This window comes from Hyla sarda, chromosome 11 (assembly GCF_029499605.1).
Source record: "Hyla sarda isolate aHylSar1 chromosome 11, aHylSar1.hap1, whole genome shotgun sequence".
Lineage (NCBI taxonomy): Eukaryota > Metazoa > Chordata > Amphibia > Anura > Hylidae > Hyla > Hyla sarda.
The window spans coordinates 81,972,753-82,261,110 of record NC_079199.1 but is presented as its reverse complement, the minus strand read 5'-3'; the positions used below and the strand labels follow the sequence as shown (position 1 = coordinate 82,261,110).

The 288,358-nt window shown below is 45.7% G+C and overlaps 1 protein-coding gene, 1 long non-coding RNA gene, 3 other non-coding genes and 2 pseudogenes across 9 annotated transcripts; 3 read left to right on the top strand and 4 right to left on the bottom strand.

The window, feature by feature from the left end:
- The first annotated feature begins 4,012 nt into the window (after nt 1–4,012).
- Nucleotides 4,013–4,199, top strand: LOC130295987 (U2 spliceosomal RNA). Its single transcript, XR_008849082.1, has one exon. It is a non-coding gene; the product is annotated as a U2 spliceosomal RNA (small nuclear RNA).
- An 89,901-nt stretch (nt 4,200–94,100) lies between these two features.
- On the top strand, nt 94,101–255,934 carry LOC130295782 (uncharacterized). 5 transcript variants are annotated; one of them, XM_056546898.1, is made up of 5 exons: nt 94,101–94,200; nt 94,404–94,436; nt 251,566–251,629; nt 252,430–252,493; nt 253,276–253,711. In XM_056546898.1, exons 1-5 carry the CDS (start codon nt 94,140–94,142, stop codon nt 253,660–253,662), a joined length of 609 nt encoding a protein of 202 aa, XP_056402873.1. In that variant the 5' UTR covers nt 94,101–94,139; the 3' UTR covers nt 253,663–253,711. The 5 variants fall into 5 exon arrangements, with proteins under 5 accessions (XP_056402873.1, XP_056402870.1, XP_056402869.1 ...); XM_056546895.1 differs by lacking the exon at nt 94,101–94,200 and having other exon boundaries at nt 94,265–94,436; nt 253,276–255,934; XM_056546894.1 differs by lacking the exon at nt 94,101–94,200 and having other exon boundaries at nt 94,265–94,436; nt 252,430–255,934.
- LOC130296061 (U2 spliceosomal RNA) lies at nt 229,611–229,783 on the bottom strand (annotated as a pseudogene).
- Nucleotides 234,091–234,237, bottom strand: LOC130296088 (U2 spliceosomal RNA; annotated as a pseudogene).
- LOC130296150 (U2 spliceosomal RNA) lies at nt 241,796–241,983 on the bottom strand. The gene has a single exon (XR_008849141.1). It is a non-coding gene; the product is annotated as a U2 spliceosomal RNA (small nuclear RNA).
- Nucleotides 255,935–256,491: 557 nt separating the features above from the next.
- LOC130295784 (uncharacterized) lies at nt 256,492–258,482 on the bottom strand. Its single transcript, XR_008848985.1, has 2 exons — nt 258,133–258,482; nt 256,492–257,358 (listed from the first exon to the last, which is right to left on the bottom strand). It is a non-coding gene; the product is annotated as an uncharacterized LOC130295784 (long non-coding RNA).
- A 15,570-nt stretch (nt 258,483–274,052) lies between these two features.
- LOC130296007 (U2 spliceosomal RNA) lies at nt 274,053–274,239 on the top strand. Its single transcript, XR_008849101.1, has one exon. It is a non-coding gene; the product is annotated as a U2 spliceosomal RNA (small nuclear RNA).
- The last annotated feature ends 14,119 nt before the right edge of the window (nt 274,240–288,358 follow it).

Below are 288,358 nucleotides of genomic sequence, written 5' to 3'. Positions count from 1 at the left end.
TTCATGTATTGTTGCAGCTGTTTCCTCCTCACTGTCACTTTACGTCTCCTGTTGAATACTATAATCTTCCTATTTAAAAAAAAAAAAAAAAGTGAATTAATATAATAATAAGTATTAAAAAAATTATATATATATATATATAAATAATAAAGAATATTAATTACCTCATCAGAAGATTCTTCAGGAGTATATTCTTCATTCCTTTCCTCCTCTGCAGCATATGAATATCCAGTTGCCTTTAGTAAATAGATTAATAGAGTATGTAATAGCCTAAAGCAAAATTCTCCATTACTTGGTTTTGGTCTTGTTGAGATAACATGTTAGTGGCTATCATCCTTTTTCAGTACAATAATCAATTATACAAGGTTTAATAATACTCTGCACATTGTATTTATAGCGACAGCAAGCTAGGGCTGCTCAATATCATATTTTGAGCCTGCATGCTATGCACGCTCAGCTAAGCAAACTCATTATCATGTATTGAGTGTGCATGTTATGCACACTCAGCTATGCAGGCTCATTATCATGTACTGACTTTGCAGGCTATGCACGCTCAACATCAGGTATTGATCAGATAAGCACGCTAATTATTATGTATTGAGTGTGCATGCTATGCACTCTCATTATGATGTATTGAGCCTGTATGCTATGCACGCTCATTATAATGTATTGAGTGTGTAGGATATACATGTTCAATATCATGTATTGAGCATGCATGCTATGCACACTCATATATTAACGTTCATTATTATGTATTGAGTATGCATCCTATGGATGCTCAATGTAATATATTGAACATGCATGCTACACACTTTCATTATGATGTATTGAGCCTGCATGCTATGCATGCTCATTATCATGTATTGAGTGTTTATGCCATGCACGCTCAATATCATGTATTGATTGTGCATGCTATGCACGCTCAATATCATGTATTGACTGTGGATGCTATGCATGCTCAATAACATGTATTGAGCATGCATGCTATGCACGCTCATATATTCACATTCATTATCATGTATTGAGTGTGTATGCTATGCATGCTAAATATCATGTATTGACTGTGCATGCTATGCACGCTCATATATTCATGTTCATTATTATATATTGAGCATCCATGCTATGCACTCTCATTATGATGTATTGAGCCTGTATGCTATGCATGCTCAATATCATTTTTGAGTGTGTATGCTATGCATGCTCAATATCATTTATTGAAAATGTATGCTATGAATGCTCATTATCATGTATTGATTGTGTATGCTTTGCATGCTCAATATCATGTATTGAACATGCAGGCTATGCACGCTCAAAATATTCATGTTAATTATGTATTGAGTGTGCATGCTATGCATGCTCAATATAATGTATTGAGCATGCAGGCTATGCACACTCATATATTAACGTTCATTATTATGTATTGAGTATGCATCCTATGGATGCTCAATGTATGCTACACATACATGCTACACACTTTCATTACAATGTATTGAGCCTGCATGCTATGCACGCTCATTATCATGTATTGAGTGTGTATGCTATGCATGCTCAATATCATATACTTACTGTGCATGCTATGCATGCTCAATATCATGTATTGAACATGCAGGCTATGCACGCTCAAAATATTCATGTTTATTATTATGTATTGAGTGTGCATGCTATGGATGCTCAATATCAGGTATTGAGCATGCATGCTATGCACTCTCATTATCATGTTTTGAGCCTGCATGCTATGCACGCTCATTATCATATATTGAGTGTGGATGGTATGCACGGTAAATTTCTGATTTTGGACTCATTTGGGACTTTGGATCACTATCTATATTGTAGTGCTGCGGTTTTATTGAGTAACACCGGATCACTCCAGTATAGATGGTGAGCAAAAAAAGCACATTTATTCCATTGGGGGGAGGTTATGGTGTTATGTGCAATACAGTCTAGATGGTGATATAAATTGTGAATTAATTCCATCAATAAATATGCACAATTTTTGAATGGAATAAAATCTTTTTTTTTAATCACCACCTATCCTGAATTGCTGCGGTGTTCCTAATGCAATAAAATATGCAATCAGTGAGCACATGTACACGATAAAACCGCAGCAATGCAGTATAGGTCAGTGGTCCCCAAACTGTGGCCCTCCAGATGTTGCAAAACTACAATTCCCAGCATGCCTGGACAGCCGTTGGCTGTCCAGGCATGCTGGGAGTTGCAGTTTTGCAACATCTGGAGGGCCACAGTTTGGGGACCACTGGTATAAATGGTGAAAAAAAAGAGATTTTATTCCATTACAAAAATGATGCATCATTTTTGAATGGGATAAAATCACTATTATTGACACCATTTATAATGCACTGCTGGCTGCAGCCATTCATTTGGGAGTGCAGCTTTATATGAAAAAATAAATAAATAAATTCACAAAGCTGCAATCCCCAATGAATGGCTGCAGCCAGCAGTGCATTATAAATGGTGTCAATAATGGAGATTTTATCCCATTCAAAAATTATGCATCATTTTTGATTGGGATAAAATCACTATTATTCACACCATTTATAATGCACTGCGGTCTGCAGTCATTCATTGGGGATTGCAGCTTTGTGAAATTTTATTTTTATTGTTTTGGGCATGTAATCAATTGTACTACCCACCATTTTGATATTATAAATTCCCTCAGGGCACAGTACAGCAGCTCCGTTCTCAGACTCTCCTCCTCTCTGAATGGTACGTGCAAAACCAAACAGAAAGGAGGAGACTCAGAGGCTGCCGTCCCTCCCAGCCTGTATGCGCGCCTGTATGCGCGCTCCCGACATTGAGCGCAGAATACAGCAAGATGGGCGGAAGTGGTGGCCGGCGAGGCTTCAGATGACGTCACGCCGGCCCGCCCGCCCGCCGACTTCCTGCAATCGTGAGAAGGAGTGGAAAAAGGTATTGTTCTAATGTTTTAAGAGGATAAAAAAAACAGGGATAGATGTAGAAAGTGTGAGGGAAAGATGGGGAGGGTGAATATGGACATTTTAGTTGAGGATAGCTACTCTTTAAGAGCACATACCTCAGCTCTTCAATAAAATAATTTTTTTTATATATCTATATATATATATATATATATATATACCGTATTTATCGGCGTATAACACGCACTTTTTAGGCTAAAATTTTTAGCCTAAAGTCTATGTGCGTGTTATACGCCGATACACCCCCAGGAAAGGCAGGGGGAGAGAGGCCGTCGCTGCCCGCTTCTCTCCCCCTGCCTTTCCTGGGGTCTAGAGCCCTGCTGCCGGCCCTTCTCACCCCCTGGCTATCGGCGCCGCTGCCCGTTCTGTCCCCCTGACTATCGGTGCCGGCAGGGGGTGAGAAGGGGCAGCAGCACCCATTGCCGGCGCCGCTGCCCCGTTGCCTCCCCCCATCCCCGGTGGCATAATTACCTGTTGCCGGGGTCGGGTCCGCGCTGCTGCAGGCCTCCGGCGTGCGTCCCCGGCGTCGTTGCTATGCGCTGCACGGCGCGGCGCACTGACGTCATGCGCCGCGCCATGCATAGCAACGACGCAGGTGACGCGCGCCGGAGGCCTGCAGCAGCGCGGACCCAACCCAGGTAATTATGGGGATGGGGGGAGGCAACGGGGCAGCGGCGCCGGCAATGGGTGCCGCTGCCCCTTCTTTCCCCCTGGCTGTCGGCGCCGCCGCCGATAGCCAGGGGGTGAGAAGGGCCGGCAGCAGCGCTCTAGACCCCAGGAAAGGCAGGGGGAGAGAAGCGGGCAGCGACGGCCTCTCTCCCCCTGCCTTTCCTGGGGGTTTATCGGGGTATACACGCGCACACACGCACCCTCATTTTACCATGGATATTTGGGTAAAAAACTTTTTTTACCCAAATATCCTTGGTAAAATGAGGGTGCGTGTTATAGGCCGGTGCGTGGTATACCCTGATAAATACGGTATATATATATAGATAGACAGATAGATTTTAAAAAAAGTCAGTTCTGTTATGGTGAATATATTTATTGTGTGATTGACAATTGATTGGTAATAAAGGTTTTTTCAATCAAAAATCTGTTCTTATCAGTTTAATATCTGATACGTCCCCTATTTGGGGACCATAAATTAAATGGATTTTTGAGAATGGGAGCCGATTTGGAAACTTGCTTCCGTCGCCCAATGCATTGACCCGATATGGCAGTATCTTCGGGTACAGTGCACCACCCCATTCCAGTGTTAAAAAAGACAGATTCTTATTTAATCCTCTGTGGGTGCTGCTGCAGCTGTTGCCTGCCTTGTCATGTCAGTCAGTCTGGCTGCAGAAGGTGCCGCTGCTGTCCAGACCTAGTACTGCTGAAAGGCTTCCTTAATTGGATAAGCTCATCGTATCCTCACAACAAAAAAAAAAGAGTTCCACAATTAGAGACCACAATAATGAGTTGCACTGACTGGTTTATGAACGTCTATCCATTTGGCGTTTTACTGACCATGTTTGCACACTGATTGATGTCATAAAAAATAAAAAAATAATAATAATACTAATCTAGCACACCTGTGCAGGTTTGACATGACAAGAAACGTAGCTGTCTTGCAGGTGGTGATGAAGCCTGTTAAATGATGTGAGGGTCTCATGGTTATTCACAAGGGTGCCTCATTGCTGTTGCTTGACCATGCATTGGTTCTGTGGTCAGTGAATGATAAAAACAAAATTTGCCATCCATTGATTGATGAGAAATCAGCCATGAGGCATTTGTTTTTAGAAACTGCTGCTCACAACCAATGTTGCAATGGAGTGTCTCCATCTGCTGGTGGTATTGGATAAGCATTAGTGCTATGATGGGGTCTGAAGAAGAAGAAGAAGATGGAAAAAAATTAATAAAAAAAAGAAAGAAAGAGAGAGAGACTGACTGAGTGAGTGGGTAAGAGAGAGAGTGAGTGAGTGAGAGTGAATGAGTGATTGAGTGAGTAATTGAGTGAGTGAGAGAGAGAACAAATGAATTAAAGTGAGTGAGTGAGTGAGAATGAATGAAAGTCTGAATGACAGAAAGAAAAAAGTATGAAGAAAGAAGTATGAAGAAAATAAAATGTATATGGAGTTGCAAACATGAGTGCAATCTACAAAGCTGTTGAGGCTGGTCCTCATGGGAGGATTGTTGCACCCATGACCTTTAGTTCTATTAAATTTCATTCAATGCCACTGCCAGGTGTAAACAGCAGAAGAACCAGAAGCACCAACAGCACGACCATGGGTTGTCAGATTACCCTGATTCAGCAAAGAGTCCAAAAGGATGCAGGTGAATACTGTTTATTTTCAATTTCTCGTTACAGTTGGTTTGATTCCGTGTCCGGACAGCCAGGGAGGTGGCTACAGGCAACAAAGGTAGGCGTGTTGTTTTCATATGCAGATCTTAACCCCTTAAGGATGGAGGGCGTGCCCATATGCCCCCGTTTCAAAGTCCTTAAGGACTGGGGGTGTATGGATACGCCCGTGGGAATTTCGGTCCCCGCCGCTAGCCGTCGGGGACCGGACCGAGATGCCTGCTGAAATCTTTCAGCAGGCATCCTGTGAAAATGCCTAGGAGGGTCCTGAGAACCCCCCATGTCGGCCATGGCGGCAAATCGACGTTTGTGGCAATTCCGGGCTGATCGGGTCTCTGATGACCCGATTGCCCGGAAAATAGGGATGAAAGGATTTGTCAGTGACAGCCCCAATCCTCCAAAGGGATAGGAGCGAGGTGGCAGTGGTGCCATCCCCCCCTATCCCCTGCCATTAGTAATGACTACTGACCAATGGCAGTTAAAGGCGGAGGGGTTACCATGGAAATTCCCCACTCTGCCCGCCCCTGGATGTCAGGCAGAGAGGGGGGGGGGGGGGGAGAAGATGGTGGCGGTACCTGGGGGTTTGCCCCCCCCCTCCATGCGAATGTACAGGGTACATTCACAAGGGGCGGGGGTTTACAGTTAGTCTCTCGCTGCAAGCTAGAGATGCAGGAAATTTTCTGCTGCAGCTCAAACTCCCAGCAGGAAACTCGCTGTAATCCCCCGGCAGTCTGAATGTACCCTAAAAACACTACCTATAAACATACCCATACACAGTCCCCCCCCCCAATAAAAATGAGAAACCTCTGGTATGGCACGGTTTCTAAAACGTAGTCTCCAGCTGTTGCAAAACAACAACTCCCAGTATTGCCAGACAGCCATTGACTGTCCAGGCATGCTGGGAGTTTTGCAACAGCTGGAGGCACTCTGTTTGCGAAACACTGCCGTAAGGTAATTTTGGTATCCGAGGCAAGTCTAACTCTTGCATCCGTAATTTAGGCCTTAAATGCGCATGGCGCTCTCTCACTTTACCGTACACGGTAAAAATTGCCCAACAAATTTTGGGGGTCTTTTTCTCCTTTTACAGCGGTTCTGACATAAACGCACAAAAATAAATACCCACATGTGACCCCATTTTGGAAACTACACCCCTCACGGAATGTAAGAAGGGGTATAGTGAGCTTTAACACCCCACAGGTGTTTGACAAATTTTCATTAAAGTTGGACGTGAAAATGAAAAATTTTATTTTCTTCACTAAAATGCTGGTGTTTTCCCAAATTTTTCATTTTCACAAGGAGTAATAGGAAAAAAAGCCATTGATGGCTGGGAAATATTGGAACATGGAGGTAGGCATCTTTGATGTCCACTGAAGAAAGAAATTCCCCTTGTTCCATGGATGCCACTACCGAACGGAGGGATTCCAATCGGAAGTGGCGGATGAGAAGATGAAGGTTGAGACGCTTGAGGTCCAGGATTGGCCGCACAGAACCGCCCTTCTTGGGGACCACAAAAAGATTGGAATAGAAACTCCAAAAACGTTCCCTTGGAGGAACGGGGACAATAACTCCCTGGAGAAGCAGGGACCGGAGAGCCTCCCGAAACTATTTCGCCAGAGAAGGAGACCGGGGGTCCCGGGACTGAAAAAAACGATCCCTCGGGAGGGAGGCAAATTCCATTCGGTATCCGTTGGACACCACGTCCCTGACCAAAGAGTCCTGAATGTGTGTGGTCCAGATGTCTCGAAAAAGTAAGAGACGACCTCCCACCCGAGAAAAATCTGCGGGTGGGGGCATCACTTCATGCGGAAGTGGGTTTGCGTTTGCCCGATTTGGCCGCAAAACGGCCGGAACGGTTGGTGTCCAACTTCCAAGACGGGCAAGCCCGGAATGAGGGAGCCTTCTTGTCCCGCGAAGGCGCCTGCCTATACCCCTTATTAGGGCCAAAAGTCCGAAAGGACTGAAAGGAAGAGGACTTCCTCTGGGAAGTAGAGCGAGCCTTATTTTGAGGCAACAAGGAACTCTTGCCCCCCGTCGCCTCAGAGATAAGCTCGTCAAGGCGCTTGCCAAAAAGACGGGCACTAGTAAAAGGAAGCTCGGTGAGAGACCTTTTGGAAGCAGCATCCGCATCCCAAGCCTTAAGCCACATGGAACGGAGGAGGGCCGCCAGGTGACCCACAGAAAAGGCAGCACAACGGGCTGACTGCATGAAAGCTGTGCACAGAAAGTCCCCAGCTTTAGAGCATTGGAGAACCAAAGCAGACAGATCCTCTGGGGGGATCCCGCCTGGATACCCTGACGGAGTTTTGAGCACCACACCGATAGGGCCTTGGACACCCAAGCCGAGGCGAAGGTGGGAAGCAGAGAAGAGCCTGCTGCTTCAGAGGCAAACTTCGCTAAGGACTCCACCTTCTTGTCCGTTGAATCCTTGAAAGCAGCCATATCTGCTAGCGACAGTGTAGTAGCCTTAGAGAGGTGGGAAATTGGTGGATCCACCAAGGGAGGGGAAACCACCTTAGAGGCAAGGTCCTTGTCGAATGGGTAACGCACACCTGAACCTTCTTCATTCCCGGGAGCCTCTTGTCCGGATGTTTCCATGCAGATTCCAGAAGGGTGTCAAATTCAGCGTGAGAGCTGAACCTTTGAGGTGCCAGTTTAGCATGATGAAAAGATACTTCAGGAGTCACATCCGAAGATCCTGGGTCCTCTAAGTGAAAGGTGTCTCTTATGGCCGCAACCAATGAGTTCACCATTTCAACTGTATCCGAGCGGTCCTCCGAGTCAGATGCCGATTCGAAAGCCTCATCCACCAGTTCACCAGGAGAATGTGAACAAGTGGAGGCAGCCCTGGAGGGGGGCGACCATGACCGGGTACGCGACTCTTGCGAGGCAGAGTGGCGATTCCGGGAACGTCCTCTGGAGGAGCGACGTTTGTGACCAGATGGCACGGGGGGGCGGGACCCACGAGGGGAGCACCCACGTCTACCTGAAGACTCAATGGAAGAGTCAGAAGATACACCCCTAGTACGCCTGTGAGAGGGTGAAGTATGTGGAGAAGAGGAGCGGGGCCCTTTAGAGGGTTGGCACAGGGCAGACCTCTTCAAGGCAGACACCACGTCACGAGAAGCCTCAGCCACCGAACGGGAGACTTGAGTCAAGTCAGCCCATATACTGGGATAGGGAAGAAACCCAGGCTGGAGGGGCGGCCGAATCCACCAGAACTGAAAGAGCATCCGAGGGTACCAGGGGGTCTGGGGCAGCAGAGGAGCAGGCAGAGCAAGTGGGTTCAGCAGAACCAGGCATTTTGGAATTACAGTTCTTACAGACCAAATAGGAAACTAACGCTCCAGTTGTCTGTTTAGAGGGAGGAACAGTTCTGGGTACGAACATAATGAAAAAAGAACTATCTCACCCGAGTCTGTGTCCCCTGTGGCAGCTGCTGTGAGGAGAACTCCGCTCTGTGTAGATAGAGAGGGAGAAACAGGCCAGCCAATAGCCAGAGAGGGGCGTGCCTGGAGCAGGGGCCCTGTCTGATTGGCCTCTGCCACCGAAAATCGCACGCACGGCGTTGATTGGAGGACAATCCGCGCCTCCAGTGAGCTCCGGCGGCCCTGTGGGCGGAGCTATAGCGCCCCGGCCGCCGAGAAGAACAATAGTAATGGCGCCCGCTCCTTGCCCCAGGCGCACATGTCAGCCGCATATGCGCCCACGGGGAAGTGAGCGGGCGATACACATATTCGCCGACAGTCGTCTGTTGCCGAAAGCGAAAGTAAGTCGGCGCTTCATGCGCCCGAACAGTAAAAGCGCCGCGGCTGTCAGCCACATAGTAAGCGCCGCGGCTGTCAGCCGCATAGTATAACACACACACACATGTGCATAATAATAAAGTAAACCATTCATTCCCAATATGCCATTGCTCGCCCCTTTTTTAGAATAAAAGATAGAGCCCCTAACACAGGCCAGCCCCATGGACCCTGAAAGGTGGGCCAAAAAATGAGGGTCTCCAGAGGTTGCAAGTCAGCACCTAAAGGGAGAAGAATATATACTCACCTCAATCAGTAGTACTTACCTAATGGAGTCTTCTGTGAGGTCTTCAGTCAGCTTTCTGTTACCTGCATCACGCTGAGCTACCATGTGCGAGCAAAGCGAGCAGGGAATAGGGGGACCCGGACCTATGAGGTACAACCCCAGACGCTGACCGTTGGCTAGAGGGGGTGAACAGCGCATATACACAATGTCTGTGCCCCCTCAATCACAATGAGGAAACAGTGAGCCGCAGTTCCTGAGTCCCCACCTGAAAACATGAAAGAAAACGGAATAAAAAACTGACACATACCCTAACTAGGAAAAATAAGAAACAGAAGACCTGGTCTGGAGAATTCCAGACCATGTCCACCTCCTTCAGACACTAAGCTAAAACTGATTAGCTCAGGGCCTAGAGGCGGGTATATCCTGCTGGGAGGAGCCGACTTTTTTTGTTGCCATAGTGTCATACCTCCTAGAGACAGCAGCATACACCCATGGTCTGTGTCCCCCAATGGAGCCGATAGAGAAAATCTAATTTTCCATTTTTACACCCAACTTCAACGGAAAGTCGCCAAACACCTGTGGGGTGTTGAGGCTCACTATACCCCTTGTTACATTCCATGAGGGGTGTAGTTTCCAAAATAGTATGCCATATGTTTTTTTTTGTTCTGGCACCATGGGGGCTTCCTAAATGCAACATGGCCCCAAAAACCATGACAGCAAAATTTGTTTAAAAAAATCCTACAGTTGCTCTTTCCCTCTTGAGCCATCTTGTGAGCCCACAAAGCACTTTATGTCAACATATGATGTATTTACGTACTCGAGAGAAATTGAGGTACAAATTTTTGGGGGCTTTTTCTCCTTTTACCACTTTTAAAATGAAAAAAATGGGGCTACAAGAATATGTTAGTGTAAAAAATGCAGATTTTGATTTTTCTCCTCCACTTTGCGGCAATTCTTGTGAAAGACCTAAAGGGTTAACACACTTTTTAAATGTCATTTTGAAAACTGTGAGGGGTGTAGTTTCTACAATGGGGTCATTTATGGGGTATTTCTCACAGAATGGCCCCTCAAATCCAGTTCAAACTTAACTGGTCTTTGAAAAATTCAGATTTTAACATTTTCATGAAAATTTAGAAAATTGCTGCTATACTTTGAAGCCCTCTGTTACGCCTAGCGCTCTGGGTCCCCGCTCCTCCCCGGAGCGCTCACGGCGTTTCTCTCCCTGCAGCGCCCCGGTCAGTCCCGCTGACCGGGAGCGCTGCACTGACATGGCCGTCGGGGATGCGATTCGCACAGCGGGACGCGCCCGCTCGCGAGTCGCATCCCAGGTCACTTACCCGTCCCGGTCCCCTGCTGTCATGTGCTGGCGCGCGCGGCTCCGCTCTCTAGGGCGCGCGCGCGCCAGCTCTCTGAGACTTAAAGGGCCAGTGCACCAATGATTGGTGCCTGGCCCAATTAGCTTAATTGGCTTCCACCTGCTCCCAGACTATATCTGCTCACTGCCCCTGCACTCCCTTGCCGGATCTTGTTGCCTTGTGCCAGTGAAAGCGTTTAGTGTTGTCCTAGCCTGTGTTACCTGAACCCTTGCTATCCATCTTGACTACGAACCTTGCCGCCTGTCCCGACCTTCTGCTACGTCTGACCTTGCCTCTGCCTAGTCCTTCTGTCCCACGCCTTCTCAGCAGTCAGCGAGGTTGAGCCGTTGCTAGTGGATACGACCTGGTTGCTACTGCCGCAGCAAGACCATCCCGCTTTGCGGCGGGCTCTGGTGAACACCAGTAGCCTCTTAGAACCGGTCCACCAGCACGGTCCACGCCAATCCCTCGCTGACACAGAGGATCCACTACCTGTGAGCCGAATCGTGACAGTAGATCCGGCCATGGATCCCGCTGAGGTGCCGCTGCCAAGTCTGGCTGACCTTCCCTCGGTGGTCGCTCAGCAATCGCAGCAGATTGCCCAACAAGGACAGCAGCTGTCGCAGTTGACCGCCATGTTACAGCAACTTCTGCCTCTGCTACAGCAGCAACCATCTCCTCCGCCAGCTCCTGCACCTCCTCCGCAGCGAGTGGCCGCTCCTAGCCTCCGCTTGTCCCTGCCACACAAATTTGATGGGGACTCTAGACTCTGCCGTGGATTTCTGTCTCAGTGTTCCCTGCATATGGAGATGTTGTAGGACTTGTTTCCTACAGAACGGTCTAAGGTGGCGTTCGTAGTGAGCCTTCTTTCAGGAAAGGCCTTGTCTTGGGCCACACCGCTCTGGGACCGCAATGATCCTGCCACAGTCCAGTCCTTCTTCGCTGAGGTCCGTAGTGTCTTCGAGGAGCCAGCCGAAGCTTCTTCTGCCGAGACTGCCCTGCTGAACCTGGTCCAGGGTAATTCTTCAGTGGGCGAGTACGCCATCCAATTTCGTACTCTTGCTTCCGAATTATCATGGAATAGCGAGGCTCTCTGCGCGACCTTTAAAAAAGGCCTATCCAGTCGCATCAAGGATGTGCTGGCCGCACGAGAGATTCCTGCCAACCTGCAAGAACTTATCCATTTGGCCACCCGCATTGACATGCGTTTTTCTGAGAGACATCAAGAGCTCCGCCAGGAAAAAGACTTAGATCTCTGGGCACCTCTCCCACAGTCTCCGTTGCAATCTACGCCTGGGCCTCCCGCCGAGGAGGCCATGCAAGTGGATCGGTCTCGCCTGACCCAGGAAGAGAGGAATCGCCGTAGGGAAGAAAATCTTTGTCTGTACTGTGCCAGTACCGAGCATTTCCTGGTCGATTGCCCTATTCGTCCTCCACGTCTGGGAAACGCACGCACGCACCCAGCTCACGTGGGTGTGGCGTCTCTTGCTTCTAAGTCTGCTTCTCCACGTCTCACGGTGCCCGTGCGGATTTCTCCTTCAGCCAACTCCTCCCTCTCAGCCGTGGCCTGCTTGGACTCTGGTGCCTCTGGGAATTTTATTCTGGATTCTCTGGTAAATAAATTCCGCATCCCGGTGACCCGTCTCGTCAAGCCGCTCTACATTTCCGCGGTCAACGGAGTCAGATTGGATTGCACCGTGCGTTACCGCACAGAACCCCTCCTGATGTGTATTGGACCCCGTCGCGAAGTGATTGAGCTCTTTGTCCTCCCCAACTGTACCTCTGAGGTCCTCCTCGGTCTGCCATGGCTCCGGCTTCATTCTCCCACCCTTGACTGGACCACCGGGGAGATCAAGAACTGGGACTCTGCTTGCCACAAGAGATGCCTCTCCCCCCCTCCCAGTCCCGTCAGGCAAGCCTCAGTGCCTCCTCATGGCCCCCGTCCTGGTGTCACCCTGCCCCGTGCCAAGCTTCACCCTCTGCCCTCCCTCCCCATTCCCACTCCTGCTGTACTGCCTGCCCTTGAGGAAACCCTCCATTCACTCCCGGTGTCCTCGTCCCAGGTAAAGCAGTTGTCGGACAAAAAAAGGGGGAGACCTAAGGGGGGGGGGTACTGTTACGCCTAGCGCTCCGGGTCCCCGCTCCTCCCCGGAGCGCTCACGGCGTTTCTCTCCCTGCAGCGCCCCGGTCAGTCCCGCTGACCGGGAGCGCTGCACTGACATGGCCGTCGGGGATGCGATTCGCACAGCGGGACGCGCCCGCTCGCGAGTCGCATCCCAGGTCACTTACCCGTCCCGGTCCCCTGCTGTCATGTGCTGGCGTGCGCGGCTCCGCTCTCTAGGGCGCGCGCGCACCAGCTCTCTGAGACTTAAAGGGCCAGTGCACCAATGATTGGTGCCTGGCCCAATTAGCTTAATTGGCTTCCACCTGCTCCCAGACTATATCTGCTCACTGCCCCTGCACTCCCTTGCCGGATCTTGTTGCCTTGTGCCAGTGAAAGCGTTTAGTGTTGTCCTAGCCTGTGTTACCTGAACCCTTGCTATCCATCTTGACTACGAACCTTGCCGCCTGTCCCGACCTTCTGCTACGTCTGACCTTGCCTCTGCCTAGTCCTTCTGTCCCACGCCTTCTCAGCAGTCAGCGAGGTTGAGCCTTTGCTAGTGGATACGACCTGGTTGCTACTGCCGCAGCAAGACCATCCCGCTTTGCGGCGGGCTCTGGTGAACACCAGTAGCCTCTTAGAACCGGTCCACCAGCACGGTCCACGCCAATCCCTCGCTGACACAGAGGATCCACTACCTGTGAGCCGAATCGTGACACCCTCTAATGTCTTCAAAAAGTAAAAAATTGGTCAATTTTATGATGCCAACATAAATTAGACATATTGGGGGACATTTACTAATCTAGTCTATTCTGGGTATGCTAATAGACCAGCGTATGTGGTAGTTTCCTGTCTATTGTGCTCCTAATTTATCAAAGGTCTCACAGCCCTTGATAAATTCTGTGCTCAGACTTCAGGGTCTACAGCTTAAACTGCATTTAGACCTGCTCCAACATGGTCTGACATTTCAGCGTATTTTGGGCAGATGCGACTTGTCGCACAAAAGACGCAATTGATAAATTTAGCACCAATGCATTTTCCAATGCATTTCTGTCTAAAATAGACTTGCATGCATCATGTTCTAAAATTCCTCTAGAGCAAAAGTCGCAGAAAAGTCGCACATATTTAGACTGCGACTTTCTGTGCGACAAATTTAGACAGGAAAAATCAGTCTAAATCCTTTGATAAATCTCCCCCATTGTGTTTGTGAATCAATATAAAATGTATTTGGAATATCCATTTTCCAGCAGAGAGTTTCAAAGTTAGAAAAATGCTAAATTTTCATGTCATTTTGTGATGCAAGTAACGACAAAAATTTACCGATATGTTAAAGTAGAATATGTCACGAAAACCTACACTAGCTAAATCCCCTAGGAATCTCTGGGCCGACTTATTAATGAACAACCTACTTGGGGAAATAAATCCCCTCAGGATTAACCCTGACTAAAGATCCCCTAAAAATTTACTTTTATTAATGCTTCTTTAAAATATTTCTTGACTTGTGTAATTCACATTTCTTGCCACAAGATGGCAGTGGTGTTTTAAAATATTGAACGCTGTGCACAGCTAACTCCGAGATAGTTTCGGAAATAGTTTTTCATGATATAAAACGTAATCCTCCCTTCCTTTAAAGTAAGGGAGGATTATGTTTTAATAATAACGCTGTGCCAGTGTCCCAGTTTAGTTAGTAACTCCCGTGCCCGAGCTGCAGCAGGGCACCGGAACTAACTAGATAGAAGAGTCTAAATACCAGTCTGTCTGACAGACACTGAGCAATTTCAATAGTACGGAGTTAGCTGTGCACAGCGTTCAAGATTTTAAAACACCACTGCCATCTTGTGGCAAGAAATGTGAATTACACAATTACAGGGGTTCCTGTAAAAGCCAGGGTATGGATTGCATTGCTTATTGCTCCATCAGAGTGGAATGGACTCCTGTCCTTCTTTTAAGCAATGATGTGGATTTAGCCTGTGCTGTATGTACGGGTGGCTGACTGCCACCCACCCAGAGAGTGTATGGGAGACTGCCTGCCTCCCTCCTTTCCTATGCATGGGAGGCCGCCTGCCAGCCTTCCTTTCTTCCCTATAAGTAGTGTGAGTGCTCATGAAGGGGGCATGGTTGGTTCCACCCCTTTACCGGTTATCACCTCTGGGCCTTTTGGCTAAGATCAAGTGTAAAAAAAGGGCTTGCGATAGACCGCATCCTTGTGCACGGTATTTTGTGTGAATACTTGCACTTGGGTGACTTGAGAGCACATACCTCAGCTCTTCAATAAAATAAAAGAATATATATATATATATAAACAAAGTCCCGAAATCACAGCACCAGTCAGGTCATGGATCTTGAAATACTGGATTATTTTATTCTTCCCCACAGCAAATGCTTGGGGACCTTCACTACAGCCAAGATCGCAGCCATTGCAGCCATCCTCTTATATATTATTTTTTTTTCTAATATATGCCCTCATTCATGTCATCTAGAAAAAAAATATCAGTTGCATGATAATTTGATGTCAGCATTTACTGTTGTACTATTCAAACATGATTTGCTAGGTTACAAGTGTTTGGTTACAATGCGCATGCACAGCCGGCCGGCTGGATCGCGATATGTCCAGTGTGATAACACGATCGTCGGACCCGTTTGCGCAGCCGCAGAACACAAATGGTGACTAGTGTGGGTAAGGGCATTACGCGCACCTGATCAGCACACATTACTGTGAGCGATCGAGAGCGGAAGTGATGCGCTGATACGTAGGAACTTTTCCGACGCATGCGCAGTCGCTTTGTATACAAACAAGAATGAGAACGGAGATGGCAGCGATCGGCATGTTCTGGGTGCGATCGAGTTATATATTTGGCTGATACTGAAGGTACCTATATAACACTATATAGCACTGTATGTCATATGGCACAGGGCACTTTATATGTGTATTGATTGTATTGTATATAGACGGATGCTATGTCAACTTGACATCACTGTGATTAACAGAGCATTGCTCCAATTAAATTTAAATAGAGGTGCGTTTTTAGATAAATATACATTTGTATCACATGAGTTGTAGCCAATGAAATGTATCTGTGATATATATATATATATATATATATATATATATATATGCACATTTTGTATTTGTATTATGCTTGATAAAGGCTACTACTGCCGAAACGTTGCATTTGCTGTGGGGAAGAATAAAATAATCCAGTATTTCAAGATCCATGACCTGACCGGTGCTGTGATTTCGGGACTTTTGTATATATATATATATATATATATATATATATATATATATATTGTTAACAGTGTTTCCCAACCAGGGTGCCTCCAGCTGTTTAGGCTATTTGGGCATGCTGGGATTGGTAGTTTTGTAATAGCTGGGGGCATCCTGGTTGGGAAACACTGATTTATGCATGTGTGTGTATATATCAATGTTTCGCAACCAGGGTGCCTCCAGCTGTTGGAATACTACAAATCCCAGCATGCTGAGAGTTGTAGTTTTGCAACAGCTGGATACGCTCTGGTTGGGAAATATATATATATATATATATATATATATATATATATATATACATATATATATATATATTTTTTTTTCTTTCTTTCCTATGATATATACATATATATACACACACACATGCACAGTAGTGTTTTTCAGGGGGTGTAATCCAAACCTCCCTCTCCGGTGTGTCCAACAATCCAGCGTCAAAATTAAGACGCTGGATGATTTTGAACTGTCCCATTCAAATAAATGGGATCAGTTCTAGCATTAGTTTCCCTCCAGTGCACGCCTGACATATGTGAACCCGGCCTCATTCGATCTGCAGGGTGCCAGTGTATAGTTGGTATCTACCACTACAGTATATGTTATTGCATGTCAGAATATTGGTCTTTTTATCGTGGTTTTTAATTTGGAATAATATAGCGGTATTGTGTGTCTAGCAAATTTTGTGTGTCTACAAGCTTTGTGGCTTGTGCTCCTGATCATTTAACCCTTTCATGACTCAGCGTTTTTCCGTTTTTGCACTTTTGTTTTTTCCTCCCCACCTTCTAAAAACCATAACGCTTTCAGTTTTCCACCTACAGACCCCTACAAGGGCTTGTTTTATGCACTACCAATTTTACTTTGTAAAGACATCAGTCATTCACAATAAAATCTAACTTGTTTGGCTTTTGCGGCCCCACTTTTAATTTGCCCAGCGCCACATTAAATCTAAAACTGGTCCTGAGTGTATGTGTATGGCTGTGTGTGTTTATATAGGGGCAGTGTATGTGTATGAGGCTATGTATATGGTATGGGGCTGTGTATGTGTGTATATAGGGGCAGTATATGTGTATGGTGCAGTGTATGTGTATGAGGCAGTATATATGTGGGCTGTGTATGTGTGTGTACATAGGGGCAGTGTATGGGGGGCAGTGCATGTGAGTATATGGGGGCAGTACATGTGTATGGGGCAGTGTATATGGGGGCTGTGTATGTGTGTGTAGATGGGGGCAGTGTATGTGTATGGGGCAGTGTATTTTGTATGGGGCTGTGTATGTGTGTATATGGGGGCTCTGTATGTGTGTGTATATGGGGGCAGTGTATGTGTATGGGAGCAGTGCATGTGTATGGGGCAGTGTAGGTGAGTATATGGGGGCTGTGTATGCGAGTATATTTGTATGGGTGTATGTGTAAGTGTATGGATGGGGCAGTGTATGTGTATGGGGGCAGTGTATGTGTATGGGGCAGTGTATATGGTACAGGGCTGTATGTCTGTGTGGGGGGGACTGTGTTTGTGTGTATGGTGGACTGTGTGTGGGAGCTGTGTCTAAGTGTGTGTATATAGGGGCAGTGTATATGGTATGGGGCTGTTTTTGTGTATGGGGGCTGTGTATGCGTGTATATGGTGGCTGTGTATGTGTATGGGGGCAGTGTATGTGTATGGGACTGTGTGTGTATGGGGTTGTGTACGTGTGTGTGTTTATAGGGGCAGTGTATGTGTGTATGGGGTGTGTACGTGTGTGTATATAGGGGCAGTGTATGTGTATGGGGCAGTGCATATATATGGGGCTGTGTGTAAGGTATGGGGGCAGTGTATGTGTATGGGACAGTGTATGTCGTCAGTTTATGTGTATTCGGCAGTGTATGTGTATGGGGGCAGTGTATGTGTATGGGGCAGTGTATGTGTATGGGGCAGTGTATGTGTATGGAGCAGTGTGTATGGTATGGGGCAGTGTATGAGTATGGGGGCAGTGTATGAGTATGGGGGAAGTGTCTGTGTATGGGGGCAGTGTATGTGTATGGGGGCAGTGTATGTGTATGAGGAGGCATTGTATGCTTATGGGGGGCATTGTATGTGTATGGGGGCAGTGTATGGTATGGGGCAGTGTATGTGTATGGGTGCAGTGTATGTGTATGGGGCAGTGTATGGTATGGGGCAGTGTGTATGGTATGGGGCAGTGTATGTGTATGGGGCAGTGTATGTGTATGGTGCAGTGTGTATGGCATGGGGCAGTGTATGTGTATGGGGCAGTGTATGTGTATGGGGGCTGGGTATGGGGGCAGTGTGTATGGTATGGGGCAGTGTATGTGTATGGGGCAGTGTATGTGTATGGGGGCTGTGTATGGGGGCAGTGTGTATGGTATGGGGCAGTGTATGTGTATGGGGCAGTGTATGTGTATGGGGGCTGTGTATGGGGGCAGTGTGTATGGTATGGGGCAGTGTATGTGTATGGGGCAGTGTATGTGTATGGGGGCTGTGTATGGGGGCAGTGTGTATGGTATGGGGCAGTGTATGTGTATGGGGGCAGTGTATGTGGGCAGTGTATGTGTATGGGGCAGTGTATGTGTATGGGTGCAGTGTATGTGTATGGGGCAGTGTATGGTATGGGGCAGTGTGTATGGTATGGGGCAGTGTATGTGTATGGGGCAGTGTATGTGTATGGTGCAGTGTGTATGGTATGGGGCAGTGTGTGTGTATGGGGGCAGTGTGTATGGTATGGGGCAGTGTATGTGTATGGGGGCAGTGCAGGGCTCGAGTCCTGCAGGAACAGCGTTCCTTCGCATTTTCCACAGGAGGAATGCTGTTCCTTACATTAGTCCTGCAGGACCGACCTCTCTGTTCTTACCCTCCCTCTGTCTCCTCCCTGGCCCAGACTGCTAGATGCTGGAGATGTAGGACCTGTGATGATGTCACCATCACATGTTGGGGCGGAGCTTAGCTGTGGTGGAGAGGGAAGATTGTGGTTGAAGGACCTGTGTGATGCTGTGGAGGAGGCGAGGCGGAGCTGGAGGAGACATGTCAACCCAGTAAGGTAATTACATGGAAGATTTGTTACAGTGTGTCACCCCAGTAGTAAAGTGATTACAGGAGGAGGAGGTTTGTTACAGTGTGTCACCCCAGTAGTAAGGATATTACATGATGATGAGGTTTGTTACAGTGTGTCACCCCAGTAGTAAGGTAATTTCATGAGGAGGAGGTTTGTTACAGTGTGTCACCCCAGTAGTAAAGTGATTACAGGAGGAGGAGGTTTGTTACAGTGTGTCACCCCAGTAGTAAGGGTATTACATGATGATGAGGTTTGTTACAGTGTGTCACCCCAGTAGTAAGGTAATTTCATGAGGAGGAGATTTGTTACAGTGTGTCACCCCAGTAGTAAGGAGATTACATGAGGAGGAGGTTTGTTACAGTGTGCCACCCCAGTAATAAGGTGATTACATGAGGAGGTTTGTTACAGTGTGTCACCCCAGTAGTAAGGTGATTACATGAGGAGGAGGTTTGTTACAGTGTGTCACCCCAGTAATAAGGTGATTACATGAGGAGGAGGTTTGTTACAGTGTGTCACCCCAGTAGTAAGGTGATTACATGAGGAGGAGGTTTGTTACAGTGTGTCACCCCAGTAGTAAGGTGATTACATGAGGAGGAGGCTTGTTACAGTGTGTCACCCCAATTCTAAGAAGATTACATGAGGAGGTTTCTTACAGTGTGTTATCATGATGATAGGGACATAAGGAGGTTTTTGTTACAGTGTATTATCAGAATGATAACCCCTTAAGAACATTGGGGGAGATATATAAAGACCTGTGCAGAGGAAAAGTGGAGCACTTGCCCATAGCAACCAATCAGATCGCTGCTTTCATTTTCAGAGGCCTTTTAAAAAAATAAACAAGCGATCTGATTGGTTGCTATGGGCAACTGGTCAACTTATCCTCTGCACAGGTTTTAAAAAATCTCCCCCATTGGATGTAAATATACATCTTGGTGCCCTGGTACTTAAAGAAGTACTCTGGTGCAGAGTTTTCCTGCTCCGTCCTGCCCGGGCTGCAAAAAAAATGAAAATAAACCATCTCTCACCTTCCTAGGTTCCAGCGGAGCGCCACTACAGCTGATGGGTCCTCCGGTCCATCTTATTCATACTTCCGTGTGAACGAATCGTCACATGGCGCTCAGCCTATTATGGGCCGAGGCAGAACATCGCGGCGGCCGGCGATAGGCTGAGCGCCATGTGACGCTTCGTTACACCCGGAAGTATGAAGAGGATGGACCGGAGGACCGATCAGCTGTAGTGGCGCTCCGCGGGAACCCAGGAAGGTGAGAGATGGTTTATTTTCATTTTTTTTTTGCAGCCCGGGCAGGACGGAGCAGGAATACTGCCCCAGAGTACTCCTTTAAAAGGGTACTCCTCCTCTAGACATCTTATCCTCTATCCAAAGGATATGGGATAAGATGTCTGATCGCAGGGGTCCCGCCATTGGGGACCCCTGCGATCTCGGCGGTGGCCGCTGTCATCACTGCACAGAGCAAACTTGCTCTGTGCTTAATGACTGGCGATACAGGGGCCGGAGTATCATGACTTCACAGCTTTGGTTCTTGTGATGTCATGGCCCGTCCCCTAAATGCAAGTCTATGGTAGGGGGCTTGACGGCGGAACGTGACCTTGCGAGGGGCCGGGGGTGTATTAGAAATCTTGGGTGAGTTTCTACACTTTTTTTTCCAGGACTTGACCCTGGGGCAGTGTATGTGTATGGGGCATTCCTGGGGGCCCAAAGCAGCTAGCCCTTTAGCCCCACCGGTCCACTGCGCTGCAGCCAGGGACGGTTTTTCCTATAAGGCACTTTTCATGGGGGCAGCAATCCCGACCGCTGAACACCCCCCCTCCCCCTCCTGTGACAGGCACCGCGGTGGCAGGCGGCTTCAGGACTGTGCGCATCATTATGAGTCCCCACAGTCACAGATGACTCATACAGCCGGGCCCCCAACTGTGAGCCGCTCCTGCCATCAGTGGAGATCTAGGGGAGGGGAAATATACCTGCTCTGTTGTGTCCTATGTGTATGTGTATGGCTGTGTGTGTATATAGGGGCAGTGTATGTGTATGAGGCTATGTATATGGTATGGGGCTGTATATGTGTGTGTACATAGGGGCAGTGTATGGGGGGCAGTGCATGTGAGTATATGGGGGCAGTACATGTGTATGGGGCAGTGTATATGGGGGCTGTGTATGTGTGTGTAGATGGGGGCAGTGTATGTGTATGGGGCAGTGTATTTTGTATGGGGCTGTGTATGTGTGTATATGGGGGCTCTGTATGTGTGTGTATATGGGGGCAGTGTATGTGTATGGGAGCAGTGCATGTGTATGGGGCAGTGTAGGTGAGTATATGGGGGCTGTGTATGCGAGTATATTTGTATGGGTGTATGTGTAAGTGTATGGGGCAGTGTGTATGGTATGGGGCAGTGTATGTGTATGGGGCAGTGTATATGGTACAGGGCTGTATGTCTGTGTGGGGGGGACTGTGTTTGTGTGTATGGTGGACTGTGTGTGGGAGCTGTGTCTAAGTGTGTGTGTATATAGGGGCAGTGTATATGGTATGGGGCTGTTTTTGTGTGTGGGGGCTGTGTATGTGTGTATATGGTGGCTGTGTATGTGTATGGGGGCAGTGTATGTGTATGGGGGCAGTGTATGTGTATGGGACTGTGTGTGTATGGGGTTGTGTACGTGTGTGTGTTTATAGGGGCAGTGTATGTGTGTATGGGGTTGTGCACGTGTGTGTATATAGGGGCAGTGTATGTGTATGGGGCAGTGCATATGTATGGGGCTGTGTGTAAGGTATGGGGGCAGTGTATGTGTATGGGACAGTGTATGTCGTCAGTTTATGTGTATGGGGCAGTGTATGTGTATGGGGGCAGTGTATGTGTATGGGGCAGTGTATGTGTATGGGGCAGTGTATGTGTATGGGACAGTGTGTATGGTATGGGGCAGTGTATGAGTATGGGGGCAGTGTATGAGTATGGGGGAAGTGTCTGTGTATGGGGGCAGTGTATGTGTATGGGGGCAGTGTATGTGTATGAGGGGGCATTGTATGCTTATGGGGGGCATTGTATGTGTATGGGGGCAGTGTGTGGTATGGGGCAGTGTATGTGTATGGGTGCAGTGTATGTGTATGGGGCAGTGTATGGTATGGGGCAGTGTGTATGGTATGGGGCAGTGTATGTGTATGGTGCAGTGTGTATGGCATGGGGCAGTGTATGTGTATGGGGCAGTGTATGTGTATGGGGGCTGTGTATGGGGGCAGTGTGTATGGTATGGGGTAGTGTATGTGTATGGGGCAGTGTATGTGTATGGGGGCTGTGTATGGGGGCAGTGTGTATGGTATGGGGTAGTGTATGTGTATGGGGCAGTGCATGTGTATGGGGGCTGTGTATGGGGGCAGTGTGTATGGTATGGGGCAGTGTATGTGTATGGGGTAGTGTATGTGTATGGGGGCTGTGTATGGGGGCTGTGTATGGGGGCAGTGTGTATGGTATGGGGCAGTGTATGGGGGCAGTGTATGTGTATGGGGGCAGTGTATGTGTATGGGGCAGTGTATGTGTATGGGTGCAGTGTATGTGTATGGGGCAGTTTATGGTATGGGGCAGTGTGTATGGTATGGGGCAGTGTATGTGTATGGTGCAGTGTGTATGGTATGGGGCAGTGTGTGTGTTTGGGGGCAGTGTGTATGGTATGGGGCAGTGTATGTGTATGGGGGCAGTGCAGGGCTCGAGTCCTGCAGGAACAGCGTTCCTTTGCATTTTCCACAGGAGGAATGCTGTTCCTTACATTAGTCCTGCAGGACCGACCTCTCTGTTCTTACCCTCCCTCCGTCTCCTCCCCTAGCCCAGACTGCTAGATGCTGGAGATGTAGGACCTGTGATGATGTCACCATCACATGTTGGGGCGGAGCTTAGCTGTGGTGGAGAGGGAAGATTGTGGTTGAAGGACCTGTGTGATGCTGTGGAGGAGGCGGGGCGGAGCTGGAGGAGACATGTCACCCCAGTAAGGTAATTACATGGAAGATTTGTTACAGTGTGTCACCCCAGTAGTAAAGTGATTACAGGAGGAGGAGGTTTGTTACAGTGTGTCACCCCAGTAGTAAGGATATTACATGATGATGAGGTTTGTTACAGTGTGTCACCCCAGTAGTAAGGTAATTTCATGAGGAGGAGGTTTGTTACAGTGTGTCACCCCAGTAGTAAGGAGATTACATGAGGAGGAGATTTGTCACAGTGTGTCACCCCAGTAGTAAGGAGATTACATGAGGAGGGGGTTTGTTACAGTGTGTCACCCCAGTAGTAAGGTAATTACATGATGAGGAGGTTTGCTACAGTGTGTCACCCCAGTAGTAAGGAGATTACATGAGGAGGAGGTTTGTTACAGTGTGTCACCCCAGTAGTAAGGTGATTACATGAGGAGGAGGTTTGTTACAGTGTGTCACCCCAGTAGTAAGGTGATTACATGAGGAGGAGGCTTGTTACAGTGTGTCACCCCAATTCTAAGAAGATTACATGAGGAGGTTTCTTACAGTGTGTTATCATGATGATAGGGACATAAGGAGGTTTTTGTTACAGTGTATTATCAGAATGATAACCCCTTAAGAACATTGGGGGAGATATATAAAGACCTGTGCAGAGGAAAAGTGGAGCACTTGCCCATAGCAACCAATCAGATCGCTGCTTTAATTTTCAGAGGCCTTTTAAAAAAATAAACAAGCGATCTGATTGGTTGCTATGGGCAACTGGTCAACTTATCCTCTGCACAGGTTTTAAAAAATCTCCCCCATTGGATGTAAATATACATCTTGGTGCCCTGGTACTTAAAGAAGTACTCTGGTGCAGAGTTTTCCTGCTCCGTCCTGCCCGGGCTGCAAAAAAAATGAAAATAAACCATCTCTCACCTTCCTAGGTTCCAGCGGAGCGCCACTACAGCTGATGGGTCCTCCGGTCCATCTTATTCATACTTCCGTGTGAACGAATCGTCACATGGCGCTCAGCCTATTATGGGCCGAGGCAGAACATCGCGGCGGCCGGCGATAGGCTGAGCGCCATGTGACGCTTCGTTACACCCGGAAGTATGAAGAGGATGGACCGGAGGACCGATCAGCTGTAGTGGCGCTCCGCGGGAACCCAGGAAGGTGAGAGATGGTTTATTTTCATTTTTTTTTTGCAGCCCGGGCAGGACGGAGCAGGAATACTGCCCCAGAGTACTCCTTTAAAAGGGTACTCCTCCTCTAGACATCTTATCCTCTATCCAAAGGATATGGGATAAGATGTCTGATCGCAGGGGTCCCGCCATTGGGGACCCCTGCGATCTCGGCGGCGGCCGCTGTCATCACTGCACAGAGCAAACTTGCTCTGTGCTTAATGACTGGCGATACAGGGGCCGGAGTATCATGACTTCACAGCTTTGGTTCTTGTGATGTCATGGCCCGTCCCCTAAATGCAAGTCTATGGTAGGGGGCTTGACGGCGGAACGTGACCTTGCGAGGGGCCGGGGGTGTATTAGAAATCTTGGGTGAGTTTCTACACTTTTTTTTCCAGGACTTGACCCCTGGGGCAGTGTTTGTGTATGGGGCATTCCTGGGGGCCCAAAGCAGCTAGCCCTTTAGCCCCACCGGTCCACTGCGCTGCAGCCAGGGACGGTTTTTCCTATAAGGCACTTTTCATGGGGGCAGCAATCCCGACCGCTGAACACCCCCCCTCCCCCCTCCTGTGACAGGCACCGCGGTGGCAGGCGGCTTCAGGACTGTGCGCATCATTATGAGTCCCCACAGTCACAGATGACTCATACAGCCGGGCCCCCAACTGTGAGCCGCTCCTGCCATCAGTGGAGATCCAGGGGAGGGGAAATATACCTGCTCTGTTGTGTCCTATGTGTATGTGTATGGCTGTGTGTGTGTATATAGGGGCAGTGTATGTGTATGAGGCTATGTATATGGTATGGGGCTGTGTATGTGTGTATATAGGGGCAGTATATGTGTATGGTGCAGTGTATGTGTATGAGGCAGTATATATGTGGGCTGTGTATGTGTGTGTACATAGGGGCAGTGTATGGGGGGCAGTGCATGTGAGTATATGGGGGCAGTACATGTGTATGGGGCAGTGTATATGGGGGCTGTGTATGTGTGTGTAGACGGGGGCAGTGTATGTGTATGGGGCAGTGTATTTTGTATGGGGCTGTGTATGTGTGTATATGGGGGCTCTGTATGTGTGTGTATATGGGGGCAGTGTATGTGTATGGGAGCAGTGCATGTGTATGGGGCAGTGTAGGTGAGTATATGGGGGCGGTGTATGCGAGCATATTTGTATGGGTGTATGTGTAAGTGTATGGGGCAGTGTGTATGGTATGGGGCAGTGTATGTGTATGGGGGCAGTGTATGTGTATGGGGCAGTGTATATGGTACAGGGCTGTATGTCTGTGTGGGGGGGACTGTGTTTGTGTGTATGGTGGACTGTGTGTGGGAGCTGTGTCTAAGTGTGTGTGTATATAGGGGCAGTGTATATGGTATGGGGCTGTTTTTGTGTGTGGGGGCTGTGTATGTGTGTATATGGTGGCTGTGTATGGGGGCAGTGTATGTGTATGGGACTGTGTGTGTATGGGGTTGTGTACGTGTGTGTGTTTATAGGGGCAGTGTATGTGTGTATGGGGTTGTGTACGTGTGTGTGTATGGGGCAGTGCATATGTATGGGGCTGTGTGTAAGGTATGGGGGCAGTGTATGTGTATGGGACAGTGTATGTCGTCAGTTTATGTGTATGGGGCAGTGTATGTGTATGGGGGCAGTGTATGTGTATGGGGCAGTGTATGTGTATGGGGCAGTGTATGTGTATGGGGCAGTGTGTATGGTATGGGGCAGTGTATGAGTATGGGGCAGTGTATGAGTATGGGGGAAGTGTCTGTGTATGGGGGCAGTGTATGTGTATGGGGGCAGTGTATGTGTATGAGGGGGCATTGTATTCTTATGGGGGGCATTGTATGTGTATGGGGGCAGTGTATGGTATGGGGCAGTGTATGTGTATGGGTGCAGTGTATGTGTATGGGGCAGTGTATGGTATGGGGCAGTGTGTATGGTATGGGGCAGTGTATGTGTATGGGGCAGTGTATGTGTATGGTGCAGTGTGTATGGCATGGGGCAGTGTATGTGTATGGGGCAGTGTATGTGTATGGGGGCTGTGTATGGGGGCAGTGTGTATGGTATGGGGTAGTGTATGTGTATGGGGCAGTGTATGTGTATGGGGGCTGTGTATGGGGGCAGTGTGTATGGTATGGGGCAGTGTATGTGTATGGGGCAGTGTATGTGTATGGGGGCTGTGTATGGGGGCAGTGTGTATGGTATGGGGCAGTGTATGTGTATGGGGCAGTGTATGTGTATGGGGGCTGTGTATGGGGGCTGTGTATGGGGGCAGTGTGTATGGTATGGGGCAGTGTATGTGTATGGGGGCAGTGTATGTGTATGGGGGCAGTGTATGTGTATGGGGCAGTGTATGTGTATGGGTGCAGTGTATGTGTATGGGGCAGTTTATGGTATGGGGCAGTGTGTATGGTATGGGGCAGTGTATGTGTATGGGGCAGTGTATGTGTATGGTGCAGTGTGTATGGTATGGGGCAGTGTGTGTGTATGGGGGCAGTGTGTATGGTATGGGGCAGTGTATGTGTATGGGGGCAGTGCAGGGCTCGAGTCCTGCAGGAACAGCGTTACTTTGCATTTTCCACAGGAGGAATGCTGTTCCTTACATTGGTCCTGCAGGACCGACCTCTCTGTTCTTACCCTCCCTCCGTCTCCTCCCCTGGCCCAGACTGCTAGATGCTGGAGATGTAGGACCTGTGATGATGTCACCATCACATGTTGGGGCGGAGCTTAGCTGTGGTGGAGAGGGAAGATTGTGGTTGAAGGACCTGTGTGATGCTGTGGAGGAGGCGGGGCGGAGCTGGAGGAGACATGTCACCCCAGTAAGGTAATTACATGGAAGATTTGTTACAGTGTGTCACCCCAGTAGTAAAGTGATTACAGGAGGAGGAGGTTTGTTACAGTGTGTCACCCCAGTAGTAAGGATATTACATGATGATGAGGTTTGTTACAGTGTGTCACCCCAGTAGTAAGGTAATTTCATGAGGAGGAGGTTTGTTACAGTGTGTCACCCCAGTAATAAGGTGATTACATGAGGAGGAGGTTTGTTACAGTGTGTCACCCCAGTAGTAAGGTGATTACATGAGGAGGAGGTTTGTTACAGTGTGTCACCCCAGTAGTAAGGTGATTACATGAGGAGGAGGTTTGTTACAGTGTCTCACCCCAGTAGTAAGGTGATTACATGAGGAGGAGGTTTGTTACAGTGTGTCACCCCAGTAGCAAGGTGATTACATGAGGAGGAGGCTTGTTACAGTGTGTCACCCCAATTCTAAGAAGATTACATGAGGAGGTTTCTTACAGTGTGTTATCATGATGATAGGGACATAAGGAGGTTTTTGTTACAGTGTATTATCAGAATGATAACCCCTTAAGAACATTGGGGGAGATATATAAAGACCTGTGCAGAGGAAAAGTGGAGCACTTGCCCATAGCAACCAATCAGATCGCTGCTTTCATTTTCAGAGGCCTTTTAAAAAAATAAACAAGCAATCTGATTGGTTGCTATGGGCAACTGGTCAACTTATCCTCTGCACAGGCTTTAATAAATCTCCCCCATTGGATGTAAATATACATCTTGGTGCCCTGGTACTTAAAGAAGTACTCTGGTGCAGAGTTTTCCTGCTCCGTCCTGCAAAAAAAATGAAAATAAACCATCTCTCACCTTCCTGGGTTCCCGCGGAGCGCCACTACAGCTGATGGGTCCTCCGGTCCATCTTATTCATACTTCCGTGTGAACGAATCGTCACATGGCGCTCAGCCTATTATGGGCCGAGGCAGAACATCGCGGCGGCCGGCGATAGGCTGAGCGCCATGTGACGCTTCGTTACGCCCGAAAGTATGAAGAGGATGGACCGGAGGACCGATCAGCTGTAGTGGCACTCCGCGGGAACCCAGGAAGGTAAGAGATGGTTTATTTTCATTTTTTTTTGCAGCCCGGGCAGGACGGAGCAGGAATACTGCCCCAGAGTACTCCTTTAAAAGGGTACTCCTCCTCTAGACATCTTATCCTCTATCCAAAGGATATGGGATAAGATGTCTGATCGCAGGGGTCCCGCCATTGGGGACCCCTGCGATCTCGGCTGTGGCCCCCCCCCCCCCCATCTTGGGTGAGTTCCTACACTTTTTTTTCCAGGACTTGACCCTTGGGGCAGTGTATGTGTATGGGGCATTCCTGGGGGCCCAAAGCAGCTAGCCCTTTAGCCCCACCGGTCCACTGCGCTGCAGCCAGGGACGGTTTTTCCTATAAGGCACTTTTCATGGGGGCAGCAATCCCGACCGCTGAACACCCCTCCCCCCCCCTCCTGTGACAGGCACCGCGGTGGCCGGCGGCTTCAGGACTGTGCGCATCATTATGAGTCCCCACAGTCACAGATGACTCATACAGCCGGGCCCCCAACTGTGAGCCGCTCCTGCCATCAGTGGAGATCCAGGGGAGGGGAAATATACCTGCTCTGTTGTGTCCTATGTGTACACATATGGACCCCTTCACTGCCTTCCTATAGCAGTGTTTCCCAAGCAGTGCGCATCCAGCTGTTGAAAACCACAGCTCCCAGCATGCCCAGATAGCCAAAAGCTGTCTGGATATGCTGGGAGTTGTAGTTTTGCTATATCTGTATGCACCTGCTTGGGAAACACTGCCATACACACAGCGATCTCAACCTCCAGCTCAGCTCCTCCCCTGCTGGTCATGTGATCATAGACTCATACGGAGGCCTGCTGGGGTCAGAGGAAGGACCAGAGTGCAGGTGAACAGTGGGTGATGGCATGACAGGCAGGTTACATAGGTAACACTATAAATACTGTGCCCTGACCCCTGCCAATCCTCACCCCATTGTGAGTTCTAACCCTGTACTGTGTATATCCCTCTACTATGACATCACTGTGTGTATTATCTCTGTATGGTGACATCACTGTGGGTATTATCCCTGTACTGTGACATCACTGTGTGCAGTTTCCCTGTACTGTGACATCACTGTGTGTATTATCCCTGTACTGTGACATCACTGTGTGCAGTTTCCCTGTACTGTGACATCACTGTGTGTATTATCCCTGTACTGTGACATCACTGTGTGCAGTTTCCCTGTACTATGACATCACTGTGTGTATTATCCCTGTACTGTGACATCACTGTGTGCAGTTTCCCTGTACTGTGACATCACTGTGAGTATTATCCCTCTACTGTGACATCATCATGTGTATTATCCCTGTACTGTGACCTCAATGGGGGAGATTTATCAAAACCTGTGCAGAGGAAAAGTTGCCCAGTTGCCCATAGCAACCAATCAGATCGCTTCTTTCATTTTTAACAAGGCCTCTGCAAAATGAAAGAAGCGATCTGATTGGTTGCTATGGGCAACTGGTCAACTTTTCCTTTGCACAGGTTTTGATAAATCTCCCCCAATGTGTGTATTATCTCTGTACGGTGACATCACTGTGTGTATTATCCCTGTACTGTGACATCACTGTTTGTATTATCCCTGTACTGTGACATCACTGTGTGCATTATCACTGTACTGTGACATCACTGTGTGCATTATACTGTACTGTGACATCACTGTGTGTATTATCCCTCTACTGTGACATCATCGTGTGTATTATCCCTGTACTGTGACCTCAATGTGTGTATTATCTCTGTACGGTGACATCACTGTGTGTATTATCCCTGTACTCTGACATCACTGTGTGTATTATCCCTGTACTGTGACATTACTGTGTGTATAATCCCTGTACTGTGACCTCAATGTGTGTATTATCCCTGTATTGTGACATTATTGGGTGTTTCATCGCTGTACTGTGACATCACTGTGCGTATTACCCCTGCACAGGTCAGGAGGCATTATCACTATATGTGAGGGTGAGGTATGCTGTATCATATAAGGTTTAATGTATGACAAGGTTATATTCAGAGGCGCAGTATGTAATAGTATCATATTCAGAGACTGCAGTATGTGGTAGTGTAATATATATAGGGGATACAATCTGTGGCAGTATTATACTCAGAGGGTATAGTGTGTGGTATTATTATATTCCAAAGGTACATTGTGCAGTAGTATCATTCAGAGGGTACAATGTGCAGTAGTATCATATTCAGAGAGCACAGTGTGTGGTAGTGTTATATATAGAGGATACAATCTGTGGCAGTATTATACTCAGAGGGTATAGTGTGTGGTATTATTATATTCCAAAGGTACATTGTGCAGTAGTATCATTCAGAGGGTACAATGTGCAGTAGTATTATATTCAGAGAGCACAGTGTGTGGTAGTGTTATATATAGAGGATACAATCTGTGACAGTATTATACTCAGAGGGTATAGTGTGTGGTATTATTATATTCCAAAGGTACATTGTGCAGTAGTATCATTCAGAGGGTACAATGTGCAGTAGTATCATATTCAGAGAGCGCAGTGTGCAGTAGTATATTCAGAGAGTGCAGTGTGCAGTAGTATCATATTCAGAGAGCAGAGTGTGCAGTAGTATCATATTCAGAGAGTGCAGTATGCAGTAGTATCATATTCAGAGAGCAGAGTGTGCAATAGTATTATATTCAGAGAGTACAGTGTGTGCCAGGTTTATATTCAGAGAGCAGAGTGTGCAGTAGTATTATATTCAGAGAGTACAGTGTGTGCCAGGTTTATATTCAGAGAGCAGAGTGTGCAGTAGTATTATATTCAGAGAGTACAGTGAGTGCCAGGTTTCTTTTCAGAGAGCGCAGTGTGCAGTAGTATTATATTCAGAGAGTACAGTGTGTGCCAGGTTTATTTTCAGAGAGCGTAGTGTGCAGTAGTATTATATTCAGAGAGTGCAGTGTGCAGTAGTATCATATTCAGAGAGTGCAGTGTGCAGTAGTATCATATTCAGAGAGCACAGTGTGCAGTAGTATTATATTCAGAGAGTACAGTGTGTGCCCGGTTTATTTTCAGAGAGCGCAGTGTGCAGTAGTATTATATTCAGAGAGTGCAGTGTGCAGTAGTATCATATTCAGAGAGTGCAGTGGGCAGTAGTATCATATTCAGAGAGCAGAGTGTGCAGTAGTTTAATATTCAGAGAGTACAGTGTGTGCCAGGTTTATATTCAGAGAGCACAGTGTGCAGTAGTATTATATTCAGAGAGCGCAGTGTGCCGTAGTATTATATTCAGAGAGTGCAGTGTGCAGTAGTATCATATTCAGAGAGTGCAGTATGCAGTAGTATCATATTCAGAGAGCAGAGTGTGCAGTAGTTTAATATTCAGAGAGTACAGTGTGTGCCAGGTTTATATTCAGAGAGCAGAGTGTGCAGTAGTATTATATTCAGAGAGTACAGTGTGTGCCAGGTTTATATTCAGAGAGCACAGTGTGCAGTAGTATTATATTCAGAGAGTACAGTGTGTGCCAGGTTTATATTCAGAGAGCACAGTGTGCAGTAGTATTATATTCAGAGAGTACAGTGTGTGCCAGGTTTATTTTCAGAGAGCGCAGTGTTCAGTAGTATTATATTTAGAGAGCACAGTGTGTAGTAGTATTATATATCTTGAGGGTACAGTGTGCGATTGTATTCTATTCAGAGGATAAAGTGTGTGGTAGTATTATTTTCAGAGAAGTCCGAGTTTGGCAGCATTATATTAATTATCATTTTCATGTAGAGGATCAGACTCCGCTGACAAAGTAATTGTCACAATTCGGCTGGCTGGAAGTGGATCCTCTGTGTCAGCAAGGGATTGGCGTGGACCGTGTCGGTGGACCGGTTCTAAGATGCTACTGGTATTCACCAGAGCCCGCCGCAAAGCGGGATGGTCTTGCTGCGGCGGTAGCAACCAGGTCGTATCCACCGGCAACGGCTCAACCTCGCTGACTGCTGAGAAGGCGTGGGACAGAAGGACTAGGCAGAGGCAAGGTCAGACGTAGCAGAAGGTCGGGGCAGGCGGCAAGGTTCGTAGTCAATGTGGATAGCAGAAGATCTGGAACACAGGCTTTGGACAACACTAAACGCTTTCACTGGCACAAGGCAACAAGATCTGGCAAGGAAGTGCAGGGGAAGTGAGGTAATATAGCCAGGGAGCAGGTGGATGCTAAATAGGCTAATTGGGCCAGGCACCAATCATTGGTGCGCTGGCCCTTTAAATCTTAGAGAGCTGGCGCGCACGCGCCCTAAGGAGCGGAGCCGCGCGTGCCAGGACATGACAGCCGGGGGCCGGGACAGGTGAGTGACTTGGGATGCGATTCGCGAGCGGGCGCGTCCCGCTATGCAAATCGCATCCCCGCCGGCAATGTCAGTGCAGCGCTCCCGGTCAGCGGGTCTGACCGGGGCACTGCAGAGAGAGGAACGCCCCAAGCGCTCCGGGGAGGAGCAGGGACCCGGAGCGCTCGGCGTAACAGTAATGAACCAATGCCATCTGGGCGTCAAGTTCTCCAAAGAGAAGATTTAGCTGGACCCAGTGGTATGTACCATCTGAATTAGATAAGGGAAGACTAAAGAGAAGACGTCACCTGTAGTCACTGATGTCATTGTGTATTCTCCTCACTATAGAGAAGATGTCACCTGTAGTCACTAGTGTTGCTCGCGAATATTCGCAATTCGAATATTATTCGCGAATATCGCATATTCGCGAATTCTCGAATTTCGCGAATATAGCGCTATATATTCGTAATTACGAATATTCGTTTTTTTTTTTTTTTTTTTTTTTCCTTCACAGTACACATCACAGTGATCATCCCTCTCTGCTTCCAGCTTGTGTGGTGTAAAGAAGGCTGTAATACTACTGTGTGAGACTGACGTGCGAAAATTCGCATATACAAAAATGCGCATATGCGAAAATTAGCATATGCTAATTTTCGCATATGCGAATTTACGCGCGTGTTAATTTTGTATATGCCAATATTCACATATGGTAATTTTCGCATGCGCGAAATATTCGCATACGCGAAAATAAACGAGAATATGCGAATATTCGCTAATATATGACGAATATTCGTCCATATATTCGCGAATATTCGCGAATTCGAATATGGCCTATGCCGCTCAACACTAGTAGTCACTGATGTCATTGTGTATTCTCCTCACTATGAGAAAGGTGCAGGAAAAAAGTTGTGATCTTCTGTGGCGCTGCCTGTTTGAGATCGAGATGCAAGTTCAGTCACATATGGTAGAATCTTAATTATTGGGCCTGGAGTGCTGCAGATTTTCTGTGTATGTATGTATGTATGTATGTATGTATGTGTATATATATATATATATATATATACACACACACACACACACACATAAAACGTCGTCCTCTAGGAAACAGCACCCAACACGAAGTCCAGGTATTATGCAGACTACAAGCATTGCTTGAAAAAGGCTTGCTAGCCGAAACATCGCACTTTATGCTCTGATGCAAATAAAAACCTTGTAGCCTGCATAATACCTGGACTTCGTGTTGGGTGCTGTTTCCTAGAGGAGGAAGTTTTATGGGGATCCAGTGTGGCATACTGGGGGACACTTTGCACCGCACTAGAAGCCGTCCTGTGCTCGAATTTTCACGGTGATTCATATATATATATATATATATATATATATATATATATATATATATACACATATACACACCATTGTTTCTCAGGGTGCCCCAAGCAGTTGCAAAACTGCAATTGGGCATGGTGGGAGTTGTAGTTTTGCAACAGCTGGAGGCACACTGGTTGGGAAACGCTGATGTGTGTATATATATATATATATATATATATATATATATATATATATATAAAACGTGCATGTGTGAGAAATATCTACTACATCTTCAGTCACGGTATGTGTTATTGCAGTGTTAGTCAAGGTATGGCAGTATTGTTGTGTTTTGGTATGGCATTGTTATTTAGTCACGGTATGGCGATATTGTTCTGTTTTGGTATGGTAGTGTTATTCAGTCACGGTATGGTGGTATGTTTCTGTTCTGGTATGTCGTTTTTATTCAGTCGCGGTATGGGGTTTTGTTCTGTTCTGGTATGGCAGTGTATGTGTATGGGGCAGTGTATATGTGTATGGGGCTGTGTATGTGTGTGTGGGGGCTATGTATGTGTGTATATGGGGGCTTTGTATGTGTATATGGGGGCTTTGTATGTGTGTATGGAGGCTTTGTATGTGTGTATGGGGGCTGTGTGTGTGTGTATGGGGCTGTGTATGTGGGGGCTGTGTATGTGTATATGGGGGTTGTGTATGAGTATATGGGGGTTGTGTATGAGTATATGGGGCTGTGTATGTGTATATGGGGGCTGTGTATGTGTGTGGGGGCTGTGTATGTGTATATGGGGGCTGTGTATGTGTATATGGGGCTGTGTATGTGTGTGTGGGGGCTGTGTATGTGAATATGGGGGCTGTGTATGTGTGTGGGGGCTGTGTATGTGTGTGTGTGGGGGCTGTGTATGTGTGTATATGGGGGCTGTGTATGTGTATATGGGGGTTGTGTATGTGTATATGGGGCTGTGCATGTGTGTGTGGGGGCTGTGTATGTGTATATGGGGGATGTGTATATGGGGGGTTGTGTATGTGTATATGGGGGTTGTGTATGTGGATATGGCGGTTGTGTATGTGTATATGGGGCTGTGTATGAGTATAGGGGGCTGTGTATGTGTATATGGCGGCTGTGTATGAGTATAGGGGGCTGTGTATGTGTATATGGGGGCTATGTATGTGTGTGTGTGGGGGCTGTGTATGTATGTGTGGGGGCTGTGTATGTGTTTTCAAAAGGGGTAATAGGGGAAAATGTCCCCTAAAATTTTAAACCCCATTTCTCTTGAGTTAGGAAATACCTCAAATGTGGATGTAAATTGATCTGGGGGTGCACTAGAGGGCTCAGAAGGGAAGTAGCGACATTGGGCTTTTGGAAAGCGAATTTTGCTGAAATGGTTTTTGCAGGGCATGTCACATTTAGGAAGCCCCCATGGTGCCAGAACAGCGAAAAATACCCCACATGGCACACTATTTGGGAAACTACACCCCTCAAGAAATGTGACAAGGGGTATAGTGAGCATTTACACCCCACTGGAGTTTGACAGATCTATGTAACAGTGGGCTGTGCAAATGAAAAATTAAATTTTTAATTTTCACGGACCACTGTTTCAAAAATCTGTCAGTCACCTGTGGGGTGTTCAGGCTCACTATACCCCTTGTTACGTTCCGTGAGGGGTGTAGTTTCCAAAATGGGGTCACATGCTGGTATTTCTTTTTTTTTTTGTATTTATATCAGAACCACTGTGACCAGCAGCCACCCCTGTGCAAATCACCAGTTTAGGCCTCAAATGTTCATGGTGCTCTCACTCCTGAGCCTTGTTGTGCGCCCGCAGAGAATTTTACGCCCACATATGGGGTATTTCCGTACTTGGGAGAAATTGTGTTACAAATTTTGGGGGTCTTTATTTCCTTTTACCTCTTATGAAAATGAAAAGTATGGGGCAACACCAGCATGTTAGTGTAAAAAAGAAAAAAAAATTGGTGTAGACCCCAACTTTACCATTTCATAGGGAAAATTTGTAGCGCAATTTCTTCCGAGTACGGAGATACTCCATATGTGGCCGTAAACTGTTTCCTTGAAATACGACGGATCTGTAGTGAGAGAGCGCCATGCGCATTTGAGGCCTGGATTAGGGATTTTCATAAGGGTGTACCCGGATGCAAGCGTTTCACTTGTCTCCTCCACCAAAAATGCTGTACGTCAGTTTTCCCCAAACAGGGTGCCCCAGCTGTTGCAAAACTCCCAATATGCCTGGACAGTCAATGGCTGTCCGGGAATACTGGAAGCTGGAGGCTCCGTTTTTGAAAAATTGCCGTACAAGGCGTTTTTTATTTTTATTGGGGGGGGGGGGCGGGGGGGGGGGGGTCGGAGACAGTGTAAGGGTGTAGTGTATATGTAGTGTTTTACTCTTCATTTAGGGTTAGTGTAGTGTAGTGTTTTTAGGGTACGTTCACCCAGGCGGGGGTTTACAGTGAGTTTCCCGCTACAGCGGAAAATTTGCCGCATCTCAAACTTGAAGCAAGAAACTTGCTGTATACCCCCGCCCATTTGAATGTACACTGTACATTCACGTGGGGGTGGGGGCAAAACTACGACTCCCAGCATGCACTGACAGACCGTGCATGCTGGAAGTTGTAGTTATGCAACAGCTGGAAGCACACTGGTTGGGATTGGGAAACACTGAGTTAGATAACAGACTAACGAAGTGTTTCCGCACCACTGTCTGTTTCCTAACTCAGTGTTTCCTAACCCATGTGCCTTCAGTTGTTGCAAAACTACAACTCCCAGCATGCATGGTCTGTCAGTGCATGCTGGCAGTTATAGTTTTGCAACAGCAGGAGGCACACGGGTTGGGAAACACTGAGTTAGGATACAGACAATGTTTCCCAACCAGTGTGCCTCCAGTTGTTGCAATACTACAACTCCCAGCATGCACAGACAGCTGAAGGGCATGTTGGGAGTCGTAGTTATGCAAGAACTGGAGGAGAAACAATTTGGAGACCACTATGTAGTGGTCTCCAAACTATATCCCTCCAGATGTTGCAAGACTTCAACTCCAAGCATGCCCAGACTGCCCAGGCATGCTGGGAGTTGTAGTTTGGCAACATCTGAAGGGCCAGATGTTGCCGAACTACAACTCCTAGCATGCATGGACAGTCTTGGCATGCTTTGAATTGACATCTGGAGCGCTACAGTTTGGACACCACTGTATAGTGGTCTCCAAACAGTGCCCTTCCAGATGTTGCAAAACTACAACTCCCAGCATGCTGAGACTGCCCAGGCATGATGGGAGTTGTAGTTCTTAAACATCTGAAGGGCCAGATGTTACAGAACTACAACTCCCAATATGCCTGGACAGTCTGGGCATGCTGAGAGTTGTAGTTTTGCAACCTCTGGAAGGACAGTGGTCGCAAAACTACAACTCCCAGCATGCCCAGACAGCCAAAGGCTGGAAGTTGTAGTTTTGAAACTCCTAGAAGCAACAGTAAAGATTACTTTACGGCAATCTTCACTGCTGCATCTGGGACATTGCCGCCACTTGCCTGCCTCCACTTGCCTGCCGTCTCCTGTCAACCACCGGTTCATCGTCCCTGGCCCCCGCGTGAACCCAGGTAACCGGCGCCGGCATTCCTCGCTGCATCCACTGCCCCTGCACTTTGCCGCCATCTTTCCCCGCTCTGCCCCGACATCCAGGGGCGGGCAGAGCGGGGGGAATTAACTTTCACCCCCGCCCCTGCGATTCACCGGTCAGTCCTGACCGGCCAATCGCAGGGGATAGGAGGAGGTGGCACCCCTGCCACCTCGCTCCTATCCTTTAGGATGATCGGGGCTGTCTCTGACAGCTCCGATCATCCCTATTTTCCGGACTTTCGGGTCATCAAAGACCCGATCAGCCCGGAATCGCCGCAAATCGACGATCTGAATTGATTGGCGATTTGCGGCGATAGCCGACATGGGGGGTCTAAGGACCCCCCCAGGCATTTGCACAGGATGCCTGCTGAATGATTTCAGTAGGCATCCCGTTCCGATCCCCGTCTGGCTAGAGGCGGGGATCGAAATTCTCACAGGCGTACAGGTACGCCCTTGGTCCTTAACCCCCCCCCTGACCACTGTCACTTTAAGCATTAATAACTCTGGGATGCTTTTACTTATAAATTTGTTTTTACGTGACATATTCTACTTCATGGTAGTGGTAAATTTTCGTCGATACTTGCATCATTTCTTGGTGAAAAATTTGAAAATTTGATGAAAAATTTGAAAATTTTTCATTTTTCTAACTTTGAAGCTCTCTGCTTGTAAGGAAAATAGACATTCCAAATACATTATATATTGTTTCGCATATACAGTATGTCTACTTTAGATTTTCATCATAAAGTTGACATGTTTTTACTTTTGGAAGACATCAGAGGGCTTCAAAGTTCAGCAGCAATTTTCCAATTTTTCGCAAAATTTTCAAAATCGGAATTTTTCAGGGACCAGTTCAGTTTTGAAGTGGATTTGAAGGGCCTTCATATTAGAAATACCCCATAAATGACCCAATTATAAAAACTGCACCCCTCAATGTTTCCAAAATGACATTCAGTAAGTGTGTTAACCCTTTAGGTGTTTCACAGGAATAGCAGCAAAGTGTAGGAGAAAATTCAAAATCTTAATTTTTTACAGTCGCATGTTCTTGTAGACTCAGTTTTTGAATTTTTACAAGTGGTAATAGGAGAAAAAGCCCCACAAAATTTGTAACCCAATTTCTCTCGAGTAAGGAAATACCTCATATGTGTATGTCAAGTGTTCGGCAGGCGCAGTAGAGGGCTCAGAAGGGAAGGAGCGACAATGGGATTTTGGAAAGTGAATTTTGCTGAAATGGTTTTTGGGGGCATGTTATATTTAGAAAGCCCCTATGGTGCCAGAACAGCAGAAAACCCCACATGGCATACCATTTTGGAAACTTTACCCCTCAAGGCACGTAACAAGGGGTCCAGTTAGCCTTAACATCCCACAGGTGTTTGACGACTTTTCGTTAAAATCGGATGTGTAAATGAAAAAAAAATATTTTTTTCACTAAAGTGCAGTTTTTTCCCCAAATTTACCATTTTTACAAAGGGTAATGGGAGAAAATGCCCCCCAAAATTTGTAACCCCATCTCTTCTGAGTATGGAAATACCCCATGTTAGGACGTAAAATGCTCTGCGGGCGAACTACAATGCTCAGAAGAGAAGGAGCGCCATTGAGCTTTTGGAAAGAGAATTCATTTGGAATGGTAGTCAGGGGCGTTTACAAAGCCCCCCGTGGTGCCAGAACGGTGGACCCCCCCACATGTGACCCCATTTTGGAAACTACACCCCTCACAGAATTTAATAAGGGGTGCAGTGAGTATTTACACCCCACTGGCGTTTGACAGATCTTTGGAACAGTGGGCTGTGCAAATGAAAAATTAAATTTTTCATTTTCACAGACCACTGTTCCAAAAATCTGTCAGACACCTGTGGGGCGTAAATGCTCACTGCACCCCTTAATACATTACGTGAGGGGTTTAGTTTCCAAAATGGGGTCACATGTGGGGGGGGGGTCCATTGTCCTGGCACTATGGGGGCTTTGTAAACACGTTGCCTTCAATTCCAGACAAATTTTCTCTTCAAAATCCCAATGGTGCTCCTTCTCTTCTGAGCATTGTAGTTTGCCCGCAGAGCACTTTACATCCACCTATGGGGTATTTTCTTACTCAGAAGAAATGGGGTTGCAAATTTTGGGGGGCTTTTTTCCTATTTTCCCTTGTGAACATGAAAAATTTAAGGTAACACCAGCATTTTAGTGAAAATTTTTTTTTTTTCCTTTTTCCCATCCAATTTTCAGGAAAATTTGTCAAACACCTGTGGGGTGTTAAGGCTCACTATACCCCTTATCACGTTCCGTGAGGAGTGTAGTTTCCAAAATGGGGTCACATGTTGGTATTTATTTTTTTGCGTTTATGTCAGAACAGCTGTAAAATCAGCCACCCCTGTGCAAATCACCAATTTAGGCCTCAAATGTACATAGTGCGCTCTCAATCCTGAGCCTTGTCGTGCACCCGCAGAGCACTTTACGCCCCACATATGAGGTATTTCCGTACTCAGGAGAAATTGCGTTACAAATTTTTGGGGGTCTTTTTTTCCTTTTACTGCTTGTGAAAATAAAAAGTATGGGGCAACACCAGCATGTTAGTGTAAAAAAAAAAAAGAAAATTTACACTAACAGGCTGGTGTAACCCCCAACTTTTCCTTTTCATAAGGGGTAAAAGGAGAAAAAGCCCCCCAAAATTAGTAGTGCAATTTCTCCCGAGTACGGAAATACCCCATATGTGGCACTAAACTGTTTCCTTGAAATACGACAGGGCTCCAAAATGAGAGAGCGCCATGCGCATTTGAGTACTAAATTAGGGATTGCATAGGGGTGGACATAGGGGTATTCTACGCCAGTGATTCCCAAACAGGGTGCCTCTAGCTGTTGCTAAACTCCCAGCATGCCTGGACAGTCAGTGACTGTCCAGAAATGCTGGGAGTTGTTGTTTTGCAACAGCTGGAGGCTCCGTTTTGGAAACACTGCCGTACAATACGTTTTACATTTTTATTGGGGGGGGGGGGGCAGTGTAAGGGGGTGTATATGTAGTGTTTTACCCTTTATTATGTGTTAGTATAGTGTAGTGTTTTTAGGGTACATTCGCACTGGCGTGTTACTGTGAGTTCCCGCTAGGAGTTTACGCTGCGGCGAAAAATTTGCCGCAGCCCAAACTTGAAGCAGGAAACTTACTGTAAACCTGCCCATGTACCCTGTACGTTCACATGGGGGGGGGGGGGGCAAACCTCCAGCTGTTTCAAAACTACAACTCCCAGCATGTACTGACAGACCATGGAGTTGTACTTTTGCAACAGCTGGAGGCACTGGTTGGAAAACCTTCAGTTAGGTTCTGTTACCTAACTCAGTATTTTCCAACCATTGTGCTTCCAACTGTTGCTAAACTACAACTCCCAGCATGTACTGACAGACCGTGCATGCTGGGAGTTGTATTTTTTTAACAGCTGGAGGCACACCGATTGGAAAACCTTCTGATCGCCGAAGAGCATGCTGGGATATGTAGTTATGCAACAGCTGGAGGTACTTAACTACAACTTCTGGCATGCTGAGACAGCTGTTTGCTGTTTGTGCATGCTGGGATTTGCAGTTTTGCAACATCTGGAGTGCTACAGTTTATAGAACACTGCACAGTGAGCTCCAAACTGTGACCCTCCAGATGTTGCAAAACTACAAATCCCAGCATGCCCAGACAGCAAACAGCTGTTTGGGAATGCTAGGAGTTGTAGTTTTGCAAGATCTGGAGGGATACAGTTTAGAGACCACTGTATAATGGTCTCAAACTTCAGTCCTCCAGCTGTTGCAAAACTAGATATTCCAGCATGCCCAAACAGCTGTCTGGGCATGCTGGGAGTTGTAGTTTTGCAACATCTGGAGGGCTACAGGTTAGAGACCACTGTATAATGGTCTCAGACTGTAGCCCTCCAGATGTTGCTAGGCAAATTACCGGCTTCCGTAGGATCCAGGGAGCCGTCCTCTTCTGCCGCACGACATCGCCGATCACCGTCGCCCGCAGCCTCCGGATCGGTAAGTGGATCTTCGGCGCTGGTCCCCGCCGGTTTCCCCGTTCTGCGCCGCCTATTGTGGATGGGCAGGACGGGGAAAACTAAAATTAACCCCCCCGCCCCCGATCTGCTATTGGTGGTCGCCACCAATATTGGTGACCACCAATAGCAGGGATAGGAGGGGTGGCACCCCTGCCACCTCACTCCTATCACTTCAGGGGGATCGCAGGTGTCTTAGTCACCATAGACCTGCATGACCTGGAATCGGCGCAAATCGCAAGTGTGAATTCACTTGCGATTTGCGCCGATTGCCGACATGGGGGGGGGTGTCTAATGACCCCCCTGGGCATTTGCACGGGGTGCCTGCTGATTGATATCAGCAGTCACCCCGGTCCGGTCCCCACCCGGCGCACGGCAGGGACCAAAATTCCACCAGGTGTATAGATACGCCCTTTGTCCTTAAGTACCAGGACGCAAGGGCGTATGCATACGCTCTTTGTCCTTAAGTAACAGGACGCAAGGGCGTATGCATACGCCCTTCGTCCCCAACAGGTTAAGTACCAGGACTCAAGGGCGTACCCATACGCCCGTGGTCCCCAACAGGTTAAAAAAGCCACCTGATTGGTTGCTATGAACAACTTCTCCACTTTTCCTCTCACAGGTTTTCATAAATCTCCCCCAGTATGTGGGAATATTCACAAATTTTTAGGGCAGTTTTACAGTATCCAGAATAGGGTATATTTGATTATAGCAGAGTGTGGCGCAGTTACATACTTTGCAGCACAGTGTTTTACTGCACTACCCTCTGCTGTAATCTAATTAAAAATGCATAATTAGAAAAATCAATTGGGGGGGGGTCCCTGGGGGCAGACTCAGGGACAGGCCACTAGGTTGAAGCGAATCCCGGCCTTTACCTGTGTAAGGGGGCCAGAAATCTCTGATGGCAGCCCTGTCTCCTACCCTATATATAGAGGATAACTTTTAAAGATTGCACTTACACCACTACCATCAGGTGTTGCACCAACTGGCCTCGACATATGCATGGAGCTGTAGGTGGGCATTTGCCAGGACCTTAGGCGCTCCTCAGTATGACATGATGAGATTGTGGCATAAAGATGCAGAATTCTTTCCCCTTATTCATCAGCTTTAGCCATCTAGCTTCGAAGAAATATTCTATACATTGACCAATATTATGGCCTGCAAGTTTAGCTCAGACTTTGTGCTCCTAGATCAGTGTTTCCCAACCAGGGTGCCTCCAGCTGTTGCAAAACTACAACTCCCAGCATGCATGGACAGCCTTTGGCTGTCTGGGCATGCTGGGAGTTGTAGTTTTGCACAGCTGGAGGCACCCTGGTTGGGAAACACATTCCTCTGGAAGCCATTCATGGTACCAGACAGTTTCCCCCACATGGTAGTCAGTAGCAGTGCCCTTCCCCTCCCCCTCCTGGATGCTTACCTTCTGCGGCTCTTCTACCCTCTTCCCAGCGGCTCCGGCGGCGGGGGCTTCCTTAGCATGGGCTCTTCCTTTCTCTTCCTCTGTGCTCCGGCATCTGATGAAGTCACTCGTTCGCAGAAGCAGGAAGAGCTCAGCCTGGCCTCTTGTGTTCTCTGGCTAACTTGAGCCAGCGAGCACAAGAGTGATTGACTGGGTGAGGAGCCAATGGCTCTGTCAAACCTTTCACCGAGCACCGCATTTAACTGCAGACGCCTCATTAAGAGGCATTTACAGTTAAATGCGGGACATGTGGGGGCCAATAGCGTGAATGTCCCGCCGGATCTGGGATGGTTGGGAGGTATGGTTATAGGGCTCAGAATATGGAGATTTAATATAGAAAATAAAAGGAGAAGCACAAGAAATGAAAATGCACAGCATTCTAAAAGAATTAAAGGGGTTATCCACCATAAGGTGATTTTAGTGCGTACCTGCCAGACAGTAATGGACATGCTTAGGAAGGATCTGCGCTCGTCTTGGGGCTAAATGGCTATGTTGTGAGATTACCATAACACTGTGGCTAGCTTTTTGTGAACTGGTATTTCCTGTTTGAGTTTTCTTCTTTGCCTACAAATCCTATAATTCCATTTTCCTCCCTCCCACACATCAGCCACCCGACCCATTAAAACATAAATGAGCTGCATCCATTCAAAAGACCTGTGTTTTCAATCAGGGTGCATACAGCTGTTGCATTAGTTGCAGATTGAGCTCACTCCCACCAAGCGATTGCTCAAGCCATTGAAGCAGACAGGCTCCCTGTCATCAGCTGACTAGTGATTGCAACCTGGGAAAAATCTGAGACAACAGTCATTTTGTATGCTGTTTAAAAATAAATCAAATAAGAAAACCTATATATTATGAACTACACTAACTTTACAGCCCCTGTAGCATAGTCAAATAAAAAAAAAATCCCGGAATACCCCTTTAAGGGGTTATCCAGATGCTAAAAAAACTTTATATATTGTTAGGGGTGACATGAAAGTAAAACAAAACATATATTTATGTAAACGAAGAAAGTAGAAACTGATCCAGCACTTGGATAAAAAGTTGCAGCTTTATTTTGGTCCGAATCCGACAAACAAACTTTCCACGGTAAAACCGACACCCTCCCTTGTCATACGCGTTTCAAGAGCATGCGCTCTCTTCCTCATATATTTATGTACCTGACTCCCTGTCATCTGGTCTCCCTCAGCTCTGTCTACCTAATTCTGAAACAAGCTCTTCTTGAATCTGATTGTCTGAGCCTCGACACTAGGGGGAAGAGTGTTTCCCTTAAGTAGGAAGTAGGTAAAGTAGTGGGGGACTAGATAGCATCACAGCAGGGTGATTGCAGGATGGGGTAAGGGGGGATTTGTGATCCGTTGTGCTCCTCCATGTTGTTTCAGCTCCCCAAGAAGGAGCGAGTGCAGCACCAGATCCCGGCTCCCAGTCCTGTGCACTAAAAGACTTGTATTGTAGGCTGCAGGTCCTGGCAGGTGTACAGAACAGGAGCAATAGCTCTGCACTGGAATGTACAAACCGTGGACTCCACAGTGCCAGGACCCTTACACTACAAATCATTCTTTGGTCTTGGCAGTTTAGAGCCCATGTTGTGTACATTCAAGTAGTCATCCCTTACACTTGCAGGGTGCTGTAAGAGATCTGACAACATCCTACTCTGAAATCACACAATCAGCTCCAGCTCACCCCCTATGTAAATCACAGCCCCTCACTGCAGCATCAGAACACAGTATTGTAATGAAGGGTATGCTCATCTGACAGATTCACTGTCAGTCAGAGAGGATCCAAAAACCTTCATATCTCGAGAATGGGGGAGGAAGAATTTTTTTTAACTAAGAACACCGGTAGATTTAGGGCGCCCTAAGATTTTAAGGGATATTAAAAAGTCACAATGTCTGGGGAGGCCACAGGTCCTAGAGAACAGAGGACGTTACTGTACACTCTGGCTGCATGGTACTTGACGCACCAGGACGTACATGTATGTCCTGAGTCTCTACTGGATTATGAATCGAGCGCAGTAGCTGTTTACTTTATAGAGCTGCGGCTAATGGCAGACATCAGCCATCATGCTGATACCCTATATTAACCCTTCAGATGCCATGATCAATACTGATCACGGCTTCTGAAGCATAACAGAGAATATGAGGCCACCATATCACCATCAGACCACCCACTGCACAATCTCTGGGGTATAATGAGTCAAGATGGCAGCCAAATCTCCTCTCACCTGCTCCTGGCCCACTTTGGCAATCTTTTTCTGGCAGACCATAGAAGCAGATCTCCGATATTACTTATCACTGCTATGCCTATGCATAATCTAATGACTGCTATAAATATTCTCCAATGGAGTTAAGAGGAAAAAAAAAATGTTTATATAAGTAAAAAAGCTTCCACCCCAATGAAATAATAAATAACCCTCTTTTCCATTTTACAAGTGAAAAAAATTAGATTAACAAAAATATTTGGTATTGCCGCGTGTGGAAATGTCCAAACTATTAAAATAAAATGTAACCCCACTTAAGGACATTGGGATTTTTGATTTTTTTCCTCTTTGCTTTGTAATAGCCTTTTACATTTTACACCTACAAACTCATAAAAGGCTCCTTTTTTGGCTTCACTAACTGTACTTTGTAATAACATCACAAATGTTATCACAAAATCTACTGTGAAACAAAAAAATAAATATTTGTGGGGCAAATAAATTCTATTTTGTAAATTTTGGGGGCTTCTGTTTCTAATAATGACACATTCAATGACACTGACCTTACGGTTTTCTTAATGTCATATTTTAATAGTTCAGACATTTACGCACACAGTGATACCACATAATTTGAAACCTTAACCCCTTAAGGACCGAGCCCTTTTTCACCTTAAGGACCAGAGCATTTTTTGCAATTCTGACCAATGTCACTATAAACATTAATAACTCTGGAATGCTTTTAGTTATCATTCTGATTCCGAGATTTTTTTTTCGTGACATATTCTACTTTAACTTAGTGGTAAAATTTTATGGTAACTTGCATCCTTTCTTGGTGAAAAATCCCCAAATTTGATGAAAAAAATGAAAATTTTGCATTTTTCTAACTTTGAAGCTCTCTGCTTGTAAGGAAAATGGATATTCAAAATAAAAAAATTTTTGGGTTCACATATACAATATGTCCACTTTATGTTTGCATCATAACATTTATGAGTTTTTACTTTTGGAAGACACCAGAGGGCTTCAAAGTTCAGCAGCAATTTTGAAATTTTTCACAAAATTTTCAAACTCGCTATTTTTCAGGGACCAGTTCAGGTTTGAAGTATTCAAAATGACATTCAGTAAGTGTATTAACCCTTTAGGTGTTTCACAGGAATAGCAGCAAAGTGAAGGAGAAAATTCAAAATCTTCATTTTTTACATTCGCATGTTCTTGTAGACCCAATTTTTGAATTTTTGCAAGGGGTAAAAAGGAGAAAATTTTTACTTGTATTTGAAACCCAATTTCTCTCGAGTGAGCACATACCTCATATGTCTATGTTAATTGTTCAGTGGGCGCAGTAGAGGGCTCAGAAGGGAAGGAGCGACAAATGGTTTTGGGGGGGCATGTCACCTTTAGGAAGCCCCTATGGTGCCAGGACAGCAAAAAAAAAAAACTTGGCATACCATTTTGGAAACTAGACCCCTCAGGGAACGTAACAAGGGGTAAAGTGAACCTTAATACCCTACAGGTGATTCACGACTTTTGCATATGTAAAAAAAATTTAAACATTTTTACCTAAAATGCTGGGTTTCCCAAAAATTTTACGTTTTTAAAAAGGGTAATAGCAGAAAATACCCCCCAAAATTTGAAGCCCAATTTCTCCCGATTCAGAAAACACCCCATATGGGGGTGAAAATTGCTCTGCTGGCGCACTACAGGTCTCAGAAGAGAAGGAGTCACATTTGGCTTTTTGAAAGCAAATTTAGCTCTGGGGGCATGCCGCATTTAGGAAGCCCCTATGGTGCCAGAACAGCAAAAAAAAACACATGGCATACCATTCTGGAAACTAGACCCCTTGGGGAACGTAACAAGGGGTAATGTGAACCTTAATACCCTACAGGTGTTTCACGACTTTTGCATATGTGAAATTTTTTTTTTTTTTACCTAAAATGCTTGGTTTCCCAAAATGTTTACATTTTTAAAAAGGGTAATAGCAGAAAACACCCCCCAAAATTTGAAGCCCAATTTCTCCCGATTCAGAAAACACCCCATATGGGGGTGAAAAGTGCTCTGCTGGTCTCAGAAGAGAAGGAGTCACATTTGGCTTTTTGAAAGCAAATTTTGCTCTGGGGGCATGCCGCATTTAGGAAGCCCCTATGGTGCCAGGACAGCAAAAAAAAAAAACACATGGCATACCATTTTGGAAACTAAACCCCTCGGGGAACGTAATAAGGGGTTAAGTGAACCTTTATACCCCACAGGTGTTTCATGACTTTTGTATATGTAAAAAAAAAAAAAAAATTTTAACCTAAAATGCTTGTTTTCCCAAAAATTTTACATTTTTAAAAAGGGTAATAGCAGAAAATACCCCCCAAAATTTGAAGCCCAATTTCTCCCGAGTACGGCGATACCCCATATGTGGCCCTAAACTGTTGCTTTGAAATACGACAGGGCTCCAAAGTGGGAGCGCCATGCGCATTTGAGGCCTAAATTAGGGACTTGCATAGGGGTGGACATAGGGGTATTCTACGCCAGTGATTCCCAAACAGGGGGCCTCCAGCTGTTGTAAAACTCCCAGCATGCCTAGACAGTCAGTGGCTATCTGGCAATACTGGGAGTAGTTGTTTTGCAACAGCTGGAGGCTCCGTTTTGGAAACAGTGACGTACCAGACGTTTTTCATCTTTGTTGGGGAGGGGGGCTGTGTAGGGGTATGTGTATATGTAGTGTTTTTTACTTTTTATTTTATTTTGTGGTAGTGTAGTGTTTTTAGGGTACAGTCACACGGGCGGGGGGTTCACAGTAGTTTCTCGCTGGCAGTTTGAGCAGCGGCAGAAAATTTGCCGCAGCCCAAACTTGCAGCCGGATACTTACTGTAATCCTCCGCCCATGTGAGTGTACCCTGTACATTCACATTGGGGGGGGGGGAAACATCCAGCTGTTGCAAAACTACAACTCCCAGCATGTACGGTCTATCAGTGCATGCTGGGAGTTGTAGTTTTGCAACAGCTGGAGACACACAGGTTGTGAAACACCGAGTTTGGTAACAAACTCAGTGTTTTGCAACCAGTGTGCCTTCAGCTGTTGCAAAAGCTACAACCCCCAGCATGTACGGACAGCGGAAGGGCATGCTGGGTCTTGTAGTTATGCAACAGCCGGAGGCATACTACATTGGCTGGGGATGCTGGGGATTGTAGTTATGCAACAGCTGGAGACACACTGGTTTGCTACTTAACTCAGTGTGCCTTCAGCTGTTGCAAAACTACAACTCTCAGCAGTCACGACAGCCAACGGGCATGCTGGGAGTTGTAGTTATGCAACCACCAGATGCACCACTACAACTCCCAGCATGCACTTTAGCTGATTGTGCAAGCTGGGAGTTGTAGTTATACAACAGCTGAAGGTACACTTTTCCATAGAAAGAATGTGCCTACAGCTGTTGCAAAACTACAAGTCCCAGCATGCCCATAAGGGCATGCTGGGAGTTGTGGTGGTCTGCCTCCTGCTGTTGCATAACTACAGCTCCCAGCATGCCCTTTTTGCATGCTGGGATCTGTTGCTAAGCAACAGCAGGAGGCTGTCACTCACCTCCTGCTGCTGCTCAGGGAACAGGTCAGTCCCGCCGCCGCTGTCGCTCCTGGGGCCCCGATCCCAACAGGGACGCCGGGGATCGGGGTCCCCAGCACCCGGGGTCTTCTGCCCGCACCCGCTCATGTCCTCCGGAAGAGGGGCGGAGCGGGTGCGGGAGTGACACCCGCAGCAGGCGCCCTGATTGGTCGGCCGGGAATCCGGCCGACGAATCAGGGCGATCGTGAGGTGGCACCAGTGCCACCTCACCCCTGCTGGCTCTGGCTGATCAGCCAGTAATTCCGGGTCATCGGGTCACTGGAGACCCCATTGACCCGGAATCCGCCGCAGATCGCTGGACTGAATTTTCCAGCGATCTGCGGCAATCGCCGACATGGGGGGACATAATGACCCCCCTGGGCGATATGCCGGGATGCCTTCTGAACGATTTCAGCAGGCATCCGAAATGCTCAGGGCGTATCCATCCCTCGGTCCTTAAGCACTTGGAAACGGGGGCGTATGGATACGCCCTATGTCCTTAAGGGGTTAAGAACTCTTAAGGGCAATTTTCGTTCTTTCCTCCTCCCCTTCTAAAAATCATAACGCGTTCAATTTTGCACCTACAGACCCATATGAGGGCTTTTTATTTGCGCCAATAAGTTTACTTTATAATGACATCACTTATTTTGTAACATAATCTGCGGCAAAACAAAAAAAAACTTATTTGTGGGGTGAAATAAAAAATAAAAAAAAAGACCATTTAGCAACTTTTTAAGGCTTTCGTTTCTACGCACGCAGTTTTTTTCGGTAAAAAAGACACCCTTAAAAAAAAATTATAATTACATGCACCAAAATTAGTATGTTTAACCCCTTTTAAGGACCAAGTCCAGTTTGACCTTAAGAACAATGCTAATTTTGTTTTTGCATTTTCATTTTTTTCCTCCTCGCCTTCTAAAATCCATAACTCTTTTATATTTCCATCCACAGTCCCATATGAGGGCTTGTTTTTCTGCGTGACCAATTGTACTTATAAAAGCTCCTCTCATTTTACCATAAAATGTACGATGAACCCAAAAATACAGTTTTTTAGTGAGGAAATTTTAATAAAAAACACAATTTTGCTCATTTTGGAGGGTTTCGTTTTCACATTGTACACTTTACAGTAAAAATAAAGTTTCTTCATTCTTTGGGTCAATACAATTAAAATGATGCCCATCTTTACATACCTTTCTATTATTGTGTTCGTAGGAGATACAGACTGTCGTGTCCGGCACTGCAAGGGTGTAGTGCGTAGATTGCACTGGTAGCACACACAGTTTGATTGGCGTGAGGTTAAAGAGGCTGCTAAAACTGGTAGTGCAGGTAGAAGAGCACAAAGCGCTACTGTAATATGCAGAGAGAGGAACCGCACTCACCTGTGTATCCGTGCAGAAAGTCTTTATTCCATCAGTTTTTATTCCATAAATATTTTTAGTTACACAGTTTTTTTTTTTATGGGTAAAGGGGGATGATTTTATTAGGGAAAGGGTTAAATCATCTTTATCCACTTTTTTTTTTTTTGCAATGTTATAGCCCCCATAGGGGCTACATACACACAGGGCTACATGAGGGCTCATATTAGGGGAGGGGCTTATTCACATATATTAACTTTTTTTTAAGCCCCATAGGGGGCTATACCATGCAATCTTTTGATTGCATACACTGTTCAATGCAATGCAATAGCATAGCATCTATCAGTGTTATCAGTGCTCTACTGCTTCAGCCTGCATGGACGGCTGGGAGCAACAGAGGACCGATCGTCCAGCGAGGAGCCTCCACTGTCCATTTAGCTGATTGAGACATCGCGATTTCATCGCAATAGTCCCGATCAGCTCCGCTGAGCTGCCAGGATGCTTTCAATTTCATTTTAGATGCCGCAATCAACTTTGATTGCGGTGTCTAGAGGGTTAATGCCGGACTTTTGGCCCCAATAAGGGGTCTGGGCAGGCGCCTTCGCGGAACAAGACGGCTCCCTCGTTCCGGGCACGCCCGTCTTGGAAATCAGACACCAACCGTTCCGGACGTTTTGTGGCCAAATAGGGCAACCGCAAACCCACTTCCGCATGAAGTGATGCCCCCACCCGCAGATTTTTTTCTCCGGTGTAAGGTCGTCTCTTACTTCTTCGAGACATCTGGACCACACACATTCAGGACTCTTGGGTCAGGGACGTGGTGTCCAACGGATACCGAATCGAATTTGCCTCCCTTCCGAGGGATCGATTTTTTTCAGTCCCGGGCCCCCCGGTCTCCTTCTCTGGCGAAGCAGTTTCGGGAGGCCCTCCAGTCCCTACTTCTCCAAGTAGTTATTGTCCCCGTCCCTCCAGGGGAACGTTTTTGGGGTTTCTATTCCAAGCTTTTTGTGGTCCCCAAGAAGGGCGGTTCTGTGTGGCCAATCTTGGACCTCAAGCGTCTCAACCGTCATCTTCTCATCCGCCACTTCCGAATGGAATATCTCCATTCAGTAGTGGCATCCATCGAACAAGGGGAGTTTCTTTCTTCGGTGGACATCAAGGATGCCTACCTCCATGTTCCAATATTTCCCGGCCATCAGCGGTACCTCCGCTTTGCGGTTCTGGAGGGGTATTTTCAATTCGTAGACCTCCCCTTTGGTCTGGCCACTGCTCCTCGGGTCTTTACCAAGATCCTTGCGCCAGTGATAGCCCTGTTGCGGTCGAGAGGAGTCTCAGTGATCCCTTACCTGGACGACCTTCTCATCAAGGCTCCCACCAGAGTCCAGACTCTGGAGTATGTGGATCTCACTCTCCAGACCTTGGATCGCTTCGGGTGGATGGTCAACCGGGACAAGTCTGACCTCTATCCCACCCAGTCTCTGATCTTCTTGGGACTTCAATTCAACACGGCTATCTGCCCGGATTTGCCTTCTGCCGGACAAACGTCTGACTCTCCTGTCAGTAGTCCTCTCCCTTCGGGCCCAGGTCCCAGTTTCCATCCACATTTGCATGGAAGTCTTGGGTCGGATGGTAGCGGCCATGGAGGCCGTACCCTTTGCCCAGTTTCATTACCGCCCCCTTCAACTGGCGATTCTCTCTCGATGGGACAGATCTCCTCTGTCTCTCGATCGCAAGATTGCTCTCCCTTGTCGGATCCGTCAGTCTCTGCTCTGGTGGCTCCGCTCCCCCCCTTCTTCTTCAGGGGCGATCATTTCTTCCCCTCCACTGGCAGGTAGTTACAACAGTTGCCAGTCTATCGGGCTGGGGCGGTGTGTTCAGGGACTAAACGGTTCAAGGCCTCTGGTCTCCCCGGGGTGCCCTTCTTCCGATAAACATCTTGGAACTGAGGGCGATTCTTCTTTGTCTTCTTCATTGGGAGTCCCTGCTTCAGACCCGCCCTGTCCGCGTCCAGTCGGACAACGCCACGGCCGTAGCGTACATAAATTGGCAAGGCGGCACTCGCTGCTCGGCAGCCATGGCCGAGGTGACAAAGATTCTCATCTGGGTGGAAAACAAGGTTCCGGCCATTTAGGCGATTTACATTCCGGGTGTGCTCAACTGGGAAGCGGATTTCCTCAGCCGGTCCTCAGCCGACCCCGGCGAGTGGACCTTCATCCAGAGGTCTTCGCGCAGATCTGCGACCTCTGGGGCATTACAGACGTGGACCTCTTCGCGTCTCGGCACAATCGGAAGATTCTTCCATTTGTTTCAAAGTCCCGGGACCCCCTGGCTCTAGCCGTGGACGCCATAGTGATTCCTTGGGCAGGGTTTGCCCTGCCCTATCTGTTCCCTCCCCTTCTGCTCCTTCCCAGGGTTCTGAGGAAGCTCAAAGCGGAGGACATTCCCGCCATACTGGTAGCTTCAGATTGGCCCCGAAGGACGTGGTACTCCGACGTGGTCAGGCTCCTGGACGACTCTTCGCTGCGCCTTCCACTTCGTCCGGACCTGCTGTCTCAGGGTCCTCTTTGCCACCCCAATTTACATTTGACAGCGTGGCGGATGAGACCGCGGTTTTGAGAGCCCACGGTTTCTCTTCCCAAGTCATTCGCACCATGCTCAGGGCTCGTAAGCCCTCCTCGGCGAAAATTTACAGTCTTATTTTCGTTAGTGTGAAGCTCAGGTCTTGTCTCCTGTTACTTTTTCTGTTCCCCGTCTTATCTCCTTCTTGCAGTCAGGATTGGGTTGTCTCTCAGTTCCCTTAAGGGTCAGGTTTCGGCCCTTTCTATTCTTTTCCAGCGTCCTCTGGCTTCTAATTCTCATGTCCAGACCTTCATTCAAGGAGTGGCGCATGCTGCCCCTCCTTATCGGTCACCTTCTCCCCCTTGGGACTTGAATCTGTTCTGGGTGTCCTCCAAGGTGAACCCTTTGAACCCCTTAGGGAGGTGTCCCTGCGCCTCCTTTCTTGGAAAGTGGCGTTTCTTGTTGCGATCACCTCCATTCGGAGAGTATCTGAATTGACAGCTCTCTCCTGCTGTTCTCCGTTTCTGGTGATTCACTGTTAGGTCCTATCTCTCTATCACTTCTTCATTTCGTCAGTGCGATTCCTTTTTCGTCCTTACGGAAGGTCGTAAGGGACAACCGGCTTCCAAGGCCACCATTTCTCGGTGGATCCGGTCTGCCATTTTGGAAGCCTATCGCTGTATGGGGAAGATTCCTCCCATCAGGGTTGTGGCTCATTCTACCCGTTCTGTTGGTGCATCCTGGGCTCTCCAGAACAAAGCCTCGGCCTCGCAGATTTGCAAGGCGGCTACTTGGTCGTCTTTGCACACTTTCTCGAGGTTCTACCAGGTTCATACCTTTGCATCGGCTGATGCTAGTCTGGGCCGTAAAGTGCTGCAGGCGGCAGTGGAACAGTCGCCTGCCTGACTGATTATCTGCCCACCCAAGGGACGGCTTTGGTACATCCCATGGTCTGTGTCCCCCAATGGAGTCGATAGAGAAAAGGAGATTTTTTAATGCTTACCGTAAAATCTCTTTCTCGAAGGATCCATTGGGAGACACAGCTCCCACCCTTTTGGGTTTCTCCTTGGTTCTCTGTCCAAGGGTGTGTTTAGTTATGCTTTTTCTTCTGGTTCTTGAACAGTTCGTGTTTTTTCCTTGACCTGTCGGTCCTCTCCTATTGCTCTGGTACTAAAACTGATTAGCTCAGGGCCTGGAGGCGGGTATATCCTGCTGGGAGGAGCCGACTTTTTTTGTTGCCATAGTGTCATACCTCCTAGAGACATCATCATACACCCATGGTCTGTGTCCCCCAATGGATCCTTCGAGAAAGAGATTTTACGGTAAGCATTAAAAAATCTCCTTATTTTTTAACCAATGTATATTACAAATATGCATATAATGGTATTATCTACATTGTCTAAAAAGTTTTTGTTGACAACAGGTACACTTTAACCCCTTAACGACCAAGGACGTAAATGTACGTCCTGGTGCGGCGGTACTTCATGCACCAGGATGTACATTTAAGTCCTGTACATGACCGCGAACATTGGAGCGATGCTCGGGTCATGCGCGGCAGGTCCTGGCTGCTGATAGCAGCCAAGGAGCCTCTGGTAATGGCCGACATCTGTGATCGCACGGATGTCTGCCATTAACCCCTCAGATGCCGTGATTAAACGTACTAATTTGGTTTTAAAAGTTTGCTATTTGTTTTTAAGCACAAAAATAAAAGAAAAGTATGTAATCATGGTTATCTTTTTAATCGTATCGACCCACAGAATAAAGAACACATGTCATTTTTACCATAAATTGTACGGCGTAAAAACGAAACCTTCCAAAATTTCCAAAATTGCGTTTTTCTTTTTCATTTCACCACATAAATAGTAGTTTTTTGGTTGCGCCATATATTTTATGGTAAAATGAGTGATGTCATTACAAAGGACAACTGGTCGTGCAAAAAACAAGCCCTCATAATATAGTCTGCGGATGAAAATATAAAAGAGTTACGATTTTTAGAAGGAGAGGAGGAAAAAACGAAAATGCAAAACTAAAATTGGCCTGGTCCTTAAGGTCAAACGGGCATGGTCCTTAAGGGGTTAATAACTAAATATGGAGAAAACAAAAAAACATGAATATGTAAAAATGAAAATTGGCCTAAAGGGGTTAACAAATGTTTACATAAACATTTGGTATCTCTGTAATCGTATGGACCTACAGAATAAGTTGCTAAATTATGGTTTTGGTTTCAGTTTCATCTCTCATAGATGCCTGGCACCTGCAGAATCCTTCCGTCAAAGACTACTTGCACTTTTCAGCAGCTCATAACTCTTACCAGGGACTGGACTACTTGTTTGTCCATTCTTCTCTCTTACCACACCTCACAGCCACAGGTATTGATGTTATTTCTCTGACCATGCTCCTGTTCACCTCTGTCTTCTCCTTTCTAAAACCACCTCTAAACCTGGAGATGGTGCCTAAATGAACACATTCTAGAGAACCCACAGGCCGTCTCAGATATTCAGTCTCATCTTGATTCCTATTTCAAGCTGAATTGTGACTCTGGCCCGCCTGTACCAGTCATATGGGAGGCCCACAAAGCCTGCATTATGGGAATTTTCATATCCTGGGGCTCTAAACTAACGAAAGCTAGCCAGCATGAGAATGACTCCCTTTTGCAATAAATAGCTGCATTGGAGAGGATCCACAAAGCCTCACATACAGCAGACACCCAGAAAGAACTATGCTTCCTCTGAGAAAAACTTCTCAACCATAAATCATCCAAAGCATACTTACATTTCAGGCACCGCATCTACGCTCATGACAATAAGCAACACATTCATGAGGTGAGAACCACTGGTGGCGCTCTTAGCACCTCCACACCAGACATTGAATTTGCTTTCCAGCGGATCTACTCCAAATTATACAACCTTAACGATAAAAGTCCCCCATCCAAAGTGAGTGAGCGGAATTTGCTGATTGAGCAGTTCCTTAAAGTTCTATCTCTTCCTCAACTGCATGAGAACATGTCTGCAGAGCTTCTCACCCCTTTTACACCAGAAGAGGTAAAAGTAGTGCTCTCCTCCCCCCCCCCCCCCCCCCCCCGGAAAAAGCCCTAGTCCAGACAGACTACTACTACTTTATTACAAGGAGTTTCAAGATATCTTACTACCCCCATCTCACAAATCCTGTGCTCCTCACTGTTCCAGGGTACCCCTCTCCCTAAGCAGTCTCTAGAAGTAGGGATCGATCGATTATCGGTTTGGCCGATTTTATCGTCCGATATTCACGATTTTGGGCGTTACTGGTATCGGCAATTACCTTGCCGACAATCCTATAATGGCCCCCGCCCACACCGCGCCGCACCCCCCACCGCCCCGGCCCCATGGCCTTCCCCATCCCCGGTTTTATAATTACCTGTTCCCGGGGTCCACGCTACTTCTGGCTCCTGCTGCGTCCTGTGTTACGCTGTGCAATGATGAGTGACGTCCTCAACGCGACCTCTCTGTCAGCGCGCACAGTGACAGCTCAGGAGGACGCCACCGGAGCCAGATGTAGTGTGGACCCCGGGAACAGGTAATTATAAAACCGGGGATGGGGGAGGCAATGGGTCCGGGGCGGTGCGGTGGGAGGTGCGGCGGTTGCGGTGATAGGACTCAGGAGGACCCCAGGACAGGCAGGGGGAGAGAAGTGGGTGGCGGCGGCAGTCTCTGACACTGCAAAAGCTGCTGCAGTTCATTGATTTAAAGCGCCCGCTTTAAATCAATGATCTGCAGCGGTGTCGCGTGCGGAGGGGGGGGGGGCTGGGGGTTTCGGTGGGTTGGGGGGGTGTCTGGTGTCTAATAAAAGTTGGAGCTTCTGAATGTCTCCTTCCCATCTTCTAAAACCTCCATGCTCAAATCTCAGTCTCAGTTTGCCTGGGCTCCCACTTCCCTCAAATATCTAGGTGTCCACATCACAGCAGAGATGGGCACTCTCTATGATGCCAACTACAAACCACTTTTACATGACATACCATCCTTACTGGAGGAGTACGATATCACCCTCATATCATGGCTTCAATGTAATGTTCTCCTGAAACTCACATATAGGATGCACGTGGTCCCAATAGCCCTGCCGGAAGCATTTTTTGCCTCTATACTGCCTCTGTTCTCTAAATTCCTCTGGAAGCAGAAGAAACTGGTAGGGATAAAAGACTGATTCAGTCTTTTATCCCTACCGTGGCTCCCTGAAACGCGTCTGGTACAGACTGCTTACTTGCACAGAGACCGGGACACATCAGAGCATTCTATTACCACAGCAGAGTCCCGAACAGTCACCGCTAATCAGCCGCAGACAGCACCGGCTCCCAGCGCTACAGCCAGCAACGTCATCTCACACCGGACCTCCATCCCTCTCCTGCTCCTGTTTCCCCATGCTGCCGGGTCACAGATGGCAGGCACCGGAGGACCTCCAGCGCTGACACGCGCATTCAAATTCAGAGGAGCCGGTAAGAGGCACATAGTGCCCGTTCTTCATTGACCTCTTCTTGTATTTTGTCCCCGTGCCGCCGGGGTATAGGAGAGCGCATCTTGCACAACTGTATATAACCTGATACGCCTGCAGCGCTATTACGCGCATCTATTTTAAGTAAACCCTGCGCAGACAGGGAAAGTGGTCTAATTTCTGAAAGCCTACAGCGCCGCCGAGCGCCAAAACTACTGTGGATTAACCCTATCAGTGCTATGTATGCTATGTGACTATTACAAGACTATTACTTTCATTACCTATCATCCACAGAAATAGGTCACCGTCATCCCCCAGACTATTGCTTGACACCTTCTCTCCCATATATCCCTCTAGTGCAATATTAGCCCCAATTGTATTTTACTCATTTTTTAATATATGGTTAATATTATTTGTGTGTCGTCCGAAGCAAGGGCACTGCCGAGGACCTCACTATGAAACTATTGTAATTAATGTAATCAAATAAATAGGGATCAACCGATATCGTTTTTTTAGGGCCGATAATCGGTGGAGGTTAGTGCCGATAGCCGATAACTTATACCGATATTCCGGTATAAGTTATCGGCTATTTATCCCCCCGCGACACCGCTGCAGATCATTGATTTAAAGTGGGCGATTTAAATCAATGAACTGTAGTGGCTTTTGCGGTGCCATAGGCCGCCGCCGCCACCCGCTTCTCTCCCCCTGCCTGTCCGGGGGTCCTGAGTCCTGTCACCGCCATCGCTCCCCCCACTGCCGCACCGCGACCGCCCCCCCCCCCGACCCGCCGCACCGCGACCGCCCCCCCGACCCGCCGCACCGCGACCGCCCCCCCGACCCACCGCAACGCGACCGCCCCCCCGAACCGCCGCACCGCGACCCCCCATCGCTCCGCCCCGGCCCCATTGCCTCATCCATCCCCGGTTTTATAATTACCTGTTCCCGGGGCCCGGGGTCCACTCTACGTCTGGCTCCGGTGGCGTCCTCCTGAGCTGTCACTGTGCGCACTGACGGTGACGTCGCACACGTCACGTCACTCGTCATTGCGCACAGTGTAACGCAGGACGCAGCAGGAGCCAGAAGTAGCATGGTCCCCGGGAACAGGTAATTATAAAACCGGGATGGGGGAGGCAATGGGGCCGGGTCGGGGGGGGGGGGGCGTCGCAGTGCGTTGCGGCCGGTAGGGGGGCGGTGCGGGGGCGGGGCATTATCGGCTTATCGGCAAGGTAATTACCGATAATGCCCAAAATCGTGATTATCGGCTGATAATATCGGCCAAACAGATAATCGGTCGATCCCTACTTATAAATGTTTAATATTTGACACAACTCTTCATCTACTCTCTCTTTAATATTCTATTCTTCATCTTTCATCTTATACCCCTAGCATGGCAGGACTGTTCCATTTATTTATGTATATACAGTTGGGATATACCCACAAATCTTAGGTACTGGGGTCTGCAGTCACTGTTCTATGATTGCTGTATTGTGAATTAAAACCAATAATATTGACCCCCTCTACTAGTTTTCGGTGCAGCAGCACCGTCCTCAGGAGAATAATAAGGCAACACCCTTCCTCGTGGTCCTCCCGGTCAAACATGCCCTAGGTAGATTAACTCATCATTAGGTGCCAGACAATCAACCAATCTCTCCTGCCTGTTTAGTAGTACAATGCACAGGTATGTCTTAACATTACCTGTGCTCCTATGATCCAAAGGGTTCATCCGCCATCCTTCAGGTGTGTAGCGTCATCTGCAGCTATCATATCTTTTTTTTTTTTATCTTTATGTAACTTTTTAGTCTCCAAAAGGGTGGTACACTAGGCCAGAAGGGCCTCCCCTATAACATCAATAAAGGAATAATCCAAGACAAAACATTCCATTTAAGAGAAATAAAACAATACAGCAATCTCCTCAACAACAACTTGATGAAATATAATCGCCACTCTCTTCCCTATTTCACCCCTCTGAAGACATATAAATAACCAACCCCAATCCCTAACCCCCCCCCATGCCCAGTTAGGCCCCGAAAAAAAAACCACCCCAAACCCCTCTTCTCCCTCAGCACTAGGTCCAGCTTATCATATATCGCAAAGAAAAAGGAGGACGCTAGGACCTAATCTCATACTTGCTTAACTCATAAAGAGCATCCTTATATAAAAGCTTGTCAGGGAAAACCCTCTATATTCTTATATTCTGACGTCTCACAGAATTCCCTCCAGGCACACCATGTTTGCTGAAACTGTTCACCGGCATCATGGATAAAAGAAGTCAAATTTTAAAGAGTCATTAAATCATTTAACTTGGAAACCCAGAGAGACAAAGATGGAGCATTAGATTTTTTTTTACAAAGAATTGGAACACAGGCTCTAGCGGACATAACTAGAAACCTCAAAAGAGGCTTCTTATATATCTTAATGGGTACCTCACAGTGATGGAGAAGAAAAAGAGCTGGAGACAGATCTGTTTTCATGCCTGTTGCAGCCTTTATGATTCGTGTTACCCCCTCCCAAAATTGGGTCAACAGAGGACATGACCAAAAAAGCCCTCTGCGTCCCCACAACGCCAGAAAGCAGACTCTACATGTGACCACATGGCATGAGGTTGAGTTGGCACTCTGTAACACCTAGATAAGATTTTATATCTAGCTTCCTAGGAGTGGGAACTAATCGTGGACTGGTGTAAAACTGAGACCTCTGCACGGGGGTCAGAGAGATCTGTAGGTCCACCTTCCACTTAGAAATAAAACTCAGGGGTCCCCGGTCCGGGGGAAACATCAACACCTCATAAATTCTGGACACCGAGTGTCTCACGGAGCCATCCCCTGAGCAAAGCACCTCCATCACTGTTAATAGGGAAACAAATGCAGAAGGCAAGGGAAAAGTCAACAAACAATGGCGCAATTAGGCAGTCCTCCATTATCCCAGCGGGCATGGGTCCACCACCTCCATCGAAGCGGAGCTGGTCAACCAATCCTGTTCGTGCAAAAGATGTCCAACCCGAAATTTACCCGCTGTTATCCAGGCTTGAAAGACCGGGTCATTCAAGCTCGGGGAGAATGAAGGACTGCCCAACACTGGCGTGATAAGGGAATTTGTAGTAAACAAACAAACCCTGCTTTTTCTATCTGCGCATGCCCCCAATGTGGGACCCAAAATGGGGGTCAAACGCAATGGCCGTACTTTGTTGGTAGGACACAAGGCAAACAGCAAAGCAGGATTTTAGTAAATGATTGTTCTAGCTCCACCCATGGCTTGCTGTGAGCATGGCAACACCAGTCAACCCCTCGTGTTAACAATACAGCTTAAAAATAGGACCGCATGTCCAGAAAGCCAATCCCTCCAGCCGCCTTTGGGCTACAGAGAGCAGCCCTTTTCAATCTCACCACTTTCCCTCCCCATACAAACTTATTTTGAAGAGATTCAAGAGCAGAATTGGGAGTCATTGGAAAGCGTGAAGAAATTTTGGTAAGATCATCATCTTCTAAGGGATACATTTAATGGCTCTAATTTAGAATAGTTTATCTTAAAATTCGGGAGCTTTGAAAAACATTCCAGTTCTTTCATAAGGACAGGATGGGAAATCCGTGGTTTGGTGATTAAAAACAAAAGGTCATCAGCATAGCCCCTTAAGGACGCAGGACGCAAATGTACGTCCTGGTGAGGTGGTACTTAACGCACCAGGACGTACATTTACGTCCTGTGCATAACCGCGGGCATCGGAGCGATGCCCGTGTCATGCGCGGCTGATCCCGGCTGCTGATCGCAGCCAGGGACCCGCCGGCAATGGCTGACGCCCGCGATCTCGCGGGCGTCCGCCATTAACCCCTCAGGTGCCGGGATCAATACAGATACCGGCATCTGCGGCAGTTCGCGATTTAAATGAACGATCGGATCGCCCGCAGCGCTGCTGCGGGGATCCGATCATTCAGAACGCCGGACGGAGGTCCCCTCTCCTTCCTCCGTCCGGCTCCCGGCGTCTCCTGCTCTGGTCTGTGATCGAGCAGACCAGAGCAGGAGATGACCGATAATACTGATCTGTTCTATGTCCTATACATAGAACAGATCAGTATTAGCAATCATGGTATTGCTATGAATAGTCCCCTATGGGGACTATTCAAGTGTAAAAAAAAATTTAAAAAAATGTAAAAGTAAAAAAAAAGTGAAAAATCCCCTCCCCCAATAAAAAAGTAAAACGTCCATTTTTTCCTATTTTACCCCCAAAAAGCGTAAAAAACATTTTTTATAGACATATTTGGTATCGCCGCATGCGTAAATGTCCGAACTATTAAAATAAAATGTTAATGATCCCGTACGGTGAACGACGTGAACGAAAAAAAAAAGTCCAAAATTCCTACTTTTTTAATACATTTTATTTAAAAAAAAATGATAAAAAATGTATTCAAAGTTTTTTATATGCAAATGTGGTATCAAAAAAAGTACAGATCATGGCGCAAAAAATGAGCCCCCATACAGCCACTTATACGGAAAAATAAAAAAGTTAGAGGTCATCAAAATAAAGGGATTATAAACGTACTAATTTGGTTAAAAAGTTTGTGATTTATTTTAAGCGCAACAATAATATAAAAGTATATAATAATGGGTATCATTTTAATCGTATTGACCCTCAGAATAAAGAACACATGTCATTTTTACCATAAATTGTACGGCGTGAAAACAAAACCTTCCAAAATTAGCAAAATTGCGTTTTTCGTTTTAATTTCCCCACAAAAATAGTGTTTTTTGGTTGCGCCATACATTTTATGATATAATGAGTGATGTCATTACAAAGGACAACTGGTCGCGCAAAAAACAAGCCCTCATACTAGTCTGTGGATGAAAATATAAAAGAGTTATGATTTTTAGAAGGCGAGGAGGAAAAAATGAAAACGTAAAAATTAAATTGTCTGAGTCCTTAAGGCCAAAATGGGCTGAGTCCTTAAGGGGATAGGATGCCTTATCTGTATCCTTGCAATATCAGGCGACCACCTGATTTTACACTAGTGGTCCCATGGTGAGAATAAAAATCAGTGGGGACAGGGGACACCCCTGTCCAGTGCCGTTATGTATTGAGAAGTCCCCTGAGAGTATGTGGTTCATCCTTACACATGCTGTTGGTGAGGAGTATAGAGCCATTATCCAATTTAAAAACACGACTGTATAAATCTGAGTGTCTCTTCCCAAAAAAAATTTTTAAAAAATGAACACGATCAAATGCCTTTTCGGCGTCTGTTGAAAGTAACATGGAAGGTATAGCTGCCGATTTTGCAATGTGGATCCGGATTAATTGCTTTCATGGTATTATCCCATGCTTCCCTCTCATCATAAACCCTGCTTGGTCTGAGTGAACTACTCCCATAAGCGTCGCCAGTACCTTTAGCAAAAAGATTTAGGTCCACATTAAGCAGGAATATAGGGCAAAACCCAGCACATGTGGACGTATCCTTTCCCTCTTTTGGTAACACCACTACGTGAGCACGCGTAGAATCAGCTGGTAAGTTGGTTCCCTTAGCCAGTGCATTAAAAGCCCGTAGAAAGTGTGGTGAGAGAATATCAAGAAAAGTCTGATAGTATCCCAGGGGAATATTTAACTGAGAAAATTCAACTGCCCTTTGTAATTCTTCTGCAGATATCGGATTCTCCAAGTTGATTACATCCTCTTCACAAAGAGGAAGCATACCCGAAGAAGCAATATAGTCTTGTACTATATCCCGAAAATTAGGGATTTCCATAGAGAGATGCACCACAGAGTGTGAGCGAGTGCCTATAGAAGGTATATAAGATCTTGCTTGTTGTTTTTGTAGTGCCCCCGGCAGGGTCCTCCCACATTTATTTCCGTACTCATAAAATCTGCATTTTGTAAGCGTAGCTTTGGCCTTATCCAGCATCAGAGAGCGGACCTCCTGCCTCTTCTGAGCTAATTCCCCTCTGATTCTTACCAATGCATGATCCGAGAAACTTATGGTATTAATAGTAACGCATTGTAATATCTGGAGGTCGTGATGCTTCAGAAAAAAAATATCTAACCTAGAGTACATATCATGTATCGTAGAATATAAAGAATAATTACGCTCTCCAGGATGTCAAATGCGCCACGCGTCCATAAATCGATGTTCATGGAGAAGTGTACCAATACGCCTCAACGTTGAAAGTCTGACTCGTGAGGCTCAAGAGCTACATTAAAATCTCCCCCCAGTATCAGTGTACCCTCCCCAAATTCACTCAGACTCCAGTGCAGAGGCCTATGCACATGATATGATACATATGTACTCTAGGTTAGATTATTTTTTTCTGAAGCATCATGACCTCAAGATAATGCAATGCGCTACTATTGATACGATAAGTTTCTCAGATCATGCATTGGTAACCATCACTATTCTGATTCCCTCTTCATATGCGCTGCAGTGGCAATGGAGAATGAATCCATCCCTTCTGAATGATGTAGTGGTGGTGGAAGATATTAAATCCACCCTGGACAATTCTTTTAAGAAAAATGTAACAGAAAATGTCCCTACTCAAGGGAAGCTCATAAATGCATGGTTAGGCATATATAAGTGAAGCATGGTGTCCGTATTAAAAGAGCTAGGGCAGCCCAGCTTTCCGGCTGTTGGCACAGTTGAGAGAGCTTTATGTGCGGCATAAAATGTCCCCGACAGATAGGCCACATGTGGGTGTTTTGTTTTTTGCATTTATGTCAGAAGCGCTGTAATGATCAGCCACCCCTGTGCAAATCATCAATTTAGGCCTCAAATGTATATGGTGCGCTCTCACTCCTGAGCCTTGTTGTGTGCCCGCAGATCGCTTTACGTCCACATATTGGGTATTTCCGTACTTAGGAGAAATTGTGTTTCAAATTTTGGGGTCTTTTTTTCCCTTTTACTTCTTGTGTAAATAAAAAGTATGGGGCAACACCAGCATGTTAGTGTAAAAACTTTTCCTTTTCATAAGGGGTAATAGAAGAAAAAGCTACCAACATTTTTAAGGCAATTTCTCCCGAGTCTGGAAATACCTCATATGTGGCCCTAAACTGTTGCCTTGAAATATGACAAGGCTTAGATTTGAGAGAGTGCCATGTGCATTTGAGACCTAATTTCGGGATTTTTAGATATGCAATAGGCTGGAGGCACGCATCTACAACTTTCAGCATGCTCAGACAGCCGTTTGCTGTTTGTGCATGCTTGGAGTTGTAGTTATGCAAGATCTGGAGGGCTACAGTTTATAGACCACCGTACGGTGATCTGCAAACTGTAGCCCTCCAGATCTTGCAAAACTATAAATCTCAGCATGCGAAGACAACAAACGGCTGTCTGGGCATGCTTGGATTTGTAGTTTTGCAAGATCTGGACAGCCACAGTTTAGAGACCACTGCACAGTGATCTCCAAACTCTGGCCCTTCAGATCTTGCAAAACTACAAATCCCAGCATATCCAGAGAGTAAATGGCTGTCTGGACATGCTGGGAGTTGTAGTTTTGAAAAATCGGGAGGGCCACAGTTTAGAGACTACGCACAGTTGTCTCCAAACTGTGGCTCCCAGATCTTTGAGGACCTCTTCCGCATCAACGACGCCTCCTGTCAGTATAGCAGTGCCGCTGATCTTTGCCTGCCAGGGTTGAGCTGCCTGCCGCTGATCTTCACCCTCCCCTGCTCTTCCTGGACTACCAGTGGAGGGACTAAATTTTGCCCCCGCTCCCTCCTGACTAACCAATGCCAAGGATAGGAGGGGTGGCACCCCTGCCACCTCACTCCAATCCCTTCAGGGTAATAGGTGCTGTCTCAGACAGCACCGGTCACCCTTATTTTCCGATCCATTGGGTCACCAGCTTGGCCCTGAAAAACAGCGATTGCTGTTATGGGTGGGTCTCAGGCCACCCCTAGGCGATGTGCCGGGAAAAAAAGCAGCCTATAGTGAAATAATGTCATACATGCCATTCCTGGTATTAACTAGCTGAGTACCCGGTGCTGCCCAGTTTTTCCTACCTTATCCTTGTGGGGGAGGAAAAGTAACATAGGAGGAAGCTTTTGTCCTCATATCCCATCCTTAAATCCTGACCCCATATCCCCTCCTCATATGCCGACCCCAAATCCCTTCCTCCTATTCCAACCTCATATCCTGTCACCATATCTTGTCCCCATATCCTGACCTCCATATTCTGTCCTTATATCCCATCCCTATATCCTGTCCCCATATCTCGTCCCCATATCCCAACCTCATATCCTGTCCTCATATCCTGACCTCATATCCCGTCCTCAGATCCCGTCCCGATATCTCGTCTCCATTTTCCGACCTCGTATCCCGCCCTCATATCTCGACCTCATATCCTGTCCCCATATCCCGACCTCATATCCCATCCCCATATCCCGACCTCATATGCCGACCCATATCCTGTCCTTATATCTAATCCTCATTTCTAATCCTCATATCTTGTCCTCAGCTGGGGCTGCGTTGTGGTTAAGATATTGTAAGCTGAAAATAAAAGGGGTGTGGCTTAAATGGTGGGCGTGTCTAGTGCAAGATGGGGCATGGAATGTGGCCTGCCAGCCGGACTGACGCATTTTTCAGGAGATGCAGAGCGGAGATTGTGGAGTAAGGTACCAGAAGTCCTATATACATGCATGGGAATTGAAACAAAATCCCCATCCTTCACATATCGGGGTAGGGGTTAATTTAACTATTATATATTTTTATTTGACATATAAGTAACATGTGACCAAGTATTATTTTTACTGGACTTTAACCGGTTGCTGTCTAAGGACGAGCCGGCTTGTCATGAGACCGCAAGCGGTGTATGACTCAGGCTGCATCATAACGGCCGGCCACCAGCTGATTCCTGTAGCTGGGGGCTGCCGTTATTAACCGACATAGCCGCAGGCGGCTATTAACCCTTTAGATCGCCTCTGTCAAAGTTGACAGCAGCGTCTGAAGGGACATTTAAACCATCCCTGGTGGTCTAGTGGAGTGGATTGCCCCCCCCCCCCCCCGGAGTGCAATACACTGTGGGCGTACCCGTAGGGCTTGCCTCCCCTTCTGAGGCTGTCCCGGCTCTGTGATTGATATGGCAGAGTTTTCACACCAGCCAGGTGTGAGGGGCTGAGGGATAGATGACAGCGCTGTCCACAAGCTGGATGGGTAACTTTTATTCACATGTAACGCGTTTCAAGGACGCTCCGTCCTTTTCCTCAGACATGCTAAATATACATAAACACAACACATATATACTCATTTGGTTATTGGAACCGTAAATGACATCACAAATTAATTTGCATAAAATGACGTTTTTCCATGTGATCCAAGATAATATAAAAAAAAATTTCTTTAAAAATTCTTTATATACATGGATAAATAAATAAATAAGACTCCGAACCTATCATTGAAATGTTTTATCTATTGTCTCATTTAATCCCCTTGGCCACAAGGAGTTAAGGGAATAAATCCAAAAGGATTCCCTATTCACTAATTTTTGAAAGCGGTCATCATATTCTAAAGGGATACTTTCCAAGATAGTTAGTTTCAAACAATTGTGGTTACTGTTGTGTAAAGCTGTGGTGTGTCTTGATACACTATGTAGTATAACATTGTTTTTGATATTATATCTATGTTTATTTATGCGGGCACGTACAGTTTGTACCGTGCGGCCCACATGCTGAAGCCCACACTCACATGTAAGGAGATAAATAACAAAGGAATCGGAGCAGTTTAATTTTTCTTTCAAAGAAAAAACTTCGCCTGTAGAGAAAGATGTTACTGAATCACAGGGAGGAAATGCAATCCATTCGCAGCACAGACAGCGTTTTTTATCGCAGCGGAATGTACCAATCATGGTAGGTTTACAAAAATTTGGTTTGATAATTTTATTTTTTAGTTTGCTTGGGGCTAAATGATTTCTTAATGTTTTTGATCGTCTGAATGTTAGGGTAGGACGTTTTGGGATTAATAATTTTAAAATAGGATCCGTCATAATAATTGGCCAGTATTTATTTAATATGTTTCTTATTTTGTTTGTGGCATTGTTAAAAGTAGTAATAAAATTTAATTTGGGTGTATTTTTTTGTTTTTGTTTTACCTCATATTTAATTAAATCAGTCTGTTTTAGTCCCTCTACTCTTTTATATGCGTTTGTTAATATTTTTTGGGGTAATTTTTTTCTTTAACCCCTTAACGATGCAGGACGTAAATGTACGTCCTGGTGATGTGGTACTTAACGCACCAGGATGTACATTTACGCCCTGAGCATAGCCGCTGGCATCGGAGCGATGCCGGCATCATGTGCGGCAGGTCCCGGCTGTGGATCGCAGCCAGGGACCCGCCGGAAATGGCGGACACCCGCAATCCCGCGGATGTTCGCCATTAACCCCTCAGATGCGTGATCAATGCAGATCACGGCATCTGCAGCATCGCGGTCACTTAACAGGACGATCGGATCGCCCGCAGCGCTGCCACGGCGATCCGATCATCCTGCACGGCAGATGGAGGTCCCCTCACCTGCCTCTGCTGCCTTCCGGGAGTCTTCTGCTCTGATCTGCCTTCCTGCAGACCAGAGCAGAAGATGACCGATAATGCTGATCAGTGCTATGTCCTATACATAGCACTGAACAGGATTAGCAATCGAATGGTTTCTATAAATAGTCCCCTATGAGTGTAAAAATAGAAGTAAAAAAAGTAAAAAAATTAAGTTAAAAAAAATGTGAAAAACCCCCTCCCCCAATAAAAACGTAAATTGCCCCATTTTCCCTATTTTACCCCCAAAAAGTGTAAAAAATATTATTTTATATACATATTTGGTATCGCCGCATGAGTAAATATCCGATCTATTAAAATAAAATTTAAATGATCCCGTACGGTGAACGGCGTGAACGTAAAAAAAAAAAAGTCCAAAATAGCTGCTTTTTATAACATTTTATTCCCAAAAATAATTATAAAAAAATGTAAAAAAAAGTTTTTTATAAGCAAATATGGTATTAATAAAAAGTACAGATCACGGCGCAAAAAATGAGCCCTCATATCACCGCTTATACAGAAAAATGAAAAATGTATAGGTCTTCAAAATAGGGGGATTTTAAACGTACTAATTTGGTTAAAAAGTTTGCGATTTTTTTTAAGCGCAACAGTAATAGAAATGTGTATAATCATGGGTATCATTTTAATTGTATTGACCCAGAGAATAAAAAAGACATGTCATTTTTACCATAAATTGTACGGCGTGAAAACAAAACCTTCCAAAATTTGCAAAATTGCGGTTTTCTTCTTAATTTCCTCACACAAATAGTATTTTTTTGGTTGCGCCATACATTTTATGGTAAAGTGAGTGATGGCATTACAACGGACAACTGGTCACGCAAAAAACAAGCCCTCATACTAGTCTGTGGATGAAAATATAAAAGAGTTATGATTTTTTGAAGGGGAGGAGGAAAAAACGAAAGCGTAAAAATAAAATTGTCCTTAAAGGGGTATTCCGCCCCTAGACATTTTATCCCCTATCCAAAGGATAGGGGATAAGATGTCAGATCGCCGCGGTCCCGCTGCTGGGGACCCCCGGGATCCCCGCTGCGGCACTGCGCTATCATTACAGCACAGAGCGAGTTCGCTCAGTGCGTAATGACGGGCGATACAGGGGACGGAGCCGCGTGACGTCATGGCGCCGCCCCTAGTGACATCACGGCCCGTCCCCTTAATGCAAGTCTATGGGAGGGAGCGTGACAACCGCCACGCCCCCTCCCATAGACTTGTATTGAAAGGGGCGGGCCGTGACATCACGAGGGGCGGGGCCGTGACTTAACGATGCTCCGGCCCCTGTACCGCCCATCATTACGTGCAGAGCGAACTCTCTCTGTGCTGTAATGATAGCGCGGTGCTGCAGCGGGGATCCCAGGGCTCCCCAGCAGCGGCACCGCGGCGATCTGACATCTTATCCCCTATCCTTTGGATAGGGGATAAAATGTCTAGGGGCGGAATACCCCTTTAAGGTCCAAATGGGCTGAGTCCTTAAGGGGTTAAAACGCTTATATAACATTTTTGATTGTTCTTTAAAATCCTCGGAGGAAGTACAATTTTTTTCTTATCCTCCGCTACTGTCCGTAGGGGATATTTGTAAGCCACTTAGAATAATGACAACTATCAAAGCCAAGGAAACTATTTACATCTACCTTTTTAAAGTGTTTTTTTGTACATATTTTAGAATCCACATTTGTGAAAATTTCCAGATCGAGAAAAACTGTAGAATTAAAAGAAAATTTCATAGTGAAATTAACCCCTTAAGGACCAGGCCATTTTACACCTTAAGGACCGGAGCGTTTTTTGCAATTCTGACCACTATCACTTTAAACATTAATAACTCTGGAATGCTTTTAGTTATCATTCTGATTCCGAGATTGTTTTTTCGTGACATATTCTACTTTAACATAGTGGTAAAATTTTATGGTAACTTGCATCCTTTCTTGGTGAAAAATCCCCAAATTTGATGAAAAAAATGAAAATTTAGCATTTTTCTAACTTTGAAGCTCTCTGCTTGTAAGGAAAATGGATATTCAAAATATATTTTTTTTGGGTTCACATATACAATATGTCTACTTTATGTTTGCATCATAAAATGTATGAGTTTTTACTTTTGGAAGACACCAGAGGGCTTCAAAGTTCAGCAGCAATTTTCCGATTTTTCACAAAATTTTCAAACTCGCTATTTTTCAGGGACCAGTTCAGGTTTGAAGTGGATTTGAAGGGCCTTCATATTAGAAATACCCCATAAAAGACCCCATTATAAAAACTACACACCCCAAAGTATTCAAAATGACATTCAATAAGTGTTTTAACCCTTTAGGTGTTTCACAGGAATAGCCTCAAAGTGAAGGAGAAAATTCAAAATCTTAATTTTTTACACTCGCATGTTCTTGTAGACCCAATTTTTGAATTTTTGCAAGGGATAAAAAGGAGAAAATTTTTACTTGTATTTGAAACCCAATTTCTCTCGAGTAAGGACATACCTCATATGTCTATGTTAATTGTTCGGCGGGCGCAGTAGAGGGCTCAGAAGGGAAGGAGCGACAACTGGTTTTTGGGGGGCATGCCGCATTTAGGAAGCCCCTATGGTGCCAGGACAGCAAAAAAAAAAACACATGGCATACCATTTTGGAAACAAGACCCCTCAGGGAATGTAACAAGGGGTAAAGTGAACCTTAATACCCTACAGGTGATTCACGACTTTTGCATATGTAAAAAAACTATATATATTTTTTACCTAAAATGCTTGGTTTCCCAAAAATTTTACATTTTTAAAAAGGGTAATAGCAGAAAATACCCCCCAAAATTTGAAGCCCAATTTCTCCCGATACAGAAAACACCTCGCATGGGGGTGAAAAGTGCTCTGCTGGCGCACTACAGGTCTCAGAAGAGAAGGAGTCACATTTGGCTTTTTTGAAGGAAATTTTGCTCTGGGGGCATGCCGCATTTAGGAAGCCCCTATGGTGCCAGAACAGCAAAAAAAAAAAACACATGGCATACCATTTTGGAAACTAGACCCCTCGGAGAACGTAACAAGGGGTAATGTGAACCTTAATGCCCTACAGGTGTTTCACGACTTTTGCATATGTAAAAAAAAAAAAAAAAATTTTACCTAAAATGTTTGTTTTCCCAAAATGTTTACATTTTTAAAAAGGGTAATAGCAGAAAATACCCCCCAAAATTTGAAGCACAATTTCTCCTGATTCAGAAAACACCCCATATGGGGGTGAAAAGTGCTCTGCTGGCGCACTACAGGTCTCAGAAGAGAAGGAGTCACATTTGGCTTTTTGAAAGCGAATTTTGCTCTGGGGGCATGCCGCATTTAGGAAGCCCCTATGGTGCCAGGACAGCAAAAAAAAAAAACACATGGCATACCATTTTGGAAACTAGACCCCTCGGGGAACGTAACAAGGGGTAGTTTGAACCTTAATACCCTACAGGTGTTTCACGACTTTTGCATATGTAAAAAAATATATATATTTTTTTACCTAAAATGCTTGTTTTCCCAAAAATGTTACATTTTTAAAAAGGGTAATAGCAGAAAATACCCCCCAAAATTTGTTAGGCAATTTCTCCCGAGTACGGCGATACCCCATATGTGACCCTAAACTGTTGCCTTGAAATACGACAGGGCTCCAAAGTGAGAGCGCCATGCGCATTTGAGGCCTAATTTAGGGACTTGCATAGGGGTGGACATAGGGGTATTCTACGCCAGTGATTCCCAAACAGGGTGCCTCCAGCTGTTGTAAAACTCCCAGCATGCCTAGACAGTCAACGGCTATCTGGCAATACTGGGAGTAGTTGTTTTGCAACAGCTGGAGGCTCCGTTTTGGAAACAGTGGCGTACCAGACGTTTTTCATTTTTATTGGGGAGGGGAGGGGGGCTGTATAGGGGTATGTGTATATGTAGTGTTTTTTACTTTTTATTTTATTTTGTGTTAGTGTAGTGTTTTTAGGGTACAGTCGCACGGGCGGGGGGTTCACAGTAGTTTCTCGCTGGCAGTTTGAGCTGCGGCAGAAATTTTGCCGCACTTCAAACTTGCAGCCCGATACTTACTGTAATCCTCCGCCCATGTGAGTGTACCCTGTACATTCACATTGGGGGGGGGAACATCCAGCTGTTGCAAAACTACAACTCCCAGCATGTACGGTCTATCAGTGCATGCTGGGAGTTGTAGTTTTGCAACAGCCGGAGGCACACTGGTTTGGTAACAAACTCAGTATTTTGCAACCAGTGTGCCTTCAGCTGTTGCAAAAGCTACAACCCCCAGCATGTACGGACAGCGGAAGGGCATGCTGGGTCTTGTAGTTATGCAACAGCTGGAGGCATACTACTTTGGCTGGGGATGCTGGGGATTGTAGTTATGCAACAGCTGGAGACACACTGGTTTGCTACTTAACTCAGTGTGCCTTCAGCTGTTGCAAAACTACAACTCTCAGCAGTCACCGACAGCCAACGGGCATGCTGGGAGTTGTAGTTATGCAACCACCAGATGCACCACTACAACTCCCAGCATGCACTTTAGCTGATTGTGCAAGCTGGGAGTTGTAGTTACACAACAGCTGAAGGTACACTTTTCCATAGAAAGAATGTGCCTCCAGCTGTTGCAAAACTACAAGTCCCAGCATGCCCATAAGGGAATGCTGGGAATTGTGGTGGTCTGCCTCCTGCTGTTGCATAACTACAGCTCCCAGCATGCCCTTTTTGCATGCTGGGAGCTGTTGCTAAGCAACAGCAGGAGGCTGTCACTCACCTCCAACGATCCTCGCTGCACAGGTCAGTCCCTCGTCGTCGCCGCCGCTGCTCCTGGGGCCCCGATCCCAACAGGGGCGCCGGGGGTCGGGGTCCCCAGCACCCGGGGTGCACGTCCCGCACCCGCTCACGTCCTCCGGAAGAGGGGCGGAGCGGGTTGCGGGAGTGACACCCGCAGCAGGCGCCCTGATTGGTCGGCCGGTAATCCGGCCGACGAATCAGGGCGATCGTGAGGTGGCACCAGTGCCACCTCACCCCTGCTGGCTCTGGCTGTTCGGGGCCGTCTCTGCCAATAATTCCGGGTCACCGGGTCACTGGAGACCCGATTGACCCGGAATATGCCGCAGATCGCTGGACTGAATTGTCCAGCAATCTGCGGCCATCGCCGACATGGGGGGTCATCATGACCCCCCTGGGCGATATGCCCCGATGCCTGCTGAACGATTTCAGCAGGCATCGGGGACCATCTCCGCTTCAGATGGTTGCGGGGGGCCGGTAAAACACATGACGTTCTCATGTGTCCTTAGGGACTTGGAAATGGAGACATATGAGAATGTCATGTGTCCTTAAGGGGTTAAGACCCCAATCATTTTTGTTTAAAAATTCAACAAATTCAAAAGCTTCTTCCCGTGACCCCTTCCACAAAATAAACAGATCATCTATAATTCTCTTAAAATACATAATATTACTATTAAAATACCAGGGAGACTGTGCGATGGACACACTCTCAAATAGACCCATATATAAATTTGCATAGCTTGGTGCGAAACGTGTGCCCATCGCACAACCTCTCGTCTGGCGATAGACCACATTTGGCTTACAAATATCCCCTACGGACAGTACCAGAGGATAAGAAAAAATTGTACTTCCTCCGAGGATTTTAAAGAACAATCAAAAATTACATATAAGTGTTTTAAAGAAAAAAAAATACCCTAAAAGAATATTAACAAACACATATAAAAGAGTAGAGGGACTAAAACAGACTGATTTATTTAAATATGAGCTAAAACTAAAACAAAACAATACACCCAAATTTAATTTTATTACTTCTTTTAACAATGCCACAAACAAAATAAGAAACATATTAAATAAATACTGGCCAATTATTATGACGGATCCTATTTTAAAATTATTAATCCCAAAACGTCCTACCCTAACATTCAGACGATCAAAAACATCAAGAAATCATTTATCCCCAAGCAAACTAAAAAATAAAATTATCAAACCAAATTTTTGTAAACCTACCATGATTGGTACATTCCGCTGCGATAAAAAACGCTGTCTGTGCTGCGAATGGATTGCATTTCCTCCCTGTGATTCAGTAACATCTTTCTCTACAGGCGAAGTTTTTTCTTTGAAAGAAAAATTAAACTGCTCCGATTCCTTTGTTATTTATCTCCTTACATGTGAGTGTGGGCTTCAGCATGTGGGCCGCACGGTACAAACTGTACGTGCCCGCATAAATAAACATAGATATAATATCAAAAACAATGTTATACTACATAGTGTATCAAGACACACCACAGCTTTACACAACAGTAACCACAATTGTTTGAAACTAACTCTCTTGGAAAGTATCCCTTTAGAATATGATGACCGCTTTCAAAAATTAGTGAATAGGGAATCCTTTTGGATTTATTCCCTTAACTCCTTGTGGCCAAGGGGATTAAATGAGACAATAGATAAAACATTTCAATGATAGGTTCGGAGTCTTATTTATTTATTTATCCATGTATATAAAGAATTTTTAAAGAATTTTTTTTTTATATTATCTTGGATCACATGGAAAAACGTCATTTTATGCTAATTAATTTGTGATGTCATTTCCGGTTCCAATAACCAAATGAGTATATATGTGTTGTTTTTATGCATATTTAGCATGTCTGAGGAAAAGGACGGAGCGTCCTTGAAACGTGTTACATGTGAATAAAAGTTACCCATACTTAGCTTGTGGACAGCGCTATCATCTATCCCTCATCCCCTCACACCTGGCTGGTGTGAAAACTCTGCCGTTCTTATTCCCACGCTGTTGCCTGGGCGGGATATAGCTGCAGTCCACATCGGATTGTTGTGCCTCTATCCTAGCACAACTATATCTGGTGAGTCCTTTCATTAAAGGGTCCCCCCCTTTTTTTACAGTCAAATCGTTCTACACATTGGAGCATTCTGTTTTCTTCTTCTTCTTCTGTGATTGATATAGCCTGGCTAAACCACATTGATCTGTATGAGGAATCTACCGATTCCTCCTAAAAGTCCCCTAAGGGGACTAAAAGTGTAAAAAAAAAAAAAAAAAAAAAAGTTTTAAAAAACACCCATTAACCACTTCCATATTAAAAGTTTGAATCACCCCCTTTTCCAAAATTCCATATAAGAAATACGTAAACATAATAAAAATAAACATATGTGGTATTACCGCGTGTGTAAATGTCCGAACTATAAAACATAATGTTAATTAAACTTCACAATCAATAGCATACACCGTGGGTGTCAAACATGCGGCCAACAATGAATATCTTTCTGGCCCGGCAAAGATATTCATTGCTCTGGTTACCTGGAAACGGGCAGAGATAAAATAAAAAAGTCAGAGGCTGTCCAGGAGCGGTTGAAGGATGGTGGAGGCAGTCCAAGAGAAGTTGGAGGCAGTCCAGTAGCTGACAAGCGGTCCAGAAGAGGATGGAGGCTGTCAGAGGCAGTCAAGGAGCTGTTGGAGGCAGTCCAGCAGAGGATGGAGGTGCGCAGAGGTCAACGTCATGTCCTGATGTGACGTCATCAGGCTGCTCCTTAAAGGAGTTCTGACACATGCTGCGGACGGCACCATTGCGGCTATAGACACAGGACACCAGATTGACAAGGTGAGAAAAGTAAATATTAATGCTAATATTGTTGTTTGATTTATTTATTTTTTAAACAGGGAATGGGGTCTTGTGCAGGGGGGTCATGGGGGCAAAAGGGGCATGGGGTGTTGTCCAAAAGGGGCCTGGGGTCTTGTGACGGAGGGGCATGGGGTCTTGTGCAAAGGGGCATGGAGTCTTGTGAAGGGGGGTCATGGGGTCTTGTGAAGGGGGTCCTGGGGTGTTTTGCAGGGGGGCATGGGGTCTTGTGTAGGGTGAGCATGGGGTCTTGTGCAAAGGAGGGCATGGGTTTTTGTGCAGGGAGGCATGGGGTCTTGTGCAAAGGGGCATGGAGTGTTGTACAAAAGGGGCATGGGGTCATGTGAAGGGGTCATGAGGTGTTGTGCATGGAGGCATGGGGTCTTGTGTAGGGTGGGCATGGGATCTTGTGCAAAGGGGGCATGGGATCTTGTGTAGGGGGGCATGAGGTCTTGTGCAGGGGGGCATGGCTTGTTGTGCACAGGGGACATGGGGTGTTGTGCAGGGAGGGCATGGGGTCTTGTGCAGGGGGGGTTGGGTTATTGTACAGGGGGGTTGGGGTCTTGATACATATAGTAAAGTTAAATTATTTTTTTTTGATGCGGCCCACATAAACTTAAACCTTGTTTTTTTTGGCCCATGTTAACATTTGGGTTTGATATGCTTGGCGTACACGTAAAAAAAATTCAAAAGTCCAAAATTGCACTTTGCGTACCCGTATCAGATTTCTTGTTTCATTTTTAACAAGCCCTCTGCAAAATGAAAGACGGGATCTGATTGGTTGCTATGGGCAACTCAGCAACTTTTCCTCTGCACAGGTTTTGATAAATCTCCCCCATGGTGTCATTTTTAACAAAAAGTGCACTACATAGAATCGGAAGCCCACAAAATTATCAAAAATTGCATTTTTGTTTTTCAATTTTGCCCCACAAATATTTTTTTTTTTGTGGTTTCGTCAAAAATGTTGTGGTGAAGTGATTGATGTCATTATAAATTGCATTTGGTGGTGCAAAAAAAAAGCCCTCATATGGGTCTGTATGTGCAAAATTGGTTTTTAGAAGGTGATGAGGAAAAAACGAAAGTGCATAAATGGAAAAACCCTGTGTCCTTAAGGGGTTAAACAAAAACCCTGACCCTCGCAATAAGGGTAGGTTAGGGTTAAATTAACTATCCTATATTTTTTGTGAACAAAGTAACATGTGACCAAGTATCATTAAAATATCTCCAGCTGGAAGTTATGCAGTAACATATACCGTAATTCTCATAGACTTGTATGGGACTTTAAACAAAAACCTAAATTACCTATCCTATGTTTGTTGTTGACATACAAGTAACATGTATACCAAGTTTCATTTTAATATTTTTAGCCATTTGGTGATGCTGGAACATACATACATACACACACACACACACAGACACATTGAGTTTCATATATATATATATATATATATATATATATATATATATATATATATATATATATATATTATATATATTTACCATGAATATACTCTGTTTTTGTTAATTATGGCATATGCACGCACGCTCCATATGAGCGTGCATATTATCATCTTTTACCATATAATACCATATTACATACTTTTTAATTACTCTGTAAGATAATACCTCCCTAATTTCATTATACCATAAGGCTACGTTCACACAGGCAATGTCCACATGGAAAAATTCTGTGCAGACATTTCCCCGACAGCGGAACGCTGGCAGAACAAGCCAGCGCTAGGACTGCTCGGAAATGCTGCATCTCCTAGATGGCAATGCATTTCTGTGCAGACTCTGCAGAAAGAATAGACACGCCCATTTTTTGCAGACTGCAAAATCAGGATTTGTGCAGCAGAAGCATCTGCAGTGGAAATTCCGCTGTGTAAACCATGCAGCAGAATCCCATTAATATCAATGCTCCGTGTGGAATTCCATTGTGTGAACATTTGTTTTTGATATCTGATTGTAGAATATATTATTTTGCTTTTTACACAACAGTACTCTACACTACACTAAATTGGGAAAAAAGAGGGCATCAAATGAGGGAAATAAAGTATGCAGCAAATAGTACTACACTAAATTGCCATACATTTACCATTGGTATATGATCGTTTTTTTAATACCATATAAGAGGTTCAAGCTAGGTACTAGGGATCGACCGATATTGTTTTTTTAGGGCCGATACCGATAATCGGTGCAGGTTAGGGCCCATAGCCGATAACTTATACCGATATTCCGGTATAAGTTATCGGCTATTTACCCCCTGCGACACCGCTGCAGATCATTGATTTAAAGCGGGCGCTTTAAATCAATGATCTGCAGTGGCTTTTGCGGGGCCATAGGCCGCCGCCGCCACCCGCTTCTCTCCCCCTACCTGTCAGGGTGGTCCGGGCCATCCATTCTTCCTTCCTGTAGTGTCCGGGGGCGTTCCGGGTGGAGGGTGAACCGGTCCGGGCTGTCCTTCTCCGGCGGTCATCTTCTCCACTCCTGGCAGGCTCTGGCCTAGTACGCTGCATAGACGCCGCTGCGCAGTGACGCCCGTGCACAGCGACGCACCTGACGTCACGGCGTAGCGGCGTCTATGCAGTGTACTAGGCCGGAGCCTGCCCGGAGAGGAGAAGATAACCGCAGGAGAAGAAGGACAGCCCGGACCGGTTCACTCTTCACCCGGAATGCCCCCGGACACTACAGGAAGGATGGATGGCCCGGACCACCCCCATTAAGTTAAATTTTTTTATTGACTCGGAGGGTGGGGGAGGGGCCCGACCGGTATAGCGGTATGGGCAAAAATCCATACCGGTATACCGCCCAGCATCACGGTGGGGGGTGCGGTGCGACGGGTCGGGGGGTGGCGCGGCGGGTACTTTATTTTATTTCATTGTGGACCAAAATCCATTATTATTTGTTGGCATTTTTGATGCACTCTTCAGTTTTGGTATCTTTTATGTTCCTTCCCCACCCCCTTCTCCTTCAAGTCCTTTATGTAGGTCTTGTCTTCACATGTATGAAATTGTTTAGCAATTCAGTTCCCCCCCCCCCCCCAATATAAATAAATTAGCCAGATACCAACCAAGCAGCAACAGCCTGACATTACAAGGGTGGGCGAGGACCATTATTATTGGTCCTGCCCAGCCTAAGATATGTCAGCCTGTTATTGCCTAGGCCCATGAGCGCCATGTTTGACGATCTGGCCCTTTTGGTACCGTCGCTTCTCGGCACCCCTGGGGCGATGGGTACCAGGGTAATATTTGGAGGTCAGCGCTAGCTGTTTTTGGGGCTAACACTAAGGCTGCTTTCACACTATAAAAATTCATCTGTTATAAACGTCCGTTAGAAAAGCTTTAAAAAAGGATGTTAAACGTCCATTACAAAATCCCATTAAAGTCTACGGGATTTTTTGATTATCCGTTATGACCCATTATAGTCCGTCATGACTAGCGGACGTTAATTGTGATGGAAGAATTAACGGCACATGCACTAATTTTTCTTCTGTCACAAGAAACGGATAAATTAACGGCCGTTATTTTTAACATTGAAGTCTATGGCAAACGGATGAGCCTTTATGTCATCCGTTTGCACCTGGTTTATAATATCCGTTATTTCTGAGGTGACATCAGCAGACTCCTGCAGTGCTGAGGGACTACTACTACTCCCATTATGGAACAGACTTATTTCCATGATCGGAGTAGTAATTCCCCGGCTGCTGGAGTCTGCAGACAGCTGGGGAGGCTACATTAGTGTTTGTACTACTACCCCATCATGGAACAGAGTCTGTTCCATGATGGGGTTGTAGTACAGGGGCTGAGGGATTGATAGCACTCTGCAACCCTCAACAAAAAACGTGGTCTCAAATGGCTGGAGGTGCTCAACCCCAAATGCAGTTGTGCATATATACTGGGGGAGCAGATCCTGCCCTTGTAGTCCGTTGCTAGGGGCGATCCCCAGCATAAAAATGCATACAATGGAGGATGCCTGCAGCGGACTACAAGTGCCACAATAGAATCCTACACCAGATAAACGGTGTGGATGTGTAACAATTAGAATAATACAATACAGAAATTTAGGTGCACTACTGTGGTAGATGTATACAGTGACATTGGCTAATCCCTCAACACTGATGTTAAAATTGAGACATTCGCCAGTGTATCCTTATATAAAGGACACACCAGAGCCCGCACACCAACGCCAAGGTTTCTCAGATGGCACGGGACCTAACGCTAACCTACCTGTGCGAAATAAGCAAAAACCAGGGGCCAGTGGGCAATTACAGCAGCACTAGGTCGACATGCAGCCTGCTCCCAGTTCCCTCCAGCGTGACTGAGCACACATACAATGGAAGGGGGGAGAGAGGCTACAAGCCCCACCCAAGTTGGCTGATATAGGTGCATATAGGTGCATACTCTGCAACCCTGCGGCCGATACCGAGGGGCCATTCAGGGCTCGCAGCGAGAGATTTAAAAATGACCATTGTGAGTAGCAGGGGGCCATATCTATATTAAAAGCGCTGTGGGGGCAAGATATATATAGTGCTGCAGGGGGGGGGGGGCAGACATATAGCCTATATATCTAGCCCCCCAGTGCATTTTGTAATATGCCCCCTGCAGCACATTAATAAAGATATGACCCCCGCCGGCACATTTATACATAAATTCCCTTGCCGGCACATTTATACATATGTACCCCCCGCCGGCGCATTAATAAATATATACCCCCCGCCGGCGCATTTGATAAATATATACCCCCCGCCGGCGCATTACTAAATATATACCCCCCGCCGGCGCATTAATAAATATATACCCCCTGCCGGTATATATAAGTAGTGAGACTGTCCAGGCATGCTGGAAGCTGTAGTTCTGCAACATCTAAAGGGCCAGATGTTACAGAACTATAACTCCCAGCATGTCTGGGCATGCTTGGAGTGGTAGTTTTGCAACATCTGTAGGACTACAGCTTGGGCACCACTGTATGGTGGTCTCCATACTGTGGCCCTCCAGATGTTGCAAAACTACAACTTCCAGCATGCCCAGACATCCTTTGGCTTTCTGGGCATGCTGGAAGTTGTAGTTTGGCAACTCCTAGAAGGCAGCAGTGAAGATCACTTACCACTGATCTTCACGGCTGCCTCCACCGCTGCTCCTTTGCCGCCTCCTTACTTCCGCTGATGCCTGCCGGTTAGTCCCAATGTGAAATCAGTCAAATGCATTCTACACCTCCCCCCTTTTCATACTCTTTTCCTACCATATCTTTCACTCCCCTGCTATTTGGGGAAATTGGAGAAGGGAGTGCCTACATGCATTGTCTTGGCTCAACAGGTGTCGTGTCAACTGTGTCCCTCCATATACACCAGGTGAGTTCTACTACATAAATGGCATTAGTGACTGTTTGGATGAGCGCTGCCCGTTTTGTAATTCTTTTCTTACATAATGAACAGAGTCATGCCCTTCTGGGTCTATTTACTGGGGGGTATTCATCAAGAGTGGTGTAGGTGAACGTTTTTTTACCTTATTAAATCATGTGTAGAGATGAGCGAACTTACAGTGATTTCATTCGTCACAAACTCCTCAGCTCAGCAGTTGCTGACTTTAGCCTGCATAAATTAGTTCAGCTTTCAGGTGCTGACTTTAGCCTGCATAAATTAGCATAGCTTTCAGGTGCTCAGGTGGGCTGGAAAAGGTGGATACAGTCCTAGGAGAGAGTCTTTTTATGTAGGGTTTTTCTTTTTTTTAATAGTGTTAACTGTGCGGGATAAATAACTTTATTTAATTATTATTTTATAATACAGGGCTTTATTAGAAAAGGGACATTTATATAGTTTTTTAAACTTTTTATTGAAAAACATTTTATTTTCACACTTTTTACCTGTTAAACTATACTGCAGTACAACTTAACTGCAGTATAGTATAACTGCTATGACAGTTCACCTGTACAATTCAGGCTAGGACTGGACCTTACAGGCTTCCATACTGAGAAGATAGGAAGCTATCCACTGGCTTTCTGTTGCCATGGTAATCAGCCAGGTCGCGTTGACAATCTTGCGGGAATATAGACACAATTTTTCCTGTAATGAATGGAACGCATTCACCGCTTTACTCATTGTGGGGTTAGTGGACATTTCCAGGAATGGGAGCGTACCTGTACACCCTACGTCTTCAACTGGTGAAACCAGTGCCGACAAATAAATGAAAGGATGGCAGCATATGGCAACTTTACTGACCTGCATTATGAACCTGAAAACCCTCATGGGTTTTTCGGTTTGAAAATGTGTAATTTTCCCTTATGCTGCTACCCTCTTATAATCCATCATTTTTGGGCCAGGTAGTCCGATAACTTGGAGACAAGATAACAGTATGAGTGTGTGATGGTTTGGGAAAATAGGTGTAAAAGGACAAATGGATGAAAGGATAGCAGCATATGGCAACTTTACTGTTTGCTTTTTTTCAAAGCTAAAGAGGAGCATATAATTGTTAAAAGGCTATTTTTGGAGATGGACAGGCAGGCTGATGGGGAGGAGGTAGGCCTGTATTTTGAACTTAAAAACTCAAATGGGTTTTTGGGTTCAAAATGTGTATTTTTCCCTTATGCTGCTATCCTTTGATAGTCCATAATTTTGGGGCCAGGTTGTCCGATAACTTGGCAAAATGAGAACAGTATGAGTGCATGGTTTGGGAAAATAGGTGGAGAAGGACAAATGGATGAAAGGATGGCTGCATGTGGCAACTTTACTGTTTGCTTTTTTTCAATGCAAAGGAGGAGCGTATTATTATTATTAAAAAGGGTATATTTGGAGATGGACAGGCAGGTTGAAGGGGAGGACGTAGGCCTGTATTATTAATGGGTTTTTGGTAGGGATCGACCGATTATCGGTATGGCCGATATTATCGGCCGATAATCACGATTTTGCCGATACCTTGCCGATAAGCTGATAATGCCCCGCCCCCGCGCCGCCCCAACCGCACCGCGACCACCCCCCCCCCGACCCGCCGCACAGCGAATGCCCCCCCGACCCACCGCACCGCGACCACCCCCCCGACCCACCGCACCGCGTCTCACCCCCACCGTGATGCTGGGCGGTATACCGGTATGGATTTTAGCTCATACCGCTATACCGGTCGGGCCCCTCCCCCACCCTCCGAGTCAATTAAAAAAATTCAACTTACCTGTAATGGTGGTGGTCCGGGCCATCCATCGTTCCTGTAGTGTCCGGGGGCGTTCCGGGTGAAGGGTGAACCGGTCCGGGCTGTCCTTCTTCTCCGGCGGTCATCTTCTCCACTCCGGGCAGGCTCCGGCCTAGTAGCTGCATAGACGCCGCTACGCCGTGAAGTCAGGTGCGTCGCTGCGCAGGCGCGTCACTGCGCAGCGGCGTCAATGCAGCGTACTAGGCCGGAGCCTGCCCGAAGTGGAGAAGATGACCGCCGGAGAAGGACAGCCCGGACCGGTTCACCCTCCACCCGGAATGCCGCCGGTGTGAGGTGGTTTTTTGCGCCCCCGTAGATCGATGCGTCCGCTCCTCCCCCAGCTCTCCGAACATTTCCGAAGCTAGAACTGGGGGAGGGCAGAGCAAGGGGAGGGAGGAGGTTCACGCCCCCTCCCTCAACTCCCTGAGCTCGGCTGGACGCAGATCTCTACGGCACGCCCCCTCCCTGAGGACATAGATCTCCACGGCAGGTCCCCTCCCTCATCTTCCCTCCCTGAGGACGTAAATCTCCACGGCAGGTCCCCTCCCTCATCTCCCCGAGCTGAGGACATAGAGCAGTGCTCCCAATGAGCTCTATGTGTAAAGGGGGACATACTGTATGGGCTAAAGGGGGACATACTGTATGGGCTAAAGGGGGACATACTGCACGGGCTAAAGGGGGACATACTGTACGGGCTAAAGGGGGACATACTGTATGGGCTAAAGGGGGACATACTGTATGGGCTAAAGGGGGACATACTGTATGGGCTAAAGGGGGACATACTGTATGGGCTAAAGGGGGACATACTGTACGGGCTAAAGGGGGACATACTGTATGGGCTAAAGGGGGACATACTGTACGGGCTAAAGGGGGACATACAGTATGGGCTAAAGGGGGACATACTGTATGGGCTAAAAGGGGACATACTGCACGGGCTAAAGGGGAACATTTAGCCTGAACAGTATGTCCCCCTTTAGCCCATACAGTATGTCCCCTTTAGCCCATGCAGTATGTCCCCTTTAGCCTATGCAGTATGTCCCCTTTAGCCCATGCAGTATGTCCCCCTTTAGGGGACATTATGTCCCCTTTAGCCCATACAGTATGTCCCCTTTAGCCCATGCAGTATATCCCCCTTTAGCCCGTGCAGTATGTCCCCCTTTAGCCCGTGCAGCATGTCCGCCTTTACACATAGAGCACATTGGGAGCACTGCTCTACGTCCTCAGCTCGGGGAGATGAGGGAGGGGACCTGCCGTGGAGATTTACGTCCTCAGGGAGGGGAGATGAGGGAGGGGACCTGCCATGGAGATCTATGTCCTCAGGGAGGGGGCGTGCCGTAGAGATCTGTGTCCAGCCGAGCTCAGTGAGGGGAGATGAGGGAGGGGGCGTAAACCTCCTCCCTCCCCTTGCTCTGCCCTCCCCCAGTTCTAGCTTCGGAAATGTTTGGAGAGCTGGGGGAGGAGCGGACGCATGGATCTACGGGGGCGCAAAAAACCACCTCACTCCGGACACTACAGGAAGGATGGATGGCCCGGACCACCCTGACAGGTAGGGGGAGAGAAGCGGGTGGCGGCGGCCTATGGCACCGCAAAAGCCACTGCAGTGCATTGATTTAAAGCGCCCGCTTTAAATCAATGACCTGCAGCGGTGTCGAGGGGGGATAAATAGCCTAAATAAATAAATAAAAATAAATAAATAAATAAATAAATAATATATATAATAACCTGTATTTTGAACTTAAAAACTCAAATGGGTTTTTGGGTTCAAAATGTGTATTTTTCCCTTATGCTGCTATCCTTTTATAATCCATCATTTTGGGGCCAGGTTGTCCGATAACTTGGCAAAGTGAGAACAGTATTAGTGTATCCCAACCTCATATTCTGTCCTCATATCCATCCTCTTATCATGACCTAATATCCTGTCCTCATATCCCGACCTCACATCCCGTCCTCACATCTTGTCCTCATATCCCTACCTCATATCCCGACCTTATATCCCCTCCTCTTATCCTGTCCTCATATCCCGACCTCATATCCTGTCCTCATATCCCATTCTCATATCCCGACCTCATAGGCCATCCTCATATGCTGTCCTCCTATCCAGACCTAATATCCCGTCCTCCAATCCAGTCCTCATATCCCATCCTCATATCACAACCTCATATCCCGTCCTTATGTCCCATCCTCCTATCACGTCCTCATATTTCATTCTCATATTCTGTCCTCATATCTCAACCTCATATCCCATCCTTATATCCTGTCCTCATATTCCCACCTCCTATCTTGACCTCATATCCCATCCTCATATCCCGACCTTATATCCCATCCTCATATCCTATCCTCAGATGGGACTGATTTGTGATGAAGATATTGTAAGCTGAAAATAGAAGGGGACATGGCTTTGTGGGACTGGGCATGATTTGCAAGCCAGACCGATGCACATAAAAGGGTAGATAATATAAGGAGTGGGGCTTAAAATGTGGGCTTGTCTATGTGAGATGGGGTATGGCTTGCAAGCCAGATTGACACATTCACCAGGAGATGCAGAACGGAGCTTGTGGAGTAAGGTACTGGAAGTCCCATATACTTGAATGGGTCTTGAAACAAAAACCCATCTTTTATTTAAAAAAAAGGGTGTATGTAAGGGTTAATTTAACTATCATATCTTTTCATTTGACATATAAGTAATATGTGTACCAGGTATTATTGAAATATCTCCAGCTGTTCGGAAGTTATGTCGGAACATACATTTCCCAATGATTTGCATGGGACTTTAAACAAAAATCCCGACCCTGACAAATGGGGGTAGTTAAGGGATAAATTAACTATCCTATAGTTTAAGTGGTCATAAAAGTAACACGTGACCAAGTATTATCGAAATATCTCAAGCCATTTTGGAAAGTTATGCAGTAACATATATTTTCCATAGACTTGTATGGGACTTTAACCCCTTCCCGACCTATGACATACCTGTACGTCATGGGTGGCAAGGTGTTCCCGACCCATGACATACAGGTACGTCATGAACATTACTGCCGCTACTCGCGGCACCCCGCAGCGCCCGGAAAGATGGTGGCTATCACTGATAGCCAGCCATCTTACCGTGCGACCACGGGGGGTTTCATCCCCCACCCCCCCCAGCGATCGCTGCTATCAGCTGGTCAAATCTGACTAGCTGATAGAAGCGTTTCGCTATGAAAATACTTAGCAGCGCGGTGTGTGAGTCCCGATCACGGGGATCGGGACACACACCGCTCTGCTAAGTGTCCCTGACCCGTCCCCCGGCGTCACTTACCCGTCCGAGCGGTGTCCCGAGCGGTCCCGGCGGTCCCGGCGTCCTCCATGCGGTCCTGGCTGCGCTGCGTCCCGGAGGTGAGTTTCCGGCAGCAGGGCGGCATCTTCATTGGCAGCAGTGAGATCGCCGTAAAGCGATCTCACTGCTGCCTCTGAGAGTTTCAAAACTGCAACTCCCAGCATGCCCAGACAGCCTTTGGCTTTCTGGGCATGCTGGGAGTTGTAGTTTTGAAACATCTGGAGGTCCACAGTTTGGAGACCACTGTATAATGGTCTCCAATCTGTACTCTTCCAGATGTTGCAAAACTACAAATCTCAGCATGCTCAGTCTGTTCAGGCATGCTGGGAGTTGTAGTTCTCTAACATCTGGAAGAGCACAGATTGGAGACCATTATACAGTGGTCTCCAAACTGTGGACCTCCAGATGTTGCAAAACTACAACTCCCAGCATGCCCAGACTGCCCAAGCATGCTGGAAGTTGTAGTTCGGCAACATCTGATCCTTCAGATATTGCCGAACTACAACTTCCAGCATGCCTGGGCAGTCTGGGCATGCTGGGAGTTGTAGTTTTGCAACAACTGGAGGCACACTAGTTGGGAAACATTGTCCGTTTCCTACCTCAGTGCCTCCAGCTGTTGCAATTGTTGCAAAACTATAACTTCCAGCATGCACTGACAGACCATGCATGCTGGGAGTTGCAGTTTTGCAACAGCTGGAGGCACACTGGTTTGGAAACACTAAGTTTGGTTGCAAAACACTTGAAAGTTTATTACTTAACTTAGTGTTTCCAAACCAGCGTTCCTCCAGCTGTTGCAAAACTACAACTCCCAGCATGCACGGACAGCCAAAGGGCATGCTCGGAGTTTGCAACAGCTGGATGTTTGACCCCCCCCCCCCAATGTGAATGTACAGGGTACACTCACATGGGCGGAGGTTTACAGTGAGTGCTGCAAGTTTGAGATGGCGCAAATTTTGCGCTGCAGCTCAAACTTCCAGCGGCAAACTTGCTGTGAACCTCTGCCCATGTGACTGTACCCTAAAAACACTACACTACACTAACACTAACCTAAAATAAAAAGTAAAAAACACTACATATACACATACCCCTACACAGCCCCCCTCCCCCCAAAAAATGAAAAACGTCTGGTATGCTACTGTTTCCAAAACGGAGCCTCCAGCTGTTGCAAAATAATAACTCCCAGTATTGCCGGACAGCCATTGACTGTCCAGGCATGCTGGGAGTTTTGCAACAGCTGGAGGCACCCTGTTTGGGAATCATTGGCATAGAATACCCCTATGCAAATCCCTAATTCAGGCCTCAAATGCGCATGGCGCTCTCTCACTTTGGAGCCCTGTCGTATTTCAGGGCAACAGTTTTGGGACACATATGGGGTATCGCCGTACTCGGGAGAAATTGCCTTACAAATTTTGGGGGGCTTTTTCTTCTTTAACCCCTTATGAAAAGGTGAAGTTGGGGTCTACACCAGCATGTTAGTGTAAAAAAATAAATTTTTTACACTGACATGCTGGTGTTGCCCTATACTTTTCATTTTCACAAGAGGTAAAAGGGAAAAAAGACCCCCAAAATTTGTAACGCAATTTCTCCCGACTACGGAGATACCCCATATGTGGGCGCAAAGTGCTCTGGGGGCGCACAACAAGGCCCAGAAGGGAGAGTGCGCCATGTACATTTGAGGCGATTTGCACAGGGGTGGCTGATTGTTACAGCAGTTCTGACAAACGCAAAACAATAAATATCCATATGTGACCCCATTTTGGAAACTACACCCCTCACGGAATTTAATAAGGTGTTTAGTGAGCATTTACACCCCACTGGTGTATGACAGATTTTTGGAACAGTGGTCTGTGAAAATGAAAAATAAAATTTTTGATTTGCACAGTCCACTGTTTCAAATATCTGTCAAACGCCAGTGGGGTGTAAATGCTCACTGCACCCCTTATTAAATTCCATGAGGGGTATAGTTTCCAAAATGGGGTCACATGTGGGGGGGGGTCCACTGTTCTGGCACCATAGGGGCTTCCTAAATGGGACATGCCCCCCAAAAACCCTTTCAGAAAAACTCACTCTCCAAAATCCCACTGTCGCTCCTTCCCTTCTGAGCTCTCTACTGCGCCCGCCGAACACTTTACATACACATATGAGGTATTTCCTTACTCAAGAGAAATTGGGTTACAAATTTTAGGGTGATTTCTCTCCTTTTACCCCTTGTAAAAATTCAAAAATTGGGTCTACAAGAAAATGCGAGTGTAAAAAATGAAGATTTAGAATTTTCTCCTTCACTTTGCTGCTATTCCTGTGAAACACCTAAAGGGTTAAAACACTTACTGAATGTCATTTTGAATACTTTGGGGGGTGCAGTTTTTATAATGGGGTCATTTATGGGGTATTTCTAATATGAAGACCCTTAAAATCCACTTCCAACCTGAACTGGGCCCTGAAAAATTACGATTTTGAAAATCTTGAGAAAAATTGGAAAATTGCTGCGGAACTTTGAAGCCCTCTGGTGTCTTCCAAAAGTAAAAACTTGTCAATTTTTTTATGCAAACACAAAGTAGACATATTGTATATGTGAATCAATATGTAATTTATTTGGAATATCCATTTTCCTTTCAAGCAGAGACTTTCAAAGTTAGAAAAATGCTAAATTTTCAAAATTTTCATGAAATTTTTAGATTTTTTACCAAGAAAGGATACAAATATCAGTGAAATTTTACCAATAACATAAAGTAGAATATGTCACGAAAAAACAATCTCGGAATCAGAATGATAAGTAAAAGCATTCCAAAGTAATTAATGTTTAAAATGACAGTGGTCAGATTTTCAAAAAATGCCCAGGTCATGAAGGTGAAAATGGGCTGGGTCATGAAGGGGTTAAACAAAAACCCTGACCCTGGCAAATGGGGTTGAGTAAGGGTTAAATCACCTATCATATCTTTGTTGTTGACATATAAGTAACGTGTGTGCCAAGTTTCATGTTTATATCTTTTGCCGTTTAAACGTGATACTGGAACATACACACACATACATACACACACACATTGGGGGAGATTTATCAAAACCTGTCCACAGGAAAAGTTGTTCAGTTGCCCATAGCAACCAATCAGCTTCTTTCCGTTTTTAATAAGGCCTCTGTAAAATGAAAGAAGCAATCTGATTGGTTGCCATGGGCAACTGCACCACTCTTGCTCTGCACAAGTTTTGATAAATCTCCCTCATTGAGTTTTATATATATAATAGCTGAATACCCATCATTGCCCGGTTTTTCCTTCCTAATCCTTGTTGGGGAGGAAAATAAACAAAGGAGGAAGCTTTTGACTTCATATCCCGTCCTCATATATTGTTGTCATATCCCAACCCCATATCTCGTCCTCATATCCCAATCTCCTATCCGTCATCATATCTCAGCCTCCTATCCCGTCGTCCTATCCCGTCCTCCTATTCCGACCTCTTATCCCGACCTCCTATTCCGTCCTCCTATCCCGTCCTCATATCCCGTCCCCATATCCCATCCTTCTATCTCGACCTCCTATCCCGACCTCCTATCTTGACCTCCAATCCAATCCTCATATCCCTTCCTCATATCCCGACCTCATATCCTGTCCTCATATCCATCCTCTTATCACGACCTAATATCCTGTCCTCATATCGCGACCTCACATCCCGTCCTCACATCTTGTCCTCATATCCCTACCTCATATCCCGACCTTATATCCCATCCTCTTATCCCGACCTCCTATCCTGTCCTCATATCCCATTCTCATATCCCGACCTTGTATGCCATCCTCATATGCTGTCCTCCTATTCAGACCTAATATCCCATCCTCCTATCCCATCCTCCTATCCCATCCTCACATCCCATCCTCATATCCTGACCTCATATTCTGTCCTCATATCCCATCCTCATATCACAACCTCATATCCCGTCCTTATGTCCCATCCTCATATCCTGTCCTCATATGCTATCCTCATATCCCATCCTCATATGCTGACCTCATATCCCGTCCTTATGTCCCAACCTCATATCCCGTCCTCATATCCTGACTTCATATCCTGTCCTCATATCCCGACCTTATATGCTATCCTCATATCCCATCCTCAAATCCTGTCCTCATATCTCGACCTCCTATCCCGTCCTCATATTCCATTCTCATATTCTGTCCTCATATCTCAACCTCATATCCCATCCTTATATCCTGTCCTCATATTCCCACCTCCTATCTTGACCTCATATCCCATCCTCATATCCCAACCTTATATCCCATCCTCATATCCTATCCCCACATCCCGTCTTTATATCCCGACCTCATATACCATCCTTATAGCCCATCCTCATATCCTGTCCTCATATCCCGACCTCATATCCCTTCCTTATGTCCCATCCTCCTATCCTGTCCTCAGATGGGACTGATTTGTGATGAAGATATTGTAAGCTCAAAATAGAAGGGGACGTGGCTTTGTGGGACTGGGCGTGATTTGCAAGCCAGACCGATGCACAATAAGGGTAGATAATATAAGGAGTGGGGCATAAAATGTGGGCTTGTCTATGTGAGATGGGGTGTGGCTTGCAAGCCAGATTGACACATTCACCAGGAGATGCAGAACGGAGCTTGTGGAGTAAGGTACTGGAAGTCCCATATACTTGCATGGGACTTGAAACAAAAACCCATCTTTTATATAAGGGTGTATGTAAGGGTTAATTTAACTATCATATCTTTTTATTTGACATACAAGTAATATGTGTACCAGGTATTATTGAAATATCTTCAGCTGTACGGAAGTTATGTGGGAACATACATTTCCCAATGATTTGCATGGGACTTTAATGCAGCCCATTTTCACCTCTAGGACGAAGCCCTTTTTTGCAAATCTGACCACTGTCAATTTAAACATTAATAACTCTGGAATGCTTTTACTTATCATTCTAATTCTGAGATTGTTTTTTCTTGACATATTCTACTTTAGCATAGTGGTAAATTTTTGTGGTAACTTGCAACCTTTCTTGGTGAAAAATCCCCAAATTTGATTAAAAAAATTTAAATTTCGCATTTTTCTAACTTTGAAGCTCTATGCTTGTAAGGAAAATCCGTGAGGGGTGTAGTTTCCAAAATGGGGTCACATGTGGGTGTGTTTTGTCAGAACCGCTGTAACAATCAGCCACACCTGTGCAAATCACCTCAAATGTACATGGCGCACTCTCCCTTCTGGGCCTTGTTGTGTGTCCCAGAGCACTTTGCGCCCACATAAGGGGTATCTCCGTACTCGGGAGAAATTGCGTTACAAATTTTGGGGGGTGTTTTTCCCTTTTACCTCTTGTGAAAATGAAAAGTATAGGGCAACACCAGCATGTTAGTGTAAAAATGTTAATTTTTTTACACTAACATGCTGGTGTAGACCCCAACTGTTCCTTTTCATAAGGGGTAAAAGGAGAAAAAGCCCCCCAAAATTTGTTAGGCAGTTTCTCCCGAGTACAGTGATACCCCATATGTGACCCTATACTGTTGCCTTGAAATACAACAGGGCTTCAAAATAAGAGTGCCATGCGCATTTGAGGCCTGAATTAGGGACATAGGGGTATTTTATGCCAGTGATTCCCAAACAGGGTGCCTCCAGCTGTTGTAAAACTCCCAGCATGCTTGGACAGTCAATTACTGGCCAGAAATGCTGGAAGTTTTCATTTTGCAACAGCTGGAGGCTCCATCTTAGAAACACTGCCGTACAATAAGTTTTTCATTTTTATTGGGGAAGGGGGGTGGTAGGGGGGGTAGTGTATGTGTGTATATGTAGTGTTTTACTCTTTATTTTATGTTGGTGTAGTGTAGTGTTTTTAGGTTGCATTCACACTGGAGGCAGATTACACTGAGTCTCCCGCTAGGAGTTTGAGCTGCGGCGGAAAATTTGCTGCAGCTCAAACTTGAAGCGGGGAACTCACTGTAATCTGCCTCCAGTGTGAATGTGGCCTGTACATTCACATGGGAGGGGGGGTCAAAACTACCACTCCCAGCATACACTGACAGACCATGCATGCTGGGAGTTGTAGTTTTGCAACAGCTGGGGGCACACTGGTTGAAAAACCTTGAATTAGGTTCTATGACCTAACTCAGTATTTTCCAACCAGTGTGCCTCCAGCTGTTGAAAAACTACAACTCCCAGCATGTACTGATTGCGGAAGGGCATGCTGGGAGATGTAGTTATGCAACGGCAGGTGGCACGCAAGTACAACTCCCAGCATGCCAAGACAGCCTTATGCTGTTCCTGAATGCTGGGAGTTGTAGTTTTGCAAGATTTAGAGGGGTTCAGGTTGTAAATCACTGTCCAGTGGTCTCTAAACTGTGGCCCTCCAGATGTTGCAAAACTACAACTCGCAGCATGCACAGACAGCAAACTGCTTTCTGGGCATGCTGAGAGTTGTAGTTTTGCAACATCTGGAGGTCTACAGTTTGAGACCACTGCATAGTGATCTACAACCTGAACCCCTCTGTAAACTGTGGTCCTCCGGATGTTGCTAGGCAACAACTCACCTGGCAGGACCCGGATGAATTGTTGCCGCCGCCGCCGCACATGGGGGATCCCCGCATGGAGGATCGCGCTCCGGGTTCCGGGATCCAGGTAAGGGACCTTCGGCGCCGGTCCCTGGACAGTTCCCCCATTTTGCCCGGACACCGATAGGTGGGCAAAGCGGGGAAACCAAACTTTAACCCCCCCTCCCCCGGTCTGCTATTGGTCGGTTGCTCGGCCGACCAATAGCAGGGATAGGAGGGGTGGCACCCCTGCCACCAAACTCCTATCCCTTCAGGGGGATCAAGAGTGTCTCGGACACCCCCGATCCCTCTTATTTTCCGGGTCACCGGGTCACCAGTGACCCGTATGACCCGGAATCGCGCAGATCGCAGGTCTGAATTGACCTGCTATTTGTGCCCATCGCGGTCATGGGGGGGTCTCAGTACCCCCCTCGGCGATGTGCTGGGATGCCTGCTGTTAGATAACAGCAGTCATCCCGGCCCGATCACCGCTACGGTGACGTGGCGCTCCCGGAACCCTGCGGCGTACATGTACGTCGCCGCGCGCCAAGTGACACTTCGTGGCATCGTACATGTACGTCACTCGTTGTGAAGGGGTTAAACAAAAACCCTGACCCTCACAAATGGGGGTAGTTAAGGGTATTATCGAAATATCTCCAGCCATTTCAAAAGTTATGCAGTATTTTCCATAGACTTGTATGGGACTTTAAACAAAAACCCTAACCCTGGCAAATGGGGTTGAGTAAGGGTTAAATCACCTATCCTATCTTTGTTGTTGACATATAAGTAACGTGTGTGCCAAGTTTCATGTTAATATCTTTTGCCGTTTGGACGTGATGCTGGAACATACACACATACATACACACACACACATTGGGGGAGATTTATCAAAACCTGTCCACAGGAAAAGTTGCCCAGTTGCCCATAGCAACCAATCAGCTTGCTTCTTTCCTTTTTTTAAAAGGCCTCTGTAAAATGAAAGAAGCAATCTGATTGGTTGCCAAGGGCAACTGCACCACTCTTGCTCTGCACAAGTTTTGTTAAATCTCCCCCATTGAGTTTTATATTTATATATACTAGCTGAATACCCGGCATTGCCCGGTTTTTCCTTTCTAATCCTTGTTGGGGAGGAAAATAAACAAAGGAGGAAGCTTTTGATTTCATATCCCCTCCTCATATATTGTTGTCATATCCCAACCCCATATCCCATCCTCATATCCCAACCTCCTATCCCGACCTCCTATCTCGTCATCATATCTTGACCTCCTATCTTGACCTCTTATCTCGACCTCCTATCTCGACCTCCTATCTTGACCTCCTATTCCGTCCTCCTATCCCGACCTCCTATCCAGTCCCCTATCCCTTCCTCCTATCACGTTCTCATATCCCATCCTCATATCCCGTCCTCATATCCCGTCCTCCTATATCGACCTCCTATCCCGACCTCTTATCCTGGTCCTCCTATCCCGTCCTCCTATCCCGACCTTCTATCCCATCCTCCTTTCCAGTCCTCATATCCCGACCTCCTATCCCAACCAGTAATATGTGTACCAGGTATTGAAATATCTCTTGAAGTTATGTGGGAACATACATTTCCCATTGACTTGTATGGGACTTTAAACATAAACCCCGCCCCTGGCAAATGGGGGTGAGTAAGGGTTAAATCACCTATCCTATGTTTGTTGTTGACATATAAGTAACATGTGGCCAAGTTTCATGTTAATATCTTTAGCCGTTTGGACGTGATGCCGGAACGTACACACATACACACATATATATAGATAGATATATAGATTAAAGCATGCAGAATAGAACTGCTATGTAGAAGAAAATGGCAGAAAAATTCAAAAATTACCCTTTTCCATAGCAATAGAGACAAGTATCTATCTATCTATATATATATTATATGTGTGTGTGTTTTTACATTTCTTCCCTCGCTTATAGAACTGTGAGACAAGGTTGGTGACATCACACATGTGACCTCACAAGAGATTAGCTATATCTTTGCCTTTCTTATAATCAGGCAACAAAGAAGACATTTCAAGGATCAGAGGGAGGATGGCCAGGAGCAGCCGAATACAACCAACAAACCAAGAAGATTGGTTCCTAGCATGCCTTCAAAATGCCTAGGACAGGATAAAGAAAACATTCAGCAAAGAGAAGTTGAAAGGGGTAATCCAGGATGAGAAAATCCGAGCTGATTTCTTCTGAAAACTGCACCACCTCTGTCTTAATGTTGTGTGTGATATCGCTGCTCAATTCTTCAAAAGTGAATGGAGAAAACTTGTAATATTACATACAACATGAGGACAGGTATGGTGCTGTTTTTGGAAACAAATAGCTCTGTTTTCTATTCCCTTTTAACAAACTCCTAGGATGCAGCAACATTCATCTGATGGACGGCACAGGTAGGACACTACATGTTTTTCTATACATTTCTCACTATTAACACCAGATTCATGTAACTAACACAATCATTTCAATGGCCTCAGTGCTGAACTTCTAGACACATGGGATATTTATCAAAACCTATGTACAGGAAGAGTATCATCTTTCATCCTTTAGAGATTTTTGGGGAGATTTATCAAAATCCGTGCAAAGGAAAAGTTGACCAGTTGCCAATAGCAACCAATCAGATTAATTTTCATTTTCAGATTCAAATACATTTTGCAGAGGCCTTGTTAAAAATAAAATAAGCAAGCTGATTGGTTGCTATGGGCAACTGGGCAACATTTCCTCTGCACAGGTTTTGATAAATTGTGAGCTACTGGAGGGGACTTTTTTTGTGCGAACTTGGCGAGTAGTACTGGTTGCCTAGTTTTGGTCACCCAATGTGAAATCAGTCAAATACATTCTACACCTCCCCCCTTTTTCTTTATACTCTTTCCCTACAATATCTTTCACCCCCCTGCTATTTGGGGAAATTGGAGAAGGGTGTGCTTACACACATTGTGTTTAATTTTTTGCGCAAAGTTTTGCGCAAGCTGTTTTTTTGCGTCTTTTTTTGCGCACATTTCCTCCAGATGTGTAAGTTTTGGTGTACCTTGGAGTGACATATTTAGTACACACAAATTTATTAACTGCGTACATTTCATTTACCGACAGAAATCTTGCGGGATGACCATATTTTTAAAGCCATCTTGGACTGCACTTAGCAAGATGCTCTAAATCATGCATTTAATTTTCCATTTGGATTGCGGAGATTACTATGCTTTTGTCCCCAGTCAGATTATCTCTGTGATACTTAAAATCTTTTTCATGTACCTTTTAAAAAAAATGAAATGATTATAGACCACTTATGATCACCCCTTCACCCGCAGTCTAACCTGATTCAACTGGAAAATACATCAGGTTATAGTGCAGGTGAAATACTTCCGGCACTGTTCAGACTTCAAACTGTGTAAAATTCAAACTCCCCAGCTGCTCTTGATGAGTGCAGGAGATTGCACCTGTGTAGTGTAACCATGGTGACCACAGCTAAGAATATACCACTGTATGTGCAGGGAGATACAAGAAGATATCGCTGTTAGGTCTATGTATATGTGTGAGTATGTGTATGTAGCAGAGGCAGGTGTGTGAGTGTGTGTATGTAGCAGAGCTGAGTGTGTAAGTGTGTGTATGTAGCAGAGCTGAGTGTGTGACTGAGTGTATGTAGCAGAGTTGAGTGTGTGAATGTGTATATGTAGCAGAGCTGAGTGTGTATATATAGCAGAGTTGAGTGTGTGAATGTGTGTATGTAGCAGAGTTGAGTGTGTGTGTATGTAGCAGAGTTTAGTGTGTGAATGTATGTAGCAGAGTTTAGTGCGTGAGTGTGTGTATGTAGCAGAGTTGAGTGTTTGAGTGTGTGTATGTAGCAGAGTTGAGTGTGTGTAATAGAGCTCAGTTTGTAAGTGTGTGTATGTAGCAGTGTTGAGTGAGTGTATGTAGCAGAGTCGAGTGTGTGTATGTAGCAGAAATGAGTGTGTGAGTATGTGCATGTAGCAGAGCTGAGTGTGTAAGTGTGTGTATGTAGCAAAGCTGAGTATGTAAGAGTGTGAATGTAGCAGACCTGAGTGTGTGAATGTGTGTATGTAGCAGAGCTGAGTGTGTATATGTAGCAGAGTTGAGTGTGTTAATGTGTGTATGTAGCAGAGTTAAGTGTGAATGTGTGTATGTAGCAAAGCTGAGTATGTATATGCAGCATAGTTGAGTTTGAGTGTGTGTATGTAGCAGAGTTGAATGTGTGAGTGTGTGTATGTAGCAGAGTGGAGTGTGTGTGTGTATGTAGCAGAGCTGAGTGTGTATATGGAGCAGAGTTGAGTGTGAGTGTGTATGTAGAAGAGTTGAATGTGTAAATGTGTGTATGTAGCAGAGCTGAGTGTGTTTATGTAGCAAAGTTGAGTGTGTGTATGTAGCAGATTTGAGTGTGTGAATTTGTGTATGTAGCAAAGTTGAGTGTGTGAGTGTGTATGTAGCAGAACTGACTGTATAAGAGTGTGTGTAGCAGAGCTAAGTGTGAGTGTGTGTATGTAGCAGAGCTATGTGTGTAAGTGTGTGTATGTAGCAAAGTTGAGTGTGTGAGTGTGTGTATGTAGCAGAGCTGAGTGTGTATATGGAGCAGAGTTGAGTGTGAGTGTGTGTATGTAGAAGAGTTGAATGTGTAAATGTGTGTATGTAGCAGAGCTGAGTGTGTTTATGTAGCAAAGTTGAGTGTGTGTATGTAGCAGATTTGAGTGTGTGAATGTGTGTATGTAGCAGAGTTGAGTGTGTAAGTGTGTGTATGTAGCAAAGTTGAGTGTGTGAGTGTGTATGTAGCAGAACTGAGTGTATAAGTGCGTGTGTAGCAGAGCTAAGTGTGTGAGTGTGTGTATGTAGCAGAGCTAAGTGTGTAAGTGTGTATGTAGCAAAGTTGAGTGTGTGATTGTGTGTATGTAGCAGAGCTGAGTGTGTGAGTGTGTATATGTAGCAGAGCTGAGTGTGTGTGTGCATGTAGCAGAGCTGAGTGTGTGAATGTATGTATGTAGCAGAGCTGAGTATGTGAATGTGTGCATGTAGCAGTGCTGAGTGTTTGGTTGTGTGTATGTAGCAGAGTTGAGTGTGTGAGTGTGTATATTAGGCAGAGCTGAGTGTGTGATCAGGTGTATTTAGCAGACCTGAGTGTGTGATCAGGTGTATGTAACAATGTTGAGTGTGTGTGTGGTCATGCTTACACATAATCACATTCAGCTCTGCTACATACCCATGTTGCACACTAATTTCTGCTAACAGGGTGCTTCCAGCTTTTGCAGAACTTCAACTCCCAGCATGCCAAGTATTGCAAAACTTGGAGGCATTCTGGTTGGTAAACACTGATTTAGTGTTAAGGGGACAGATTGTTCAGCAAAATTACATATTTTTTAAACCCAGACATTCTGGGGGAGATTCTCAAAAACTACTGTTATTATTCACACCTTTTTTTTCTCCTCACATTTTCAAAGGTCTCTTTTGTTGCTTTGAAAATATGTGAAAATTCATTTTTGTGCCACTTTTCTTTATTTTTTTGCACCAAAATATTTTTTTGTTGCAACCATGAGATTTTTTTATGCCAAAATTTCCGAGTTTGGTGCCAAAATCGGCAATTTTTGTGCCAACTTTTACATCCAAGAAAATTCTGGTGGAAACATCTCACGAAATATTCCATGGTTACTAGTGCCCAGACAAGCAATAACTGTATAAATAAAACCTTTCTGAGCTTAAATGTGAGTGCAGGTGCAGTGACCAAGAAAAAAATATATAAAAGTATATATATATATATATATATATATATATATATATATATACATTTTTAACAATTACTTACATGACACCTTCCCCCCCCCCCCCAAAAAAAAAGAAAAAAGTCAACGAAACAATAAAACTACAACCATTTCTTTGATTTCTACACTATCAAAAAGCTGGTGTGAAAGTTTTGATGTAAACTGGACTCTCACCCCTTTGAAAATATCATATTAAGCAGACAATATACGTGGACACACCCACTTTTGCAAAACTGACATGAACAGCGTAAACCGCGGCACAAAGCTCTTTGAAATTGTGGTCGATACTTTTTGCGCCAAAATAGTTTTTTTTACGCAAAATTCTTTGATAATCTTCCCCTCTGTGTACTTGATAAAGAATTATGATTTTACTATTCTGCAAAGTTTTGTTCGGCGCACACTGCTGCTCCAGCACTTCTAGCTATGAGCAGTGAGCAGTGTACCGTGTGAGGTAGAGAAGGATGCACAGTAGAGCGAGGGGGGCCTTTCTTTATTTGCACAAAATTTATCAAAGTACATGCACAACTTTAGTAAATCTTGAGCAAGAGTGTAAATTAGACAAGCAGTGTAAAGGGTAGAACTGTGTCTACAATAGACACCTAATGATATATGTCCCCCATTGTCTTGGCTCAACAGGTGTCGTGTCAACTGTGTCCCTCTCTATATACCAGGCGAGTTCTACTACATAAATGGCATAAGTGACTGTTTGGATAAGCGCTGCCCGTTTTATAATTCTTTTCTTATGTAATGAACAGAGTCATGCCCTTCTGGGTCTATTTACTGGGGGGGGGGGTATTCATCAAGAGTGGTGTAGGTGAATGTCTTTTTATCTCATTAAATCACGTGGTTTCCCTGTTTGTGTGGCCATAACTTTTTAATTTTCATCCAACCTCATTGTGTAAGGGCTTATTTTTTGCAGGACAAGCCATACTTTTTATTAGTATTATTGTTGGGACACATGTTACCTTTTGATCCTTTTTATTCCAGTTTTTTAAACAAAATTAGCAAATTTTGCATTTTTATGTAGGGTTTTTTGTTACCAATGTTTACTGTGCGGGACAAATAACATCATTTTAAAGTAAAAGTCATTATGAATGTGGCAATACCTATTATGTATAGTTTTTTTTTTTATTATTTAGTAATACAGGGCTTTATTAGAAAAGGGGTATTTATATAATTTTTTACACTGTTTATTGAAAAACATTTTATTTTCACACTTTTCACCTGTTATACTATACTGCAGTACAAATTTACTGCAGTATGGTATAACTGTTATGACAGTTCCCTGTATGGTCCAGGCTAGCACTGGACCTTACAGGCTCCCATACTGAGAAGACAGAAAGCTATCCACTAGCTTTCTGTTGCCATGATAACCAGCCAGACATTCTTGCGGGAATGTAGATACATTTTTTCCTAGAATGGATGGAACGTACCATTACCTGCGCGCCACCGCTTTAATCTTTGTGGGGCTAGTGGACATTTCCAGGAATGGGAGCGTACTTGTACACCCTGCGTCTCCAACTGGTTAAACCAGTGCCTCTTGAGGAATAACATACTGGAAAATTTGACTTCACTTTTTAAGCTTATGTTGTTAAATTATTTAGCAATATGTTAAATTATACAAATACCCACATAAGTATTGAGTTCAAAATATGTAATTTTCCCTTATGCTACTATCCTTTTATATTCAATAATTTTTGGGCCAAGTAGTCCGATGACTTAGCCATCTTTATCATTTTTGACTTGGCAATATTGATAATTTTTAGGTTCAGGTCATCGGTTTACACGAAAAAAGTATGAGTGTAGGATGGTTTGGGAAAAAGGCTATTTTTAACTCCGTATGCATATGCCCTCGTGTCCCGTCACTTAAGGGCCGGAGGGCATATCCATACGCCCTCGGCATTTCCGATCACTGCCGCTCGCCTGGCGGTGATCGGACCATGATGACTGCTGATATCTATCAGCAGGCATCCCGTGGCAATGCCTAGGGGGGTCCTTAGACCCCCCCCCCCCATATTGGCAATCGCAGCAAATCGCAAGTCAATTCAGACCCGATCTCCCGTAAAATAAGACTGACCGGAGCTGTCAGAGCCAACTCCGACCAGCCTAAAGGATAGGAGCGAGGTGGCAGTGTTGCCACCCCCTCCTATCCTCTGCCATTGGTCGGTCAGGCTGACCACCAATGGCAGGAGGGGGGCGGGGGGTTAGAGTTAATTTCCCCCGCTCTGGCCACCGATCGGAAGTCGGTACAGAGCGGGGGAACATGGGCGGAGAGGGGGGAGCATGACCCGACTTACCCGGACCTTCGGAGGCGGCATCCTGTAGCAGTGGCGCAAGCAGGAAGAGCGGCGGCCGGAAAGTGCGGCGGAGAAGGCTGCAGTGAAGATCGCGATAAGTGATCTTCACTGTGGCCTTCTATTAGCTGCAAAACTACAACTCCCAGCATGCCCACACAGCCAAAGGCTGTGTGGGCATGCTGGGAGTTGTAGTTTTGCAACATCTGGAGGGTCACAGTTGGGAGACCACTGTGTAGTGGTCTCTAAACTGTGGTCCTCCAGATGTTGCAAAACTATAAATTTCAGCATGCACTGACTGTCTGGGCATGCTGGGAGTTGTAGTTTTGCAACATCTGAAGTGGCACAGTTTGGAGACCACTATATGGTGGTCTCCAAACTGTAGCCCTCCAGATGTTGCAAAACTACAACTCCCAGCATGCCCAGACAGTCAGGGATGCTGGGCGTGTAGTTCTGCAATATCTAGCCCTTCATATGTAGCAGAACTACAACTCCCAACGTGCCTGGACAGTCTGGGCATGCTTGGAGTTGTAGCTTTGCAACATCTGGAGGGCTACAGTTTGGAGGCCACTACTTAGCGGTCTCCAAACTGTTCTTCCCCAGTTGTTGCATAACTACAACTCCTAGCATGCCCAGACTGTCCAGGCATGCTGGGAGTTGTAGTTCTGCAACATCTGAAGGGCCAGATATTGCAGAACTACATGGCCAGCATCCCTGACTGTCTGGCCACGCTGGGAATTGTAGTTTTGCAACAGCTGTAGGCACACTGGTTGGGAAACACTGAGCTAGAGTCTGTTTCCTAACTCAGTGATTCCCCACCAGTGTGCCTACAGCTGTTGTAAAACTACAACTCCCAGCATGTACGGTCTGTCAGTGCATTCTGGGAGTTGTCATTTTGCCACCGCTGAAGGTTTGGGCCCCCCCCCCATGGGAATGTACAGGGTACATTCACACAGGCGGATCTACAGTGGGTTTCCTTCAAGGAAACTTATTGTGAACCCCTGCCTGTGTGAATGTACCCTAAAAACACTACACTAACAAATAATAAAAAATAAAACACTACATATACACCCCCTTACACGTCGCCCCCCCCCCCCCCCAATAAAAATGAAAAACGTCTCATACGGCAGTGTTTCCTAAATGGCGCCTCCAGCTGTTGCAAAACCACAATTCCCAGTGTTGCCGGACAGCCATAGACTGTCCTGACAGGCTGTGAGTCTTGCAACAGCTGGAGGCACCCTGTTTGGGAAACACTGCTGTAGGGTTTTGGTGGAGACAAGCCCCGTCCTTGTAACCGGGTCCGCCCCTATTGAAAATTCCTTATTCAGGCCTCAAATGCGCACTTCAGAGCCCTGTCGTATTTCAAGGCAACAGTTTAGGGCCACATATGGGGTATCTCTGTGCTCGGGAGAAATTGTGTTACAAATTTTGGGGGGATTTTTCTCCCATTACCCTTTGTAGAAATGGTACATTTGGGAAAAAAACTGCACTTTAGTGGAAATTTTTTTTTTCATTTACACATCCGAATTTAACAAAAAAGTCGTCAAACACCTGTGGGGTGTTAAGGCTCACTGGACCCCTTGTTATGTGCCTTGAGGGGTGTAGTTTCCAAAATAGTATGCCATGTGTTTTGTTTTTTTGCTGTTCTGGCACCATAGGGGCTTCCTAAATGTGACATGCCCCCAAAAACCATTTCAGCAAAATTCACTCTCCAAAATCCCATTGTCGCTCCTTCCCTTCTGAGCCCTCTACTGCGCCCGCCGAACACTTGACATACACATATGAGGCATTTCCATACTTGAGAGAAATTGGGTTACACATTTTGGGGGGCTTTTTCTCCTATTCCCCCTTGTAAAATTTCAAAAACTGGGTCTACAAGAACATGCGAGTGTAAAAAATGAAGATTTTGAATTTTCTCCTTCACTTTGCTGCTATTCCTGTGAAACACCTAAAGGGTTAACAAACTTACTGAATGTCATTTTGAATACTTTGAGGGGTGCAGTTTTTATAATGGGGTTATTTATGGGGTATTTCTAATATGAAGGCCCTTCAAATCCACTTCAAAACTGAACTGGCCCCTGAAAAATTGCTTCTGAACTTTTAAGCCCTCTGATGTTTTCCAAAAGTAAAAACATGTCAACTTTATGATGCAAACATAAAGTAGACATATTGTATTTGTAAATCAATATATAATTTATTTGGAATGTCTGTTTTCCTTACAAGTAGAGAGCTTCAAAGTTAGAAAAATGCTACATTTTAAATTTTTTCATCAAATTTTGGAATTTTTCACCAAGAAATGATGCAAGAATCGACAAAAAATTACCACTAACATAAAGTAAAATATGTCACGAAAAAACAATCTCAGAATCAGAATGAAAAGTAAAGGCATCCCAGAGTTATTAATGCTTAAAGTGACAGTGGTCAGAATTGCAAAAAATGCTCCCGTCCTTAGGGTTATAATGGGCTCCGTCCCCAAGGAGTTAAAGGGGTACTCCGGTGAAAAACTTTTTTCTGCTGAATACTACGGTGGAAATTCTGCTGACAACTGCTGAATACTACAGTGAAAATTCTGCTGACATCATGAGCACAGTGGTCTCTGCTGACATCTCTTTCCATTTTAGGAACTGTCCAGGGTAAAAGGAAATCCCCATAGCAAACATATGCTGTTCTGGACAGTTCATAATGGACAGAGATGTCAGCAGAGAGCACTGTGCTCGTGATGTCAGCAGACAGTTCTGTGTTTCAAAAAGAAAATAATTTTTGCTGTAGTATTCAGCAGCTAATAAGTACAGGAAGGATTAATATGTTTTTAATAGAAGTCATTTACAAATCTGTTTAACTTTCTGGCACCAGTTGATTTAAAAAAAAAAAAAGTTTTTCACCGGAGTACCCCTTTAAAGATGGACAGGCAGGCTGATGGGGAGAAAGTAGGCCTGTGTTTTGAACTTAAAAACTCAAATGGGTTTTTGTGTTCAAAATATGTAATTTTCCATTATGCTTCTACCCTTTCATAATCCATAATTTTTTTGGCCAGGTATTCTGATAATTTGATGAAATGAGAAGAGTATGAGTGTAGGATGGTTTGGGAAAATCTGTGTAGAAGGACAAATGGATGAAAGGATGGCAACATATGGATACTTTTTTCAAAGCAAAGGAGTGTAAAATTGGTAAAAAGTCCAATTTTGGAGATGAAGGCTGAAGGGGAGGAGGAGGCCTACATTTTGAACTTGAAAACCCTCATGTGTTTTTGGGTTCAAAATGTGTAATTTTCCCATATGCTGCTACCCTTATATAATCCATAATTTTTGGGAAAGGTAGACCGAAAACTTTGCGGCAAGAGCACAGTATTAGTGTAGGATGATTTCGGAAAAGGCTATTTTTAGAGATGGACAGGCAGGCTGAAGGGGAGGAGATAGGCCTGTATTTTGAACTTAAAAACTCAAATGGATTTTTGGGTTCAAAATGTGTATTTTTCCCTTATGCTGCTATCCTTTTAAAATCCATAATTTTGGGGCTAGGTACTCCGATAACTTGTTAAAGTGAGAACAGTATGAGTGTATGATGGTTTTGGAACATAGGTGTTGAAGCACAATTCGATGAAAGGATGGCCGCATATGGCAAGTTTACTGTTTGATTTTTTTCAATGCAGTGAAGTAGCTTATAATTATTAAAAAGGGTATTTTTGGAGATGGACAGGCAGGCTGTAGGGGAGGAGGTAGGCCTGTATTTTGAACTTAAAAACTCAAATGGGTTTTTGGGTTCAAAATGTGTATTTTTCCCTTATGCTGCTATCCTTTTATAATCCATAATTTTGGAGCCAGGTTGTCCGATAACTTGGCAAAGTGAAAACAGTATGAGTGTATGATGGTTTGGGAACATAGGTGTAGAAGCACAAATCGATGAAAGGATAGCAGCATATGGCAACTTAACTGTTTGTTTTTCCAAAGCAAATGAAGAGTGCATAATTATTAAAACAGGGTATTTTTGGAGATGGACAGGCAGGCTGATGGGTAGGAGGTAGGCCTGTATTTTGAACTTAAAAACTCAAATGGGTTTTTGGGTTCAAAATGTGTATTTTTCCCTTATGCTGCTATCCTTTTATAATCCATAATTTTGGGGCCAGGTTGTCCGATATCTTGGCAAAGTGAAAACAGTATGAGTGTATGATGGTTACCCCTGCTATCGGCGCTGCTGCCCCTTCTCTCCCCCTGGCTATCAGTGCCGCTGCCCCATTGCCGGCGCCGATAGCCAGGGGGAGAGAAACGGAGCCAGCAATGGGGCAGCGGCGTCGACAGACAGGGGGAAAGAAGGGGCAGCGGCACCCATTGCCGGCGCCGCTGCCCCGTTGCCTCTCCCATCCCCGGTTGTATAATTACCTGTTGCTGGGGTCGGGTCAGCGCTGTTTCAGGCCTCCGGTGTGCGTTCTCTGCGTCGTTGCTATGCTTTGCATGGCGCGGCGCAGTGACGAGAGATGTCACTCGTCATTGCGTCTCGCAACGCATAGCAATGATGCAGGGGACGCACACCGGAGGCCTGAAGCAGCGCGGACCCGACCCCAGCAACAGGTAATTATACAACTAGGGATGGGGGAGGCAACAGGGCAGCGGCGCCGGCAATGGGTGCCGCTGCCCCTTATCCCCCCCCCCTGGCTATCGGTGCCGTTGCCCCATTGCCGGCGCGGCTTCTCTCCCCCTGGCTATTGACGCTGGCAATGCCAGCGGGAGAGAAGGGGCAGCGGCGCCGATAGCAGTGGGAGAGAAGCGGCGGTAGCAGGGCTCTAGACCCCAGGAAAGGCAGGGGGAGTGAAGCAGGCAGCGACGGCCTCTCTCCCCCTGCCTTTCCTGGGGGCTCTGTGGGGTGAGAAGCAGTGTATCGAGGTATACACATGCACACACACGCACCCTCATTTTATGAATGATATTTGGGTAAAAAACTTTTTTTACCCAAATATCCTTGGTAAAATGAGGGTGCGTGTTATAGGCCGGTGCGTGGTACACCCCGATAAATACGGTAATTTTCCCTTATGCTGCTACCCTTTTATAATCCATAATTTTTGGGCCAGGTAGTCTAATTACTTGGCAACTAGATAACCGTATGAGTGCATGGTTTGGGAAAATAGATGCAGAAGGACAAATGGATGAAAGGATGGCCGCATCTGGGAACTTTACTGTTTGCTTTTTTTCAATGCAAAGGAGGAGCGTATAATTATTAAAAAGGGTATTTTTGGAGATGGACAGGCAGGCTGTAGGGGAGGAGGTAGGCCTGTATTTTGAACTTAAAAACTCAAATGGGTTTTTGGGTTCAAAATGTGTATTTTTCACTAATGCTGCTATCCTTTTATAATCCATAATTTTTGGGCCAGGTAGTCTAATTACTTGGCGACATAATAACAGTATGAGTGCATGGTTTGGGAAAATAGATTCAGAAGGACAAATGGATGAAAGGATGGCCGCATCTGGCAACTTTACTGTTTGCTTTTTTTCAATGCAAAGGAGGAGCGTATAATTATTAAAAAAGTTATTTTTGGAGATGGACAGGCAGGCTGTAGGGGAGGAGGTAGGCCTGTATTTTGAACTTAAAAACTCAAATGGGTTTTTGGGTTCAAAATGTGTATTTTTCCCTTATGCTCCTATCCTTTTATAATCCATAATTTTGGGGCCAGGTTGTCCGATAACTTGGCAAAGTGAAAACAGTATGAGTGTATGATGGTTTGGGAACATAGGTGTAGAAGCACAAATCGATGAAAGGATAGCAGCATATGGCAACTTAACTGTTTGTTTTTCCAAAGCAAATGAAGAGTGCATAATTATTAAAAAAAAGGGTATTTTTGGAGATGGACAGGCAGGCTGATGGGGAGGAGGTAGGCCTGTATTTTGAACTTAAAAACTCAAGTGGGTTTTTGGGTTCAAAATGTGTATTTTTCCCTTATGCTGCTATCCTTTTATAATCCATAATTTTGATGCCAGGTTGTCCGATAACTTGGCAAAGTGAAAACAGTATGAGTGTATGATGGTTACCCCTGCTATCGGCGCTGCTGCCCCTTCTCTCCCCCTGGCTATCAGTGCCGCTGCCCCATTGCCGGCGCCGATAGCCAGGGGGAGAGAAACGGTGCCGGCAATGGGGCAGCGGCGTCGACAGACAGGGGGAAAGAAGGGGCAGCGGCACCCATTGCCGGTGCCGCTGCCCCGTTGCCCTGTTACCTCCCCCATCCCCGGTTGTATAATTACCTGTTGCTGGGGTCGGGTCAGTGCTGCTTCAGGCCTCCGGTGTGCATCCCCTTAGTCGTTGCTATGCGCTGCATGGCGCGGCGCAATGACGAGTGACGTCACTCGTCATTGCGTCTCGCAACGCATAGCAATGATGCAGGGGACGCACACCGAAGACCTGAAGCAGCGCGGATCCGACCCCGGCAACAGGTAATTATACAACTAGGGATGGGGGATGCAACGGGGCAGCGGCGCCGGCAATGGGTCCGCTGCCCCTTATCTCCCCCTGGCTATCGGTGCCGCTGCCACATTGCCGGCGCCGCTTCTCTACCCCTGGCTATCGACTCTGGCAATGGGACAGCGGCACCGATAGCCAGGGGGAGAGAAGGGGCAGCGGCGCCGAGAGCAGGGGGAGAGAAGCGGCGGTAGCAGGGCTCTAGACCCCAGGAAAGGCAGGGGGAGAGAAGCAGGCAGCGACGGCCTCCCTCCCCCTGCCTTTCCTGGGGGCTCTGTGGGGTGAGAAGCAGTGTATCGGGGTATACACATGCACACACACACACCCTCATTTTATGAAGAATATTTGGGTGAAAAACTTTTTTTACCCAAATATCCTTGGTAAAATGAGGGTACGTGTTATAGGCTGGTGCGTGGTACACCCCGATAAATACGGTAATTTTCCCTTATGCTGCTACCCTTTTATAATCCATAATTTTTGGGCCAGGTAGTCTAATAACTTGGCGACATGATAACAGTATGAGTGCATGGTTTCGGAAAATAGGTGCAGAAGGACAAATGGATGAAAGGATGGCTGCATATGGCAACTTTACTGTTTGCTTTTTTTCAATGCAAAGGAGGAGCGTAAAATTATTAAAAAGGGTATATTTGGAGATGGACAGGCAGGCTGAAGGGGAGGACGTAGGCCTGTATTTTGAATGGGTTTTGGGGTTCAAAATGTGTATTTTTCCCTTATGCTGCTATCCTTTTAAAATCCATAATTTTGGGGCTAGGTACTCCGATAACTTGTTAAAGCGAGAACAGTATGAGTGTATGATCGTTTTGGAACATAGGTGTTGAAGCACAATTCGATGAAAGGATGGCCGCATATGGCAAGTTTACTGTTTGATTTTTTTTCAATGCAGTGGAGGAGCTTATAATTATTGAAAAAGGTATTGTTGGAGATGGACAGGCAGGCTGTAGGGGAGGACGTAGGCCTGTATTTTGAATGGGTTTTTGGGTTCAAAATGTGTATTTTTCCCTTATGCTGCTATCCTTTTAACCCCTACAGGACCCATGACGTAACGGTACGTCCCGACACCCTGGGTCTTAAGGACCAGGGACGTACATTTATGTCATGGGCAGTTTTAGTCCCCGCCGTGCACCGGCGGGGATCGGAGCGGGATGCCTGCTGAAATCATTCAGCAGGCATCCCGTGCAAATGCCCAGGGGGGTCATCAGACCCCCCCCATGTCGGCGATCGTGGCAAATCGCAAGTGAATTCACACTTGCGATTTGCTCGATTTCGGGTCATTACGGGTCTATAGTGACCCGGTGACCCGGAATGTAAGGGGGATCGCGGGTGTCTAAGACACCCACGATCCTCCTGAAGCGATAGGAGTGAGGTGGCAGGGGTGCCACCCCTCCTATCCCTGCTATTGGTGGTCTAGACGCGACCATCAATAGCAGATCGGGGGCGGGGGGGTTTACTTTTGTTTTCCCCGCCCTGCCCACCCACAATAGGCGGGGCAGGACGGGGAAACGACGGGGACCGGCGCCGAAGATCCACTTACCCATCCGGGCGGGCGTCGGAGGCTGCAGGCGACGGAGATCGGCGCGCGGCGATGACGTGCGGCTGGATCCGACAGAAGCCGGTGAGTTGCCTAGCAGCATCTGGAGGGTACAGTTTGCTGACCATTATACAGTGGTCTCTAACTGTAGCCCTCCAGATGTTGCAAAACTACAACTCCCAGCATGCCCAGACAGCTGTTTGGGCATGCTGGAATATGTAGTTTTGCAACAGCTGGAGGGCTACAGTTTGAGACCACTATATAGTGGTCCCTAAACTGTAGCCCTCCAGATCTTGCAAAACTACAATTCCTAGCATGCTCAAACAACTGTTTGCTGTCAGGGCATGCTGGGAATTGTAGTTTTGCAACAGCTGGAGGACCACAGTTTGGAGATCACTTTGCAGTGTTCTCTAAAACTGTAGCCCTCCAGATGCAAAACTGCAAATCCCAGCATGCCCTGACAGCAATCAGCTGTCTGGGCATGCTGGGAGTTGTAGTTGCGTACCTCCAGCTATTGCATAACTACATCTCCCAGCATGCCCTTCGGCGATCAGTACATGCTGGGAGTTGTAGTTTTGCAACAGCTGGAGGCACACTGGTTAGAAAATACTGAGTTAGGTAACAGAACCTAACTGAAGGTTTTCCAACCAGTGTGCCTCCAGCTGTTGCAAAAGTACAACTGCCAGCATTCACGGTCTGTCAGTACATGCTGGGAATTGTAGTTTTGAAACAGCTGGAGGTTTGCCCCCCCCCCCATGTGAACGTACAGAGTACATTCACACGGGCAGGCTTACAGTAAGTTTCCTGCTTCAAGTTTGGGAACATAGGTGTAGAAGCACAAATCGATGAAAGGATAGCAGCATATGGCAACTTAACTGTTTGTTTTTCCAAAGCAAATGAAGAATGCATTATTATTAAAAAAGGGTATTTTTGGAGATGGACAGGCAGGCTGATGGGGAGGAGGTAGGCCTGTATTTTGAACTTAAAAACTCAAATGGGTTTTGGGTTCAAAATGTGTATTTTTCCCTTATGCTGCTATCCTTTTATAATCCATAATTTTGGGGCCAGGTTGTCCGATAACTTGGCAAAGTGAAAACAGTATGAGTGTAAGATGGTTTGGGAACATAGGTGTAGAAGCACAAATCGATGAAAGGATAGCAGCATATGGCAACTTAACTGTTTGTTTTTCCAAAGATAATGAAGAGTGCATAATTATTAAAAAAGGGTATTTTTGGAGATGGACAGGCAGGCTGATGGGGAGGAGGTAGGCCTGTATTTTGAACTTAAAACTCAAATGGGTTTTTGGGTTCAAAATGTGTATTTTTCCCTTATGCTGCTATCCTTTTATAATCCATAATTTTGGGGCCAGGTTGTCCGATAACTTGGCAAAGTGAAAACAGTATGAGTGTATGATGGTTAACCCTGCTATCGGTGCTGCTGCCCCTTCTCTCCCCCTGGCTATCAGTTGCTGTTGCTGGGGTCGGGTCAGCGCTGCTTCAGGCCTCCGGTGTGCATTCCCTGCGTCGTTGCTATGCTTTAAATGGCGCAGCGCAATGACGAGAGACGTCACTCGTCATTGCGTCTCGCAACGCATAGCAATGATGCAGGGGACGCACACCGGAGGCCTGAAGCTGCGCGGACCCGATCCCGGCAACAGGTAATTATACAACTATGGATGGGGGAGGCAACGGGGCAGCGGCGACGGCAATGGGTGCCGCTGCCCCTTATCTCCCCCTAGCTATCGATGCAGCTGCCCCATTGCCGGCGCCGCTTCTCTCCCCCTGGCTATCGGCGCTGGCAATGGGACAGCGGCACCGATAGCCAGGGGGAGAGAAGGGGCAGCGGCGCCGATAGCAGGGGGAGAGAAGCGGCGGTAGCAGGGCTCTAGACCCCAGGAAAGGCAGGGGGAGAGAAGCAGGCAGCGACGGCCTCTCTCCCCCTGCCTTTCCTGGGGGCTCTGTGGGGTGAGAAGCAGTGTATCGGGGTATACACATTCACACACACGCACCCTCATTTTATGAAGGATATTTGGGTAAAAAACTTTTTTTACCCAAATATCCTTGGTAAAATGCGGGTGCGTGTTATAGGCCGGTGCGTGGTACACCACGATAAATAAGGTAATTTTCCCTTATGCTGCTACCCTTTTATAATCCATAATTTTTGGGCCAGGTAGTCTAATAACTTGGCGACATGATAACAGTATGAGTGCATGGTTTCGGAAAATATGTGCAGAAGGACAAATGGATGAAAGGATGGCTGCATATGGCAACTTTACTGTTTGCTTTTTTTCAATGCAAAGGAGGAGCGTAAAATTATTAAAAAGGGTATATTTGGAGATGGACAGGCAGGCTGAAGGGGAGGACGTAGGCCTGTATTTTGAATGGGTTTTTGGGTTCAAAATGTGTATTTTTCCCTTATTGCTGCTATCCTTTTAAAATCCATAATTTTGGGGCTAGGTACTCCGATAACTTGTTAAAGTGAGAACAGTATGAGTGTATGATGGTTTTGGAACATAGGTGTTGAAGCACAATTCGATGAAAGGATGGCCGCATATGGCAAGTTTACTGTTTGATTTTTTTCAATGCAGTGGAGGAGCTTATAATTATTGAAAAGGGTATTTTTGGAGATGGACAGGCAGGCTGTAGGGGAGGAGGTAGGCCTGTATTTTGAACTTAAAAACTCAAATGGGTTTTTGGGTTCAAAATGTGTATTTTTCCCTCATGCTGCTATCCTTTTATAATCCATAATTTTGGGGCCAGGTTGTCCGATAACTTGGCAAAGTGAAAACAGTATGAGTGTATGATGGTTTGGGAACATAGGTGTAGAAGCACAAATCGATGAAAGGATAGCAGCATATGGCAACTTAACTGTTTGTTTTCCAAAGAAAAAGAAGAGTGCATAATTATTAAAAAAGGTATTTTTGGAGATGGACAGGCAGGCTGAAGGGGAGGAGGTAGGCCTGTATTTTGAACTTAAAAACTCAAATGGGTTTTTGGGTTCAAAATGTGTATTTTTCACTAATGCTGCTATCCTTTTATAATCCATAATTTTTGGGCCTGGTAGTCTAATTACTTGGCGACATAATAACAGTATGAGTGCATGGTTTGGGAAAATAGATGTAGAAGGACAAATGGATGAAAGGATGGCCGCATCTGGCAACTTTTTTTGTTTGCTTTTTTCAATGCAAAGGAGGAGCGTATAATTATTAAAAAGTGTATTTTTGGAGATGGACAGGCAGGCTGTAGGGGAGGAGGTAGGCCTGTATTTTGAACTTAAAAACTCAAATGGGTTTTTGGGTTCAAAATGTGTATTTTTCCCTTATGCTGCTATCCTTTTATAATCCATAATTTTGGGGCCAGGGTGTCCGATAACTTGGCAAAGTGAAAACAGTATGAGTGTATGATGGTTACCCCTACTATCGGCGCTGCTGCCCCTTCTCTCCCCCTGACTATCAGTGCCGCTGCCCCATTGCCGGCGCCGATAGCCAGGGGGAGAGAAACGGCACCAGCAATGGGGCAGCGGCGTCGACAGACGGGGAAAGAAGGGGCAGCAGCACCCATTGCCGGCGCCGCTGCCCCGTTGCCTCCCCCATCCCCGGTTGTATAATTACCTGTTGCTGGGGTCGGGTCAGCGCTGCTTCAGGCCTCCGGTGTGCATTCCCTGCGTCGTTGCTATGCTTTGCATGGCGTAGCGCAATGACGAGAGACGTCACTCATCATTGCGTCTCGCAACGCATAGCAATGATGCAGGGGCCAGGTTGTCCGATAACTTGGCAAAGTGAAAACAGTATGAGTGTATGATGGTTTGAGAACATAGGTGTAGAAGCACAAATCGATGAAAGGATAGCAGCATATGGCAACTTAACTGTTTGTTTTCCAAAGCAAACGAAGAGTGTATAATTATAAAAAAAAAAGTATTTTTGGAGATGTACAGGCAGGCTGAAGGGGAGGAGGTAGGCCTCTATTTTGAACTTAAAAACTCAAATGGGTTTTTGGGTTCAAAATGTATATTTTTCACTAATGCTGCTATCCTTTTATAATCCATAATTTTTGGGCCTGGTAGTCTAATTACTTGGCGACATAATAACAGTATGAGTGCATGGTTTGGGAAAATAGATGCAGAAGGACAAATGGATGAAAGGATGGCCACATCTGGCAACTTTACTGTTTGCTTTTTTTCAATGCAAAGGAGGAGCGTATAATTATTAAAAAGGGTATTTTTGGAGATGGACAGGCAGGCTGTTAGGGAGGAGGTAGAAAGAAAGAAAAAAGGGGCAGCGGCACCCATTGCCGGCGCCGCTGCCCTGTTGCCTCCCCCATCCCCGGTTGTATAATTACCTGTTGCTGGGGTCGGGTCAGCGCTGCTTCAGGCCTCCAGTGTGCATCCCCTGCGTCGTTGCTATGCACTGTATAGCGCGGCGCAATGACGAGTGACGTCACTCGTCATTGCGTCTCGCAACGCATAGCAATGATGCAGGGGACGCACACCGGAGGTCTGAAGCAGCGCGGACCCGACCCCTGCAACAGGTAATTATACAACTAGGGATGGGGGAGGCAACGGGGCAGCGGTGCCGGCAATGGGTGCCGCTGCCCCTTATCTCCCCCTGGCTATCGGTGCCGCTGCCCCATTGCCGGCGCCGCTTCTCTCCCCCGGGCTATCGGCGATGGCAATGGGACAGCGGCACCGATAGCCAGGGGGAGAGAAGGGGCAGCGGCTTCGATAGCAGGGGGAGAGAAGCGGCGATAGCAGGGCTCTAGACCCCAGGAAAGGCAGGGGGAGAGAAGCAGGCAGCGACGGCCTCTCTCCCCCTACCTTTCCTGGGGGCTCTGTGGGGTGAGAAGCAGTTTATCGAGGTATACACATGCACACACACGCACCCTTATTTTATGAAGGATATTTGGGTAAGAAACTTTTTTTACCCAAATACCCTTTTAAAATGAGGGTGCGTGTTATAGGCCGGTGCGTTGTACACCCCGATAAATACGGTAAATTTCCCTTATGCTGCTACCCTTTTATAATCCATAATTTTTGGGCCAGGTAGTCTAATTACTTGGTGACATAATAACAGTATGAGTGCATGGTTTGGGAAAATAGATGCAGAAGGACAAATGGATGAAAGGATAGCCGCATCTGGCAACTTTACTGTTTGCTTTTTTTCAATGCAAAGGAGGAGCGTATAATTATTAAAAAGGGTATTTTTGGAGATGGACAGGCAGGCTGTAGGGGAGGAGGTAGGCCTGTATTTTGAACTTAAAAACTCAAATGGGTTTTTGGGTTCAAAATGTTTATTTTTCACTAATGCTGCTATCCTTTTATAATCCATAATTTTTGGGCCAGGTAGTCTAATTACTTGGCGACATAATAACAATATGAGTGCATGGTTTGGGAAAATGGATGAAAGGATGGCCGCATCTGGGAACTTTACTGTTTGCTTTTTTTCAATGCAAAGGAGGAGCGTATCATTATTAAAAAGGATATTTATGGAGATGGACAGTCAGGCTGTAGGGGAGGAGGTAGGCCTGTATTTTGAACTTAAAAACTCAAATGGGTTTTTGGGTTCAAAATGTTTATTTTTCACTAATGCTGCTATCCTTTTATAATCCATAATTTTTGGGCCAGGTAGTCTAATAACTTGGCGACATAATAACAGTATGAGTGCATGGTTTGGGAAAATTGATGCAGAAGGACAAATGGTGAAAGGATGGCCGCATCTGGCAACTTTACTGTTTGCTTTTTTTCAATGCAAAGGAGGAGCGTATAATTATTAAAAAGGGTATTTTTGGAGATGGACAGGCAGGCTGATGGGGAGGAGGTAGGCCTGTATTTTGAACTTAAAAACTCAAATGGGTTTTTGGGTTCAAAATATGTATTTTTCCCTTATGCTGCTATCCTTTTATAATCCATAATTTTTGGGCCAGGTAGTCTAATTACTTGGCGACATAATAACAGTATGAGTGCATGGTTTGGGAAAATAGATGCAGAAGGACAAATGGATGAAAGGATGGCCGCATCTGGCACCTTTTACTGTTTGCTTTTTTTCAATGCAAAGGAGGAGCGTATAATTATTAAAAAGGGTAATTTTGGAGATGGACAGGCAGGCTGTAGGGGAGGAGGTAGGCCTATATATTGAACTTAAAAACTCAAATAGGTTTTTGGGTTCAAAATGTGTATTTTTCACTAATGCTGCTATCCTTTTATAAACCATAATTTTTGGGCCAGGTAGTCTAATTACTTGGCGACATAATAACAGTATAAGTGCATGGTTTGGGAAAATAGATGCAGAAGGACAAATGGATGAAAGGATGGCCGCATCTGGCAACTTTACTGTTTGCTTTTTTTCAAAGCAAAGGAGGAGCGTATAATTATTAAAAAGGGTATTTTTGGAGATGGACAGGCAGGCTGTAGGGGAGGAGGTAGGCCTGTATTTTGAACTTAAAAACTCAAATGGGTTTTTGGGTTCAAAATGTGTATTTTTCCCTTATGCTGCTATCCTTTTATAATCCATAATTTTTGGGCCAGGTAGTCTAATTACTTGGCGACATAATAACAGTATGAGTGCGTGGTTTGGGAAAATAGATGCAGAAGGACAAATGGATGAAAGGATGGCCGCATCTGGCAACTTTACTGTTTGCTTTTTTTCAATGCAAAGGAGGAGCATATAATTATTAAAAGGCTATTTTTGGAGATGGACAGGCAGGCTGTAGGGGAGGAGGTAGGCCTGTATTTTGAACTTAAAAACTCAAATGGGTTTTTGGGTTCAAAATGTGTATTTTTCCCTTATGCTGCTATCCTTTTATAATCCATAATTTTGGGGCCAGGTTGTCCGATAACTTGGCAAAGTGAAAACAGTATGAGTGTATGATGGTTTGGGAACATAGGTGTAGAAGCACAAATCGATGAAAGGATAGCAGCATATGGCAACTTAACTGTTTGTTTTTCCAAAGCAAATGAAGAGTGCATAATTATTAAAAAAAGGGTATTTTTGGAGATGGACAGGCAGGCTGATGGGGAGGAGGTAGGCCTGTATTTTGAACTTAAAAACTCAAATGGGTTTTTGGGTTCAAAATATGTATTTTTCCCTTATGCTGCTATCCTTTTATAATCCATAATTTTTGGGCCAGGTAGTCTAATTACTTGGCGACATAATAACAGTATGAGTGCATGGTTTGGGAAAATAGATGCAGAAGGACAAATGGATGAAAGGATGGCCGCATCTGGCACCTTTACTGTTTGCTTTTTTTCAGTGCAAAGGAGGAGCGTATAATTATTAAAAAGGGTATTTTTGGAGATGGACAGGCAGGCTGTAGGGGAGGAGGTAGAAAGAAAGAAAGAAGGGGCAGCGGCACCCATTGCCGGCGCCGCTTCCCTGTTGCCTCCCCCATCCCCGGTTGTATAATTACCTGTTGCTGGGGTCGGGTCAGCGCTGCTTCAGGCCTCCGGGGTGCATCCCCTGCGTCGTTGCTATGCACTGCATGGCGCGGCGCAATGACGAGTGACATCACTCGTCATTGCGTCTCGCAACGCATAGCAATGATGTAGGGGACGCACACCGGAGGCCTGAAGCAGCGCGGACCCGACCCCGGCAACAGGTAATTATACAACTAGGGATGGGGGAGGCAACGGGGCAGCGGCGACGGCAATGGATGCCGCTGCCCCTTAAGCCCCCCTGGCTATCGGTGCCGTTGCCCCATTACCGGCGCCGCTTCTCTCCCCCTGGCTATCGGCGCTGGCAATGGGACAGCGGCACCGATAGCCAGGGGGATAGAAGGGGCAGCGGCGCCGATAGCAGGGGAGAGAAGCGGCGGTAGCAGGGCTCTAGACCCCAGGAAAGGCAGGGGAGAGAAGCAGGCAGCGATGGCCTCTCTCCCCCTGCCTTTCCTGGGGGCTCTGTGGGTTGAGAAGCAGTGTATCGGGGTACACACATGCACACATACGCATCCCCCTTTTAATGAAGGATATTTGGGTAAAAACTTTTTTCACCCAAATATCCTTGGTAAAATGAGGCTGCGTGTAATAGGCCGGTGCGTTGTACACCCCGATAAATACGGTAATGTTCCCTTATGCTGCTACCCTTTTATAATCCATAATTTTTGGGCCAGGTAGTCTAATTACTTGGCGACATAATAACAGTATGAGTGCATGGTTTGGGAAAATAGATGCAGAAGGACAAATGGATGAAAGGATGGCCGCATCTGGCAACTTTACTGTTTGCTTTTTTTCAATGCAAAGGAGGAGCGTATAATTATTAAAAAGGGTATTTTTGGAGATGGACAGGCAGGCTGTAGGGGAGGAGGTAGGCCTGTATTTTGAACTTAAAAACTCAAATGGGTTTTTGGGTTCAAAATGTGTATTTTTCACTAATGCTGCTATCCTTTTATAATCCATAATTTTTGGGCAAGGTAGTCTAATTACTTGGCGACATAATAACAGTATGAGTGCATGGTTTGGAAAAATAGATGCAGAAGGACAAATGGATGAAAGGATGGCCGCATCTGGCAACTTTACTGTTTGCTTTTTTTCAATGCAAAGGAGGAGCGTATAATTATTAAAAGGGTATTTTTGGAGATGGACAGGCAGGCTGTAGGGGAGGAGGTAGGCCTGTATTTTGAACTTAAAAACTCAAATGGGTTTTTGGGTTCAAAATGTGTATTTTTCCCTTATGCTGCTATCCTTTTATAATCCATAATTTTGGGGCCAGGTTGTCCGATAACTTGGCAAAGTGAAAACAGTATGAGTGTATGATGGTTACCCCTGCTATCGGCGCTGCTGCCCCTTCTCTCCCCCTGGCTATCAGTGCCGCTGCCCCATTGCCGGCGCCGATAGCCAGGGGGAGAGAAACGGCGCCGGCAATGGGGCAGCGATGTCGACAGACAGGGGGAAAGAAGGGGCAGCGGCACCCATTGCCGGCGCCGCTACCCCGTTGCCTCCCCCATCCCCGGTTGTATAATTACCTGTTGCTGGGGTCGGGTCAGCGCTGCTTCAGGCCTCCGGTGTGCATTCCCTGCGTCGTTGCTATGCTTTGCATGGCGCGGCGCAATGACGAGAGACGTTACTCGTCATTGCGTCTCGCAACGCATAGCAATGATGCAGGGGACGCACAACAGAGGCCTGAAGCAGCTCGGACCCGACCCCGGCAACAGGTAATTATACAACTAGGGATGGGGGAGGCAACGGGGCAGAGGCGCCGGCAATGGGTGCCGCTGCCCCTTATGCCCCCCTGGCTATCGGTGCCTTTGCCCCATTACCGGCACCGCTTCTCTCCCCCTGGCTATCGGCGCTGGCAATGGGACAGCGGCACCGATAGCCAGGGGGAGAGAAGGGGCAGCAGCGCCGATAAAAGGGGGAGAGAAGCGGCGGTAGCAGGGCTCTAGACCCCAGGAAAGGCAGGGGGAGAGAAGCAGGCAGCGACGGCCTCTCTCCCCCTGCCTTTCCTGGGGGCTCTGTGGGTTGAGAAACAGTGTATCGGGGTACACACATGCACACACACGCACCCTCATTTTATGAAGGATATTTGGGTAAAAACTTTATTTACCCACATATCCTTGGTAAAATGAGGGTGCGTGTTATAGGCCGGTGCGTTGTACACCCCGATAAATACGGTAATGTTCCCTTATGCTGCTACCCTTTTATAATCCATAATTTTTGGGCCAGGTAGTCTAATTACTTGGCGACATAATAAAAGTATGAGTGCATGGTTTGGGAAAATAGATGCAGAAGGACAAATGGATGAAAGGATGGCCGCATCTGGCAACTTTACTGTTTGCTTTTTTTCAATGCAAAGGAAGAGCATATAATTATTAAAAAGGGTATTTTTGGAGATGGACAGGCAGGCTGTAGGGGAGGAGGTAGGCCTATATTTTGAACTTAAAAACTCAAATAGGTTTTTGGGTTCAAAATGTGTATTTTTCACTAATGCTGCTATCCTTTTATAAACCATAATTTTTGGGCCAGGTAGTCTAATTACTTGGCGACATAATAACAGTATAAGTGCATGGTTTGGGAAAATAGATGCAGAAGGACAAATGGATGAAAGGATGGCCGCATCTGGCAACTTTACTGTTTGCTTTTTTTTCAATGCAAAGGAGGAGCGTATAATTATTAAAAAGGGTATTTTTGGAGATGGACAGGCAGGCTGTAGGGGAGGAGGTAGGCCTGTATTTTGAACTTAAAAACTCAAATGGGTTTTTGGGTTCAAAATGTGTATTTTTCCCTTATGCTGCTATCCTTTTATAATCCATAATTTTTGGGCCAGGTAGTCTAATTACTTGGCGACATAATAACAGTATGAGTGCGTGGTTTGGGAAAATAGATGCAGAAGGACAAATGGATGAAAGGATGGCCGCATCTGGCAACTTTACTGTTTGCTTTTTTTCAATGCAAAGGAGGAGCGTATAATTATTAAAAGGCTATTTTTGGAGATGGACAGGCAGGCTGTAGGGGAGGAGATAGGCCTGTATTTTGAACTTAAAAACTCAAATGGGTTTTTGGGTTCAAAATGTGTATTTTTCCCTTATGCTGCTATCCTTTTATAATCCATAATTTTGGGGCCAGGTTGTCCGATAACTTGGCAAAGTGAAAACAGTATGAGTGTATGATGGTTTGGGAACATAGGTGTAGAAGCACAAATCGATGAAAGGATAGCAGCATATGGCAACTTAACTTTGTTTTTCCAAAGCAAATGAAGAGTGCATAATTATTAAAAAAGGGTATTTTTGGAGATGGACAGGCAGGCTGTAGGGGAGGAGGTAGGCCTATATATTGAACTTAAAAACTCAAATAGGTTTTTGGGTTCAAAATGTGTATTTTTCACTAATGCTGCTATCCTTTTATAAACCATAATTTTTGGGCCAGGTAGTCTAATTACTTGGCGACATAATAACAGTATAAGTGCATGGTTTGGGAAAATAGATGCAGAAGGACAAATGGATGAAAGGATGGCCGCATCTGGCAACTTTACTGTTTGCTTTTTTTCAAAGCAAAGGAGGAGCGTATAATTATTAAAAAGGGTATTTTTGGAGATGGACAGGCAGGCTGTAGGGGAGGAGGTAGGCCTGTATTTTGAACTTAAAAACTCAAATGGGTTTTTGGGTTCAAAATGTGTATTTTTCCCTTATGCTGCTATCCTTTTATAATCCATAATTTTTGGGCCAGGTAGTCTAATTACTTGGCGACATAATAACAGTATGAGTGCGTGGTTTGGGAAAATAGATGCAGAAGGACAAATGGATGAAAGGATGGCCGCATGTGGCAACTTTACTGTTTGCTTTTTTTCAATGCAAAGGAGGAGCATATAATTATTAAAAGGCTATTTTTGGAGATGGACAGGCAGGCTGTAGGGGAGGAGGTAGGCCTGTATTTTGAACTTAAAAACTCAAATGGGTTTTTGGGTTCAAAATGTGTATTTTTCCCTTATGCTGCTATCCTTTTATAATCCATAATTTTGGGGCCAGGTTGTCCGATAATTTGGCAAAGTGAAAACAGTATGAGTGTATGATGGTTTGGGAACATAGGTGTAGAAGCACAAATCGATGAAAGGATAGCAGCATATGGCAACTTAACTGTTTGTTTTTCCAAAGCAAATGAAGAGTGCATAATTATTAAAAAAAGGGTATTTTTGGAGATGGACAGGCAGGCTGATGGGGAGGAGGTAGGCCTGTATTTTGAACTTAAAAACTCAAATGGGTTTTTGGGTTCAAAATATGTATTTTTCCCTTATGCTGCTATCCTTTTATAATCCATAATTTTTGGGCCAGGTAGTCTAATTACTTGGCGACATAATAACAGTATGAGTGCATGGTTTGGGAAAATAGATGCAGAAGGACAAATGGATGAAAGGATGGCCGCATCTGGCACCTTTACTGTTTGCTTTTTTTCAGTGCAAAGGAGGAGCGTATAATTATTAAAAAGGGTATTTTTGGAGATGGACAGGCAGGCTGTAGGGGAGGAGGTAGAAAGAAAGAAAGAAGGGGCAGCGGCACCCATTGCCGGCGCCGCTTCCCTGTTGCCTCCCCCATCCCCGGTTGTATAATTACCTGTTGCTGGGGTCGGGTCAGCGCTGCTTCAGGCCTCCGGGGTGCATCCCCTGCGTCGTTGCTATGCACTGCATGGCGCGGCGCAATGACGAGTGACATCACTCGTCATTGCGTCTCGCAACGCATAGCAATGATGTAGGGGACGCACACCGGAGGCCTGAAGCAGCGCGGACCCGACCCCGGCAACAGGTAATTATACAACTAGGGATGGGGGAGGCAACGGGGCAGCGGCGACGGCAATGGATGCCGCTGCCCCTTAAGCCCCCCTGGCTATCGGTGCCGTTGCCCCATTACCGGCGCCGCTTCTCTCCCCCTGGCTATCGGCGCTGGCAATGGGACAGCGGCACCGATAGCCAGGGGGATAGAAGGGGCAGCGGCGCCGATAGCAGGGGGAGAGAAGCGGCGGTAGCAGGGCTCTAGACCCCAGGAAAGGCAGGGGGAGAGAAGCAGGCAGCGATGGCCTCTCTCCCCCTGCCTTTCCTGGGGGCTCTGTGGGTTGAGAAGCAGTGTATCGGGGTACACACATGCACACATACGCATCCCCCTTTTAATGAAGGATATTTGGGTAAAAACTTTTTTCACCCAAATATCCTTGGTAAAATGAGGGTGCGTGTAATAGGCCGGTGCGTTGTACACCCCGATAAATACGGTAATGTTCCCTTATGCTGCTACCCTTTTATAATCCATAATTTTTGGGCCAGGTAGTCTAATTACTTGGCGACATAATAACAGTATGAGTGCATGGTTTGGGAAAATAGATGCAGAAGGACAAATGGATGAAAGGATGGCCGCATCTGGCAACTTTACTGTTTGCTTTTTTTCAATGCAAAGGAGGAGCGTATAATTATTAAAAAGGGTATTTTTGGAGATGGACAGGCAGGCTGTAGGGGAGGAGGTAGGCCTGTATTTTGAACTTAAAAACTCAAATGGGTTTTTGGGTTCAAAATGTGTATTTTTCACTAATGCTGCTATCCTTTTATAATCCATAATTTTTGGGCAAGGTAGTCTAATTACTTGGCGACATAATAACAGTATGAGTGCATGGTTTGGAAAAATAGATGCAGAAGGACAAATGGATGAAAGGATGGCCGCATCTGGCAACTTTACTGTTTGCTTTTTTTCAATGCAAAGGAGGAGCGTATAATTATTAAAAGGGTATTTTTGGAGATGGACAGGCAGGCTGTAGGGGAGGCGGTAGGCCTGTATTTTGAACTTAAAAACTCAAATGGGTTTTTGGGTTCAAAATGTGTATTTTCCTTTATGCTGCTATCCTTTAATAATCCATAATTTTGGGGCCAGGTTGTCCGATAACTTGGCAAAGTGAAAACAGTATGAGTGTATGATGGTTACCCCTGCTATCGGCGCTGCTGCCCCTCCTCTCCCCCTGGCTATCAGTGCCGCTGCCCCATTGCCGACGCCGATAGCCAGGGGGAGAGAAACGGCGCCGGCAATGGGGCAGCGATGTCGACAGACAGGGGGAAAGAAGGGGCAGCGGCACCCATTGCCGGCGCCGCTGCCCCGTTGCCTCCCCCATCCCCGGTTGTATAATTATCTGTTGCTGGGGTCGGGTCAGCGCTGCTTCAGGCCTCCGGTGTGCATTCCCTGCGTCGTTGCTATGCTTTGCATGGCGCGGCGCAATGACAAGAGACGTCACTCGTCATTGCGTCTCGCAACGCATAGCAATGATGCAGGGGACGCACAACAGAGGCCTGAAGCAGCTCGGACCCGACCCCGGCAACAGGTAATTATACAACTAGGGGTGGGGGAGGCAACGGGGCAGCGGCGCCGGCAATGGGTGCCGCTGCCCCTTATGCCCCCCTGGCTATCGGTGCCTTTGCCCCATTACCGGCGCCGCTTCTCTCCCCCTGGCTATCGGCGCTGGCAATGGGACAGCGGCACCGATAGCCAGGGGGAGAGAAGGGGCAGCGGCGCCGATAGCAGGGGGAGAGAAGCGGCGGTAGCAGGGCTCTAGACCCCAGGAAAGGCAGGGGGAGAGAAGCAGGCAGCGACGGCCTCTCTCCCCCTGCCTTTCCTGGGGGCTCTGTGGGTTGAGAAGCAGTGTATCGGGGTACACACATGCACACACACGCACCCTCATTTTATGAAGGATATTTGGGTAAAAACTTTTTTTACCCAAATATCCTTGGTAAAATGAGGGTGCGTGTTATAGGCCGGTGCCTTGTACACCCCGATTAATACGGTAATGTTCCCTTCTGCTGCTACCCTTTTATAATCCATAATTTTTGGGCCAGGTAGTCTAATTACTTGGCGACATAATAACAGTATGAGTGCATGGTTTGGGAAAATAGATGCAGAAGGACAAATGGATGAAAGGATGGCCGCATCTGGCAACTTTACTGTTTGCTTTTTTTCAATGCAAAGGAGGAGCGTATAATTATTAAAAGGGTATTTTTGGAGATGGACAGGCAGGCTGTAGGGGAGGAGGTAGGCCTGTATTTTGAACTTAAAAACTCAAATGGGTTTTTGGGTTCAAAATGTGTATTTTTCACTAATGCTGCTATCCTTTTATAAACCATAATTTTTGGGCCAGGTAGTCTAATTACTTGGCGACATAATAACAGTATGAGTGCATGGTTTGGGAAAATAGATGCAGAAGGACAAATGGATGAAAGGATGGCCGCATCTGGCAACTTTACTGTTTGCTTTTTTTCAATGCAAAGGAGAGGCGTAGAATTATTAAAAATCATATTTTTGGAGATGGACAGGCAGGCTGTAGGGGAGGAGGTAGGCCTGTATTTTGAACTTAAAAACTCAAATGGGTTTTTGGGTTCAAAATGTGTTTTTTTCACTAATGCTGCTATCCTTTTATAATTCATAATGTTTGGGCCAGGTAGTCTAATTACTTGGCGACATAACAGTATGAGTGCATGGTTTGGGAAAATAAATGCAGAAGGACAAATGGATGAAAGGATGGCCGCATCTGGCAACTTTACTGTTTGCTTTTTTTCAATGCAAAGGAGAAGCGTATAATTATTAAAAATCGTATTTTTGGAGATGGACAGGCAGGCTGTAGGGGAGGAGGTAGGCCTGTATTTTGAACTTAAAAACTCAAATGGGTTTTTGGGTTCAAAATGTGTTTTTTTCACTAATGCTGCTATCCTTTTATAATTCATAATGTTTGGGCCAGGTAGTCTAATTACTTGGCGACATAATAACAGTATGAGTGCATGGTTTGGGAAAATAGATGCAGAAGGACAAATGGTGAAAGCATGGCCGCATCTGGCAACTTTACTGTTTGCTTTTTTTCAATGCAAAGGAGAGGCGTAGAATTATTAAAAATCATATTTTTGGAGATGGACAGGCAGGCTGTAGGGGAGGAGGTAGGCCTGTATTTTGAACTTAAAAACTCAAATGGGTTTTTGGGTTCAAAATGTGTTTTTTTCACTAATGCTGCTATCCTTTTATAATTCATAATGTTTGGGCCAGGTAGTCTAATTACTTGGCGACATAATAACAGTATGAGTGCATGGTTTGGGAAAATAGATGCAGAAGGACAAATGGTGAAAGGATGGCCGCATCTGGCAACTTTACTGTTTGCTTTTTTTCAATGCAAAGGAGGAGCGTATAATTATTAAAAAAAGGGTATTTTTGGAGATGGACAGGCAGGCTGTAGGGGAGGAGGTAGGCCTGTATTTTGAACTTAAAAACTCAAATGGGTTTTTGGGTTCAAAATGTGTATTTTTCACTAATGCTGCTATCCTTTTATAATCCATAATTTTTGGGCAAGGTAGTCTAATTACTTGGCGACATAATAACAGTATGAGTGCATGGTTTGGGAAAATAGATGCAGAAGGACAAATGGATGAAAGGATGGCCGCATCTGGCAACTTTACTGTTTGCTTTTTTTCAATGCAAAGGAGGAGCGTATAATTATTAAAAGGGTACTTTTGGAGATGGACAGGCAGGCTGTAGGGGAGGCGGTAGGCCTGTATTTTGAACTTAAAAACTCAAATGGGTTTTTGGGTTCAAAATGTGTATTTTTCCCTTATGCTGCTATCCTTTTATAATCCATAATTTTTGGGCCAGGTAGTCTAATTACTTGGCGACATAATAACAGTATGAGTGCGTGGTTTGGGAAAATAGATGCAGAAGGACAAATGGATGAAAGGATGGCCGCATCTGGCAACTTTACTGTTTGCTTTTTTTCAATGCAAAGGAGGAGCGTATAATTATTAAAAGGCTATTTTTGGAGATGGACAGGCAGGCTGTAGGGAAGGAGGTAGGCCTGTATTTTGAACTTAAAAACTCAAATGGGTTTTTGGGTTCAAAATGTGTATTTTTCCCTTATGCTGCTATCCTTTTATAATCCATAATTTTGGGGCCAGGTTGTCCGATAACTTGGCAAAGTGAAAACAGTATGAGTGTATGATGGTTACCCCTGCTATCGGCGCTGCTGCCCCTTCTCTCCCCCTGGCTATCAGTGCCGCTGCCCCATTGCCGACGCCGATAGCCAGGGGGAGAGAAACGGCGCCGGCAATGGGGCAGCGATGTCGACAGACAGGGGGAAAGAAGGGGCAGCGGCACCCATTGCCGGCGCCGCTGCCCCGTTGCCTCCCCCATCCCCGGTTGTATAATTACCTGTTGCTGGGGTCGGGTCAGCGCTGCTTCAGGCCTCCAGTGTGCATTCCCTGCGTCGTTGCTATGCTTTGCATGGCGCGGCGCAATGACATGAGACGTCACTCGTCATTGCGTCTCGCAACGCATAGCAATGATGCAGGGGACGCACAACAGAGGCCTGAAGCAGCTCGGACCCGACCCTGGCAACAGGTAATTATACAACTAGGGATGGGGGAGGCAACGGGGCAGCGGCGACGGCAATGGGTGCCGCTGCCCCTTAAGCCCCCCTGGCTATCGGTGCCGTTGCCCCATTACCGGCGCCGCTTCTCTCCCCCTGGCTATCGGCGCTGGCAATGGGACAGCGGCACCGATAGCCAGGGGGAGAGAAGGGGCAGCGGCGCCGATAGCAGGGGGAGAGAAGCGGCGGTAGCAGGGCTCTAGACCCCAGGAAAGGCAGGGGGAGAGAAGCAGGCAGCGACGGCCTCTCTCCCCCTGCCTTTCCTGGGGGCTCTGTGGGTTGAGAAGCAGTGTATCGGTGTACACACATGCACACACACGCACCCTCATTTTATGAAGGATATTTGGGTAAAAACTTTTTTTACCGAAATATTCTTGGTAAAATGAGGGTGCGTGTTATAGGCCGATGCGTTGAACACCCCGATAAATACGGTAATGTTACCTTATGCTGCTACACTTTTATAATCCATAATTTTTGGGCCAGGTAGTCTAATTACTTGGCGACATAATAACAGTATGAGTGCATGGTTTGGGAAAATAGATGCAGAAGGACAAATGGATGAAAGGATGGCCGCATCTGGCAACTTTACTGTTTGCTTTTTTTCAATGCAAAGGAGGAGCGTATAATTATTAAAAGGGTATTTTTGGAGATGGACAGGCAGGCTGTAGGGGAGGAGGTAGGCCTGTATTTTGAACTTAAAAACTCAAATGGGTTTTTGGGTTCAAAATATGTATTTTTCACTAATGCTGCTATCCTTTTATAATCCCTAATTTTTGGGCAAGGTAGTCTAATTACTTGGCGACATAATAACAGTATGAGTGCATGGTTTGGGAAAATAGATGCAGAAGGACAAATGGATAAAAGGATTGCCGCATCTGGCAACTTTACTGTTTGCTTTTTTTCAATGCAAAGGAGGAGCGTATAATTATTAAAAGGGTATTTTGGGAGATGGACAGGCAGGCTGTAGGGGAGGAGGTAGGCCAGTATTTTGAACTTAAAAACTCAAATGGGTTTTTGGGTTCAAAATGTGTATTTTTCACTAATGCTGCTATCCTTTTATAATCCATAATTTTTGTTCCAGGTAGTCTAAATACTTGGCGACATAATAACAGTATGAGTGCATGGTTTGGGAAAATAGATGCAGAAGGACAAATGCATGAAAGGATGGCCGCATCTGGCAACTTTACTGTTTACTTTATTTCAATGCAAAGGAGGAGCGTATAATTATTAAAAAGGGTATTTTTGGAGATGGACAGGCAGGCTGTAGGGGAGGAGGTAGGCCTGTATTTTGAACTTAAAAACTCAAATGGGTTTTGGGGTTCAAAATGTGTATTTTTCACTAATGCTGCTATCCTTTTATAATCCATAATTTTTGGGCCAGGTAGTCTAATTACTTGGCGACATAATAACAGTATGAGTGCATGGTTTGGGAAAATAGATGCAGAAGGACAAATGGATGAAAGGATGGCTGCATCTGGCAACTTTACTGTTTACTTTTTTTCAATGCAAAGGAGGAGCGTATAATTATTAAAAAGGGTATTTTTGGAGATGGACAGGCAGGCTGTAGGGGAGGAGGTAGGCCTGTATTTTGAACTTAAAAACTCAAATGGGTTTTTGGGTTCAAAATGTGTATTTTTCACTAATGCTGCTATCCTTTTATAATTCATAATTTTTGGGCAAGGTAGTCTAATTACTTGGCGACATAATAACAGTATGAGTGCATGGTTTGGGAAAATAGATGCAGAAGGACAAATGGATTAAAGGATGGCCGCATCTGGCAACTTTACTGTTTGCTTTTTTTCAATGCAAAGGAGGAGCGTATAATTATTAAAAGGGTATTTTTGGAGATGGACAGGCAGGCTGTAGGGGAGGAGGTAGGCCTGTATTTTGAACTTAAAAACTCAAATGGGTTTTTTGGGTTCAAAATGTGTATTTTTCCCTTATGCTGCTATCCTTTTATAATCCATAATTTTTGGGCCAGGTAGTCTAATTACTTGGCGACATAATAACAGTATGAGTGCATGGTTTGGGAAAATAGATGCAGAAGGACAAATGGATGAAAGGATGGCCGCATCTGGCAACTTTACTGTTTGCTTTTTTTCAATGCAAAGGAAAAGCGTATAATTATTAAAAATCTTATTTTTGGAGATGGACAGGCAGGCTGTAGGGGAGGAGGTAGGCCTGTATTTTGAACTTAAAAACTCAAATGGGTTTTTGGGTTCAAAATGTGTATTTGTCCCTTATGCTGCTATCCTTTTATAATCCATAATTTTTGGGCCAGGTAGTCTAATTACTTGGCGACATAATAACAGTATGAGTGCGTGGTTTGGGAAAATAGATGCAGAAGGACAAATGGATGAAAGGAATGCCGCATCTGGCAACTTTACTGTCTGCTTTTTTTCAATGCAAAGGAGAAGCGTATAATTATTAAAAGGCTATTTTTGGAGATGGACAGGCAGGCTGTAGGGGAGGAGGTAGGCCTGTATTTTGAACTTAAAAACTCAAATGGGTTTTTGGGTTCAAAATGTGTATTTTTCCCTTATGCTGCTATCCTTTTATAATCCATAATTTTGAGGCCAGGTTGTCCGATAACTTGGCAAAGTGAAAACAGTATGAGTGTATGATGGTTTGGGAACATAGGTGTAGAAGCACAAATCGATGAAAGGATAGCAGCATATGGCAACTTAACTGTTTGTTTTTCCAAAGCAAATGAAGAGTGCATAATTATTAAAAAAGGGTATTTTTGGAGATGGACAGGCAGGCTGATGGGGAGGAGGTAGGCCTGTATTTTGAACTTAAAAACTCAAATGGGTTTTTGGGTTCAAAATATGTATTTTTCCCTTATGCTGCTATCCTTTTATAATCCATAATTTTTGGGCAAGGTAGTCTAATTACTTGGCGACATAATAACAGTATGAGTGCATGGTTTGGGAAAATAGATGCAGAAGGACAAATGGATGAAAGGATGGCCGCATCTGGCACCTTTACTGTTTGCTTTTTTTCAATGCAAAGGAGGAGCGTATAATTCTTAAAAAGGGAATTTTTGGAGATGGACAGGCAGGCTGTAGGGGAGGAGGTAGAAAGAAAGAAAGAAGGGGCAGCGGCACCCATTGCCGGAGCCGCTTCCCTGTTGCCTCCCCCATCCCCGGTTGTATAATTACCTGTTGCTGGGGTCGGGTCAGCGCTGCTTCAGGCATCCGGGGTGCATCCCCTGCGTCGTTGCTATGCACTGCATGGCGCGGCGCAATGACGAGTGACATCACTCGTCATTGCGTCTCGCAACGCATAGCAATGATGTAGGGGACGCACACCGGAGGCCTGAAGCAGCGCGGACCCGACCCCTGCAACAGGTCATTATACAACTAGGGATGGGGGAGGCAACGGGGCAGCGGCAACGGCAATGGATGCCGCTGCACCTTAAGCCCCCCTGGCTATCGGTGCCGTTGCCCCATTACCGGCGCCGCTTCTCTCCCCCTGGCTATCGGCGCTGGCAATGGGACAGCGGCACCGATAGCCAGGGGGAGAGAAGTGGCAGCGGCGCCGATAGCAGGGGGAGAGAAGCGGCGGTAGCAGGGCTCTAGACCCCAGGAAAGGCAGGGGGAGAGAAGCAGGCAGCGATGGCCTCTCTCCCCCTGCCTTTCCTGGGGGCTCTGTGGGTTGAGAAGCAGTATATCGGGGTACACACATGCACACCCACGCACCCTCATTTTATGAAGGATATTTGGGTAAAAACTTTTTTTACCCAAATATCCTTGGTAAAATGAGGGTGCGTGTTATAGGCCGGTGCGTTGTACACCCCGATAAATACGGTAATGTTCCCTTATGCTGCTACCCTTTTATAATCCATAATTTTTGGGCCAGGTAGTCTAATTACTTGGCGACATAATAACAGTATGAGTGCATGGTTTGGGAAAATAGATGCAGAAGGTCAAATGGATGAAAGGATGGCCGCATCTGGCAACTTTACTGTTTGCTTTTTTTCAATGCAAAGGAGGAGCGTATAATTATTAAAAAGGGTATTTTTGGAGATGGACAGGCAGGCTGTAGGGGAGGAGGTAGGCCTGTATTTTGAACTTAAAAACTCAAATGGGTTTTTGGGTTCAAAATGTGTTTTTTTCACTAATGCTGCTATGCTTTTATAATTCATAATGTTTGGGCCAGCTAGTCTAATTACTTGGCGACATAATAACAGTATGAGTGCATGGTTTGGGAAAATAGATGCAGAAGGACAAATGGTGAAAGGATGGCCGCATCTGGCAACTTTACTGTTTGCTTTTTTTCAATGCAAAGGAGGAGCGTATAATTATTAAAAAGGGTATTTTTGGAGATGGACAGGCAGGCTGTAAGGGAGGAGGTAGGCCTGTATTTTGAACTTAAAAACTCAAATGGGTTTTTGGGTTCAAAATGTGTATTTTTCACTAATGCTGCTATCCTTTTATAATCCATAATTTTTGGGCAAGGTAGTCTAATTACTTGGCGACATAATAACAGTATGAGTGCATGGTTTGGAAAAATAGATGCAGAAGGACAAATGGATGAAAGGATGGCCGCATCTGGCAACTTTACTGTTTGCTTTTTTTCAATGCAAAGGAGGAGCGTATAATTATTAAAAGGGTACTTTTGGAGATGGACAGGCAGGCTGTAGGGGAGGCGGTAGGCCTGTATTTTGAACTTAAAAACTCAAATGGGTTTTTGGGTTCAAAATGTGTATTTTTCCCTTATGCTGCTATCCTTTTATAATCCATAATTTTTGGGCCAGGTAGTCTAATTACTTGGCGACATAATAACAGTATGAGTGCGTGGTTTGGGAAAATAGATGCAGAAGGACAAATGGATGAAAGGATGGCCGCATCTGGCAACTTTACTGTTTGCTTTTTTTCAATGCAAAGGAGGAGCGTATAATTATTAAAAGGCTATTTTTGGAGATGGACAGGCAGGCTGTAGGGAAGGAGGTAGGCCTGTATTTTGAACTTAAAAACTCAAATGGGTTTTTGGGTTCAAAATGTGTATTTTTCCCTTATGCTGCTATCCTTTTATAATCCATAATTTTGGGGCCAGGTTGTCCGATAACTTGGCAAAGTGAAAACAGTATGAGTGTATGATGGTTACCCCTGCTATCGGCGCTGCTGCCCCTTCTCTCCCCCTGGCTATCAGTGCCGCTGCCCCATTGCCGACGCCGATAGCCAGGGGGGAGAGAAACGGCGCCGGCAATGGGGCAGCGATGTCGACAGACAGGGGGAAAGAAGGGGCAGCGGCACCCATTGCCGGCGCCGCTGCCCCGTTGCCTCCCCCATCCCCGGTTGTATAATTACCTGTTGCTGGGGTCGGGTCAGCGCTGCTTCAGGCTTCCGGTGTGCATTCCCTGCGTCGTTGCTATGCTTTACATGGCGCGGCGCAATGACGAGAGACGTCACTCGTCATTGCGTCTCGCAACGCATAGCAATGATGCAGGGGACGCACAACAGAGGCCTGAAGCAGCTCGGACCCGACCCCGGCAACAGGTAATTATACAACTAGGGATGGGGGAGGCAACGGGGCAGCGGCGACGGCAATGGGTGCCGCTGCCCCTTAAGCCCCCCTGGCTATCGGTGCCGTTGCCCCATTACCGGCGCCGCTTCTCTCCCCCTGGCTATCGGCGCTGGCAATGGGACAGCGGCACCGATAGCCAGGGGGAGAGAAGGGGCAGCGGCGCCGATAGCAGGGGGAGAGAAGCGGCGGTAGCAGGGCTCTAGACCCCAGGAAAGGCAGGGGGAGAGAAGCAGGCAGCGATGGCCTCTCTCCCCCTGCCTTTCCTGGGGGCTCTGTGGGTTGAGAAGCAATGTATCGGTGTACACACACGCACCCTCACGCACCCTCATTTTATGAAGGATATTTGGGTAAAAACTTTTTTTACCCAAATATCCTTGGTAAAATGAGGGTGCGTGTTATAGGCCGATGCGTTGTACACCCCGATAAATACGGTAATGTTCCCTTATGCTGCTACCCTTTTATAATCCACAATTTTTGGGCCAGGTAGTCTAATTACTTGGCGACATAATAACAGTATGAGTGCATGGTTTGGGAAAATAGATGCAGAAGGACAAATGGATGAAAGGATGGCCGCATCTGGCAACTTTACTGTTTGTTTTTTTTCAATGCAAAGGAGGAGCGTATAATTATTAAAAGGGTATTTTTGGAGATGGACAGGCAGGCTGTAGGGGAGGAGGTAGGCCTGTATTTTGAACTTAAAAACTCAAATGGGTTTTTGGGTTCAAAATATGTATTTTTCACTAATGCTGCTATCCTTTTATAATCCCTAATTTTTGGGCAAGGTAGTCTAATTACTTGGCGACATAATAACAGTATGAGTGCATGGTTTGGGAAAATAGATGCAGAAGGACAAATGGATGAAAGGATGGCCGCATCTGGCAACTTTACTGTTTGCTTTTTTTCAATGCAAAGGAGGAGCGTATAATTACTAAAAGGGTATTTTTGGAGATGGACAGGCAGGCTGTAGGGGAGGCGGTAGGCCTGTATTTTGAACTTAAAAACTCAAATGGGTTTTTGGGTTCAAAATGTGTATTTTTCCCTTATGCTGCTATCCTTTTATAATCCATAATTTTTGGGCCAGGTAGTCTAATTACTTGGCGACATAATAACAGTATGAGTGCGTGGTTTGGGAAAATAGATGCAGAAGGACAAATGGATGAAAGGATGGCCGCATCTGGCAACTTTACTGTTTGCTTTTTTTCAATGCAAAGGAGGAGCGTATAATTATTAAAAGGCTATTTTTGGAGATGGACAGGCAGGCTGTAGGGAAGGAGGTAGGCCTGTATTTTGAACTTAAAAACTCAAATGGGTTTTTGGGTTCAAAATGTGTATTTTTCCCTTATGCTGCTATCCTTTTATAATCCATAATTTTGGGGCCAGGTTGTCCGATAACTTGGCAAAGTGAAAACAGTATGAGTGTATGATGGTTACCCCTGCTATCGGCGCTGCTGCCCCTTCTCTCCCCCTGGCTATCAGTGCCGCTGCCCCATTGCCGACGCCGATAGCCAGGGGGAGAGAAACGGCGCCGGCAATGGGGCAGCGATGTCGACAGACAGGGGGAAAGAAGGGGCAGCGGCACCCATTGCCGGCGCCGCTGCCCCGTTGCCTCCCCCATCCCCGGTTGTATAATTACCTGTTGCTGGGGTCGGGTCAGCGCTGCTTCAGGCCTCCGGTGTGCATTCCCTGCGTCGTTGCTATGCTTTGCATGGCGCGGCGCAATGACGAGAGACGTCACTCGTCATTGAGTCTCGCAACGCATAGCAATGATGCAGGGGACGCACAATAGAGGCCTGAAGCAGCTCGGACCCGACCCCGGCAACAGGTAATTATACAACTAGGGATGGGGGAGGCAACGGGGCAGCAGCGCCGGCAATGGGTGCCGCTGCCCCTTATGCCCCCCTGGCTATCGGTGCCGTTGCCACATTACCGGCGCCGCTTCTCTCCCCCTGGCTATCGGCGCTGGCAATGGGACAGCGGCACCGATAGCCAGGGGGAGAGAAGGGGCAGCGGCGCCGATAGCAGGGGGAGAGAAGCGGCGGTAGCAGGGCTCTAGACCCCAGGAAAGGCAGGGGGAGAGAAGCAGGCAGCGACGGCCTCTCTCCCCCTGCCTTTCCCCGGGGGCTCTGTGGGTTGAGAAGCAGTGTATCGGGGTACACACATGCACACACACGCACCCTCATTTTATGAAGGATATTTGGGTAAAAACTTTTTTTACCCAAATATCCTTGGTAAAATGAGGGTGCGTGTTATAAGCCGGTGCGTTGTACACCCCGATAAATACGGTAATGTTCCCTTATGCTGCTACCCTTTTATAATCCATAATTTTTGGGCCAGGTAGTCTAATTACTTGGCGACATAATAACAGTATGAGTGCATGGTTTGGGAAAATAGATGCAGAAGGACAAATGGATGAAAGGATGGCCACATCTGGCAACTTTACTGTTTGCTTTTTTTCAATGCAAAGGAGGAGCGTATAATTATTAAAAAGGGTATTTTTGGAGATGGACAGGCAGGCTGTAGGGGAGGAGGTAGGCCTGTATTTTGAACTTAAAAACTCAAATGGGTTTTTGGGTTCAAAATGTGTATTTTTCACTAATACTGCTATCCTTTTATAAACCATAATTTTTGGGCCAGGTAGTCTAATTACTTGGCGACATAATAAGAGTATGAGTGCATGGTTTGGGAAAATAGATGCAGAAGGACAAATGGATGAAAGGATGGCCGCATCTGGCAACTTTACTGTTTGCTTTTTTTCAATGCAAAGGAGGAGCGTATAATTATTAAAAATTGTATTTTTGGAGATGGACAGGCAGGCTGTAGGGGAGGAGGTAGGCCTGTATTTTGAACTTAAAAACTCAAATGGGTTTTTGGGTTCAAAATGTGTATTTTTCCCTTATGCTGCTATCCTTTTATAATCCATAATTTTGGGGCCAGGTTGTCCGATAACTTGGCAAAGTGTAAACAGTATGAGTGTATGATGGTTTGGGAACATAGGTGTAGAAGCACAAATCGATGAAAGGATAGCAGCATATGGCAACTTAACTGTTTGTTTTTCCAAAGCAAATGAAGAGTGCATAATTATTAAAAAAGGGTATTTTTGGAGATGGACAGGCAGGCTGATGGGGAGGAGGTAGGCCTGTATTTTGAACTTAAAAACTCAAATGGGTTTTTGGGTTCAAAATATGTATTTTTCCCTTATGCTGCTATCCTTTTATAATCCATAATTTTTGGGCCAGGTAGTCTAATTACTTGGCGACATAATAACAGTATGAGTGCATGGTTTGGGAAAATAGATGCAGAAGGACAAATGGATGAAAGGATGGCTGCATCTGGCACCTTTACTGTTTGCTTTTTTTCAATGCAAAGGAGGAGCGTATAATTATTAAAAGGGTATTTTTGGAGATGGACAGGCAGGCTGTAGGGGAGGAGGTAGGCCTGTATTTTGAACTTAAAAACTCAAATGGGTTTTTGGGTTCAAAATATGTATTTTTCACTAATGCTGCTATCCTTTTATAATCCCTAATTTTTGGGCAAGGTAGTCTAATTACTTGGCGACATAATAACAGTATGAGTGCATGGTTTGGGAAAATAGATGCAGAAGGACAAATGGATGAAAGGATGGCCGCATCTGGCAACTTTACTGTTTGCTTTTTTTCAATGCAAAGGAGGAGCGTATAATTACTAAAAGGGTATTTTTGGAGATGGACAGGCAGGCTGTAGGGGAGGCGGTAGGCCTGTATTTTGAACTTAAAAACTCAAATGGGTTTTTGGGTTCAAAATGTGTATTTTTCCCTTATGCTGCTATCCTTTTATAATCCATAATTTTTGGGCCAGGTAGTCTAATTACTTGGCGACATAATAACAGTATGAGTGCGTGGTTTGGGAAAATAGATGCAGAAGGACAAATGGATGAAAGGATGGCCGCATCTGGCAACTTTACTGTTTGCTTTTTTTCAATGCAAAGGAGGAGCGTATAATTATTAAAAGGCTATTTTTGGAGATGGACAGGCAGGCTGTAGGGAAGGAGGTAGGCCTGTATTTTGAACTTAAAAACTCAAATGGGTTTTTGGGTTCAAAATGTGTATTTTTCCCTTATGCTGCTATCCTTTTATAATCCATAATTTTGGGGCCAGGTTGTCCGATAACTTGGCAAAGTGAAAACAGTATGAGTGTATGATGGTTACCCCTGCTATCGGCGCTGCTGCCCCTTCTCTCCCCCTGGCTATCAGTGCCGCTGCCCCATTGCCGACGCCGATAGCCAGGGGGAGAGAAACGGCGCCGGCAATGGGGCAGCGATGTCGACAGACAGGGGGAAAGAAGGGGCAGTGGCACCCATTGCCGGCGCCGCTGCCCCGTTGCCTCCCCCATCCCCGGTTGTATAATTACCTGTTGCTGGGGTCGGGTCAGCGCTGCTTCAGGCCTCCGGTGTGCATTCCCTGCGTCGTTGCTATGCTTTGCATGGCGCGGCGCAATGACGAGAGACGTCACTCGTCATTGAGTCTCGCAACGCATAGCAATGATGCAGGGGACGCACAACAGAGGCCTGAAGCAGCTCGGACCCGACCCCGGCAACAGGTAATTATACAACTAGGGATGGGGGAGGCAACGGGGCAGCAGCGCCGGCAATGGGTGCCGCTGCCCCTTATGCCCCCCTGGCTATCGGTGCCGTTGCCACATTACCGGCGCCGCTTCTCTCCCCCTGGCTATCGGCGCTGGCAATGGGACAGCGGCACCGATAGCCAGGGGGAGAGAAGGGGCAGCGGCGCCGATAGCAGGGGGAGAGAAGCGGCGGTAGCAGGGCTCTAGACCCCAGGAAAGGCAGGGGGAGAGAAGCAGGCAGCGACGGCCTCTCTCCCCCTGCCTTTCCCCGGGGGCTCTGTGGGTTGAGAAGCAGTGTATCGGGGTACACACATGCACACACACGCACCCTCATTTTATGAAGGATATTTGGGTAAAAACTTTTTTTACCCAAATATCCTTGGTAAAATGAGGGTGCGTGTTATAAGCCGGTGCGTTGTACACCCCGATAAATACGGTAATGTTCCCTTATGCTGCTACCCTTTTATAATCCATAATTTTTGGGCCAGGTAGTCTAATTACTTGGCGACATAATAACAGTATGAGTGCATGGTTTGGGAAAATAGATGCAGAAGGACAAATGGATGAAAGGATGGCCACATCTGGCAACTTTACTGTTTGCTTTTTTTCAATGCAAAGGAGGAGCGTATAATTATTAAAAAGGGTATTTTTGGAGATGGACAGGCAGGCTGTAGGGGAGGAGGTAGGCCTGTATTTTGAACTTAAAAACTCAAATGGGTTTTCGGGTTCAAAATGTGTATTTTTCACTAATACTGCTATCCTTTTATAAACCATAATTTTTGGGCCAGGTAGTCTAATTACTTGGCGACATAATAACAGTATGAGTGCATGGTTTGGGAAAATAGATGCAGAAGGACAAATGGATGAAAGGATGGCCGCATCTGGCAACTTTACTGTTTGCTTTTTTTCAATGCAAAGGAGGAGCGTATAATTATTAAAAATTGTATTTTTGGAGATGGACAGGCAGGCTGTAGAGGAGGAGGTAGGCCTGTATTTTGAACTTAAAAACTCAAATGGGTTTTTGGGTTCAAAATGTGTATTTTTCCCTTATGCTGCTATCCTTTTATAATCCATAATTTTGGGGCCAGGTTGTCCGATAACTTGGCAAAGTGTAAACAGTATGAGTGTATGATGGTTTGGGAACATAGGTGTAGAAGCACAAATCGATGAAAGGATAGCAGCATATGGCAACTTAACTGTTTGTTTTTCCAAAGCAAATGAAGAGTGCATAATTATTAAAAAAGGGTATTTTTGGAGATGGACAGGCAGGCTGATGGGGAGGAGGTAGGCCTGTATTTTGAACTTAAAAACTCAAATGGGTTTTTGGGTTCAAAATATGTATTTTTCCCTTATGCTGCTATCCTTTTATAATCCATAATTTTTGGGCCAGGTAGTCTAATTACTTGGCGACATAATAACAGTATGAGTGCATGGTTTGGGAAAATAGATGCAGAAGGACAAATGGATGAAAGGATGGCCGCATCTGGCACCTTTACTGTTTGCTTTTTTTCAATGCAAAGGAGGAGCGTATAATTATTAAAAAGGGTATTTTTGGAGATGGACAGGCAGGCTGTAGGGGAGGAGGTAGAAAGAAAGAAAGAAGGGGCAGCGGCACCCATTGCCGGCGCCGCTTCCCTGTTGCCTCCCCCATCCCCGGTTGTATAATTACCTGTTGCTGGGGTCGGGTCAGCGCTGCTTCAGGACTCCGGAGTGCATCCCCTGCGTCGTTGCTATGCGCTGCATGGCGCGGCGCAATGACGAGTGACATCACTCGTCATTGCGTCTCGCAACGCATAGCAATGATGTAGGGGACGCACACCGGAGGCCTGAAGCAGCGCGGACCCGACCCCGGCAACAGGTAATTATACAACTAGGGATGGGGGAGGCAACGGGGCAGCGGCGACGGCAATGGGTGCCGCTGCCCCTTATCTCCCCCTGGCTATCGGTGCAGCTGCCCCATTGCCGACACCGCTTCTCTCCCCCTGGCTATCGGCGCTGGCAATGGGACAGCGGCACCGATAGCCAGGGGGAGAGAAGGGGCAGCGGCGCCGATAGCAGGGGGAGAGAAGCGGCGGTAACAGGGCTTTAGACCCCAGGAAAGGCAGGGGGAGAGAAGCAGGCAGCGACGGCCTCTCTCCCCCTGCCTTTCCTGGGGGCTCTGTGGGGTGAGAAGCAGTGTATCGGGGTATACACATGCACACACACGCACCCTCATTTTATGAAGGATATTTGGGTAAAAAAAAATTTTTACCCAAATATCCTTGATAAAATGAGGGTGTGTGTTATAGGCGGATGCGTGGTACACCCCGATAAATACGGTAATTTTCCCTTATGCTGCTACCCATTTATAATCCATAATTTTTGGGCCAGGTAGTCTAATTACTTGGCGACATAATAACAGTATGAGTGCAAGGTTTGGGAAAATAGATGCAGAAGGACAAATGGATGAAAGGATGGCCGCATCTGGCAACTTTACTGTTTGCTTTTTTTCAATGCAAAGGAGGAGCGTATAATTATTAAAAAGGGTATTTTTGGAGATGGACAGGCAGGCTGTAGGGGAGGAGGTAGGCCTGTATTTTGAACTTAAAAACTCAAATGGGTTTTTGGGTTCAAAATGTGTATTTTTCACTAATGCTGCTATCCTTTTATAATCCATAATTTTTGGGCAAGGTAGTCTAATTACTTGGCGACATAATAACAGTATGAGTGCATGGTTTGGGAAAATAGATGCAGAAGGACAAATGGATGAAAGGATGGCCGCATCTGGCAACTTTACTGTTTGCTTTTTTTCAATGCAAAGGAGGAGCGTATAATTATTAAAAGGGTATTTTTGGAGATGGACAGGCAGGCTGTAGGGGAGGAGGTAGGCCTGTATTTTGAACTTAAAAACTCAAATGGGTTTTTGGGTTCAAAATGTGTATTTTTCCCTTATGCTGCTATCCTTTTATAATCCATAATTTTTGGGCCAGGTAGTCTAATTACTTGGCGACATAATAACAGTATGAGTGCGTGGTTTGGGAAAATAGATGCAGAAGGACAAATGGATGAAAGGATGGCCGCATCTGGCAACTTTACTGTTTGCTTTTTTTCAATGCAAAGGAGAAGCGTATAATTATTAAAAATCGTATTTTTGGAGATGGACAGGCAGGCTGTAGGGGAGGAGGTAGGCCTGTATTTTGAACTTAAAAACTCAAATGGGTTTTTGGGTTCAAAATGTGTTTTTTTCACTAATGCTGCTATCCTTTTATAATTCATAATGTTTGGGCCAGGTAGTCTAATTACTTGGCGACATAATAACAGTATGAGTGAATGGTTTGGGAAAATAGATGCAGAAGGACAAATGGATGAAAGGATGGCCGCATCTGGCAACTTTACTGTTTACTTTTTGTCAATGCAAAGGAGGAGCGTATAATTATTAAAAAGGGTATTTTTGGAGATGGACAGGCAGGCTGTAGGGGAGGAGGTAGGCCTGTATTTTGAACTTAAAAACTCAAATGGGTTTTTGGGTTCAAAATGTGTATTTTTCACTAATGCTGCTATCCTTTTATAATCCATAATTTTTGGGCAAGGTAGTCTAATTACTTGGCGACATAATAACAGTATGAGTGCATGGTTTGGGAAAATAGATGCAGAAGGACAAATGAATGAAAGGATGGCCGCATCTGGCAACTTTACTGTTTGCTTTTTTTCAATGCAAAGGAAGAGCGTATAATTATTAAAAGGGTATTTTTGGAGATGGACAGGCAGGCTGTAGGGGAGGAGGTAGGCCTGTATTTTGAACTTAAAAACTCAAATGGGTTTTTGGGTTCAAAATGTGTATTTTTCCCTTATGCTGCTATCCTTTTATAATCCATAATTTTTGGGCCAGGTAGTCTAATTACTTGGCGACATAATAACAGTATGAGTGCGTGGTTTGGGAAAATAGATGCAGAAGGACAAATGGATGAAAGGATGGCCGCATCTGACAACTTTACTGTTTGCTTTTTTCAATGCAAAGGAGGAGCGTGTAATTATTAAAAGGCTATTTTTGGAGATGGACAGGCAGGCTGTAGGGGAGGAGGTAGGCCTATATTTTGAACTTAAAAACTCAAATGGGTTTTTGGGTTCAAAATGTGTATTTTTCCCTTATGCTGCTATCCTTTTATAATCCATAATTTTGGGGACAGGTTGTCCGATAACTTGGCAAAGTGAAAACAGTATGAGTGTATGATGGTTGCCCCTGCTATCGGCGCTGCTGCCCCTTCTCTCCCCTGGCTATCAGTGCCGCTGCCCCATTGCCGGCACCGATAGCCAGGGGGAGAGAAACGACGCCGGCAATGGGGCAGCGATGTCGACAGACAGGGGGAAAGAAGGGGCAGCGGCACCCATTGCCGGCGCCGCTGCCCCGTTGCCTCCCCCATCCCCGGTTGTATAATTACCTGTTGCTGGGGTCGGGTCAGCGCTGCTTCAGGACTCCGGGGTGCATCCCCTGCGTCGTTGCTATGCGCTGCATGGCGCGGCGCAATGACGAGTGACATCACTCGTCATTGCGTCTCGCAACGCATAGCAATGATGTAGGGGACGCACACCGGAGGCCTGAAGCAGAGCGGACCCGACCTCGGCAACAGGTAATTATACAACTAGGGATGGGGGAGGCAACGGGGCAGCGGCGACGGCAATGGGTGCCGCTGCCCCTTATTTCCCCCTGGCTATCGGTGCAGCTGCCCCATTGCCGACACCGCTTCTCTCCCCCTGGCTATCTGCGCTGGCAATGGGACAGCGGCACCGATAGCCAGGGGGAGAGAAGGGGCAGCGGCGCCGATAGCAGGGGGAGAGAAGCGGCGGTAACAGGGCTCTAGACCCCAGGAAAGGCAGGGGGAGAGAAGCAGACAGCGACGGCCTCTCTCCCCCTGCCTTTCCTGGGGGCTCTGTGGGGTAAGAAGCACTGTATCGGGGTATACACATTCACACACACGCACCCTCATTTTATGAAGGATATTTGGGTAAAAAAATTCTTTTACCCAAATATCCTTGATAAAATGAGGGTGTGTGTTATAGGCGGATGCGTGGTACACCCCGATAAATACGGTAATGTTCCCTTATGCTGCTACCCTTTTATAATCCATAATTTTTGGGCCAGGTAGTCTAATTACTTGGCGACATAATAACAGTATGAGTGCGTGGTTTGGGAAAATAGATGCAGAAGGACAAATGGATGAAAGGAATGCCGCATCTGGCAACTTTACTGTCTGCTTTTTTTCAATGCAAAGGAGGAGCGTATAATTATTAAAAGGCTATTTTTGGAGATGGACAGGCAGGCTGTAGGGGAGGAGGTAGGCCTGTATTTTGAACTTAAAAACTCAAATGGGTTTTTGGGTTCAAAATGTGTATTTTTCCCTTATGCTGCTATCCTTTTATAATCCATCATTTTGTGGCCAGGTTGTCCGATAACTTGGCAAAGTGAAAACAGTATGAGTGTATGATGGTTACCCCTGCTATCGGCGCTGCTGCCCCTTCTCTCCCCCTGGCTATCAGTGCCGCTGCCCCATTGCCGGCGCCGATAGCCAGGGGGAGAGAAACGGCGCCGGCAATGGGGCAGCGATGTCGACAGACAGGGGGAAAGAAGGGGCAGCGGCACCCATTGCCGGCGCCGCTGCCCCGTTGCCTCCCCCATCCCCGGTTGTATAATTACCTGTTGCTGGGGTCGGGTCAGCGCTGCTTCAGGCCTCCGGTGTGCATTCCCTGCGTCGTTGCTATGCTTTGCATGGCGCGGCGCAATGACGAGAGACGTCACTCGTCATTGAGTCTCGCAACGCATAGCAATGATGCAGGGGACGCACAACAGAGGCCTTAAGCAGCTCGGACCCGACCCCGGCAACAGGTAATTATACAACTAGGGATGGGGGAGGCAACGGGGCAGCGGCGCCGGCAATGGGTGCCGCTGCCCCTTATGCCCCCCTGGCTATCGGTGCCGTTGCCCCATTACCGGCGCCGCTTCTCTCCCCCTGGCTATTGGCGCTGGCAATGGGACAGCGGCACCGATAGCCAGGGGGAGAGAAGGGGCAGCGGCGCCGATAGCAGGGGGAGAGAAGCGGCGGTAGCAGGGCTCTAGACCCCAGGAAAGGCAGGGGGAGAGAAGCAGGCAGCGACGGCCTCTCTCCCCCTGCCTTTCCTGGGGGCTCTGTGGGTTGAGAAGCAGTGTATCGGGGTACACACATGCACACACACGCACCCTCATTTTATGAAGGATATTTGGGTAAAAACTTTTTTTAGTCAAATATCCTTGGTAAAATGAGGGTGCGTGTTATAGGCCGGTGCGTTGTACACCCCGATAAATACGGTAATGTTCCCTTATGCTGCTACCCTTTTATAATCCATAATTTTTGGGCCAGGTAGTCTAATTACTTGGCGACATAATAACAGTATGAGTGCATGGTTTGGGAAAATAGATGCAGAAGGACAAATGGATGAAAGGATGGCCGCATCTGGCAACTTTACTGTTTGCTTTTTTTCAATGCAAAGGAGGAGCGTATAATTATTAAAAAGGGTATTTTTGGAGATGGACAGGCAGGCTGTAGGGGAGGAGGTAGGCCTGTATTTTGAACTTAAAAACTCAAATAGGTTTTTGGGTTCAAAATGTGTATTTTTCACTAATGCTGCTATCCTTTTATAAACCATAAATTTGGGCCAGGTAGTCTAATTACTTGGCGACATAATAAGAGTATGAGTGCATGGTTTGGGAAAATAGATGCAGAAGGACAAATGGATGAAAGGATGGCCGCATCTGGCAACTTTACTGTTTGCTTTTTTTCAATGCAAAGGAGGAGCGTATAATTATTAAAAAGGGTATTTTTGGAGATGGACAGGCAGGCTGTAGGGGAGGAGGTAGGCCTGTATTTTGAACTTAAAAACTCAAATGGGTTTTTGGGTTCAAAATGTGTATTTTTCCCTTATGCTGCTATCCTTTTATAATCCATAATTTTGGGGCCAGGTTGTCCGATAACTTGGCAAAGTGTAAACAGTATGAGTGTATGATGGTTTGGGAACATAGGTGTAGAAGCACAAATCGATGAAAGGATAGCAGCATATGGCAACTTAACTGTTTGTTTTTCCAAAGCAAATGAAGAGTGCATAATTATTAAAAAATTGTATTTTTGGAGATGGACAGGCAGGCTGATGGGGAGGAGGTAGGCCTGTATTTTGAACTTAAAAACTCAAATGGGTTTTTGGGTTCAAAATATGTATTTTTCCCTTATGCTGCTATCCTTTTATAATCCATAATTTTTGGGCCAGGTAGTCTAATTACTTGGCGACATAATAACAGTATGAGTGCATGGTTTGGGAAAATAGATGCAGAAGGACAAATGGATGAAAGGATGGCCGCATCTGGCACCTTTACTGTTTGCTTTTTTTCAATGCAAAGGAGGAGCGTATAATTATTAAAAAGGGTATTTTTGGAGATGGACAGGCAGGCTGTAGGGGAGGAGGTAGAAAGAAAGAAAGAAGGGGCAGCGGCACCCATTGCCGGCGCCGCTTCCCTGTTGCCTCCCCCATCCCCGGTTGTATAATTACCTGTTGCTGGGGTCGAGTCAGCGCTGCTTCAGGACTCCGGGGTGCATCCCCTGCGTCGTTGCTATGCACTGCATGGCGCGGCGCAATGACGAGTGACATCACTCGTCATTGCGTCTCGCAACGCATAGCAATGATGTAGGGGACGCACACCGGAGGCCTGAAGCAGCGCGGACCCGACCCTGGCAACAGGTAATTATACAACTAGGGATGGGGGAGGCAACGGGGCAGCGGCGACGGCAATGGGTGCCGCTGCCCCTTATCTCCCCCTGGCTATCGGTGCAGCTGCCCCATTGCCGACACCGCTTCTCTCCCCCTGGCTATCGGCGCTGGCAATGGGACAGCGGCACCGATAGCCAGGGGGAGAGAAGGGGCAGCGGCGCCGATAGCAGGGGGAGAGAAGCGGCGGTAACAGGGCTCTAGACCCCAGGAAAGGCAGGGGGAGAGAAGCAGGCAGCGACGGCCTCTCTCCCCCTGCCTTTCCTGGGGGCTCTGTGGGGTGAGAAGCAGTGTATCGGGGTATACACATGCACACACACGCACCCTCATTTTATGAAGGATATTTGGGTAAAAAAATTCTTTTACCCAAATATCCTTGATAAAATGAGGGTGTGTGTTATAGGCGGATGCGTGGTACACCCCGATAAATACGGTAATGTTCCCTTATGCTGCTACCCTTTTATAATCCATAATTTTTGGGCAAGGTAGTCTAATTACTTGGCGACATAATAACAGTATGAGTGCATGGTTTGGGAAAATAGATGCAGAAGGACAAATGGATGAAAGGATGGCCGCATCTGGCAACTTTACTGTTTGCTTTTTTTCAATGCAAAGGAGGAGCGTATAATTATTAAAAAGGGTATTTTTGGAGATGGACAGGCAGGCTGTAGGGGAGGAGGTAGGCCTGTATTTTGAACTTAAAAACTCAAATGTGTTTTTGGGTTCAAAATGTTTATTTTTCACTAATGCTGCTATCCTTTTATAATCCATAATTTTTGGGCAAGGTAGTCTAATTACTTGGCGACATAATAACAGTATGAGTGCATGGTTTGGGAAAATAGATGCAGAAGGACAAATGGATGAAAGGATGGCCGCATCTGGCAACTTTACTGTTTGCTTTTTTTCAATGCAAAGGAGGAGCGTATAATTGTTAAAAAGGGTATTTTTGGAGATGGACAGGCAGGCTGTAGGGGAGGAGGTAGGCCTGTATTTTGAACTTAAAAACTCAAATGGGTTTTTGGGTTCAAAATGTGTATTTTTCCCTTATGCTAATATCCTTTTATAATCCATAATTTTTGGGCCAGGTAGTCTAATTACTTGGCGACATAATAACAGTATGAGTGCATGGTTTGGGAAAATAGATGCAGAAGGACAAATGGATGAAAGGATGGCCGCATCTGGCAACTTTACTGTTTGCTTTTTTTCAATGCAAAGGAGAAGCGTATAATTATTAAAAATCGTATTTTTGGAGATGGACAGGCAGGCTGTAGGGGAGGAGGTAGGCCTGTATTTTGAACTTAAAAACTCAAATGGGTTTTTGGGTTCAAAATGTGTATTTTTCACTAATGCTGCTATCCTTTTATAATCCATAATTTTTGTTCCAGGTAGTCTAAATACTTGGCGACATAATAACAGTATGAGTGCATGGTTTGGGAAAATAGATGCAGAAGGACAAATGGATGAAAGGATGGCCGCATCTTGCAACTTTACTGTTTGCTTTTTTTCAATGCAAAGGAGGAGCGTATAATTATTAAAAAGGGTATTTTTGGAGATGGACAGGCAGGCTGTAGGGGAGGAGGTAGAAAGAAAGAAAGAAGGGGCAGCGGCACCCATTGCCGGCGCCGCTTCCCTGTTGCCTCCCCCATCCCCGGTTGTATAATTACCTGTTGCTGGGGTCGGGTCAGCGCTGCTTCAGGACTCCGGGGTGCATCCCCTGCGTCGTTGCTATGCGCTGCATGGCGCGGCGCAATGACGAGTGACATCACTCGTCATTGCGTCTCGCAACGCATAGCAATGATGTAGGGGACGCACACCGGAGGCCTGAAGCAGCGCGGACCCGACCCCGGCAACAGGTAATTATACAACTAGGGATGGGGGAGGCAACGGGGCAGCGGCGACGGCAATGGGTGCCGCTGCCCCTTATCTCCCCCTGGCTATCGGTGCAGCTGCCCCATTGCCGACACCGCTTCTCTCCCCCTGGCTATCGGCGCTGGCAATGGGACAGCGGCACCGATAGCCAGGGGGAGAGAAGGGGCAGCGGCGCCGATAGCAGGGGGAGAGAAGCGGCGGTAACAGGGCTCTAGACCCCAGGAAAGGCAGGGGGAGAGAAGCAGGCAGCGACGGCCTCTCTCCCCCTGCCTTTCCTGGGGGCTCTGTGGGGTGAGAAGCAGTGTATCGGGATATACACATGCACACACACGCACCCTCATTTTATGAAGGATATTTGGGTAAAAAAATTCTTTTACCCAAATATCCTTGATAAAATGAGGGTGTGTGTTATAGGCGGATGCGTGGTACACCCCGATAAATACGGTAATGTTCCCTTATGCTGCTACCCTTTTATAATCCATAATTTTTGGGCCAGGTAGTCTAATTACTTGGCGACATAATAACAGTATGAGTGCATGGTTTGGGAAAATAGATGCAGAAGGACAAATGGATGAAAGGATGGCCGCATCTGGCAACTTTACTGTTTGCTTTTTTTCAATGCAAAGGAGGAGCGAATAATTATTAAAAATGGTATTTTTGGAGATGGACAGGCAGGCTGTAGGGGAGGAGGTGGGCCTGTATTTTGAACTTAAAAACTCAAATGTGTTTTTGGGTTCAAAATGTGTATTTTTCACTAATGCTGCTATCCTTTTATAATCCATAATTTTTGGGCAAGGTAGTCTAATTACTTGGCGACATAATAACAGTATGAGTGCATGGTTTGGGAAAATAGATGCAGAAGGACAAATGGATGAAAGGATGGCCGCATCTGGCAACTTTACTGTTTGCTTTTTTTCAATGCAAAGGAGGAGCGTATAATTGTTAAAAAGGGTATTTTTGGAGATGGACAGGCAGGCTGTAGGGGAGGAGGTAGGCCTGTATTTTGAACTTAAAAACTCAAATGGGTTTTTGGGTTCAAAATGTGTATTTTTCCCTTATGCTAATATCCTTTTATAATCCATAATTTTTGGGCCAGGTAGTCTAATTACTTGGCGACATAATAACAGTATGAGTGCATGGTTTGGGAAAATAGATGCAGAAGGACAAATGGATGAAAGGATGGCCGCATCTGGCAACTTTACTGTTTGCTTTTTTTCAATGCAAAGGAGAAGCGTATAATTATTAAAAATCGTATTTTTGGAGATGGACAGGCAGGCTGTAGGGGAGGAGGTAGGCCTGTATTTTGAACTTAAAAACTCAAATGGGTTTTTGGGTTCAAAATGTGTTTTTTTCACTAATGCTGCTATCCTTTTATAATTCATAATGTTTGGGCCAGGTAGTCTAATTACTTGGCGACATAATAACAGTATGAGTGCATGGTTTGGGAAAATAGATGCAGAAGGACAAATGGATGAAAGGATGGCCGCATCTGGCAACTTTACTGTTTACTTTTTTTCAATGCAAAGGAGGAGCGTATAATTATTAAAAAGGGTATTTTTGGAGATGGACAGGCAGGCTGTAGGGGAGGAGGTAGGCCTGTATTTTGAACTTAAAAACTCAAATGGGTTTTTGGGTTCAAAATGTGTATTTTTCAATAATGCTGCTATCCTTTTATAATCCATAATTTTTGGGCAAGGTAGTCTAATTACTTGGCGACATAATAACAGTATGAGTGCATGGTTTGGGAAAATAGATGCAGAAGGACAAATGGATGAAAGGATGGCCGCATCTGGCAACTTTACTGTTTGCTTTTTTTCAATGCAAAGGAGGAGCGTATAATTATTAAAAGGGTATTTTTGGAGATGGACAGGCAGGCTGTAGGGGAGGAGGTAGGCCTGTATTTTGAACTTAAAAACTCAAATGGGTTTTTGGGTTCAAAATGTGTATTTTTCCCTTATGCTGCTATCCTTTTATAATTCATAATTTTTGGGCCAGGTAGTCTAATTACTTGGCGACATAATAACAGTATGAGTGCGTGGTTTGGGAAAATAGATGCAGAAGGACAAATGGATGAAAGGATGGCCGCATCTGGCAACTTTACTGTTTGCTTTTTTTCAATGCAAAGGAGGAGCGTATAATTATTAAAAAGGGTATTTTTGGAGATGGACAGGCAGGCTGTAGGGGAGGAGGTAGGCCTGTATTTTGAACTTAAAAACTCAAATGGGTTTTTGGGTTCAAAATGTGTATTTTTCCCTTATGATGCTATCCTTTTATAATCCATAATTTTGGGGCCAGGTTGTCCGATAACTTGGCAAAGTGTAAACAGTATGAGTGTATGATGGTTTGGGAACATAGGTGTAGAAGCACAAATCGATGAAAGGATAGCAGCATATGGCAACTTAACTGTTTGTTTTTCCAAAGCAAATGAAGAGTGCATAATTATTAAAAAAGGGTATTTTTGGAGATGGACAGGCAGGCTGTAGGGGAGGAGGTAGGCCTGTATTTTGAACTTAAAAACTCAAATGGGTTTTTGGGTTCAAAATATGTATTTTTCCCTTATGCTGCTATCCTTTTATAATCCATAATTTTTGGGCCAGGTAGTCTAATTACTTGGCGACATAATAACAGTATGAGTGCATGGTTTGGGAAAATAGATGCAGAAGGACAAATGGATGAAAGGATGGCCGCATCTGGCACCTTTACTGTTTGCTTTTTTTCAATGCAAAGGAGGAGCGTATAATTATTAAAAAGGGTATTTTTGGAGATGGACAGGCAGGCTGTAGGGGAGGAGGTAGAAAGAAAGAAAGAAGGGGCAGCGGCACCCATTGCCGGCGCCGCTTCCCTGTTGCCTCCCCCATCCCCGGTTGTATAATTACCTGTTGCTGGGGTCGGGTCAGCGCTGCTTCAGGACTCCGGGGTGCATCCCCTGCGTCGTTGCTATGCGCTGCATGGCGCGGCGCAATGACGAGTGACATCACTCGTCATTGCGTCTCGCAACGCATAGCAATGATGTAGGGGACGCACACCGGAGGCCTGAAGCAGCGCGGACCCGACCCCGGCAACAGGTAATTATACAACTAGGGATGGGGGAGGCAACGGGGCAGCGGCGACGGCAATGGGTGCCGCTGCCCCTTATCTCCCCCTGGCTATCGGTACAGCTGCCCCATTGCCGACACCGCTTCTCTCCCCCTGGCTATCGGCGCTGGCAATGGGACAGCGGCACCGATAGCCAGGGGGAGAGAAGGGGCAGCGGCGCCGATAGAAGGGGAAGAGAAGCGGCGGTAACAGGGCTCTAGACCCCAGGAAAGGCAGGGGGAGAGAAGCAGGCAGCGACGGCCTCTCTCCCCCTGCCTTTCCTGGGGGCTCTGTGGGGTGAGAAGCAGTGTATCGGGGTATACACATGCACACACACGCACCCTCATTTTATGAAGGATATTTGGGTAAAAAAATTCTTTTACCCAAATATCCTTGATAAAATGAGGGTGTGTGTTATAGGCGGATGCGTGGTACACCCCGATAAATACGGTAATGTTCCCTTATGCTGCTACCCTTTTATAATCCATAATTTTTGGGCCAGGTAGTCTAATTACTTGGCGACATAATAACAGTATGAGTGCAAGGTTTGGGAAAATAGATGCAGAAGGACAAATGGATGAAAGGATGGCCGCATCTGGCAACTTTACTGTTTGCTTTTTTTCAATGCAAAGGAGGAGCGTATAATTATTAAAAAGGGTACTTTTGGAGATGGACAGGCAGGCTGTAGGGGAGGAGGTAGGCCTGTATTTTGAACTTAAAAACTCAAATGGGTTTTTGGGTTCAAAATGTGTATTTTTCACTAATGCTGCTATCCTTTTATAATCCATAATTTTTGGGCAAGGTAGTCTAATTACTTGGCGACATAATAACAGTATGAGTGCATGGTTTGGGAAAATAGATGCAGAAGGATAAATGGATGAAAGGATGGCCGCATCTGGCAACTTTACTGTTTGCTTTTTTTCAATGCAAAGGAGGAGCGTATAATTATTAAAAAGGGTATTTTTGGAGATGGACAGGCAGGCTGTAGGGGAGGAGGTAGGCCTGTATTTTGAACTTAAAAACTCAAATGGGTTTTTGGGTTCAAAATGTGTATTTTTCCCTTATGCTGCTATCCTTTTATAATCCATAATTTTTGGGCCAGGTAGTCTAATTACTTGGCGACATAATAACACTATGAGTGCATGGTTTGGGAAAATAGATGCAGAAGGACAAATGGATGAAAGGAATGCCGCATCTGGCAACTTTACTGTCTGCTTTTTTTCAATGCAAAGGAGGAGCGTATAATTATTAAAAGGCTATTTTTGGAGATGGACAGGCAGGCTGTAGGGGAGGAGGTAGGCCTGTATTTTGAACTTAAAAACTCAAATGGGTTTTTGGGTTCAAAATGTGTATTTTTCCCTTATGCTGCTATCCTTTTATAATCCATCATTTTGGGGCCAGGTTGTCCGATAACTTGGCAAAGTGAAAACAGTATGAGTGTATGATGGTTACCCCTGCTATCGGCGCTGCTGCCCCTTCTCTCCCCCTGGCTATCAGTGCCGCTGCCCCATTGCCGGCGCCGATAGCCAGGGGGAGAGAAACGGCGCCGGCAATGGGGCAGCGATGTCGACAGACAGGGGGAAAGAAGGGGCAGCGGCACCCATTGCCGGCGCCGCTGCCCCGTTGCCTCCCCCATCCCCGGTTGTATAATTACCTGTTGCTGGGGTCGGGTCAGCGCTGCTTCAGGCCTCCGGTGTGCATTCCCTGCGTCGTTGCTATGCTTTGCATGGCGCGGCGCAATGACGAGAGACGTCACTCGTCATTGAGTCTCGCAACGCATAGCAATGATGCAGGGGACGCACAACAGAGGCCTTAAGCAGCTCGGACCCGACCCCGGCAACAGGTAATTATACAACTAGGGATGGGGGAGGCAACGGGGCAGCGGCGCCGGCAATGGGTGCCGCTGCCCCTTATGCCCCCCTGGCTATCGGTGCCGTTGCCCCATTACCGGCGCCGCTTCTCTCCCCCTGGCTATTGGCGCTGGCAATGGGACAGCGGCACCGATAGCCAGGGGGAGAGAAGGGGCAGCGGCGCCGATAGCAGGGGGAGAGAAGCGGCGGTAGCAGGGCTCTAGACCCCAGGAAAGGCAGGGGGAGAGAAGCAGGCAGCGACGGCCTCTCTCCCCCTGCCTTTCCTGGGGGCTCTGTGGGTTGAGAAGCAGTGTATCGGGGTACACACATGCACACACACGCACCCTCATTTTATGAAGGATATTTGGGTAAAAACTTTTTTTACCCAAATATCCTTGGTAAAATGAGGGTGCGTGTTATAGGCCGGTGCGTTGTACACCCCGATAAATACGGTAATGTTCCCTTATGCTGCTACCCTTTTATAATCCATAATTTTTGGGCCAGGTAGTCTAATTACTTGGCGACATAATAACAGTATGAGTGCATGGTTTGGGAAAATAGATGCAGAAGGACAAATGGATGAAAGGATGGCCGCATCTGGCAACTTTACTGTTTGCTTTTTTTCAATGCAAAGGAGGAGCGTATAATTATTAAAAAGGGTATTTTTGGAGATGGACAGGCAGGCTGTAGGGGAGGAGGTAGGCCTGTATTTTGAACTTAAAAACTCAAATGGGTTTTTGGGTTCAAAATGTGTATTTTTCACTAATGCTGCTATCCTTTTATAATCCATAATTTTTGTTCCAGGTAGTCTAAATACTTGGCGACATAATAACAGTATGAGTGCATGGTTTGGGAAAATAGATGCAGAAGGACAAATGGATGAAAGGATGGCCGCATCTTGCAACTTTACTGTTTGCTTTTTTTCAATGCAAAGGAGGAGCGTATAATTATTAAAAATGGTATTTTTGGAGATGGACAGGCAGGCTGTAGGGGAGGAGGTAGGCCTGTATTTTGAACTTAAAAACTCAAATGGGTTTTTGGGTTCAAAATGTGTATTTTTCACTAATGCTGCTATCCTTTTATAATCCATAATTTTTGGGCAAGGTAGTCTAATTACTTGGCGACATAATAACAGTATGAGTGCATTGTTTGGGAAAATAGATGCAGAAGGACAAATGGATGAAAGGATGGCCGCATCTGGCACCTTTACTGTTTGCTTTTTTTCAATGCAAAGGAGGAGCGTATAATTATTAAAAAGGGTATTTTTGGAGATGGACAGGCAGGCTGTAGGGGAGGAGGTAGAAAGAAAGAAAGAAGGGGCAGCGGCACCCATTGCCGGCGCCGCTTCCCTGTTGCCTCCCCCATCCCCGGTTGTATAATTACCTGTTGCTGGGGTCGGGTCAGCGCTGCTTCAGGACTCCGGGGTGCATCCCCTGCGTCGTTGCTATGCGCTGCATGGCGCGGCGCAATGACGAGTGACATCACTCGTCATTGCGTCTCGCAACGCATAGCAATGATGTAGGGGACGCACACCGGAGGCCTGAAGCAGCGCGGACCCGACCCCGGCAACAGGTAATTATACAACTAGGGATGGGGGAGGCAACGGGGCAGCGGCGACGGCAATGGGTGCCGCTGCCCCTTATCTCCCCCTGGCTATCGGTGCAGCTGCCCCATTGCCGACACCGCTTCTCTCCCCCTGGCTATCGGCGCTGGCAATGGGACAGCGGCACCGATAGCCAGGGGGAGAGAAGGGGCAGCGGCGCCGATAGCAGGGGGAGAGAAGCGGCGGTAACAGGGCTCTAGACCCCAGGAAAGGCAGGGGGAGAGAAGCAGGCAGCGACGGCCTCTCTCCCCCTGCCTTTCCTGGGGGCTCTGTGGGGTGAGAAGCAGTGTATCGGGATATACACATGCACACACACGCACCCTCATTTTATGAAGGATATTTGGGTAAAAAAATTCTTTTACCCAAATATCCTTGATAAAATGAGGGTGTGTGTTATAGGCGGATGCGTGGTACACCCCGATAAATACGGTAATGTTCCCTTATGCTGCTACCCTTTTATAATCCATAATTTTTGGGCCAGGTAGTCTAATTACTTGGCGACATAATAACAGTATGAGTGCATGGTTTGGGAAAATAGATGCAGAAGGACAAATGGATGAAAGGATGGCCGCATCTGGCAACTTTACTGTTTGCTTTTTTTCAATGCAAAGGAGGAGCGAATAATTATTAAAAATGGTATTTTTGGAGATGGACAGGCAGGCTGTAGGGGAGGAGGTGGGCCTGTATTTTGAACTTAAAAACTCAAATGTGTTTTTGGGTTCAAAATGTGTATTTTTCACTAATGCTGCTATCCTTTTATAATCCATAATTTTTGGGCAAGGTAGTCTAATTACTTGGCGACATAATAACAGTATGAGTGCATGGTTTGGGAAAATAGATGCAGAAGGACAAATGGATGAAAGGATGGCCGCATCTGGCAACTTTACTGTTTGCTTTTTTTCAATGCAAAGGAGGAGCGTATAATTGTTAAAAAGGGTATTTTTGGAGATGGACAGGCAGGCTGTAGGGGAGGAGGTAGGCCTGTATTTTGAACTTAAAAACTCAAATGGGTTTTTGGGTTCAAAATGTGTATTTTTCCCTTATGCTAATATCCTTTTATAATCCATAATTTTTGGGCCAGGTAGTCTAATTACTTGGCGACATAATAACAGTATGAGTGCATGGTTTGGGAAAATAGATGCAGAAGGACAAATGGATGAAAGGATGGCCGCATCTGGCAACTTTACTGTTTGCTTTTTTTCAATGCAAAGGAGAAGCGTATAATTATTAAAAATCGTATTTTTGGAGATGGACAGGCAGGCTGTAGGGGAGGAGGTAGGCCTGTATTTTGAACTTAAAAACTCAAATGGGTTTTTGGGTTCAAAATGTGTTTTTTTCACTAATGCTGCTATCCTTTTATAATTCATAATGTTTGGGCCAGGTAGTCTAATTACTTGGCGACATAATAACAGTATGAGTGCATGGTTTGGGAAAATAGATGCAGAAGGACAAATGGATGAAAGGATGGCCGCATCTGGCAACTTTACTGTTTACTTTTTTTCAATGCAAAGGAGGAGCGTATAATTATTAAAAAGGGTATTTTTGGAGATGGACAGGCAGGCTGTAGGGGAGGAGGTAGGCCTGTATTTTGAACTTAAAAACTCAAATGGGTTTTTGGGTTCAAAATGTGTATTTTTCAATAATGCTGCTATCCTTTTATAATCCATAATTTTTGGGCAAGGTAGTCTAATTACTTGGCGACATAATAACAGTATGAGTGCATGGTTTGGGAAAATAGATGCAGAAGGACAAATGGATGAAAGGATGGCCGCATCTGGCAACTTTACTGTTTGCTTTTTTTCAATGCAAAGGAGGAGCGTATAATTATTAAAAGGGTATTTTTGGAGATGGACAGGCAGGCTGTAGGGGAGGAGGTAGGCCTGTATTTTGAACTTAAAAACTCAAATGGGTTTTTGGGTTCAAAATGTGTATTTTTCCCTTATGCTGCTATCCTTTTATAATTCATAATTTTTGGGCCAGGTAGTCTAATTACTTGGCGACATAATAACAGTATGAGTGCGTGGTTTGGGAAAATAGATGCAGAAGGACAAATGGATGAAAGGATGGCCGCATCTGGCAACTTTACTGTTTGCTTTTTTTCAATGCAAAGGAGGAGCGTATAATTATTAAAAAGGGTATTTTTGGAGATGGACAGGCAGGCTGTAGGGGAGGAGGTAGGCCTGTATTTTGAACTTAAAAACTCAAATGGGTTTTTGGGTTCAAAATGTGTATTTTTCCCTTATGATGCTATCCTTTTATAATCCATAATTTTGGGGCCAGGTTGTCCGATAACTTGGCAAAGTGTAAACAGTATGAGTGTATGATGGTTTGGGAACATAGGTGTAGAAGCACAAATCGATGAAAGGATAGCAGCATATGGCAACTTAACTGTTTGTTTTTCCAAAGCAAATGAAGAGTGCATAATTATTAAAAAAGGGTATTTTTGGAGATGGACAGGCAGGCTGTAGGGGAGGAGGTAGGCCTGTATTTTGAACTTAAAAACTCAAATGGGTTTTTGGGTTCAAAATATGTATTTTTCCCTTATGCTGCTATCCTTTTATAATCCATAATTTTTGGGCCAGGTAGTCTAATTACTTGGCGACATAATAACAGTATGAGTGCATGGTTTGGGAAAATAGATGCAGAAGGACAAATGGATGAAAGGATGGCCGCATCTGGCACCTTTACTGTTTGCTTTTTTTCAATGCAAAGGAGGAGCGTATAATTATTAAAAAGGGTATTTTTGGAGATGGACAGGCAGGCTGTAGGGGAGGAGGTAGAAAGAAAGAAAGAAGGGGCAGCGGCACCCATTGCCGGCGCCGCTTCCCTGTTGCCTCCCCCATCCCCGGTTGTATAATTACCTGTTGCTGGGGTCGGGTCAGCGCTACTTCAGGACTCCGGGGTGCATCCCCTGCGTCGTTGCTATGCGCTGCATGGCGCGGCGCAATGACGAGTGACATCACTCGTCATCGCGTCTCGCAACGCATAGCAATGATGTAGGGGACGCACACCGGAGGCCTGAAGCAGCGCGGACCCGACCCCGGCAACAGGTAATTATACAACTAGGGATGGGGGAGGCAACGGGGCAGCGGCGACGGCAATGGGTGCCGCTGCCCCTTATCTCCCCCTGGCTATCCGTGCAGCTGCCCCATTGCCGACACCGCTTCTCTCCCCCTGGCTATCGGCGCTGGCAATGGGACAGCGGCACCGATAGCCAGGGGGAGAGAAGGGGCAGCGGCGCCGATAGCAGGGGGAGAGAAGCGGCGGTAACAGGGCTCTAGACCCCAGGAAAGGCAGGGGGAGAGAAGCAGGCAGCGACGGCCTCTCTCCCCCTGCCTTTCCTGGGGGCTCTGTGGGGTGAGAAGCAGTGTATCGGGGTATACACATGCACACACACGCACCCTCATTTTATGAAGGATATTTGGGTAAAAAAATTCTTTTACCCAAATATCCTTGATAAAATGAGGGTGTGTGTTATAGGCGGATGCGTGGTACACCCCGATAAATACGGTAATGTTCCCTTATGCTGCTACCCTTTTATAATCCATAATTTTTGGGCCAGGTAGTCTAATTACTTGGCGACATAATAACAGTATGAGTGCAAGGTTTGGGAAAATAGATGCAGAAGGACAAATGGATGAAAGGATGGCCGCATCTGGCAACTTTACTGTTTGCTTTTTTTCAATGCAAAGGAGGAGCGTATAATTATTAAAAAGGGTACTTTTGGAGATGGACAGGCAGGCTGTAGGGGAGGAGGTAGGCCTGTATTTTGAACTTAAAAACTCAAATGGGTTTTTGGGTTCAAAATGTGTATTTTTCACTAATGCTGCTATCCTTTTATAATCCATAATTTTTGGGCAAGGTAGTCTAATTACTTGGCGACATAATAACAGTATGAGTTCATGGTTTGGGAAAATAGATGCAGAAGGATAAATGGATGAAAGGATGGCCGCATCTGGCACCTTTACTGTTTGCTTTTTTTCAATGCAAAGGAGGAGCGTATAATTATTAAAAAGGGTATTTTTGGAGATGGACAGGCAGGCTGTAGGGGAGGAGGTAGAAAGAAAGAAAGAAGGGGCAGCGGCACCCATTGCCGGCGCCGCTTCCCTGTTGCCTCCCCCATCCCCGGTTGTATAATTACCTGTTGCTGGGGTCGGGTCAGCGCTACTTCAGGACTCCGGGGTGCATCCCCTGCGTCGTTGCTATGCGCTGCATGGCGCGGCGCAATGACGAGTGACATCACTCGTCATCGCGTCTCGCAACGCATAGCAATGATGTAGGGGACGCACACCGGAGGCCTGAAGCAGCGCGGACCCGACCCCGGCAACAGGTAATTATACAACTAGGGATGGGGGAGGCAACGGGGCAGCGGCGACGGCAATGGGTGCCGCTGCCCCTTATCTCCCCCTGGCTATCCGTGCAGCTGCCCCATTGCCGACACCGCTTCTCTCCCCCTGGCTATCGGCGCTGGCAATGGGACAGCGGCACCGATAGCCAGGGGGAGAGAAGGGGCAGCGGCGCCGATAGCAGGGGGAGAGAAGCGGCGGTAACAGGGCTCTAGACCCCAGGAAAGGCAGGGGGAGAGAAGCAGGCAGCGACGGCCTCTCTCCCCCTGCCTTTCCTGGGGGCTCTGTGGGGTGAGAAGCAGTGTATCGGGGTATACACATGCACACACACGCACCCTCATTTTATGAAGGATATTTGGGTAAAAAAATTCTTTTACCCAAATATCCTTGATAAAATGAGGGTGTGTGTTATAGGCGGATGCGTGGTACACCCCGATAAATACGGTAATGTTCCCTTATGCTGCTACCCTTTTATAATCCATAATTTTTGGGCAAGGTAGTCTAATTACTTGGCGACATAATAACAGTATGAGTGCATGGTTTGGGAAAATAGATGCAGAAGGACAAATGGATGAAAGGATGGCCGCATCTGGCAACTTTACTGTTTGCTTTTTTTCAATGCAAAGGAGGAGCGTATAATTATTAAAAAGGGTATTTTTGGAGATGGACAGGCAGGCTGTAGGGGAGGAGGTAGGCCTGTATTTTGAACTTAAAAACTCAAATGGGTTTTTGGGTTCAAAATGTGTATTTTTCACTAATGCTGCTATCCTTTTATAATCCATAATTTTTGAGCAAGGTAGTCTATTTACTTGGCGACATAATAACAGTATGAGTGCATGGTTTGGGAAAATAGATGCAGAAGGACAAATGGATGAAAGGATGGCCGCATCTGGCAACTTTACTGTTTGCTTTTTTTCAATGCAAAGGAGGAGCGTATAATTATTAAAAAGGGTATTTTTGGAGATGGACAGGCAGGCTGTAGGGGAGGAGGTAGGCCTGTATTTTGAACTTAAAAACTCAAATGGGTTTTTGGGTTCAAAATGTGTATTTTTCCCTTATGCTAATATCCTTTTATAATCCATAATTTTTGGGCCAGGTAGTCTAATTACTTGGCGACATAATAACAGTATGAGTGCATGGTTTGGGAAAATAGATGCAGAAGGACAAATGGATGAAAGGATGGCCGCATCTGGCAACTTTACTGTTTGCTTTTTTTCAATGCAAAGGAGAAGCGTATAATTATTAAAAATCGTATTTTTGGAGATGGACAGGCAGGCTGTAGGGGAGGAGGTAGGCCTGTATTTTGAACTTAAAAACTCAAATGGGTTTTTGGGTTCAAAATGTGTATTTTTCACTAATGCTGCTATCCTTTTATAATCCATAATTTTTGTTCCAGGTAGTCTAAATACTTGGCGACATAATAACAGTATGAGTGCATGGTTTGGGAAAATAGATGCAGAAGGACAAATGGATGAAAGGATGGCCGCATCTGGCAACTTTACTGTCTGCTTTTTTTCAATGCAAAGGAGGAGCGTATAATTATTAAAAGGCTATTTTTGGAGATGGACAGGCAGGCTGTAGGGGAGGAGGTAGGCCTGTATTTTGAACTTAAAAACTCAAATGGGTTTTTGGGTTCAAAATGTGTATTTTTCCCTTATGCTGCTATCCTTTTATAATCCATCATTTTGGGGCCAGGTTGTCCGATAACTTGGCAAAGTGAAAACAGTATGAGTGTATGATGGTTACCCCTGCTATCGGCGCTGCTGCCCCTTCTCTCCCCCTGGCTATCAGTGCCGCTGCCCCATAGCCGGCGCCGATAGCCAGGGGGAGAGAAACGGCGCCGGCAATGGGGCAGCGATGTCGACAGACAGGGGGAAAGAAGGGGCAGCGGCACCCATTGCCGGCGCCGCTGCCCCGTTGCCTCCCCCATCCCCGGTTGTATAATTACCTGTTGCTGGGGTCGGGTCAGCGCTGCTTCAGGCCTCCGGTGTGCATTCCCTGCGTCGTTGCTATGCTTTGCATGGCGCGGCGCAATGACGAGAGACGTCACTCGTCATTGAGTCTCGCAACGCATAGCAATGATGCAGGGGACGCACAACAGAGGCCTTAAGCAGCTCGGACCCGACCCCGGCAACAGGTAATTATACAACTAGGGATGGGGGAGGCAACGGGGCAGCGGCGCCGGCAATGGGTGCCGCTGCCCCTTATGCCCCCCTGGCTATCGGTGCCGTTGCCCCATTACCGGCGCCGCTTCTCTCCCCCTGGCTATTGGCGCTGGCAATGGGACAGCGGCACCGATAGCCAGGGGGAGAGAAGGGGCAGCGGCGCCGATAGCAGGGGGAGAGAAGCGGCGGTAGCAGGGCTCTAGACCCCAGGAAAGGCAGGGGGAGAGAAGCAGGCAGCGACGGCCTCTCTCCCCCTGCCTTTCCTGGGGGCTCTGTGGGTTGAGAAGCAGTGTATCGGGGTACACACATGCACACACACGCACCCTCATTTTATGAAGGATATTTGGGTAAAAACTTTTTTTACCCAAATATCCTTGGTAAAATGAGGGTGCGTGTTATAGGCCGGTGCGTTGTACACCCCGATAAATACGGTAATGTTCCCTTATGCTGCTACCCTTTTATAATCCATAATTTTTGGGCCAGGTAGTCTAATTACTTGGCGACATAATAACAGTATGAGTGCATGGTTTGGGAAAATAGATGCAGAAGGACAAATGGATGAAAGGATGGCCGCATCTGGCAACTTTACTGTTTGCTTTTTTTCAATGCAAAGGAGGAGCGTATAATTATTAAAAAGGGTATTTTTGGAGATGGACAGGCAGGCTGTAGGGGAGGAGGTAGGCCTGTATTTTGAACTTAAAAACTCAAATAGGTTTTTGGGTTCAAAATGTGTATTTTTCACTAATGCTGCTATCCTTTTATAAACCATAAATTTGGGCCAGGTAGTCTAATTACTTGGCGACATAATAACAGTATGAGTGCATGGTTTGGGAAAATAGATGCAGAAGGACAAATGGATGAAAGGATGGCCGCATCTGGCAACTTTACTGTTTGCTTTTTTTCAATGCAAAGGAGGAGCGTATAATTATTAAAAAGGGTATTTTTGGAGATGGACAGGCAGGCTGTAGGGGAGGAGGTAGGCCTGTATTTTGAACTTAAAAACTCAAATGGGTTTTTGGGTTCAAAATGTGTATTTTTCCCTTATGCTGCTATCCTTTTATAATCCATAATTTTGGGGCCAGGTTGTCCGATAACTTGGCAAAGTGTAAACAGTATGAGTGTATGATGGTTTGGGAACATAGGTGTAGAAGCACAAATCGATGAAAGGATAGCAGCATATGGCAACTTAACTGTTTGTTTTTCCAAAGCAAATGAAGAGTGCATAATTATTAAAAAATGGTATTTTTGGAGATGGACAGGCAGGCTGATGGGGAGGAGGTAGGCCTGTATTTTGAACTTAAAAACTCAAATGGGTTTTTGGGTTCAAAATATGTATTTTTCCCTTATGCTGCTATCCTTTTATAATCCATAATTTTTGGGCCAGGTAGTCTAATTACTTGGCGACATAATAACAGTATGAGTGCATGGTTTGGGAAAATAGATGCAGAAGGACAAATGGATGAAAGGATGGCCGCATCTGGCACCTTTACTGTTTGCTTTTTTTCAATGCAAAGGAGGAGCGTATAATTATTAAAAAGGGTATTTTTGGAGATGGACAGGCAGGCTGTAGGGGAGGAGGTAGAAAGAAAGAAAGAAGGGGCAGCGGCACCCATTGCCGGCGCCGCTTCCCTGTTGCCTCCCCCATCCCCGGTTGTATAATTACCTGTTGCTGGGGTCGAGTCAGCGCTGCTTCAGGACTCCGGGGTGCATCCCCTGCGTCGTTGCTATGCGCTGCATGGCGCGGCGCAATGACGAGTGACATCACTCGTCATTGCGTCTCGCAACGCATAGCAATGATGTAGGGGACGCACACCGGAGGCCTGAAGCAGCGCGGACCCGACCCCGGCAACAGGTAATTATACAACTAGGGATGGGGGAGGCAACGGGGCAGCGGCGACGGCAATGGGTGCCGCTGCCCCTTATCTCCCCCTGGCTATCGGTGCAGCTGCCCCATTGCCGACACCGCTTCTCTCCCCCTGGCTATCGGCGCTGGCAATGGGACAGCGGCACCGATAGCCAGGGGGAGAGAAGGGGCAGCGGCGCCGATAGCAGGGGGAGAGAAGCGGCGGTAACAGGGCTCTAGACCCCAGGAAAGGCAGGGGGAGAGAAGCAGGCAGCGACGGCCTCTCTCCCCCTGCCTTTCCTGGGGGCTCTGTTGGGTGAGGAGCAGTGTATCGGGGTATACACATGCACACACACGCACCCTCATTTTATGAAGGATATTTGGGTAAAAAAATTCTTTTACCCAAATATCCTTGATAAAATGAGGGTGTGTGTTATAGGTGGATGCGTGGTACACCCCGATAAATACGGTAATGTTCCCTTATGCTGCTACCCTTTTATAATCCATAATTTTTGGGCAAGGTAGTCTAATTACTTGGCGACATAATAACAGTATGAGTGCATGGTTTGGGAAAATAGATGCAGAAGGACAAATGGATGAAAGGATGGCCGCATCTGGCAACTTTACTGTTTGCTTTTTTTCAATGCAAAGGAGGAGCGTATAATTATTAAAAAGGGTATTTTTGGAGATGGACAGGCAGGCTGTAGGGGAGGAGGTAGGCCTGTATTTTGAACTTAAAAACTCAAATGGGTTTTTGGGTTCAAAATGTGTATTTTTCACTAATGCTGCTATCCTTTTATAATCCATAATTTTTGAGCAAGGTAGTCTAATTACTTGGCGACATAATAACAGTATGAGTGCATGGTTTGGGAAAATAGATGCAGAAGGACAAATGGATGAAAGGATGGCCGCATCTGGCAACTTTACTGTTTGCTTTTTTTCAATGCAAAGGAGGAGCGTATAATTATTAAAAAGGGTATTTTTGGAGATGGACAGGCAGGCTGTAGGGGAGGAGGTAGGCCTGTATTTTGAACTTAAAAACTCAAATGGGTTTTTGGGTTCAAAATGTGTATTTTTCCCTTATGCTAATATCCTTTTATAATCCATAATTTTTGGGCCAGGTAGTCTAATTACTTGGCGACATAATAACAGTATGAGTGCATGGTTTGGGAAAATAGATGCAGAAGGACAAATGGATGAAAGGATGGCCGCATCTGGCAACTTTACTGTTTGCTTTTTTTCAATGCAAAGGAGAAGCGTATAATTATTAAAAATCGTATTTTTGGAGATGGACAGGCAGGCTGTAGGGGAGGAGGTAGGCCTGTATTTTGAACTTAAAAACTCAAATGGGTTTTTGGGTTCAAAATGTGTATTTTTCACTAATGCTGCTATCCTTTTATAATCCATAATTTTTGTTCCAGGTAGTCTAAATACTTGGCGACATAATAACAGTATGAGTGCATGGTTTGGGAAAATAGATGCAGAAGGACAAATGGATGAAAGGATGGCCGCATCTGGCAACTTTACTGTTTGCTTTTTTTCAATGCAAAGGAGGAGCGTATAATTATTAAAAATTGTATTTTTGGAGATGGACAGGCAGGCTGTAGGGGAGGAGGTAGGCCTGTATTTTGAACTTAAAAACTCAAATGGGTTTTTGGGTTCAAAATGTGTTTTTTTCACTAATGCTGCTATCCTTTTATAATTCATAATGTTTGGGCCAGGTAGTCTAATTACTTGGCGACATAATAACAGTATGAGTGCATGGTTTGGGAAAATAGATGCAGAAGGACAAATGGATGAAAGGATGGCCGCATCTGGCAACTTTACTGTTTACTTTTTTTCAATGCAAAGGAGGAGCGTATAATTATTAAAAAGGGTATTTTTGGAGATGGACAGGCAGGCTGTAGGGGAGGAGGTAGGCCTGTATTTTGAACTTAAAAACTCAAATGGGTTTTTGGGTTCAAAATGTGTATTTTTCACTAATGCTGCTATCCTTTTATAATCCATAATTTTTGGGCAAGGTAGTCTAATTACTTGGCGACATAATAACAGTATGAGTGCGTGGTTTGGGAAAATAGATGCAGAAGGACAAATGGATGAAAGGATGGCCGCATCTGGCAACTTTACTGTTTGCTTTTTTTCAATGCAAAGGAGGAGCGTATAATTATTAAAAAGGGTATTTTTGGAGATGGACAGGCAGGCTGTAGGGGAGGAGGTAGGCCTGTATTTTGAACTTAAAAACTCAAATGGGTTTTTGGGTTCAAAATGTGTATTTTTCCCTTATGCTGCTATCCTTTTATAATCCATAATTTTGGGGCCAGGTTGTCCGATAACTTGGCAAAGTGTAAACAGTATGAGTGTATGATGATTTGGGAACATAGGTGTAGAAGCACAAATCGATGAAAGGATAGCAGCATATGGCAACTTAACTGTTTGTTTTTCCAAAGCAAATGAAGAGTGCATAATTATTAAAAAAAGGGTATTTTTGGAGATGGACAGGCAGGCTGATGGGGAGGAGGTAGGCCTGTATTTTGAACTTAAAAACTCAAATGGGATTTTGGGTTCAAAATATGTATTTTTCCCTTATGCTGCTATCCTTTTATAATCCATAATTTTTGGGCCAGGTAGTCTAATTACTTGGCGACATAATAACAGTATGAGTGCATGGTTTGGGAAAATAGATGCAGAAGGACAAATGGATGAAAGGATGGCCGCATCTGGCACCTTTACTGTTTGCTTTTTTTCAATGCAAAGGAGGAGCGTATAATTATTAAAAAGGGTATTTTTGGAGATGGACAGGCAGGCTGTAGGGGAGGAGGTAGAAAGAAAGAAAGAAGGGGCAGCGGCACCCATTGCCGGCGCCGCTTCCCTGTTGCCTCCCCCATCCCCGGTTGTATAATTACCTGTTGCTGGGGTCGGGTCAGCGCTGCTTCAGGACTCCGGGGTGCATCCCCTGCGTCGTTGCTATGCGCTGCATGGCGCGGCGCAATGACGAGTGACATCACTCGTCATTGCGTCTCGCAACGCATAGCAATGATGTAGGGGACGCACACCGGAGGCCTGAAGCAGCGCGGACCCGACCCCGGCAACAGGTAATTATACAACTAGGGATGGGGGAGGCAACGGGGCAGCGGCGACGGCAATGGGTGCCGCTGCCCCTTATCTCCCCCTGGCTATCGGTACAGCTGCCCCATTGCCGACACCGCTTCTCTCCCCCTGGCTATCGGCGCTGGCAATGGGACAGCGGCACCGATAGCCAGGGGGAGAGAAGGGGCAGCGGCGCCGATAGCAGGGGAAGAGAAGCGGCGGTAACAGGGCTCTAGACCCCAGGAAAGGCAGGGGGAGAGAAGCAGGCAGCGACGGCCTCTCTCCCCCTGCCTTTCCTGGGGGCTCTGTGGGGTGAGAAGCAGTGTATCGGGGTATACACATGCACACACACGCACCCTCATTTTATGAAGGATATTTGGGTAAAAAAATTCTTTTACCCAAATATCCTTGATAAAATGAGGGTGTGTGTTATAGGCGGATGCGTGGTACACCCCGATAAATACGGTAATGTTCCCTTATGCTGCTACCCTTTTATAATCCATAATTTTTGGGCCAGGTAGTCTAATTACTTGGCGACATAATAACAGTATGAGTGCAAGGTTTGGGAAAATAGATGCAGAAGGACAAATGGATGAAAGGATGGCCGCATCTGGCAACTTTACTGTTTGCTTTTTTTCAATGCAAAGGAGGAGCGTATAATTATTAAAAAGGGTACTTTTGGAGATGGACAGGCAGGCTGTAGGGGAGGAGGTAGGCCTGTATTTTGAACTTAAAAACTCAAATGGGTTTTTGGGTTCAAAATGTGTATTTTTCACTAATGCTGCTATCCTTTTATAATCCATAATTTTTGGGCAAGGTAGTCTAATTACTTGGCGACATAATAACAGTATGAGTGCATGGTTTGGGAAAATAGATGCAGAAGGATAAATGGATGAAAGGATGGCCGCATCTGGCAACTTTACTGTTTGCTTTTTTTCAATGCAAAGGAGGAGCGTATAATTATTAAAAAGGGTATTTTTGGAGATGGACAGGCAGGCTGTAGGGGAGGAGGTAGGCCTGTATTTTGAACTTAAAAACTCAAATGGGTTTTTGGGTTCAAAATGTGTATTTTTCCCTTATGCTGCTATCCTTTTATAATCCATAATTTTTGGGCCAGGTAGTCTAATTACTTGGCGACATAATAACACTATGAGTGCATGGTTTGGGAAAATAGATGCAGAAGGACAAATGGATGAAAGGAATGCCGCATCTGGCAACTTTACTGTCTGCTTTTTTTCAATGCAAAGGAGGAGCGTATAATTATTAAAAGGCTATTTTTGGAGATGGACAGGCAGGCTGTAGGGGAGGAGGTAGGCCTGTATTTTGAACTTAAAAACTCAAATGGGTTTTTGGGTTCAAAATGTGTATTTTTCCCTTATGCTGCTATCCTTTTATAATCCATCATTTTGGGGCCAGGTTGTCCGATAACTTGGCAAAGTGAAAACAGTATGAGTGTATGATGGTTACCCCTGCTATCGGCGCTGCTGCCCCTTCTCTCCCCCTGGCTATCAGTGCCGCTGCCCCATTGCCGGCGCCGATAGCCAGGGGGAGAGAAACGGCGCCGGCAATGGGGCAGCGATGTCGACAGACAGGGGGAAAGAAGGGGCAGCGGCACCCATTGCCGGCGCCGCTGCCCCGTTGCCTCCCCCATCCCCGGTTGTATAATTACCTGTTGCTGGGGTCGGGTCAGCGCTGCTTCAGGCCTCCGGTGTGCATTCCCTGCGTCGTTGCTATGCTTTGCATGGCGCGGCGCAATGACGAGAGACGTCACTCGTCATTGAGTCTCGCAACGCATAGCAATGATGCAGGGGACGCACAACAGAGGCCTTAAGCAGCTCGGACCCGACCCCGGCAACAGGTAATTATACAACTAGGGATGGGGGAGGCAACGGGGCAGCGGCGCCGGCAATGGGTGCCGCTGCCCCTTATGCCCCCCTGGCTATCGGTGCCGTTGCCCCATTACCGGCGCCGCTTCTCTCCCCCTGGCTATTGGCGCTGGCAATGGGACAGCGGCACCGATAGCCAGGGGGAGAGAAGGGGCAGCGGCGCCGATAGCAGGGGGAGAGAAGCGGCGGTAGCAGGGCTCTAGACCCCAGGAAAGGCAGGGGGAGAGAAGCAGGCAGCGACGGCCTCTCTCCCCCTGCCTTTCCTGGGGGCTCTGTGGGTTGAGAAGCAGTGTATCGGGGTACACACATGCACACACACGCACCCTCATTTTATGAAGGATATTTGGGTAAAAACTTTTTTTACCCAAATATCCTTGGTAAAATGAGGGTGCGTGTTATAGGCCGGTGCGTTGTACACCCCGATAAATACGGTAATGTTCCCTTATGCTGCTACCCTTTTATAATCCATAATTTTTGGGCCAGGTAGTCTAATTACTTGGCGACATAATAACAGTATGAGTGCATGGTTTGGGAAAATAGATGCAGAAGGACAAATGGATGAAAGGATGGCCGCATCTGGCAACTTTACTGTTTGCTTTTTTTCAATGCAAAGGAGGAGCGTATAATTATTAAAAAGGGTATTTTTGGAGATGGACAGGCAGGCTGTAGGGGAGGAGGTAGGCCTGTATTTTGAACTTAAAAACTCAAATAGGTTTTTGGGTTCAAAATGTGTATTTTTCACTAATGCTGCTATCCTTTTATAAACCATAAATTTGGGCCAGGTAGTCTAATTACTTGGCGACATAATAACAGTATGAGTGCATGGTTTGGGAAAATAGATGCAGAAGGACAAATGGATGAAAGGATGGCCGCATCTGGCAACTTTACTGTTTGCTTTTTTTCAATGCAAAGGAGGAGCGTATAATTATTAAAAAGGGTATTTTTGGAGATGGACAGGCAGGCTGTAGGGGAGGAGGTAGGCCTGTATTTTGAACTTAAAAACTCAAATGGGTTTTTGGGTTCAAAATGTGTATTTTTCCCTTATGCTGCTATCCTTTTATAATCCATAATTTTGGGGCCAGGTTGTCCGATAACTTGGCAAAGTGTAAACAGTATGAGTGTATGATGGTTTGGGAACATAGGTGTAGAAGCACAAATCGATGAAAGGATAGCAGCATATGGCAACTTAACTGTTTGTTTTTCCAAAGCAAATGAAGAGTGCATAATTATTAAAAAATGGTATTTTTGGAGATGGACAGGCAGGCTGATGGGGAGGAGGTAGGCCTGTATTTTGAACTTAAAAACTCAAATGGGTTTTTGGGTTCAAAATATGTATTTTTCCCTTATGCTGCTATCCTTTTATAATCCATAATTTTTGGGCCAGGTAGTCTAATTACTTGGCGACATAATAACAGTATGAGTGCATGGTTTGGGAAAATAGATGCAGAAGGACAAATGGATGAAAGGATGGCCGCATCTGGCACCTTTACTGTTTGCTTTTTTTCAATGCAAAGGAGGAGCGTATAATTATTAAAAAGGGTATTTTTGGAGATGGACAGGCAGGCTGTAGGGGAGGAGGTAGAAAGAAAGAAAGAAGGGGCAGCGGCACCCATTGCCGGCGCCGCTTCCCTGTTGCCTCCCCCATCCCCGGTTGTATAATTACCTGTTGCTGGGGTCGAGTCAGCGCTGCTTCAGGACTCCGGGGTGCATCCCCTGCGTCGTTGCTATGCGCTGCATGGCGCGGCGCAATGACGAGTGACATCACTCGTCATTGCGTCTCGCAACGCATAGCAATGATATAGGGGACGCACACCGGAGGCCTGAAGCAACGCGGACCCGACCCCGGCAACAGGTAATTATACAACTAGGGATGGGGGAGGCAACGGGGCAGCGGCGACGGCAATGGGTGCCGCTGCCCCTTATCTCCCCCTGGCTATCGGTGCAGCTGCCCCATTGCCGACACCGCTTCTCTCCCCCTGGCTATCGGCGCTGGCAATGGGACAGCGGCACCGATAGCCAGGGGGAGAGAAGCGGCGGTAACAGGGCTCTAGACCCCAGGAAAGGCAGGGGGAGAGAAGCAGGCAGCGACGGCCTCTCTCCCCCTGCCTTTCCTGGGGGCTCTGTGGGGTGAGAAGCAGTGTATCGGGGTATACACATGCACACACACGCACCCTCATTTTATGAAGGATATTTGGGTAAAAAAATTCTTTTACCCAAATATCCTTAATAAAATGAGGGTGTGTGTTATAGGCGGATGCGTGGTACACCCCGATAAATACGGTAATGTTCCCTTATGCTGCTACCCTTTTATAATCCATAATTTTTGGGCAAGGTAGTCTAATTACTTGGCGACATAATAACAGTATGAGTGCATGGTTTGGGAAAATAGATGCAGAAGGACAAATGGATGAAAGGATGGCCGCATCTGGCAACTTTACTGTTTGCTTTTTTTCAATGCAAAGGAGGAGCGTATAATTATTAAAAAGGGTATTTTTGGAGATGGACAGGCAGGCTGTAGGGGAGGAGGTAGGCCTGTATTTTGAACTTAAAAACTCAAATGGGTTTTTGGGTTCAAAATGTGTATTTTTCACTAATGCTGCTATCCTTTTATAATCCATAATTTTTGAGCAAGGTAGTCTAATTACTTGGCGACATAATAACAGTATGAGTGCATGGTTTGGGAAAATAGATGCAGAAGGACAAATGGATGAAAGGATGGCCGCATCTGGCAACTTTACTGTTTGCTTTTTTTCAATGCAAAGGAGGAGCGTATAATTATTAAAAAGGGTATTTTTGGAGATGGACAGGCAGGCTGTAGGGGAGGAGGTAGGCCTGTATTTTGAACTTAAAAACTCAAATGGGTTTTTGGGTTCAAAATGTGTATTTTTCCCTTATGCTAATATCCTTTTATAATCCATAATTTTTGGGCCAGGTAGTCTAATTACTTGGCGACATAATAACAGTATGAGTGCATGGTTTGGGAAAATAGATGCAGAAGGACAAATGGATGAAAGGATGGCCGCATCTGGCAACTTTACTGTTTACTTTTTTTCAATGCAAAGGAGGAGCGTATAATTATTAAAAAGGGTATTTTTGGAGATGGACAGGCAGGCTGTAGGGGAGGAGGTAGGCCTGTATTTTGAACTTAAAAACTCAAATGGGTTTTTGGGTTCAAAATGTGTATTTTTCCCTTATGCTGCTATCCTTTTATAATCCATAATTTTGGGGCCAGGTTGTCCGATAACTTGGCAAAGTGTAAACAGTATGAGTGTATGATGATTTGGGAACATAGGTGTAGAAGCACAAATCGATGAAAGGATAGCAGCATATGGCAACTTAACTGTTTGTTTTTCCAAAGCAAATGAAGAGTGCATAATTATTAAAAAAAGGGTATTTTTGGAGATGGACAGGCAGGCTGATGGGGAGGAGGTAGGCCTGTATTTTGAACTTAAAAACTCAAATGGGATTTTGGGTTCAAAATATGTATTTTTCCCTTATGCTGCTATCCTTTTATAATCCATAATTTTTGGGCCAGGTAGTCTAATTACTTGGCGACATAATAACAGTATGAGTGCATGGTTTGGGAAAATAGATGCAGAAGGACAAATGGATGAAAGGATGGCCGCATCTGGCACCTTTACTGTTTGCTTTTTTTCAATGCAAAGGAGGAGCGTATAATTATTAAAAAGGGTATTTTTGGAGATGGACAGGCAGGCTGTAGGGGAGGAGGTAGAAAGAAAGAAAGAAGGGGCAGCGGCACCCATTGCCGGCGCCGCTTCCCTGTTGCCTCCCCCATCCCCGGTTGTATAATTACCTGTTGCTGGGGTCGGGTCAGCGCTGCTTCAGGACTCCGGGGTGCATCCCCTGCGTCGTTGCTATGCGCTGCATGGCGCGGCGCAATGACGAGTGACATCACTCGTCATTGCGTCTCGCAACGCATAGCAATGATGTAGGGGACGCACACCGGAGGCCTGAAGCAGCGCGGACCCGACCCCGGCAACAGGTAATTATACAACTAGGGATGGGGGAGGCAACGGGGCAGCGGCGACGGCAATGGGTGCCGCTGCCCCTTATCTCCCCCTGGCTATCGGTGCAGCTGCCCCATTGCCGACACCGCTTCTCTCCCCCTGGCTATCGGCGCTGGCAATGGGACAGCGGCACCGATAGCCAGGGGGAGAGAAGGGGCAGCGGCGCCGATAGCAGGGGGAGAGAAGCGGCGGTAACAGGGCTCTAGACCCCAGGAAAGGCAGGGGGAGAGAAGCAGGCAGCGACGGCCTCTCTTCCCCTGCCTTTCCTGGGGGCTCTGTGGGGTGAGAAGCAGTGTATCGGGATATACACATGCACACACACGCACCCTCATTTTATGAAGGATATTTGGGTAAAAAAATTCTTTTACCCAAATATCCTTGATAAAATGAGGGTGTGTGTTATAGGCGGATGCGTGGTACACCCCGATAAATACGGTAATGTTCCCTTATGCTGCTACCCTTTTATAATCCATAATTTTTGGGCCAGGTAGTCTAATTACTTGGCGACATAATAACAGTATGAGTGCATGGTTTGGGAAAATAGATGCAGAAGGACAAATGGATGAAAGGATGGCCGCATCTGGCAACTTTACTGTTTGCTTTTTTTCAATGCAAAGGAGGAGCGAATAATTATTAAAAAGGGTATTTTTGGAGATGGACAGGCAGGCTGTAGGGGAGGAGGTAGGCCTGTATTTTGAACTTAAAAACTCAAATGGGTTTTTGGGTTCAAAATGTGTATTTTTCACTAATACTGCTATCCTTTTATAATCCATAATTTTTGGGCAAGGTAGTCTAATTACTTGGCGACATAATAACAGTATGAGTGCATGGTTTGGGAAAATAGATGCAGAAGGACAAATGGATGAAAGGATGGCCGCATCTGGCAACTTTACTGTTTGCTTTTTTTCAATGCAAAGGAGGAGCGTATAATTATTAAAAAGGGTATTTTTGGAGATGGACAGGCAGGCTGCAGGGGAGGAGGTAGGCCTGTATTTTGAACTTAAAAACTCAAATGGGTTTTTGGGTTCAAAATGTGTATTTTTCCCTTATGCTAATATCCTTTTATAATCCATAATTTTTGGGCCAGGTAGTCTAATTACTTGGCGACATAATAACAGTATGAGTGCATGGTTTGGGAAAATAGATGCAGAAGGACAAATGGATGAAAGGATGGCCGCATCTGGCAACTTTACTGTTTGCTTTTTTTCAATGCAAAGGAGAAGCGTATAATTATTAAAAATCGTATTTTTGGAGATGGACAGGCAGGCTGTAGGGGAGGAGGTAGGCCTGTATTTTGAACTTAAAAACTCAAATGGGTTTTTGGGTTCAAAATGTGTTTTTTTCACTAATGCTGCTATCCTTTTATAATTCATAATGTTTGGGCCAGGTAGTCTAATTACTTGGCGACATAATAACAGTATGAGTGCATGGTTTGGGAAAATAGATGCAGAAGGACAAATGGATGAAAGGATGGCCGCATCTGGCAACTTTACTGTTTACTTTTTTTCAATGCAAAGGAGGAGCGTATAATTATTAAAAAGGGTATTTTTGGAGATGGACAGGCAGGCTGTAGGGGAGGAGGTAGGCCTGTATTTTGAACTTAAAAACTCAAATGGGTTTTTGGGTTCAAAATGTGTATTTTTCACTAATGCTGCTATCCTTTTATAATCCATAATTTTTGGGCAAGGTAGTCTAATTACTTGGCGACATAATAACAGTATGAGTGCATGGTTTGGGAAAATAGATGCAGAAGGACAAATGGATGAAAGGATGGCCGCATCTGGCAACTTTACTGTTTGCTTTTTTTCAATGCAAAGGAGGAGCGTATAATTATTAAAAGGGTATTTTTGGAGATGGACAGGCAGGCTGTAGGGGAGGAGGTAGGCCTGTATTTTGAACTTAAAAACTCAAATGGGTTTTTGGGTTCAAAATGTGTATTTTTCCCTTATGCTGCTATCCTTTTATAATTCATAATTTTTGGGCCAGGTAGTCTAATTACTTGGCGACATAATAACAGTATGAGTGCGTGGTTTGGGAAAATAGATGCAGAAGGACAAATGGATGAAAGGATGGCCGCATCTGGCAACTTTACTGTTTGCTTTTTTTCAATGCAAAGGAGGAGCGTATAATTATTAAAAAGGGTATTTTTGGAGATGGACAGGCAGGCTGTAGGGGAGGAGGTAGGCCTGTATTTTGAACTTAAAAACTCAAATGGGTTTTTGGGTTCAAAATGTGTATTTTTCCCTTATGATGCTATCCTTTTATAATCCATAATTTTGGGGCCAGGTTGTCCGATAACTTGGCAAAGTGTAAACAGTATAAGTGTATGATGGTTTGGGAACATAGGTGTAGAAGCACAAATCGATGAAAGGATAGCAGCATATGGCAACTTAACTGTTTGTTTTTCCAAAGCAAATGAAGAGTGCATAATTATTAAAAAAGGGTATTTTTGGAGATGGACAGGCAGGCTGTAGGGGAGGAGGTAGGCCTGTATTTTGAACTTAAAAACTCAAATGGGTTTTTGGGTTCAAAATATGTATTTTTCTTTTATGCTGCTATCCTTTTATAATCCATAATTTTTGGGCAAGGTAGTCTAATTACTTGGCGACATAATAACAGTATGAGTGCATGGTTTGGGAAAATAGATGCAGAAGGACAAATGGATGAAAGGATGGCCGCATCTGGCAACTTTACTGTTTGCTTTTTTTCAATGCAAAGGAGGAGCGTATAATTATTAAAAAGGGTATTTTTGGAGATGGACAGGCAGGCTGTAGGGGAGGAGGTAGAAAGAAAGAAAGAAGGGGCAGCGGCACCCATTGCCGGCGCCGCTTCCCTGTTGCCTCCCCCATCCCCGGTTGTATAATTACCTGTTGCTGGGGTCGGGTCAGCGCTACTTCAGGACTCCGGGGTGCATCCCCTGCGTCGTTGCTATGCGCTGCATGGCGCGGCGCAATGACGAGTGACATCACTCGTCATCGCGTCTCGCAACGCATAGCAATGATGTAGGGGACGCACACCGGAGGCCTGAAGCAGCGCGGACCCGACCCCGGCAACAGGTAATTATACAACTAGGGATGGGGGAGGCAACGGGGCAGCGGCGACGGCAATGGGTCCCGCTGCCCCTTATCTCCCCCTGGCTATCCGTGCAGCTGCCCCATTGCCGACACCGCTTCTCTCCCCCTGGCTATCGGCGCTGGCAATGGGACAGCGGCACCGATAGCCAGGGGGAGAGAAGGGGCAGCGGCGCCGATAGCAGGGGGAGAGAAGCGGCGGTAACAGGGCTCTAGACCCCAGGAAAGGCAGGGGGAGAGAAGCAGGCAGCGACGGCCTCTCTCCCCCTGCCTTTCCTGGGGGCTCTGTGGGGTGAGAAGCAGTGTATCGGGGTATACACATGCACACACACGCACCCTCATTTTATGAAGGATATTTGGGTAAAAAAATTCTTTTACCCAAATATCCTTCATAAAATGAGGGTGTGTGTTATAGGCGGATGCGTGGTACACCCCGATAAATACGGTAATGTTCCCTTATGCTGCTACCCTTTTATAATCCATAATTTTTGGGCCAGGTAGTCTAATTACTTGGCGACATAATAACAGTATGAGTGCAAGGTTTGGGAAAATAGATGCAGAAGGACAAATGGATGAAAGGATGGCCGCATCTGGCAACTTTACTGTTTGCTTTTTTTCAATGCAAAGGAGGAGCGTATAATTATTAAAAAGGGTATTTTTGGAGATGGACAGGCAGGCTGTAGGGGAGGAGGTAGGCCTGTATTTTGAACTTAAAAACTCAAATGGGTTTTTGGGTTCAAAATGTGTATTTTTCACTAATGCTGCTATCCTTTTATAATCCATAATTTTTGGGCAAGGTAGTCTAATTACTTGGCGACATAATAACAGTATGAGTGCATGGTTTGGGAAAATAGATGCAGAAGGACAAATGGATAAAAGGATGGCCGCATCTGGCAACTTTACTGTTTGCTTTTTTTCAATGCAAAGGAGGAGCGTATAATTATTAAAAAGGGTATTTTTGGAGATGGACAGGCAGGCTGTAGGGGAGGAGGTAGGCCTGTATTTTGAACTTAAAAACTCAAATGGGTTTTTGGGTTCAAAATGTGTATTTTTCCCTTATGCTGCTATCCTTTTATAATCCATAATTTTTGGGCCAGGTAGTCTAATTACTTGGCGACATAATAACACTATGAGTGCATGGTTTGGGAAAATAGATGCAGAAGGACAAATGGATGAAAGGATGGCCGCATCTGGCAACTTTACTGTTTGCTTTTTTTCAATGCAAAGGAGGAGCGTATAATTATTAAAAGGCTATTTTTAGAGATGGACAGGCAGGCTGTAGGGGAGGAGGTAGGCCTGTATTTTGAACTTAAAAACTCAAATGGGTTTTTGGGTTCAAAATGTGTATTTTCCCTTATGCTGCTATCCTTTTATAATCCATCATTTTGGGGCCAGGTTGTCCGATAACTTGGCAAAGTGAAAACAGTATGAGTGTATGATGGTTACCCCTGCTATCGGCGCTGCTGCCCCTTCTCTCCCCCTGGCTATCAGTGCCGCTGCCCCATTGCCGGCGCCGATAGCCAGGGGCAGAGAAACGGCGCCGGCAATGGGGCAGCGATGTCAACAGACAGGGGGAAAGAAGGGGCAGCGGCACCCATTGCCGGCGCCGCTGCCCCGTTGCCTCCCCCATCCCCGGTTGTATAATTACCTGTTGCTGGGGTCGGGTCAGCGCTGCTTCAGGCCTCCGGTGTGCATTCCCTGCGTCGTTGCTATGCTTTGCATGGCGCGGCGCAATGACGAGAGACGTCACTCGTCATTGAGTCTCGCAACGCATAGCAATGATGCAGGGGACGCACAACAGAGGCCTTAAGCAGCTCGGACCCGACCCCGGCAACAGGTAATTATACAACTAGGGATGGGGGAGGCAACGGGGCAGCGGCGCCGGCAATGGGTGCCGCTGCCCCTTATACCCCCCTGGCTATCGGTGCCGTTGCCCCATTACCGGCGCCGCTTCTCTCCCCCTGGCTATTGGCGCTGGCAATGGGACAGCGGCACCGATAGCCAGGGGGGAGAGAAGGGGCAGCGGCGCCGATAGCAGGGGGAGAGAAGCGGCGGTAGCAGGGCTCTAGACCCCAGGAAAGGCAGGGGGAGAGAAGCAGGCAGCGACGGCCTCTCTCCCCCTGCCTTTCCTGGGGGCTCTGTGGGTTGAGAAGCAGTGTATCGGGGTAAACACATGCACACACACGCACCCTCATTTTATGAAGGATATTTGGGTAAAAACTTTTTTTACCCAAATATCCTTGGTAAAATGAGGGTGCGTGTTATAGGCCGGTGCGTTGTACACCCCGATAAATACGGTAATGTTCCCTTATGCTGCTACCCTTTTATAATCCATAATTTTTGGGCCAGGTAGTCTAATTACTTGGCGACATAATAACAGTATGAGTGCATGGTTTGGGAAAATAGATGCAGAAGGACAAATGGATGAAAGGATGGCCGCATCTGGCAACTTTACTGTTTGCTTTTTTTCAATGCAAAGGAGGAGCGTATAATTATTAAAAAGGGTATTTTTGGAGATGGACAGGCAGGCTGTAGGGGAGGAGGTAGGCCTGTATTTTGAACTTAAAAACTCAAATAGGTTTTTGGGTTCAAAATGTGTATTTTTCACTAATGCTGCTATCCTTTTATAAACCATAATTTTTGGGCCAGGTAGTCTAATTACTTGGCGACATAATAACAGTATGAGTGCATGGTTTGGGAAAATAGATGCAGAAGGACAAATGGATGAAAGGATGGCCGCATCTGGCAACTTTACTGTTTGCTTTTTTTCAATGCAAAGGAGGAGCGTATAATTATTAAAAAGGGTATTTTTGGAGATGGACAGGCAGGCTGTAGGGGAGGAGGTAGGCCTGTATTTTGAACTTAAAAACTCAAATGGGTTTTTGGGTTCAAAATGTGTATTTTTCCCTTATGCTGCTATCCTTTTATAATCCATAATTTTGGGGCCAGGTTGTCCGATAACTTGGCAAAGTGTAAACAGTATGAGTGTATGATGGTTTGGGAACATAGGTGTAGAAGCACAAATCGATGAAAGGATAGCAGCATATGGCAACTTAACTGTTTGTTTTTCCAAAGCAAATGAAGAGTGCATAATTATTAAAAAAGGGTATTTTTGGAGATGGACAGGCAGGCTGATGGGGAGGAGGTAGGCCTGTATTTTGAACTTAAAAACTCAAATGGGTTTTTGGGTTCAAAATATGTATTTTTCCCTTATGCTGCTATCCTTTTATAATCCATAATTTTTGGGCCAGGTAGTCTAATTACTTGGCGACATAATAACAGTATGAGTGCATGGTTTGGGAAAATAGATGCAGAAGGACAAATGGATGAAAGGATGGCCGCATCTGGCACCTTTACTGTTTGCTTTTTTTCAATGCAAAGGAGGAGCGTATAATTATTAAAAAGGGTATTTTTGGAGATGGACAGGCAGGCTGTAGGGGAGGAGGTAGAAAGAAAGAAAGAAGGGGCAGCGGCACCCATTGCCGGCGCCGCTTCCCTGTTGCCTCCCCCATCCCCGGTTGTATAATAACCTGTTGCTGGGGTCGGGTCAGCGCTGCTTCAGGACTCCGGGGTGCATCCCCTGCGTCGTTGCTATGCGCTGCATGGCGCGGCGCAATGACGAGTGACATCACTCGTCATTGCGTCTCGCAACGCATAGCAATGATGTAGGGGACGCACACCGGAGGCCTGAAGCAGCACGGACCCGACCCCGGCAACAGGTAATTATACAACTAGGGATGGGGGAGGCAACGGGGCAGCGGCGACGACAATGGGTGCCGCTGCCCCTTATCTCCCCCTGGCTATCGGTGCAGCTGCCCCATTGCCGACACCGCTTCTCTCCCCCTGGCTATCGGCGCTGGCAATGGGACAGCGGCACCGATAGCCAGGGGGAGAGAAGGGGCAGCGGCGCCGATAGCAGGGGGAGAGAAGCGGCGGTAACAGGGCTCTAGACCCCAGGAAAGGCAGGGGGAGAGAAGCAGGCAGCGACGGCCTCTCTCCCCCTGCCTTTCCTGGGGGCTCTGTGGGGTGAGAAGCAGTGTATCGGGGTATACACATGCACACACACGCACCCTCATTTTATGAAGGATATTTGGGTAAAAAAATTCTTTTACCCAAATATCCTTGATAAAATGAGGGTGTGTGTTATAGGCGGATGCGTGGTACACCTCGATAAATACGGTAATGTTCCCTTATGCTGCTACCCTTTTATAATCCATAATTTTTGGGCCAGGTAGTCTAATTACTTGGCGACATAATAACAGTATGAGTGCATGGTTCGGGAAAATAGATGCAGAAGGACAAATGGATGAAAGGATGGCCGCATCTGGCAACTTTACTGTTTGCTTTTTTTCAATGCAAAGGAGGAGCGAATAATTATTAAAAAGGGTATTTTTGGAGATGGACAGGCAGGCTGTAGGGGAGGAGGTAGGCCTGTATTTTGAACTTAAAAACTCAAATGGGTTTTTGGGTTCAAAATGTGTATTTTTCACTAATGCTGCTATCCTTTTATAATCCATAATTTTTGGGCAAGGTAGTCTAATTACTTGGCGACATAATAACAGTATGAGTGCATGGTTTGGGAAAATAGATGCAGAAGGACAAATGGATGAAAGGATGGCCGCATCTGGCAACTTTACTGTTTGCTTTTTTTCAATGCAAAGGAGGAGCATATAATTATTAAAAAGGGTATTTTTGGAGATGGACAGGCAGGCTGTAGGGGAGGAGGTAGGCCTGTATTTTGAACTTAAAAACTCAAATGGGTTTTTGGGTTCAAAATGTGTATTTTTCACTAATGCTGCTATCCTTTTATAATCCATAATTTTTGTTCCAGGTAGTCTAAATACTTGGCGACATAATAACAGTATGAGTGCATGGTTTGGGAAAATAGATGCAGAAGGACAAATGGATGAATGGATGGCCGCATCTGGCAACTTTACTGTTTGCTTTTTTTCAATGCAAAGGAGGAGCGTATAATTATTAAAAAGGGTATTTTTGGAGATGGACAGGCAGGCTGTAGGGGAGGAGGTAGGCCTGTATTTTGAACTTAAAAACTCAAATGGGTTTTTGGGTTCAAAATGTGTTTTTTTCACTAATGCTGCTATCCTTTTATAATTCATAATGTTTGGGCCAGGTAGTCTAATTACTTGGCGACATAATAACAGTATGAGTGCATGGTTTGGGAAAATAGATGCAGAAGGACAAATGGATGAAAGGATGGCCGCATCTGGCAACTTTACTGTTTACTTTTTTTCAATGCAAAGGAGGAGCGTATAATTATTAAAAAGGGTATTTTTGGAGATGGACAGGCAGGCTGTAGGGGAGGAGGTAGGCCTGTATTTTGAACTTAAAAACTCAAATGGGTTTTTGGGTTCAAAATGTGTATTTTTCACTAATGCTGCTATCCTTTTATAATCCATAATTTTTGGGCAAGGTAGTCTAATTACTTGGCGACATAATAACAGTATGAGTGCATGGTTTGGGAAAATAGATGCAGAAGGACAAATGGATGAAAGGATGGCCGCATCTGGCAACTTTACTGTTTGCTTTTTTTCAATGCAAAGGAGGAGCGTATAATTATTAAAAGGGTATTTTTGGAGATGGACAGGCAGGCTGTAGGGGAGGAGGTAGGCCTGTATTTTGAACTTAAAAACTCAAATGGGTTTTTGGGTTCAAAATGTGTATTTTTCCCTTATGCTGCTATCCTTTTATAATCCATAATTTTGGGGCCAGGTTGTCCGATAACTTGGCAAAGTGTAAACAGTATGAGTGTATGATGGTTTGGGAACATAGGTGTAGAAGCACAAATCGATGAAAGGATAGCAGCATATGGCAACTTAACTGTTTGTTTTTCCAAAGCAAATGAAGAGTGCATAATTATTAAAAAAGGGTATTTTTGGAGATGGACAGGCAGGCTGATGGGGAGGAGGTAGGCCTGTATTTTGAACTTAAAAACTCAAATGGGTTTTTGGGTTCAAAATATGTATTTTTCCCTTATGCTGCTATCCTTTTATAATCCATAATTTTTGGGCCAGGTAGTCTAATTACTTGGCGACATAATAACAGTATGAGTGCATGGTTTGGGAAAATAGATGCAGAAGGACAAATGGATGAAAGGATGGCCGCATCTGGCACCTTTACTGTTTGCTTTTTTTCAATGCAAAGGAGGAGCGTATAATTATTAAAAAGGGTATTTTTGGAGATGGACAGGCAGGCTGTAGGGGAGGAGGTAGAAAGAAAGAAAGAAGGGGCAGCGGCACCCATTGCCGGCGCCGCTTCCCTGTTGCCTCCCCCATCCCCGGTTGTATAATTACCTGTTGCTGGGGTCGGGTCAGCGCTGCTTCAGGACTCCGGGGTGCATCCCCTGCGTCGTTGCTATGCGCTGCATGGCGCGGCGCAATGACGAGTGACATCACTCGTCATTGCGTCTCGCAACGCATAGCAATGATGTAGGGGACGCACACCGGAGGCCTGAAGCAGCACGGACCCGACCCCGGCAACAGGTAATTATACAGCTAGGGATGGGGGAGGCAACGGGGCAGCGGCGACGGCAATGGGTGCCGCTGCCCCTTATCTCCCCCTGGCTATCGGTGCAGCTGCCCCATTGCCGACACCGCTTCTCTCCCCCTGGCTATCGGCGCTGGCAATGGGACAGCGGCACCGATAGCCAGGGGGAGAGAAGGGGCAGCGGCGCCGATAGCAGGGGGAGAGAAGCGGCGGTAACAGGGCTCTAGACCCCAGGAAAGGCAGGGGGAGAGAAGCAGGCAGCGACGGCCTCTCTCCCCCTGCCTTTCCTGGGGGCTCTGTGGGGTGAGAAGCAGTGTATCGGGGTATACACATGCACACACACGCACCCTCATTTTATGAAGGATATTTGGGTAAAAAAATTCTTTTACCCAAATATCCTTGATAAAATGAGGGTGTGTGTTATAGGCGGATGCGTGGTACATGGTTTGGGAAAATATATGCAGAAGGACAAATGGATGAAAGGATGGCCGCATCTGGCAACTTTACTGTTTGCTTTTTTTCAATGCAAAGGAGGAGCGTATAATTATTAAAAAGGGTATTTTTGGAGATGGACAGGCAGGCGGTAGGGGAGGAGGTAGGCCTGTATTTTGAACTTAAAAACTCAAATGGGTTTTTGGGTTCAAAATGTGTATTTTTCACTAATGCTGCTATCCTTTTATAATCCATAATTTTTGGGCCAGGTAGTCTAATTACTTGGCGACATAATAACAGTATGAGTGCGTGGTTTGGGAAAATAGATGCAGAAGGACAAATGGATGAAAGGATGGCCGCATCTGGCAACTTTACTGCTTGCTTTTTTTCAATGCAAAGGAGGAGCGTATAATTATTAAAAAGGGTATTTTTGGAGATGGACAGGCAGGCTGTAGGGGAGGAGGTAGAAAGAAAGAAAGAAGGGGCAGCGGCACCCATTGCCGGCGCCGCTTCCCCGTTGCCTCCCCCATCCCCGTTTGTATAATTACCTGTTGCTGGGGTCGGGTCAGCGCTGCTTCAGGCCTCCGGGGTGCATCCCCTGCGTCGTTGCTATGCGCTGCATGGCGCGGCGCAATGACGACTGACATCACTCGTCATTGCGTCTCGCAACGCATAGCAGTGATGTAGGGGACGCACACCGGAGGCCTGAAGCAGCGCGGACCCGACCCCGGCAACAGGTAATTATACAACTAGGGATGGGGGAGGCAACGGGGCAGCGGCGACGGCAATGGGTGCCGCTGCCCCTTATCTCCCCCTGGCTATCGGTGCAGCTGCCCCATTGCCGACACCGCTTCTCTCCCCCTGGCTATCGGCGCTGGCAATGGGACAGCGGCACCGATAGCCAGGGGGAGAGAAGGGGCAGCGGCGCCGATAGCAGGGGGAGAGAAGCGGCGGTAGCAGGGCTCTAGACCCCAGGAAAGGCAGGGGGAGAGAAGCAGGCAGCGACGGCCTCTCTCCCCCTGCCTTTCCTTGGGGCTCTGTGGGGTGAGAAGCAGTGTATCGGGGTATACACATGCACACACACGCACCCTCATTTTATGAAGGATATTTGGGTAAAAAAATTATTTTACCCAAATATCCTTGGTAAAATGAGGGTGTGTGTTATAGGCAGATGCGTGGTACACCCCGATAAATACGGTAATGTTCCCTTATGCTGCTACCCTTTTATAATCCATAATTTTTGGGCCAGGTAGTCTAATTACTTGGCGACATAATAACAGTATGAGTGCATGGTTTGGGAAAATAGATGCAGAAGGACAAATGGATGAAAGGATGGCCGCATCTGGGAACTTTACTGTTTGCTTTTTTTCAATGCAAAGGAGGAGCATATAATTATTAAAAAGGGTATTTTTGGAGATGGACAGGCAGGCTGTAGGGGAGGAGGTAGGCCTGTATTTTGAACTTAAAAACTCAAATGGGTTTTTGGGTTAAAAATGTCTATTTTTCACTAATGCTGCTATCCTTTTATAATCCATAATTTTTGGGCATGGTAGTCTAATTACTTGGCGACATAATAACAAAATGAGTGCATGGTTTGGGAAAATAGATGCAGAAGGACAAATGGATGAAAGGATGGCCGCATCTGGCAACTTTACTGTTTGCTTTTTTTCAATGCAAAGGAGGAGCGTATAATTATTAAAAAGGGTATTTTTGGAGATGGACAGGCAGGCTGTAGGGGAGGAGGTAGGCCTGTATTTTGAACTTAAAAACTCAAATGGGTTTTTGGGTTCAAAATGTGTATTTTTCACTAATGCTGCTATCCTTTTATAATCCCTAATTTTTGGGCAAGGTAGTCTAATTACTTGGCGACATAATAACAGTATGAATGCATGGTTTGGGGAAAATAGATGCAGAAGGACAAATGGATGAAAGGATGGCCGCATCTTTCAACTTTACTGTCTGCTTTTTTTCAATGCAAAGGAGGAGCGTATAATTATTAAAAGGCTATTTTTGGAGATGGACAGGCAGGCTGTAGGGGAGGAGGTAGGCCTGTATTTTGAACTTAAAAACTCAAATGGGTTTTTGGGTTCAAAATGTGTATTTTTCCCTTATGCTGCTATCCTTTTATAATCCATAATTTTGGGGCCAGGTTGTCCGATAACTTGGCAAAGTGAAAACAGTATGAGTGTATGATGGTTTGGGAACATAGGTGTAGAAGCACAAATCGATGAAAGGATAGCAGCATATGGCAACTTAACTGTTTGTTTTTCCAATGCAAATGAAGAGTGCATAATTATTAAAAAAGGGTATTTTTGGAGATGGACAAGCAGGCTGATGGGGAGGAGGTAGGCCTGTATTTTGAACTTAAAAACTCAAATGGGTTTTTGGGTTCAAAATATGTATTTTTCCCTTATGCTGCTATCCTTTTATAATCCATAATTTTTGGGCCAGGTAGTGTAATTACTTGGCGACATAATAACAGTATGAGTGCATGGTTTGGGAAAATAGATTCAGAAGGACAAATGGATGAAAGGATGGCCGCATCTGGCACCTTTACTGTTTGCTTTTTTTCAATGCAAAGGAGGAGCGTATAATTATTAAAAAGGGTATTTTTGGAGATGGACAGGCAGGCTGTAGGGGAGGAGGTGGGCCTGTATTTTAAACTTAAAAACTCAAATGGGTTTTTGGGTTCAAAATGTGTATTTTTCACTAATGCTGCTATCCTTTTATAATCCATAATTTTTGGGCCAGGTAGTCTAATTACTTGGCGACATAATAACAGTATGAGTGCATGGTTTGGGAAAATAGATGCAGAAGGACAAATGGATGAAAGGATGGCCGCATCTGGCAACTTTACTGTTTGCTTTTTTTCAATGCAAAGGAGAGGCGTACAATTATTAAAAATCGTATTTTTGGAGATGGACAGGCAGGCTGTAGGGGAGGAGGTAGGCCTGTATTTTGAACTTAAAAACTCAAATGGGTTTTTGGGTTCAAAATGTGTATTTTTCACTAATGCTGCTATCCTTTTATAATCCCTAATTTTTGGGCAAGGTAGTCTAATTACTTGGCGACATAATAACAGTATGAGTGCATGGTTTGGGAAAATAGATGCAGAAGGACAAATGGATGAAAGGATGGCCGCATCTGGCAACTTTACTGTTTGCTTTTTTTCAATGCAAAGGAGGAGCGTATAATTATTAACAAGGGTATTTTTGGAGATGGACAGGCAGGCTGTAGGGGAGGAGGTAGGCCTGTATTTTGAACTTAAAAACTCAAATGGGTTTTTGGGTTCAAAATGTGTATTTTTCCCTTATGCTGCTATCCTTTTATAATCCATAATTTTGGGGCCAGGTTGTCCGATAACTTGGCAAAGAGAAAACAGTATGAGTAGATGATGGTTTGGAAACATAGGTGTAGAAGCACAAATCGATGAAAGGATAGCAGCATATGGCAACTTAACTGTTTGTTTTTCCAAAGCAAATGAAGAGTGCATAATTATTAAAAAAGGGTATTTTTGGAGATGGACAGGCAGGCTGATGGGGAGGAGGTAGGCCTGTATTTTGAACTTAAAAACTCAAATGGGTTTTTGGGTTCAAAATATGTATTTTTCCCTTATGCTGCTATCCTTTTATAATCCATAATTTTGGGGCCAGGTTGTCCGATAACTTGGCAAAGTGAAAACAGTATGAGTGTATGATGGTTACCCCTGCTATCGGCGCTGCTGCCCCTTCTCTCCCCCTGGCTATCAGTGCCGCTGCCCCATTGCCGGCGCCGATAGCCAGGGGGAGAGAAACGGCGCCGGCAATGGGGCAGCGATGTCGACAGACAGGGGGAAAGAAGGGGCAGCGGCACCCATTGCCGGCGCCGCTGCCCCGTTGCCTCCCCCATCCCCGGTTGTATAATTACCTGTTGCTGGGGTCGGGTCAGCGCTGCTTCAGGCCTCCGGGGTGCATCCCCTGCGTCGTTGCTATGCGCTGCATGGCGCGGCGCAATGACGAGTGACATCACTCGTCATTGCGTCTCGCAACGCATAGCAATGATGTAGGGGACGCACACCGGAGACGTGAAGCAGCGCGGACCCGACCCCGGCAACAGGTAATTATACAACTAGGGATGGGGGAGGCAACGGGGCAGCGGTGACGGCAATGGGTGCCGCTGCCCCTTATCTCCCCCTGGCTATCGGTGCAGCTGCCCCATTGCCGACACCGCTTCTCTCCCCCTGGCTATCGGCGCTGGCAATGGGACAGCGGCACCGATAGCCAGGGGGAGAGAAGGGGCAGCGGCGCCGATAGCAGGGGGAGAGAAGCGGCGGTAGCAGGGCTCTAGACCCCAGGAAAGGCAGGGGGAGAGAATCAGGCAGCGACGGCCTCTCTCCCCCTGCCTTTCCTGGGGGCTCTGTGGGGTGAGAAGCAGTGTATCGGGGTATACACATGCACACACACGCACCCTCATTTTATGAAGGATATTTGGGTTAAAAAATTCTTTTACCCAAATATCCTTGGTAAAATGAGGGTGTGTGTTATAGGCGGATGCGTGGTACACCCCGATAAATACGGTAATGTTCCCTTATGCTGCTACCCTTTTATAATCCATAATTTTTGTGCCAGGTAGTCTAATTACTTGGCGACATAATAACAGTATGAGTGCATGGTTTGGGAAAATAGATGCAGAAGAACAAATGGATGAAAGGATGGCCGCATCTGGGAACTTTACTGTTTGCTTTTTTTCAATGCAAAGGAGGAGCATATAATTATTAAAAAGGGTATTTTTGGAGATGGACAGGCAGGCTGTAGGGGAGGAGGTAGGCCTGTATTTTGAACCTAAAAACTCAAATGGGTTTTTGGGTTAAAAATGTCTATTTTTCACTAATGCTGCTATCCTTTTATAATCCATAATTTTTGGGCATGGTAGTCTAATTACTTGGCGACATAATAACAAAATGAGTGCATGGTTTGGGAAAATAGATGCAGAAGGACAAATGGATGAAAGGATGGCCGCATCTGGCAACTTTACTGTTTGCTTTTTTTCAATGCAAAGGAGGAGCGTATAATTATTAAAAAGGGTATTTTTGGAGATGGACAGGCAGGCTGTAGGGGAGGAGGTAGAAAGAAAGAAAGAAGGGGCAGCGGCACCCATTGCCGGCGCCGCTGCCCCGTTGCCTCCCCCATCCCCGGTTGTATAATTACCTGTTGCTGGGGTCGGGTCAGCGCTGCTTCAGGCCTCCGGTGTGCATCCCCTGCGTCGTTGCTATGCGCTGCATGGCGCGGTAAAATGACGAGTGACGTCACTCGTCATTGCGTCTCGCAACGCATAGCAATGATGCAGGGGACGCACAACGGAGGCCTGAAGCAGCGCGGACCCGACCCCGGCAACAGGCAATTATACAACTAGGGATGGGGGAGGCAACGGGGCAGCGGCGACGACAATGGGTGCCGCTGCCCCTTATCTCCCCCTGGCTATCGGTACCGCTGCCCCATTGCCAGCGCCGCTTCTCTCCCCCTGGCTATCGGTGCTGGCAATGGGACAGCGGCACCGATAGCCAGGGGGAGAGAAGGGGCAGCGGCGCTGATAGCAGGGGGAGAGAAGCGGCGGTAGCAGGGCTCTAGACCCCAGGAAAGGCAGGGGGAGAGAAGCAAGCAGCGACGGCCTCTATCCCCCTGCCTTTCCTGGGGGCTCTGTGGGGTGAGAAGCAGTGTATCGGGGTATACACATGCACACACACGCACCCTCATTTTATGAAGGATATTTGGGTAAAAACTTTTTTTACCCAAATATCCTTGGTAAAATGAGGGTGCGTGTTATAGGCCGGTGCGTTGTACACCCCGATAAATACGGTAATGTTCCCTTATGCTGCTACCCTTTTATAATCCATAATTTTTGGGCCAGGTAGTCTAATTACTTGGCGACATAATAACGGTATGAGTGCATGGTTTGGGAAAATAGATGCAGAAGGACAAATGGATGAAAGAATGTCCGCATCTGGCAACTTTACTGTTTGCTTTTTTTCAATGCAAAGGAGGAGCGTATAATTATTAAAAAGGGTATTTTTGGAGATGGACAGGCAGGCTGTAGGGGAGGAGGTAGGCCTGTATTTTGAACTTAAAAACTCAAATGGGTTTTTGGGTTCAAAATGTGTATTTTTCACTAATGCTGCTATCCTTTTATAATCCATAATTTTTCGGCATGGTAGTCTAATTACTTGGTGACATAATAACAAAATGAGTGCATGGTTTGGGAATATACATGCAGAAGGACAAATGGATGAAAGGATGGCCGCATCTGGCAACTTTACTGTTTGCTTTTTTTCAATGCAAAGGAGGAGCGTATAATTATTAAAAAGAGTATTTTTGGAGATGGACAGGCAGGCTGTAGGGGAGGAGGTAGGCCTGTATTTTGAACTTAAAAACTCAAATGGGTTTTTGGGTTCAAAATGTGTATTTTTCCCTTATGCTGCTATCCTTTTATAATCCATAATTTTGGGGCCAGGTTGTCCGATAACTTGGCAAAGTGAAAACAGTATGAGTATATGATGGTTTGAGAACATAGGTGTAGAGGCACAAATCGAGGAAAGGATAGCAGCATATGGCAACTTAACTGTTTGTTTTTCCAAAGCAAATGAAGAGTGCATAATTATTAAAAAAGGGTATTTTTGGAGATGGACAGGCAGGCTGATGGGGAGGAGGTAGGCCTGTATTTTGAACTTAAAAACTCAAATGGGTTTTTGGGTTCAAAATATGTATTTTTCCCTTATGCTGCTATCCTTTTATAATCCATCATTTTTGGGCCAGGTAGTCTAATTACTTGGCGACATAATAACAGTATGAGTGCGTGGTTTGGGAAAATAGATGCAGAAGGACAAATGGATGAAAGGATGGCCGCATCTGGCAACTTTACTGTTTGCTTTTTTTCAATGCAAAGGAGGAGCGTATAATTATTAAAAAGGGTATTTTTGGAAATGGACAGGCAGGCTTTAGGGGAGGAGGTAGAAAGAAAGAAAGAAGGGGCAGCGGCACCCATTGCCGGCGCCGCTGCCCCGTTGCCTCCCCCATCCCCTGTTGTATAATTACCTGTTGCTGGGGTCGGGTCAGCGCTGCTTCAGGCCTCCGGTGTGCATCCCCTGCGTCGTTGCTATGCGCTGCATGGCGCGGTGCAATGACGAGTGACGTCACTCGTCATTGCGTCTCGCAACGCATAACAATGATGCAGGGGACGCACACCGGAGGCCTGAAGCAGCGCGGACCCGACCCCGGCAACAGGTAATTATACAACTAGGGATGGGATAGGCAACGGGGCAGCGGCGACGGCAATGGGTGCCGCTGCTTCTTATCTCCCCCTGGCTATCGGTGCCGGTGCCACATTGCCGGCGCAGCTTCGCTCCCCCTGGCTATCGGCGCTGGCAATGGGACAGCGGCACCGATAGCCAGGGGGAGAGAAGGGGCAGCGGCGCCGATAGCAGGGGGAGAGAAGCGGCGGTAGCAGGGCTCTAGACCCCAGGAAAGGCAGGGGGAGAGAAGCAGGCAGCGACGGCCTCTCTCCCCCTGCCTTTCCAGGGGCTCTGTGGGGTGAGAAGCAGTGTATCGGGGTATACACATGCACATACACGCACCCTCATTTTATGAAGGATATTTGGGTAAAAAAATTCTTTTACCCAAATATCCTTGGTAAAATGAGGGTGTGTGTTATAGGCCGATGCGTGGTACACCCCGATAAATACGGTAATGTTCCCTTATGCTGCTACCCTTTTATAATCCATAATTTTTGGGCCAGGTAGTCTAATTACTTGGCGACATAATAACAGTATGAGTGCATGGTTTGGGAAAATAGATGCAGAAGGACAAATGGATGAAAGGATGGCCGCATCTGGCAACTTTACTGTTTGCTTTTTTTCAATGCAAAGGAGGAGCGTATAATTATTAAAAAGGGTATTTTTGGAGATGGACAGGCAGGCGGTAGGGGAGGAGGTAGGCCTGTATTTTGAACTTAAAAACTCAAATGGGTTTTTGGGTTCAAAATGTGTATTTTTCACTAATGCTGCTATCCTTTTATAATCCATAATTTTTGGGCCAGGTAGTCTAATTACTTGGCGACATAATAACAGTATGAGTGCGTGGTTTGGGAAAATAGATGCAGAAGGACAAATGGATGAAAGGATGGCCGCATCTGGCAACTTTACTGCTTGCTTTTTTTCAATGCAAAGGAGGAGCGTATAATTATTAAAAAGGGTATTTTTGGAGATGGACAGGCAGGCTGTAGGGGAGGAGGTAGGCCTGTATTTTGAACTTAAAAACTCAAACGGGTTTTTGGGTTCAAAATGTGTATTTTTCACTAATGCTGCTATCCTTTTATAATTCATAATTTTTGGGCCATGTAGTCTAATTACTTGGCGACATAATAACAGTATGAGTGCATGGTTTGGGACAATAGATGCAGAAGGACAAATGGATGAAAGGATGGCCGCATCTGGCAACTTTACTGTTTGCTTTTTTTCAATGCAAAGGAGGAGCGTATAATTATTAAAAAGGGTATGTTTCGAGATGGACAGGCAGGCTGTAGGGGAGGAGGTAGGCCTGTATTTTGAACTTAAAAACTCAAATGGGTTTTTGGGTTCAAAATGTGTATTTTTCCCTTATGCTGCTATCCTTTTATAATCCATAATTTTGGGGACCAGGTAGTCTAATTACTTGGCGACATAATAACAGTATGAGTGCATGGTTTGGGAAAATAGATGCAGAAGGACAAATGGATGAAAGGATGGCCGCATCTGGCAACTTTACTGTTTGCTTTTTTTCAATGCAAAGGAGGAGCGTATAATTATTAAAAAGGGTATTTTTGGAGATGGACAGGCAGGCTGTAGGGGAGGAGGTAGAAAGAAAGAAAGAAGGGGCAGCGGCACCCATTGCCGGCGCCGCTGCCCCGTTGCCTCCCCCATCCCCTGTTGTATAATTACCTGTTGCAGGGGTCGGGTCAGCGCTGCTTCAGGCCTCCGGTGTGCATCCCCTGCGTCGTTGCTATGCGCTGCATGGCGCGGTGCAATGACGAGTGACGTCACTCGTCATTGCGTCTCGCAACGCATAACAATGATGCAGGGGACGCACACCGGAGGCCTGAAGCAGCGCGGACCCGACCCCGGCAACAGGTAATTATACAACTAGGGATGGGATAGGCAACGGGGCAGCGGCGACGGCAATGGGTGCCGCTGCCCCTTATCTCCCCCTGGCTATCGGTGCCGGTGCCACATTGCCGGCGCAGCTTTGCTCCCCCTGGCTATCGGCGCTGGCAATGGGACAGCGGCACCGATAGCCAGGGGGAGAGAAGGGGCAGCGGCGCCGATAGCAGGGGGAGAGAAGCGGCGGTAGCAGGGCTCTAGACCCCAGGAAAGGCAGGGGGAGAGAAGCAGGCAGCGACGGCCTCTCTCCCCCTGCCTTTCCTGGGGGCTCTGTGGGTTGAGAAGCAGTGTATCGAGGTACACACATGCACACACACTCACCCTCATTTTATGAAGGATATTTGGGTAAAAACTTTTTTTACCCAAATATCCTTGGTAAAATGAGGGTGCGTGTTATAGGCCGGTGCGATGTACACCCCGATAAATACGGTAATGTTCCCTTATGCTGCTAACCTTTTATAATCCATAATTTTTGGGCCAGGTAATCTAATTACTTGGCGACATAATAACAGTATGAGTGCATGGTTTGGGAAAATAGATGCAGAAGGACAAATGGATGAAAGGATGGCCGCATCTGGCAACTTTACTGTTTGCTTTTTTTCAATGCAAAGGAGGAGCGTATAATTATTAAAAAGGGTATTTTTGGAGATGGACAGGCAGGCTGTAGGGGAGGAGGTAGGCCTGTATTTTGAACTTAAAAACTCAAATGGGTTTTTGGGTTCAAAATGTGTTTTTTTCACTAATGCTGCTATCCTTTTATAATCCATAATTTTTGGGCAAGGTAGTCTAATTACTTGGCGACATAATAACAGTATGAGTGCATGGTTTGGGAAAATAGATGCAGAAGGACAAATGGATGAAAGGATGGCCGCATCTGGCAACTTTACTGTTTGCTTTTTTTCAATGCAAAGGAGGAGCGTATAATTATTAAAAGGGTATTTTTGGAGATGGATAGGCAGGCTGTAGGGGAGGAGGTAGGCCTGTATTTTGAACTTAAAAACTCAAATGGGTTTTTGGGTTCAAAATGTGTATTTTTCACTAATGCTGCTATCCTTTTATAAACCAAAAATTTTTGGGCCAGGTAGTCTAATTACTTGGCGACATAATAACAGTATGAGTGCATGGTTTGGGAAAATAGATGCAGAAGGACAAATGGATGAAAGGATGGCCGCATCTGGCAACTTTACTGTTTGCTTTTTTTTCAATGCAAAGGAGAGGCGTATAATTATTAAAAATCGTATTTTTGGAGATGGACAGGCAGGCTGTAGGGGAGGAGGTAGGCCTGTATTTTGAACTTAAAAACTCAAATGGGTTTTTGGGTTCAAAATGTGTTTTTTTCACTAATGCTGCTATCCTTTTATAATTCATAATGTTTGGGCCAGGTAGTCTAATTACTTGGCGACATAATAACAGTATGAGTGCATGGTTTGGGAAAATAGATGCAGGACAAATGGATGAAAGGATGGCCGCATCTGGCACCTTTACTGTTTGCTTTTTTTCAATGCAAAGGAGGAGCATATAATTATTAAAAAGGGTATTTTTGGAGATGGACAGGCAGGCTGTAGGGGAGGAGGTAGGCCTGTATTTTGAAATTAAAAACTCAAATGGGTTTTTGGGTTCAAAATGTGTATTTTTTACTAATGCTGCTATCCTTTTATAATCCATAATTTTTGGGCAAGGTAGTCTAATTACTTGGCGACATAATAACAGTATGAGTGCATGGTTTGGGAAAATAGATGCAGAAGGACAAATGGATGAAAGGATGGCCGCATCTGGCAACTTTACTGTTTGCTTTTTTTCAATGCAAAGGAGGAGCGTATAATTATTAAAAAGGGTATTTTTGGAGATGGACAGGCAGGCTGTAGGGGAGGAGGTAGGCCTGTATTTTGAACTTAAAAACTCAAATGGGTTTTTGGGTTCAAAATGTGTATTTTTCACTAATGCTGCTATCCTTTTATAATCCCTAATTTTTGGGCAAGGTAGTCTAATTACTTGGCGACATAATAACAGTATGAATGCATGGTTTGGGGAAAATAGATGCAGAAGGACAAATGGATGAAAGGATGGCCGCATCTTTCAACTTTACTGTCTGCTTTTTTTCAATGCAAAGGAGGAGCGTATAATTATTAAAAGGCTATTTTTGGAGATGGACAGGCAGGCTGTAGGGGAGGAGGTAGGCCTGTATTTTGAACTTAAAAACTCAAATGGGTTTTTGGGTTCAAAATGTGTATTTTTCCCTTATGCTGCTATCCTTTTATAATCCATAATTTTGGGGCCAGGTTGTCCGATAACTTGGCAAAGTGAAAACAGTATGAGTGTATGATGGTTTGGGAACATAGGTGTAGAAGCACAAATCGATGAAAGGATAGCAGCATATGGCAACTTAACTGTTTGTTTTTCCAATGCAAATGAAGAGTGCATAATTATTAAAAAAGGGTATTTTTGGAGATGGACAAGCAGGCTGATGGGGAGGAGGTAGGCCTGTATTTTGAACTTAAAAACTCAAATGGGTTTTTGGGTTCAAAATATGTATTTTTCCCTTATGCTGCTATCCTTTTATAATCCATAATTTTTGGGCCAGGTAGTGTAATTACTTGGCGACATAATAACAGTATGAGTGCATGGTTTGGGAAAATAGATTCAGAAGGACAAATGGATGAAAGGATGGCCGCATCTGGCACCTTTACTGTTTGCTTTTTTTCAATGCAAAGGAGGAGCGTATAATTATTAAAAAGGGTATTTTTGGAGATGGACAGGCAGGCTGTAGGGGAGGAGGTGGGCCTGTATTTTAAACTTAAAAACTCAAATGGGTTTTTGGGTTCAAAATGTGTATTTTTCACTAATGCTGCTATCCTTTTATAATCCATAATTTTTGGGCCAGGTAGTCTAATTACTTGGCGACATAATAACAGTATGAGTGCATGGTTTGGGAAAATAGATGCAGAAGGACAAATGGATGAAAGGATGGCCGCATCTGGCAACTTTACTGTTTGCTTTTTTTCAATGCAAAGGAGAGGCGTACAATTATTAAAAATCGTATTTTTGGAGATGGACAGGCAGGCTGTAGGGGAGGAGGTAGGCCTGTATTTTGAACTTAAAAACTCAAATGGGTTTTTGGGTTCAAAATGTGTATTTTTCACTAATGCTGCTATCCTTTTATAATCCCTAATTTTTGGGCAAGGTAGTCTAATTACTTGGCGACATAATAACAGTATGAGTGCATGGTTTGGGAAAATAGATGCAGAAGGACAAATGGATGAAAGGATGGCCGCATCTGGCAACTTTACTGTTTGCTTTTTTTCAATGCAAAGGAGGAGCGTATAATTATTAACAAGGGTATTTTTGGAGATGGACAGGCAGGCTGTAGGGGAGGAGGTAGGCCTGTATTTTGAACTTAAAAACTCAAATGGGTTTTTGGGTTCAAAATGTGTATTTTTCCCTTATGCTGCTATCCTTTTATAATCCATAATTTTGGGGCCAGGTTGTCCGATAACTTGGCAAAGAGAAAACAGTATGAGTAGATGATGGTTTGGAAACATAGGTGTAGAAGCACAAATCGATGAAAGGATAGCAGCATATGGCAACTTAACTGTTTGTTTTTCCAAAGCAAATGAAGAGTGCATAATTATTAAAAAAGGGTATTTTTGGAGATGGACAGGCAGGCTGATGGGGAGGAGGTAGGCCTGTATTTTGAACTTAAAAACTCAAATGGGTTTTTGGGTTCAAAATATGTATTTTTCCCTTATGCTGCTATCCTTTTATAATCCATAATTTTGGGGCCAGGTTGTCCGATAACTTGGCAAAGTGAAAACAGTATGAGTGTATGATGGTTACCCCTGCTATCGGCGCTGCTGCCCCTTCTCTCCCCCTGGCTATCAGTGCCGCTGCCCCATTGCCGGCGCCGATAGCCAGGGGGAGAGAAACGGCGCCGGCAATGGGGCAGCGATGTCGACAGACAGGGGGAAAGAAGGGGCAGCGGCACCCATTGCCGGCGCCGCTGCCCCGTTGCCTCCCCCATCCCCGGTTGTATAATTACCTGTTGCTGGGGTCGGGTCAGCGCTGCTTCAGGCCTCCGGGGTGCATCCCCTGCGTCGTTGCTATGCGCTGCATGGCGCGGCGCAATGACGAGTGACATCACTCGTCATTGCGTCTCGCAACGCATAGCAATGATGTAGGGGACGCACACCGGAGACGTGAAGCAGCGCGGACCCGACCCCGGCAACAGGTAATTATACAACTAGGGATGGGGGAGGCAACGGGGCAGCGGTGACGGCAATGGGTGCCGCTGCCCCTTATCTCCCCCTGGCTATCGGTGCAGCTGCCCCATTGCCGACACCGCTTCTCTCCCCCTGGCTATCGGCGCTGGCAATGGGACAGCGGCACCGATAGCCAGGGGGAGAGAAGGGGCAGCGGCGCCGATAGCAGGGGGAGAGAAGCGGCGGTAGCAGGGCTCTAGACCCCAGGAAAGGCAGGGGGAGAGAATCAGGCAGCGACGGCCTCTCTCCCCCTGCCTTTCCTGGGGGCTCTGTGGGGTGAGAAGCAGTGTATCGGGGTATACACATGCACACACACGCACCCTCATTTTATGAAGGATATTTGGGTTAAAAAATTCTTTTACCCAAATATCCTTGGTAAAATGAGGGTGTGTGTTATAGGCGGATGCGTGGTACACCCCGATAAATACGGTAATGTTCCCTTATGCTGCTACCCTTTTATAATCCATAATTTTTGTGCCAGGTAGTCTAATTACTTGGCGACATAATAACAGTATGAGTGCATGGTTTGGGAAAATAGATGCAGAAGAACAAATGGATGAAAGGATGGCCGCATCTGGGAACTTTACTGTTTGCTTTTTTTCAATGCAAAGGAGGAGCATATAATTATTAAAAAGGGTATTTTTGGAGATGGACAGGCAGGCTGTAGGGGAGGAGGTAGGCCTGTATTTTGAACCTAAAAACTCAAATGGGTTTTTGGGTTAAAAATGTCTATTTTTCACTAATGCTGCTATCCTTTTATAATCCATAATTTTTGGGCATGGTAGTCTAATTACTTGGCGACATAATAACAAAATGAGTGCATGGTTTGGGAAAATAGATGCAGAAGGACAAATGGATGAAAGGATGGCCGCATCTGGCAACTTTACTGTTTGCTTTTTTTCAATGCAAAGGAGGAGCGTATAATTATTAAAAAGGGTATTTTTGGAGATGGACAGGCAGGCTGTAGGAGAGGAGGTAGAAAGAAAGAAAGAAGGGGCAGCGGCACCCATTGCCGGCGCCGCTGCCCCGTTGCCTCCCCCATCCCCGGTTGTATAATTACCTGTTGCTGGGGTCGGGTCAGCGCTGCTTCAGGCCTCCGGTGTGCATCCCCTGCGTCGTTGCTATGCGCTGCATGGCGCGGTGCAATGACGAGTGACGTCACTCGTCATTGCGTCTCGCAACGCATAGCAATGATGCAGGGGACGCACAACGGAGGCCTGAAGCAGCGCGGACCCGACCCCGGCAACAGGCAATTATACAACTAGGGATGGGGGAGGCAACGGGGCAGCGGCGACGACAATGGGTGCCGCTGCCCCTTATCTCCCCCTGGCTATCGGTACCGCTGCCCCATTGCCAGCGCCGCTTCTCTCCCCCTGGCTATCGGTGCTGGCAATGGGACAGCGGCACCGATAGCCAGGGGGAGAGAAGGGGCAGCGGCGCCGATAGCAGGGGGAGAGAAGCGGCGGTAGCAGGGCTCTAGACCCCAGGAAAGGCAGGGGGAGAGAAGCAAGCAGCGACGGCCTCTATCCCCCTGCCTTTCCTGGGGGCTCTGTGGGGTGAGAAGCAGTGTATCGGGGTATACACATGCACACACACGCACCCTCATTTTATGAAGGATATTTGGGTAAAAACTTTTTTTACCCAAATATCCTTGGTAAAATGAGGGTGCGTGTTATAGGCCGGTGCGTTGTACACCCCGATAAATACGGTAATGTTCCCTTATGCTGCTACCCTTTTATAATCCATAATTTTTGGGCCAGGTAGTCTAATTACTTGGCGACATAATAACGGTATGAGTGCATGGTTTGGGAAAATAGATGCAGAAGGACAAATGGATGAAAGAATGTCCGCATCTGGCAACTTTACTGTTTGCTTTTTTTCAATGCAAAGGAGGAGCGTATAATTATTAAAAAGGGTATTTTTGGAGATGGACAGGCAGGCTGTAGGGGAGGAGGTAGGCCTGTATTTTGAACTTAAAAACTCAAATGGGTTTTTGGGTTCAAAATGTGTATTTTTCACTAATGCTGCTATCCTTTTATAATCCATAATTTTTCGGCATGGTAGTCTAATTACTTGGCGACATAATAACAAAATGAGTGCATGGTTTGGGAATATACATGCAGAAGGACAAATGGATGAAAGGATGGCCGCATCTGGCAACTTTACTGTTTGCTTTTTTTCAATGCAAAGGAGGAGCGTATAATTATTAAAAAGAGTATTTTTGGAGATGGACAGGCAGGCTGTAGGGGAGGAGGTAGGCCTGTATTTTGAACTTAAAAACTCAAATGGGTTTTTGGGTTCAAAATGTGTATTTTTCCCTTATGCTGCTATCCTTTTATAATCCATAATTTTGGGGCCAGGTTGTCCGATAACTTGGCAAAGTGAAAACAGTATGAGTGTATGATGGTTTGAGAACATAGGTGTAGAGGCACAAATCGAGGAAAGGATAGCAGCATATGGCAACTTAACTGTTTGTTTTTCCAAAGCAAATGAAGAGTGCATAATTATTAAAAAAGGGTATTTTTGGAGATGGACAGGCAGGCTGATGGGGAGGAGGTAGGCCTGTATTTTGAACTTAAAAACTCAAATGGGTTTTTGGGTTCAAAATATGTATTTTTCCCTTATGCTGCTATCCTTTTATAATCCATAATTTTTGGGCCAGGTAGTCTAATTACTTGGCGACATAATAACAGTATGAGTGCGTGGTTTGGGAAAATAGATGCAGAAGGACAAATGGATGAAAGGATGGCCGCATCTGGCAACTTTACTGTTTGCTTTTTTTCAATGCAAAGGAGGAGCGTATAATTATTAAAAAGGGTATTTTTGGAAATGGACAGGCAGGCTTTAGGGGAGGAGGTAGAAAGAAAGAAAGAAGGGGCAGCGGCACCCATTGCCGGCGCCGCTGCCCCGTTGCCTCCCCCATCCCCTGTTGTATAATTACCTGTTGCTGGGGTCGGGTCAGCGCTGCTTCAGGCCTCTGGTGTGCATCCCCTGCGTCGTTGCTATGCGCTGCATGGCGCGGTGCAATGACGAGTGACGTCACTCGTCATTGCGTCTCGCAACGCATAACAATGATGCAGGGGACGCACACCGGAGGCCTGAAGCAGCGCGGACCCGACCCCGGCAACAGGTAATTATACAACTAGGGATGGGATAGGCAACGGGGCAGCGGCGACGGCAATGGGTGCCGCTGCCCCTTATCTCCCCCTGGCTATCGGTGCCGGTGCCACATTGCCGGCGCAGCTTCGCTCCCCCTGGCTATCGGCGCTGGCAATGGGACAGCGGCACCGATAGCCAGGGGGAGAGAAGGGGCAGCGGCGCCGATAGCAGGGGGAGAGAAGCGGCGGTAGCAGGGCTCTAGACCCCAGGAAAGGCAGGGGGAGAGAAGCAGGCAGCGACGGCCTCTCTCCCCCTGCCTTTCCAGGGGCTCTGTGGGGTGAGAAGCAGTGTATCGGGGTATACACATGCACATACACGCACCCTCATTTTATGAAGGATATTTGGGTAAAAAAATTCTTTTACCCAAATATCCTTGGTAAAATGAGGGTGTGTGTTATAGGCCGATGCGTGGTACACCCCGATAAATACGGTAATGTTCCCTTATGCTGCTACCCTTTTATAATCCATAATTTTTGGGCCAGGTAGTCTAATTACTTGGCGACATAATAACAGTATGAGTGCATGGTTTGGGAAAATAGATGCAGAAGGACAAATGGATGAAAGGATGGCCGCATCTGGCAACTTTACTGTTTGCTTTTTTTCAATGCAAAGGAGGAGCGTATAATTATTAAAAAGGGTATTTTTGGAGATGGACAGGCAGGTGGTAGGGGAGGAGGTAGGCCTGTATTTTGAACTTAAAAACTCAAATGGGTTTTTGGGTTCAAAATGTGTATTTTTCACTAATGCTGCTATCCTTTTATAATCCATAATTTTTGGGCCAGGTAGTCTAATTACTTGGCGACATAACAACAGTATGAGTGCGTGGTTTGGGAAAATAGATGCAGAAGGACAAATGGATGAAAGGATGGCCGCATCTGGCAACTTTACTGCTTGCTTTTTTTCAATGCAAAGGAGGAGCGTATAATTATTAAAAATGGTATTTTTGGAGATGGACAGGCAGGCTGTAGGGGAGGAGGTAGAAAGAAAGAAAGAAGGGGCAGCGGCACCCATTGCCGGCGCCGCTTCCCCGTTGCCTCCCCCATCCCCGTTTGTATAATTACCTGTTGCTGGGGTCGGGTCAGCGCTGCTTCAGGCCTCCGGGGTGCATCCCCTGCGTCGTTGCTATGCGCTGCATGGCGCGGCGCAATGACGACTGACATCACTCGTCATTGCGTCTCGCAACGCATAGCAGTGATGTAGGGGACGCACACCTGAGGCCTGAAGCAGCGCGGACCCGACCCCGGCAACAGGTAATTATACAACTAGGGATGGGGGAGGCAACGGGGCAGCGGCGACGGCAATGGGTGCCGCTGCCCCTTATCTCCCCCTGGCTATCGGTGCAGCTGCCCCATTGCCGACACCGCTTCTCTCCCCCTGGCTATCGGCGCTGGCAATGGGACAGCGGCACCGATAGCCAGGGGGAGAGAAGGGGCAGCGGCGCCGATAGCAGGGGGAGAGAAGCGGCGGTAGCAGGGCTCTAGACCCCAGGAAAGGCAGGGGGAGAGAAGCAGGCAGCGACGGCCTCTCTCCCCCTGCCTTTCCTTGGGGCTCTGTGGGGTGAGAAGCAGTGTATCGGGGTATACACATGCACACACACGCACCCTCATTTTATGAAGGATATTTGGGTAAAAAAATTATTTTACCCAAATATCCTTGGTAAAATGAGGGTGTGTGTTATAGGCCGATAAGTGGTACACCCCGATAAATACGGTAATGTTCCCTTATGCTGCTACCCTTTTATAATCCATAATTTTTTGGCCAGGTAGTCTAATTACTTGGCGACATAATAACAGTATGAGTGCATGGTTTGGGAAAATAGATGCAGAAGGACAAATGGATGAAAGGATGGCCGCATCTAGGAACTTTACTGTTTGCTTTTTTTCAATGCAAAGGAGGAGCGTATAATTATTAAAAAGGGTATTTTTGGAGATGGACAGGCAGGCTGTAGGGGAGGAGGTAGGCCTGTATTTTGAACTTAAAAACTCAAATGGGTTTTTGGGTTCAAAATGTGTATTTTTCACTAATGCTGCTATCATTTTATAAACCATAATTGTTGGGCCAGGTAGTCTAATTACTTGGCGCATAATAACAGTATGAGTGCATGGTTTGGGAAAATAGATGCAGAAGGACAAATGGATGAAAGGATGGCCGCATCTGGCAACTTTACTGTTTGCTTTTTTTCAATGCAAAGGAGGAGCGTATAATTATTAAAAAGGGTATTTTTGGAGATGGACAGGCAGGCTGTAGGGGAGGAGGTAGGCCTGTATTTTGAACTTAAAAACTCAAACGGGTTTTTGGGTTCAAAATGTGTATTTTTCACTAATGCTGCTATCCTTTTATAATTCATAATTTTTGGGCCATGTAGTCTAATTACTTGGCGACATAATAACAGTATGAGTGCATGGTTTGGGACAATAGATGCAGAAGGACAAATGGATGAAAGGATGGCCGCATCTGGCAACTTTACTGTTTGCTTTTTTTCAATGCAAAGGAGGAGCGTATAATTATTAAAAAGGGTATGTTTCGAGATGGACAGGCAGGCTGTAGGGGAGGAGGTAGGCCTGTATTTTGAACTTAAAAACTCAAATGGGTTTTTGGGTTCAAAATGTGTATTTTTCCCTTATGCTGCTATCCTTTTATAATCCATAATTTTGGGGACCAGGTAGTCTAATTACTTGGCGACATAATAACAGTATGAGTGCATGGTTTGGGAAAATAGATGCAGAAGGACAAATGGATGAAAGGATGGCCGCATCTGGCAACTTTACTGTTTGCTTTTTTTCAATGCAAAGGAGGAGCGTATAATTATTAAAAAGGGTATTTTTGGAGATGGACAGGCAGGCTGTAGGGGAGGAGGTAGGCCTGTATTTTGAACTTAAAAACTCAAATGGGTTTTTGGGTTCAAAATGTGTATTTTTCCCTTATGCTGCTATCCTTTTATAATCCATAATTTTGGGGACCAGGTAGTCTAATTACTTGGCGACATAATAACAGTATGAGTGCATGGTTTGGGAAAATAGATGCAGAAGGACAAATGGATGAAAGGATGGCCGCATCTGGCAACTTTACTGTTTGCTTTTTTTCAATGCACAGGAGGAGCGTATAATTATTAAAAAAAGGTATTTTTGGAGATGGACAGGCAGGCTGCAGGGGAGAAGGTAGAAAGAAAGAAAGAAGGGGCAGCGGCACCCATTGCCGGCGCGGCTTCCCCGTTGCCTCCCCCATCCCTGGTTGTATAATTACCTGTTGCTGGGGTCGGGTCAGCGCTGCTTCAGGCCTCCGGGGTGCATCCCCTGCGTCGTTGCTATGCGTTGCATGGCGCGGCGCAATAACGAGTGACATCACTCGTCATTGAGTCTCGCAACGCATAGCAATGATGTAGGGGACGCACACCGGAGGCCTGAAGCAGCGCGGACCCGACCCCGGCAACAGGTAATTATACAACTAGGGATGAGGGAGGCAACGGGGCAGGGGCGACAGCAATGGGTGCCGCTGCCCCTTATCTCCCCCTGGCTATCGGTGCAGCTGCCCCATTGCCGACACCGCTTCTCTCCCCCTGGCTATCGGTGCTGGCAATGGGACAGCGGCTCCGATAGCCAGGGGGAGAGAAGGGGCAGCGGCGCCGATAGCAGGGGGAGAGAAGCGGCGGTAGCAGGGCTCTAGACCCCAGGAAAGGCAGGGGGAGAGAAGCAGGCAGCGACGGCCTCTCTCCCCCTGCCTTTCCTGGGGGCTCTCTGGGGTGAGAAGCAGTGTATCGGGGTATACACATGCACACACACGCACCCTCATTTTATGAAGGATATTTGGGTAAAAAAATTCTTTTACCCAAATATCCTTGGTAAAATGAGGGTGTGTGTTATAGGCAGATGCGTGGTACACCCCGATAAATACGGTAATGTTCCCTTATGCTGCTACCCTTTTATAATCCATAATTTTTGGGCCAGGTAGTCTAATTACTTGGCGACATAATAACAGTATGAGTGCATTGTTTGGGAAAATAGATGCAGAAGGACAAATGGATGAAAGGATGGCCGCATCTGGGAACTTTACTGTTTGCTTTTTTTCAATGCAAAGGAGGAGCATATAATTATTAAAAAGGGTATTTTTGGAGATGGACAGGCAGGCTGTAGGGGAGGAGGTAGGCCTGTATTTTGAACTTAAAAACTCAAATGGGTTTTTGGGTTAAAAATGTCTATTTTTCACTAATGCTGCTATCCTTTTATAATCCATAATTTTTGGGCATGGTAGTCTAATTACTTGGCGACATAATAACAAAATGAGTGCATGGTTTGGGAAAATAGATGCAGAAGGACAAATGGATGAAAGGATGGCCGCATCTGGCAACTTTACTGTTTGCTTTTTTTCAATGCAAAGGAGGAGCGTATAATTATTAAAAAGGGTATTTTTGGAGATGGACAGGCAGGCTGTAGGGGAGGAGGTAGAAAGAAAGAAAGAAGGGGCAGCGGCACCCATTGCCGGCGCCGCTGCCCCGTTGCCTCCCCCATCCCCGGTTGTATAATTACCTGTTGCTGGGGTCGGGTCAGCGCTGCTTCAGGCCTCCGGTGTGCATCCCCTGCGTCGTTGCTATGCGCTGCATGGCGCGGTGCAATGACGAGTGACGTCACTCGTCATTGCGTCTCGCAACGCATAGCAATGATGCAGGGGACGCACAACGGAGGCCTGAAGCAGCGCGGACCCGACCCCGGCAACAGGCAATTATACAACTAGGGATGGGGGAGGCAACGGGGCAGCGGCGACGGCAATGGGTGCCGCTGCCCCTTATCTCCCCCTGGCTATCGGTACCGCTGCCCCATTGCCAGCGCCGCTTCTCTCCCCCTGGCTATCGGTGCTGGCAATGGGACAGCGGCACCGATAGCCAGGGGGAGAGAAGGGGCAGCGGCGCCGATAGCAGGGGGAGAGAAGCGGCGGTAGCAGGGCTCTAGACCCCAGGAAAGGCAGGGGGAGAGAAGCAAGCAGCGACGGCCTCTATCCCCCTGCCTTTCCTGGGGGCTCTGTGGGGTGAGAAGCAGTGTATCGGGGTATACACATGCACACACACGCACCCTCATTTTATGAAGGATATTTGGGTAAAAACTTTTTTTACCCAAATATCCTTGGTAAAATGAGGGTGCGTGTTATAGGCCGGTGCGTTGTACACCCCGATAAATACGGTAATGTTCCCTTATGCTGCTACCCTTTTATAATCCATAATTTTTGGGCCAGGTAGTCTAATTACTTGGCGACATAATAACGGTATGAGTGCATGGTTTGGGAAAATAGATGCAGAAGGACAAATGGATGAAAGAATGTCCGCATCTGGCAACTTTACTGTTTGCTTTTTTTCAATGCAAAGGAGGAGCGTATAATTATTAAAAAGGGTATTTTTGGAGATGGACAGGCAGGCTGTAGGGGAGGAGGTAGGCCTGTATTTTGAACTTAAAAACTCAAATGGGTTTTTGGGTTCAAAATGTGTATTTTTCACTAATGCTGCTATCCTTTTATAATCCATAATTTTTCGGCATGGTAGTCTAATTACTTGGCGACATAATAACAAAATGAGTGCATGGTTTGGGAATATACATGCAGAAGGACAAATGGATGAAAGGATGGCCGCATCTGGCAACTTTACTGTTTGCTTTTTTTCAATGCAAAGGAGGAGCGTATAATTATTAAAAAGAGTATTTTTGGAGATGGACAGGCAGGCTGTAGGGGAGGAGGTAGGCCTGTATTTTGAACTTAAAAACTCAAATGGGTTTTTGGGTTCAAAATGTGTATTTTTCCCTTATGCTGCTATCCTTTTATAATCCATAATTTTGGGGCCAGGTTGTCCGATAACTTGGCAAAGTGAAAACAGTATGAGTGTATGATGGTTTGAGAACATAGGTGTAGAGGCACAAATCGAGGAAAGGATAGCAGCATATGGCAACTTAACTGTTTGTTTTTCCAAAGCAAATGAAGAGTGCATAATTATTAAAAAAGGGTATTTTTCGAGATGGACAGGCAGGCTGATGGGAAGGAGGTAGGCCTGTATTTTGAACTTAAAAACTCAAAAGGGTTTTTGGGTTCAAAATATGTATTTTTCCCTTATGCTGCTATCCTTTTATAATCCATCATTTTTGGGCCAGGTAGTCTAATTACTTGGCGACATAATAACAGTATGAGTGCGTGGTTTGGGAAAATAGATGCAGAAGGACAAATGGATGAAAGGATGGCCGCATCTGGCAACTTTACTGTTTGCTTTTTTTCAATGCAAAGGAGGAGCGTATAATTATTAAAAAGGGTATTTTTGGAAATGGACAGGCAGGCTTTAGGGGAGGAGGTAGAAAGAAAGAAAGAAGGGGCAGCGGCACCCATTGCCGGCGCCGCTGCCCCGTTGCCTCCCCCATCCCCTGTTGTATAATTACCTGTTGCTGGGGTCGGGTCAGCGCTGCTTCAGGCCTCCGGTGTGCATCCCCTGCGTCGTTGCTATGCGCTGCATGGCGCGGTGCAATGACGAGTGACGTCACTCGTCATTGCGTCTCGCAACGCATAACAATGATGCAGGGGACGCACACCGGAGGCCTGAAGCAGCGCGGACCCGACCCCGGCAACAGGTAATTATACAACTAGGGATGGGATAGGCAACGGGGCAGCGGCGACGGCAATGGGTGCCGCTGCCCCTTATCTCCCCCTGGCTATCGGTGCCGGTGCCACATTGCCGGCGCAGCTTCGCTCCCCCTGGCTATCGGCGCTGGCAATGGGACAGCGGCACCGATAGCCAGGGGGAGAGAAGGGGCAGCGGCGCCGATAGCAGGGGGAGAGAAGCGGCGGTAGCAGGGCTCTAGACCCCAGGAAAGGCAGGGGGAGAGAAGCAGGCAGCGACGGCCTCTCTCCCCCTGCCTTTCCTGGGGGCTCTGTGGGTTGAGAAGCAGTGTATCGAGGTACACACATGCACACACACGCACCCTCATTTTATGAAGGATATTTGGGTAAAAACTTTTTTTACCCAAATATCCTTGGTAAAATGAGGGTGCGTGTTATAGGCCGGTGCGATGTACACCCCGATAAATACGGTAATGTTCCCTTATGCTGCTAACCTTTTATAATCCATAATTTTTGGGCCAGGTAATCTAATTACTTGGCGACATAATAACAGTATGAGTGCATGGTTTGGGAAAATAGATGCAGAAGGACAAATGGATGAAAGGATGGCCGCATCTGGCAACTTTACTGTTTGCTTTTTTTCAATGCAAAGGAGGAGCGTATAATTATTAAAAAGGGTATTTTTGGAGATGGACAGGCAGGCTGTAGGGGAGGAGGTAGGCCTCTATTTTGAACTTAAAAACTCAAATGGGTTTTTGGGTTCAAAATGTGTTTTTTTCACTAATGCTGCTATCCTTTTATAATCCATAATTTTTGGGCAAGGTAGTCTAATTACTTGGCGACATAATAACAGTATGAGTGCATGGTTTGGGAAAATAGATGCAGAAGGACAAATGGATGAAAGGATGGCCGCATCTGGCAACTTTACTGTTTGCTTTTTTTCAATGCAAAGGAGGAGCGTATAATTATTAAAAGGGTATTTTTGGAGATGGATAGGCAGGCTGTAGGAGAGGAGGTAGGCCTGTATTTTGAACTTAAAAACTCAAATGGGTTTTTGGGTTCAAAATGTGTATTTTTCACTAATGCTGCTATCCTTTTATAAACCAAAAATTTTTGGGCCAGGTAGTCTAATTACTTGGCGACATAATAATAGTATGAGTGCATGGTTTGGGAAAATAGATGCAGAAGGACAAATGGATGAAAGGATGGCCGCATCTGGCAACTTTACTGTTTGCTTTTTTTTCAATGCAAAGGAGAGGCGTATAATTATTAAAAATCGTATTTTTGGAGATGGACAGGCAGGCTGTAGGGGAGGAGGTAGGCCTGTATTTTGAACTTAAAAACTCAAATGGGTTTTTGGGTTCAAAATGTGTTTTTTTCACTAATGCTGCTATCCTTTTATAATTCATAATGTTTGGGCCAGGTAGTCTAATTACTTGGCGACATAATAACAGTATGAGTGCATGGTTTGGGAAAATAGATGCAGGACAAATGGATGAAAGGATGGCCGCATCTGGCACCTTTACTGTTTGCTTTTTTTCAATGCAAAGGAGGAGCATATAATTATTAAAAAGGGTATTTTTGGAGATGGACAGGCAGGCTGTAGGGGAGGAGGTAGGCCTGTATTTTGAAATTAAAAACTCAAATGGGTTTTTGGGTTCAAAATGTGTATTTTTTACTAATGCTGCTATCCTTTTATAATCCATAATTTTTGGGCAAGGTAGTCTAATTACTTGGCGACATAATAACAGTATGAGTGCATGGTTTGGGAAAATAGATGCAGAAGGACAAATGGATGAAAGGATGGCCGCATCTGGCAACTTTACTGTTTGCTTTTTTTCAATGCAAAGGAGGAGCGTATAATTATTAAAAAGGGTATTTTTGGAGATGGACAGGCAGGCTGTAGGGGAGGAGGTAGGCCTGTATTTTGAACTTAAAAACTCAAATGGGTTTTTGGGTTCAAAATGTGTATTTTTCACTAATGCTGCTATCCTTTTATAATCCCTAATTTTTGGGCAAGGTAGTCTAATTACTTGGCGACATAATAACAGTATGAATGCATGGTTTGGGGAAAATAGATGCAGAAGGACAAATGGATGAAAGGATGGCCGCATCTTTCAACTTTACTGTCTGCTTTTTTTCAATGCAAAGGAGGAGCGTATAATTATTAAAAAGGGTATTTTTGGAGATGGACAGGCAGGCTGTAGGGGAGGAGGTAGGCCTGTATTTTGAACTTAAAAACTCAAATGGGTTTTTGGGTTCAAAATGTCTATTTTTCCCTTATGCTGCTATCCTTTTATAATCCATAATTTTTGGGCCAGGTAGTCTAATTACTTGGCGACATAATAACAGTATGAGTGCGTGGTTTGGGAAAATAGATGCAGAAGGACAAATGGATGAAAGGATGGCCGCATCTGGCAACTTTACTGTTTGCTTTTTTTCAATGCAAAGGAGGAGCGTATAATTATTAAAAGGCTATTTTTGGAGATGGACAGGCAGGCTGTAGGGGAGGAGGTAGGCCTGTATTTTGAACTTAAAAACTCAAATGGGTTTTTGGGTTCAAAATGTGTATTTTTCCCTTATGCTGCTATCCTTTTATAATCCATAATTTTGGGGCCAGGTTGTCCGATAACTTGGCAAAGTGAAAACAGTATGAGTGTATGATGGTTTGGGAACATAGGTGTAGAAGCACAAATCGATGAAAGGATAGCAGCATATGGCAACTTAACTGTTTGTTTTTCCAATGCAAATGAAGAGTGCATAAATATTAAAAAAGGGTATTTTTGGAGATGGACAAGCAGGCTGATGGGGAGGAGGTAGGCCTGTATTTTGAACTTAAAAACTCAAATGGGTTTTTGGGTTCAAAATATGTATTTTTCCCTTATGCTGCTATCCTTTTATAATCCATAATTTTTGGGCCAGGTAGTGTAATTACTTGGCGACATAATAACAGTATGAGTGCATGGTTTGGGAAAATAGATTCAGAAGGACAAATGGATGAAAGGATGGCCGCATCTGGCACCTTTACTGTTTGCTTTTTTTCAATGCAAAGGAGGAGCGTATAATTATTAAAAAGGGTATTTTTGGAGATGGACAGGCAGGCTGTAGGGGAGGAGGTGGGCCTGTATTTTAAACTTAAAAACTCAAATGGGTTTTTGGGTTCAAAATGTGTATTTTTCACTAATGCTGCTATCCTTTTATAATCCATAATTTTTGGGCCAGGTAGTCTAATTACTTGGCGACATAATAACAGTATGAGTGCATGGTTTGGGAAAATAGATGCAGAAGGACAAATGGATGAAAGGATGGCCGCATCTGGCAACTTTACTGTTTGCTTTTTTTCAATGCAAAGGAGAGGCGTACAATTATTAAAAATCGTATTTTTGGAGATGGACAGGCAGGCTGTAGGGGAGGAGGTAGGCCTGTATTTTGAACTTAAAAACTCAAATGGGTTTTTGGGTTCAAAATGTGTATTTTTCCCTTATGCTGCTATCCTTTTATAATCCATAATTTTGGGGCCAGGTTGTCCGATAACTTGGCAAAGAGAAAACAGTATGAGTAGATGATGGTTTGAGAACATAGGTGTAGAGGCACAAATCGAGGAAAGGATAGCAGCATATGGCAACTTAACTGTTTGTTTTTCCAAAGCAAATGAAGAGTGCATAATTATTAAAAAAGGGTATTTTTGGAGATGGACAGGCAGGCTGATGGGGAGGAGGTAGGCCTGTATTTTGAACTTAAAAACTCAAATGGGTTTTTGGGTTCAAAATCTGTATTTTTCCCTTATGCTGCTATCCTTTTATAATCCATCATTTTTGGGCCAGGTAGTCTAATTACTTGGCGACATAATAACAGTATGAGTGCGTGGTTTGGGAAAATAGATGCAGAAGGACAAATGGATGAAAGGATGGCCGCATCTGGCAACTTTACTGTTTGCTTTTTTTCAATGCAAAGGAGGAGCGTATAATTATTAAAAAGGGTATTTTTGGAAATGGACAGGCAGGCTGTAGGGGAGGAGGTAGAAAGAAAGAAAGAAGGGGCAGCGGCACCCATTGCCGGCGCTGCTGCCCCGTTGCCTCCCCCATCCCCGGTTGTATAATTACCTGTTGCTGGGGTCGGGTCAGCGCTGCTTCAGGCCTCCGGTGTGCATCCCCTGCGTCGTTGCTATGCGCTGCATGGCGCGGTGCAATGACGAGTGACGTCACTCGTCATTGCATCTCGCAACGCATAACAATGATGCAGGGGACGCACACCGGAGGCCTGAAGCAGCGCGGACCCGACCCCGGCAACAGGTAATTATACAACTAGGGATGGGATAGGCAACGGGGCAGCGGCGACGGCAATGGGTGCCGCTGCCCCTTATCTCCCCCTGGCTATCGGTGCCGGTGCCACATTGCCGGCGCAGCTTCGCTCCCCCTGGCTATCGGCGCTGGCAATGGGACAGCGGCACCGATAGCCAGGGGGAGAGAAGGGGCAGCGGCGCCGATAGCAGGGGGAGAGAAGCGGCGGTAGCAGGGCTCTAGACCCCAGGAAAGGCAGGGGGAGAGAAGCAGGCAGCGACGGCCTCTCTCCCCCTGCCTTTCCTGGGGGCTCTGTGGGTTGAGAAGCAGTGTATCGAGGTACACACATGCACACACACGCACCCTCATTTTATGAAGGATATTTGGGTAAAAACTTTTTTTACCCAAATATCCTTGGTAAAATGAGGGTGCGTGTTATAGGCCGGTGCGATGTACACCCCGATAAATACGGTAATGTTCCCTTATGCTGCTAACCTTTTATAATCCATAATTTTTGGGCCAGGTAATCTAATTACTTGGCGACATAATAACAGTATGAGTGCATGGTTTGGGAAAATAGATGCAGAAGGACAAATGGATGAAAGGATGGCCGCATCTGGCAACTTTACTGTTTGCTTTTTTTCAATGCAAAGGAGGAGCGTATAATTATTAAAAAGGGTATTTTTGGAGATGGACAGGCAGGCTGTAGGGGAGGAGGTAGGCCTGTATTTTGAACTTAAAAACTCAAATGGGTTTTTGGGTTCAAAATGTGTTTTTTTCACTAATGCTGCTATCCTTTTATAATCCATAATTTTTGGGCAAGGTAGTCTAATTACTTGGCGACATAATAACAGTATGAGTGCAAGGTTTGGGAAAATAGATGCAGAAGGACAAATGGATGAAAGGATGGCCGCATCTGGCAACTTTACTGTTTGCTTTTTTTCAATGCAAAGGAGGAGCGTATAATTATTAAAAAGGGTATTTTTGGAGATGGACAGGCAGGCTGTAGGGGAGGAGGTAGGCCTGTATTTTGAACTTAAAAACTCAAATGGGTTTTTGGGTTCAAAATGTGTATTTTTCCCTTATGCTGCTATCCTTTTATAATCCATAATTTTGGGGCCAGGTTGTCCGATAACTTGGCAAAGTGAAAACAGTATGAGTGTATGATGGTTACCCCTGCTATCGGCGCTGCTGCCCCTTCTCTCCCCCTGGCTATCAGTCCCGCTGCCCCATTGCCGGCGCCGATAGCCAGGGGGAGAGAAACGGCGCCGGCAATGGGGCAGCGATGTCGACAGACAGGGGGAAAGAAGGGGCAGCGGCACCCATTGCCGGTGCCGCTGCCCCGTTGCCTCCCCCATCCCCGGTTGTATAATTACCTGTTGCTGGGGTCGGGTCAGCGCTGCTTCAGGCCTCCGGTGTGCATTCCCTGCGTCGTTGCTATGCTTTGCATGGCGCGGCGCAATGACGAGAGACGTCACTCGTCATTGCGTCTCGCAACGCATAGCAATGATGCAGGGGACGCACAACAGAGGCCTGAAGCAGCTTGGACCCGACCCCGGCAACAGGTAATTATACAACTAGGGATGGGGGAGGCAACGGGGCAGCGGCGCCGGCAATGGGTGCCGCTGCCCCTTATGCCCCCCTGGCTATCGGTGCCGTTGCCCCATTACCGGCGCCGCTTCTCTCCCCCTTGCTATCGGCGCTGGCAATGGGACAGCGGCACCGATAGCCAGGGGGAGAGAAGGGGCAGCGGTGCCGATAGCAGGGGGAGAGAAGCGGCGGTAGCAGGGCTCTAGACCCCAGGAAAGGCAGGGGGAGAGAAGCAGGCAGCGACGGCCTCTCTCCCCCTGCCTTTCCTGGGGGCTCTGTGGGTTGAGAAGCAGTGTATCGGGGTACACACATGCACACACACGCACCCTCATTTTATGAAGGATATTTGGGTAAAAACTTTTTTTACCCAAATATCCTTGGTAAAATGAGGGTGCGTGTTATAGGCCGGTGCGTTGTACACCCCGATAAATACGGTAATGTTCCCTTATGCTGCTACCCTTTTATTATCCATAATTTTTGGGCCAGGTATTCTAATTACTTGGCGACATAATAACAGTATGAGTGCATGGTTTGGGAAAATAGATGCAGAAGGACAAATGGATGAAAGGATGGCCGCATCTGGCAACTTTACTGTTTGCTTTTTTTCAATGCAAAGGAGGAGCATATAATTATTAAAAGGCTATTTTTGGAGATGGACAGGCAGGCTGTAGGGGAGGAGGTAGGCCTGTATTTTGAACTTAAAAACTCAAATGGGTTTTTGGGTTCAAAATGTGTATTTTTCCCTTATGCTGCTATCCTTTTATAATCCATAATTTTGGGGCCAGGTTGTCCGATAACTTGGCAAAGTGAAAACAGTATGAGTGTATGATGGTTTGGGAACATAGGTGTAGAAGCACAAATCGATGAAAGGATAGCAGCATATGGCATCTTAACTGTTTGTTTTTCCAAAGCAAATGAAGAGTGCATAATTATTAAAAAAGGGTATTTTTAGAGATGGACAGGCAGGCTGATGGGGAGGAGGTAGGCCTGTATTTTGAACTTAAAAACTCAAATGGGTTTTTGGGTTCAAAATATGTATTTTTCCCTTATGCTGCTATCCTTTTATAATCCATAATTTTTGGGCCAGGTAGTCTAATTACTTGGCGACATAATAACAGTATGAGTGCATGGTTTGGGAAAATAGATGCAGAAGGACAAATGGATGAAAGGATGGCCGCATCTGGCACCTTTACTGTTTGCTTTTTTTCAATGCAAAGGAGGAGCGTATAATTATTAAAAGGGTATTTTTGGAGATGGACAGGCAGGCTGTAGGGGAGGAGGTAGGCCTGTATTTTGAACGTAAAAACTCAAATGGGTTTTTGGGTTCAAAATGTGTATTTTTCACTAATGCTGCTATCCTTTTATAAACCATAATTTTTGGGCCAGGTAGTCTAATTACTTGGCGACATTATAACAGTATGAGTGCATGGTTTGGGAAAATAGATGCAGAAGGACAAATGGATGAAAGGATGGCCGCATCTGGCAACTTTACTGTTTGCTTTTTTTCAATGCAAAGGAGGAGCGTATAATTATTAAAAAGAGTATTTTTGGAGATGGACAGGCAGGCTGTAGGGGAGGAGGTAGGCCTGTATTTTGAACTTAAAAACTCAAATGGGTTTTTGGGTTCAAAATGTGTATTTTTCCCTTATGCTGCTATCCTTTTATAATCCATAATTTTGGGGCCAGGTTGTCCGATAACTTGGCAAAGTGAAAACAGTATGAGTGTATGATGGTTTGAGAACATAGGTGTAGAGGCACAAATCGAGGAAAGGATAGCAGCATATGGCAACTTAACTGTTTGTTTTTCCAAAGCAAATGAAGAGTGCATAATTATTAAAAAAGGGTATTTTTGGAGATGGACAGGCAGGCTGATGGGGAGGAGGTAGGCCTGTATTTTGAACTTAAAAACTCAAATGGGTTTTTGGGTTCAAAATCTGTATTTTTCCCTTATGCTGCTATCCTTTTATAATCCATCATTTTTGGGCCAGGTAGTCTAATTACTTGGCGACATAATAACAGTATGAGTGCGTGGTTTGGGAAAATAGATGCAGAAGGACAAATGGATGAAAGGATGGCCGCATCTGGCAACTTTACTGTTTGCTTTTTTTCAATGCAAAGGAGGAGCGTATAATTATTAAAAAGGGTATTTTTGGAAATGGACAGGCAGGCTGTAGGGGAGGAGGTAGAAAGAAAGAAAGAAGGGGCAGCGGCACCCATTGCCGGCGCCGCTGCCCCGTTGCCTCCCCCATCCCCGGTTGTATAATTACCTGTTGCTGGGGTCGGGTCAGCGCTGCTTCAGGCCTCCGGTGTGCATCCCCTGCGTCATTGCTATGCGCTGCATGGCGCGGTGCAATGACGAGTGACGTCACTCGTCATTGCGTCTCGCAACGCATAACAATGATGCAGGGGACGCACACCGGAGGCCTGAAGCAGCGCGGACCCGACCCCGGCAACAGGTAATTATACAACTAGGGATGGGATAGGCAACGGGGCAGCGGCGACGGCAATGGGTGCCGCTGCCCCTTATCTCCCCCTGGCTATCGGTGCCGGTGCCACATTGCCGGCGCAGCTTCGCTCCCCCTGGCTATCGGCGCTGGCAATGGGACAGCGGCACCGATAGCCAGGGGGAGAGAAGGGGCAGCGGCGCCGATAGCAGGGGGAGAGAAGCGGCGGTAGCAGGGCTCTAGACCCCAGGAAAGGCAGGGGGAGAGAAGCAGGCAGCGACGGCCTCTCTCCCCCTGCCTTTCCTGGGGGCTCTGTGGGTTGAGAAGCAGTGTATCGAGGTACACACATGCACACACACGCAACCTCATTTTATGAAGGATATTTGGGTAAAAACTTTTTTTACCCAAATATCCTTGGTAAAATGAGGGTGCGTGTTATAGGCCGGTGCGATGTACACCCCGATAAATACGGTAATGTTCCCTTATGCTGCTAACCTTTTATAATCCATAATTTTTGGGCCAGGTAATCTAATTACTTGGCGACATAATAACAGTATGAGTGCATGGTTTGGGAAAATAGATGCAGAAGGACAAATGGATGAAAGGATGGCCGCATCTGGCAACTTTACTGTTTGCTTTTTTTCAATGCAAAGGAGGAGCGTATAATTATTAAAAAGGGTATTTTTGGAGATGGACAGGCAGGCTGTAGGGGAGGAGGTAGGCCTGTATTTTGAACTTAAAAACTCAAATGGGTTTTTGGGTTCAAAATGTGTTTTTTTCACTAATGCTGCTATCCTTTTATAATCCATAATTTTTGGGCAAGGTAGTCTAATTACTTGGCGACATAATAACAGTATGAGTGCAAGGTTTGGGAAAATAGATGCAGAAGGACAAATGGATGAAAGGATGGCCGCATCTGGCAACTTTACTGTTTGCTTTTTTTCAATGCAAAGGAGGAGCGTATAATTATTAAAAAGGGTATTTTTGGAGATGGACAGGCAGGCTGTAGGGGAGGAGGTAGGCCTGTATTTTGAACTTAAAAACTCAAATGGGTTTTTGGGTTCAAAATGTGTATTTTTCCCTTATGCTGCTATCCTTTTATAATCCATAATTTTGGGGCCAGGTTGTCCGATAACTTGGCAAAGTGAAAACAGTATGAGTGTATGATGGTTACCCCTGCTATCGGCGCTGCTGCCCCTTCTCTCCCCCTGGCTATCAGTGCCGCTGCCCCATTGCCGGCGCCGATAGCCAGGGGGAGAGAAACGGTGCCGGCAATGGGGCAGCGATGTCGACAGACAGGGGGAAAGAAGGGGCAGCGGCACCCATTGCCGGTGCCGCTGCCCCGTTGCCTCCCCCATCCCCGGTTGTATAATTACCTGTTGCTGGGGTCGGGTCAGCGCTGCTTCAGGCCTCCGGTGTGCATTCCCTGCGTCGTTGCTATGCTTTGCATGGCGCGGCGCAATGACGAGAGACGTCACTCGTCATTGCGTCTCGCAACGCATAGCAATGATGCAGGGGACGCACAACAGAGGCCTGAAGCAGCTTGGACCCGACCCCGGCAACAGGTAATTATACAACTAGGGATGGGGGAGGCAACGGGGCAGCGGCGCCGGCAATGGGTGCCGCTGCCCCTTATGCCCCCCTGGCTATCGGTGCCGTTGCCCCATTACCGGCGCCGCTTCTCTCCCCCTTGCTATCGGCGCTGGCAATGGGACAGCGGCACCGATAGCCAGGGGGAGAGAAGGGGCAGCGGTGCCGATAGCAGGGGGAGAGAAGCGGCGGTAGCAGGGCTCTAGACCCCAGGAAAGGCAGGGGGAGAGAAGCAGGCAGCGACGGCCTCTCTCCCCCTGCCTTTCCTGGGGGCTCTGTGGGTTGAGAAGCAGTGTATCGGGGTACACACATGCACACACACGCACCCTCATTTTATGAAGGATATTTGGGTAAAAACTTTTTTTACCCAAATATCCTTGGTAAAATGAGGGTGCGTGTTATAGGCCGGTACGTTGTACACCCCGATAAATACGGTAATGTTCCCTTATGCTGCTACCCTTTTATTATCCATAATTTTTGGGCCAGGTATTCTAATTACTTGGCGACATAATAACAGTATGAGTGCATGGTTTGGGAAAATAGATGCAGAAGGACAAATGGATGAAAGGATGGCCGCATCTGGCAACTTTACTGTTTGCTTTTTTTCAATGCAAAGGAGGAGCGTATAATTATTAAAAGGCTATTTTTGGAGATGGACAGGCAGGCTGTAGGGGAGGAGGTAGGCCTGTATTTTGAACTTAAAAACTCAAATGGGTTTTTGGGTTCAAAATGTGTATTTTTCCCTTATGCTGCTATCCTTTTATAATCCATAATTTTGGGGCCAGGTTGTCCGATAACTTGGCAAAGTGAAAACAGTATGAGTGTATGATGGTTTGGGAACATAGGTGTAGAAGCACAAATCGATGAAAGGATAGCAGCATATGGCATCTTAACTGTTTGTTTTTCCAAAGCAAATGAAGAGTGCATAATTATTAAAAAAGGGTATTTTTAGAGATGGACAGGCAGGCTGATGGGGAGGAGGTAGGCCTGTATTTTGAACTTAAAAACTCAAATGGGTTTTTGGGTTCAAAATATGTATTTTTCCCTTATGCTGCTATCCTTTTATAATCCATAATTTTTGGGCCAGGTAGTCTAATTACTTGGCGACATAATAACAGTATGAGTGCATGGTTTGGGAAAATAGATGCAGAAGGACAAATGGATGAAAGGATGGCCGCATCTGGCACCTTTACTGTTTGCTTTTTTTCAATGCAAAGGAGGAGCGTATAATTATTAAAAGGGTATTTTTGGAGATGGACAGGCAGGCTGTAGGGGAGGAGGTAGGCCTGTATTTTGAACGTAAAAACTCAAATGGGTTTTTGGGTTCAAAATGTGTATTTTTCACTAATGCTGCTATCCTTTTATAAACCATAATTTTTGGGCCAGGTAGTCTAATTACTTGGCGACATTATAACAGTATGAGTGCATGGTTTGGGAAAATAGATGCAGAAGGACAAATGGATGAAAGGATGGCCGCATCTGGCAACTTTACTGTTTGCTTTTTTTCAATGCAAAGGAGGAGCGTATAATTATTAAAAAGAGTATTTTTGGAGATGGACAGGCAGGCTGTAGGGGAGGAGGTAGGCCTGTATTTTGAACTTAAAAACTCAAATGGGTTTTTGGGTTCAAAATGTGTATTTTTCCCTTATGCTGCTATCCTTTTATAATCCATAATTTTGGGGCCAGGTTGTCCGATAACTTGGCAAAGTGAAAACAGTATGAGTGTATGATGGTTTGAGAACATAGGTGTAGAGGCACAAATCGAGGAAAGGATAGCAGCATATGGCAACTTAACTGTTTGTTTTTCCAAAGCAAATGAAGAGTGCATAATTATTAAAAAAGGGTATTTTTGGAGATGGACAGGCAGGCTGATGGGGAGGAGGTAGGCCTGTATTTTGAACTTAAAAACTCAAATGGGTTTTTGGGTTCAAAATATGTATTTTTCCCTTATGCTGCTATCCTTTTATAATCCATCATTTTTGGGCCAGGTAGTCTAATTACTTGGCGACATAATAACAGTATGAGTGCGTGGTTTGGGAAAATAGATGCAGAAGGACAAATGGATGAAAGGATGGCCGCATCTGGCAACTTTACTGTTTGCTTTTTTTCAATGCAAAGGAGGAGCGTATAATTATTAAAAAGGGTATTTTTGGAAATGGACAGGCAGGCTGTAGGGGAGGAGGTAGAAAGAAAGAAAGAAGGGGCAGCGGCACCCATTGCCGGCGCCGCTGCCCCGTTGCCTCCCCCATCCCCGGTTGTATAATTACCTGTTGCTGGGGTCGGGTCAGCGCTGCTTCAGGCCTCCGGTGTGCATCCCCTGCGTCGTTGCTATGCGCTGCATGGCGCGGTGCAATGACGAGTGACGTCACTCGTCATTGCGTCTCGCAACGCATAACAATGATGCAGGGGACGCACACCGGAGGCCTGAAGCAGCGCGGACCCGACCCCGGCAACAGGTAATTATACAACTAGGGATGGGATAGGCAACGGGGCAGCGGCGACGGCAATGGGTGCCGCTGCCCCTTATCTCCCCCTGGCTATCGGTGCCGGTGCCACATTGCCGGCGCAGCTTCGCTCCCCCTGGCTATCGGCGCTGGCAATGGGACAGCGGCACCGATAGCCAGGGGGAGAGAAGGGGCAGCGGCGCCGATAGCAGGGGGAGAGAAGCGGCGGTAGCAGGGCTCTAGACCCCAGGAAAGGCAGGGGGAGAGAAGCAGGCAGCGACGGCCTCTCTCCCCCTGCCTTTCCTGGGGGCTCTGTGGGTTGAGAAGCAGTGTATCGAGGTACACACATGCACACACACGCACCCTCATTTTATGAAGGATATTTGGGTAAAAACTTTTTTTACCCAAATATCCTTGGTAAAATGAGGGTGCGTGTTATAGGCCGGTGTGATGTACACCCCGATAAATACGGTAATGTTCCCTTATGCTGCTAACCTTTTATAATCCATAATTTTTGGGCCAGGTAATCTAATTACTTGGCGACATAATAACAGTATGAGTGCATGGTTTGGGAAAATAGATGCAGAAGGACAAATGGATGAAAGGATGGCCGCATCTGGCAACTTTACTGTTTGCTTTTTTTCAATGCAAAGGAGGAGCGTATAATTATTAAAAAGGGTATTTTTGGAGATGGACAGGCAGGCTGTAGGGGAGGAGGTAGGCCTGTATTTTGAACTTAAAAACTCAAATGGGTTTTTGGGTTCAAAATTTGTATTTTTCCCTTATGCTGCTATCCTTTTATAATCCATAATTTTGGGGCCAGGTTGTCCGATAACTTGGCAAAGTGAAAACAGTATGAGTGTATGATGGTTTGGGAACATAGGTGTAGAAGCACAAATCGATGAAAGGATAGCAGCATATGGCATCTTAACTGTTTGTTTTTCCAAAGCAAATGAAGAGTGCATAATTATTAAAAAAGGGTATTTTTAGAGATGGACAGGCAGGCTGATGGGGAGGAGGTAGGCCTGTATTTTGAACTTAAAAACTCAAATGGGTTTTTGGGTTCAAAATATGTATTTTTCCCTTATGCTGCTATCCTTTTATAATCCATAATTTTTGGGCCAGGTAGTCTAATTACTTGGCGACATAATAACAGTATGAGTGCATGGTTTGGGAAAATAGATGCAGAAGGACAAATGGATGAAAGGATGGCCGCATCTGGCACCTTTACTGTTTGCTTTTTTTCAATGCAAAGGAGGAGCGTATAATTATTAAAAGGGTATTTTTGGAGATGGACAGGCAGGCTGTAGGGGAGGAGGTAGGCCTGTATTTTGAACGTAAAAACTCAAATGGGTTTTTGGGTTCAAAATGTGTATTTTTCACTAATGCTGCTATCCTTTTATAAACCATAATTTTTGGGCCAGGTAGTCTAATTACTTGGCGACATTATAACAGTATGAGTGCATGGTTTGGGAAAATAGATGCAGAAGGACAAATGGATGAAAGGATGGCCGCATCTGGCAACTTTACTGTTTGCTTTTTTTCAATGCAAAGGAGAGGCGTATAATTATTAAAAATCGTATTTTTGGAGATGGACAGGCAGGCTGTAGGGGAGGAGGTAGGCCTGTATTTTGAACTTAAAAACTCAAATGGGTTTTTGGGTTCAAAATGTGTTTTTTTCACTAATGCTGCTATCCTTTTATAATTCATAATGTTTGGGCCAGGTAGTCTAATTACTTGGCGACATAATAACAGTATGAGTGCATGGTTTGGGAAAATAGATGCAGAAGGACAAATGGATGAAAGGATGGCCGCATCTGGCAACTTTACTGTTTGCTTTTTTTCAATGCAAAGGAGGAGCGTATAATTATTAAAAAGGGTATTTTTGGAGATGGACAGGCAGGCTGTAGGGGAGGAGGTAGGCCTGTATTTTGAACTTAAAAACTCAAATGGGTTTTTGGGTTCAAAATGTGTATTTTTCCCTTATGCTGCTATCCTTTTATAATCCATAATTTTGGGGCCAGGTTGTCCGATAACTTGGCAAAGTGAAAACAGTATGAGTGTATGATGGTTACCCCTGCTATCGGCGCTGCTGCCCCTTCTCTCCCCCTGGCTATCAGTGCCGCTGCCCCATTGCCGGCGCCGATAGCCAGGGGGAGAGAAACGGTGCCGGCAATGGGGCAGCGATGTCGACAGACAGGGGGAAAGAAGGGGCAGCGGCACCCATTGCCGGTGCCGCTGCCCCGTTGCCTCCCCCATCGCCGGTTGTATAATTACCTGTTGCTGGGGTCGGGTCAGCGCTGCTTCAGGCCTCCGGTGTGCATTCCCTGCGTCGTTGCTATGCTTTGCATGGCGCGGCGCAATGACGAGAGACGTCACTCGTCATTGCGTCTCGCAACGCATAGCAATGATGCAGGGGACGCACAACAGAGGCCTGAAGCAGCTTGGACCCGACCCCGGCAACAGGTAATTATACAACTAGGGATGGGGGAGGCAACGGGGCAGCGGCGCCGGCAATGGGTGCCGCTGCCCCTTATGCCCCCCTGGCTATCGGTGCCGTTGCCCCATTACCGGCGCCGCTTCTCTCCCCCTTGCTATCGGCGCTGGCAATGGGACAGCGGCACCGATAGCCAGGGGGAGAGAAGGGGCAGCGGTGCCGATAGCAGGGGGAGAGAAGCGGCGGTAGCAGGGCTCTAGACCCCAGGAAAGGCAGGGGGAGAGAAGCAGGCAGCGACGGCCTCTCTCCCCCTGCCTTTCCTGGGGGCTCTGTGGGTTGAGAAGCAGTGTATCGGGGTACACACATGCACACACACGCACCCTCATTTTATGAAAGATATTTGGGTAAAAACTTTTTTTACCCAAATATCCTTGGTAAAATGAGGGTGCGTGTTATAGGCCGGTGCGTTGTACACCCCGATAAATACGGTAATGTTCCCTTATGCTGCTACCCTTTTATAATCCATAATTTTTGGGCCAGGTAGTCTAATTACTTGGCGACATAATAACAGTATGAGTGCATGGTTTGGGAAAATAGATGCAGAAGGACAAATGGATGAAAGGATGGCCGCATCTGGCAACTTTACTGTTTGCTTTTTTTCAATGCAAAGGAGGAGCGTATAATTATTAAAAGGCTATTTTTGGAGATGGACAGGCAGGCTGTAGGGGAGGAGGTAGGCCTGTATTTTGAACTTAAAAACTCAAATGGGTTTTTGGGTTCAAAATTTGTATTTTTCCCTTATGCTGCTATCCTTTTATAATCCATAATTTTGGGGCCAGGTTGTCCGATAACTTGGCAAAGTGAAAACAGTATGAGTGTATGATGGTTTGGGAACATAGGTGTAGAAGCACAAATCGATGAAAGGATAGCAGCATATGGCATCTTAACTGTTTGTTTTTCCAAAGCAAATGAAGAGTGCATAATTATTAAAAAAGGGTATTTTTAGAGATGGACAGGCAGGCTGATGGGGAGGAGGTAGGCCTGTATTTTGAACTTAAAAACTCAAATGGGTTTTTGGGTTCAAAATATGTATTTTTCCCTTATGCTGCTATCCTTTTATAATCCATAATTTTTGGGCCAGGTAGTCTAATTACTTGGCGACATAATAACAGTATGAGTGCATGGTTTGGGAAAATAGATGCAGAAGGACAAATGGATGAAAGGATGGCCGCATCTGGCACCTTTACTGTTTGCTTTTTTTCAATGCAAAGGAGGAGCGTATAATTATTAAAAGGGTATTTTTGGAGATGGACAGGCAGGCTGTAGGGGAGGAGGTAGGCCTGTATTTTGAACGTAAAAACTCAAATGGGTTTTTGGGTTCAAAATGTGTATTTTTCACTAATGCTGCTATCCTTTTATAAACCATAATTTTTGGGCCAGGTAGTCTAATTACTTGGCGACATTATAACAGTATGAGTGCATGGTTTGGGAAAATAGATGCAGAAGGACAAATGGATGAAAGGATGGCCGCATCTGGCAACTTTACTGTTTGCTTTTTTTCAATGCAAAGGAGAGGCGTATAATTATTAAAAATCGTATTTTTGGAGATGGACAGGCAGGCTGTAGGGGAGGAGGTAGGCCTGTATTTTGAACTTAAAAACTCAAATGGGTTTTTGGGTTCAAAATGTGTTTTTTTCACTAATGCTGCTATCCTTTTATAATTCATAATGTTTGGGCCAGGTAGTCTAATTACTTGGCGACATAATAACAGTATGAGTGCATGGTTTGGGAAAATAGATGCAGAAGGACAAATGGATGAAAGGATGGCCGCATCTGGCAACTTTACTGTTTGCTTTTTTTCAATGCAAAGGAGGGGCGTATAATTATTAAAAAGGGTATTTTTGGAGATGGACAGGCAGGCTGTAGGGGAGGAGGTAGGCCTGTATTTTGAACTTAAAAACTCAAATGGGTTTTTGGGTTCAAAATGTGTATTTTTCACTAATGCTGCTATCCTTTTATAATCCATAATTTTTGGGCAAGGTAGTCTAATTACTTGGCGACATAATAACAGTATGAGTGCATGGTTTGGGAAAATAGATGCAGAAGGACAAATGGATGAAAGGATGGCCGCATCTGGCAACTTTACTGTTTGCTTTTTTTCAATGCAAAGGAGGAGCGTATAATTATTAAAAGGCTATTTTTGGAGATGGACAGGCAGGCTGTTTGGGAGGAGGTAGGCCTGTATTTTGAACTTAAAAACTCAAATGGGTTTTTGGGTTCAAAATGTGTATTTTTCCCTTATGCTGCTATCCTTTTATAATCCATAATTTTGGGGCCAGGTTGTCCGATAACTTGGCAAAGTGAAAACAGTATGAGTGTATGATGGTTTGGGAACATAGGTGTAGAAAATATAACCAATACCCTATTTAAAATTTACCTTTTATTATATCTTATTAAAATATTACAATTTTTAAATCTCCAGCGATCTGCTGTATATATAGATAATTAATGATGCTCACATAAACCTGATAACCATATGTGTCAGAGGTATGTATACTTGGACAATAATATATATATAAATCACCAATACAATAAAGCAATAACGTTGGATGGCACTTACGTATTGTGGATTATGCTTTCTTTTCAGTCCTATGGGGGGAGACTGTCATAGGGTAAGATAAAGTTAGAATATTGCTCTGATGTATTCAATATTGATGATGTAATCTAACTGACACTCCTATTACAACAGATCCTCACCCTACCTAACAGCGGGGGAGGCGCCCCCACTTCAACCGTTGACTCTCCACTCCCTATAGCTGACTATAACCATAGTATACATGCATGACAATACAAAGCATACCTTTAATGTATATAATGATGCATCATTATACAGCACATCTATGTGTACAAAAAGTGATAAATAATAAATAAATAAATAAATCCTTCACCAAATCATGAGATAATGGAACAAAAATAAATGAAGGATAAAATGTAAACCTTTAGAGTACCTCTACGCGTTTCCCCCCGGCAATAAGCTAGTACCCGGGGTTCCTCAGGAGGTTTTTACCAAAAAAGGTACTGTGCAGGAGCAAGTGGAGACAATGTCACAAAAAATCATTGACCCACAAGTATTTTCTGCACAGGGAGGCATGCATACAATCAAACTGCATGCCACACTATATTCAGCCATTATGCCCATATTTATAGTAAGGATGATAACTCACATTGTGTTCACGTGTGATGCTGGCCAGCGTCTCCATGTGAGGCTCCAAACAACAATCGTCACTTCCGGGTATCAGCCGGAAGTGACGTAAATGATCCGTCGAGTGGGGCACATAGAAATGTCTCTATACGGGCAAAATTAATCAAATATGACTAATACCCCTAGTGAAAAGGACATATGGTACACTCGGTGTTCTTAATAGTGAGTTATACCAATTTTTGAAATTATATTTCATAGATGGAAACCGGAAATGACGGATGCGTTCCACCGGTTCTTGTTAGGTGGAACGCAACTCATCTCGTATCCTCCTGACCATGAATATGACGAGTGCGTTCCACCGGTTCTCTCCAGGTGGAGCGCAACTCGTCCACCTCATTTATAATTATAGATGTGTCCAGTGCGTCCCACCTAGACAGCAACTGGAACGCATACATGATGATACATCTATAAATTGGTTAGATCACATAAAAATTGTTATTACACAGAATATATTTAGTTTTGATTAAATATGGAGATAACATTTCCAAGAAATTGGGCAGACTGTTTTTTATATATATTATGTATATTACCATAGACAATGTTTAGGCTGGACAGAAGTTATAGAACTGTAAGAACCTCTAGTACAAAAGAGGAGAGAAGGGGAAAGAAACGAAAGAGAGGAATGAAGGAGAAATAAAATTCTTCCAATATTCTCTAAAAATACTAATACCCCACAGTTCATGATTACAACATTCCTGGACCTTAGAACCAGGATTTTTTGGCCAGTTTTCTTTTTCCCGCGGAACATATACAAACATGTTTGTTGCTCATTTTTATCCATGTCATATAAAATGAAATGAAGTAATTTAAATAAATATTGCCAGTGTTCATTCAATAAAGCTCTGAAATGTCAATTGATCATTGAGTCCTTTAGGAAAGACGCAATCCATCCTAAAAATCCATTGTGTTTCTTTTCTCAACATGGCTCTATCCCAATCTCCACCCCTTGCATTTTTTCTTACCATCTCTATGACTTTAAAAGTAAGACACCTTGTGTCACCCTCATGATACTCCCAAGTATGACGTGCCACAGAGGTGTCCCTCCTATGTCTCACGTCACCAAGGTGTTCCCCCACTCTACGTCTCAGCTCCCTTCTTGTCTTGCCTACGTAGTTTTTGGGGCAGGGGCAGGAGATTAAATATATCAGACCAACGCTTCTACAATTGGCAAAATCTCGAATGAAATATGTTTTACCAGTTACGGCGCTGCTGAAAGTTCTACCCTGACCAATATATGGACATGCCACACAGCCGCTACATCTGAAGGTACCCGTAGGTCTTCTGTCCAACCAGGTACCCTCCGGTGCAGGACGACTATAGTGGCTATGTATAATCCGATCACCTATAGAGCGTCCTCTTCTGTAAGTCACAGAGGGTCTATGGGTCACAAAGTCTGCTACATCAGGATCAGCCAGTAGAACACCCCAGTGGCGTCTTAGCACTGTCAGTACTTTCTGGTTTTGATTGTCATAAGTACCTATCAAACGTATGATTTTTCCTTCATCCGTTTTTTGTTTAGGGGTAAGAAGAGAAACTCTATCACGGGTGCATGCATCTTTAAAAGCCTGTGTCAGGGGTGCGGATGGATATCCTCTGTCAGTAAATCTCCTTTTTAGATCCTGTGCCTGATCATAGAAATCCTCAGGATTCGAACAATTTCGACGTAATCTAAGGTACTGACCTTTTGGTATACCTATTTTTTGTTTGGTGGGATGGTAGCTGTCCCATCTTAGTAGGCTGTTAGAGGCAGTGGGTTTTCTATAGGTTTTTGTACTTAGATATCCATCTGGCCCCTTTTTTATAATAACATCCAAAAATGGAAGGCTAGTGAGACTAAATTCGCTGGTAAAGGTGAGACCGATGTTATTGATATTTAGTTCCTCCACAAACCTCTTAAAAGAAATATCCGTACCTGCCCAGAGTATCAGGATGTCATCAATATAACGCCCCCAGAAAATTATCTGGGGGTTCCACCAAAGATCTTCTTCCCCAAAAACAACGGTGTCCTCCCACCAGCCCAGGAGCAAATTTGCGTAGGTGGGGGCACAAGGGCTCCCCATCGCAGTGCCCCTGAGCTGGTGGAAGAACTTACCGTTGAATGTAAAGTAATTATGGGAAAGAATAAAATTAAGCAATGTAATAACAAAAGAACTGTGGGTTCTGAAATGATTTCCTCTACTTTGGAGAAAATGATTTACTGCATCCAGACCACTCACATGTGGAATGCTGCTGTATAATGCCTCCACATCGATCGACCCCAAAATGATGTCCGGGCCGATAGTGATCCCCTCTAACTTGTTCAGTAAATCGGTCGTATCCCTGATGTATGAGGGGAGACTAGTGACGAACTGGCGAAGAAAAGAATCCAAATAAATCCCAACATTCTGCGTGAGGGATCCCACCCCTGACACTATGGGTCTACCCTTGAGAGGGGTTAGCCCCTTGTGCACCTTGGGAAGTGCATAGAAAGTTGGAATTATTGGAGATTTAGGTAACATAAATGCCAGCTCGTCACTAGAAATCAACTTGTCATCCAGGGCTGATGTCAAGAAGTTTTCAAGTTCCTCCGGAAACAGGTCAAGAGGGAGACCACGCAAATGGAAGGGTCAAGGACGAGGGGCATCAGGGTACAATGTACCTTCCTCCTCTTCTTCCTCTTTTTTAGAGGGACAAAGGGGGGAGACCCAATACGAACTACGGACTCGTACGCAGGATCCCCCAGGGAAACAGTGATAGATACTAAACACATCATAAATCTGACTGAAAAGGTTTTTTCACATGATGAGCTACAGGTACTCGCGAAGGGTTCATCCTTTGTCCCAACAACATCGTTTGATCCGTTTATTTGGGCAAAGGATATAAACCTGTTTGCAAGAAAGCTCAGATGGAAAAAATTCTTTAAAACCCAAGAACGAGATCAGACTCGAACTTTGGGTCTGGGAGACATTGATCTATCAGAGGTCAGAATTCTAGCTGAGCTCTGGGAAGAAGGTCAGAGAAACCTGGGGGAGGGACCTTTCACATCCCTGAAACCAAAAAGTACCAGAATGCCCCCAATATCAGATACAAACTGCATTGATATTTTTGTGAGCTTAGTAATTAAAGATCTGAAAAAAATTAATTGGAGGGATGCCATCGATAATAATCTTACTCCAACAGAACGTGAGGCTCTCTCTGATATTGAACAAGATAAAAATCTTATCTTCAAAAATGCGGATAAGGGTGGGAATCTGGTAGTTATGAATCATGAACAATATCTCAAGATGGTCAATGCCCTGCTTAATGACAGATCCACATATGGGATTCTGAGAGAAGACCCAACAAGGGTTTTTTTGGAGGAACTTGAAAACTTCTTGACATCAGCCCTGGATGACAAGTTGATTTCTAGTGACGAGCTGGCATTTATGTTACCTAAATCTCCAATAATTCCAACTTTCTATGCACTTCCCAAGGTGCACAAGGGGCTAACCCCTCTCAAGGGTAGACCCATAGTGTCAGGGGTGGGATCCCTCACGCAGAATGTTGGGATTTATTTGGATTCTTTTCTTCGCCAGTTCGTCACTAGTCTCCCCTCATACATCAGGGATACGACCGATTTACTGAACAAGTTAGAGGGGATCACTATCGGCCCGGACATCATTTTGGGGTCGATCGATGTGGAGGCATTATACAGCAGCATTCCACATGTGAGTGGTCTGGATGCAGTAAATCATTTTCTCCAAAGTAGAGGAAATCATTTCAGAACCCACAGTTCTTTTGTTATTACATTGCTTAATTTTATTCTTTCCCATAATTACTTTACATTCAACGGTAAGTTCTTCCACCAGCTCAGGGGCACTGCGATGGGGAGCCCTTGTGCCCCCACCTACGCAAATTTGCTCCTGGGCTGGTGGGAGGACACCGTTGTTTTTGGGGAAGAAGATCTTTGGTGGAACCCCCAGATAATTTTCTGGGGGCGTTATATTGATGACATCCTGATACTCTGGGCAGGTACGGATATTTCTTTTAAGAGGTTTGTGGAGGAACTAAATATCAATAACATCGGTCTCACCTTTACCAGCGAATTTAGTCTCACTAGCCTTCCATTTTTGGATGTTATTATAAAAAAGGGGCCAGATGGATATCTAAGTACAAAAACCTATAGAAAACCCACTGCCTCTAACAGCCTACTAAGATGGGACAGCTACCATCCCACCAAACAAAAAATAGGTATACCAAAAGGTCAGTACCTTAGATTACGTCGAAATTGTTCGAATCCTGAGGATTTCTATGATCAGGCACAGGATCTAAAAAGGAGATTTACTGACAGAGGATATCCATCCGCACCCCTGACACAGGCTTTTAAAGATGCATGCACCCGTGATAGAGTTTCTCTTCTTACCCCTAAACAAAAAACGGATGAAGGAAAAATCATACGTTTGATAGGTACTTATGACAATCAAAACCAGAAAGTACTGACAGTGCTAAGACGCCACTGGGGTGTTCTACTGGCTGATCCTGATGTAGCAGACTTTGTGACCCATAGACCCTCTGTGACTTACAGAAGAGGACGCTCTATAGGTGATCGGATTATACATAGCCACTATAGTCGTCCTGCACCGGAGGGTACCTGGTTGGACAGAAGACCTACGGGTACCTTCAGATGTAGCGGCTGTGTGGCATGTCCATATATTGGTCAGGGTAGAACTTTCAGCAGCGCCGTAACTGGTAAAACATATTTCATTCGAGATTTTGCCAATTGTAGAAGCGTTGGTCTGATATATTTAATCTCCTGCCCCTGCCCCAAAAACTACGTAGGCAAGACAAGAAGGGAGCTGAGACGTAGAGTGGGGGAACACCTTGGTGACGTGAGACATAGGAGGGACACCTCTGTGGCACGTCATACTTGGGAGTATCATGAGGGTGACACAAGGTGTCTTACTTTTAAAGTCATAGAGATGGTAAGAAAAAATGCAAGGGGTGGAGATTGGGATAGAGCCATGTTGAGAAAAGAAACACAATGGATTTTTAGGATGGATTGCGTCTTTCCTAAAGGACTCAATGATCAATTGACATTTCAGAGCTTTATTGAATGAACACTGGCAATATTTATTTAAATTACTTCATTTCATTTTATATGACATGGATAAAAATGAGCAACAAACATGTTTGTATATGTTCCGCGGGAAAAAGAAAACTGGCCAAAAAATCCTGGTTCTAAGGTCCAGGAATGTTGTAATCATGAACTGTGGGGTATTAGTATTTTTAGAGAATATTGGAAGAATTTTATTTCTCCTTCATTCCTCTCTTTCGTTTCTTTCCCCTTCTCTCCTCTTTTGTACTAGAGGTTCTTACAGTTCTATAACTTCTGTCCAGCCTAAACATTGTCTATGGTAATATACATAATATATATAAAAAACAGTCTGCCCAATTTCTTGGAAATGTTATCTCCATATTTAATCAAAACTAAATATATTCTGTGTAATAACAATTTTTATGTGATCTAACCAATTTATAGATGTATCATCATGTATGCGTTCCAGTTGCTGTCTAGGTGGGACGCACTGGACACATCTATAATTATAAATGAGGTGGACGAGTTGCGCTCCACCTGGAGAGAACCGGTGGAACGCACTCGTCATATTCATGGTCAGGAGGATACGAGATGAGTTGCGTTCCACCTAACAAGAACCGGTGGAACGCATCCGTCATTTCCGGTTTCCATCTATGAAATATAATTTCAAAAATTGGTATAACTCACTATTAAGAACACCGAGTGTACCATATGTCCTTTTCACTAGGGGTATTAGTCATATTTGATTAATTTTGCCCGTATAGAGACATTTCTATGTGCCCCACTCGACGGATCATTTACGTCACTTCCGGCTGATACCCGGAAGTGACGATTGTTGTTTGGAGCCTCACATGGAGACGCTGGCCAGCATCACACGTGAACACAATGTGAGTTATCATCCTTACTATAAATATGGGCATAATGGCTGAATATAGTGTGGCATGCAGTTTGATTGTATGCATGCCTCCCTGTGCAGAAAATACTTGTGGGTCAATGATTTTTTGTGACATTGTCTCCACTTGCTCCTGCACAGTACCTTTTTTGGTAAAAACCTCCTGAGGAACCCCGGGTACTAGCTTATTGCCGGGGGGAAACGCGTAGAGGTACTCTAAAGGTTTACATTTTATCCTTCATTTATTTTTGTTCCATTATCTCATGATTTGGTGAAGGATTTATTTATTTATTTATTATTTATCACTTTTTGTACACATAGATGTGCTGTATAATGATGCATCATTATATACATTAAAGGTATGCTTTGTATTGTCATGCATGTATACTATGGTTATAGTCAGCTATAGGGAGTGGAGAGTCAACGGTTGAAGTGGGGGCGCCTCCCCCGCTGTTAGGTAGGGTGAGGATCTGTTGTAATAGGAGTGTCAGTTAGATTACATCATCAATATTGAATACATCAGAGCAATATTCTAACTTTATCTTACCCTATGACAGTCTCCCCCTATAGGACTGAAAAGAAAGCATAATCCACAATACGTAAGTGCCATCCAACGTTATTGCTTTATTGTATTGGTGATTTATATATATATTATTGTCCAAGTATACATACCTCTGACACATATGGTTATCAGGTTTATGTGAGCATCATTAATTATCTATATATACAGCAGATCGCTGGAGATTTAAAAATTGTAATATTTTAATAAGATATAATAAAAGGTAAATTTTAAATAGGGTATTGGTTATATTTAGTAAGTTATTTCTACACATGCCCACTCTATATGGTAATTTATTTGTAAAAACATAGGTGTAGAAGCACAAATCGATGGAAGGATAGCAGCATATGGCAACTTAACTGTTTGTTTTTCCAAAGCAAATGAAGAGTGCATAATTATTAAAAAAGGTATTTTTGGAGATGGACAGGCAGGCTGATGGGGAGGAGGTAGGCCTGTATTTTGAACTTAAAAACTCAAATGGGTTTTTGGGTTCAAAATATGTATTTTTCCCTTATGCTGCTATCCTTTTATAATCCATAATTTTTGGGCCAGGTAGTCTAATTACTTGGCGACATAATAACAGTATGAGTGCATGGTTTGGGAAAATAGATGCAGAAGGACAAATGGATGAAAGGATGGCCGCATCTGGCACCTTTACTGTTTGCTTTTTTTCAATGCAAAGGAGGAGCGTATAATTATTAAAAAGGGTATTTTTGGAGATGGACAGGCAGGCTGTAGGGGAGGAGGTAGAAAGAAAGAAAGAAGGGGCAGCGGCACCCATTACCGGCGCCGCTTCCCTGTTGCCTCCCCCATCCCCGGTTGTATAATTACCTGTTGCTGGGGTCGGGTCAGCGCTGCTTCAGGACTCCGGGGTGCATCCCTTGCGTCGTTGCTATGCGCGGCGCAATGACGAGTGACATCACTCGTCATTGCGTCTCGCAACGCATAGCAATGATGTAGGGGACGCACACCGAAGGCCTGAAGCAGCGCGGACCCGACCCCGGCAACAGTTAATTATACAACTAGGGATGGGGGAGGCAACGGGGCAGCGGCGACGGCAATGGGTGCCGCTGCCCCTTATCTCCCCCTGGCTATCGGTGCAGCTGCCCCATTGCCGACACCGCTTCTCTCCCCCTGGCTATCGGCGCTGGCAATGGGACAGCGGCACCGATAGCCAGGGGGAGAGAAGGGGCAGCGGCGCCGATAGCAGGGGGAGAGAAGAGGCGGTAGCAGGGCTCTAGACCCCAGGAAAGGCAGGGGGAGAGAAGCAGGCAGCGACGGCCTCTCTCCCCCTGCCTTTCCTGGGGGCTCTGTGGGGTGAGAAGCAGTGTATCGGGGTATACACATGCACACACACGCACCCTCATTTTATGAAGGATATTTGGGTAAAAAAATTATTTTACCCAAATATCCTTGATAAAATGAGGGTGTGTGTTATAGGCGGATGCGTGGTACACCCCGATAAATACGGTAATGTTCCCTTATGCTGCTACCCTTTTATAATCCATAATTTTTGGGCCAGGTAGTCTAATTACTTGGCGACATAATAACAGTATGAGTGCATGGTTTGGGAAAATAGATGCAGAAGGACAAATGGATGAAACGATGGCCGCATCTGGCAACTTTACTGTTTGCTTTTTTTCAATGCAAAGGAGGAGCGTATAATTATTAAAAAGGGTATTTTTGGAGATGGACAGGCAGGCTGAAGGGGAGGAGGTAGGCCTGTATTTTGAACTTAAAAATTCAAATGGGTTTTTGGGTTCAAAATGTGTATTTTTCACTAATGCTGCTATCCTTTTATAATCCATAATTTTTGGGCCTGGTAGTCTAATTACTTGGCGGCATAATAACAGTATGAGTACATGGTTTGGGAAAATAGATGTAGAAGGGCAAATGGATGAAAGGATGGCCACATCTGGCAACTTTTTTTGTTTGCTTTTTTTCAATGCAAAGGAGGAGCGTATAATTATTAAAAAGGGTATTTTTGGAGATGGACAGGCAGGCTGTAGGGGAGGAGGTAGGCCTGTATAGATGGATGCAACAATCTCCTGTTACTTCTATGAAGGCCATAATAGACGACATCACCAACCAGCTCCATAGTCACATACACAGCAAAGGTGAGATGTTGTTTACACCTAGTGATGTCAGTGGTATTGAGTGACATCACAGCACAGTGCTAAGGCTCCTGGGCCTGGACACAGCAGCGGCTGCAATATCTCAACGGAGAATACGTTTATATATATGTGTGTGTGTGTGCGTATATATATATATATATATATATATATATATATATATATATATATATATATTTCTCCGCCGAAATCACTTCTAAACCCATTTCCACCTTTTTTTCCCTTCTCTTCCTCTTACTTTTTTTTCATGTTTTTTCACGTTTTTCTCCTTTTCGCCTCTTTTCTCGGCGTATTATTCTTCTTTTTCTTCTTTTTTTTTCGTCTAATGCATACCCTATCAGTGCAGCAATGCTTATTCAATACCGCCAGCAGATGGAGATACTGGGGGATAATTTTCTAAGGATTTATACTGATTTTTCCTGTCTGAATTTGTCGCACAGAAAGTTGCAGGCCAAATATGTGTGACATTTCTGCGACTTTAGCTTCTAGAGCATTTTTACAACATTATACATAGGTGCTGAATACATAAAAAGCGACTGTTCAGCGACAGACAAGTCGCATCAGCTGAAAGTAGGCCAGAATGTCAGTCCATGTTGGAGCAGGTTTAGATACAGTCTAAAGCATAGATCTCAAAGTCTGTGCACAGAATTTAGCAAGGGCCTCGCACCTTCTGATGCATTAGGTAGGTGCACAATAGCATAGCCTAACCCTCTGTACTTTGGTCTATATTGATGCGGGACATAGACAGCCAGCTGATGACCAATCCATTAGTGCAATGGATGGCTGGAAGCATTTGTCTTTGCCTTTGCAATACCACAGAAGCAATGCATGGTCAATGTACAGCAATGACACACCTGTGTGAACAGCCAGGAGACCCCCCATGTTATGTCAATTAGGAACATTCAGCACCCACCCGCTTTAAGGCAGCTGCCTATCATGTCATGCCCTACCTGCACAGGTGTGCTGGCTGCTCAGATGATCCAATTAAGGAGGCCATTTAGTCAGCAGCAGCAGAAGTCCTGTGCCTGGACGCTCCAACAGCGGCCAGACACAAGCAGCAGCAGCACCTTTTGTTTTTTGGCTGCAGCAGCAGCAAGGCCCACAGGGCTGGCTAGCTGGCTAGCCAGCAAGCAGGTAGCAATGAAAGTAGGAATCTTTCTTTTTAACCCTGTAAGGGGGTGGTGCACTGTACCCGAAGATACTGCCATATCGGGTCAATGCATAGGGCGACGGAAGCAAGCTTCGAAATCGGCCCCCGTTCTCAAAAATCCATTTAATATATGGTCCCCAGATAGGGGACGTATCAGATATTAAACTGATAAGAACAGATTTTTTTGATTGAAAGAGCTTTATTTTCCGTTCAGTCATTACAAGTCGTACAATAAATTACAGTCACACAAAGCATGATAGTACAATACACAGCAAAGGTTCCCTAAGCTATACATCGCACACCATGCTACTCTAACATTCAGCTCAATCCTGCAATAGAAAGGCACAAGAGATCAAACAAAAACCAAATAATACAATCTGTGATCGGGGTAGGGGTGTGGGCGACTATGTGGGGGTAGGGAGGGGGCGGATCACAGGGCCAAACTGTTGGGCTGTATCTTCAGGGAGACATGGGAGAAGTAGAGGGGTCTTCACTCCTCTTCTTCCTCATCAACGGACGAGCTGTTCAAGATGGAATAGTCTCTAAGCAGGTTCTTGATGAACCTGCGGCAGTCCCGGACGGACATGTTTTCCCTGTTGATCACGAGGCGGTTCCTGGCAAGCCACACTGCGTCCTTAAAACAGTTCATAAGGCGCCAGGCCTCCTGGATGGCCTCCACGTCGTGGGTCCCAGGGAACAGGCCGTAAAGCACCGAATGGTACGATAGGCAGCTCCTGGGCACTGAGTCTCTGAGTTCATGTTCTAGGGCGTCCAACAGACCCTGTGCAAAGGGGCACTGCCAAAACACATGGAAAGATGTTTCCTCCACATAGGGGCAACTAGGGCAGTACCGGGTCTTGCACAGGTTGCGGGCATGCATGAATGACCTGAGAGAGAGACCTCCCATGAAGGCCATCCACGACAAGTCCTTGTGTCCATTGGTAAGCCGCTTTGAGGCCACATTGTTCCAAACTGTCTCTGCAGTGGCTGCGGGGAGTCCCGGAACCAGCTCGGTCAAGTCCTTAGCTCGGATGAGCTTGTGGATTGTCTTCGGCTTCCATAGGTCGGGTTTCAGTCCTTCCAGCTGGTGCTCCCTCACAAACCGGACAACATCCCCATAGAACCAGGGAGTGTTCCAGTTGTAAGGGATGGAGCTGTCCCACTTGTCCCAGCCCAGCTGTCTCCAGAGGGGCATGAGAAGCAAGCGAGACATGGACCTGCCCGCTGAGCCAGTCTTTTCAACAAGAGTCCGCTGCACCGTGACACATGCAAAGGAGGCCCTCAGCAGAGCGGGGATGTCGGGTATTCCCTTCCCACCCTTGCGGGGTTCCTTGTACATCACGGTCCTCTTGACTCTGTCCATTTTGCCCCAGACAAAGCCAAACACTGTCCGGGTGATGGCCTTGCAAACGGTGGTATGGGGAGGCCAGGCCTGTGCGGTATATTGGAGCACAGGCAAAACTTCACTCCGCAGGACAAGTGCCTTGCCTTCCATCGTGAGCTTTCTGGAGCTCCACAGTCCGATCTTCGAGTTTATCCTTCCTAGTCGGTCTTGCCAAGACTTAAGGGCCGCTCCTTCCTTCCCGAACCAGACTCCAAGAATTTGAATGAAGTCCGGCTTAACAGTAAAGGGGAAGGGGGCGGAAGAAGCCAGGTGCCATTCCCCGAAGAGCATGGCCTCCGACTTCCCGCAGTTGACTTTTGCCCCCGAAGCTCTGCCGAAGTCCTCGCAGGTCTGGACGAGTGCAGTCACCGAACGCTGGTCAGCGCAGAAGACGATCACGTCGTCCATGTAGAGCGAGCACTTGACCTCGTGGCGATCTGGTCCTGGTGCGGTGATCCCTCTGATCTCTCCATTCTGCCGGATAGTCTCAGCGAAGAGCTCTATAACACAAACAAAAAGGAGAGGTGAAAGAGGGCAGCCTTGTCTAACCCCTGAAAGAATAGAAAAGGGGTCAGTCTTCCAGCTGTTCACCAACACCGTGCTGTAAATGTCAAAATACATAACGTTAACAAAAGAGCAAAACATCTTCCCCAGACCCAGCCTGCGCAAAACCCTGTCCATGAATGCGTGGGAGACACGGTCGAACGCCTTCTCCTGATCTAAGCTGACCAGGGCGGCGTGGCCCCCGCGGTCCTGGATGTAATGGACCGTGTCTCTCACAAGGGCAAGGCTGTCAGCAATCCTGCGGCCAGGAATGCTGCAGGTCTGGTCCGGATGGACGATCTGCCCCATGACAGGTTTCAGCCTGTTGGCCAGCACCTTGGCGAGGATCTTGTAGTCCACGTTCAGGAGAGAGATGGGACGCCAGTTTTTCAGGTCACATCTCTCCCCCTTCCGCTTATACAAGATCGTGATCATCCCTTCCCTCAACGACGGAGGCATTCTGCCCCCCACCACCATCTCCTCGTACACCTCCAACAGGTCCGGACAGATCAGGTCACCCAGCGCTACGTAGAGCTCGGCCGGGAGACCGTCACTGCCCGGGGTCCTGCCGGGCTTAAAGGATTTAGCGGCAGAGAGCAGCTCCCCCACCGTCAAGGGATCGTCCATAGCAGCCGCACCTGCGGGATCAACAACGTTAGTGACACCTGACAGGAACCTCTCGGCGGCTTCGGGGTCGGATGACTTGGGGGCGTAGAGGTTGCTGTAGAAGTCGTGGACGACCCCCATCACTTCCTCCTTGCCGCTCCTCATGTGTCCGGTCTCATCTCGTAGCTCAGTCAGGGGCGTGTGGCCGGCATGGAGCTTCCTGAAAAAGAAAGTTACATTTCTCACCCTTCTCCAGGTTCTCCACCTTGGAACGAAAGACGATTTGCTTGGATTCCTCCTCAAAGTGCCTTTTCAAGCTCTTTTTGGTCTCCTCCAGCTCCTCCCTGACGTCCCAGCCACACTGGAGCAGGTCCTGCAGGGACCGCAGCTCGCGCTGCAGTTTCCTGAAGTCCCACTTCTTCGCACACGCCTGTTGTCTGCCTTTTGCCTGAAAAACAACGGAATTCGACTAACATATTCCCACCAATCGCTGATGCACTTGAACAGACATTTGTCATTTCGCCATACAAGGTACGCATCCCTAAGTTCCTCCATGACCTCCCTCTGCTCCAACAGGGCACAATTCAACTTCCAGGAGTGGGGCGGGGGGCAGGAGAGAGTGCCCGGGCAGGGGAGGACGGGGCAGGAGGGGCAGGGGTGGGACGGGATGGGGCGGGGGGGGCAGGGGAGGGACGGGACGGGACGGGGCAGGGGTGGTGGCTTTCGCCTTCTTACCCTCCTTGGTCGGCTTGGCCATCCGTGGTGCTGGCTCCGGAGCTGGGGCTGGCTTTGGTGCTCTCGCTGCCACAGATGCCCATGTTCTCTCCCTCTGGGGGCAGTCCTTGTAGCTGTGGGCTGCCAGTCCGCCAAGGTTGCAGGTCTTGCTCTTGGGGCAGTCCTTGGTCGTGTGACCTGTCACACGGCAATACCTGCAGGCATCCTCCGTACAGTCCTTGCCCTCGTGGCCCATCTTGCCACATCTCCTGCAGGTCTGCGGCATGTCCGGGTAGAAGATAAGTCCTGTGGAGTTGCCCAAGGAAAATGTCGTTGGCAGGTGCTGTAGTCCGTCTGGAGAAGCAGGGTTCTTGTTGAGTCTGACGACCACAGACCACTTGCAGGTCCAGTATCCGAGTGAGTTCAGGATGCGGGTGGGCTCCCTCACCACGGTGCAGAAGCGCTTCAGGAAGGTCGAGATGTCCGTGCCTGGGGTGTGTGGGTTCCGCATTGAGACCGTCACCCGCCTCTCCTCTCTTTGAATAAGGCAGTTGCCCACAAAGCGAGAGAAAGGGGATTCGGGACTCGCCGCTTTCACCACCTCCCAGTATCTTCTACAGGTCCCAATGGTGGCAAAGGTGATGTAGAAGATTCCCGAAAAGAAGGTTGCTATTCCCAGGGTGTCAGCCGTGGGGAAGCCTTGATCCGCCAGCATCTTCTTGCAGAACACGTCGTGGGACATGTCCGGCACCCTTCCGTCCACGGGCTTGAGCTTCAAGGCAACAGTCTGCCTCATCCAGGGCTCCAGGATTGGAGCTTCCAGGTTGGGAATTCTGCCGCCCTTCTGCTTTGCCATGGTGGAGGTTGAAGCTTGCTGTGGTTGGGGCTGGACCTCCAGGCCTTGCCCTGCAGCCTCCTGGGTGGACTTGCTGGTTGAGGCCATGGCTTCTTCCAGCAGGCTCTTTTCCGCTTCCTTGTGGAGAGAGGCTTCGCAAAGTCTTCTTTCCCGGGTGGGAGGAGCTATGCAGATCCGTTCCCGGTGGGAGGAGCTATGCAAATCCTTCTCCAGAGGCAGCGAGTTTCTTCAAAAAGATTCTGCGCCGCCTTCGTCTTCGCCGCTGTTCCGGAATTCACCGCCGATTCCCTTCTTCCAGGTTCTTCGTCGGCTTCTTCCGGAGCTGCAGTCTTCAAGATCTTCTCCTTCTTCAGATGTTCCGAGGCAGGCAGGAGACAATCTTCAGGTGGTATGCTCTAGAGGAATGCGGTTCTAGTAAGAACGAAAAGTACTGCAATCGTACTACGCAAAATCTCTACCACAATGCTTGGAGTTCTTCAGACCGTAGCGATCATGGTATCTCCCCTGCCAGGTACTACACTTGATCTTAGCCAAAAGGCCGAGAAGCGATAACCGTGAAAGGGGCGGGCCCAACAAGGTCCCCTTCATGGGCACTATCACTGCTTGCTGGAAGGGAGGCTGCCAGACAATTTCCCATGCACACTCTGGGCTGGGGGGCAGTCAACCACCAGTACACACAGCAGAACCTAAACCCATACCATTATTGCTAAGCAGCAAGACAGGGGCCCATTGCACTCCCACGGGGCCTTTTTAAATGCAATCCATAACCCGGATTTGCCAGGAACCCTTCTTACTCCTCCTACTTGCATGTGACACTGGGCTTAGGATCTGCATAGGAAACACACACACAAGCACACACCTACCTTTGTTGCCTGCAGATGCCTCCTTGGCTGTCCCCAAACGGTATCAAACCAACACCCATGGGAAGCTGTAAGCATAGAGGACATGCCTGCACCCTATTGGACTTACTTGTGTGGGTTAAATCCGGGTTATTTGACAACCTATGGCGTTGATTGTTCTGCTCAGGCAGAGCAGTGCTGATGTTCCTCATAAAGCTGTCGCTGCTGTGAAGGTTCTAGGCGACATCACAATCCCTATGGTTACATACACAACAAAGCTGGGTTGTTGTTGTTTACACTCTGCAAGGCCTGTGGAAGTGAGTGACATCATAGCACTGTAGTTCTAAGGGTTCTAGATGGATGCAACAATCTCCTGTTGCTTCTATGAAGGCCATAATAGACGACATCACCAACCAGCTCCATAGTCACATACACAGCAAAGGTGAGATGTTGTTTACACCTAGTGATGTCAGTGGTATTGAGTGACATCACAGCACAGTGCTAAGGCTCCTGGGCCTGGACACAGCAGCGGCTGCAATATCTCAACGGAGAATACGTTTATATATATATATATATGTGTGTGTGTGCGTATATATATATATATATATATATATATATATATATATATATATATATATATTTCTCCGCCGAAATGACTTTTAAACCCAATTCCACCTTTTTTTCCCTTTTCTTACTTTTTTTTCAAGTTTTTTCACGTTTTTCTCCTTTTTGCCTCTTTTCTCAGCGTATTATTCTTCTTTTTCTTCTTTTTTTTCGTCTAATGCATACCCTATCAGTGCAGCAATGCTTATTCAATACCGCCAGCAGATGGAGACACTGGGGGATAATTTTCTAAGGATTTATACTGATTTTTCCTGTCTGAATTTGTCGCACAGAAAGTTGCTGTTACGCCGAGCGCTCCGGGTTCCCGCTCCTCCCCGGAGCGCTCGCTTCTCCCCCTCCGCTGCAGCGCTCCGGTCACGTCCTCTGACCCGGGGCGCTGCGATCCTGCTGCCAGCCGGGATGCGATTCGCGATGCGGGTAGCGCCCGCTCGCGATGCGCACCCCGGCTCCCCTACCTGACTCGCTCCCCGTCTGTTCTGTCCCGGCGCGCGCGGCCCCGCTCCCTAGGGCGCGCGCGCGCCGGGTCTCTGCGATTTAAAGGGCCACTGCGCCGCTGATTGGCGCAGTGGTTCCAATTAGGGTTATCACCTGTGCACTTCCCTATATTACCTCACTTCCCTTGCACTCCCTTGCCGGATCTTGTTGCCTTAGTGCCAGTGAAAGCGTTCCTTGTGTGTCCCTTGCCAGTGTTTCCAGACCTTCTGCCGTTGCCCCTGACTACGATCCTTGCTGCCTGCCCCGACCTTCTGCTACGTCCGACCTTGCTTCTGCCTACTCCCTTGTACCGCGCCTATCTTCAGCAGCCAGAGAGGTGAGCCGTTGCTAGTGGATACGACCTGGTCACTACCGCCGCAGCAAGACCATCCCGCTTTGCGGCGGGCTCTGGTGAAAACCAGTAGTGGCTTAGAACCGGTCCACTAGCACGGTCCACGCCAATCCCTCTCTGGCACAGAGGGTCCACTACCTGCCAGCCGGCATCGTGACAGTAGATCCGGCCATGGATCCCGCTGAAGTTCCTCTGCCAGTTGTCGCTGACCTCACCACGGTGGTCGCCCAGCAGTCACAACAGATTGCGCAACAAGGCCAACAGCTGTCTCAACTGACCGTTATGCTACAACAGTTGCTACCACAGCTTCAGCAGTCATCTCCTCCGCCAGCTCCTGCACCTCCTCCGCAGCGAGTGGCCGCTCCTGGGATACGCTTATCCTTGCCGGATAAATTTGATGGGGACTCTAAGTTTTGCCGTGGCTTCCTTTCCCAGTGTTCCCTGCATCTGGAGATGATGTCGGACCTGTTTCCCACTGAAAGGTCTAAGGTGGCTTTCGTAGTCAGTCTTCTGTCCGGAAAAGCCCTGTCATGGGCCACACCGCTCTGGGACCGCAATGACCCCGTCACTGCCTCTGTACACTCCTTCTTCTCGGAAATCCGAAGTGTCTTTGAGGAACCTGCCCGAGCCTCTTCTGCTGAGACTGCCCTGTTGAACCTGGTCCAGGGTAATTCTTCCGTTGGCGAGTATGCCGTACAATTCCGTACACTTGCTTCAGAATTGTCCTGGAATAATGAGGCCCTCTGCGCGACCTTCAAAAAAGGCCTATCCAGCAACATTAAAGATGTTCTGGCCGCACGAGAAATTCCTGCTAATCTACATGAACTTATTCACCTAGCCACTCGCATTGATATGCGTTTTTCTGAAAGGCGTCAGGAACTCCGTCAAGATATGGACTCTGTTCGCACGAGGCGTTTCGTCTCCTCGGCTCCTCTCTCCTCTGGTACCCTGCAATCTGTTCCTGTGCCTCCCGCCGTGGAGGCTATGCAGGTCGACCGGTCTCGCCTGACACCTCAAGAGAGGACACGACGCCGTATGGAGAACCTCTGCCTGTACTGTGCTAGTACCGAACACTTCCTGAGGGATTGTCCTATCCGTCCTCCCCGCCTGGAAAGACGTACGCTGACTCCGCACAAAGGTGAGACAGTCCTTGATGTCTACTCTGCTTCTCCACGTCTTACTGTGCCTGTGCGGATGTCTGCCTCTGCCTTCTCCTTCTCTACAGTGGCCTTCTTGGACTCTGGATCTGCAGGAAATTTTATTTTGGCCTCTCTCGTCAACAGGTTCAACATCCCAGTGACCAGTCTCGCCAGACCCCTCTACATCAATTGTGTAAATAATGAAAGATTGGACTGTGCCATACGTTTCCGCACGGAGCCCCTTCTTATGAGCATCGGATCTCATCATGAGAGGATTGAACTTTTGGTCCTCCCCAATTGCACCTCGGAGATTCTCCTTGGACTTCCCTGGCTTCAACTTCATTCCCCAACCCTGGATTGGTCCACTGGGGAGATCAAGAGTTGGGGGTCCTCTTGTTCTAAGAACTGTCTAAAACCGGTTCCCAATAACCCTTGCCGTAACTCTGTGGTTCCTCCAGTAACCGGTCTCCCTAAGGCCTATATGGACTTCGCGGATGTTTTCTGCAAAAAACAAGCTGAGACTCTACCTCCTCACAGGCCTTATGATTGCCCTATCGACCTCCTCCCGGGTACTACTCCACCCCGGGGCAGAATTTATCCTCTCTCTGCCCCAGAGACTCTTGCCATGTCCGAATACGTCCAGGAGAATCTAAAAAAGGGCTTTATCCGTAAATCCTCCTCTCCTGCCGGAGCCGGATTTTTCTTTGTGTCCAAAAAAGATGGCTCCCTACGTCCTTGCATTGACTACCGCGGTCTTAATAAAATCACGGTTAAGAACCGCTACCCCTTACCCCTCATCTCTGAACTCTTTGATCGCCTCCAAGGTGCCCACATCTTCACTAAATTGGACTTAAGAGGCGCCTATAACCTCATCCGCATCAGAGAGGGGGACGAGTGGAAAACGGCATTTAACACCAGAGATGGACACTTTGAGTATCTGGTCATGCCCTTTGGACTGTGCAATGCCCCTGCCGTCTTCCAAGACTTTGTCAATGAAATTTTTCGTGATCTGTTATACTCCTGTGTTGTGGTATATCTGGACGATATCCTAATTTTTTCTGCCAATCTAGAAGAACACCGCCAGCATGTCCGTATGGTTCTTCAGAGACTTCGTGACAACCTACTCTATGCCAAAATTGAGAAATGTCTGTTTGAATGCCAATCTCTTCCTTTTCTAGGATATTTGGTCTCTGGCCAGGGACTACAGATGGATCCCGACAAACTCTCTGCCGTCTTAAATTGGCCACGCCCCTCCGGACTCCGTGCTATCCAACGCTTTTTGGGGTTCGCCAATTATTACAGGCAATTTATTCCACATTTTTCTACCATTGTGGCTCCTATCGTGGCTTTAACCAAGAAAAATGCTGATCCCAAGTCTTGGCCTCCTCAAGCAGAGGACTCCTTTAAACGACTCAAGTCTGCCTTTTCTTCGGCTCCCGTGCTCTCCAGACCTGACCCTTCCAAACCCTTCCTATTGGAGGTTGATGCCTCCTCAGTAGGAGCTGGAGCTGTTCTTCTACAAAAAAATTCTTCCGGGCATGCTGTCACTTGTGGTTTTTTCTCTAGGACCTTCTCTCCAGCGGAGAGGAACTACTCCATCGGGGATCGAGAGCTTCTAGCCATTAAATTAGCACTTGAGGAATGGAGGCACCTGCTGGAGGGATCAAGATTTCCTGTTATTATCTACACCGACCACAAGAACCTCTCCTACCTCCAGTCGGCCCAACGGCTGAATCCTCGCCAGGCCCGGTGGTCTCTGTTCTTTGCCCGATTTAATTTTGAGATTCACTTTCGTCCTGCCGATAAGAACATTAGGGCCGATGCTCTCTCTCGTTCCTCGGATGCCTCAGAAGTTGATCTCCCTCCGCAACACATCATTCCACCTGACTGCCTGATCTCCACTTCTCCTGCCTCCATCAGGCAGACTCCTCCAGGAAAGACCTTTGTTTCTCCACGCCAACGCCTCGGAATCCTCAAATGGGGTCACTCCTCCCATCTCGCAGGTCATGCGGGCATCAAGAAATCTGTGCAACTCATCTCCCGCTTCTATTGGTGGCCGACTCTGGAGACGGATGTTGGGGACTTTGTGCGAGCCTGCACTATCTGTGCCCGGGATAAGACTCCTCGCCAGAAGCCCGCTGGTTTTCTTCATCCTCTGCCTGTCCCCGAACAGCCTTGGTCTCTGATTGGTATGGATTTTATTACGGATTTACCCCCTTCCCGTGGCAACACCGTTATTTGGGTGGTCGTTGATCGATTCTCCAAAATGGCACATTTCATCCCTCTTCCTGGTCTTCCTTCTGCGCCTCAGTTGGCTAAACAATTTTTTGTACACATTTTTCGTCTTCACGGGTTGCCTACGCAGATTGTTTCGGATAGAGGGGTCCAATTCGTGTCTAAATTCTGGAGAGCTCTCTGTAAACAACTCAAGATTAAATTAAATTTTTCCTCTGCATATCATCCCCAGTCCAATGGACAAGTAGAAAGAATTAACCAGATCCTGGGTGATTATTTGCGACATTTTGTTTCCTCCCGCCAGGATGACTGGGCAGATCTCCTTCCATGGGCCGAATTCTCGTATAACTTCAGGGTCTCTGAATCTTCCTCCAAATCCCCATTTTTCGTGGTGTACGGCCGTCACCCTCTTCCCCCCCTCCCTACCCCCTTGCCCTCTGGTCTGCCCGCTGTGGATGAAATTTCTCGTGACCTTTCCATTATATGGAGAGAGACCCAAAATTCTCTCTTACAGGCTTCTTCACGCATGAAGAGATTCGCAGATAAGAAAAGAAGAGCTCCCCCCGTTTTTTCCCCTGGAGACAAGGTATGGCTCTCCGCTAAATATGTCCGCTTCCGTGTCCCTAGCTACAAGTTGGGACCACGCTATCTTGGTCCTTTCAAAATTTTGTGTCAAATTAATCCTGTCTCTTATAAACTTCTTCTTCCTCCTTCTCTTCGTATCCCTAATGCCTTTCACGTCTCTCTTCTCAAACCACTCATCCTCAACCGTTTTTCTCCCAAATCTGTTCCTCCCACTCCTGTTTCCGGCTCCTCGGACGTCTTCTCGGTCAAGGAGATTTTGGCTGCCAAAAAGGTCAGAGGGAAAAATTTTTTTTTAGTAGACTGGGAGGGTTGTGGTCCTGAAGAGAGATCCTGGGAACCTGAGGACAACATCCTTGACAAAAGTCTGCTCCTCAGGTTCTCAGGCTCCAAGAAGAGGGGGAGACCCAAGGGGGGGGGTACTGTTACGCCGAGCGCTCCGGGTTCCCGCTCCTCCCCGGAGCGCTCGCTTCTCCCCCTCCGCTGCAGCGCTCCGGTCACGTCCTCTGACCCGGGGCGCTGCGATCCTGCTGCCAGCCGGGATGCGATTCGCGATGCGGGTAGCGCCCGCTCGCGATGCGCACCCCGGCTCCCCTACCTGACTCGCTCCCCGTCTGTTCTGTCCCGGCGCGCGCGGCCCCGCTCCCTAGGGCGCGCGCGCGCCGGGTCTCTGCGATTTAAAGGGCCACTGCGCCGCTGATTGGCGCAGTGGTTCCAATTAGGGTTATCACCTGTGCACTTCCCTATATTACCTCACTTCCCTTGCACTCCCTTGCCGGATCTTGTTGCCTTAGTGCCAGTGAAAGCGTTCCTTGTGTGTCCCTTGCCAGTGTTTCCAGACCTTCTGCCGTTGCCCCTGACTACGATCCTTGCTGCCTGCCCCGACCTTCTGCTACGTCCGACCTTGCTTCTGCCTACTCCCTTGTACCGCGCCTATCTTCAGCAGCCAGAGAGGTGAGCCGTTGCTAGTGGATACGACCTGGTCACTACCGCCGCAGCAAGACCATCCCGCTTTGCGGCGGGCTCTGGTGAAAACCAGTAGTGGCTTAGAACCGGTCCACTAGCACGGTCCACGCCAATCCCTCTCTGGCACAGAGGGTCCACTACCTGCCAGCCGGCATCGTGACAGTTGCAGGCCAAATATGTGTGACATTTCTGCGACTTTAGCTTCTAGAGCATTTTTACAACATTATACATAGGTGCTGAATACATAAAAAGCGACTGTTCAGCGACAGACAAGTCGCATCGGCTGAAAGTAGGTCAGAATGTCAGTCCATGTTGGAGCAGGTTTAGATACAGTCTAAAGAATAGATCTCAAAGTCTGTGCACAGAATTTAGCAAGGGCCTCGCACCTTCTGATGCATTAGGTAGGTGCACAATAGCATAGCCTAACCCTCTGTACTTTGGTCTATATTGATGCGGGACATAGACAGCCAGCTGATGACCAATCCATTAGTCAATGGATGGCTGGAAGCATTTGTCTTTGCCTTTGCAATACCACAGAAGCAATGCATGGTCAATGTACAGCAATGACACACCTGTGTGAACAGCCAGGAGACCCCCCATGTTATGTCAATTAGGAACATTCAGCACCCACCTGCTATAAGGCAGCTACCTATCATGTCATGCCCTACCTGCACAGGTGTGCTGGCTGCTCAGATGATCCAATTAAGGAGGCCATTTAGTCAGCAGCAGCAGAAGTCCTGTGCCTGGACGCTCCAACAGCGGCCAGACACAAGCAGCAGCAGCACCACCTTTTGTTTTTTGGCTGCAGCAGCAGCAAGGCCCACAGGGCTGGCTAGCTGGCTAGCCAGCAAGCAGGTAGCAATGAAAGTAGGAATCTTTCTTTTTAACCCTGTAAGGGGGTGGTGCACTGTACCCGAAGATACTGCCATATTGGGTCAATGCATAGGGCGACGGAAGCAAGCTTCGAAATCGTCCCCCATTCTCAAAAATCCATTTAATATATGGTCCCCAGATAGGGGACGTATCAGATATTAAACTGATAAGAACAGATTTTTTTTTTTAACTTGGCTACCCCTGAGGGGTATCTTTTTATTTAGAATTCATAAAATTTTACAAAGTGCATTACGATTTTTAAATATAATTTTTTCAATAAAAACAAATTTTGATAATAAAATCACATATAACAATAAAAGTTCACATAAATACAATCATAATACACTCAAAATGGGCATTTGGTGGCTTTACAAAAGGGCGTTCCATTCATTAAAATACCATTTTCTAGCTAATAAAGGATAATAATTCTTGTCTAATAAAAAGTACTGGTACATATCACTACTACAAAGAGCTAAAACATCATTCACAGATAAAATCTCATGTTTAAAAAGTAAAATGTTTCTGGCATTCCATAGAGCTGCTTTAACATAGTTTATGATCTTCCATGCCATTATCTCTTGAGTCCGTATTGGGCATTCCAGACATCCATAAAAAACAGCTGCAGAGTTTAAGTCCTTTATTTCTGTTATCTTCTTCACCAGAGGGAGTATTTTAGTCCATATCCTTTTTGCATAAAAACAAGTCCAGAAAAGGTGGTACACGGTCTCGGGTTCCTGGCAGCCCTCCCTCGAGCATACTGCAGTGTTGGCCATCCTTCTTCGGTGCTGGAATGCCCGGCATGGAAGACACTCGTGTATGCAGCTTCAGGCCAGATCTTTCTGTGAATTAAAAAGATAAATCATATTTGCCATCTTCCATATTTTCCTGCATTTCTCTCCATTAAAATTATTCACAGGGGCAATAAAACCACTTTCTTTAATATATTTTGTGATCGGGGCTCCATACGTGTACTAGTGACAGGAAAGATTGCCTACATACCTATACAAGATCTTACCCTAGCATAGCGGTCTGAGTTGTGCCATAACCGCGCAATGAGGGCACGCCTATAGAGGGCATGCACTATAGTGAAGGAATAAGATAAGGGAGGGTTGGGAGGGTTCCACAAACTACACGTGCTCCGCCCCTGTAGGAGAGGGGGAAGTTATATACACACGCCCCCACCTGTTCCCAATGAGCCCCACCTGGAAGTGCAGGGAGCGATAATTACTTCCGCCCCTCGCACAAACACAGCCCATCAGGCTTTATACTTGTGATCGGGGCTCCATACGTGTACTAGTGACAGGAAAGATTGCCTACATACCTATACAAGATCTTACCCTAGCATAGCGGTCTGAGTTGTGCCATAACCGCGCAATGAGGGCACGCCTATAGAGGGAAAAAAGCAACCATGCTAGGATGAATACAATTCCTGAAATAAAACATCCTACATCCAGCATCAATCTTCACATACCCGAAGTAGACTATACCTAATGTGCTGAAAGAGTAGCCCTGACCAACTAGTGACTACTAGAGGTGGTAACCATACCTTTGAAACCGTGGTAGTAACGTCCATCTGTAAAGAATCAACCTGAGAATAACCTTCCCTGCCAAATACTAACTGAACTATACCTATCACCATCCCTACTTGTGACATTACTTCAAATGGACACGGAAAGGCTAACTTCATGGCAGGTCTGACAAGCACCAATCCCCTGCTATTTAAGAGGCAAAAACTAAACTGACAGGTAAATGACAAGAAATACCTATCTACCTGATAGATCGTGTGGGTCATGTCGCATGACAAGGTTCACGAAGGCACCTTACCTGATTGAGACTGTAACAGACATACCTAACTAGCCACTGTACTGACCCAACTGGACTTGGAAGTGATGACCCATTGCAGATGACAGCTCCCTGCGAGAGCAACGTATCTGTAGACGTGACCAGTGTTTAGATGAACCATCATGTCTGTAGACCTGACAGGTCTTTGTGACACCGTCGTGCCTGAACCCGTCACAGGTCCCCGCGGAACCATCGAGCCTGTAGACATGACAGGTCTTTGTGAAATCATTGTGCCTGTAAACGTCACAGGTCTTTGTAAACCACTTTTTTTTTTCTCAAATACGTAAGTGTGAAATGCCATATTGAAATTGTATACTATCTGAAACGTGTCAGATTACCTACATAACCATGTCAAATCAATTGCTCTGAAATGAGACAGCAGCAACCATGATTCAATCCCCGATCCTAAAGAAATGAGTCATGAAACTGTGTATTAAATGCAGAATATATCTGCAACTAAATGCTGGCCCTCCTTAAAAGAGAACGTGCAATTATGCCAGATAGTTGAATCTGTGTACTATAACGAAATTATAACGTCATCGAGAAATACAACAGACGAGGTTGTATCTGACCTGAAAACGTGTCAGGTCATAACAAATATAACACGACAAAATTGCTCTGAAAACGAGTCAGTAGCAACTGGCATTACCCCTTTTAACCTGAAGAGGAGTCAGGCAACAGGGTAACATCATGAGTATTCATGACAAGATACCTGCATGAAGCTGGCGTGTTGTTCTGAAGGCGTGTCAGTAACAAAAAATGACCAATTGTGTCCAATACCCTAAGCAAAGGATCTACCTCCCCTGTGTGCACCACATGAAACATGTTAACCGTATGTGCGGCATAACCTGCTAACAGTATACCCAACTACAAGTCGCTACTCAATATGTTATTGCTCTGAGACATGTCTAACAATAACCTATGTGGTGCATCCCCCCCTGCAGACGTAGGAGGTTTAAGAATATGTGCTCGATATATCTGCAATGAATGTAAGCACCATATGAATACTGTAATCGTGTCTTGTAAATATATGTACAGCCAGAGGTGCAACTGCTATTCAACACTAGGAACGAATGCACATAACCTACCCGCATACAACTATGGTAGTATGCAACAAATGCTGTGTACTGGTGCATGTATCATACACAAGCTGGGAGCGTAAGTACCGTGAAAACGTAAGGAACGTTATGAATTTATGCTCTAACATCATTATGAGTACCTCATACATGCCTAGAAAATAAAGTGTAAACATATCTAAAAAGATAGACAACGTGCAACTATGCCGGATAGTTGAATATGTCTACTATAAGTAACTGATAACGTGGTCATGAAATACCACGGAGGAGGCTGTATCTGTCCTGAGAACGTCTCAGGTCGTGACAATGAACCACAATGTAATTGCTCTGAAAATTTGTCGGTAGCAACCGACATTAACTCCTTAAGCTGAAGGAGTCAGGCAAATAGGGCAACATCCTAACAAAGCTGTATAACCTTTCCGTATAAACATTATGCACGAATATGCAGTATGAAAGCTATGAGCATGAGTACAGTAAAGCTACGGGAGCATATGTGTAGTGTAGACTCTAAGGATGGAAATGCAGAAAAACCCATGTGCAGTACAACAAAATAAAGCTATGAACGTAACCAGACTATGAGCGTAACGTGCAACTATGCCAGAGAGTTGAATCTGTGTACTATAACGAAATAACATAATCGAGAAATACAACAGACGAGGTTGTATCTGACCTGAAAACTTGTCAGGTCATAACGTATTCAGAGCAATTTTGTCGTTGGTGTATTTGAGTCAGTAGCAACCGACATTACCCCTTAACCTGAAGAGGAGTCAGGCAACAGGTTAACATTGTGACTATTCCTGAAATTGGTTGCTCTGAATGTGAGTCAGTAACAACCGCGATTCAACCCCTGAAGGAACGAGTCAGGTGACCGGGTATTGAACAGCCGATTAGTGCCACTAAAATGATGACCACCCTTGAACGAGTACCTGTGCCGGATAGTTGAATATGTGTTCTATAACTGACTGATAACTTAGTCGTGAAATACAACAGAGGAGGTTGTATCTGACCTGAGAACATGACAATAAACAACAATGCGATTGCTCTGAACAAGTCAGTAGCAACCGACATTGACCCCTTAACCTGAAGAGGATTCAGGCAATAGGGCTACATCCTGACAAACCTGAGTGAACTTTCCGTATAAAAGACTATGCACGAATACACAGAATGAATGCTATAAACATACGTACAGTAAAAGCTACAGGAGCATGTGTGTAGTGTAGACGCTATGGATGAACATGCAGAATAAATACCATTACCCATGTACAGTAAACGCTATGGATGTTAGTGCAGATAACATAACAGAATGAATGCTACATGTACGCAGAATAAGTACTACAACGTGTCAGCATAATAATTACTACCATCGTATGTACAGAATGAATGCTACGAATGTCCGTGTAGTGTATTGCTACAATTCTATGTGCAATATACATGACGTGAACATGTCTGTGGTATGAATACAACGAGCGTGTATGTGGTATAAATGCTATGAGCGTATAGTGATATGATACTATGAGCAGTATAATGCTATGAGTATACTTGCGATATCAATGCTAAGAGCGTATGTGCCTGATGTAGGCCATGTGTATGTGCAGTATAAACGCTACAAGTACATGTGCAGTATAAGCGTCGAGCATATGTGCTACGAATTAATATGTGGTATGACGCTATGAGGTATGAGTACTATGAGCAGTATAATGCTGTGAACATGCTATGAGCGCGTGGCCACAACTGCACGAAACAGCATGTCACTATGTGTGAGAACCATAGGAAACCTGCGTGTATGAATGCGGTGAACATGTGAACAACAAAACCATGACCGTGTAACCAATATAACTGCCATGAGTGTATGAACCCTGCATGTATGAATGCGGTGAACGTGTGAACAACAAAACAATGACCGTGTAACCAATATAACTGCCATGAGCGTATGAACTAGGCATGTATGAATGCGATGAACGTGTGAACAACAAAACAATGACCGTGTAACCAATATAACTGCCATGAGCGTATGAACCCTGCGTGTATGAATGCGATGAACGTGTGAACAACTAAACCATAACCGTGTGACCGATGTAACTGCCATGAGCGTATGAAACCTGCGTGTATGAATGCGGTGAACGCGTGAACAACAAAACCATGACCGTGTAACCCATATAACTGCCATGAGGGTATGAACCCTGCGTGTATGAATGCGATGAACGTGTGAACAACAAAACCATAACCGTGTGACCAATGTAACTGCCATGAGCGTATAAAACCTGCGTGTATGAATGCGGTGAACGCGTGAACAACAAAACCATGACCGTGCAACCAATACAACCGCCATGAGCGTATGAACCCTGCGGTGAACATGTGAACAACTTAAGAACCGTGAGAGTGTGACCACTATAACTGCCATGAGTGTATGAACCGTATAATTGCTATAGGCAGTATACTGCCGTAACCAGTATGAAATACCATTAACATATGAACCGAATGATACTTTGAGCGTATGAACCAGTGATAATTACGAGGTGTTTGATTGCCATGAACGTAACATGGTAGAAAGAACGTAAGACCGTGAACATGCCAAGAATATGTGAACAGCATTAATGCCAAGTTTGTGGAGCGTGTAAAACACCAGTGAGTGAGAGAATAACCATGAGGTGAACAGCATAAACGAGTTTGCCCAGTATAAATGCTGTGAATGTATCGTCAGTGAGTATATGTACCGTATATAATGATATTAGCACATGAAACTGTATACATACTAAGCGCGTACGAGCAGTGTGCCATAAGCGTATGAATTAACCATGAGAGTACGGACAATAAGAAACTCATGGAGTTATCAAACCGTGAAGATGCTCTACTCGTGTGCACCTTGTACCAGTAATGCGTGTATGCCCATAATAAACCAAGCGTATGAATCGTATGGATACCATGATCGTGCAAATAACACTGTGTATACTATGATTTATTTGGATGTAGCCTATGTTATATCTCTACAGAGCATTGCACCCTACTATATACTATATTGAAACAAGACAGTCTACAGAGCACTTTATCACCACACACAGCATATGCTACTCTGCAACGTGATCCTCTGCAGAGTATTGCACCACACCAAACAGTAAATGCCACCCTGTGTTGCAACGAGACCCTTCGCAGAGCACTGCACCACACTGGACATGCTAACTGTAACGACCCTCTGCAGAGCATTGCACTATGCCCTATATAATATGTGGTATTGAAACCATCCCATCTGCAGAGCATTGCACTAACTGTATAAAGTTTGTTTATAATGAGACCATCTGCAGAGTATAGCACTATACTGTATATAGTATATATTATATTGTAACAAGACCATCTGCAGAGCATAGCACCATAGCTGTATATCATGAATACTATATTGTAATGAGACCATCTGCAGAGCATTGCACCTTAACTGTATATCATGTATACTATATTGTAACGAGACCATCTGCAGATTATTGCACCATAACTGTATATCATGTATACTATATTGTAACGAGACCATCTGCAGAGCACTGCACTATACCGTTATACAGTACATGTTATATTGTAACGAGACCCTTTGCAGAGCATTACACTGTACCGTATACTGCAAGGGCACCGTATACCCCGCAGAGCACCGCACCACACAGCAAAAGTTATATTGAAACGACTCTTTGCAGAGCATTGCACCACACTGTATACAGCAAACTTTATATTGAAACAACCCTCCGCAGAGCATTACACTATACTTTAGATTAACGATAGCAGACAAGCTGACAGGACCGCCTAACGAGGACTGGGCAGCTGCCGCAACCTGTCCCAAGGGCATAGACAATTGTAGTTGTGTGGGTGGCGGGCGGTCCACATGTCGCCATGAGGCAGCTAGCGGGCTGCGCGAAATGCTGAGGCCGCACCACCCCCAGCACCGATTTAACTCACCTGCTTGCCGCTCCTGGCCCCCACTACCGCTGCGGGCAGAGCCAGCCAGAACCATACCTGCCCAATATTACCTTATAATCAGAGTGAGACAGCATCCCCAGATAAGACAGCCAGCGGAGCTGCCAGGATGCCGCACCTGCACCACCCCAGACCCATGATCAGCGAGGCCTCCGCACCGTGAGCAGCAGCTCTGAAGATTTTTGTGGGAGATTCAAACACCAGCCTGCCACAGGAAGCAGAGATTCCACAAACGACACGTGCTCTGCCCCTGTAGGCGAGGGGGAAGTTATATACACACGCCCCCACCTGTTCCCAATGAGCCCCACCTGGAAGTGCAGGGAGAGATAATTACTTCCGCCCCTCGCACAAACACAGCCCATCAGGCTTTATACTTAACAGTTTTTTGCTATTAGTTATTTCATTCATACTTTTACCGTTAAAGTTGTACAGGTTGAAAATTTTCTCTAAAATCTTGTATTGTTGGGGAAGATTAAAAGCATAAGGACAGCTTAAAACAGTTTTAAACCACCCATTCCTCCTCATAAAAAAAACCTGTATTAAAACGGATAAAATATGACCAGTAACTATCCTTAAAAAGTGTGCTAACACATACACACCCATATATATATACCCATATATATATATATATATATCCATAGAGATATATATATGTGTGTGTGTATGTATTGCTTACTGACATGATAAAAACATTCTTGAGACCAATAAACATATACTTCATTATATTCATCATCAGTAATTTTAGTAGACACATGAATAACTGTTTCTAAACAACAACTCCCATGATAAGGGTTGCCTTCTGCTGTTGCAAATCTTTAGGCTCAACATGTTTTTTAATTTACAACTCCCATCATTCCCACATAGGAAATGGGGGTTGTTTTTTTATCAAAAGTTGGAGCATCCACATTAAAAAAACGTTCTCCACAGGGGTGAGTGCCATGCATGTAGTAACTTTTTTTTAAGTTTTTATTTCAGATACGTGTGAAGGGCTACAACTCTGTCTGATGGACTACGTTTATTTTGTTGTAAATTCAAAAAAATATTTTGACAGCTTGTGTGGTAGTGCTTCTTTCAATAAAATTTTTATAAAACGTGTTGTAATTTTTTATTTTTGTGTAATAAATTTACATTATAAGGCTTAGTAGTGGAAACTGTCTTGTAAACAGAATCCATTACTAAGTCAGGGCTTAGCTTTAGCGCCAAAACCAGCTAGCGCTATCCCCCCCATTATTACCCTGGTACCCACCGCCACAGGGGTGCTAGGAAGAGCCGGTACCAACAGGGTTGGAGATTCAAAAATGGCGCTACTGGGCCTAGGTGGTAACAGGCTGGCATTATTTAGGCTGGGGAGGGCCAGTAACAATGGTCCTCACCCACCCTGGTAACGTCAGGCTGTTGCTGTTTGGTTGGTATCTGGCTGAGAATGAAAATATGGTGAACTGCACACGTTTTTTTTTTTCCCCATCTTGGTAATTATTTTTGACAAACAACGTGTGTGTCACCATTTTTTCAGTCTCTGCCAGATAGCAAACAAACAGCAAGAGCCTGACATTACCAGAGTGGACGAGGACCATTGTTACTGGCCCTCCCCAGACTAAAAAACACCAGCCTGTTAACAACTAGGCCCAGGATCACCATTTTGGACGCTCTGGGCCTGTTGGTACCGGCTCTTCCCGGTACCTCGTTTTAGGTTGTGAACTTGGTAATAATTGGAGGTTACCGCTTCCTGGTTATTTATTTTTTGGCACAAACGCTAATCCCTGCGTTTGTAATGGACTACATCTATACGATTGGTTCCACTACTAAACCGTATAATATAAATTAATAAAAAAAAAAATTATAAAATTTTAGAGAAATAAGCACTCCCCTCCATTTTATTGTTTTTATACCAAAATAAAGGAGAGCCAGCTACATAGGCAACAGAATGCAAAATTGTATTCCTCACAATTAATGAACTTGAAAATAAAACATAATAATTTAATTGTGTAACATGGTATTCAAAATACATATTAACAGGGTAGAGGTGGCGCTATATGGTGTGGTTCACATATATCAGGTATCCTGCATAGGTGGTCTCACCCTAAATATTGACACAACTGATTGAATAACTTATGAAAACTTGGCATAAATTGTATTGACTCATGCGTCCATTGTTTCTTGCCAACGGACAGGTGAAAGCAGAAAGTTGTGTTACCCTGTCATAAGCCCTCCATCATGTCCACCCATCTGGCATTAAATTTAGATTCTTGATGAATGTGAACTGTCAAAAAGAAAAGATTGGTATCAGTTCTTGCATGATTTTACCCGCAAATCACGCCAGAGGGAAACTTTGCAGGACATCAATTTTGAGGCAGGATGGTTGGACATCTGAGAGGGCACCTGACAGGGTAACACATCTTTATGCGTTGCCCTGTCCACTGTCTTGAAAAAATGGACACCAGATGCTATACTACTTATGATGAGTGGTCATCTGTTGTGGCGTCAATTGTGTCAATATTTATGCTTTAACCTATGTTCACTAGAGATGAGCGAACTTACAGTAAATTCGATTCGTCACGAACTTCTCGGCTCGGCAGTTGATGACTTTTCCTCAATAAATTAGTTCAGCTTTCAGGTGCTCCAGTGGGCTGGAAAAGGTGGATACAGTCCTAGAAGACTCTTTCCTAGGACTGTATCCACCTTTTCCAGCCCACCGGAGCACCTGAAGGCTGAACTAATTTACGCAGGAAAAGTCATCAACTGCCGAGCCGAGAAGTTTGTGACGAATCGAATTTACTGTAAGTTTGCTCATCTCTAATGTTCACCATAAGGTGTCTATGCATTCAATTTGGAACAAGTTCTGATACATAGATCAAAACCATAATTAGGAAAATGATGTATTGGTCTGTATGTCAATGTGACATTTTCCTTTTCATTTTTCAGAAGACTTATCTACAGCTATCTTATTTGTGTTTATTGTTGACTACTCTACAGAACAGCTATACAGGTTGGCATTTAATAATACATACATAATTGTATTATGTAATATAAACTAAATGTACATAAAAAATTTTTTTTGTTATAATCAATGTCTTAGCATTACATGTAGCTGGCACGGACATCACTGTGCCAATGTAGTCGAAATAAAACGTAAAAATGAGTTTAGTAGCTGTGCTGGAGTCCCTCTATTTTCTGCCCAATATACCCTGTCGTCACAGCCCTGCTGTATGAGTGATATTTAGTAGGGTGGGGGTGAGTACTGAGTTATTCAGGGGCGCACTGCTTTACTTGAGTCCTCCGCTGTGGAACTCTTTTACCCTTGCAGTGCTGTTACAATATTAACCAAGTTTCAAGCGGAATGAAGGTTTGCCAGTATGTGCCTCTTGCTGGAAAATGCAGATGGTGGTGTTATTGGACTAGGTTCAGGGACCAATGCCACGATTTGGCTGGACAGCGGTGATGTTGTGATCAGTGGAGCGTGCTCTCAGTTCTCAAGTGAGACGGTAATGGCTTCGTAATTGCGTGTACTACTATGTGTATAATATTTTGGTATTGGTGTGTGCAGTCCTAGGCTACACACATTTATGGAAGCCACATCCCCATTTTCAAAAGCGATTAGTAGGGTTAACTTGTGATAAGTTGTCATTTGTTGTGTTATAAATTTTGTCTATTTAGGCTTAGTTCACCTATGGTGTCTATGTGTTAAATTTTTTAAAAGCTGGGCAACATAGATCAAAAATCTAAGTAATAAAATGATGTTTAGTTCTGTGTGTCAATGTGACATTATCCTTTTTTGATTTTTTTCAGAAGACTCATCAACAGCTCTTTTCTTTTGCTTTATTGTCTACTACTTATCAGAGCCGCTTTTCAGGTTTGCATAAAAATTTTACATAAAGTTATGTAATACATAAATATAGTGTGGGTGATTTTAGAACAACTTGTCCTGATGTGAAGCTGAAGAGTGTCCCATGGCAACCGTTCAGATCGCTTCTTTCATCAAAAAAGCTATATGATTGTTTGCTTTGGGCAACCCAACAACCTTTAGATACATAAATGTATTTCCTCTTCATGCCACACAGAGGTAATAAAGGGGCAATGAAATAGTAGGGTGAAAATTAGTAGTAGACATAGTGGCGGATCAAGGTGAAATAATATGGCACAGTGGTTAAAATCATATGGGGGGTGGTTTTAGTAGATTACTAAAAGGCTCTCAGATATTCTACTGTATTTAAGGGTTTTATAGTTAATTACAATCTTCATTTAGTACATGACACTACTCTATAATTTATAAAGATTTTTTTAGCCTCTATTCACAATAGGGAACATCTTCCACTAATGGACACTATTTTATTCCACGTGATTCTGCACCATTCTTAGATTATAGTGGATACTATCTTATGCCTCAGCTCAATAATGTAATGCTCCCGCACTAAAATTATTTAGAAAGCTTTGTAAAATTTTGGAAGGAGTTACATTACTGTACTAGTGAACTAACATATTAATCTTGTATTTATTATTTGAATGGTGCTTTTTCAATAAATATTATTTTTCAAATGTTCTCCTAGAAAATAGAAACATAATGTAATTTTAATATTTTTATATAGACATATTTAGTATTTATTTTAAAATCCATTATTCCATTTTCTTCTTTAGAAAATGCCGGGCTGCATTGTCAACGGTTGCAAGTCAAGGAGCGTAAAAGGCGACCATAATATCATCATGCATTCCTTCCCAAGAGAGAGGGATCGTATCATGGCATGGCTATTGGCTACAGATCAAGAGTTTCCCAAAATTGATGAACTGGTTGACCACATTAATCTCTCTAAAACGAACAATTATCGGCTCTGCTCAGCCCATTTTAAAACTACTGACTATACCTTTAATCCAAATACAGGAAAACAGAGGCTCACCCCCTTTGCCGTTCCTAGTATTTTCCCTACACGGGATATACAAGTTCAAGCTGCCGAGGCAGTTGAGGCTGAAATCCTGAATCCTCAAAAGAGGAAAAGATTGGATGAAGACGTAGCTTCAATGGTTTAAAGCCAGGGGAAATGTGCCCAACCTGCCGAAATATTGTACCTCATGTTAACCCAACTGAAACGGAGCCACAAGCCTCAGAGATAACGAAAAAGGAAGCAGCAACTATATTTGACAGGAATTGGGGAACCGGAAATCAGTGTATACAAGTAAAACCTACAACTTTCTCTATAAAAATACAATGCAGAAGACTGGTTAAAAAAAAAATCTTGAGAAAAAAAAAATCAAGACAAAGCTTGGTATTTGGAAACCTGCCTTCGGAGCCATTGCAAGGTGCCAGTGTAATATTTTCGACTCCGAAAAAAAATATAGGACCAACTGGATCAGCAACTCTTAACAGTGTACCTGAGTTTCAAGAAAGTTGTAGAGCTAGACACGAACTACTACCTGCCACGCTTTTATCCGAATTGACAATTTCACCTATACAACCTATTGAAGACCCTGAAGTCACTGTTATTGTGGAGGAATCTACTCTGCATGCCCCTATATCTGTTTTAGAAGTAGATAAAAGTTTATCAACAATCACAACTCCAGTCTCAACAAATGAAAGTAGTTCAAGTGATGATGAGGGAGACTCAGTTCATTCAGATGATGAAGACTACGAAGAAGAGGACAGTCAGCATGTGCTGAGTGAAAAATTTGTAAATGTAAATGTACCACATCATGAAGAAAGAAAATTCATAGTTTATGAAAGCTGTTTGGACACATTACTATACAAGATGCCTTGTACCTCTAATCCACCCTGCAACAAAAAAATACTAAGAGTGTATAAAAAAACAAAGGGATCATATATTTCAGTCTTTGCTGAATGCGAGGCCAAACATTTAAAACGCATATGGCAGAGCCAGCCCCGATTGGGAAAGAAACCATTTGGAAATTTACAGTTAGCTACTGCTATCATTACTAGTGGAAACACTTACATCAAAATCCAACAGTTCCTAAAAATATTTAATATTTTGGAAATTAGCCAGGCTACTTACTACCGTATCCAAAAAATATATATATTTCCTGCAATTGAAAATTCTTGGACAATTAATCAAAAATTAGAAATGGAAAAAATATCACAACATGCAGTATGTGTTGCTGGAGATGGACAATGTGATTCACCCGGGCACAGTGCAAAATATTGCATATACACATTGATGGATGTAGAAACTAACAAAATATTGAATTTCAACATTCAACAAATCGGTATTGGTTTATGCTCTGTTGCCCTTGAAAAAATAGCGTGCAAGAATGCCTTGGAATTTCTACTGCAAAATAAAGTGGACATAGACATCATTTGCACTGACCGGCACGTATCCATCAGAAAAATGCTGCGTGAGGAATATAAAACAATTGGTCACCAGTTTGATGTCTGGCACTTAGCTAAATCTATTGGAAAAAAGCTACTTGCCGTCAGCAAAAAAAAAACTAAAAACTGCCAAGATTTAGCAGAATGGATAGGACCAATTAAAAATCATTTATGGTGGAGTTCTAATACTTGTGAATGCAATCCAGATGAACTTGTAAACAGATGGAACTCTGTCTTGTACCATGTCACCAACGTTCATTTTTGGAAGGATCATAATGGTCAGGAATCATCTTGTCATCATGACCAACTCCCTGAGGACATTCAGTCCACCCGAAAATGGTTAAAAAACAAAGTGCCTGTTATGTTGAACTTGGAAAAATTGTCATGGATACAAGACTACAAAAAGACCTTAGACATCTTAGCAACTTTTGTCACACTGGAGATCTGGAAGTGTTTCATAGTTCACTAACAAAATACAGGCCTAAAAGACTTCATTTTAGTACAGATGGGGTGTATGCTCGAACACAGCTTGCTGCTCTTGACCATAATTATAATGTGAATAGAGTGCAAGCAGTTGTTACAAGAGAGACTGAAACTAGCGGACCTTTAGGCACACCGAGGTACAATCTTGCCTATTCAAAAGCCCGGAAAGAGTGGTTTGTACGATCAGTGTATGAGCCAACCACTCAGGAATTCGTCTCGAAAATCATGCAGGATGTAATGGGACTTGCCGATGGAAACATTTCCATAGACTGGACCTCTCGCCGGTCAACAATGCCTTCTAATATAGCACCAATTGAAAAACCAGACAAACAATCAATGGTTGAAAAACACCACTCAAGATTTTAATTTTTTACTTGTTTGTTATGTGCTATATACTTGTTTATGTGCTATATTGTTTAACATGCATATTCATGTATATTTTCATGAGTAAAAAATACTTTTTTTTATTAATGGTTTATTATTATAGTGTTGTTTATTTAAAAATATTATTACTACTTGTTTTTGTGAAATGTTTTCATTACAGAAAATAAATTTTAATCATCAATTGTTAAAAAAAAAACGTAAATCAAAAATATTCAGTTTCTAAGGAATTAATATTTTTTTTATATGCCATATAAGACTACCTTTAAACAAGGTAAAATTTTATAGAAAACCGGGGGTTATCTCATACGCCAGGTGCTGCAGCTGGCCGAGATACAAGGAGTATGGATTATCTATTTTTCAGTTGGTATGTATTTAAAATTTCTGCTTTATATAGCAACTGACAAATAATATCTTCTCTACTTTGAATTGTTGCCATCTTGACTATTTATTCCACACACAATTCTTCACTGTTAAACATGCAAAACAAACACATTAGGATCCGCAATTATTTTACGTGGGCAACAGAGGGGTGTAGATGAGTGTACATGGGTAACAGAGGGGTGTACATGGGTGACAGAGGGGTGTAGAGGAGTGTATATGGTTTATAGAGGGGTGTAGAGGAGTGTACATGGTTTATAGAGGGGTGTAGAGGAGTGTACATGGTTTATAGAGGGGTGTAGAGGAGTGTACATGGTTTATAGAGGGGTGTAGAGGAGTGTACATGGGTAACAGAGGGGTGTAATTGGGTAACAGGGGTGTAGAGGAGTGTACATGGGTGACAGATGTGAATAGGGGGTAGACATGATTGACGGGGAGGGGGAACATGTGTGACAGTGAGGACAGGAGGATGAACATGGTGACACGGGTGTGGACGGGGGGGAGGGTTGACAGTTGGGGTGGGTAGAGGGTGACCTGGGTGACACCGCAGTGACGGTGGCACCGTAGGTATTACAGCTTCTTCACCATGGCTCCATTTTTGCCTCACTGGGCCGCAAGGGGGAGTGGGACACTGTGCGCAGTTCGCACGCAGGCTTCCCTTCCACCCTGCGCCGTCAGTCATCAGCGAGCATGCCAGGGCTGGAAATAAAAAAATCAACGGAAAAATAAACTCCAACAATGGCAAGTGTCAAATGGAATAGCAGTGTGCCGAGGGACCACGTTTAGGAAATGACTGGTGTAGACAGATTAAAATAAACAAAATAAAATAACCACCATAAAAATGTAAATAACTAATTAATATAATATAAATAACAAGATAAATAAACATAAAAAAATTGTAAACAATAAAAGTGCAATGTAAAACTGTAGTAACATGAAAAGTGCAGAAAGTAAGTGTCACAGTGAATCAAACATCAGCAGCCATGTCACTTGCTGGGTATTCATCAGGCCAGTGGAATCCAATATATTGCCCATCAGGATCTGGAAATTCAGACCTAATAAAATTGACAACACATGATGGTATTGGCTTTCGTCGTTTAGGCCCAAGGATTCCATGCGCAAAACAAGAGTAGGATCTATAAGCGGACTTGCGAATAACCCTACAAATAAAATAAGATTAAAATAGTGTAAAAATTATGAATAATTTACAGATATGTGGATTTAGATTCAAATTTCACAATCGTGGGGGAAGACTTATAAAGACCTACATCATGTTGTTACACTTACATGAGTTCATAAGGCTGTGGTGGAGCTAAAACCATGTGCTACCGTATCCCTGCCGTATGGTAAATCATTTCAATGAGCCGACCGGAGTGATCCTCAGTGAGGTTGGCTCATTTTTGTCCCGTATGCACTTTCAACCGTACCTAAAAAGGTGAAGTAAAACCATGGTCGACTATGGCTTTAGGTCTGTGGAAAAAGCGCATACAGGGCAAAAATGAGCCAACCAGAATCGGCATTTCACTCCGGTCGGCTCATAGAAAGGAATTAACATATGGTAGCATATGGCAGGGATACGTGATCCCCCGGTTTTATCTCCCCCAGCCGTATACGCTAAAGTTTGTGTAAATGTACTTTGAGATTGGTAAATTATTTGCACACAAAAAATCTCCCCCAGCCGTATACGCTAAAGTTTGTGTAAATGTACTTTGAGATTGGTAAATTATTTGCACACAAAAAAATTAAAAAAAAATAAAATTAATTGTAATAGCAACTGCAATTATGTTCATGTAAACACAGAGAAATGCTGATATGCACATTTTTAATTTTTCAAGTTTTATGAAAAGGTCAAAAAAAGAGAGTAATATTTAAAAACATAAAAAAAATGTTTCTAAAAAAGATATAAAAATTAATATACAATACAATATTATTACCTATTGCGATTTTTTAACAATTCTTTGGCACTTAGTCAACTTGAGATTTAAAGAAAAAAGTTCAGTGGATGGATAACTCCTCGTGTTGTAGAATACAAGTTAGTCCTTTATCAAAGTGGGGATTAAGAATATCCTCCTCCTGGCAGCAGATGCTCTCATCTCTTGTTGGCATAATTTTGCAATTTTGGCACTTGCACCAATGTGTATTCCCAATTCTTGGATCATTATAGTTCAATGTGGTTCAATGTGGATAAATGTAAAGTTATGCATCTGGGTACTAATAACCTGCATGCGTCGTATGTTTTAGGGGGGATTAAACTGGCAGAGTCACTGGTAGAGAAGGATCTGGGTGTACTTGTAGATCACAGACTACAGAATAGCATGCAATGTCAGGCTGCTGCTTCCAGAGCCGGCAGGATATTGTCATGTATCAAAAGAGGCATGGACTCAAGGAACAGGGACATAATACTCCCCCTTTATAAAGCATTGGTACGGCCTCACCTGGAATATGCTGTTCAGTTTTGGGCACCTGTCCATAAAAGGGACACTGCGGAGTTGGAAAGGGTGCAGAGACGCGCGACTAAACTAATATGGGGCATGGATCATCTTAGCTATGAGGAGCGATTAAAGGAGTTACAATTGTTTAGTCTTGAGAAGAGACGTTTAAGGGGGGATATGATAAACGTATATAAGTATATTAATGGCCCATACAAAAAATATGGAGAAAAACTGTTCCAGGTTAAACCCCCCAAAGGACGAGGGGGCACTGGAGAAGAAAAAGTTTAGTCTCAAGGGGCGACACGCCTTCTTTACTGTGAGGACTGTGAATTTATGGAACGGTCTACCTCAGGAACTGGTCACAGCAGGAACAATTAACAGCTTTAAAACAGGATTAGATACATTCCTGGAACAAAATAACATTAATGCTTATGAAGAAATATAAAATCCCATCCCTTCCCCAATATCGCGCCACACCCCTACCCCTTAATTCCCTGGTTGAACTTGATGGACATATGTCTTTTTTCGACCGTACTAACTATGTAACTATGCAACTATGTAACTATGTCACCTGGGATGTCATTGATGCTTGGCCACTCTGGATCGTTTTGGAAAGAGTGCTCATGTAGCTCGCCATGTAGTTTTGCCTTTTTTCTTAGTCTTTCCAGAAGAGCTTTTCGTTTCTAAAAATGAATACAAAAAGATAAAAAATTGTATACAATAAAAAAATGTAATCCTCTTGAACAATATATTAAATGGACATAGGGGTGTCACAAAAAATTTTGGGGACCACTTACAGTAGCCCTATGGGGGACTGTTTTATCCAAACCCACCAGTTCCTGCTAAAATGTTTGTCCAATGCATCAAGCTACAGACAAAATAGGAAAGTACAGAAATTTAGGAATAAATTAACCCATTAAACATTATCATTTTGGTGAGTATGAAGTCAGCCTCCATGGTCTATTGTTGGTGTATAGGAATGAATGGGCTAGATCTATAACATTGAGATTTTTTGCCCATTGAATTCAATGGCCCATTGTGGTCTATGGAGATCCTGTGTCAAATGAAGTAGGAAACTAAACAGATGGGTACTGGTAGTAATATGTATGGGAGACCCTGGTGTGGGTTCAATTCCTGGGTTCAGCTCAAGTTGTGTGATTATTCTTTAATTAGGTTTGACAGATATAGGTCAATTGATACTTTGAACCGTGGAAACTAGGTTGATTGGATACCATAAATGGGCAACTAGGTTAATTGAAAAAGGAGGTAATGTGTTGTATTCAATTGACCTAGTTCACAAAAGTTCAAACTAATATGAGTATAATCACAGAACTCTATGGGGGAGATTCATCAAAACCAGTGTAGAGGAAGAGTTGTGCAGTTGCCCATAGCAACCAATTGGATTGCTTCTTTCATTTTTTTAAAGGCCTCTGAAAAATGAAAGAAGCAATCTGATTGGTTGCAATGGGCAACTCAGAAACTTTTCCTCTGGACAGGTTTTGATAAATCTCCCTCTATATCAACAGAGGAATTGAACCCACACCAGGGTCTCCCATACACATTACTAACAGGACACTGCTGTTCAGCTTTCTTACAAGTTTACCACAATATCGCCATAGACCACAATGGGCCCTTGGATTTAAATAGACAGAAAATCACTATGTTATAGATTTATTTATTTTATTTATTTATTTATTTATATAGCGCATACAGATTCCACAGCGCTTACAATTATGGGGTACAAACAAAGACAAGTATCAGACATAAAATTACACAATAACTATTCAAACAAGAGGTGTGGGGATATGTTGAGGATATGTTGGGGATATGTTGGGGATATGTTGAGGATATGTTGAGGCCAATTAGAGACTACTTGTAGGCCTGTCTGAAGAGATGTGTTTTTAGGCCACGTTTGAAACTATGGATGTTGTTGTTGAGTCTGAGGGATTTGGGGATAGCATTCAAGAGAACCGGTGCAGCACGAGTGAAGTCTTGTAGACGGGAGTGAGAAGTTCGGATTATATAAGATGTTAGTGTGAGATCATTAGCAGATCGGAGAGAAAGTGTAGGATGGTAGACGGAGATGAGAGAGGAGATGTAGGGAGGTGCAGCATTGTGGAGAGCTTTGTGTGTGAGACTGAGGATTTTGTACTGTATTCTGGACTGAATTGTTAACCAGTGTAGTGACTGGCACAGGGAGGAGTCGTCGGTGTAGCGGCTGGAGAGGAGATGAGTCTGGCTGCGGCATTAAGGATGGACTGAAGAGGAGAGAGTTTGGAGAAAGGAAGGCCTATTAGTAAAGAGTTACAGTAGTCGAGACGGGAGTGAATCAAAGCAATAATGAGAGTTTTAGCAGTTTCAGTAATGAGAAACGGGCGGATTCTGGAAATGTTTTTTAGATGCAGGTGACAAGAACGTGAAAGAGACTGAATATGGAGAGTGAAAGACAGATCAGAGTCAAGTATAACTCCAAGACAGCGAGCCTGCTGCCCGGGAGTTATGGTAGTACCACATGCCGAGATGGAAATGTCAGGGTTAGGTACAGTATCAGTTGATGGAGAAAAGACAAGAAGTTCTGTTTTAGAAAGATTTAGTTTCAGATATAAAGAGGACATGATGTCTGAGACGGCAGAGAGACAGTCACTGGTATTCTGTAGGAGTGCAGGGGTGATGTTGGAGGAGGAGGTATAAAGTTGGGTGTCATCAGCGTAGAGGTGGTACTGGAAACCAAATCCACTGACTGTTTTTCCAATCGGGGATGTGTAGAGTGAAAAGAGTAGAGGACTTAGGACCGATCCCTGGGGAACCCCGACAGCAAGGGGAAGAGGAGAAGAAGTAGAGCCAGAAAACGAGACGCTAAAGAAGCGGCCAGAGAGATAGGAAGAAAACCAGGCGAGAGCAGAGTCCTTGAGACCGATGGAGCGGAGACTACTGAGGAGGAGTTGATGATTCACAGTGTCAAAAGCCGCAGACAGGTCCAAGAGAATCAGTAAAGAGAAATTGCCATTTGATTTGGCCATCAGAAGATCGTCAGTGACTTTGGTTAGGGCCGTTTCTGTGAATGGAGTGAATGGAGCGGAAACCAGACTGTAAGGGGTCAAGGAGAGAGTTCTCGGAGAGATAGCGGATAAGGCGGGAGTAGACCAAGCATTCCAGGAGTTTGGAGATAAAGGGGAGATTTGAGACGGGTCGATAGTTGGCTGCACAGGAAGGGTCCAGAGATGGTTTTGTCAATAGTGGGGTTATGATAGAGTGTTTGAAGGAGGAGGGAAAGACCCCAGAAGAGAGGGAGAGGTTAAAGATTTTAGTTAGGTGACAGCTGATAGCAGGAGAGAGAGACTGGATGAGGTGTAAAGGCATGGGGTCACTAGAGCAGGTAGTGGGGCGGGCGGAGGAGAGGAGCTTGGAAACCTCATCCTCCATCACTCTCAGTTTTTGAGCCTGTAATGAAGAGGAGACGTGGCTGGGAATTGGATCAGAACTTTTAGGGGACTGAGAGAGGATTTCATCACGAATTTCATCGATTTTAGTTTTGAAGTATTTGGCCAGGTCTTCAGCACAGAGATCAGTGATTGGGGTCTGTACTTTAGGCCGAAGGAGAGAGTTGAACGTGTCAAAAAGGTGTTTTGGGTTGTTAGACAGAGAGGAGATGAGGGAGGTAAAATATGTTTGTTTGGCGAGGTGAAGAGCGGAGTAATAGGATTTAAGCATGAATTTATAGTGCAGATAGTCTGAAGAAGTCTTAGTTTTCCTCCAGAGACGTTCAGCACACCTAGAGCATCGCCTGAGAAAGCAGGTTGTTAGCGTGTGCCAGGGTTGCTGCCGCCTGTGTTGGGAGATTCGTGTTTTAGAGGGTGCCATTTGATCCAGGGTAGACTTTAGGGTGTCATGGTAATGTTTGGCTGCTAGATTAGGGCAGGAGAAAGAAGAGATTGGTGATAGTGAAGATTGTAGAAGATAGATGTAGCCAAGTGGTCTTCAAACTGTGGCCCTCCAGATGTTGCAAAACTAAAACCCCCAGCATGCCTGGACTGTGAGTGAGTTGTAGTTTTGCGACATCTGGAGGGCCACTGTTTGAACAACACTGATCTAGCCCATTCATTCCTATACACCAACAAATTAACCCATTAAACATTTGAGGTTTGTTTAGTCAAAATACCATTGGAGGCTGAGTATGAAGTCAGCCTCCAGGGTTTATTGTTGGTGTATAGGAATGAATGGGCTAGATCTATAATATTGAGATTTTTTGCCCATTGAATTCAATTTCCCATTGTGGTCTATGGAGATCCTGTGTCAAATGAAGTAGGAAGCTAAACAGCAGGGTACTGGAAGTCAGCCTCCAGGGTCTATTTTTGGTGGATAGGAATGAATGGGCTAGATCTAAAACATTATTATTATTTTTTATTTTTGCCCATTGTGGTCTATGGAGATCTTTTGTCAAACGGGGTAGAAAGCTAAACATCAGGGTGCTGTTAGTAATGTGTAGGTTAGACCCTGGTGTGGGTTCAATTACAGTGTTCAAATGATCTTCAAGTGTAGCTTGTTGATATGCTTACCGGCGTTATTTCATGTATTGTTGCAGCTGTTTCCTCCTCACTGTCACTTTACGTCTCCTGTTGAATACTATAATCTTCCTATTTAAAAAAAAAAAAAAGTGAATTAATATAATAATAAGTATTAAAAAAATTATATATATATATATATATATATAAATAATAAAGAATATTAATTACCTCATCAGAAGATTCTTCAGGATTATATTCTTCATTCCTTTCCTCCTCTGCAGCATATGAATATCTAGTTGCCTTTAGTAAATAGATTAATAGAGTATGTAATAGCCTAAAGCAAAATTCTCCATTACTTGGTTTTGGTCTTGTTGAGATAACATGTTAGTGGCTATCATCCTTTTTCAGTACAATAATCAATTATACAAGGTTTAATAATACTCTGCACATTGTATTTATAGCGACAGCAAGCTAGGGCTGCTCAATATCATATTTTGAGCCTGCATGCTATGCACGCTCAGCTAAGCAAACTCATTATCATGTATTGAGTGTGCATGTTATGCACACTCAGCTATGCAGGCTCATTATCATGTACTGACTGTGCAGGCTATGCACGCTCAACATCAGGTATTGATCAGATAAGCACGCTAATTATTATGTATTGAGTGTGCATGCTATGCACTCTCATTATGATGTATTGAGCCTGCATGCTATGCACGCTCATTATAATGTATTGAGTGTGTAGGATATACATGTTCAATATCATGTATTGCTTGCTCTTTTTGAGTGTTGCTGTGTAAGAGGGGGCGTGAAAGAGGAGTTTCAAAAACTGTGATTATCTGTTGTGCGGAGTGAATCTGTGGAGTGGGTGCGACTGCCTATAGCCCACATTCTTATTTTGGGTAAGTTTTTCTCTTTTGCACATAGTGGGATAACTGTTAGAGTTTAAACACCCTTTTTCATTTTTTTTTTTTTTTTTTTTTCTCTGTTCCACCTCTAGGGGGAGGAGGAGTAGATTGGGCACAGGTGTATAAATCTTAGCTTGGGACTCTTATTGAGAGCTTGCTCTTTTTGAGTGTTGCTGTGTAAGAGGGGGCGTGAAAGAGGAGTTTCAAAAACTGTGATTATCTGTTGTGCGGAGTGAATCTGTGGAGTGGGTGCGACTGCCTATAGCCCACATTCTTATTTTGGGTAAGTTTTTCTCTCTTGCACATAGTGGGATAACTGTTAGAGTTTAAACACCCTTTTTCATTTTTTTTTTTTTTTTTCTCTGTTCCACCTCTAGGGGGAGGAGGAGTAGATTGGGCACAGGTGTATAAATCTTAGCTTGGGACTCTTATTGAGAGCTTGCTCTTTTTGAGTGTTGCTGTGTAAGAGGGGGCGTGAAAGAGGAGTTTCAAAAACTGTGATTATCTGTTGTGCGGAGTGAATCTGTGGAGTGGGTGCGACTGCCTATAGCCCACATTCTTATTTTGGGTAAGTTTTTCTCTCTTGCACATAGTGGGATAACTGTTAGAGTTTAAACACCCTTTTTCATTTTTTTTTTTTTTTTTCTCTGTTCCACCTCTAGGGGGAGGAGGAGTAGATTGGGCACAGGTGTATAAATCTTAGCTTGGGACTCTTATTGAGAGCTTGCTCTTTTTGAGTGTTGCTGTGTAAGAGGGGGCGTGAAAGAGGAGTTTCAAAAACTGTGATTATCTGTTGTGCGGAGTGAATCTGTGGAGTGGGTGCGACTGCCTATAGCCCACATTCTTATTTTGGGTAAGTTTTTCTCTCTTGCACATAGTGGGATAACTGTTAGAGTTTAAACACCCTTTTTCATTTTTTTTTTTTTTTTTCTCTGTTCCACCTCTAGGGGGAGGAGGAGTAGATTGGGCACAGGTGTATAAATCTTAGCTTGGGACTCTTATTGAGAGCTTGCTCTTTTTGAGTGTTGCTGTGTAAGAGGGGGCGTGAAAGAGGAGTTTCAAAAACTGTGATTATCTGTTGTGCGGAGTGAATCTGTGGAGTGGGTGCGACTGCCTATAGCCCACATTCTTATTTTGGGTAAGTTTTTCTCTTTTGCACATAGTGGGATAACTGTTAGAGTTTAAACACCCTTTTTCATTTTTTTTTTTTTTTTTTTTTCTCTGTTCCACCTCTAGGGGGAGGAGGAGTAGATTGGGCACAGGTGTATAAATCTTAGCTTGGGACTCTTATTGAGAGCTTGCTCTTTTTGAGTGTTGCTGTGTAAGAGGGGGCGTGAAAGAGGAGTTTCAAAAACTGTGATTATCTGTTGTGCGGAGTGAATCTGTGGAGTGGGTGCGACTGCCTATAGCCCACATTCTTATTTTGGGTAAGTTTTTCTCTCTTGCACATAGTGGGATAACTGTTAGAGTTTAAACACCCTTTTTCATTTTTTTTTTTTTTTTTCTCTGTTCCACCTCTAGGGGGAGGAGGAGTAGATTGGGCACAGGTGTATAAATCTTAGCTTGGGACTCTTATTGAGAGCTTGCTCTTTTTGAGTGTTGCTGTGTAAGAGGGGGCGTGAAAGAGGAGTTTCAAAAACTGTGATTATCTGTTGTGCGGAGTGAATCTGTGGAGTGGGTGCGACTGCCTATAGCCCACATTCTTATTTTGGGTAAGTTTTTCTCTCTTGCACATAGTGGGATAACTGTTAGAGTTTAAACACCCTTTTTCATTTTTTTTTTTTTTTTTCTCTGTTCCACCTCTAGGGGGAGGAGGAGTAGATTGGGCACAGGTGTATAAATCTTAGCTTGGGACTCTTATTGAGAGCTTGCTCTTTTTGAGTGTTGCTGTGTAAGAGGGGGCGTGAAAGAGGAGTTTCAAAAACTGTGATTATCTGTTGTGCGGAGTGAATCTGTGGAGTGGGTGCGACTGCCTATAGCCCACATTCTTATTTTGGGTAAGTTTTTCTCTCTTGCACATAGTGGGATAACTGTTAGAGTTTAAACACCCTTTTTCATTTTTTTTTTTTTTTTTCTCTGTTCCACCTCTAGGGGGAGGAGGAGTAGATTGGGCACAGGTGTATAAATCTTAGCTTGGGACTCTTATTGAGAGCTTGCTCTTTTTGAGTGTTGCTGTGTAAGAGGGGGCGTGAAAGAGGAGTTTCAAAAACTGGAGTTTGAAAGCAGGAGGTTGAGATCGCTGTGAGTTTTAATTTTTGAACCCACAAGGTCTACAAAAAATTTTAAGTGTCATTTTGACTGTCTGTTTTTTCCTATACATTTGTGAAATCCCCATAATTAGATGGCCTCCATGTTGGAAAATGCAGTCCAATGTACATCCTGTTCAATGTATGCAATCCTTGAACAACAGTTTGAGGGTGCATATTGTTGTGCGAGATGTGTGCTAGTTGTCCGTTTGGAAGCCCAGATCCTGCATCTAGAGGGGCGACTGGCAACAATGAGAAGCATTAACAACATGGAGAGGAGTCTCCTGCTCACTGAGCAGGCACTCTCGGGAATAGAGGTGGGGGAGGACAGTGGGACGGAGTTGCAGGACAGTCAGGCAGTTAGTTGGGTTACAGTTAGAAAGAGGGGTAGGGGAAAAAGTGTCAGGGAGGCTAGTCCTGAACTGGCACACCCCAACAAGTTTGCCCGCTTGGCAGATGAGGGGGATGCCATTACAGAGCTAGCAGAACTGCAGCAGGATACCGCCTCTGACCGCCAGGGGGGTGTCTGCTCCAGTAAGGAGGGAGGGAGGAGTACAGGGCAGGCCAGACAGGTACTAGTGGTGGGGGACTCAATTATTAGGGGGACAGACAGGGCAATCTGTCACAAAGACCGGGATCGCCGAACAGTGTGCTGTCTGCCTGGCGCACGAGTTCGGCACATCGCGGATCGGGTTGACAGGTTGTTGGGCGGGGCTGGAGAGGACCCAGCAGTCATGGTACATATTGGCACCAATGACAAAGTAAGAGGTAGGTGGAGTGTCCTTAAAAATGATTTCAGGGACTTAGGCCGCAAGCTTAAGGCAAGGACCTCCAAGGTAGTCTTTTCTGAAATACTACCAGTACCACGAGCCGCACCAGAGAGGCAGCGGGAGATCAGGGAGGTAAACAAGTGGCTCAGAAGCTGGTGTAGGAAGGAAGGGTTTGGGTTCATGGAGAACTGGGCTGACTTCGCTGTCGGTTACCGGCTCTACCGTAGGGACGGGCTGCACCTCAATGGGGAGGGTGCAGCTTTGCTTGGGGAGAAGATGGCTAGAAGGGTGGAGGAGTGTTTAAACTAGGGACTTGGGGGGAGGGAACCTACAGCAAAGAGGGGGAAGATAGTGTAGATAGAGAGGTGGGAATTATAAATGTACCTGGGGGTGGAGCGGAGGGAGGGGTTAGAATAGTTAATAGGAATAGGCTTCATAGGAAAATAAAACTTACACCCTTGAATCCCATTAACCCCAATAACATAAAGGATGGAAATGTAAAGTGTATGTTCACAAATGCCAGAAGCCTAGCAAATAAAATGGGGGAGCTTGAGGCCTTGATACTGGAGGAACATATTGATATAGTTGGGGTCACTGAGACATGGCTGGACTCCTCGCATGACTGGGCTGTCAATCTGCAGGGGTTTACATTGTTTCGCAAGGATAGAATGAACAGAAAAGGTGGTGGAGTCTGTCTGTATGTAAGAAGTGGTATGAAAGTCAGTGTGAACGATGCCATAGTGTGTGATGATTCTGAGGATGTGGAATCATTGTGGGTAGAATTACAAAAGGAGGGAAATACTGAAAAAATAATATTTGGGGTAATCTACAGACCCCCTAATATCACTGAAGAGATAGAAGTTCGGCTTCATAAACAAATAGAGAGGGCCGCCCGGGCAGGTACAGTGGTAATAATGGGAGATTTTAACTATCCAGATATAGATTGGGGTCCGGGGTTGGCTAAAACTACAAAAGGGCGACAATTCCTAAATTTATTGCAGGATAATTTTATGGGCCAGTTTGTGGAGGACCCAACAAGAAGTGATGCCTTGTTGGATCTGATCATTTCCAACAACGCAGAGCTGGTTGGTAATGTAACTGGGCGGGAAAACCTTGGTAATAGCGACCACAATATAGTTACTTTTGACTTAAAATGTAGAAAACAAAGACAGGCGGGGAAGGCAAAAACATATAACTTTAAAAAGGCAAATTTCCCTGGGCTGAGGGCTGCACTACAGGACATAGACTGGGGGGAGGTGTTCTCAAATACTGATACAGAAGGTAAATGGGACATCTTTAAATTAACTCTAAATAACTATACAGCTAAATATATACCAAAGGGGAACAAATATAAACGATTGAAACTAAATCCTACATGGCTGACACATGATGTTAAAAGAGCAATAAACAGCAAAAAAATAGCCTTCAAAAAATACAAATCTGATGGGTCAGCGATAACATTTAAACAGTACAAGGAGCTTAATAAAATCTGTAAAAATGTAATAAAAACAGCAAAAATTCAAAATGAGAGACAGGTGGCCAAAGAAAGCAAAACTAATCCTAAATATTTTTTTAGATATATAAATGCAAAAAAACCAAGGACAGAGCATGTAGGACCCCTTAATAATGATAATGGGGAGGTTGTCACAGGCGATCAAGAGAAGGCGGAGCTACTGAATGGGTTCTTTAGTTCTGTATACACTATGGAAGAAGGAGCTGACATTGGCCAGGTCAGTGCTGGTAACACATCATGTAATGTACTGAACTGGCTTAATGTAGAGATGGTACAAGGTAAGTTAAGTGATATAAATGTAAGCAAATCCCAAGGACCGGATGGACTACACCCAAGAGTTCTTAGAGAGGTAAGTTCAGTAATATCTGTACCCCTGTTCATGATATTTAGAGATTCTCTGGTGTCTGGTATTGTGCCAAGGGACTGGCGCAAGGCGAATGTGGTGCCAATCTTCAAAAAGGGCTCTAGGTCTTCCCCAGGAAACTATAGACCGGTAAGTTTAACGTGCATTGTGGGTAAATTGTTTGAAGGACTTATAAGGGATTACATACAGGAATACATAGGGGATAATAGTATTATAAGTGATAGCCAGCATGGGTTTACTAAGGATAGAAGTTGTCAAACCAATCTAATTTGCTTTTATGAAGAGGTGAGTAGAAGCCTTGACAGAGGAATGGCTGTGGATATAGTGTTTCTGGATTTTGCTAAAGCATTTGATACTGTCCCTCATAGACGTCTGACAGGTAAGTTAAGGTCTTTGGGTTTGGAAATTTTAGTTTGTAACTGGATTGAACACTGGCTCATGGATCGTACCCAGAGAGTGGTGGTCAATGATTCGTACTCTGATTGGTCCCCGGTTATTAGTGGTGTACCCCAAGGTTCAGTACTGGGCCCGCTGCTGTTTAATTTATTTATCAATGATATAGAGGATGGTATTAACAGCTCTGTTTCTATCTTTGCAGATGACACCAAGCTTTGTAGCACGGTACAGTCTATAGAGGATGTGCATAAGTTACAAGATGACTTGGATAGACTAAGTGTCTGGGCATCCACTTGGCAAATGAGATTCAATGTGGATAAATGTAAAGTTATGCATCTGGGTACTAATAACCTGCATGCATCGTATGTCTTAGGGGGGATTAAACTGGCAGAGTCACTGGTAGAGAAGGATCTGGGTGTACTTGTAGATCACAGACTACAGAATAGCATGCAATGTCAGGCTGCTGCTTCCAAAGCCGGCAGGATATTGTCATGTATCAAAAGAGGCATGGACTCAAGGGACAGGGACATAATACTCCCCCTTTATAAAGCATTGGTACGGCCTCACCTGGAATATGCTGTTCATTTTTGGTCACCTGTCCATAAAAGGGACACTGCGGAGTTGGAAAGGGTGCAGAGACGCGCGACTAAACTAATATGGGGCATGGAACATCTTAGCTATGAGGAGCGATTAAAGGAGTTACAATTGTTTAGTCTTGAGAAGAGACGTTTAAGGGGGGATATGATAAACGTATATAAGTATATTAATGGCCCATACAAAAAATATGGAGAAAAACTGTTCCAGGTTAAACCCCCCCAAAGGACGAGGGGGCACTCCCTCCGTCTGGAGAAAAAAAAGTTTAGTCTCAAGGGGCGACACGCCTTCTTTACCGTGAGGACTGTGAATTTATGGAATGGTCTACCTCAGGAACTGGTCACAGCAGGAACAATTAACAGCTTTAAAACAGGATTAGATACATTCCTGGAACAAAATAAGATTAATGCTTATGAAGAAATATAAAATCTCATCCCTTCCCCAATATCGCGCCACACCCCTACCCCTTAATTCCCTGGTTGAACTTGATGGACATATGTCTTTTTTCGACCGTACTAACTATGTAACTATGTAACTATGCTATGCACACTCATATATTAACGTTCATTATTATGTATTGAGTATGCATCCTATGGATGCTCAATGTAATATATTGAACATGCATGCTACACACTTTCATTATGATGTATTGAGCCTGCATGCTATGCATGCTCATTATCATGTATTGAGTGTTTATGCCATGCACGCTCAATATCATGTATTGATTGTGCATGCTATGCACGCTCAATATCATGTATTGACTGTGGATGCTATGCATGCTCAATAACATGTATTGAGCATGCATGCTATGCACGCTCATATATTCACATTCATTATCATGTATTGAGTGTGTATGCTATGCATGCTCAATATCATGTATTGACTGTGCATGCTATGCACGCTCATATATTCATGTTCATTATTATATATTGAGCATCCATGCTATGCACTCTCATTATGATGTATTGAGCCTGTATGCTATGCATGCTCAATATCATTTTTGAGTGTGTATGCTATGCATGCTCAATATCATTTATTGAAAATGTATGCTATGCATGCTCATTATCATGTATTGATTGTGTATGCTTTGCATGCTCAATATCATGTATTGAACATGCAGGCTATGCACGCTCAAAATATTCATGTTAATTATGTATTGAGTGTGCATGCTATGCATGCAAAATATCATTTATTGAGCATGCATGCTACACACTTTCATTACGATGTATTGAGCCTGCATGCTATGCATGCTCATTATCATGTATTGAGTGTTTATGCCATGCACGCTCAATATCATGTATTGATTGTGCATGCTATGCATGCTCAATATCATGTATTGACTGTGGATGCTATGCATGCTCAATAACATGTATTGAGCATGCATGCTATGCACGCTCATATATTCACGTTCATTATCATGTATTGAGTGTGTATGCTATGCATGCTCAATATAATGTATTGAGCATGCAGGCTATGCACACTCATATATTAACGTTCATTATTATGTATTGAGTATGCATCCTATGGATGCTCAATGTATGCTACACATACATGCTACACACTTTCATTACAATGTATTGAGCCTGCATGCTATGCACGCTCATTATCATGTATTGAGTGTGTATGCTATGCATGCTCAATATCATATACTTACTGTGCATGCTATGCATGCTCAATATCATGTATTGAACATGCAGGCTATGCACGCTCAAAATATTCATGTTTATTATTATGTATTGAGTGTGCATGCTATGGATGCTCAATATCAGGTATTGAGCATGCATGCTATGCACTCTCATTATCATGTTTTGAGCCTGCATGCTATGCACGCTCATTATCATATATTGAGTGTGGATGGTATGCACGGTAAATTTCTGATTTTGGACTCATTTGGGACTTTGGATCACTATCTATATTGTAGTGCTGTGGTTTTATTGAGTAACACCGGATCACTCCAGTATAGATGGTGAGCAAAAAAAGCACATTTATTCCATTGGGGGGAGGTTATGGTGTTATGTGCAATACAGTCTAGATGGTGATATAAATTGTGAATTCATTCCATCAATAAATATGCACAATTTTTGAATGGAATAAAATCTTTTTTTTTAATCACCACCTATCCTGAATTGCTGCGGTGTTCCTAATGCAATAAAATATGCAATCAGTGAGCACATGTACACGATAAAATCGCAGCAATGCAGTATAGGTCAGTGGTCCCCAAACTGTGGCCCTCCAGATGTTGCAAAACTACAATTCCCAGCATGCCTGGACAGCCGTTGGCTGTCCAGGCATGCTGGGAGTTGTAGTTTTGCAACATCTGGAGGGCCACAGTTTGGGGACCACTGGTATAGATGGTGAAAAAAAAGAGATTTTATTCCATTACAAAAATGATGCATCATTTTTGAATGGGATAAAATTACTATTATTGACAGCATTTATAATGCACTGCTGGCTGCAGCCATTCATTTGGGAGTGCAGCTTTATATGAAAAAATAAATAAATAAATTCACAAAGCTGCAATCCCCAATGAATGGCAGCAGCCAGCAGTGCATTATAAATGGTGTCAATAATGGAGATTTTATCCCATTCAAAAATTATGCATCATTTTTGATTGGGATAAAATCACTATTATTCACACCATTTATAATGCACTGCGGTCTGCAGTCATTCATTGGGGATTGCAGCTTTGTGAAATTTTATTTTTATTGTTTTGGGCATATAATCAATTGTACTACCCACCATTTTGATATTATAAATTCCCTCAGGGCACAGTACAGCAGCTCCGTTCTCAGACTCTCCTCCTCTCTGAATGGTATGTGCAAAACCAAACAGAAAGGAGGAGACTCAGAGGCTGCCGTCCCTCCCAGCCTGTATGCGCGCCTGTATGCGCGCCTGTATGCGCGCTCCCGACATTGAGCGCAGAATACAGCAAGATGGGCGGAAGTGGTGGCCGGCGAGGCTTCAGATGACGTCACGTCGGCCCGCCCGCCGACTTCCTGCAATCGTGAGACTGCTCAACTCTGAGCTACCGAAGAGGAGTGGAAAAAGGTATTGTTCTAATGTTTTAAGAGGAATAAAAAAACAGGGATAGATGTAGACAGTGTGAGGGAAAGATGGGGAGGGGGAATATGGACATTTTAGTTGAGGATAGCTACTCTTTAAGAGCACATACCTCAGCTCTTCAATAAAATAATTTTTTTTATATATATATATATATATATATATATATATATATACCGTATTTATCGGCGTATAACAGGCACTTTTTAGGCTAAAATTTTTAGCCTAAAGTCTATGTGCGTGTTATACGCCGATACACCCCCAGGAAAGGCAGGGGGAGAGAGGCCGTCGCTGCCCGCTTCTCTCCCCCTGCCTTTCCTGGGGTCTAGAGCCCTGCTGCCGGCCCTTCTCACCCCCTGGCTATCGGCGCCGCTGCCCGTTCTGTCCCCCTGACTATCGGTGCCGGCGCCGATAGCCAGGGGGAGAGAAGCGGCGCCGACAGCCAGGGGGAGAGAAGGGGCAGCGGCACCCATTGCCGGCGCCGCTGCCCCGTTGCCTCCCCCCATCCCCGGTGGCATAATTACCTGTTGCTATGCGCTGCAAGGCGCGGCGCACTGACATCATGCGCCGCGCCGTGCATAGCAACGACGCAGGGGACGCGCGCCGGAGGCCTGCAGCAGCGCGGACCCGACCCAGGTAATTATGCCACCGGGGATGGGGGGAGGCAATGGGGCAGCGGCGCCGGCAATGGGTGCCGCTGCCCCTTCTCTCCCCCTGGCTGTCGGCGCCGATAACCAGGGGGTGAGAAGGGCCGGCAGCACCGCTCTAGACCCCAGGAAAGGCAGGGGGAGAGAAGCGGGCAGCGACGGCCTCTCTCCCCCTGCCTTTCCTGGGGGTTTATCGGGGTATACACGCGCACACACGCACCCTCATTTTACCATGGATATTTGGGTAAAAAACTTTTTTTACCCAAATATCCTTGGTAAAATGAGGGTGCATGTTATAGGCCGGTTCGTGGTATACCCCGATAAATACGGTATATATATATAGATAGATAGATAGATAGATAGATAGATAAAAAAAAGTCAGTTCTGTTATGGTGAATATATTTATTGTGTGATTGACAATTGATTGGTAATAAAGGTTTTTTCAATCAAAAATCTGTTCTTATCAGTTTAATATCTGATACGTCCCCTATCTGGGGACCATAAATTAAATGGATTTTTGAGAATGGGAGCCGATTTGGAAACTTGCTTCCGTCGCCCAATGCATTGACCCGATATGGCAGTATCTTCGGGTACAGTGCACCACCCCATTCCAGTGTTAAAAAAGACAGATTCTTATTTAATCCTCTGTGGGTGCTGCTGCAGCTGTTGCCTGCCTTGTCATGTCAGTCAGACTGGCTGCAGAAGGTGCCGCTGCTGTCCAGACCCAGTACTGCTGAATGGCCTCCTTAATTGGATAAGCTCATCGTATCCTCACAAAAAAAAAAAGAGTTCCACAATTAGAGACCACAATAATGAGTTGCACTGACTGGTTTATGAACGTCTATCCATTTGGCGTTTTACTGACCATGTTTGCACACTGATTGATGTCATAAAAACTAAAAAAATAATAATAATACTAATCTAGCACACCTGTGCAGGTTTGACATGACATGATACGTAGCTGTCTTGCAGGTGGTGCTGAATCCTGTTAAATGATGTGAGGGTCTCATGGTTATTCACAAGGGTGCGTCATTGCTGTTGCTTGACCATGCATTGGTTCTGTGGTCAGTGAATGATAAAAACAAAATTTGCCATCCATTGATTGATGAGAAATCAGCCATGAGGCATTTGTTTTTAGAAACTGCTGCTCACAACCAATGTTGCAATGGAGTGTCTCCATCTGCTGGTGGTATTGGATAAGCATTAGTGCTATGATGGGGTCTGAAGAAGAAGAAGAAGATGGAAAAAAATTAATAAAAAAAAGAAAGAAAGAGAGAGAGACTGACTGAGTGAGTGGGTAAGAGAGAGAGTGAGTGAGTGATTGAGTGAGTAATTGAGTGAGTGAGAGAGAGAACAAATGAATTAAAGTGAGTGAGTGTGTGAGTGAGAATGAATGAAAGTCTGAATGACAGAAAGAAAAAAGTATGAAGAAAGAAGTATGAAGAAAATAAAATGTATATGGAGTTGCAAACATGAGTGCAATCTACAAAGCTGTTGAGGCTGGTCCTCATGGGAGGATTGTTGCACCCAGGACCTTTAGTTCTATTAAATGTCATTCAATGCCACTGCCAGGTGTAAACAGCAGAAGAACCAGAAGCACCAACAGCACGACCATGGGTTGTCAGATTACCCTGATTCAGCAAAGAGTCCAAAAGGATGCAGGTGAATACTGTTTATTTTCAGTTTCTCGTTACAGTTGGTTTGATTCCGTGTCCGGACAGCCAGGGAGGTGGCTGCAGGCAACAAAGGTAGGCGTGTTGTTTTCATATGCAGATCTTAACCCCTTAAGGATGGAGGGCGTGCCCATACGCCCCCGTTTCAAAGTCCTTAAGGACTGAGGGTGTATGGATACGCCCGTGGGAATTTCGGTCCCCACCGCTAGCCGTCGGGGACCGGACCGAGATGCCTGCTGAAATCTTTCAGCAGGCATCCTGTGAAAATGCCTAGGAGGGTCCTGAGAACCCCCCATGTCGGCCATGGCGGCAAATCGACGTTTGTGGCAATTCCGGGCTGATCGGGTCTCTGATGACCCGATTGCCCGGAAAATAGGGATGAAAGGATTTGTCAGTGACAGCCCCAATCCTCCTAAGGGATAGGAGCGAGGTGGCAGTGGTGCCATCCCCCCCTATCCCCTGCCATTAGTAATGATTACTGACCAATGGCAGATAAAGGCGGAGGGGTTACCATGGAAATTCCCCCGCTCTGCCCGCCCCTGGATGTCAGGCAGAGAGGGGGGGGGGGGGAGAAGATGGTGGCGGTACCTGGGGGTTTGCCCCCCCCCTGCATGCGAATGTACAGGGTACATTCACAAGGGGCGGGGGTTTACAGTTAGTCTCTCGCTGCAAGCTAGAGATGCAGGAAATTTTCTGCTGCAGCTCAAACTCCCAGCAGGAAACTCGCTGTAATCCCCCGGCAGTCTGAATGTACCCTAAAAACACTACCTATAAACATACCCCTACACAGTCCCCCCCCCCCCCCCCAATAAAAATGAGAAACCTCTGGTATGGCACGGTTTCTAAAACGTAGTCTCCAGCTGTTGCAAAACAACAACTCCCAGTATTGCCAGACAGCCATTGACTGTCCAGGCATGCTGGGAGTTTTGCAACAGCTGGAGGCACTCTGTTTGCGAAATACTGCCGTAGGGTAATTTTGGTATCCGAGGCAAGTCTAACTCTTGCATCCGTAATTTAGGCCTTAAATGCGCATGGCGCTCTCTCACTTTACCGTACTCGGTAAAAATTGCCCAACAAATTTTGGGGGGCTTTTTCTCCTTTTACCTTTTACAGCGGTTCTGACATAAACGCACAAAAATAAATACCCACATGTGACCCCATTTTGGAAACTACACCCCTCACGGAATGTAAGAATGGGTATAGTGAGCTTTAACACCCCACAGGTGTTTGCCAAATTTTCATTAAATTTGGACGTGAAAATGAAAAATTTTATTTTCTTCACTAAAATGCTGGTGTTATCCCAAATTTTTCATTTTCACAAGGAGTAATAGGAAAAAAAGCCATTGATGGCTGGGAAATATTGGAACATGGAGGTAGGCATCTTTGATGTCCACTGAAGAAAGAAATTCCCCTTGTTCCATGGATGCCACTACCGAACGGAGGGATTCCAATCGGAAGTGGCGGATGAGAAGATGAAGGTTGAGACGCTTGAGGTCCAGGATTGGCCGCACAGAACCGCCCTTCTTGGGGACCACAAAAAGATTGGAATAGAAACCCCAAAAATAACTCCCTGGAGAAGCAGGGACCGGAGAGCCCCCCGAAACTGTTTCGCCAGAGAAGGAGACCGGGGGCCCGGGACTGAAAAAAACGATCCCTCGGGAGGGAGGCAAATTCCATTCGGTATCCGTTGGACACCACGTCCCTGACCAAAGAGTCCTGAATGTGTGTGGTCCAGATGTCTCGAAAAAGTAAGAGACGACCTCCCACCCGAGAAAAATCTGCGGGTGGGGGCATCACTTCATGCAGAAGTGGGTTTGCGTTTGCCTGATTTGGCCGCAAAACGGCCGGAACGGTTGGTGTCCAACTTCCAAGACGGGCAAGCCCGGAATGAGGGAGCCTTCTTGTCCCGCGAAGGCGCCTGCCTAGACCCCTTATTAGGGCCAAAAGTCCGAAAGGACTGAAAGGAAGAGGACTTCCTCTGGGAAGTAGAGCGAGCCTTATTTTGAGGCAACAAGGAACTCTTGCCAACCGTCGCCTCAGAGATAATCTTGTCAAGGCGCTTGCCAAAAAGACGGGCACCAGTAAAAGGAAGCTCGGTGAGAGACCTTTTGGAAGCGGCATCCGCATCCACATCCCAAGCCTTAAGCCACATGGAACGGCGGAGGGCCGCCAGGTGACCCACAGCAAAGGCAGCACAACGGGCTGACTGCATGGAAGCTGTGCACAGAAAGTCCCCAGCTTTAGAGCATTGGAGAACCAAAGCAGACAGATCCTCTGGGGGGATCCCGTCTGGATACCCTGACGGAGTTTTGAGCACCACACCGATAGGGCCTTGGACACCCAAGCCGAGGCGAAGGTGGGAAGCAGAGAAGAGCCTGCTGCTTCAGAGGCAAACTTCGCTAAGGACTCCACCTTCTTGTCCGTTGAATCCTTGAAAGCAGCCATATCTGCTAGCGACAGTGTAGTAGCCTTAGAGAGGCGGGAAATTGGTGGATCCACCAAGGGAGGGGAAACCATCTTAGAGGCAAGGTCCTTGTCGAATGGGTAACGCACCTGAACCTTCTTCATTCCCGGGAGCCTCTTGTCCGGATGTTTCCATGCAGATTCCAGAAGGGCGTCAAATTCAGCGTGAGAGCTGAACCTTTGAGGTGCCAGTTTAGCATGATGAAAAGATACTTCAGGAGTCACATCCGAAGATCCTGGGTCCTCTAAGTGAAAGGTGTCTCTTATGGCCGCAACCAATGAGTTCACCATTTCAACTGTATCCGAGCGGTCCTCCGAGTCAGATGCCAATTCGAAAGCCTCATCCACCAGGAGAATGTGAACAAGTGGGGGGCGACCATGACCGGGTACGCGACTCTTGCGAGGCAGAGTGGCGATTCCGGGAACGTCCTCTGGAGGAGCGACGTTTGTGACCAGATGACACGGGGGGGCGGGACCCACGAGGGGAGCACCCACGTCTACCTGAAGACTCAATGGAAGAGTCAGAAGATACACCCCTAGTACGCCTGTGAGAGGGTGAAGTATGTGGAGAAGAGGAGCGGGGCCCTTTAGAGGGTTGGCACAGGGCAGACCTCTTCAAGGCAGACACCACGTCACGAGAAGCCTCAGCCACCGAACGGGAGACTTGAGTCAAGTCAGCCCATATACTGGGATAGGGAAGAAACCCAGGCTGGAGGGGCGGCCGAATCCACCAGAACTGAAAGAGCATCCGAGGGTACCAGGGGGTCTGGGGCAGCAGAGGAGCAGGCAGAGCAAGTGGGTTCAGCAGAACCAGGTATTTTGGAATTACAGTTCTTACAGACCAAATAGGAAACTAACGCTCCAGTTGTCTGTTTAGAGGGAGGAACAATTCTGGGTACGAACATAATGAAAAAAGAACTATCTCACCCGAGTCTGTGTCCCCTGTGGTGGCTGCTGTGAAGAGAACTCCGCTCTGTGTAGATAGAGAGGGAGAAACAGGCCAGCCAATAGCCAGAGAGGGGCGTGTCTGGAGCAGGGGCCCTGTCTGATTGGCCTCTGCCACCGAAAATCGCACGCACGGCGCTGATTGGAGGACAATCCGCGCCTCCAGTGAGCTCCGGCGGCCCTGTGGGCGGAGCTATAGCTCCCCGGCCGCCGAGAAGAACAATAGTAATGGCGCCCGCTCCTTGCCCCAGGCGCACATGTCAGCCGCATATGCGCCCACGGGGAAGTGAGCGGGCGATACACATATTCGGCGACAGTCGTCTACTGCCGAAAGCGAAAGTAAGTCGGCGCTTCATGCGCCCGAACAGTAAAAGCGCCGCGGCTGTCAGCCACATAGTAAGCGCCGCGGCTGTCAGCCGCATAGTATAACACACACACACACATGTGCATAATAATAAAGTAAACCATTCATTACCAATATGCCATTGCTCGCCCCTTTTTTTAGAATAAAAGATAGAGCCCCTAACACAGGCCAGCACCTTGGACCCTGAAAGGTGGGCCAAAAAATGAGGGTCTCCAGAGGTTGCAAGTCAGCACCTAAAGGGAGAAGAATATATACTCACCTCAATCAGAAGTACTTACCTAATGGAGTCTTCTGTGAGGTCTTCAGTCAGCTTTCTGTTACCTGCAAAGCGAGCAGGGAATAGGGGGACCCGGACCCATGAGGTACAACCCCAGACGCTGACCGTTGGCGAGAGGGGGTGAACAGCGCATATACGCAATGTCTGTGCCCCCTCAATCACAATGAGGAAACAGTGAGCCGCAGTTCCTCAGTCCCCACCTGAAAACATGAAAGAAAACGGAATAAAAAACTAACACATACCCTAACTAGGAAAAATAAGAAACAGAAGACCTGGTCTGGAGAATTCCAGACCATGTCCACCTCCTTCAGACACTAAGCTAAAACTGATTAGCTCAGGGCCTAGAGGCGGGTATATCCTGCTGGGAGGAGCCGACTTTTTTTTGTTGCCATAGTGTCATACCTCCTAGAGACAGCAGCATACACCCATGGTCTGTGTCCCCCAATGGAGCCGATAGAGAAAATCTAATTTTCCATTTTTACACCCAACTTCAACGCAAAGTCGCCAAACACCTGTGGGGTGTTGAGGCTCACTATACCCCTTGTTACATTCCTTGAGGGGTGTAGTTTCCAAAATAGTATGCCATATGTTTTTTTTTTGCTGTTCTGGCACCATGGGGGCTTCCTAAATGCAACATGGCCCCAAAAACCATGACAGCAAAATTTGTTTAAAAAAATCCTACAGTTGCTCTTTCCCTCTTGAGCCATGTTGTGAGCCCACAAAGCACTTTATGTCAACATATGATGTATTTACGTACTCGAGAGAAATTGAGCTACAAATTTTGGGGGGCTTTTTCTCCTTTTACCACTTTTAAAAATGAAAAAAATGGGGCTACAAGAATATGTTAGTGTAAAAAATGCAGATTTTGATTTTTCTCCTCCACTTTGCTGCAATTCTTGTGAAAGACCTAAAGGGTTAACACACTTTTTGAATGTCATTTTGAAAACTGTGAGGGGTGTAGTTTCTACAATGGGGTCATTTATGGGGTATTTCTCACAGAATGGTCCCTCAAATCCAGTTCAAACTTAACTGGTCTTTGAAAAATTCAGATTTTAAAATTTTCATGAAAATTTAGAAAATTGCTGCTATACTTTGAAGCCCTCTAATGTCTTCAAAAAGTAAAAAATTGGTCAATTTTATGATGCCAACATAAATTAGACATATTGGGGGACATTTACTAATCTAGTCTATTCTGGGTATGCTTATAGACCAGCGTATGTGGTAGTCTCCTGTCTATTGTGCTCCTAATTTATCAAAGGTCTCACAGCCCTTGATAAATTCTGTGCTCAGACTTCAGGGTCTACAGCTTAAACTGCATTTAGTCCTGCTCCAGCATGGTCTGACATTTCAGCGTATTTTGGGCAGATGCGACTTGTCGCACAAAAGTCGCACTTGATAAATTCAGCACCAATGCATTTTCCAATGCATTTCTGTCTAAAATAGACTTGCATGCATCATGTTCTAAAAATCCTCTAGAGCAAAAGTCGCAGAAAAGTCGCACATATTTAGACTGCGACTTTCTGTGCGACAAATTTAGACAGGAAAAATCAGTCTAAATCCTTTGATAAATCTCCCCCATTGTGTTTGTGAATCAATATAAAATGTATTTGGAATATCCATTTTCCTTACAAGCAGAGAGTTTCAAAGTTAGAAAAATGCAAAATTTTCAAAATTTTCATGACATTTTGTGATGCAAGTAACCACAAAAATTTACCGCTATGTTAAAGTAGAATATGTCACGAAAACCTACACTAGCTAAATCCCTTAGGGATCTCTGGGCCGACTTATTAATGAACAACCTACTTGGGGAAATAAATCCCCTCAGGATTAACCCTGACTAAAGATCCCCTAAAAATTTACTTTTATTAATGCTTCTTTAAAATATTTCTTGACTTGTGTAATTCACATTTCTTGCCACAAGATGGCAGTGGTGTTTTAAAATATTGAACGCTGTGCACAGCTAACTCCGACATAGTTTCCGAAATAGTTTTTCATGATATAAAACATAATCCTCCCTTCCTTTAAAGTAAGGGAGGATTATGTTTTAATAATAACGCTGTGCCAGTGTCCCAGCTTAGTTAGTAACTCCCGTGCCCGAGCTGCAGCAGGGCACCGGAACTAACTAGATAGAAGAGTCTAAATACCAGTCTGTCTGACAGACACTGAGCAATTTCAATAGTACGGAGTTAGCTGTGCACAGCGTTCAAGATTTTAAAACACCACTGCCATCTTGTGGCAAGAAATGTGAATTACACAATTACAGGGGTTCCTGTAAAAGCCAGGGTATGGATTGCATTGCTTATTGCTCCATCAGAGTGGAATGGACTCCTGTCCTTCTTTTAAGCAATGATGTGGATTTAGCCTGTGCTGTATGTACGGGTGGCTGACTGCCACCCACCCAGAGAGTGTATGGGAGACTGCCTGCCTCCCTCCTTTCCTATGCATGGGAGGCCGCCTGCCAGCCTTCCTTTCTTCCCTATAAGTAGTGTGAGTGCTCATGAAGGGGGCATGGTTGGTTCCATCCCTTTACCGGTTATTACCTCTGGGCCTTTTGGCTAAGATCAAGTGTAAAAAAAGGGCTTGCGATAGACCGCATCCTTGTGCACGGTATTTTGTGTGAATACTTGCACTTGGGTGACTTGAGAGCACATACCTCAGCTCTTCAATAAAATAAAAGAATATATATATATATATATATATATATATATATATATATATTCCCGAAATCACAGCACCAGTCAGGTCATGGATCTTGAAATACTGGATTATTTTATTCTTCCCCACAGCAAATGCGTGGGGACCTTCACTACAGCCAAGATTGCAGCCATCCTCTTATATATTATTATTTTTTCTAATATATGCCCTCATTCATGTCATCTAGAAATAAAATATCAGTTGCATGATAATTTGATGTCAGCATTTACTGTTGTACTATTCAAACATGATTTGCTAGGTTACAAGTGTTTGGTTACAATGCGCATGCACAGCCGGCCGGCTGGATCGCGATATGTCCAGTGTGATAACACGATCGTCGGACCCGTTTGCGCAGCCGCAGAACACAAATGGTGATTAGTGTGGGTAAGGGCATTACGCGCACCTGATCAGCACACATTACTGTGAGCAATCGGGAGCGGAAGTGATGCGCTGATACGTAGGAACTTTTCCGACGCATGCGCAGTCGCTTTGTATACAAACAAGAATGAGAACGGAGATGGCAGCGATCGGCATGTTCTGGGTGCGATCGAGTTATATATTTGGCTGATACTGAAGGTACCTATATAACACTATATAGCACTGTATGTCATATGGCACAGGGCACTTTATATGTGTATTGATTGTATTGTATATAGACGGATGCTATGTCAACTTGACATCACTGTGATTAACAGAGCATTGCTCCAATTAAATTTAAATAGAGGTGCGTTTTTAGATAATTATACATTTGTATCACATGAGTTGTAGCCAATGAAATGTATCTGTGATATATATATATATATATATATATATATATATATATATATATATATGCGCACATTTTGTATTTGTATTATGCTTGATAAAGGCTACTACTGCCGAAACGTTGCATTTGCTATGGGGAAGAATAAAATAATCCAGTATTTCAAGATCCATGACCTGACTGGTGCTGTGATTTCGGGACTTTGTATGTATATATATATATATATATATATATATATATATATATATATATATTGTTAACAGTGTTTCCCAAACAGGGTGCCTCCAGCTGTTTAGGCTATTTGGGCATGCTGGGATTGATAGTTTTGTAATAGCTGGGGGCATCCTGGTTGGGAAACACTGATTTATGCATGTGTGTGTGTATATATCAATGTTTCGCAACCAGGGTGCCTCCAGCTGTTGGAATACTACAAATCCCAGCATGCTGAGAGTTGTAGTTTTGCAGCAGCTGGATACACTCTGGTTGGGAAATATATATATATATATATATATATATATTTTATTTTTCTTTCCTATGATATATATATACATACACACACGCACAGTAGTGTTTTTCAGGGGGTGTAATCCAAACCTCCCTCTCCGGTGTGTCCAACAATCCGGTGTCAAAATTAAGACGCTGGATGATTGTGAACTGCCCCATTCAAATAAATGGGATCAGTTCTAGCATTAGTTTCCCTCCAGTGCACGCCTGACATATGTGAACCCGGCCTCATTCGATCTGCAGGGTGCCAGTGTATAGTTGGTATCTACCACTACAGTATATGTTATTGTATGTCAGAATATTGGTCTTTTTATCGTGGTTTTTAATTTGGAACAATATAGCGGTATTGTGTGTCTAGCAAATATTGTGTGTCTACAGGGACATACGCTTTGTGGCTTGTGCTCCTGATCATTTAACCCTTTCAGGACTCAGCGTTTTTCCGTTTTTGCACTTTTGTTTTTTCCTCCCCACCTTCTAAAAACCATAACGCTTTCAGTTTTCCACCTACAGACCCCTACAAGCGCTTGTTTTATGCACTACCAATTTTACTTTGTAATGACATCAGTCGTTTCACAATAAAATCTAACTTGTTTGGCTTTTGCGGCCCCACTTTTAATTTTGCCCAGCGCCACATTAAATCTAAAACTGGTCCTGAGTGTATGTGTATGGCTGTGTGTGTGTATATAGGGGCAGTGTATGTGTATGAGGCTATGTATATGGTATGGGGCTGTGTATGTGTGTATATAGGGGCAGTATATGTGTATGGTGCAGTGTATGTGTATGAGGCAGTATATATGTGGGCTGTGTATGTGCGTGTACATAGGGGCAGTGTATGGGGGGCAGTGCATGTGAGTATATGGGGGCAGTACATGTGTATGGGGCAGTGTATATGGGGGCTGTGTATGTGTGTGTAGACGGGGGCAGTGTATGTGTATGGGGCAGTGTATTTTGTATGGGGCTGTGTATGTGTGTATATGGGGGCTCTGTATGTGTGTGTATATGGGGGCAGTGTATGTGTATGGGATCAGTGCATGTGTATGGGGCAGTGTAGGTGAGTATATGGGGCTGTGTATGCGAGTATATTTGTATGGGTGTATGTGTAAGTGTATGGGGCAGTGTGTATGGTATGGGGCAGTGTATGTGTATGGGGGCAGTGTATGTGTATGGGGCAGTGTATGGGGGCAGTGTATGTGTATGGGGCAGTGTATATGGTACAGGGCTGTATGTGTGTGTGGGGGGGGGGGGGCTGTGTTTGTGTGTATGGTGGACTGTGTGTGGGGGCTGTGTCTATGTGTGTATATAGGGGCAGTGTATATGGTATGGGGCTGTTTTTGTGTATGGGGGCTGTGTATGTGTGTATATGGTGGCTGTGTATGTGTATGGGGCAGTGTATGTGTATGGGGCAGTGCATGTGTATGGGGCAGTTTATATGGTATGGGACTGTGTATGTGTGTATGGGGTTGTGTACGTGTGTGTTTATAGGGGCAGTGTATGTGTGCATGGGGTTGTGTACGTGTGTGTATATAGGGGCAGTATATGTGTATGGGGCAGTGCATATGTATGGGGCTGTGTGTAAGGTATGGGGGCAGTGTATGTGTATGGGACAGTATGTCATCAGTTTATGTGTATGGGGCAGTGTATGTGTATGGGGGCAGTGTATGTGGGCAGTGTATGTGTATGGGGGCAGTGTGTGTATGGTATGGGGCAGTGTATGAGTATGGGGGCAGTGTATGAGTATGGGGGAAGTGTCTGTGTATGGGGGCAGTGTATGTGTATGGGGCAGTGTATGTGTATGGGGGCAGTGTATGTGTATGGGGGCAGTGCATGTGTATGGGGGCAGTGTATGTGTATGGGGGGCATTGTATGCTTATGGGGGGCATTTTATGTGTATTGGGGCAGTGTATGGTATGGGGCAGTGTATGTGTATGGGTGCAGTGTATGTGTATGGGTGCAGTGTATGTGTATGGGGCAGTGTGTATGGTATGGGGCAGTGTGTATGGTATGGGGCAGTGTATGTGTATGTAGCAGTGTATGGTATGGGGCTGTGTATGGGGGCAGTGTGTATGGTATGGGGCAGTGTATGTGTATGGGGGCAGTGTATGTATATGGGGGCAGTGTATGTGTATGGGGCAGTGTATGTGTATGTGGCAGTGTATGGTATGGGGCAGTGTATGTGTATGGGGCAGTGTATGGTACGGGGCAGTGTGTATGTGTATGGGGCAGTGTATGTGTATGGGGCAGTGTATGTGTATGGGGCAGTGTGTATGGTATGGGGCAGTGTGTATGGTATGGGGCAGTGTATGTGTATGGGGGCTGTGTATGGGGGGCAGTGCATGTGAGTATATGGGGGCAGTACATGTGTATGGGGCAGTGTATGAGTATGGGGGCAGTGTATGTATATGGGGGCAGTGTATGTGTATGGGGCGGTGTATGGGGGCAGTGTATGTGTATGGGGGCAGTGTATGTGTATGGGGGCAGTGTATGTGTATGGTGCAGTGTGTATGGTATGGGGCAGTGTGTATGGTATGGGGCAGTGTATGTGTATGGGGCAGTGTATGTGTATGGTGCAGTGTGTATGGTATGGGGCAGTGTGTATGGTATGGGGCAGTGTGTATGGTATGGGGCAGTGTATGTGTATGGGGGCTGTGTATGGGGGCAGTGTGTATGGTATGGGGCAGTGTATGTGTATGGGGCAGAGTATGTGTATGGTGCAGTGTGTATGGTATGGGGCAGTGTATGTGTATGGGGGCAGTGTGTATGGTATGGGGCAGTGTATGTGTATGGGGGCAGTGCAGGGCTCGAGTCCTGCAGGAACAGCGTTCCTTTGCATTTTCCACAGGAGGAATGCTGTTCCTTACATTAGTCCTGCAGGACCATCCTCTCTGTTCTTACCCTCCCTCCGTCTCCTCCCCTGGCCCAGACTGCTAGATGCTGGAGATGTAGGACCTGTGATGATGTCAGCATCACATGTTGGGGCGGAGCTTAGCTGTGGTGGAGAGGGAAGATGGTGGTTGAAGGACCTGTGTGATGCTGTGGAGGAGGCGGGGCAAAGCTGGAGGAGACATGTCACCCCAGTAAGGTAATTACATGGAAGATTTGTTACAGTGTGTCACCCCAGTAGTAAAGTGATTACAGGAGGAGGAGGTTTGTTACAGTGTGTCACCCCAGTAGTAAAGTGATTACAGGAGGAGGAGGTTTGTTACAGTGTGTCACCCCAGTAGTAAGGTGATTACATGAGGAGGAGGTTTGTTACAGTGTGTCACCCCAGTAGTAAGGTGATTACATGAGGAGGAGGTTTGTTACAGTGTGTCACCCCAGTAGTAAGGTGATTACATGAGGAGGAGGCTTGTTACAGTGTGTCACCCCAATTCTAAGAAGATTACATGAGGAGGTTTCTTACAGTGTGTTATCATGATGATAGGGACATAAGGAGGTTTTTGTTACAGTGTATTATCAGAATGATAACCCCTTAAGAACATTGGGGGAGATATATAAAGACCTGTGCAGAGGAAAAGTGGAGCAGTTGCCCATAGCAACCAATCAGATCGCTGCTTTCATTTTCAGAGGCCTTTTAAAAAAATAAACAAGCGATCTGATTGGTTGCTATGGGCAACTGGTCAACTTATCCTCTGCACAGGTTTTAATAAATCTCCCCCATTGGATGTAAATATACATCTTGGTGCCCTGGTACTTAAAGGAGTACTCTGGTGCAGAGTTTTCCTGCTCCGTCCTGCCCGGGCTGCAAAAAAATGAAATTAAACCATCTATCACCTTCCTGGGTTCCAGCGGAGCGCCACTACAGCTGATGGGTCCTCCGGTCCATCTTATTCATACTTCCGTGTGAACGAATCGTCACATGGCGCTCAGCCTATTATGGGCCGAGGCAGAACATCGCGGCGGCGATAGGCTGAGCGCCATGTGACGCTTCGTTACACCCGGAAGTATGAAGAGGATGGACCGGAGGACCGATCAGCTGTAGTGGCGCTCCGCGGGAACCCAGGAAGGTGAGAGATGGTTTATTTTCATTTTTTTTTGCAGCCCGGGCAGGACGGAGCAGGAATACTGCCCCAGAGTACTCCTTTAAAAGGGTACTCCTCCTCTAGACATCTTATCCTCTATCCAAAGGATATGGGATAAGATGTCTGATCGCAGGGGTCCCGCCATTGGGGACCCCTGCGATCTCGGCTGTGCATACAACCCCCCCCCCCCCTTTTTTTTCCAGGACTTGACCCCTGGGGCAGTGTATGTGTATGGGGCATTCCTGGGGGCCCAAAGCAGCTAGCCCTTTAGCCCCACCGGTCCACTGCGCTGCAGCCAGGGCCGGTTTTTCCTATAAGGCACTTTTCATGGGGGCAGCAATCCCGACCGCTGAACACCCCTCCCCCCCCTCCTGTGACAGGCACCGCGGTGGCCGGCGGCTTCAGGACTGTGCGCATCATTATGAGTCCCCACAGTCACAGATGACTCATACAGCCGGGCCCCCAACTGTGAGCCGCTCCTGCCATCAGTGGAGATCCAGGGGAGGGGAAATATACCTGCTCTGTTGTGTCCTATGTGTACACATATGGACCCCTTCACTGCCTTCCTATAGCAGTGTTTCCCAAGCAGTGTGCATCCAGCTGTTGAAAACCACAGCTCCCAGCATGCCCAGATAGCCAAAAGTTGTCTGGATATGCTGGGAGTTGTAGTTTTGCTATATCTGTATGCACCTGCTTGGGAAACACTGCCATACACACAGCGATCTCAACCTCCAGCTCAGCTCCTCCCCTGCTGGTCATGTGATCATAGACTCATACGGAGGCCTGCTGGGGTCAGAGGAAGGACCAGAGTGCAAGTGAACAGTGGATGATGGCATGACAGGCAGGTTACATAGGTAACACTATAAATACTGTGCCCTGACCCCTGCCAATCCTCACCCCATTGTGAGTTCTAACCCTGTACTGTGTATATCCCTCTACTATGACATCACTGTGTGTATTATCTCTGTATGGTGACATCACTGTGGGTATTATCCCTGTACTATGACATCACTGTGTGTATTA

Coding starts and splice junctions, on each gene's coding strand:
- LOC130295782 (XM_056546897.1), top strand. CDS start 253,674: ATGTGCCCAACCTGCCGAAATATTGTACCTCATGTTAACCCAACTGAA.